The 272,293-nt window shown below is 45.3% G+C and overlaps 31 protein-coding genes and 1 non-coding gene across 61 annotated transcripts in view; 17 read left to right on the top strand and 15 right to left on the bottom strand.

The window, feature by feature from the left end:
- Positions 1-1,265, top strand: part of slc25a5 (solute carrier family 25 member 5) — a 2,728-nt gene extending 1,463 nt beyond the window's left edge. The window contains exons 2-4 of the mRNA XM_040173246.2: positions 37-523; positions 614-754; positions 847-1,265. Coding sequence (XP_040029180.1) covers positions 37-523; positions 614-754; positions 847-1,004 — 786 coding nt within the window. The 3' untranslated portion in view covers positions 1,005-1,265. The remainder of the gene's footprint in view (positions 1-36; positions 524-613; positions 755-846) is intronic.
- A 2,978-nt stretch (positions 1,266-4,243) lies between these two features.
- On the top strand, positions 4,244-13,040 carry LOC120817251 (uncharacterized). The gene is made up of 16 exons (XM_040173244.2): positions 4,244-4,560; positions 5,008-5,104; positions 5,903-6,116; positions 6,369-6,511; positions 8,164-8,326; positions 8,460-8,515; positions 9,295-9,500; positions 9,594-9,704; positions 9,836-9,961; positions 10,617-10,709; positions 10,789-10,947; positions 11,219-11,822; positions 11,932-11,995; positions 12,087-12,274; positions 12,355-12,443; positions 12,561-13,040. Exons 1-16 carry the CDS (start codon positions 4,378-4,380, stop codon positions 12,633-12,635), a joined length of 2,571 nt encoding a protein of 856 aa, XP_040029178.2. The 5' UTR covers positions 4,244-4,377; the 3' UTR covers positions 12,636-13,040.
- Positions 13,041-14,027: 987 nt separating this feature from the next.
- Positions 14,028-43,729, top strand: mrpl11 (mitochondrial ribosomal protein L11). Of its 3 annotated transcripts, none has more exons than XM_040174719.2 (6): positions 14,028-14,560; positions 22,308-22,467; positions 38,711-38,806; positions 42,296-42,389; positions 42,554-42,713; positions 43,503-43,729. In XM_040174719.2, the coding sequence occupies exons 2-6, from the start codon at positions 22,345-22,347 to the stop codon at positions 43,612-43,614; spliced, it is 585 nt and encodes a 194-aa protein (XP_040030653.1). In that variant the 5' UTR covers positions 14,028-14,560; positions 22,308-22,344; the 3' UTR covers positions 43,615-43,729. The 3 variants fall into 3 exon arrangements, with proteins under 3 accessions (XP_040030653.1, XP_077956715.1, XP_040030652.2); XM_078100589.1 differs by having other exon boundaries at positions 14,496-14,582; XM_040174718.2 differs by lacking the exon at positions 14,028-14,560 and adding an exon at positions 21,492-21,687.
- tmem265 (transmembrane protein 265) lies at positions 28,459-33,749 on the bottom strand. 2 transcript variants are annotated; one of them, XM_078100587.1, is made up of 2 exons: positions 32,793-33,749; positions 28,459-30,169 (listed from the first exon to the last, which is right to left on the bottom strand). In XM_078100587.1, exon 2 carries the CDS (start codon positions 30,165-30,167, stop codon positions 29,091-29,093), a length of 1,077 nt encoding a protein of 358 aa, XP_077956713.1. In that variant the 5' UTR covers positions 30,168-30,169; positions 32,793-33,749; the 3' UTR covers positions 28,459-29,090. The 2 variants fall into 2 exon arrangements, with proteins under 2 accessions (XP_077956713.1, XP_077956714.1); XM_078100588.1 differs by having other exon boundaries at positions 32,799-33,267.
- Positions 43,730-46,450: 2,721 nt separating the features above from the next.
- Positions 46,451-51,112, bottom strand: npas4a (neuronal PAS domain protein 4a). The gene is made up of 8 exons (XM_040175074.2): positions 50,606-51,112; positions 50,059-50,216; positions 49,839-49,941; positions 49,411-49,720; positions 49,174-49,283; positions 48,895-49,030; positions 46,999-48,767; positions 46,451-46,900 (listed from the first exon to the last, which is right to left on the bottom strand). Exons 1-8 carry the CDS (start codon positions 50,778-50,780, stop codon positions 46,872-46,874), a joined length of 2,790 nt encoding a protein of 929 aa, XP_040031008.2. The 5' UTR covers positions 50,781-51,112; the 3' UTR covers positions 46,451-46,871.
- A 15,327-nt stretch (positions 51,113-66,439) lies between these two features.
- On the bottom strand, positions 66,440-75,428 carry efemp2a (EGF-like fibulin extracellular matrix protein 2a). Its single transcript, XM_040174062.2, has 11 exons — positions 75,130-75,428; positions 71,292-71,510; positions 70,662-70,710; positions 70,315-70,500; positions 69,713-69,835; positions 69,425-69,541; positions 68,892-69,011; positions 68,689-68,808; positions 68,369-68,495; positions 67,695-67,890; positions 66,440-67,288 (listed from the first exon to the last, which is right to left on the bottom strand). The coding sequence occupies exons 2-11, from the start codon at positions 71,391-71,393 to the stop codon at positions 67,115-67,117; spliced, it is 1,314 nt and encodes a 437-aa protein (XP_040029996.1). The 5' UTR covers positions 71,394-71,510; positions 75,130-75,428; the 3' UTR covers positions 66,440-67,114.
- Positions 75,429-76,480: 1,052 nt separating this feature from the next.
- Positions 76,481-80,805, bottom strand: fibpa (fibroblast growth factor (acidic) intracellular binding protein a). 2 transcript variants are annotated; one of them, XM_040174063.2, is made up of 11 exons: positions 80,400-80,805; positions 80,184-80,268; positions 79,526-79,724; positions 79,191-79,317; positions 78,821-78,921; positions 78,467-78,600; positions 77,826-77,934; positions 77,633-77,696; positions 77,447-77,533; positions 77,231-77,328; positions 76,481-76,737 (listed from the first exon to the last, which is right to left on the bottom strand). In XM_040174063.2, the coding sequence occupies exons 2-11, from the start codon at positions 80,266-80,268 to the stop codon at positions 76,668-76,670; spliced, it is 1,074 nt and encodes a 357-aa protein (XP_040029997.1). In that variant the 5' UTR covers positions 80,400-80,805; the 3' UTR covers positions 76,481-76,667. The 2 variants fall into 2 exon arrangements, with proteins under 2 accessions (XP_040029997.1, XP_077956710.1); XM_078100584.1 differs by having other exon boundaries at positions 79,526-79,836; positions 80,400-80,718.
- A 1,560-nt stretch (positions 80,806-82,365) lies between these two features.
- On the top strand, positions 82,366-84,321 carry ccdc85b (coiled-coil domain containing 85B). Its single transcript, XM_040174064.2, has one exon. The coding sequence runs from the start codon at positions 83,618-83,620 to the stop codon at positions 84,218-84,220; it is 603 nt and encodes a 200-aa protein (XP_040029998.1). The 5' UTR covers positions 82,366-83,617; the 3' UTR covers positions 84,221-84,321.
- Positions 84,322-86,335: 2,014 nt separating this feature from the next.
- fosl1a (FOS like 1, AP-1 transcription factor subunit a) lies at positions 86,336-89,776 on the bottom strand. Of its 4 annotated transcripts, none has more exons than XM_040174463.2 (5): positions 89,565-89,776; positions 89,337-89,452; positions 88,775-89,026; positions 87,695-87,802; positions 86,336-87,571 (listed from the first exon to the last, which is right to left on the bottom strand). In XM_040174463.2, the coding sequence occupies exons 2-5, from the start codon at positions 89,445-89,447 to the stop codon at positions 87,032-87,034; spliced, it is 1,011 nt and encodes a 336-aa protein (XP_040030397.1). In that variant the 5' UTR covers positions 89,448-89,452; positions 89,565-89,776; the 3' UTR covers positions 86,336-87,031. The 4 variants fall into 4 exon arrangements, with proteins under 4 accessions (XP_040030397.1, XP_077956711.1, XP_040030395.1 ...); XM_078100585.1 differs by having other exon boundaries at positions 88,775-89,023; positions 89,565-89,705; XM_040174461.2 differs by having other exon boundaries at positions 89,337-89,596.
- On the top strand, positions 89,583-96,069 carry yif1a (Yip1 interacting factor homolog A (S. cerevisiae)). Of its 2 annotated transcripts, XM_078100586.1 has the most exons (10): positions 89,583-90,739; positions 91,906-92,001; positions 92,415-92,466; positions 92,940-93,178; positions 93,766-93,870; positions 94,477-94,555; positions 94,637-94,694; positions 94,785-94,940; positions 95,087-95,180; positions 95,383-96,069. In XM_078100586.1, the coding sequence occupies exons 3-10, from the start codon at positions 92,436-92,438 to the stop codon at positions 95,539-95,541; spliced, it is 921 nt and encodes a 306-aa protein (XP_077956712.1). In that variant the 5' UTR covers positions 89,583-90,739; positions 91,906-92,001; positions 92,415-92,435; the 3' UTR covers positions 95,542-96,069. The 2 variants fall into 2 exon arrangements, with proteins under 2 accessions (XP_077956712.1, XP_040030400.1); XM_040174466.2 differs by lacking the exon at positions 89,583-90,739 and having other exon boundaries at positions 91,959-92,334.
- A 593-nt stretch (positions 96,070-96,662) lies between these two features.
- Positions 96,663-101,137, top strand: LOC120817846 (forkhead box protein N3). Of its 2 annotated transcripts, none has more exons than XM_040174459.2 (5): positions 96,663-96,831; positions 98,943-99,563; positions 99,839-99,960; positions 100,295-100,350; positions 100,752-101,137. In XM_040174459.2, the coding sequence occupies exons 2-5, from the start codon at positions 98,985-98,987 to the stop codon at positions 101,099-101,101; spliced, it is 1,107 nt and encodes a 368-aa protein (XP_040030393.2). In that variant the 5' UTR covers positions 96,663-96,831; positions 98,943-98,984; the 3' UTR covers positions 101,102-101,137. The 2 variants fall into 2 exon arrangements, with proteins under 2 accessions (XP_040030393.2, XP_040030394.2); XM_040174460.2 differs by having other exon boundaries at positions 100,503-101,137.
- An 889-nt stretch (positions 101,138-102,026) lies between these two features.
- Positions 102,027-109,799, top strand: LOC120817794 (atlastin-3). The gene is made up of 14 exons (XM_078100583.1): positions 102,027-102,244; positions 103,190-103,412; positions 104,041-104,175; positions 104,541-104,645; positions 104,728-104,778; positions 105,424-105,480; positions 105,570-105,662; positions 105,763-105,901; positions 105,995-106,122; positions 106,203-106,259; positions 106,366-106,437; positions 106,543-106,734; positions 106,904-107,143; positions 107,683-109,799. The coding sequence occupies exons 2-14, from the start codon at positions 103,209-103,211 to the stop codon at positions 107,743-107,745; spliced, it is 1,536 nt and encodes a 511-aa protein (XP_077956709.1). The 5' UTR covers positions 102,027-102,244; positions 103,190-103,208; the 3' UTR covers positions 107,746-109,799.
- Positions 109,800-111,283: 1,484 nt separating this feature from the next.
- cfl1 (cofilin 1) lies at positions 111,284-116,740 on the top strand. The gene is made up of 4 exons (XM_040173627.2): positions 111,284-111,853; positions 114,973-115,283; positions 115,373-115,449; positions 115,816-116,740. The coding sequence occupies exons 1-4, from the start codon at positions 111,851-111,853 to the stop codon at positions 115,926-115,928; spliced, it is 504 nt and encodes a 167-aa protein (XP_040029561.1). The 5' UTR covers positions 111,284-111,850; the 3' UTR covers positions 115,929-116,740.
- A 500-nt stretch (positions 116,741-117,240) lies between these two features.
- On the bottom strand, positions 117,241-120,413 carry prss23 (serine protease 23). The gene is made up of 2 exons (XM_040173626.2): positions 120,094-120,413; positions 117,241-118,808 (listed from the first exon to the last, which is right to left on the bottom strand). Exon 2 carries the CDS (start codon positions 118,792-118,794, stop codon positions 117,634-117,636), a length of 1,161 nt encoding a protein of 386 aa, XP_040029560.2. The 5' UTR covers positions 118,795-118,808; positions 120,094-120,413; the 3' UTR covers positions 117,241-117,633.
- Positions 120,414-133,566: 13,153 nt separating this feature from the next.
- ubl3b (ubiquitin-like 3b) lies at positions 133,567-140,035 on the bottom strand. Its single transcript, XM_078100581.1, has 6 exons — positions 139,823-140,035; positions 139,089-139,199; positions 136,569-136,677; positions 136,171-136,257; positions 135,723-135,800; positions 133,567-135,061 (listed from the first exon to the last, which is right to left on the bottom strand). Exons 2-6 carry the CDS (start codon positions 139,113-139,115, stop codon positions 135,009-135,011), a joined length of 354 nt encoding a protein of 117 aa, XP_077956707.1. The 5' UTR covers positions 139,116-139,199; positions 139,823-140,035; the 3' UTR covers positions 133,567-135,008.
- An 886-nt stretch (positions 140,036-140,921) lies between these two features.
- Positions 140,922-148,417, top strand: foxo4 (forkhead box O4). Its single transcript, XM_040173235.2, has 3 exons — positions 140,922-143,235; positions 143,781-145,340; positions 145,628-148,417. Exons 1-2 carry the CDS (start codon positions 142,783-142,785, stop codon positions 145,305-145,307), a joined length of 1,980 nt encoding a protein of 659 aa, XP_040029169.2. The 5' UTR covers positions 140,922-142,782; the 3' UTR covers positions 145,308-145,340; positions 145,628-148,417.
- A 493-nt stretch (positions 148,418-148,910) lies between these two features.
- sesn4 (sestrin 4) lies at positions 148,911-158,528 on the bottom strand. 6 transcript variants are annotated; one of them, XM_040173237.2, is made up of 10 exons: positions 158,166-158,406; positions 156,545-156,640; positions 153,018-153,215; positions 152,690-152,872; positions 152,352-152,603; positions 151,986-152,100; positions 151,691-151,815; positions 151,133-151,299; positions 150,900-151,044; positions 148,911-150,805 (listed from the first exon to the last, which is right to left on the bottom strand). In XM_040173237.2, the coding sequence occupies exons 2-10, from the start codon at positions 156,590-156,592 to the stop codon at positions 150,716-150,718; spliced, it is 1,323 nt and encodes a 440-aa protein (XP_040029171.2). In that variant the 5' UTR covers positions 156,593-156,640; positions 158,166-158,406; the 3' UTR covers positions 148,911-150,715. The 6 variants fall into 6 exon arrangements, with proteins under 6 accessions (XP_040029171.2, XP_077956703.1, XP_040029172.2 ...); XM_078100577.1 differs by lacking the exons at positions 156,545-156,640; positions 158,166-158,406 and adding exons at positions 153,835-154,004; positions 155,069-155,254; XM_040173238.2 differs by lacking the exons at positions 156,545-156,640; positions 158,166-158,406 and adding exons at positions 154,830-154,968; positions 155,069-155,157.
- Positions 158,529-158,739: 211 nt separating this feature from the next.
- Positions 158,740-162,695, bottom strand: LOC120817479 (UDP-N-acetylglucosamine transferase subunit ALG13). The gene is made up of 4 exons (XM_040173754.2): positions 162,442-162,695; positions 161,969-162,131; positions 161,661-161,799; positions 158,740-161,567 (listed from the first exon to the last, which is right to left on the bottom strand). Exons 1-4 carry the CDS (start codon positions 162,520-162,522, stop codon positions 161,459-161,461), a joined length of 492 nt encoding a protein of 163 aa, XP_040029688.1. The 5' UTR covers positions 162,523-162,695; the 3' UTR covers positions 158,740-161,458.
- Positions 162,696-164,030: 1,335 nt separating this feature from the next.
- On the bottom strand, positions 164,031-167,736 carry rap2c (RAP2C, member of RAS oncogene family). Its single transcript, XM_040173753.2, has 3 exons — positions 166,726-167,736; positions 165,804-166,089; positions 164,031-165,281 (listed from the first exon to the last, which is right to left on the bottom strand). Exons 1-2 carry the CDS (start codon positions 166,996-166,998, stop codon positions 165,811-165,813), a joined length of 552 nt encoding a protein of 183 aa, XP_040029687.1. The 5' UTR covers positions 166,999-167,736; the 3' UTR covers positions 164,031-165,281; positions 165,804-165,810.
- A 546-nt stretch (positions 167,737-168,282) lies between these two features.
- mbnl3 (muscleblind-like splicing regulator 3) lies at positions 168,283-190,676 on the bottom strand. Of its 6 annotated transcripts, none has more exons than XM_040173749.2 (8): positions 190,367-190,676; positions 184,906-185,829; positions 180,107-180,271; positions 179,569-179,772; positions 179,219-179,455; positions 177,856-178,009; positions 174,744-174,838; positions 168,283-173,998 (listed from the first exon to the last, which is right to left on the bottom strand). In XM_040173749.2, the coding sequence occupies exons 2-8, from the start codon at positions 185,077-185,079 to the stop codon at positions 173,996-173,998; spliced, it is 1,032 nt and encodes a 343-aa protein (XP_040029683.1). In that variant the 5' UTR covers positions 185,080-185,829; positions 190,367-190,676; the 3' UTR covers positions 168,283-173,995. The 6 variants fall into 6 exon arrangements, with proteins under 6 accessions (XP_040029683.1, XP_077956706.1, XP_040029682.1 ...); XM_078100580.1 differs by lacking the exon at positions 190,367-190,676 and adding an exon at positions 185,947-186,117; XM_040173748.2 differs by having other exon boundaries at positions 173,075-173,995.
- Positions 190,677-191,441: 765 nt separating this feature from the next.
- Positions 191,442-195,212, bottom strand: hs6st2 (heparan sulfate 6-O-sulfotransferase 2). Of its 2 annotated transcripts, none has more exons than XM_040173739.2 (2): positions 193,550-195,212; positions 191,442-192,854 (listed from the first exon to the last, which is right to left on the bottom strand). In XM_040173739.2, exons 1-2 carry the CDS (start codon positions 194,122-194,124, stop codon positions 192,014-192,016), a joined length of 1,416 nt encoding a protein of 471 aa, XP_040029673.1. In that variant the 5' UTR covers positions 194,125-195,212; the 3' UTR covers positions 191,442-192,013. The 2 variants fall into 2 exon arrangements, with proteins under 2 accessions (XP_040029673.1, XP_040029674.1); XM_040173740.2 differs by having other exon boundaries at positions 191,442-192,851.
- trnaf-gaa (transfer RNA phenylalanine (anticodon GAA)) lies at positions 194,696-194,768 on the top strand. The gene has a single exon. It is a non-coding gene; the product is annotated as a tRNA-Phe (tRNA).
- Positions 195,213-195,974: 762 nt separating the features above from the next.
- On the top strand, positions 195,975-199,356 carry LOC120817476 (transmembrane protein 179). Of its 2 annotated transcripts, XM_078100576.1 has the most exons (5): positions 195,975-196,122; positions 196,186-196,519; positions 196,839-196,976; positions 197,088-197,166; positions 197,553-199,356. In XM_078100576.1, exons 2-5 carry the CDS (start codon positions 196,197-196,199, stop codon positions 197,748-197,750), a joined length of 738 nt encoding a protein of 245 aa, XP_077956702.1. In that variant the 5' UTR covers positions 195,975-196,122; positions 196,186-196,196; the 3' UTR covers positions 197,751-199,356. The 2 variants fall into 2 exon arrangements, with proteins under 2 accessions (XP_077956702.1, XP_040029684.1); XM_040173750.2 differs by having other exon boundaries at positions 195,999-196,519.
- Positions 199,357-199,848: 492 nt separating this feature from the next.
- LOC120817472 (heterogeneous nuclear ribonucleoprotein U-like protein 2) lies at positions 199,849-205,233 on the top strand. Its single transcript, XM_040173738.2, has 11 exons — positions 199,849-200,485; positions 200,931-201,004; positions 201,110-201,352; positions 201,469-201,581; positions 201,716-201,982; positions 202,363-202,485; positions 202,581-202,682; positions 202,933-203,101; positions 203,486-203,713; positions 203,795-203,835; positions 203,969-205,233. The coding sequence occupies exons 1-11, from the start codon at positions 200,031-200,033 to the stop codon at positions 204,023-204,025; spliced, it is 1,872 nt and encodes a 623-aa protein (XP_040029672.2). The 5' UTR covers positions 199,849-200,030; the 3' UTR covers positions 204,026-205,233.
- nudt22 (nudix (nucleoside diphosphate linked moiety X)-type motif 22) lies at positions 204,256-207,943 on the bottom strand. Of its 2 annotated transcripts, none has more exons than XM_078100575.1 (8): positions 207,855-207,943; positions 207,589-207,752; positions 206,648-206,811; positions 205,637-206,222; positions 205,448-205,567; positions 204,854-204,951; positions 204,661-204,754; positions 204,256-204,582 (listed from the first exon to the last, which is right to left on the bottom strand). In XM_078100575.1, the coding sequence occupies exons 3-8, from the start codon at positions 206,734-206,736 to the stop codon at positions 204,556-204,558; spliced, it is 1,014 nt and encodes a 337-aa protein (XP_077956701.1). In that variant the 5' UTR covers positions 206,737-206,811; positions 207,589-207,752; positions 207,855-207,943; the 3' UTR covers positions 204,256-204,555. The 2 variants fall into 2 exon arrangements, with proteins under 2 accessions (XP_077956701.1, XP_077956700.1); XM_078100574.1 differs by having other exon boundaries at positions 204,256-204,525; positions 207,855-207,933.
- Positions 207,944-208,013: 70 nt separating this feature from the next.
- On the top strand, positions 208,014-212,323 carry dnajc4 (DnaJ (Hsp40) homolog, subfamily C, member 4). 2 transcript variants are annotated; one of them, XM_040173751.2, is made up of 8 exons: positions 208,014-208,246; positions 208,711-208,777; positions 209,127-209,242; positions 209,366-209,456; positions 209,789-209,970; positions 210,547-210,714; positions 211,129-211,215; positions 211,345-212,323. In XM_040173751.2, exons 3-8 carry the CDS (start codon positions 209,151-209,153, stop codon positions 211,439-211,441), a joined length of 717 nt encoding a protein of 238 aa, XP_040029685.1. In that variant the 5' UTR covers positions 208,014-208,246; positions 208,711-208,777; positions 209,127-209,150; the 3' UTR covers positions 211,442-212,323. The 2 variants fall into 2 exon arrangements, with proteins under 2 accessions (XP_040029685.1, XP_040029686.1); XM_040173752.2 differs by having other exon boundaries at positions 208,156-208,777.
- A 2,018-nt stretch (positions 212,324-214,341) lies between these two features.
- On the top strand, positions 214,342-225,770 carry vegfba (vascular endothelial growth factor Ba). The gene is made up of 8 exons (XM_040174583.2): positions 214,342-215,057; positions 217,834-217,885; positions 217,978-218,174; positions 218,269-218,342; positions 218,446-218,481; positions 220,616-220,699; positions 221,760-222,008; positions 222,295-225,770. Exons 1-8 carry the CDS (start codon positions 214,980-214,982, stop codon positions 222,314-222,316), a joined length of 792 nt encoding a protein of 263 aa, XP_040030517.2. The 5' UTR covers positions 214,342-214,979; the 3' UTR covers positions 222,317-225,770.
- A 3,763-nt stretch (positions 225,771-229,533) lies between these two features.
- stx5a (syntaxin 5A) lies at positions 229,534-234,738 on the top strand. Of its 2 annotated transcripts, XM_040172976.2 has the most exons (12): positions 229,534-229,693; positions 230,156-230,367; positions 230,734-230,804; positions 231,081-231,136; positions 231,236-231,306; positions 231,442-231,558; positions 231,688-231,744; positions 231,852-231,933; positions 232,560-232,646; positions 232,788-232,891; positions 233,088-233,209; positions 233,412-234,738. In XM_040172976.2, exons 2-12 carry the CDS (start codon positions 230,305-230,307, stop codon positions 233,569-233,571), a joined length of 990 nt encoding a protein of 329 aa, XP_040028910.1. In that variant the 5' UTR covers positions 229,534-229,693; positions 230,156-230,304; the 3' UTR covers positions 233,572-234,738. The 2 variants fall into 2 exon arrangements, with proteins under 2 accessions (XP_040028910.1, XP_040028911.1); XM_040172977.2 differs by lacking the exon at positions 232,560-232,646.
- Positions 234,739-234,874: 136 nt separating this feature from the next.
- LOC120817125 (protein RD3) lies at positions 234,875-238,726 on the bottom strand. The gene is made up of 3 exons (XM_040172978.2): positions 237,002-238,726; positions 236,509-236,819; positions 234,875-236,201 (listed from the first exon to the last, which is right to left on the bottom strand). Exons 1-3 carry the CDS (start codon positions 237,005-237,007, stop codon positions 235,811-235,813), a joined length of 708 nt encoding a protein of 235 aa, XP_040028912.2. The 5' UTR covers positions 237,008-238,726; the 3' UTR covers positions 234,875-235,810.
- A 20-nt stretch (positions 238,727-238,746) lies between these two features.
- LOC120817121 (uncharacterized) lies at positions 238,747-254,454 on the top strand. Of its 6 annotated transcripts, none has more exons than XM_078100571.1 (19): positions 238,747-238,979; positions 240,234-240,265; positions 240,331-240,498; positions 240,693-240,889; positions 241,008-241,111; positions 241,378-241,442; positions 241,699-241,960; positions 243,227-243,423; positions 243,978-244,103; positions 244,257-244,385; positions 245,814-245,936; positions 246,575-246,710; positions 247,768-249,179; positions 249,370-250,239; positions 250,427-250,722; positions 250,929-251,010; positions 251,142-251,727; positions 251,995-252,126; positions 252,657-254,454. In XM_078100571.1, exons 3-18 carry the CDS (start codon positions 240,337-240,339, stop codon positions 252,111-252,113), a joined length of 4,866 nt encoding a protein of 1,621 aa, XP_077956697.1. In that variant the 5' UTR covers positions 238,747-238,979; positions 240,234-240,265; positions 240,331-240,336; the 3' UTR covers positions 252,114-252,126; positions 252,657-254,454. The 6 variants fall into 6 exon arrangements, with proteins under 6 accessions (XP_077956697.1, XP_077956698.1, XP_040028901.2 ...); XM_078100572.1 differs by having other exon boundaries at positions 238,773-238,979; positions 240,250-240,265; XM_040172967.2 differs by lacking the exon at positions 240,234-240,265 and having other exon boundaries at positions 238,775-238,979.
- Positions 254,455-257,530: 3,076 nt separating this feature from the next.
- kcnk4a (potassium channel, subfamily K, member 4a) lies at positions 257,531-261,887 on the top strand. The gene is made up of 6 exons (XM_040172972.2): positions 257,531-258,096; positions 258,522-258,639; positions 259,425-259,585; positions 259,868-260,054; positions 260,503-260,636; positions 260,712-261,887. Exons 1-6 carry the CDS (start codon positions 257,908-257,910, stop codon positions 261,762-261,764), a joined length of 1,842 nt encoding a protein of 613 aa, XP_040028906.1. The 5' UTR covers positions 257,531-257,907; the 3' UTR covers positions 261,765-261,887.
- Positions 261,888-264,779: 2,892 nt separating this feature from the next.
- Positions 264,780-271,556, bottom strand: tgfb5 (transforming growth factor, beta 5). The gene is made up of 7 exons (XM_040172975.2): positions 270,092-271,556; positions 269,249-269,412; positions 268,646-268,778; positions 268,436-268,546; positions 267,478-267,658; positions 266,972-267,125; positions 264,780-266,123 (listed from the first exon to the last, which is right to left on the bottom strand). Exons 1-7 carry the CDS (start codon positions 270,444-270,446, stop codon positions 265,965-265,967), a joined length of 1,257 nt encoding a protein of 418 aa, XP_040028909.1. The 5' UTR covers positions 270,447-271,556; the 3' UTR covers positions 264,780-265,964.
- Between the last annotated feature and the right edge of the window lie 737 nt (positions 271,557-272,293).

Genomic DNA, 272,293 nt, shown 5'->3' with positions numbered 1-272,293 from the left:
TCTAATGGCCCTGTTGTATCTCTCCTTCGGTTACAGGTGCAACATGCCAGCAAACAGATTACAGCTGACATGCAGTACAAGGGCATCGTTGACTGCATCGTCCGTATCCCCAAGGAGCAGGGCTTCCTCTCGTACTGGAGAGGGAATCTGGCCAACGTCATCAGATACTTCCCCACCCAGGCCCTGAACTTCGCCTTCAAAGACAAGTACAAGAGCGTGTTCCTCGACGGGGTGGACAGGCACAAGCAGTTCTGGAGATACTTCGCGGGTAACCTGGCGTCCGGTGGCGCCGCCGGAGCCACGTCCCTCTGCTTCGTCTACCCCCTCGACTTCGCCAGGACGCGTCTGGCCGCTGATGTCGGCAAACCCGGACAGGGGCGCGAGTTCAAAGGCCTGGCCGACTGCCTGGTGAAGATCTCCAAGTCTGATGGCATCAAGGGTCTGTACCAGGGCTTCAGCGTGTCAGTGCAGGGCATCATCATCTACCGAGCTGCTTACTTTGGCGTCTATGACACGGCAAAGGGTAAGTGCTCATTGCCAGGCGTTGCAAAGCTTGATGTATCTCTCAGGCCTTTTGAGACCCCCTGACTGACTTTTTTTTCTTTCTTGACAGGCATGCTCCCTGACCCCAAGAACGCATCCATTCTAGTCAGCTGGATGATCGCTCAGTCCGTGACGGCGGTCGCTGGTCTCGTGTCCTACCCCTTCGACACCGTCCGTCGTCGCATGATGATGCAGTCTGGACGCAAAGGAGGTAATGAGCGCAACGTATGAAATGTAACTTTTGTGTTGGCGGAACAGTTTTGTAATTCTGTGTCCCCCCCCTCCTCCCCCCGCCCCCTTCAGCCGACATCATGTACTCCGGCACCATCGACTGCTGGAAGAAGATCGCACGTGACGAGGGCTCCAAGGCCTTCTTCAAGGGGGCCTTGTCCAACGTGCTCAGGGGCATGGGAGGCGCCTTCGTGCTCGTCTTGTACGATGAGCTTAAGAAAGTCCTCTAAGTTGTTTTTGTATGTCCAGTGTTAATGTTGTTTAACTGTAACATATCTTGTACATTTGGAAGAACTTAAATGCCAAGTTATATTTATAGGGACCAACTAGTATTTTCTACTAGTTGTACTGGGGGAATCTGTCACGCGCTCTTCTCTTGTCCCCTTGCCTTTTCCTTTTTTTGTTTTGTCTCTCACCAGAATGTCATTCCCTGAACACAGGAACCTTGCCGGAAAAAAAAAAAAGAACAGAAATAAACTCCCTCCTACTGAGTGAATCTCCCGACTGGTTTTGTGATAAGGTGTCATGTCTGACGGGTGAAAGAAAGCGACGCAGCGGCGGAGTGTCCCTGCAACTCCGTTGTGTTGCTTCAGGAAGCCATTTGGCAGCACGCTGCGTGAAATGTAAGCTTAGAGCTCCAGAGGTCTCCCAGGTTGTAGTTGGAGACGAGCCAAAACAAGCTGAGAAAATTGACCAGCTCGCAATATTTCATCCAAGCCACGCTTTTGGAAAAAACATTTGTCAGAAGTCTGACCAGTGCATTTCACATTTATTAGCAGAACATTTGCACAAAGAAAAAGCAACCAGCATTACTTGTTGCCAGGTAGATTAATGCAACCTTCTAAATACACTTTTGTTTCCTTAAAGGGGACTTTTAACCTTGAGCTGTTTGATCATTACCCAGTTTGACACACCTGTCCCAGGTATATATTATCCTGGTCATGTGATCTATGGATGTCTTTCTCCAGTAAAGTGCACAAAAACTAAATTGTATCTTTGTATTTGGGATAAGGGGCACCTTGGAAGATTTTAGGCTGGTGTTGGTGTTTATTTTTAGGGTGGCCACACGTGAATACCTCCTGATACGAGATCCTGTCGGCAGTAAAAAAAAAAAAAGCAGGGCGTCATGTACTTCTTGAAGTCTATAACCATGCTGTTCCTTTCAAATTATACAAATTGTAATTGTTTGTCCGATTAATCGTATGGAAAAGTTGTATCGACACAAATTTTCCGCATGAATTGTTTTCTTAATCTGCTGCGTTGCGCTTAAACCACGTGGAAACATTGATATCTCACTAACAGACTTGTCTCTTTGGGACATTCGGAAGCTTTGATCAGTCTCCAGACGTTATCGTTGTCCAATTACAGAGCTGCTGCCCCCTCAAGGTTTTTACTATCCGTTTCAGGATTTAAATAGATCAAGGCGTTTTAATTATAAAGGCATTGCTTGGTCTGACATTCTTATTAGCAGTGACTTGGAAAATATCAGCACAGACAAGTTGTGTTTCTGCTGCTGACTTTTACCCTCACAGAAATCCTCTCAGTATTCAGTCAGTTAGTGTGGAAGTGTGAATGGAGTCAATGGGAATGAGACTTTATCAAAAGTTTAATTCCGTCCTGTATTTTTCTCAAGTGACTCATCAGTTACTGTGCGGATCAAATTAAATGTCCTAATGGATTAAGACAATACAAATTCCCTCTGTATTGAGGGTGATATATGTTAAGATTTTCTCATAGTCAAATTCAGATGTTAAAAAGAACCATTTATTCTGATATATTAAGATGTAAGCGGTCCTCCTGTGGACTTAAAAGTCTTTGTAGCGCGTGGACACAATTACTATGTCTTGGACACACAGACTGATCTCCAAATGGAGGACACAGCTTAATTTTAGCAACACTATCAGATTACACGATTAATCGCAGCTAGCCGTCGTACAAAGTCTTTGACTTAACCACCAACCCAAGGATATCAGTTTAGTCCCCAACGGCAGTCTCAGCAGGTATAAGCCTCTTTCTACAGCTCCAGCTAACAAGCAACTTTAACAAGCAAAAGGGAACTCAGCCTTTGATACACTGTCTGTCTGTGTGGCTTTTGATGCGCCGCGCCTCCTCGAGGTCAAGTCAGGGACACGAGAGTCGTCTTGTCAACGTGCTTTTATTTTTTTAAGACATGTAAAGACCAAGGCCAAAGGAGACACACGGTAGTGATTTTAAAAGGACACGCTGACTTGACAAGATTGAGGTCAAGGGGAGTTTTCATTTCCAAATCAAGACGGAGAAAAAGATTTATAAAGCCATAAAAGTAAGCATTTAGGCCTGAGATTAACGGACACTGATATTGGTCCGATGCCTTCTCAAATAAATGGATCGGGTATCTGTGACAATATGACAAATTGCTTTGAGATACTATTCTTTTATTAAACTAGAAGTCAGTACGCTACAGTTGTGTAAGTTGTGTTAGATTTAGTTTGCAAAGTAGGGAAAGCAATGTTTAGGTCAAGCATGATGTTATCTTGAGGTACTCTTCCGTGTCTGCTGATACCCAAAGGCCAGGTGTCGGTATCGGTACTGAAAAAATCCAATCAGAGCATCTAGTTTAAGCCACTCGGGCAACATATTGAAATAAAGATCGAAACATCAAAACTGTAAATTCTCATAATTAAAGTATCAAATCTAAAAACATGAATTAAAAAAAAAGGATATCATTACATTACTGTTACTAACGCATGCATGCAAATCCATAAAAAAGTTATTTTATTAACTCATGATTTGGATTGTATATCCAAATCCTCAAATTCTAAATTACAACAAAAATAGATTGTAAAGCTACAATATTTACCTCTGAATGGAAGTGAAATAATAATTAAGCAAGTATATTGTACATAAGGGACGTACTTCCCTCTACCAGGGGCTTCGTGAGAGTTTTTATCCACATGCACCTCTACGGATCTCCGGAGCTTCCGCCCTTCACATTAAAAGCCTTGTGTTGCGTAATATCAGCTGTCGACTGAATTACGTCATAAATCCACCGGGTTCCACTCATAATGAAAAAAACAGATGTATGAATTATTTGTGCAGATGTTTGAAGGACAGTAACATACAGCCTATTCTCTGAACACAGACCTTTATTAGTACACAAGCTTGTCATGCTCATCGTGTCATCAAATTACAATGTCTTCATTATCGTTCAGTTTATTGATAGATTTGGTTCCTGTCTGTTGTTGCTGAGTAGTGTTAGCGCCACCTTGTGGCCTTTGTATGTCTACTTCTACCATAAATCAGAATCAGCAGATCAGCAGAGAGAGAGAGAGAGAGAGAGAGAGAGAGAGAGAGAGAGAGAGAGAGAGAGAGAGAGGACCGCTTCATCCTCGCAGTAACCTCTAGATGGCATCCCGTCATAATCAATAACAGGCACGCGTGCGTTTCTTTCAGCCAATCACAGCTGCGCTACCACCAGTTCAATAAATACCCCCCCCCCCTCCCCCCATCCCTCCTCCCGGTATCAGTCCTCGTTAAACAGCGGCTCGTCCCCGCTGAGTATGCGGACGAACAACACCGACGCGAGGGCCGCGGGCGGGCAGCGCCTCGTGTAGGGAAGCAGCGATGTCTCTGCGGCGCCTCTCCGTCGCCGTGGCTCTGTGCGCCGCGTGGTTCCTGTCCGACTGCACGCCGACTCAGTGCGTCTTGTGCGGCCTGTTTTGTTTCGCCGCCCCGCTGTGGCTCGTGAGCACTCGGCGCGAGGGCAGCACTCAAACCGACGAAGCGTCGAGTGCACGTCCGCTCCAGGTGTGTCGCGCGTCTGTTGTTGTGACTTAGTCTCTAGTTGTCTGACGTGTGTGTATTCATATAATATATATATATATATATATAATGATTTTTTTTTTGGAGTAATGCGTGCGGTTTCGAAGGGGTGATGTGTTATAGTCAACGGCTTTAAATATTACCATATTTCTAAGGAAATTCGATCATTTTTAAGTCTGTTAATTCCAATAGAAGATAACAAACTAGTTGTCTTCCAAGGCCACTTTACGCAAATAGTTTAACTATTGGGTTAACAGAAGTACTCAAATATTAAAGTAGCCTGCGGTGATTTTTGTGTTTTTTACCCCCGTGGCCTTGAAGAACTTGTTTCCACTCGTCACATATCTCGCTGTCACCCAGAGTTCAACGTTTGCTCTGTGCTCTTCGTGCCTTTGCTTCCCGCTGTGTGGCTCAGTATCTCGTGTTTTCCAGGAGCCCGTGGTGGGAGAGTTGTCTGGTGACTTGTCCCAAAGGCACCCTGAACCACCCGAGTCCCAGTATCCACTCGTGAAGGCGTCCCTGCAGCAAGGTGAGGCAGATGTCCCAACAGCAGAGAAACGCATCAGACTTGACGGTTCAGAGGAGTGAATATTTAATTAAAGAAAGAATTGCAAATAACCAAGGTTCTGATCTTGTAGGGTGTTTGCAGGCCAATCCTACGTCTGTTTTGACTTGACACAGGCGAAAAGGACATTTTTGCATAGAAGCAGCTGTCTCGTGTTACAGGATGCAAGGAGGGGCTTGAAAGAAGGATGAAAAAAAACAAAAAACATTCTGAATAGATAGACAGGAAATATAGTGACCTTTTATGCGTCATTAATTATTTCCTTTGTGGTGCTGCTTTTTTAAATGGATTTGTGTTTTTCTTTCGTCTGCATTTGAAATGTGTCGTGGCTCAAGTGAAACAATGAAAAGGTTACTTTTTTTTTTTGCACAATGATTTTGGTTGTAGAAGCACTTTATATTTCTGGGCTTCTCTGGAGTTGAGAAGGATTGCGTTTTATTACAGCTAACTATGTATTCCCTCTCTGATCTTCATGCCTTTTTTTTTTTTTTTTTTAAACCATCCGTACACCACAAACTTAATATTTGTTTTTCCAGCACAAACTTGGCCAATGTCTGTCTTCTGATATTGTACAAAGTACCTGTGTTGTTTAGTCCTGTAGCACACAGAGGGAAATCCTGTGGACTTGCGTGTGTTGAACGGACACACAGCCTGAATTTTGCCAACAAGCTTTTAAAGTTGCTCCACAGTTTGTTTGTGTGTGTGTGTGTGTGTGTGTGTGGGAGTTTTGGTGTGACTGTTGAATTCTTCCTTCTGCGACAGTGTTCGAGTGCGCCTACGCCCAGCTGCTCCTGCCTTGGTACGGCGTCGCCGAGCCTCGTCGGCGCCAGCCCCTGCACCAGGTGCTCGGCGGGGAGTTCGACTTTGTGATCGACCGCATCGTCGAGCGAGCCGAAGGCTTCGACGTTTGCCAGGCGGTCGTGGGCTGCGTTCGTATTTTGACTCAGCACTTGCATAACGCGAAGCAGTCTGACAGGTGAACATTGCTCCCTATTTCGAATTCATGGGGCTTCAGCTCCTCGTTGCACTCTGTTAAGTGTCTAACCCTTTTTTTTACAAGCTATGAATATATATATATATTTTTTACAAGCTCATGCCGCAGTCCTACAGTCCTTTATGGGTTTTTGCTGAATGGGGAAATCTATTTAGATCAAGTGACTGTCAGATAGGGGGATAAACACCCATGACGAAGCACCATAATAATCGCCCCTCGATGGCTTTGTTTCAGAGAGCCCTCGTTGAGCTCGAGAGCGGAGGAGGTCGCAGCTCTCCGGAAGTGTTCCGACGCTCTATTGCGTAACCTTTTCCACGAATCTCTCTGGGGCCACGAGGTCAACCGCTGTGCCTTGACTGAGATCATAGCTTTAAAGGGTAAGAAAGCTTTAAATTCACTTTTTTATAGGACTACACTCTTTCATAAGAGCTGAGTCTCCGTCGACCTCTTTCTGCAGTGTGAATCGTATGTAATCCCTTATTGTTGGAATGCTTCAGCATCCCTTCTATCCACCTCCTCAGCATCTTATCAACCCCCCTCCCATCCCATCATTTCAAAATAAAACCCCCATTGAGGGAATTCTTACTGTGTGTTTCTGACGAGGCATATTGATTAATTACTAAGAAAAAACATTGTCTCCCGACCCCCCTCACCCATTTCCATCATTTCAAAATAAAAGCCTCAATGATTATCTGTACCGTAACCATGAAGCTCAGGATAAAGCTGTTTCGTTGAATACTTATTGCTATTCCAAATACTACAACCATTACTAGTATTAATACTAAAATGACTTCTACGTCTACTAATACTACAAGTAGTAGTACTACAACCGATGCTTCTACTACAATCATTAACACTACTACTAGTATTTCCACTGCTATTAATACTAAAATGACAACTAGGAGTAGTTCTACCAACTACTAATATTACCACTACAAATGATACTACCATCATTACTAGTAGTTCTAGTGCTATTAATACAACTAGTATTGCAGCTGATAATACTAGTACTACAACTAACACTACTACGTCTAGTTTTTCTACTGTTATTGATACTATTCTACTGCTATTGGTAGTACTACTACCACAATTGCAATACTTTATTTTTTTTTAAATTCTTATTTCTGTATTTTAAAAAAATAATTAATTCCAGCTCCTTCAACTTCTATATTTTCAGCAATTCTTTAAAATATTTTCTGATGTATGTATTAACAGCAATGTTTTAATATTCATTTAAGCTTTTCTCATTTCTGCATTTTCAGCAAATATATTGAAATTACCATCAGCTTCCTCCATTTTTGTATTTTCAGCTATTTTTAAAAATTCACTTCAGCTTTCAATGCATTTCTCAGTGACGTCCTAGAACTGAGGACCCAATTCTCGGCATCAAACTTCTGCACTGAATTGCCATTTCCTTTTTTGGGGGTTTTGTAACTTCCCCTAGAGCCAGATGAAATGTCTTGTCTCATGCGAGTCTTGCTGATTTTGACTGTTTTGGTTGAAACTTTCATGCATACGTAACTGAGTGTTTTTCATTAGTCTGGAACGGTTGCTGAATTATACAAGGCTTTGCTTTTACCGGTAAAACAATGACTTCTTCAAATACTGTGATGTGTTTAACCACTCATCCACACAAGACTTCTTATAATATTTTGACATTTTGCGAAACAAGAGTCCTTTCCGTTCTTGCAGTAATTATACAAACAAGTTGCATGTAAAGATAAATTGCTGCGCTTTACATGTGCTGTTATCCTTGTGTGGAAGTTTCCCGACTTCTTCGCTAAGCTAACTGGCTACTGCTAGCCTGTGGAAAATTAGCATAATTTGAAAAATGTTTTACTATTCAAAACCTTTTCTATTGATGATCCTATTACTGATTCTGCAGGATCATACACAAATACATTTAAAGTGAGCAAGCTTCTTGTTACAATACTGATGTGGCTAAATGTGAACATCGCGCCTGCTGCTTTTAGCGCGTGTGTGTGTGTGTGTGTGTGTGTGTGTGTTGATGCTGCGATGTTTTCTTCAGGGCTCGGTCTGCTGGTGACGTGGCTGTCGGACCCCGACACGCTCAACCAGCTGGTGGTGAGCCAGCTGGACAGCGTGACCCCCACGGGCTCCGTGGAGGAGCTTTGTGGATCCGACTCGGATCGAACCTCTCCGGCTTCAGAGGAGGGCGAAGGCCGGGACGAGTGAGTGTCAGAGTGCCGGCTCGGCGTTCTTGTAGTGAGCCTCAAAGCGACGGCTCTGGGATCCGCCTTGGGATAGAAAACTGACCTGGTTCTGTTGGATGGCTGGCTTTAATGTATTTTTATTCATTTCAAGGAGCTTGGAGGGAGCAGCAATTTCAACCGGCAAAGGGATCACAACCAAAAGAAAAGGTGGGGTTTTTTTCTTCTTCTTTTTTTAGATTGTGATTTAAAAGGCTCATTGATGCTGTAACCCGAAGGATGTGATTTGTTACCTGATGTTTAGCTTTGATTGTGAACACATTTCAGATTAAGATCTCTGAGAAATGCAGACGGAGGAGTTTGTGGGTGTTTGGAGAACGCTCACAAACAGGCCTTCACTTGCATAACATCTTGTACGACAGTTTGATGAATAGCAACGAGTTATCTGCTCTCTACGTGACATTATACTTCCCTCTACCAGCCTGCCTGTCGCCACATAATTAATCCCCTGTCTCTAGCTTGTTGGATGCCAAATCCTTTTTGTGTTTTCAAGCAGCTTCCATCTCTTTAACATAAAACAGGCCAACGGTGATAACTAAATAAAACTTGCATAATACATATTTGTTGTTGTAATCTGTAATAATTTAAATCTGTTGGGATATTTTTCATAATTGGGCCACGGTGTTGATTATGGCATTAAATGTTTGATTACTAATCACGCTTACGCTTCCTACGTGCCTAACAAAGCTGGTGAATAGTTCTTCTGGCATTTCAACTATTGCAATGCTTAAACGCTGATCCACGGTGTAGAAATTCAAATGCTGGTTCAGAGTTGTTGAAGTCTGCGTGAAATGCATTGCTATTCTCTCTTGCTATATATTGTTTCTTCATTGCCGGTGTATAAACAGTAGAGGAAGTCTAAAAGACGGCAAAACATCAATACCACAAGTTGTGTAAACTTCTGACTTTTGTCACGTTGTCTTTTTCAGCTAACAAGTTGAAAGAAGGGTGGTCTAAATTTGTGCACAAAGTGAAGTGCAAGACGGAAAAGGACAAGAGGAAAACGAAGAAGAAGATGAAGACCGTGGAGCAGGAACTGATTCTCAGGGTAATGGCGATGCAGGGAGACGCGTCCAGCGAGGGCTCCGTCGGCAGCAGGAACGGCTCCGTCCTCGGCCTGCAGGACTCTGACAGGGTGAGGCCGCCGCGCATGTCAGGCGAGTCATTGAAATGACGCTTTCTGAAACACAACAGATTCATTCTTTTTTTTTTTTTAAATCACCATCAGGACGACAGTGATCTGGAAGACTACTTGACGGGCGTGCAAGAGAACATGATGGAATTCAAGCTCTCGTATGAGATGTGGCGCGTCGGCCGCTGGGCTGTCAGCATCCCTCACGTGAGTCATAAATGTCGGTGACTGGGGGGAATGTTCTGCAGACCGGAGGGAACGTCTGCTGAGCCTCTGTTAAGAACTTTAACCCCTTGTATGGTCCGATAATGTCTGAGCCGGAGTCTACTGTGTTGCAGGCCGACTGGGAGGAAGACGAGCTTATCTTCACGGTGCACCTGGAGGAGGAGGAAAGCCCTGAGAACCTCCAGTGGGACATCAGGAAGACCTACATGGATGTTATACACTTCCGCAACAGATGGCAGGTAAAAGGCAAAGGGAAGGACATGTTTTGTCCTATGACTCACTATTGGAGTGAGCAAACAGTTTGCTTTAGTTGGACCAACACATAAACCTTTTTGTTATGTTTCTGAGAAGCCACATTGCGCTTATTTAGACTGTTGTTTTTGGCTTTGTGTTGTCTGCTTTGGACAAACTGAACTGCACCAGTGACTACAGACTTTAAAAATAAACAAATGACCTGCTTTGCTTGTAATTTGATTTAATCAACCAAACGTGATACGCCAGGTAGATTGTGTTATTACGCGGAACTCATTGTAGTTATTTTGATTGAACACGTTTAGGGATTATTTGCAGTCAGTTCCAGCCCGGTGAACAGATTGGAGGAGCGTGAGTCTGAATGATGAGAAGGCAAAGTGCTTCTTCAAATGTGCATGAGGTTCCCTGATCATACGAGTCCTGCGCTAATGGGGCTTTAGGGGTAGTTTACTATGATATTTTTGATTTTGTGATCCTCTTTACTAGTTGGGATACCAGTACAGTCTTTTTTTTTTTTAATGTATTTTTATTTACAATAGGAGAAAGCCTTGTTGCTTGTATCTATTCAGCATGAACCAGAGGAGGATGATCGGTGAGAATGGGATAACAAACTACTCCCGTGTGTGTTACTTATGTTATCAGGACTCAACTAGTTTACCTACAATCCTGGCGCTCGAGGGGTCCAAGGGTGAGTGCGAGGAAGAAACCAGAATATCAGTGGAGCAATTTCTTCAGGTGAGAGAAACTCAAATCTTCCGATGAGTCTTCTTTCAGATCAACATTTGTCATTCAACATTTCTTTTTTTTTCCCCAGACGTTGGTATCGGATAATCTCATCGGCCTCACCCAACCAGTTTTCCAGTTCCTCTGTCCTCTCGACAAACTGCTGAATGAGGAAGAACACAATGGGGGCGTGTGGGGCCTTCTGAGCGGCTTGGCTTACTTCCTCACGCCGGGTCAAGAGGAAGAGGAGGTAAACATTAAAGTCTGCGAGGGTTGGGTTTACTTCTGAAATCTGTGAACAGTAAACACGTACGTGTGTGTATCATCATAGGACATATTTACCATGGTTGGGTGCACAGGCAGTTTCCCTGATAAACCTTTGACTTGTCTGATTATCTGGTTCTTTCACTGTGTTCTCAGATCTCATCTTTTACTTTGTTTTGTTGGTTATGTTCCATAATGACAAATACAATCAAACCCCCCCAGCTGCCATAAGATGATTGCTTTGTTTTCCTCTGCAGAACTTGAGCCCTCAAACGGAAGCGCCTAAAGAAATGGAAAGACCAGAAACCCCCGATGCCTTTACCGAGGCATCGGTACTCCAAGGCCGTGAAGTTCCTGGTTCTTCGATCCCAACTTTTGTGATCTCCCAGCATGGTTCTCCTCCGGAATGGCCCAAAGAAGCAGGAACTCCCTCCGCTGTCTGCTCCGACTCTTCCAACGGAAACGGTTCCAAAGATAAAACTGAGGACTCCGATAATCTCTTGACCTTTCACCTAAAAAACATGTTCAAAGGACTGACCCGATCCAGGTCGCTGGACTCTCTGGCCTCGACAAAAAACGCCAGCGACGAAGGCTCGCCCGAGTCCGACCCGTCGGCTCACAGCGGCCGGAATGGGGACTCTCAGGAGAGGCCTGAAGGCCTGTCGCTGCTTCACTTCAGCAGCTGGTCCAACAAAAAAGAGCGACCGTGTTTCAAGATCTCGGGTGGAGCCGTCAAGGCGAAGGGGAAGCACCCGGGCACTTTGTCAAGAGGCGAGGACTCCCAGGGTCAGAAGAGCCAAGTCAACTGGGAGCAGCTGGAGGCCACCAAAGCCATTTTTGATCTGCTGAAAGAAATATCTGGTTTGTTCAGCGTTGCAGTGAACCGCTTCACACCAGTGTTTTTGTAGTTGTTTTTTTACATAGATTAATGTTCTCAAAGATCAGCTTAATACTCTGTCTCTCTTAACAGGGAACTCCATCCTCATAAACATATTTGATGCCATTTTGAAACCTGTAATGCCAATCTTGAAAAAGTGAGTTTGGCGCGGACTCACAAACTCTGACCTCAGTAGTTCCCTTGGATCCTTTTCCATACCAGTGAGTTTTCGTTATGTCCTTTTCCAGAAAAGTGAACGCTTTCCTGAACAAGATGAACCCGACAGAGGTGCAAATGGCCGCATTAATAGACGCCATGCGGGAAAAACAGTGGCCAGATATTAAGCCGGCAGCTCCTCCTGCTCCTCTCCCTCCTCGTACTGACGAGCAGAAGAACGAGACGAGGGAAAGGGCGCACAACCTAATCAACGCCAAATGTAGGGAACTCTGCACCTGGTGGGAAATATCCACCTATTTCCTGCAGTTGATGATCCATTAAACTCCATTTTCTCTGTAGATTCAAACTACCTCGTCCTGAAGAAGACTGACGTGGAGACGGTTTTTAATATTTTTCAGAACAGAAAAGAAAACAAACTGCTGCTCCATGTGAGTATAAAACATTTACACTCTGCCACCATGCCTCCTTTTATTGTATGCGATTTTCCCTTTTGATTCAACATAAATTAACAAATGTTGTTTGTTTTTCTTTACTGTTCATCTCAGATGCTCCTGACATTCCTATTGAAAGAATTTCTCCCCAATGAGAATTCCCTAAATGTGAGTGCCACTGCCCCATAGACAGTGATGTCCACCAACTGATTTGTGAATGTCTTTTTTAATGGTACTTTCTCAATTTGTTTTAGAATGTAAAAGTATTTATTAAACATTTCAATGCCTTAAAATATTTCTGATTATCTGTATCACTGTCAAACATTACTGTAATCTTTACCTCGAACATTCTGTCAATATTTCTGGGAATTTTGTATAGTCGAACTGAAGAAAACCATATTTCATTTTTACTTTTTGAATTTCACTGCTCACATCTCGGTAAAACATTTTTTTACATTTTCTAAAAACTTGTCACTTTGAGCACTTTTGCGAGGTGAGTGTTTATTTTCTAAATTTTAAGGCATAACGTTTTATGCAATATGTTGGTACCATTATCAAAAGACTCAAGTTTTTCAAATAAAATGTTTTAATAAATACATTTTCCCCTATCGTGTTTTTAAGCCAGTTAAGACTTAATTGTTGCTTGTACAACAAAACAAAAATTAAAATTGTTTTCCGTCCCCCTGGACAAAGTATTTAGCCATCAACTTTTGCCATATTTAAAAAAAAAAAAAAAAAAAAAAAAAAAAATCTTATAACCCTTGATTTGAAATTCTCGTGATATTTCGTTGTTAGTGCAACATAATTAATTACATGATTAATTGATTGGAAAAATATTATTAAAAAAATGTCCAAATCATGATTGAAATCTCAGCCAGCAGGTGAGAATGTAGTCATACTAGACTTAAGCGTACTCATCTTTTCAGGTTGTCTCAAGTCTTAAAAGCTCAGCCAATGACCCATGAAGTGACTGTTGTGCTTTCAATAGGACCTCATTGAGATGTCGTCCTACTAGTTTTTATGGAACTGCAGATTTTGTTTACCAGTGTAGATGCACAATACTTGTGTTTACCAAAAGTACCTCTATGATAACCACAAAAGGTTGGAAACGGCTGTTGGAAACTGAGATTTATCAAAAGCAACTGAATCTATCTGAACATTAGTGGTCAGCAATATAAATCAGTGAGCAACTACAAAAATGTAAATACACTAAACACATGTATTATTATGGCAAGAAATAATGTAAGGGGTTACTTGGTTGATGTGTGCATAAACTGACAGGACGTAACCCAGGACTTATGGTGTTGCCTAGCAATGCAATTCCCAGGAAACCATGAACAAGAAGACTGTATGACAATCGAATAAGCAGAGCTGTCAAAGAAGTCCCTCGAGGAAAAGATGACACCAGGGAAAAAGAAAACCAGTAAGGCACCATATGAAGTCATTTAGAAAGGTACAAAAGTAAAGGAGCTAAAGTGCAAAGAGTAGAATAATAAGCAGCTTACTGAAAATGTTGTGATTACCGATGAAGTGCTTTTGGATGTAACTATTCATTCAACTGCTGTGAGACCGGGTTGGCACAGTTAAATGATAAACTGATCTTGAAACCAGGGCTGGACAACAAAACATTGTGATGGGATTGCTTTCCCAACCACAGAGCTTTAGTATAATTGGATATTCCGAAGTTTCCAAATATACATGGGTCAGACAGAATTTTTTTATATAAAAAGATGCACGAGACATCTGGAAATTTGATGGAATTTTTCAACAAAAGCCGACAGTCTGGTGTAGATAAGTGGTACTAATAATTTAGTACCCCATATATGAAAATGGGAGGAAATACACATTTTAACACCTCCATTCACACGTACGTTTCCATGTCAACTGGGTGATATTCTCAACTACTTGATAAAATACCGCCACAGTGGAAACTTAAAAATTGTTCAACACCGTGCCGCCTCAGTCGCCCCCCTGCAGCTGCTCCTCCGCCCCAGCAGGGGGCGACCCTCTGATCCGCCGCAGCGCGCGCGCGCGCGCCCCCGCGCTCAGGAATCCAAGATGTCTGCGCCCTGTGGGATGCTGCTAGCGGCGTGAGGCTACGGAACAAGTGTCAGGTAAGACACCGCGAAGCTCCGTGTAAGGTTTTTCTGTTGTCTTTTTTTTTGGGAGAGAGTTGTACACGTTCCCGTTTGACGGCGTAAAGGCTGTAAAGCAGCGGGGCGCCGGTGTTACGGGCGGTGACGTGCTCGTAGCCTTTACGGTTCAATGTGACTGTGGACAAAGTATCTCAGCTGTGACCTGCTGGTGTTTTCAAAGAGAAAAATTTCTGAGTAAGACTGATGTAAAACATTTTGTTAACATGCATGCAGGATTTTTTGGTTTCGTATCTAAATCTTATGACAACGTCTTGTCTGAGATTCAGATGAGTTACCTAAGATCATGAAACTAAGAGTATCCAGAAGCGTTTTCCTTCATTGTTAATTTATCATGTTTTTACTGTCAATTAGTATTTATGATATTCTGTTACGTCGACAGTGAACTGGAGAGATTTCATTGATGTATTTTTTTTTTTTTTAACTTTTTGGTCAAATACTTTTATATAACCACCTCACATCCTTAAAGAACTGCTGTTTCCTAATGATTCCCTCATGAATCAAGGTTCACAGACATTATTCACAGTGCATTTGACATCTTGATTCTAACCTATTGTAACCGGACATCCATAAAGAATATATTCTATTCTATATATCTTCTATATATATAGAAGAAGCTTTAGCTCGCTTTGTTTCATCCTCCAATGTAAATTCACATACTGTTGTCGAACTACGTCTCACAATACATTTGATAAATATAATTGACAATTCAACTGAAGAAGAGGGATAATTCAGAATTGTCTTTTTTTTTAATCCTTTCTAAAACTTAAAATTCTCTTACTCTGTTGATTGACCGGCAAGTGTTTGGCCCTCGCGCCGTCACCATCCTTTTCCCTTTTGCTGATCTTTCCCCGCGGACTGTAAATAACGAGGGGACGTTGTTGTGATCTGCAGTTCTGAAGGCCGGGCACTACAATGTCGGAGCCTCGTGCATCCACCTCGAGGCCGTGTGTGTAATCCTCTAAATACGTCCCAATACTTTTCCTCCTCGTCCTTCACGTCGCTCGTTGTTTGTGTGTTGTTGCTGACGACCAGACCAGCATGAAGGAGTCCTCTGATGCTGTGAGCGATGAATGACTCTTTATGGTACATTCACACTTTGTAAGTCTTTTATCCAGACTGCAAGTTATAGTTGAGGTGGAACTGCTGACGTAACCGCAGCGGCAGCGTGTGATTCACGCTCAGACTCCGGAGACGACATGCTGCACGTCTGCAAGATGCATCGGGAGATGATCCAACCCGGGGGGTTATTTCCCCTACTTTATATTTCACAAATCTCGGGTATCTGCTGCGTTGCGGCCTGTTGCTTTTCTAAATTTATTCATGATTCAGCCGCGTCTGTAACGCATTTTGTATCTCACCATTCAAACATGACAGGGAGAGGGTAATGTATTCAGGGGAGCCGGAAGGAGGGGGGGGCACCTCCCTGGGATTTGATCACAGGGAGGCCGTGTTAATACATGCGTGGAGTTTAGACCGCGAGTCATCACTATTCAAGTACAAGGTCATGGATTGAGGCCGGGCGTCAGTGATGCATATCCGCTGCCTCCGTAGTCTGCACCAACACACACTTCACACCAGAGGTGTTCGGAGGGAGGGCAGGTGGGGGCAGTTGTGAGTGCTGCCTTTACTGTGGTTCAAGGAACTGGTCGTTGTGGTTTCACTGTATTGTTGTTAAACCCTTCAATAATATAATCGTATTCAAATAACCTCAAACCAAATGGGGCACATGTGGTCATATGTTCATTTTTGTTCATTCTGAGCAATCGCAGAAACCAAACAAGCAGGTGCCAGAAGAGGCCGAGTAATGCTACCTCGGCTCATATGGAGCCAATTCCAGGGAAAATGTTTTGATCATTTGAAAATACAAATGTCAAACTTTTGGTCTTGAACATTGACGCATTCCAAATAAAAATGAGTGGATAAAAAGTATTTTTGGGTTGACCGTAGTCTTGACTCAGTTCTTCAATTGTTTTGAATAAAATACTCTTTTTCACTCACCCCTGTTTTGATTTAATATTTTGGCATGAAAATAAACACCAGCTTAATGCAAAACCTGAATTTTAATTGGTAGCTAATTAGATTTTATTTTCCCAAGATCGTTGCACCCAGAAAATTCGTGTGAAGCAGTTCTTGTGACTTGCTGCTTACTCTGTAGTTTAAAACTAATTAACTCTGGTGTAACATCTGGCTATTTGATGCATTTGGTTCATTCCTGACGGTGTGGAAAGGACGCTTTACTTCTGAAGCCACCGCTTAGCCGCGAGCTCTCGGAGAAGACGAGACCTGTAAGACTGCGGTCTCGGGTGAAACCGGGTCACGTGACTTTCCCCCCCCTTTTTTGAGTCTTGTGGGATCATTGGGCCGCTCCTCGAGTCCTGCGTTTGTTTGACTGGCCTTCAGCACTTGGCGTTCATCCGTCGATGGCGCCGTGAGGGGAGTCCGATGGGGTGAATACTGATGTAGTGGCATATGACAGGCTCTCTATGAATGTACATCTGCAGCTTTAATCTCTTAATCCCGTCCCGCGGGGCTCAGGGACATTTTTCTTTTCTTTTTTTTTTTTTTCTGTTTGGTTGCTGCGTCAGAATCATCCAAACAAATACGACGTCCCAGAGTTCCCAGCTGCCGGTGAAGGTTCTTCCGCTGCTGTTTATTGTGCTGTCAACAGATTTCGCGTCTCTTGTGTTCAAGGACGCCACTTATTTATTGCGGCTCTAATGGTATTCAAACTGTTTCTGCGACGATGGGCAGAAACATGAAATTGCTTTTATTTTTTTTTATTAAGCGCATGCTCTTTTTCTATTAGTATCTCGGGGCTTCAGTTTTGTCTCTGGGGTTTTCTTCTATTCGATCTTCAATTAGTTTGGTGTCAGATTCTCGAACTCGTGCCAGAAGTCCAGAAGACGTGACCAACCGCTGACTTCTGGGAATGAGTCTCTCGTCTTTTGTCTTACATCTACTGTGAAGGTGAATGCAGCCTCTGGATGGACCGCTAAGAGTTTAATGCAACTCCAAGTCAGAATTTTAATGGAGTTTTGCAGATGGGAATGAATTCTGCCCCCTTTTAATTTCAAAGAAATCGGATGCCGGGTTTCTGTTTTGGTCTCTGGCAGGTTTTTAGATGGAAGGCGAAGTGATTCGTTGAGCGTTGAGACCAGAGTAAGAACCGTTCAGTAAAACAAACGTACAGCCGTGGCCAAAGGTTTTGACGATGGCACAAATATTCATTTTCACAAAGTCTGCTGCCTTTTGAAACACGTGCAGTCATCACTGCTTTGCACAAAAAGGGCTTCACAGCCAAGGATATTGCTGATAGTAAGATTGCACCTAAATCTACTATTTATCGGATCATCAAGAACTTCAAGGAATGCGGTTCAATTGTTGTGAAGAAGGCTTCAGGTCGCCCAAGAAAGTCCAGAAAAGCGCCAGGATCGACTCCTAAAGTTGATCCAGCTGAGGGATCGGGGCACCACCGGTGCAGAGCTTGCTCAGGAGTGGCAGCAGGCAGGTGTGGGTGCATCTGCACGCACAGTGAGGCAAAGACTTTTGGAGGATGACCTGGTGTCAAGAAGGGCAGCAAGGAAGCCACTTCTCTCCAGGAAAAATATCAAGGACAGACTGATATTCTGCAAAAGGTACAGGGATCAGACTGCTGAGGACTGGGGTAGAGTCACTTTCTCTGATGAATCCCCCTTCAGATTGTTTGGGGCGTCTGGAAGCAAGCTTGTCGGGAGAAGAAAAGGTGAGCGCTACCATCGGTCCTGTGTCGTGCCAACAGTGAAGCATCCTGAAACCGTTCATGTGTGGGGTTGCTTCTCTGCCAAGGGAGTGGGCTCACTCACAATTTTGCCTGGGAACACCGCCATGAATAAAGAATGGTACCAAAACGTCCTCCGAGAGCAACTTCTTCCAACCATCCAAGAACAGTTTGGTGACAAACGTCGCCTTTTCCAGCATGATGGAGCACCTTGCCATAAGGCAACAGTGATAACCAAGCGGCTCGGGGAACAAAACATCGACATTTTGTCTGAAAGTCCCCAGACCTTAATCCCATTGAGAACTTGTGGTCAATCCTCAAGAGGCGGGTGGACAAACAAAACCCCACAAATTCTGACAAACTCCAAGCATTGATTCTGCAGGAATGGGCTGCCATCAGTCAGGATGTGGCCCAGAAGTTAATTGACAGCATGCCAGGGCGAATTGCAGAGGTCTTGAAAAAGAAGGGTCAACACTGCAAATATTGACTCTTTACATAAACTCTATGTAATTGCCAATGAAATCTTTTGACACTTATTACATGCTTGTAATTATCCTTCAGTATACCATAGTAACATCTTACAAAAAGATCTAAGAACACTGAAGCAACACACTTTGTGAAAACCAATACATGTGTCATTCTCAAAACCTTTGGCCACGGCTGGGACATAAAATATGTATCGGGTAAAGGATCACACATTTTAAACCAAACCCAAGAGAGAAGCTTGTGTGAATTTATTATATCATCTAAAACCATCCTAATTAGGGTTGCGATCTATTTGTTATGCTATAAATACCATGTGGGGAGAAGGAAAGTAAGTACACGGGGAAGAATTGGGAACACCCTTCATTTCCCGTCACATCTTAACTGTCCACATTTGAATAAAAGTGAAAATATCTTCAATGGTCTAATACACAGAAATAAAAGGATGGACCCGCTATGACAAAATATTCTTCCTTTCCACTTGGTGGAGGAGGAGCCCTTGACTTTGGCGATAAGCTTGTATCAAAGTTCCCCACAAGCGATGATTTAGTTGTTATTACTGTTTTCCATAAGCAACAGGTTCCCGTGTCTGTAAATAAGCTTTGCGAGCACAAGTCTGAATACTCTCCGTGCGGAAGGATATTTTAGGACGGCCATCGAGGGAAAGCTGCAGGGAAACATAAACCAGGCACATAAAGCTGCTGCGATGGAAATAAAATGTGGGGAAAAGGATCCAGTGAAGCGCCGTTCCTGGTTAATACGGGCGTTCATGCTCAAATGCGTCTTTGTCAGAGGGCTGAATGAAGTAATAATCTTCTGATCATCTTCATTATTATAATCTTCATTTCATGTGGCAGAACCAATCGGTTTCATGAGAAAGTATTTGACTTTGTTTTCTTCGCTGTTTGTCTTTTTTTTTTTAATTAGCTGAGATGTGAAGGTGAGAACCAACCAAGTGGAACAAAGATTATTGAAATACATTCATATCCGTCCTTTATTTCATCAGACTGCAGGAGAACGATAGCAAGAGAAGAAGAGGATGTCTCCAGGTTTTTTTGTTCATTTCTTTTTTTTTTTTTAAGATAATTACATGTTTTTCACGGTTTGTGACCTTGAACTGTAAATAAAAAACCTATTTGGCGGATCGAGTGTCTGATGTGTCTCCTCAATGAAGACCAAAGAGAGCCTTAATATCTTTAATAACAAACAGCGGTGGGCTTCGCTGGTGCAAACGAACGCACGTTTCTTAAGAGCAGAATGATCAACCGCTTTAATCAAAGTGGTCGTTATCTCTGAAGTGCAGACCGTGTTAAATATGCAGGAACAGAAGCTGCTGTCGCGTTTAAAATCAAAGAACTTTGGTTCGAGTGGTCGTAGCGCAGAGCCGATGAAAGACGAAATGAGTTTTTGCACAAGAGGATTTTCAGGTCATTATAATTGCAGGTGATCTTTTCCACCACGTGCACATTTCAATAACGGGCCCGTGTGCCGCCTTGTTATTGACGTGTTTACCCGCGCGGAAGGCTTTGTGTTTGCATCCCAGGTGGTTTTGCCTGACAGGCAGCGGGATGCATCTCACAAACCAATCCAGGAATCCAGGAACGGCTCCCAGTTGGAGTTTTGGGATTTCGTGGCTGTCAGGGTGAATTTGTGCGCCATGATGATAAATATATATATACACATCTTATTTATTCTGTCACCGATTCCTTCTGTCTGTGTGAACAAATGTTAAAGAAATGAATTACTTTCCTCCTCTTGATGCAACCAAGCGGAACAATCTCAATAAAAATAAACACGTTACACCCTAAAAATGAGTAGGAAGACATTTCTTTGTTGAACGCGGAGAGCGCTCGAGCGTCTTTGGGGGGGTCACTCGCTCTGTTGTCGCTCGCCTCGCACCTTCTTTAGCTGGTAATTCAAACAGCGGCTCTGCTGCACGTCATTTATCAAGAATGTTTGAACAAAGTGGATTTACGATGCAAATCCATGCCGACTCTGTGTTATCGGAGACGCTGTTGCCAGTAATTGCTGAATATAATATTCAGCCTAAAGAGCAGCTCAAAATTGCGCCCGTTCCTTTCAAATGACTGCGCCTCTTGATTTGATTGTTCACGGCAGCGCATTAACCCGGCTCTGATTTAGGCTTATTGTATTCGCACACAAATGCTCCTATTTATTCCAGCAATCCGATGGAAACGGCGCAGCGTCTCATGGCGGTCAGTCCTCCTTCAGCCTTCGGCCTCGTGAGGAGGGATTTTTCATTTTGCGGTTTCATCATTCATGTTCCGACAGCAGATTGGAGTTGCGGTGCGTTAAAGCATGACCTTGTCTACTCTTATTTCCCTTTTTGGCCCAAATTGGAATTATACCCAATATTTGATGTTGGCTCTAATTGTTTTTCTCCAGTTAAATCTGTCTCTTGCAAGATCTCTTTTGTCTCTGCATTTTCTAACCGGCTCCAAAATTGATCTGCATCAATAAAACATTTGAACTCGTCATGCGAGTAGCGTGGAACTGACCTCTGAGGGGTCGACGTGTCCGAGGGTGACATTGTAAAAGAGGGAAGTCAAACTAAATGGGTTGCATTCGGGTCTCTTTCCGCAGCACGAGCACCGCGTTGCTTCCCTAAATGTTGCCCGTGGTGGTTTCACTTTGACAATCGGCAGCGCAGACAGAAGCACGGCTTCTCCTCGTGAGCAGTTCCTCCCCGCGTGTCGCTCTAAAGCGCCGCGTTGCTGCTCTTTATGTGTTTTCGGGTGCCGTCTCCTTCTCTTGACCTAATTGGATCTCCTCGGTTCCCCACGATGAATCATCGCCGGGCCTCCCTTCAATCATCGCCCCTCAAGTACTTATTTTTATTGAATGCATGGTTCCCCTGAACAACAAGCCTCAACCTTAACTTGTATTTGTCCCTCGGCCGCAGTCATTGATCTTTTCCTCTTTTTTTTTTTTTTTTTTTAACAGCTGCGTCAGTATCACTTTTATTCCAGCCGAGGATTACAGGCTGGCTTTTTATGCCTTTCTGCCTCCCCGGAGGAAAGCCGGCAGTTCATGCTGTTCTCCCCACTCCACTAATTGACTCCTAATTTGGCAAATGGATTTTAAGGTGGAATGAGAAAGCCGACCCCTCTTTGCGTTGGCGTTGGCGCCGCTTCCAGCCCTCCGGCGTGCGTTCGTATTGGTAATTCTCCACAAAAAGAGAAGTTTGAATCCTGCCAGTCCTACAAGTGGGCTACAAGCGCTGATCCACACTGCGAAACACCTCCGGGAAAGCGGCCGATCGAAGGCAAAGATTTTCTTAATTACTCGTCCGCTGCGAAATGGAAAGGCGCGTGTTTCACCCGTGGGTGCTCGCCATCGATTTTGAGCGTGTGACGTTTTAATGAGCCCGCCGTGTAAATGATTTGTTGCGGCTGTGTATTCATGAACGGCTCATTTGTTTTTGTTTTTTTTCCCTCTTCTCAGTGGATGGATTCACAGTTTACGCGGAGGCAGATTTAAGATGTCGAAGATCTCCAAGGCCGCCAAGGTCGTGAAGAAGGTGGACGCCGGCAATGTAATCCGGGCCATCGTGAGGTCGGGACAAGCGACCCCCGGACCCCCGCTGGGCCCCATCCTGGGACAGGTAAAAATGACTCCCCTTCTTGTTCCTGTGTTCAGCTGACCTTCTGCACACCGCTCTCATCCACTGCAAGAAAACCTGATCCTCCCCTATTTCCACTTTGACGGTCACAGAGCTGCTCCTCTCTCTCCCAAGTCACATGATCCCCACCTGCACTTCCTCTCATTGCCCTATTCATATTCCCATTCTTATTCCAGTCGCGCCGCTCCATCGTGCAGGTGGGTGCTGCACTCTGCTTCCGTCTGCAACTGTTTTCTCTCCCATTTTCAAGGCCAGAGACACGAAGCGCCTCGCAGCAGCTGTCCTCCTACATTAGCTTCACTCTTTACCATTTCCTTGAGATGGGGCTGAACCTGTGGAGGTTTTGTCTTCAATCCTTGTATACTTCTCCCGCTTCAATTACTCCAGAGAGGCAGCTGAGGTGTGTTTGTTTTATTGCTCGGGGACGCACCGCTGCGACTTCTTCGCCGGCGACGCCGGTCGCTACTAGGAAAAATGAATGAATCTGCTGGTAGAGTAATAAAATAAATCAGCAGGCCTCAAGCGTTGAGCAAGGAACAAAGATGGATTGTGGTGAGCGGAGAGAAAAGGATCACGGACGGATTGTTCGCTGTAAATAAAGTTTATCCTCCCAGTGGTGTTGAGAGGTGCGTGTCCCTGACGCGTTCGGATCTGAGAGGACGCAGTAAACTTTATCATATACGCGTTGTCTATAATGAGAAGCCCCATTTTCTGCAACATATTTGTAGTTTTTGATTTCATCACCAGACTGTCGGTAGACTGTCCGATTCGGACCACGTCTTTGTGCGTTTATGGTGCGCACAGACACAATCTGCTCGTGCTTTACTGGCTATTCCGACATTTGACTTTGCGATATTGAATGGAGGAAGGTTGTGTACATACAAACCATCCCGTTCGGCTCTTTGGGAGGGATGCGTCTTCACGCCTGGAGACCAGATCGATTCTCAGTTAATCCGTCTGACTTGCTGACACTCAGAGAGGCGAATGGGAAAGTGGACACGAGAGCTACGCGGGATTAATAATGTGAGGGACAAGCAGATGGTGGGATGTCACAGAGGAGTTATGTGTCTGCTGTCACCGCCGTAACATAGATGCACTTAATTAATGGGAATCTGAATTCGATTTAGTGCTCACAAATACTGGTTTGTAAGGTAAGGGTTTAATTAAACACACATCAGAATCCGATCAATTTATTTATGCGTACATGGAATTTGACTCCGGTTCCATGTGCTCTATAATATAATAACATGGATATACAAAAGAAATGAAGAAAAATAAATTATATATATATATATATATATATGATAGGAATAAAAACAACAAAAAAACATGTGAATTTTGTTTTAAACTTTCTCTGTATTGCTCCACATCTACTTGATAATATTTCCCTTTTTCTATTAAAATGACGCATTTTTTTGCGTATTGCGCGCACACACACACACACACACACACAATATGTTCACAACGTTTGGACTGAACGTTCGACAGTGACTTCCCTCTGAAGTAATAAAACATTTCTATCCAGTGATTAAGAGGCGGATCCATTCTTTAATCATCCGACTTCAACATATTTTATATTAATTTTATATCTGCTGCCGAGTGAAGGAATCGTAACAACCCGATTTAACCGTCCCTGCGCTGTTTACCAGTTAGATGTATAATTGATTTAAGGATTTCCACTGATCACATTTAAGTCTCAGCTGAAGCTTCCTTCCCCTCAGCTACACTGGAGACCAAGTTCTTCAGATCCTCCAAAGCTGAGCATTAAGGGCTCTGGCTGTCACTCAACTCTCAACCCTAAAGGTTATTAAGTCCCGCCTCCGAAACTCCAAAAATCACTTCAAATGTAGTTCTTTGTCTTTACCCGTTTCAGTCGTTTTGCACACCAGCAGCAGAAACATGTTGTTGTTTTTTTGCATAACTGCGTTACCTGACAGAGGGATTATTTTTAATGGCAGCTCCCGCAGGCACACACACAAGTTCAAACGGAAGCACTCATACATTTTTTAACTCCTCTGTGTCTCTCACATCACATAAGACCCGTCACAGTGACATGGCTGCTTATATGTCAGCGTCAGTGGTTTGTTTGTGGTATTTTGGGCCGTTTTCCCCCCAAAACCTGTTTTTGGATGGAATTTAATTGTTTTGAATAATATGCATTATACTTTTTACTCCATTACATTAATTCATCTTCATGAGTTAGTTCACACAGTGATAGAATACTTTATCATTAAGTTTAATCTACCAAGAGTATGTAAAGTGGTATTAATAGCTTAATATAAATCTAAAAAAGACCCATTCTGCATTTGGTTATATCTAGTATATTTTATTGCTATATGATCATTTTGATGCACGGCTTTTGCTTTAAGCAGTATCACTACGCTCCGGTATTTTAAGATTTAATTATGTAAGAGACGAGAGTACTCCACCTCTGTTAAGCTTACAAAAGAGTGACTGATTCAAATAATTTACTTCATTTTCATTTAAAAGATTTACCTCGTCTTCACATCGTTCAACCTGTGGTCTGCTATAAAGCTCCGCACCAAGCACCGAAACACGGAGTCATCAGAATATTCATTTATTAGTGGAGCTTCTTTTGTAGTGGGATATTCCCTATTTTTTCATATAAAATGAAATAACAAATTACAGAACACAAAAAACAATGTAACAAAACAAAACCAGTGTTTCATTAACCGGTTACATTTGTTAACAACCATTGCTCACAAAAAAAACGCACAAAACGCAAAACTTTGTCAGATAAAGACTTAAAACATATGAGCCAAACCATGATGCAACTTAAGTGATTTTTATTTGCCTAAAGCAGACGTGCTTTAGTAGTGCGGGACGGGAGGCCTTAATGCTAAACGAGCACATCCCAGTCAGTGATGTACCTCAACTACAGGAAAATCTGCCAAAACGACTAAAAACTTGTTACAACCTTTCCTAAGACTTTATATGTGATCTTCATTTCCAAAAGCCATCAATCAAAGTGAGAGGAATCCAATTTTAATGTTGCTGCAATGCGTTTCTTGGATTTAATTTATCAATTAGGCCGTTGAAATTTCACAGTAAGCAAATGACCAGAATCTCACAACTCCTGTGATCTTCTCCAGGTCCCGTGCAGTAAAGACCTCGATGACCGTACCCGCTTACTTCTGACATTCGGTCCGGCTCCACGTCCGTCCTGGGCAGTGAGGTGCAGCGGACGCAGGACGTGGCAGTGAGCCGCTTTGTGACGGCTTATTGATAGAAGATGAGAAACGCGCGTCTCCACGGAGCTGTTCATCTACTGTGTTCGGATGTTCATGCAAACCGGCTTTGGGCCCCTAATTCAGCAGCGAGGAGCACATTTTACAGATGAGTCAGTTCCTCAGGAGGCGACACAGGTAGAGTCGTTCCAGGGCATAAAAGGCTTTAATTGAAAAAGGTATTTTAAGTTACGTCGCTGTCCTTTGATGGACTTCTGGAGGGGAACGAATGCGACCGCTAAATGGAGCATCAAAGCTAAAAAAGCCACGGATTCAAACGGCATGAGAGTAAACGTTGTTGTTCTGTTTCTGGATCCGTTAGCTGCACTGTGAGATGTTTAAGCTCATTTGCGGTGCTCGTGTTCATCATCGTTCCTGTGTGTTTGTGTGGCGTGACAGAATGCAAAGGCTGCATCCCGACTACCATCCATAATTCAGACAAAGACGAGCGCCGTGTTTAATTCATCACCAGCTATAGGACATGAAGAGCAACAGTTGCGTGAGCGGACTCGTGAGGTTTCTTTAAGAGTGCTTAAAGAAACGGAACTGACCTCCTATGAATGGATCAATATTCAAACTTGCTAAAAGATGTATTGACCCGACGTTTAGATTGACCACTTCTCACCTGCTTTACTCTGATGTCGCCCGTGTCTCAGGCTCTTTTGCCTCATTTCTTTCTCCTAGAATACACTCTAAAGGTGTGCGTGTGCTCTGATGAATGATTCAGACATCTGTCAGACCCCCGGGGGGGACGGAGGAGGGGGGGCGGGACCTCTGAGGCATCTTGTCGCCGTGTCAGGGGGTAATGAGTTGAGATGGGTTGTTACCAAATGCTCGACGGAGCAAAACAAAGCCATATGTTTTCTGTCTAAAGGTGCCTCCTCCCGGACCCTCCTGGTGGGGGGGGGGGGTCTGTGTCGCTTTGCGTTTGTCTCTCTGGCTTCTTGAGCGACGTCGAGCCAAAACGCCGCGCGTGCGGCGGTAAAGGAATGGCGGTCGCCGCCCCGCTGCGCTCGGGGCGGAGTAGCTGAGCATCGTAACACATTCTAGGGAGGTTTACGCCAATGCAGCGGCTGCTTTCAGTGCAATAGAAGTATGACAAGTTGCCCGACAGGGAGTGCATCCAGAAGGCGTATGATTGAAATGTGAAGCGAACAAGGGAGCAGGAGGAATGAAAGAAAGAGGTGGGGGGGGGGGAAACAAGGGCCGGATGCTGTCTACTTCTCTCCTTATCCCTTTGTGGTTTTCCCTTTAAGAGTTTTCCTCTGAACCAGCAAGAACCGTTGCCACTGAAAGCCTGGATTGTGAGTGCGCACATTAGTCTTAATCCATCCCGTTAATAGAGCCTGTAAATCAAGCATAATGCACTGAGAATAAGCGCTCGCTCTTTGACAAATGGCCTCAATTTCAATTAATAGGACCATTTAGGCAAAGAGGGGCAGGCCAGTGGGCACGTTCACATAACGGCACAGAGCAAAGAGCCAGCTACCCCCCCCCCCCCCGGACACGCACACCTCATCTGTCGTTCAACACTACACGCACAGCACAACAGCACACTCTATGATCAGTGCGAGAGGATCCCAGCTGATGCTGCCGCCGGCGTAATTGTGATAAACGGCGGCCTTGTGCCGCACTGTGAAGCAAAGGGCTCGCTTTTTGGAGATTGAATACGTGGGGGGGGGGGGGGGCGCTACTTCACTTCACCAGCTCCGGTATGGGATAAAAATGTGAAATTTTCTCTCACAGCAAACGGATTGACTTTGATGTAGTTTAAAAACCCCAGAGGCGGTTGTTTGACCCCGTAGCCTCGGGTGATTGGGGCCGACTCCTGCCTGCCAGTGCACTCCGTCCCGGAGGTGCAGCGCACGGGATAACTTCAGTCTACACGTGGCACACGTCCAGGCGCCACGTTCGCCGCGTGGCTCCGTGAGGGAAAAAGGCACTTGACTGCGATCTACATCCTCTACACCTGCTGCTCTGCTCCGTGATCCCAACAACAACAACAACAACAACAACAGCAACAACAACACCACACGTTAACATCCGTAATGGTAATAAAAAGGTGATGAAAGGTCCCCTCCATCGTTCAACGGGATCAAAGAGGGAACTTTCATCTGCAGTGAAAAGGTGGATTTCGGGTTAGAAAGGCAGCTCGGCAGTTTTTGTTTTTCTTTTCGTTTCCTTTGAGACGAGTACAGACGACATCGAAACATGACAGAAAAAGTGACCGAATTACCTAAACCGCTGTTCTATCTTTTTAAATAAAAACAGCTGTACTGTCGTGTACAACAGGATTAAGATAATGCATAAGGCTCATCTTTAAGCTCCACCATTGGAGTATCTTATTTATGGAAACGGCGTCTTTCATAGATAGTTGGCATCTTGGGTTGAACACATTCTGTTGTGTTCGAATCGCTGTAGGAGGGTTTTAAAAGCAAAAGCGTAAGTGGTCCCAAAATAAAAGTGACTGTAAGGTTTGCGTCTCTGAAAAGCTGCTGTTCACATTCTGCATCTAAATCCAATAAGATGCGACATAATACCAAGTGATTTCAGAGATTCACTTTTCCCTCCAGGTAACTAAGTTGAATCAGCCGGTTTGGCTTCTTGGTTTGAGTTGTGCTGCCCGGTGTCGTCGTCGGGAGCCTCCAGAGGGTTGCAAGATAAACCTGCGAGTTCATGAGAGCAATATGGAGATAGAATATGGGGAGGAAACATCTGCCACACGTTTTTATTTTGTTCTTATATTTGGCTTTTTATTGTGGAAAAACTGGACATGTACTCCTTCAGAGCTGTATAATATATTTAAATAAGGAACATCAAAGAAGGGAACATCACTTTAGATCGTGAATGGACTTTGATTTAAAGCGCTGCAGACCTAAAAGATTTGGATCCAATTGGTTCGACTCAAAATTGAAATTCTGGAGCACCGTGAGGAGAGTGTGAGTTCTACAGGCAGACAGCTTTTGAATCCCTGTACGGGCAAAATAAATCATCACTCCTTTTGTATTAATCTTGTCTCTGTAAAGTGATGGAGGAAAAAACAAATCCTACATTAAAGGTCACAATCTGTGTTTGTCATCTAATGGCAGAAAATCTCTCATTGATCAGATGGATATTGAGTAGCAATCTGTGGCAGTTTGGGCGTCTGTGCGAGATGAAAAGAAGGGAGACGCTACTGGACGTCCAAATAATAAATAAATATGTTTTCAGTGTTTTAAAAAAAAATAAAAAAATGCGAAAGTTACTCCCGGCACAACAAAATGTGCGGAACTCCCTCGCTGTTATCTGTCGATGCGACGCCGCCTCCGCTGGTCTGAGTCTCCAGCGCGGCCGTGGTCACGCGTCTCCGCCGACTCTCTACAGTTCGTGGGAGATGAAAGAAGGTGCCAAGGGCGTCTCTGGGGGCTCCAGGCTGACGTGGGAGAGAGTGTGGCTGTGTGAGCGAGACAGCGTGTGATAGTGCAAGGGGGGCGGAGCTGTCCCCCGTGCCGCCTCCCCCTGCTCCTCCGCCTGGCTCGGCGGCGTCGAGTCTGGCGGTTCCGCCGCCGCCAGAGTCTCGGCCCCCGCGGCGCCGCGCTCGCTCTGCCTGTGCCTCTCCCAGGCTGAGCTCAGCTTCACCGCCAGAGCCAGAAGGTTCTTCCCCAGGAACACGGTGGAGACACGGGGGTCCCTGAACCACAGCATGCCCGTGCCCCTCAGGATCAGGGTGAGGATGTTGATGGCCACCAAGCTGAGCCAGGGGTACAGAGCCTCCTTCCGGGGCCCGCGTTGCCCCGGCAGGCCGGTGGCCCCCAGCTCTGTGAGGGCCACGCAGGGCAGCAGCAGCAGGAGGGCGTAGCAGTAAAAGAAGACCAGGCCCTCGGCCCAGATGGGCAGCTTCTGCTCCACGGCCACTGCGCTTCCCGCCGCGGCCGCCGCCGCCCCGCCTTGGGCTTCCCACAGCCCCGCCTGCAGGTCCAGCACATCCAGCAGGTCCACCACCACCCACAGGAGCCGGCCCCGCACCTCCTGCTTCCTGCGCTGCGGCGTCATGTGGTCCGCCCCCGTCAGGATAAGGAACAGGGAGGGCAGGCAGATGGACAGCAGCAGCGTCAGGGTCTTCCTGGCCAGCGGGTCGGGCGGCCGGCGCTCCTGCCTGTAGTTATGGCAGACGAAGAAGAGCTTGAGCTGCAGCAGGGACAGGAACAGGAACCACAGGGCGTTGGCGAAGCCCCGGCGGGGCGAGCGGGCCTCCGACACCACGCCGGCCGACACGAAGCGCAGCGCGAGCAGGAAGCCGGCGTCGCCCAGCAACACGGTGGCGCACTGCCACGCGCTGGGCCCCGCGGGGCCGCGAGCCCCCAGCATGCTCTGCTCCAGCAGGTAGAGGTCCACCACCGCCATCGTGCTCACCGTGACCAGGGTTGATACGCACACCTGGGGCGTGGGCACCATGCCTGGAAAGAGACACGCAGAGAAGCACGGTGGGAAATCGGTTGCTGCAGAGAGACTCCGGACCTGCTCGTTTCCCCCCCCCCCCTCGCGCTAATTCAAACCCGAATGCAAAGAAGTTTGTCGCTGGTTGCCGCGGTTAAAGACGCCGGCTGCCCGGTGAGCGCCCTTCATCTTCGCCCGGCTGCTCCGGCTGAGGAGCCGGGCACCGCGTGTTCCCGCGGCTTCCTGAAGTAAATAGTGTTCGTTCGTAGCTGTGCTTCTTTCTGATACTCTGACTTCCCCCCCCCTGAGGTCCCTGCTGAATTACTGTTGCTTCTGCCCCCTTTTTGTATTCTTCTTATACATTATTAATTAATTGTGTTCAAGGGCGCTGCTAGGTGCGCCGTTGAAGCGCTTCCCTTCCCTCTGTAGTCTGCCGTGTTTATTCTCCTACTGTGCAGCAATCTTTAATCCCTGGACCCCGCCCCCCCCCCCCTCATTTCAGATGAATATTGATAACTTGCTATTTGTTTGGGGATATGTTGTGTTTGCGTACATCTGAGCGAGTGCACACAGGCGATGGTAATTCGGCAGAACATGAGGGTCCGTTTCTTTCCGTTTGCAGCTCATATCTCAGCCACGGACCACATGAGCCTCGTTATTGATATAACGTGAGAAATGATCATTGACTTTACGGCGTAATCGACCCAACGTCTCTTTATCGTATTTGGCTGAAAAGCAAACCACGGACCGTCTTTATCTGCTCGGCGCCACTCAGGGGTGTCAACCCTTCAACTGGATCGATGCCATTATAATACAAAATCATTACCGGCTCAGATGTGTTCGTAATGGCAACAATTCAGCGTGATTGAGCGGGAGATTGTTCGCCGCCTCGCGAGAGAAGGCGGCCAGTGAAAAGTGAGCATTGATAGCTGGCCGACGGAAGACGCATCGCTTCCGCGGCTGTGAGACTAAGAGGAGCTCAGCCGTCTCCTCGGCGCCGCTTGAATCATTTGAAGAGCGGCTGAGGAACTCCACCGGGTTAAAAGAAAAAGATGCAGTTTGAGGTTTTGTGCGTCTGTGCGTGTCTGGGGAAGGAGAGCGAGCATATGACCGCATGTGAAAGATTAATAGGCCTCTTGGCTGTCTACATGCCTAATAAAGTGTTACTGTGTGATCATTATAGTTCATAAATAAGCTCTGGGTGAGAGAGCGGTGAAAAGGATGAAGTGGAAGATTCAAATGCGGAAAGAAAATGACTTCCTCCCCCACTTATATGGAGACGAGCCGTTCCTGCGCCGGCACGGCCTAAATTAATCGAAGTATATTCATCACGGGGGCTATTGAAATGTCACAGACACTGGAGTTTGCTCTGAAAAACGATGAATCTAAGAGCTGAGGGGAGAAACAACCTCGACTGATTACGGCGCTCTGAGGCCTGGTGGGAGGACAGGAGTGGATCACGCCAGCGCCTGTGATGCCCGATTGTCTGTGGAGCCTTTTGTCTCCCCGCTTACTGCAACCTGATTACCAATCCCCCAACAGTGAGCGGATCGAGCCAAGCCACAGATTGAGAGGGTATTGGAATTCAAATTTGTTTTTTTTCTGTTGTGCAAACCTAATCTGCAGGGATTGGCGGGCGCGGTAGAGTGCGGGCGGACGGGGGGGGAGGGGGCAGAAGTTTACAGCTACTGTTGCGGGGGCCTTTTTCTCCACGTTGCGCCTCTTGTTTGTTCCACCCGAGCCTGAAGTTTCACCCTGCAAGTCTCCCTGTCAGCCCGTGTTTGTGCTGTGACTATCTGTCAAGTCCCTGTAATTTATTCTGCCACGAGCGGAGCGGGATGACAGCCCGTGTGTCCACTACGCTCAACAATAACGACCCCATCCATCATTCCTGCCTGTCGGGGGGAATGACACCGCCGATGACGAGGTGAGACGAAATATCAGGCCGTGAGCGCGGGTAACGGCACGTAACAGTGAGCAGGTGAAAGGCTCAGTTTTGTATGGAAGATTGCCGCTAGTCGTCAAAAACAGAAAAAGCTCTCTCATCTCTGCAGCACACACTGACAGAGATAAACCTACCAGTGGATTTGACACATCATTTAAAAAAAAAGAAAATCAATATTGGGTGATTTCCAAGTGGCCAGAAATCCATGTAGAGCAAAGATTAATTTGCCTTTACACCCACAGTTTATCTCCATAAACAGCCCTCGTAAAAAAAAAAAACCCAAATCCCATCAAAGCCCAGCGGCTCTAGAAGTTATCACAGGTGCCTCCAGAGCCCCAAGGGCATCAGGGCAGCATCCCTGCCATTGTGTGCAAAGTAATTCATTAATAGAGAGCCGGGCCGCGTGATGATGCGCTGATGAATAAATCCCTCCAGACCTCGCGACCGGAAACACATCTGTTGATTTGTGAGGTACTCGCCTCGCCTCGGGGGCTTTATTGTTTCTATCACATTAGTTTTTTCTCGAAGGAAAAAAAAAAAAAAAAAAGACTATTACGAACTACCCCCCCACCACCCCACACCCCCACCGGCAGTTTTAACAATCTCTCTGAAGCCGCTTCTGTGCAACACCTGTTTCATAACTGCCCCATTAAACAGCAGGTGTAGCGCCGCCGCGCGCAAAGTGAAGCCGTAGTTACCCGAACCATTCGTCTTGCACCTGGGCTCGGTTCCTCCCGGCGTGACGAGCTCGCTCCTCCGAGTGGGGCCGCAGCCGCTGGCCGAATAAAGTCTCTTTTATGGTCGCCGACGAGCCGCGCGCGCCGATAAAGTCCCTCCTCCCGGGGCCGCGCGTGCCGGCGGCTCTCCTCGCGGCCGCCAACAGTTGAAAGCCGTCGCCGCACCGCGCAGACGAGTTTGTGAGGAAGAACAACAAAAAATTAAAAATTTCCTCTCTAGATTTCTCCCTCCATGCAGAAATGCCGACGTCTCCGTGGTTATGGCAGAGGCTCGATGTGAATCTGTCACCTCCTGCAGTGGGAGGGAGGGGGGAGTAGAAAAGGGGGGAGGGGGGGGGGGGTGCGGAGAGGAGCTCTGTCGTTTTCGCTTTATCTTTTGATACTGCTGCGGGAGCAGAGAGATCCGTGCTGCCGCCGCTCTCCCCGGTCGGACTCCGGCGGGAGAGGGAGAGGGAGGGAGAGAGGGAGACAGAGAGAGGGGGCGGGAGACACAGAGGGTGAGCGAGGGAGTCCGGGTCGTGGTGTTAATTTGTAAGCAGGTTACGTGCTCCCCCCTCCAGACCTCCCACCTCCTCCTCCTCCTCTCCACAAGCAGCTGTGGAAATGGAGCTGGAAGATGCTATGAATATTTGAGAGCGCCCCCCCCCCCTCCTCCCCCTTCCTTCCCTCCCTCCTCCCCCCCCACTCCCAGTCCCGTGCACTCATTGCTTATGGTAATCGCCATGATGCCAGTCGCAGGGGGACGGTCGAGGTCTTCTTCTGCTTCTCGAGAGCAGGAGCAGAAGACCTTTATTTACTCCTCGGGGGCGGAGGAAGTGGAGCGGGAGATGCAGACGGAGCCCACGGGGGCAGATGTTACAACTTTAATTAGTCCTCTGTACTTACTGTCGTAGGCACACAAGGAAGCGGCCCCTCTGTTGTAGATTAACTCATTACGGGCGGCTTACCGCCGCGTTTAGAGGGATCGGGAGTTTCGGAGATTAGGCTTTTCGGAAAACACTGTTTGAAGGAGAGCCGGCTGCTTTCCTTCGTTCCGGAATTTAATTTTGGCTCCTTTTGTCGGCCACAGATTTGATTTTCAAGGAATTTCGTGGCGTCACCTCCCGCGTTAAGGTCCTGGTCCTTCAAGTGTATCTGAAGGATTCCTGTCTGCGCCTTTTTAGCTCCAGACCTCAACTCGCTGGTTTTCTGAGGCTCTTTGTGTGCCGGGTTCATTTGGGAGTGAGAGGTTTAATCAGACTGCTAGGAACGGGGATGGAGAGTCATCCTTCTTGTCAGATTCAGCTCTGCGCTCCGCTGGCTTCCAAGAGAAGAGAGATTTTCCATTTTCTCTCACTTTAGTGTTTTTTTTTCCTTTCATTTTTTTCTTCCTCTTTTTGTTCTTCTTGTTGTCTCGCCCCCCACCCACCCCCCCTCAAACCGTCCTTCTGCTATCCCTCCTCTTTTGTCTCTTCTTCCTCCGTGGGTGTGGTTGAAGGTCACCCTGCACACCGACTCTCTTTCGGAGACGGAAGGAGAGCGAAGCAGGAAGAGAGCGAAAGGCGGTCGGGTCGTCCGCAGTATTCGGTGTGGTCGTCACTTTCAGCCTGGACGGGATCGGAAGGTCACCGACTGTCCGGGAACGCTGAAGGCGTCAACACTGAGTCAAGCTCCACGGCAGGCCTCCACTAACATGGAGGACTGGAGTCCCTTGACCTCCCTCCTCTTGGCCGAGCGTGTTGCATTCATTAATAGAGCCCTGATTTTGGGCAGCAAAAAGAAAAACGTGATGCAGCGGAAATGGATTTATTGACCTCTTCTTCCTGGGGACGCTGTGAGACCACCTGTCCGAGCAGCAAAGGGGTTCCGTTCATGCACGCAGAAGTCCTCCCAGACACCTGTGAACACTCTTTGAAGTGTAGCGTCTCAGTTCCCCGTCCGAATAACACATCTTACCGTGCAAAAATTCCATCGGTAGTTGCGGCTGCCTCGCTTCATTCCACCGCCCCCCCGACTCCCTTTTCTCTCCCCTTGTCTCCCCGCCACTCGTCAGAGTCTCGCATATTTCCGGACATCTCCAGTGCGGAGCCTCGGCCGCCTGCAGTCACGGCTCCGGTGTTTCTGCTGCAGCCTCCACACGTGATTAATCATCCGAAGTGGCAAAACGCACAACGCTGTGGAGACCGTGAGGGGGGGGACGTAATGGAGTTGAAAATGGGATGTTTTGTCGTGATGCAATCCATTTTGTTTCGGCCCGTCGCTCGCTTCTTTTCACCGGGGCCCTCAAAAAAAACAAAAAAAACAGCTATTTTACTCTCCTTCTCGTGGCGGTGAAGAAAAAGTCAAGGCTGCCTCTTTTATTTCAGAGCAGAGAACATCGCTTCTTAGAAGTTTTGTTTTCGCCGCGATGATGATGAGGAGCCGGGATTCGGTGCGCTCGGCGGGATCGGCCCTCACGCTCGTGTGAGCAGCGCTCCTCTTTTGGTGCAGTGCTGAGCACAGTTCACTGGCGCCTCGGGGGAGAAAATAAGTTTTCATTTTCCACTTTTAAAACTAATCCAGCGGTTGCGCGGCGAGGAAATCGAGTAAAACGCATGTCCAGTGTCCCATTTATTCCATGCTGTTTACATCGGTGTGTGTGTGTGTGCGTGCTGGACCAAATCCGGCCCGCCGTTCTGCCTCCTGGTTTCCCCCGAAGGGCCCAACGCGACACCCAATCAGCCGCATGGCGCTGCGACGGGGTCGAATGTCATAAACCGCCAACAGCGAAGCAGATTAAATGAACACGGTAATGAAGGTAATGGATGGGAGTGTTGCACACTGAAGGCTTTAATTAACCCCGTCTCCCACCAGCCGCTCACCACTGCAACACCTTCGCCACCTTATCGCGGCCCCTCTGCACGATTTATCAGGTGGCCTCGTGTGCCAGGGGCAATTAATCCTGCCTCTTGGCCCGAGGCCTCGTCCCCGCCTCTTTGTCCATTATCTCCTTGTTTGCCACGCTTCCACAAGCACAATACTTCCCTTGACCCACTCGCCCTCCCGCTCTGTATCCCCCTCCGTTCGCCTCCCATTTCTTTTTCTTTTTTTTAAGCTCTCACGCGGAGGAACGCCGGCGACGCCGGCAGCTCAGCCGGCACACAGACGCACGCTTGAACCGATAGTCTCGTCAAATGAGGCCAAAGTTATTCATACGTGAGCATCCAGCCGCTCACCCATATTGATGAGGACGTCCCGTGGCTTCCGCTGGGCTCGGCCTCCTCCCCCGTCGCTCACTCCGGTTACGCGGATCCCTTCGCGCTGTTCAAACGTTGAACAATCGGTGGCCACATTCGGACACCTTTAGCACACCTCAGCCGTGCCCCCCCCCCCTTTGTCATTCCTGTGTCTCCTCCCCCTCCCCATCCCGCCGCGCCATGCAGGGCCACGTCTTGTTAAAAAGAGTTAGTGAAGCTGAAAGGCCAATCACATTAACGCGAAGGAGTGTCAGAAAAGACTGCGGTGGAAGGGTCGACTCAAAAGGGACACTTCCCCGATTTTTAATTGCAAATGTCTAATTGCTCATAATTATAAGTAATAAGGCTCCGCCGCGCTGATCCGGAATGGATCGCAGAGCAATTACTCACCGCCGTCGCTGCTGCGTTTGATGGTCGAGACAAATATATTCGCAGATTAGCGCTTAATCTCAGAACGTCTTTGAGGACGCTCGGCCCGAATGTGCTCGCCAGCCGCCCGGCCGCCCAAGGCCCCGCCTCCGCAGACGGGCCGCAGCCATCTTATACTGGAGAGCGCCCGGCTCTAATCAGTCATGGTGGAGGAGGGAGGATTTTATCCCGCAGCTCGGACTCGAGGATGATTAGATGCTCGGATGCAGCGAGCGGGGATACCAATTTGGCCGTTGCTTGAATGTTGCCGTTCCAGTTCTCTCTCTCTTTCTCTTAAATGTCGAAGGGGCCGACCTTGAACCTCCCGTTCTTGGCGCACCAGCCCCTCCGACACAGTTAAAGACTGATTACCGACATGATTCAATCCCAATAATTGCTGCAGCTAAACTATTACATATCCAGTGGCCAAAGTAAAGCGTCCTCACGCCGCCGCATTCATAGGACGAGACGACTCGTCTTGATTAAAATGCGATTACGCGTCTCCGGTGCAAAGCTTCATCGTGTGCAGAGCCGCGGGCCGACTGTCCGCTATCCCGCTGTGGTGCCCCGTCCTCTTATTTGCCACTCTTAAGGCCTCTTTTTAAATATTTGTCCAAGCTGCGTTTGCTCAGTGCGGGATATCTGGTCGGGGTGAAGCCTTTTGAGCAGTCGCTCCCCCGTCTGCGTAATGTCTCCGTGCCTAAGCGCACTTTAGAAGCATCACACATTATCTCCGGCTGATCGGGGAGGATCTTTCGTGACATCGTGTGTCATGAAAAAAGGGGCCACCTGAGTCGGTGGGAGAGCTCATTATCCGCATAGGGGGGCTAAACAGGAGGGAAGGAATGGGAGCTGAACGTGTGATGCAGAGCCCCCCAGGGAGGGGGGGGTGGTTGCTTCAGCTAATACGCAACCTCGCAGCCACCAAACTAATCCATATTTAATCACACTCCTTCGGTGCTCCCCCTCCATTTGTGTACCTTGGCCATATTTGTTTTTATGGTTGGCGGAGGGAGGGAAGGGCCCGGGTAGGAGGCAGTGAGGTTGAGATGGGATTACTATTAATAGGCAGGGGGGGGGGCAGGTGGAGCCCAGCGAGGGCTTCCACGACGCCGCTGCATTTCATTTCATTAGCAGCGTATTGTAATTCAAACGGCAGCCATCAGCCCCAAAACAATCGCCCGCCTCAACTCGTGTGAAGTGTTGAAATTTCAATCGCCGTTGTTTTCATTGTGTGAGCGGATGCATGGAAGCGCCGGTGGGTAACGGACTAAATGGAGTGACGGGGGGGGGGTTGCGTAGATCCAGCGGCTGATTAACATTCATCAGGTGCTTTTGAAGCCTTTAGTGGAAATGATGTTCAGAGAAGTTTCTGCTCCGTTAAGTTCAAATAAATGTCTTCCCCGTGCTGTCATTGGAAAATGTCTCGGGACGCCTGACTTTTCATCTGAAGCTTTATTTGAATCTGAGGGCTGTGCTCTGCTGTCACGAAGCAAAGCTTCTGACTCCATTAAGCTGACTTTTAAAAAAAAGAAAAAGAAGCCTTTTCTCTTCCAATCATTTTTTGAAATGAACATTTCAATCAGTGTGTGCTGCCCCTGGGAAGGATGGCGTGTGCAGGTCAGTATATATTCCAGCCCTAATAATCAGATCCCTCGTGAGACTTTGCCTCTGAATTCAGCTGCAAAGAAGAATGGTGCAAAGGAGCCGCGTTGGCCGAGTGTTGACTTAATGTCACACATCCATTTCGCTTTCGCTCCGGTTGGCCTTGCAGGAGCTGGAGAATGGGAGGCTCATCCATCACCGGGCGTCTCCGGCTCTGGGCACCAACATGCATTCAGTCATAGCCGGAGTGACGGCCCCACTGACTCACGGACACTTGAGTGGAACAGCAGAGAGGCTGCAGACACACACACACACACACACACAAATGGATGCATCTCTGTGGGAATATAACAGGAATAACAAGAATGTATAGTGTGAAGATTTTTCCATCCAAGTGTTACCACACACACACACACACACACACACACACACACACACACACACACACACACTCGTCAGATACAGACACTAGGAACCCTGAACCACTCGTGTGGGTAAATACAATCGGAGCTCTGCGAGGTGATTGATTGACAGACGGCAGCTCGGTGTGACACGAGTGACGCTCCGCTGGATGTCTGCAGGCTACGATTTCTCATGAATTTTAAAGTTTTTTTTATCGTTTTCTCCTTCTCGTTTTCTCTTCTCGTCCAGAGAGGAATCCCCATCGGGCAGTTCTGCAAGGACTTCAATGAGAAAACAAAGGAGCTGAAGGAGGGCATCCCTGTCCCGATCAAGATCCACGTCAAGGTGCGTCTCTAACCGCTGCCTGACCCTTCGCACTCGGCCCGCCTGCCTCCCTCCCGCCGCTGTGGTCTTTTCCGAACAGCCGCGTCACGTCGCTGGAGTACTTCCATTATTCATACTCTGCCACTGAAGTAATCCTTCCCATTTGCATTCACTAATGAAGCAATGCCCGGAGGAACTCTGAGTCAAGAAGTATTAAGTGCATGCACGGGATGAGAGTTACTCACAAGAAGATAGTTTAGAATTCATTTTTCTCAACCTCGTATTGTTTGAATTCTCCTCCTCCTCCTCCTGCTCCTGCTCCTCTCTGCGTGTTGTTTCAAATTGGGAGCTTGCGTCCTTTCGGCTGAATAATTGTGTGTCGTAATGAGGCTTGTGATGGAAGGAGGGGAAGCCTAATCCCTTTCAAGGCGTGAATGTACTCTGCAATATGCAGCAACAGCTCCGCCATCACAAACGGGGCCTCGCCGCCGCTCGTCGTCGCCACCTGCTGGTTACCTCTGTTGGTTCTGTGCACAATGAAAAGAATGGTATATTTATATGGAATGCCGTTTTAGTCAAAATTAAATAAATGAATAAATATGTAAATACATGAAATATGCATTTGAAATACATCATGAAATAAATAAATAGGCAATAAACACATAAATATTAAATACATTTAATTATTTCATGGTACTTTTATTTCATAATGCCACTTTTCATTTCATGGTACTTTTATTTCATAATGCCACTTTTCATTTCATGGTACTTTTATTTCATAATGCCACTTTTTATTTCATGGTACTTTTATTTCATTCGTTTTTCATTTCCAGAGACTTATTTCATAATGGCGTTTTACATTTCACGTTGTTATTTGCAAATCAGGGGGCGTGGCTACATCTAACATTCAGAACAGACAACAGAGCCGTGTGCAAAAGAAGGCTGGGTAAGGGACGTGTTGATATAATGGAAGACATCGGTGGGCTCTGAGGTAGCATGCTAGCATTAGCAGATCAAATCGATCAACATGGGTTTTCTGCAGATACGATTTTGACACATATTGAGGTTTTTTTGGAAATTCTAGGGCGGATAAGTGCTCTTCAAGATGTATACATAGTCGACAAAGTTTTAAATTGTTTAAGACTGATTGAGCACCGCGTGCGTGTGGACGAGGTCCAAGTTGAAGAAGTCAACATTAGCGCCCGCCTCTGGATATTGCTGGCGACAATCTGGCTAACTTTGTGTTGTCCGGTCTATCAACCCGAGAAATCCAATATCCAGGAATATCCAGAGGCAGGCGTCCAGGATCTGTGCTTGTAGTACCAGCGCTAATCTCACGTCCCTTAGCCAGCCTTCTTTTGCACACGGCTCTGTTGTCTGTTCTGAATGTTAGATGTAGCCATGCCCCCTGATTTGCATATAAGAACGTGAAATGAAAAACGGCATTATGAAATAAAAGACTGGAAATGAAAAGTGGCATTATGAAATAAAAGTACCATGAAATGAAAAGTGGCATTATGAAATAAAAGTACCATGAAATAATTAAATGTATTCAATATTTATGTATTTATTGCCTCATTTATTTATTTATTTCATGATGTATTTCAAATGCATATTTCATATATTTACGTATTTAATAATAATAATAATTTAATTTTGACTAAAATTCCATTCCATATTTTTAATGTGCTTGTGCAAAGCCCTCGAGGGTTGTTGAAAGCAGATCCTTTGCTGCTCTTAATCTTACTTTAAAGGAACAATTTGACATTTTGGGAAAGTCACTTCCTTGCTGAGAGTTAGATGATGAGGATTGATACCGCTTTGTGTGTGTGTGTCGAGCAGCTTGAGTCGGGAGGCAATTAGCTCAACATAAAGACTTGAAACGGGGGGGGCGGCTAACCTGACGAGAGTAAAATAATCTTCATTATTTAACATGATGTATTTTGTGGTCCAGAACAGAGAGGCTAAGTTAGTTGTTGAAATAAGGAGCTTTAAACCGTAAAGTTCTTTTGTTTTACATTACTTGCGCGTCTCTCAGTCTTTGTTTTCCTCATCGGGCCCTTCAGAAGGAGCTCAGCGGGTTAATGTTTGTTTCATCACGGAGGAAACAACCGCGACTCATCGGACCTTTGCAAACAAAATCTTTCCTGCTTCCCGTGGAAAGGTCACTGCTGTTCTATAACATACGGCTGATGACAAATCACCGGACTGTGCCGTCTTCTCAGCTCAGCCAACAGTTTACTAGCCTGCAATTGTTTTGTTATTTTTTTTCATAACAGGGGATCCAAAGTAAACTTTCCTCGGATGATTTATCGGTTGTTTCTGGTCTTCCACGAGAAAGTCGCGAGGAGAGGAAAGAGGTCGGAGTAGAAGGAACTGCGGAGGTTGTTTTCGTTTTAGCCTGGAGGGGAGGGTGGAAGGGTGGAAGGGTGGAAGGGCGAGTGAGCAGATGGCCTCCTTCAGCTCATTAGATGTGTTCGCTTTCACCTCTTTAATGCACATTTCCAAATTGAGCAAAAATACCGTAAGTGGAAGCGCCACAAATCCAACAGAACCTGGAAATATCGCAAAAAAGATTCAACGCTTCGCTGAGGTGGAAAAGTTGTATCATTTAAAGCGCAATTTCAACAAAGTGATCTGAAAAACCAACCTGTTGATGACGACCATGAAGCATGTGACTCAAACAGTTTGCATCACACGATGGGTTGTTTCTCTTAGATGTTGTATTGCTGCAGAAAACAAAGCTCAGTGGCAAACGGAAGTTAAAGATACTTTGTTCAAGATATTCTACCCGAATGCACACTCAGAACTCACTACGTAAGCCGATAGACGACCTACACCAGGGTCACTAACGGCGAAATGATGGATTACCCTTTTTGTTCAGAAGTGGAAACCAACTTATAAATACGCGTTGTTGTGGTTATTCGTTTTATTCCCAGCATTATTTGCAATGATCAGTAATTAAGGAGCGACTCAAGGTTCCTGAAGGAAAATACAGAAGCACTAATTAATCTGACAGGATGAAAGAAAAAGCAGTAACCGCTAATTCACACGGAGCTCCACCACTGGAGGCTGGAACCTCTAATGAAGACCAGCGAGCTGCGATGCGAGCAGCTCCCTCCAGCTTTAATCATACAGCCTGAATTATCAAAGGCTCCTTAACTTTCTGCAGTTTAACAAAGCAACGTGCTTTGAATTTTTGGCGGGGCTTTTATCGTCTCGTGAAAGTGTCTCCAAACTATTTTTGACATTTCACCTGTGAATACAAAAGGATTGAAATCCAGTGTTTCCCCAGAGGACGGCCGACGAGATATATGTTTAAAGGCTTTTAAAATTCAACCTTGTTTAGTTATTGGCCTCAGACTTAAAGAGGAAGTATTTCTCCTGTCTATATTGTGCTCCTGGCCGCGTGCCGACATGCATTACAGCAGCCTCTAGCCACAGCAACCAGTAATCGGCCCCTTTCATGCTCCCAGCAAGCATAACAGCTTGATCCTTCTGCCTCCTCAGCCCGACCGGACATACGACCTGAAGATCGGCCAGCCCACCGTGTCCTACTTCCTCAAGCAGGCGGCGGGCCTCGCCAAAGGGGCCACCAAGACCGGTGAGTTGTGCTGCTGCACACTTACCTATGCACACGCACACACACACCACCTATTTTGCACCGAACCTTTTGGTACGTTTATTACATGACCGTGTCTTCTTGTATTCACGGTCTGAAATATTGTGTGTTTGTGTGTGTGTGTGTGTGTGTGTGTGTGTTTGCAGGCCATGAGACCGCGGGGATGGTGTCCGTGCGGGCCGTGTATGAGATTGCTCAGGTGAAAGCTACGGACGAGTGCTTCAAAATGAGGAACGCCTCCCTGGAAACCGTCGTCAAGAGCATCGTCGGCTCGGCGCGTTCGCTCGGCATCCAGGTCGTCAACGAGTGAGTCCCGGTTCTGTGCTCGGTGCACTTTTTTACATTTTCACAGCATTGGGCCTCAACTACAGCGAACCGGTGGGCGTTCAAGCAATGCAGTCAGAGGCCGCTCCAGTCCTGCACTAGTTGGTAGATGAACAAGGACGCACAAAGGAGCATCAAGCCACATTTGATTTATTTTTTTTCCAGCTGTGGCCTGTAGACGTTGTTATGCCTCCTAACGACCACCAGAGGTCACCCTCAGTGGACACAATAACATGAACACCTGCGGTTCAGGACCTCGTTAAATGTATTTCAAAAAGCCCTGCAGCAGAATTACATTTCAGTCTCGTCATCTGTTCATGTTCGTACTCCCGTTATTGGTCCCTTTCATGTAAAAAAAATAATTAGTAGATGGTACAACATCTATATGAATCAATGAACCCGTAAAAAATGGTGTCTATTTGTGTTAATTCGTCACAGTTTAAATGTGTTGCATTGTAGAGGATACTAAAATCTTTACGCAGTACTGATGCTATAAACTTCACTTGCTTTTGTATCAGAATACGTTTTTTACTTTTATGTACTACGTGCACAGCATGAGCTGTTTCAGTTCACTTATTGTACATTTCCCAGAATCCTTCTCTCCCTCTTCCTTTAAACACAAGTCTCGAGGCTGCAGTGCGTTTTTCTTTGTTGAAAGTACTTTTGTTTGCAGAATGCATCCAAAGAAAGATGTCTAGAGAGTTTGAAGATAGAAATGTACACTATTTCTCCCTCTATATCTCACCGCCTTTCTTCCTTCCTCCTCTTCAGTCTCTCAGCCGATGAGTACAAACTCTTCATGGAGCAGAGAGAGGAGAAGTTGAAAGCTGAAGCAGCAGCTGAAGCCGCTGCAGCCGAAGCTCCGCCAGGAAAAAAGAAATGAAGATCTGCAACATTTTTATTATTCTCCCCCCATTCCTGTTTGTATTGCGTCTGTATGTGACCTTCTTTCACACACAAACTGTTCATGTCAGTTAATAAACGTAGTTGTTATGTGACCTATTGTTTTCTGTCCTTATTATATATTATATTTCTTTACAGATAATTAGTTTATATGTTGGCAACAAAAGCATCCGCTCATTTATTACCGCAAGCGTTCGATTTCCTCCGAGCCGAAGCTATTGAAGAGTAATTTTGCATTCTTGGAAAAGATAGTTTCTCTTTGATGTTGTTATCTATTATTAAAACTTGTTGAGGCGGTTTGGCTTCTTGTCAGGTTGTGCAGATGGTTACTTGTACATTTCACTTTGGCACACCTCAATCTGTCATCTGAAGTGATCGGATGAATTATTTCAGAGATCATTCGGGCGAGACGATTGACCACAATGTCCGAGATCAATGTATAGTAGTTTAACTACTGCTGATTTTTCACAGAGTCACAGATTTGACCGAAAAATACTGACTGAATGTAGTCATCCACTTAATTTAATTTCTATTTCCTAAATTACAAACCCTGTCATCATCTTGGACATCCGACTAGTTTGTGTTTTCCTGCATTTGCAAAATATTATCTGTCTTAATGGACTCTGACTGCTGTAATTCATTACACTTGTAATGTTATTTGTTCCAGGGAGCGGTCCACATGGACCCTTCCCCTGCCCTTTTTCATCACATGGCCTCCTGCATGTTCCACACAACGCTCCTCTCCGTTGCAACACTTGTCTGTGCCATAAGATGGCGTCAGTCAGCCGAGCAGCTCCTCCTCTGCTGCTCCTCTTCACTCCATCAAAGACCCAGCAGCAGCAGCAGCAGCAGCTAGTGATGGAACAAAATGTTTGCCTTTCAGAAAGCCAGTATAGCGTGTGGAGCTTTTCCTCAGTGCAGCTCATGAATTCTATATCGTGTGACGGGTGATGAGATCGTTCATGATGAACCGTGTTATCCAAGACTCTTTATTGTTTGCCCCTCTCCATCCCGTGGCGACAGAGCATCAGTCAGTCCCTTATCCCACTTTACTGTACCTCTAATTTTAGCCTCCTCTTGCTCCTTCCTTGTCCTCCCTCCCCTCAGTGATCCTTTTGAATGGAGGCTGAGAATAGCTGGGAGGCTGTTTCAGTCAGAGCTCTCGAACAGGAATGCCTATATATGGAGTCCTAGACCACGCAGAGCGCTGATAGTCGCAGGTACATCGAGTGAATGTGGGCTACTGTGATTTGTAAAGGGGGAGTCGTGTGTGTGTATGTGCGTGTGCATCATCATCATCATAAGTGGGAGGGCAACTGTATGTAGGGCTTTTGCGCACGCAAAATCCTCGATGCCAAGGGTGTGCGTCAGTCTGAGTCAGAAAGCGCCTCATGCCGTCTCGTCATGTGTGTGCGTCAGTGCTGTTGCTGAGCGAAACTCGCTCCGGGGGAAGAAACGGAGGAGAGTCTATGGGAGGGAGGAAGAGAGGCAGGGACGGCGCTGTGATGACGACTATGACGATGAGGCTGACGGAGGAACAGGGGGCTTGACGACACGAATGCATCAGCCGCATTAAGTGCACTTTTATTATAAATGCATTTGTATGACAATCAAATACACTTATAAGCAACACAATAGAACACTGGTCCACAATGTCCATTCTGCAGTAAGTAAGACGCTCAGAATATATTCAATCTTATGCAATAAAAATCTCTTTCTTATATGTATACAAGCCAATGACGGTTTCATACAAATGTACAAATGTGTATAACCTTTCTGAAAAGAACATACGCCTACATCCATAGACATAATGCATATGTAATAACATTGTTTTAGCACACGTACAATATAGTCATTTTACACTTGTATATTAACTTAGCCTTGAATAGCTAGAACGTAGGAATCAATCCTTTACTTGACCGTAGACAACTCTACGTGAGCACGTCGACACCATGGGAATAGTACCATTCTCAACCCGTGTCGCTCGGTGACTGAATAGAAATAGCACCCCATCCCCATTTTCATTTTTTAAAACAAAACTTTTGTATTCTTACCCCTCTAAAAAAAGAAGAATCGCTCATTCACATAGTCAATTGTGCCTCGCTGCACCGCACTCCAGTGGAGCGGCGATGTAAACGTCCGTGTTGAACGGACGTGGTCAGAGTTCAGAGTTCAGCAGGTCGGGGGCCGTTTTCGGGCACGCAGGAGCCGCTATAAGCTGCCAGCATTGCAAATATTGATGCTGCAACGATATCCAGCCGACGGCCCCTCAGGCCAGCAGGGACCCGAAGAGCCCACATTCAGAGTCTAATGTCCAGTACGGCGTTTGCAGTGTGATTGTGGCAGGATCAGAGCTTCCCAACATGCAGAAAATGTCCCGTACGGTGTTACATGTCGTAAAGAGACGGACACCATCGACGTCGTTGAGCTCGTCACATGCCAGGATGTCTTCACTTGTTTTCCTTTTTGCTTGCACATCACATTGATACACAACATTTTAGATGGAGATATAAATATGAAATGTTAAAAGGTTCAAAGCCGCAAACTCAGAGCTCAAAGTATCTGGTTTGATTTACTTTTTAGTTTTGATGTTGCCTGGTAGGCTGTCAAAGTGCTATCAAATCAGAGCTGTATTGACTCTGAAGACCGGGTAGGAGAGTTCTCAGGAAGAACGAGTTATGATTTACTGATAGTGGTCATCCTAAGGATGGAAACAATTTGTAAACATTTGACTTCATTTGAGGTTTGGGTTTGCGTTGCTTCATGTCAGACAAAAGTCCAGTGCAATCTCTCATATTAAATAGCAAGAAATGGTCTCTTTTTTTTCTTTTCTTTTTTGTTCACAATTGATTTTTCACTACAAGTGAATACAAATGCGCATCTGGAAGTTTAACAGCGCTTACAAGTTCAGAGAAGGTTCCCTGTTTGATCATATCTGAAGCTTGTGTTACAGAGAAGCCGAGAGACACCACATGGACTCAGAACCCAGTCAGTTGTGAGTCCATGTGCTTGAATCATGTAAATGTTGCACTAGTGGTGTTTGATAGTATACAGATTAATGACTGAACAAAAATATAAAGCCAATCTTTGTTCTGAGGAGATGTAGGAGTTAAAGTCCTTAAGTTGTATATACATTATGTATATTTATACACTTAGTCATTTTTTACTTTTCAGTAAAAGGGGCTCCACAAAATATGACAATATGCCATACTTAATGAAGTAAGTCACAGACTTATTTTAGAACGGAGGAACACTTCCACTCCCATCTGAAAGACACAAAAAGGGAAAAAGGACGTTAGTGGTGTATTTTCAGAAACAGTTTTTTTTTTTCTGATTCGAAAAAGAGACCGAGACAGCTGCTTACCTTTGTGGAAGCACTGTGATGATGGATGACATTGGAGTTGATACAACTCAGGTTGTTGCCCTAAGTCAGGGGCGATCGAGGCACCTGCCCCAAACATGGGTTCCAGCACAGCCAGTTCCTCCAGGAGGGACTGATTGCGAGACACAGCAGGAGAGGGCGAGGCGATGGAAGCGGAGGTGGCTGGTCTGGGGGAGGCGGTGAGTAGGAGGGGAGGGGAAGCTGGGATGGAGGAGCATGAGGACACAGGAGATGACACCACCTCGATCTCCATTGCCTCCTCCGCTAGGCCCTCTCCTCCCGCCGACGCCTCGGCTGCCGGCGTCGCCCCGCACCCGGCCGTGGGGTTAAACTGCGCCGACTGGACGCTACAGAAGCGGCCCGCTCCCTCAAACTGGGAGGGTTGGTGCCAGCACACCGGGGTCTGAAGAGAGATCGGGCTGGAGAGGTCGGGCATTGGGGAGGTGGAGGGGGATGGGGGGGAGAGGCCGGGGGACTGGGGAGGAATAAAGTTGTCCTGGAGGAGGTTTTCCAGGATGCTCTCTTCAAACAGAGAGTCATCATCATCGAGGAACATGGGGAAGTCCAGACCTCTCCATGCTTTAATGGGATAAAACTCCCTAAGCGTGTGGACGGAATCGCCATCAGCGGTTTCTGTGGCAGGAGACAGAAAGGGGGAGGGAGGGGAGGATGAAGGCGACATGGAGGGGGGAGAGAGTTTGGACAAGAGCGGATCCAGGTAGAACCCCTCTGCGAGGGAGCTGATGTGCTGAGCCAGGAGGGAGATCTCTGCTCTTTCCTTCTCCCTCTCCAGGGAGAAGAAGGAGAGGCAGGGCTGTTTACCGGGTGATGCCTCGGGGGTGAGAAGGCCTTCTGGGGGACACTGCAGGGGCCCGAGTGGCACATCTACATACAGCGGACCCCGAACCTCGGGCAGGGTCATCACTGTGCAGTCGCCGTCTCCGGGGCTGTCGGGCGTTGGGGGCAGCTTCTCGTAAAGGCCGCCGCTGCCGTGCTCGCCAGAGAAGAGGAAGTCAGTGGACGGAGTAGCTAGCTTGAGGGCGAGCTTGGTGGACGTGGTGTTGGGAGGGGGGCTGGAGGCGGTGGTTGGTGGGGCTGAGGTGGAACTTGAAGGGGCCACCGTGGTGGTGGAGGTGGCTGTTGCGGCAGGGGGAGGTGGAGTGGTGGTGCCGGCGGGGTCGAAGCTAAAGAGCGGTTCACCGAATGGGAAACTAGACCCGGCAATATGGGGCGTGTAGGGTGGCGTGCACACAAACTCTTTGGTCTGCTGCGCTTGCGAGGTGGGGATAGGGGGAAGAGGCAGGGGGAGGGAGGGAAGTGGGGGGTCCAGCTGGAAGGATGGCGGCAGGAGGATGTTCTGGGTTAAAAAGTCCAAGTCTGCTACTGTTTCGACGGTGACTGGAGTGGGGGAGGAGGCTGCTGAGGGGCTTTCAGCGGGGTGCTGCTGGAAGAAGCCTTCTTCCTCCATGGAGGAGATACTGGAACGAGGGTCACCCTCCACCTGCATGGCCTCGGCAGCGGAGCTCCCGGGTTCGTCGGAGGAGCCCACGCTGCAGCCAGCTGTGCTGAAGTCGAAGGACTGGGCCGACAGGCCGCTGCTGCCCGGGGTGAAGACCTGGTCTGGACTGGACAGGGTGTCTGGAGACTGGAGGCCCAGGCCCTCCTGCTGGGAGGCACCTGCACTCAGAACCAGGGTCAGCTGGGTCTGCTCGGTGCTGAGCTGCTGACGCACTGACCAGGCCTCAGTCTCACTAAGAGAGAGAGGAGAAGAAGAAACGGAGGAAGAACAGTGAGTAACGGTTGTATTTTTACTTGTTTTCATCTGTGTTTTGTCTCGTTATATAAACGGTGTGTCGTTGAAAGAGAGGCGGTAAATACCTGATGATGTAGTTGTTGCTGCTGATGGGGATTTCTCCGGGTTGCAGCTGAAGCACCATGTAAAGCCAAACCCACGACTGGTCCTGGGTTTGCACACGCACCACCATTTCAGCTCTGCCCTCCCCGCCTTCTCTCACTGTAGAACAACAGTCACAGAACCAGTTGGCATCGGATTGTAATCCTATTAATCATCGTAGGGTTTTTCCACTGCGTGGATGTGCCAGTGGGCACCATGTGTGTGTAATTGTGTGGGCAGGGGTGTTTGTAGAGTACACTTACATAGGCTGCGGTGCTGAGCGGAGGCATGTGACAGATCCTGTGGGTGGAGGAGGCTGTACCAGGAGCAAGATCGTAAAGCTGTCACATCAAAGCCGAGATAGGCGCTCACGCTGTAGGAGAGAGTGGGTGGCGATGTGTTAGGGGGACTTTTATTTAAACGTATCATCAACATTTAATGTACCAGTAAATATTAAAGCAACAGGTGGAGGCGAGGGTCTGTTTCTCTTGTGGGCTCACCTGTCCTGGGCGGCCTGCAGCCTCATGTCCCGGCCGTGCTGGGAGTGGAAGCAGGCCAGGAACAGGTTGGTCTCCGCCAGGGGAGGGGCGGAGGTCGACTCCGCCTCTTCCCCGGGGCTGGAGCGGGACGGGTGGGGCTCCAGAGGGGAGCAGAAACACACCCAGGCGGTGTTGGATGTCCAGTAGGACCCGCTGGCGGGGGAGGCGGAGAGGGGAGAGAGGCAGCGAGCTCGGATCAGAACCGTTTTGTTCCCAGCACTCTGCCTCCGCACGGACTTGGAGGTGTTGAAACGGCAGCGGAAAAGGCGATCTGTGGAGGAGAAGATGAGCGGTTCATTTAAAAAAACATATATAATATATATACATAAATCAGTCTGCATTAGGTGGGGAAAAGAGATTCCAACTCGTGCATGTAATGTTTGTCTCACCCATCTCAAGTGATGAGGACGTTGACAGGTTGCTCCTCATGACAAAGTGGTCTGAGGCGTCGATGATATCATACACGCTGTCCCCCTGTGCCACGAGATCCACCTGAAGAAGAAAAAACACCCCATTACAAACAGAAACGTAATTCACGAAACCCAAGGGAGAGCTTGGATACATATTCATACTACACCACAAGAGGAATGGGGTTGCATGTAGACTCACCATGGAGTGTCCGAGGTGCTCGGAGACGCTGTCCGACAGGTACAGCAGCTTCCCTTCCCCAGTCAGCAGCATCAGGAACCCCGGCAGCGCCTGCATCAACTCCGACAGTTCTCGGAAAGACAGGATGCTCGCCCTCTCCTCGGGACCAGCCTCCGCTTCTGCAGACGTGTGGAAAGGCACGGAGCAGAAACGCGTTACCCAACACGTTGAGAATAAACGCAACGTGTATGATCCCCGCAATGTGGAGACGTCGGCCGCAGTGTGCTTCAGCACCGCGGACAGCGGCGCGGCTCTGTTATTTATGGCGCTACGGTAGTTCAGCACCACGGACAGCGAGACACTATTTAAATCGCGTTAGAGCGTCCATGACAATGATGAGCCGCGGCTCTGCGGTTTATTCAGAAAATTAGCCTTATGTCGAGTCAATTGGCTGCTGTGTCACTGAAACACTTGTTGATTCCGCCGCTGTGAGGGATTGCGGGCGTTCAATGCAGCACCGTCACCAACAGGTCTTTTTTTTTTTTATTCAGAGTAAATTGATTCTTACCTGGACTGAAGAAGACGGATTTCCTGGTGTACATGCAGGCAAGTGACATGATGTGCAGGTATGAGAGCCGCGCTTTATCTGCATCGGAAATGGGCAACAAGTCCTTCAGGTTCCGGATCTCGGCGTTGATCTGGTCCCGTCGAGCCTTGGATGCTCCTTTGGTTGAGCGGTACATCGTGGCGGGTTGTTCGCGGTGAACTGTCGAAATTCCTCCAGGTGTAAGTTGGAGAGTCGAGGGTTGTTTTGTCAAACGCGGCGCCTCGGCTGGACTCGGCGCGTCCTGGTCTCCGAAATGATTCAGGAGATCGGTGGTGGCAGTGGCAAAGCTGGTGAGGTGTGTTATTGGACTTTCATCTCAGCTCGTTTTTTTTTTCCAGAGAAAGGTATAAAAACCTTCTCTCGTGCCGTCTCAAGTCGGCTTCAGTTCCGCCACAGCGTCCAGCTCGGATGCTGGAGGTCTGTGGTAGCCGTCTCTCGCACTGAAGTCCGGAACCCGTAAATCTGGTTGAGGGACTCTGCTCGCGGGGCACTTATATAGCTCGGGACTCCACCGGAGCAGGGGGGCTCCCAGCGCATCGACACCGACGTAAAACCGAGGGAGGCGGGGTGGTGGGGTGCAGAGGAGAAGAAGGAGGGGGCCGAGGGGGGCGGTAGATACGTCTCGTATCGGTGTAAGCATTGGTGGAGGGCTCCCCCTCCCTCTCCAGTGCCCTCTCCACTCGGTGACTCTCCATCGACGTCAGCTCTTCCTTCTACTCGGTGATGACGTCGGGATGAAATCGGGAGCTCCGGCGACGCATAAAGCCCGATTTGGACAAAACCGAGTAAGGGGCGGGGCGAGCGTAAAACGTAGACGGAGTCACCGGACTGCGTTGTATTGGGGGAGGAGGGGAGCCAGAGAAGGAGGAGGAGAGGGGGGGGGGGGGGGGGGGGGGAGAGACTGCGTTGCATACGAACGAGGTCTGTTTATGTCTGGCACGCCACCCGTTGCGGCCCGTTTGCCCGGGAGCCACGTCGGCGGACAGGTGCGTGTCAGGTGCGAGTCTGTCGTTTCACTTCGACCACATTTACCGTCACCATTTAAAGGCACGGTGGATTGATGACGCAGATGGACGTGGACGCTGAGGCTGTTTCTCCGTCGCCTTTTTGTGAATGGAGATCCTCTGGCGAGCAGCTGGAAACAGCGACATACGCGCAAACACACACACGTATTTTGATTTTCTACTGTAGATTAATGCTGTGGATGTTTAGTACCGTTACTAGATTTAAAATATATATATTTTTCCTCCAATAGCCACTGAAATGCTGAATGTTTTTTTTTAATTGGTGTTCTGTATAATACACGTCGGAGATCTTTTTAAATGAACTAAAGGCTTTCAGATTCGGATATAAAAGGCGTGAATGATCCAACAGCACGTTGACTCCCTTCGGTGCTGCGCCTTTATAACAACATGGACGATATGGAACATGCAGAGCATCAGCAGCCATATGCTGAATGAAACCACACGCACACACACACACACACACACACACACACACACACACACACACACACACACACACCGATCAGTATCCGTGTTGTCATAATTCCCTCTATTAACAACTTAACAAATGACATGCGTGAGTCGGCGCTTTGTTGTGTTGCCGGTCTTTAAAAAGCTCAATGAAAAGTGAAGTAATTTTAATGAATGAAATTTCTGCCTAGAAAAGCAGCCACCGGTGTCACGTGAGGGTTAACTGCTGTTTCTAAAAATAGGTCTCACTTACCGAGACGCGCGCCCCCGCGTCCCGCTTCGATCATCCTATTTATAGATGAGGAGATTTCACGTTTAGCCCCCAAAATAGACCTGAGTATGTACTTCACACAGCCGAGCACACGTTCACGAACGTACCTTTGTCACATAGTTCCTATTTATTAAATTATTTTGCGTGAAGAGATGAGAGTCGTTGTGGCAAATAGGTTCCATTGAAAACTAAGTGGAGAGCATGTTCCCAAGGTCTGTGTGTGTGTGTGTGTGTGTGTGTGTGTGTGTGTGTGTGTGTGTGTGTGTGTGTGTGTGTGTGTGTGTGTGTGTGTGTGTGTGTTACTCGTGTTGTGGGGACACATCTGTTGAAAGAGAGGTTAAGAGTTGTTTTGGTCAGACGCGTCCGATTGGGTGGGAATTATTGTAGGTCCATGGTTGATGAAAATGCGTCTCTGCGTTCATTCTCCATAGACAATTTAATTGTAGGAATAGAAAACAGAATCTAGTGTGTGAATAAATATGAATAGAGATGAATGTATTTAAACAGGATTATGTCCATTTTATTAATAAGGTAATGTCAATAATTTGTCCCAGTTGTGAACGTTTTTAATATGCGGACAATAAGGCTTTGATGAATCATCCAACTTCTCGTTTCAGTTTTCCTTGTTTCATTGCCTTCCGTCTCCTTTGAGGGTTTTTTGTCTCATATTTATATTGGATGACTCAGCCGGCTCTGCTTCCTATTCTGGTTGCATTTCCATCCCTGGTTCCTGCTCGATAGAATGGCACATTTTCACCTGCAGGTATTTATTGATGGATTTTTTTCCACTGACAATGACAGCCAGACTTCACCTTCAAGTGTGTGAAGTTTGAATCTCTTGAAGCCGTAGCAGCGAGAGGCATGAGCTTGTCGGCTGCACGTCACATGGGCCATCATCAGCGCCTCCAGAGCAGAAATACTTCACATGTTGGCACCAGTCACAATGACATCTGTTCTCCTGTTGGCTGTCCTGGATGCAACGTCACACGCATTCATCACGGCAGGTCACCCAGGGAACACATCATTGGACCGAGGTTGTGCTTTTTTCTTCTTTTTTTTCTGGTCCAGCCCCGAAAGGATTCAAGTTGAATCGCTCTTTGTTTTGGTGTTAAAGATCATCGAGAGGTTATTTTTCCTTCTGGACGCGATGACAGTGTTTAGGTGGTGAGTGATGATGTCCTCCAATGCCGAATAGGCTGCAAAAGGGGAACACGATGTTCTCAACCAGCTGCACCAGCCTTGGTGCTCTGCGTGGTGGCGTCATTAGCAACACAACTATTCCAGCAATGTCGTTTCATGTAGAAAATAAAGCATTAAATCGAGCCAACAACACATTTCAGTCTGCCGCATCATTAACTAGCCCATAAGCGAGTCTGTGGGCTTGTCTCATTGTGGCCATCATCACAGTAATAAATGACAGCAAACCATCTCAAGGACAAAAAGAATAATTGCTGACCGCTAAAATACTTTCATCGGTCACCATCAATCACAACTTAATTTGACAGTGAATTATTTAGACATTATCTCTCCGTATTCTTCAAAAACCCTCATTGTTTGCATTGCATTTGCATCAATCGTTAAACCACCTATTCATTATCACCCACCGTTTACTTCAGCTTTTTCTTCCGATTCATGAATATGTGAAATAGACTCTCAACCTTATCTGCTGAGTGTTATTGTCCCACTCCGTTGCTCTCGAGTTTCGTCTCCGTTCTTAAATCATCATCTTGGAAAATACTTTGTCCTGTTTGCTCGACAGGCTTTAAATCTGCCAAACACAGTTCACTTAATATAGGAAATATCTGCACTTGATTACCAAAGCCTGATGGCTGAACACTCACCTTGATATGATTCATTCGGCAAAGGATGCTGAGTGCCGGAGAGAAAACAAACCCTGTTTGTGTGTCTCTTTATCTTTACGTCCTTTTTACTTCATCATTGGTTCATTTTGTCTGCGGATTTTAAACGGAGATGTTTGGGGTTGTGACTTCACATTTAGCTTCATGCACTAATTGAAACGAAAGGACTGATGGTTTATTGCCAGTGTGGGGAATAAGTCACAGGTTAAACAAATTACGTTCGTCACCCTGACAACCGTTTCTGGTGAAAGTCTTTTGAATGAGAGGGAGAGTTTTATAAACAACATTTTAAATGTTTTTAAAACCAGATTAAAGATCATTTTACCACTGACTGTACTTTCCCAAACTTGGAATGAAAATAATGTGATGCTATTTATAACTTGCTACAGTATTTAGTTATTTTTTGTTCATGTGTTTTTATCTTTTACAACTGTGAAATAGGTTTAAAGTCTCAATGTGATTATCCGAATATATAACAACTATATAACAGTTGAATAAAATTAAGCAATGAAAGGTTCCACATATACATAAAACAATATATTTCTGTAATTATTAAGTGGATTCATAAGACCCAGTGTATGCACATTGATTCATTAAATAACACAGCAGCATAAATCCTCACTTCCTGATAAGTGTTGTTTGCATTATCAAGCAGCTGAATGGTTTTAATGTTTAGTATACTGGTTCTTTTTGGTTTGAATAGAGCAGAACTGTGACTGCTTCTGCATCTCATTCGCTCTGGATTTGTCGCTAAGCACACGCCGCTTTCCTCGAAGCTTTTGTGTTTTCTCAAGGTTAGAAAAAGAAAAACAGCAGTGGGAAACTTTCTCTGGGCGAAAAATAGCACACATCTTCATGCACGAGCTCCCAGAAAACTAACACTCAAAGTTTGTTTAAATTTTCTTTCTCGTGGGTCCTTACGGTGTCCCACACACTCTCTTGTTTCAAGCGGCGGCGTTTGTTGCATTTGTCATGATAACGCCATAATGGGACAGGGTGGTGTCTGCATCGGAGGTGGGTGCAGAGATGGAGGTGACATGTTCACAGGCGGGGGGGTCAAGAGCGAGGCGGTCGCAGGGATGAGCATCTCGTCTCCCTGATACCGAAAGGACTCGAATGAATCAATTATCGAGCCGTCCTCGTGCGAAAAGTCTCCTTGTTTGCCTCGATATTCGTGCAGAGGGTCGTTGAGTTTTATGATCCCGTTAAGGACAAACACTCACTCATTCACCCAGAGTCATTTGTTCTCTCACTCGCTTATTCACTGACTCTCAGACACTTTCTAACTAAATCACGCTCTGTGTCGAACACGCATGAACCGATTTTTTTTATGCAGAAATTTAAAAAAGAATCCCATGATGAATGCAAACGGTAGAAAAAAAAGTATAACGTACTTTGGTGTTTTATTTAAACTTGTTTTTTTACTTTTTACAATGCGCACCAAACCACAGCCGCGTAGATTCCTCTCATTCAATCTTTCACCGTCCTTTCAACTCATATATTATCACAAGATTGTGACAGATGTCTCTGTTCTCCACACACACACACACACACACACACACACACACACACACACACACACACACACACACACACACACACACACACACACACACACACACAGTTTCACACGTTCACCGAGCAGATGCACAAAGCGCACGAGTGTTCTTGCTCTGCACACACGTACAGTCGCCAACAGGTGTGACTTTCACAGCTTGAAGGCTGAAGCTGCGGATGAGGGTCGAGCAGCATGTTCCTCCACAACCTGAGTCATCACATCACAGGGAACAGAGAGGATACATCATCGCTCTCTGGATCCGCCCCGTCATACTGTGACTTGTGAAAGTTCCTTTCAGATGAAATGTCAACACTTTGTCAGACAACGAGAAATGAATTGTGCTTATCCTATTTGGTGATTGGGATGTATTCATATATATTTTTCCGGACCACTTTAGGGTGAAGCTGCAGCCGTTGGTGGGGTGGTTGGGGGGGGGGGGGGTGGGGGTAAAAGGGCGTCCTGCGGTCTCATGTGGATGTCATGCCACAGGTGAAAGATACTTGTCCTTTATCCTCCAAGACTATCTTTTCTTTTTTGTGTGTTTATTTTTACACCCAGAGAGTCGAGGTCTGCGCTCTGCTCCTTGAAAGGAAGGAGCTAATCTGTCGCCTAGCAACGCCTCCCACTCCTGCATCGAGGCGGGAGCGAGAGGAGGAGAGAGGATGTGGAGTAAAGGGGAGCGATGAGGAAGAAAGAAAGAAATTTCGGGACGCAGAGGTAGATTGGGAACTCACTGCAAAGTAGAAACCTCGACGTAGACACATACATGCAATACTTTTTAAAACAGCGTAAAAGACAACACTAATATCCAAAATCTGTGACGGTGATGATTCTTAATTTAAATCATCGCTTACTAAACAAGTAGATTGTTTAGCATGTACATGTGTACTTTACATACACACAAAGAGACAGTTTTTTGTACTAAATTTAAAAGGCTAAGCAGCGCGAGGGGGCTGTAAAGCAGCTTCACATAGCACACAGCTTCACGTATACCGAACATTAACTGACATTGTTTATCTAGATTGCTCCTCTTACATAAACAAATAGGGCAGTTTTTAAACCGAGAACGCAATAGATGATTCAATAACACACATTGATCAAAATTGGCATTTGTTTTGTAAAAATGAAGAACCTGAACTTCAATAAAGACAAATTCCCGTCATCATACAGTCAACTGCATTGACAGTAAATGGAAAAGAACGTTAACATTACGTCCACGAGTTGGCCCTCCGTGCTGAGAAAAATGCTTCCCAGATACATTATCATGCCCCAACATTTCCGTCTTGTGCCAGAGTTTCCAATTGTTGTTGTTTGGTAATGTGGTAAAAAAGTAGAAGATAGAAACGAATGTTTAAACAGCAGGTACTCGCAGAGACATTGAGGTTAAGAAAGTTGGAACTCTGGTTGAATGGAGCTCAACCTTTTTAGACTTGCTGTTATTAGAGCCCTGGAATATTCAAACTGAACTCTCTTTCTTTTGTTTTCTGCTTTCTTTTAATCCTCCCAACTCTTCAACTCCACGCTGTGACCTGCGGACTTGTGCCTCTACGCTCTGTAAAAACGCCATTTGAATAGCAAAGCAGACAAACCGGACAAAATGCGGATGTATTATCACGCCATCACTATGTTTACGGTGTTTGAGATGTTATCTGCTGCTCAGCTCACACACACACACACACACACACACAGCGGGTCCTTCTGACCACATGCGACAGTCGGCTCAAAGCTCGACAGACGCAATCTGTCAATGTGAACCATACAAACACCCACGCACGCAGCTCCACCCACTCTCCTGCTCCTCACCTCCCGCCTTTATCCATCACTGGCTGCCTCCGTCGCTGCGCTTTGTGAGCCAGTAGCCTTGTGCCTTTTCTCTTTGCTTTTCAATATCCTGAATATTTTTAGCAGCCGAGGCACAGAACAGGGGGCAGAAGTTTTCACAAGGGCTTTATAGTGTTCAGAGTTCTCTGTCTCTCCAAGGGCCCTTGGGTTATTCTTAGACTCAGAGGAGAACATGGTGACAATGACTCAGTGAATAGGCAAGATTTTTCTATTGATGATGGAGCTCACATGCGAGGCTTTTTATACCGCGTGAGACTGAATGTGTATCCGTGTTCAAGGTTAAGCTGAAGTTTGTTTGGTAAAACACGCATCGTTCTCACATTTGAACACAAGAAGAACTTGTATCTACTGAGTATATTTTTAACATTTGACATTCATACATTTTTATATAAAATACGTATTCTTTTTATATCTGTGTAGCCGTATGTCTTTCATTTCACTGTGGACACATGCAGAGACTTTACTGTAACATACCATCACAGACACTGACTGTTTCTCCCCACAGTGAGTTGGTGCTGATGCGGGGTTGCCATGGTGATGTGATGTAGATGTGTTACATCATGAGAGACCTCCTCGCAGCAGATATTTTTCTTTTGAGACTCCCTCGCTACCTTTTCTCTATAACCATTCTTCTCCGTGTGCATTTTGCTTGAGATAAAATGCCAAGAAGATCAAAGACAAAAGAGTGGACACCTGCTGTCGGCATTTAGCATTTTACGTTATCTTGATTACAACGTATACCATCAAAGCACATGTTCAATTCGGGCAGAAAAAACAAGGTGTTGCATAACGAAAACACAGAGTGGGCTGATGAGAGCTAAGCAGGAAGAGATGTGCCGTATGGGCGTCACGTCAGCCAGTAAACCATATTTCTGCTGTTCTTTTCATACATTGTACTTTTTTCCCCTTTTCACTCGGCTTCCTCACTCAAAAAAGGTCTCCACTGATGACCTGACTCCCCTACCATTACAGTTCACTTTCCCTGTCTATGTGGCCTATTGTCCCGAGTACTTTCCTGATTCATTCATTCATTCGGAGCTCATTCGTGACTGGATGAGGTCAATTGCTTGTCAGCTTGTTTATTTCATAATTTATTGCATTAAAAGAGAAAAAAAGAGCTGTAAATGTGTCAACAGGCTGGAAACCATCACCAGGGTTATTGACAAGCCTTTAAATGGATATTTTTTTCAAAGTAGTTTGTTAATAAAAACCTAAATTAGAAATGCATATAGAAGGTATGTTTGGAAATGTTGTTGTCTCTTAGTTGCTTCTTGAGACGTCTAATTGTTGTGGATGTTATTGGGCAGATTTGAGGGGTCCACATGCTTCTGTGACCCATTTCAGATGGAAATATTATTATGCAAAACAAACCTCAGGTTACAAAATATGTAATATAATGTCACAGATTAAACTGCACAATGTTAAACGTTGTTTAAATGAGCTATAAAGCCTTTGAAACATATGAGAATATAACGCCTGCCGGAACATTTTTTACCCAAAAATAATAACTATTTACTTTTTCTCGTGTGCTTCTTCACTCTGTAAGATTAAGTTGATAGTTGCATTAAAGGGGTTAATAAAGGTTACAAAATATAGAATCAAGACATCAAGTACTGCTGTTACACCAAATAGGGAATTGTTTCATGTTCTAATAGTTATATCGGATATAAGTGATGTTTAGCTCAACACAACTCCTCGTTAAACTTCATTTAAATTAATTTTTATTCTGAAGCTTTAGTAAAATAATCCCAATATTGTAAATTTGGGACAGAAAGTATTGTAGAAAATGCTCTGTTAACAACAACACATATAAAGCATATAAATACATGTTGTATTTAATCATGTTTTACACCTGGGGCCTTGGAGGTATGAAGATGTTAACATGAGTTCAGTCAGTCAAAATAGGTCTGATCTGTTCAAATCTTTACCGATAAGCACTCAAAAATATTATTCAAATAGAATCGCATCGATTTAGTTACCTAAATACTTTTCCCAACCCGCCGTCCTTCTCTTCAGCTAAAAAAATTCCTCTCCAGCTTCTGCCACCTGCCCTTCACACACCTTTCACTTTCAGTTCGGCCTATTTGAACTTTTCTTCTCAGGGCTGAATGTCTTTTCAGGTCCCCTCTGCCGCTACACACCCACGCAGCCATAGCAACGCGTGGCCGTTTCTTGGTAACTACATTTATGCAACAAGTAAAGAAATTGAAGGCAGAGCAGGCTTAAAGCCTTATATAAATCTGACAGGCTGTGATCCAGTAGTTCAGCTGAAGTTTTCGTTGGTTTCAAGTTGGACTAAGATGTTTTGTTCATGATCGCATCCTCTCACACACACATTCGTTGTATCTTTAATTGCATCGTTGTTATGCACGTGTGACCAAATGACCTGCACCACATTCCCAGCGTGTTCACGGGAGATTGGACCGACCCGACGTAAAGAACGCGCCCGGATATTGAGCCTGTAATTGGACCAGACTTCTAAGCTATTTATTTCCAGAGCCAACATGAAATGAAAGGATTCCTGTTGTATTAGGGGGGGGGGGGGGGGGGGTTTATGGAGCATATCACGCATATCACGTGAAAGCGCCTGTGTGATGAGTGGAGGTCACTTCTGGTCTGATAAACGTTCATATTAGAAAATAAGAAAATCCCAAAGGATTTCATTAAAAAAAATTGAAAGATGATGTGTCCAGAAACAATATTCCTACGGTTATGAAGTCAAACATTTGAGTCTAAGTAAGTTGAAATGTAGATATTTTCAGTTTTATTTTTTTTTTAAACCCATAATTGACCAATATCATGTGTGTAATTAATGCAGCAATAGGATGAATTATATTTGTCTCTTGCCGTTATCAACTGTAAATGAAAAACCCCACGTTGGTCCCCAGGAACCCCTGTGACTTCGGACCCCATCATCCTGTCAAAGTTTTACAACAAAAGCCTGCAAAACTAATCTGTGAGCCTTATACTATACGGATGACTTCCTTTCAAGTTATTATTCTTGCTATGTTTAATATCCATTAAGTTGGTGGAGGGGTGAATAAGTACGCAAACTATCAAAAATGGAAAAAAGGTCAATAAAAAAAAATTTGATTAAGAAACACGATTGAAATACACTCTTCTTTTTCTATATAACAGTGATTTCTTTGTTTCTTAATGGAAGCCATAGTTCTGTAACACAGTTTGAATGAACCTTTTCTTTTCATTTATTTATTTATTCATATAAACCGTATGAAAATAAGCAGAAGAGAGAGAGACCCATTTCCCGCCTCATGTCCTCACTAATTTACACTCACTTATAGACCGGCGCTCTTTGTGTGCAGCCGTTTTTTTTAACGTCCTACAGATTCCACTGGCCGCTCTTTTCATTAATGAACTATAGTCCCAGGGGGCTGTGGGTAAATGACACTCCACCTCCCTCTTTCATTCATAAATATAATACCCGCATTGTGTTGCAGTGTAGGTTCGAGGCGTGGAGAGCTTTTTGAAATGCAACGGGAGAAGATCAAAGCGTTGGACCTGAGCAGCAGATTGTTCACAGACGCGTCTCAGACTGAGGGACAGGACAGGATTTTACACAACATGGAAGGGTGTCTTTCCTGTCCACGGGCGTTCAAGTTCCGCTTCCGGTCCCACGCCATCCCCCACGGCGGCACGGCGTTCCCAGAAGTGAGATCATACCCTTACACGTATATTTATATAAATATATGGAGGTGCCAAAAGAATCTTTGGCCCAGGAGCTCCAGCACTCCCTTCTGCCGCCCCAAACGCTCCTCCCACCCGTCTGCGTGGGCAATGGCACTCTCAAACACATGCTCTCCCATGTAAATACCCACACCCTGCACACACACACACACACTGACACACACAGACAAAGATACAAACCTATAACGCAAAAGCAAACATTATGATTGTGCGTCTTGTGCCAACACAACGTATGTGAACGGATTCCTAGACAACGGTCAAGTTGGCTGGGATGGACTCAGCCCCCCTGCGCCCCTGTGTGACGGATAAGCGGTTTAAAGATGGATGGAAGCTCCTTCCTGGATAGTAGCTAGACACCTGTACTGAAACACACAAAAATTATGATTTTTGGTCTCTTTCTGGTTCTCTTATATACACGGTTAGTTGTTTTGTACTATTTCACATAGTCGTGCTGTGTCTCCTCTTGGTTGTTATGGCTCTTGTAATCATTGTGTGTACAAAATGTGTCTTGGTAGTAAAAAACCTGATATTTTAGTGACGATGTGATGGTTTTTTGGTCTGCTTTCGTTTTTTTGCCGCATCTGTGTTATAATTTTGAGTCTCTGAGGTTGTTATCAGTGAGTTTGTGGTCATTGTTGCAGCTTTGTTGTCATTTCATGTGAACCTTTGGTAAGTTTAGTGTCTTTGCTGTTGATTTGAGTCACTCTGAGGTCATTTTTGTGGCCCCATGTGTCCGGTTGGCTGCTCCATGTTTCAGTCAGGTTTTCTCTTTGTGTCTTAATGCCAACAGGTAAAATGCCAATGGGACTGGTGCCACTACTCCCATTTCGTGCTTTCTCTCTCTTTAAACATCATCACCGGGCTCCGTCATCTTTGTTCTCCATTACCCCAATATATCAATTTACAAAAGAAAAATAAATATGTTCCATTTTCTGAAATGTGTCACACACATTTCAGAACACGGAACATATTTCTTAGGCTGCAGTTGCTGTATTGTGCATAATTTGTGAAAAGCAGACAATCTTGTCAATTCACTTCTTCCTCCCACAGGTGTACGAGCTCATGGAAAACTGCAGAAAATGTAGGCTCGCTAGACAATTAGGTTATAAAACCAACACTTTCTACCCAGGTTGTAGCTATTCCTGGACCTGCATGCGGGAGGAGACCCGTGTGCTCTGCTGCCCCCTGGTGGCCGACGGCTGTCTGCTCTGATTACATAAAACAGGCCTCGAGTGTGAGTCATCACCCGCCCGGTGAGAACAGATGGGAGGTGTGTGTGTGCGTGTGTGTGTGTGTGGTGTGTTTGAGGTGTTTGTGTGGAGGACTGGGCGGAGCAAACCGCTGCCGACTGTGAAATAAGGGCTTTCCCCTCTCTCTCCTTTTCTCGTTCCCCCTCTCTTTCCTTATTTATTTTTTATTTTTTTGAGGTTCAGTAGGATCAGTGAAACAGTGACGTGCTGTGAACGTAAAAATAGACCAGAGTGCTGCAGAGTTTCTGTCTAAATTTGCAGCCACTTTGCATTTCCCCTTTAATTTAAGGATGACATGGAGGTTTACACATGATTACAACTGTCTTTTCCTGGAGGAGAAATACATCTAATAGGGCTATGTCTGATTTTGGTTGAGAGACATCATCAGGCATTTTAGGATTGGATGGAAATGATTAAAGGGACAGAAATGCACACAACAGTAGCTGGATGGTGCATCTTGCCACAGAGGGTTGTGTTGCGTGTGTTGGTGCATACAAAGAGGGAGTTGGATCTGATCTGCTGGAACGCACCATCGAGCAGTCTGAGACACTAAAACGTACTTTGATTGGGAAGTATGATTAAAAGTAGTTACTTAAGGTCGGGGCTAGGGAACGGTGAAACAAACAGGCGCGACATACAGCGGAGATCTGTGCAGAGGAATTCCTCATCGTGGCAAGCGAAAAGGGGGGGCGTGTGGCAAACGGACCACTTAAAGCATGCTAAACTAGCTACTATGCTAAGCTAGCTCAACATGTTCCTTCCGGTGGAATTCTGCCTCCAAGATGCTCAAATGTGTGTAGTTTTGTGTTTAAAATAACATGAACAATTAAATAACAGTGTCTAAAATACATTTTTATTTTTTGTTAGTCTCTGCTCTCTGTTCCTCCAGCTAGTCTTGGGATGCCTGGTTTCGTTCAAACATCTCCACAGCCTCCTTCTCCATTGTACGAACAGCAGCAATGTTCCTCAGCTGGGCGTGTTCAAGTTCCTGCCATGTTTTTTCCAGCCTGGCTTTGAAGGAAGTCCTCTCCTGCTCCAACTCAATGGTACGACTCTCTGGCTGCTGCTCGGCCTTCTTCACAGCGGCCAAGAGGTCGTCTTTCTTCCTTTTTACATAGTTTAGGTCCACCTCAAAGGCGTTTCTGTTTGCTTTCCCCTGCTTCCATTTCAAATGTTCACTCTCCAGCTGATCTTCAAATGTTTTCTTCAGAGCAGCTGTGTGTTTTTTGTTGATGTTGTCTTGCATGTGCAGCCTGTGAAGAATTTCTCCCCTTGAGGAATTCAGTTGTGTCGAGGACTCTTGCTGACGGTACCTTTCCAACACATGATTGGTATCTTTCATAGCTAAGACGTTCTTGTTGTTCTCTACTTTCTGTTTTTCTAGCTGGCAGGTCAGGGAAGACCTGTCCTCCCGCCACTGAAGATGTGCATTCTTCTGGTCCTGCTCAGACTTGTCCAGAGCAGCCGTGAGCTTAATGATAGCCTTCGCCTGTTCATCCTGTTTAACTTGGCAGGAGTCCTCGTATAGCTGCATTTCATCCTGGTTGGTCGTCTCCTGCGGAGTGGGGAGGTCCCCACTCTTGACAAGGTCCTGTTATAATTTCAGGGCAGCTGCCATCTTGTCGGTTTCTGCGCACTGTTTGCTCATCTTGTCCTCATGGAAAGCCTGGAATTCTGCTTTCATTTGCTTCACTGCCCGCTGCTGATTTCTGAGAGCTTCTGCCAACTTTGTCAATTCAATGTGTTGCTTCTTTGTTTAAGCCTTTTCGATTTCCAGTTCACTTTCCAATTCCAACTCTGTTTGTTTTAGCCACTGCGATCCATTTCATTTCAGCGCAGGTCTTCAACCTCATAGCGTCCGCGTCATTTTGAAGGGCCTCTTTGTCTTCCTTCATCCGCTCAGCTTGGAGTTGGTCCTGTGCTGCTTTCAGGGCCGCAGCCATCCTGTTTGTCTCTGTTTTCCAATTGGTCATCTGGATGTCGTGGAAGACCTGGAATGTGTTTGCTGCCCCCTCCTGGTCTTTGAGAGCTTCTGTCAATTTTGTAAATTCAATCCGTAGCGTCTTTGTTTGAGCCCTTTCAGCTTCCACTTGACTTTCCAATTGAATGGACCCTTTTCCTCCCTTTATCTGCAACTGTCTGGGCTGCGTCTTGATAATGGATGTCGGTTTCTCAACATCACCCTGGGAAATTGGGAGCCTGGCCTTTTGTAGCTGTGCTTTCAGGCTACACATCTCCCTCCATTCTTGGAGAAGATCTAGGAACTGTTGCAATCTGTCCTCATCGATCTGGAGGAGAACTCTCCCTACACTTGCCTCGCTGTCCTCCAGCTCAACTCTTACTTGTTTGTCCAGTGAACGTCATTAAAAGTTGGATACCGATTTGACATTGTTACCATGGGATAGCATTATGATATTGTTGCTATGGGATACCGATTTTTTCACCCTTTTTTTTTTTTTTTTACCAATCTTTGCTATATTATACAGTATTACATCATGCTGGTTGAATACCAGATTCAATGTAATGCTTTCTGATAATCCCCCCAAATATGAAAGACTAAAATGAAAAATGTTAATTTAATTTTTTTTTAACTTAATTTTTGATTTTATTTCTTATATTATGACACAAAGCTATGGCATTATATATTTATGGCGGCATGTCCCAGAGGTGTTCTATCAGGTTTAGTCACGGGGTCGTGAGGGTCATTCCATTGCACGACCTACTGCACCAGCGTAGAGTGTGACCATGCGATCATCCCCATATATTAATAGCAGTCAGACTGCTGTTCTCTAGCCTGTAGAGGTCTGTGCGTCCCTCCATGGATACGCCTACAGACCATCACTGACCCAACACCAAACTGGTCGCAATGGTGCAGACAGCACAGCGTTCTCCTTGGCTTCTTCACAGGTGCTCAGGCAGAACTCATTTGGGGAAATGACATCCTGGAGGAGTTGGACATCAGTGCAACTTCTGTGGGGTTAACAAATGGCCTCCCAGTGGTAATCGAGACTCTAGCTAATTCCTGTTATAGGAATTGAATGTATTGTGCATCTTACATTGTTCATATAGTCTGTCCAACCCGGGAGAGGGTTCCTCCTCTGACGTTCTTCCTCAGGTTTCTTCCCCTTCTTCCCCCTGGAAGGGTTTTCATTTTTTGGGCAGTTTTTCCTGTGCCGGTGTGAGGGTTTCGGGACAGAGGATGTCGCATGTGTACAGGCAGTAGAGCCTGCTGTGGAAAATTGGTAATTTGCAATTTTAGGCTGTACAAAATTTAAAAAATGAATTGAAGCCAACACTAGTGGAAAACCAGTCAAAGAGATCAAGAGGAAGAAACTGTGTAACCACGTCTCCTGACTGGCCTCGATCTTCATGTCCATGGCAGAGGATGGGCCTACCCACGGAAACCAGTTAAAAGTAACTCAAGGAAACACACGGCCACAATGCTATGCTACTCCCAGTAAGGCCAGAGTTAGCTTAACATGTGTTTTATATATCCTTGTTTGTTTATCTTTACTGCATTGTTTAATGAGCTAGTAATGGACTGACAGGCTCCGCTAAATGCTGCATAAATATTTCTGTATTGTCACATGCTGCTACGTAGATCTCGGACTCTGTCCGACAAACTGGTCACCTTAATTGGGACCGGTAGCTTTGACGTTAACACACAGAACCGTACTGAAGAAATGGCAAAGAAATTGGTTAATTAATTAAATAATCACAACTAAATTCAATTTTCCAGACTGCCTATGCTTGGGTTATACTAATAGAAAAACATCACCATGGAGAATGAGAATAACGCTACAAGAAGAACATATGAATCAGTTTCACTGTGAGGCAGAGGAAAAGGTATATGGTTTTATTAGGTTTTAAATCTTAGACAAAAACACAATCGGCAATGTGATAAACCTACAAAAGGCAGCGATGGAGATCTTGAGCATAGGAATGAACAGCGGAGGGTGGAGGAGGAGCCTGGGTCGCTGAGGTCCATTCTGAGTGGTTACTGAATCACGTCTGTCAACAGTAAAGCAAAGGGCTGACAAGAATGAAGAGACAAGCAGAGCGGAGCCAAAGATGTAAACTGGTGAAAAGATGATGATCTAGTGACGCAGGGAGTGAATCACTCCACGTGCAGGCAGACAGAAAATGTGTGACACAGATTTGTTATCGCTGGAACAAATGTGCAAGAATATAAACCTGTTTTGAACACAGTGGGTGTTGTTGAGGTGATAATCTCCATTTTACGGCTGTTTCCTTTTTTTCCCTTTTTTTTTAAAAACTGCTTCACTGTATTTGTACACTGTGTATATGACTATTGTGTGTGTATGTATGTATGTATGTGGCTTTGGAAGTACAAAACGCATAGAGTGTAACATCACAGTGACTGGTTGAACCACATCGACCGCTTTGTTTTCCAACTCAATCTCCTTTTTTTTCCCGTGTGTTTCTCCCCAGCTCTTTCTTTCCATCTTTCACTGTGTCCCTCCACTCTTCTTCTTCTTCTTCTTCTTCTCTAAAAGCTGTGCGGCCCGACGTAGATGGAGAGTCTGAGGGCGGAGCTGGTCTGGTAGTTGCCCTGGTAGCTGAGCAGAGGATTTACTGACACCATCTCCAGGTCCAACGTGTACTCTCTGGGCCCCGACACGGCGCGCGCCAACACCAGCATGGCGCTGATATTATTGATTTGCTGAGGAAGACAAAAAAAAGGTACATTATCAAGCAAATTTTACATTAATTGCCCTTTAAAGGCAAAGTTTTGAAAATATGTTCAATTCGACAGTTGATGAGAAGACCAACACTTTAAATATAAAGCCACAGCCAGAAATGATTATAGCTTAGCTTGCAAAAACTGAAATAAGGTGGAAATGTTGCCTGGCCCCTCCATAGCACACTTCGTATCAATAACACGGGTTAAAATGTCCGATTATATCCTGCGAGTGTGAAAGCATGACGTTGTGACATCCCTGACAAACGCGGCATGTTTCATAAAAAGTCAGACCAATGTATCCATCAATCCCTGAAGAACATGAAACCCTGAAGTGTGAAGCTCCAGTGGGTCTTTGCACTCCTCTACGCTCTGTGACGGCTCTCACCCTGATGTAGAAGTCTGCGTTCTCGTCTCCTGACCGGATGCGGAACGTGTTGTAAGCCCCCGGAGAGACGCTGGTGGCCTGGATCTGGAAGATGTCCGAGGGGACGGAGCGCTCCGAGGTGATGCTCATGTAGCGGTGGACGATGGAGAAGGGCAGATCTCGACAGGCCGGCTTGTTGACGGGACAAACGCAGCGGCTGGATTCACACACAAGAGAGAGAGAGAGAGAGAGAAACGGTCCGTTTGTCCATCAAGTGTGTTTGATGCAGGGAAAACGTGAACCGCGGTTCATGCATCGGCCAGCAGAGGGCGTGACGTGGCTGAGAGGGAAGCTCCTAAAATCTAAACAAATATTCAACGGGAGCCATTTTTCCTCTCATGTTTTTCTAAAACACATTTTATATTACCGAATCATCTGGCGTACGTTAACAGTGACCCACACCTGCTACCAATCCAACACGTGTAAACTGTAATGGTTTTTCTTATTGCGCTGGAGCACGTTCAGAAGAAAAGGTTGCGAGTTGGACTCATGTGTGGAAAAAGTAAGTGGGTAATCTTGCAGCCACACTCCAAACAGGGGGCTGATTATATTCTGAGCTGAATGCGTGCACATACTTGAGTAATTGGGAAAAGGTGTGCGACAGAGCACACATGCTTTCACGAGGTGTCACTCACTTCTCAGACACCTGCACATAAGGCTCCTGGCACCGGTTCGTGTCCACACACTGGTATCGTCCGTGGATGTTCACGCACGTCTGAGCCTCGCCGCACTGATGCTCGCCTGTTTCACATTCGTTTATATCTGCCGAAGAAAAGGGGGGAAAAAAAATAGCTGGAGACGTTTGATTCGAACGAGAACGGGACGAGAATAGAGCCACTGTCAAAGAATGAATGCAGCGTTGACTCGGTGTGGCTTCTGTGGCTCTCGAGAGCACCGGCAGGAAGGTGTCGGGCCTTGAGATGAGAGGGGGGGGGAAGAAGGCGGGTGTGCTTACCCTGGCACAGCCTGGTGCCTTGCAGCTGGTATCCCTCTGGGCACATGCAGGAGAACCTCCCCGGCTCGTTGACACACCGGTACTGGCACAGGTAACTGGAGTAGCTGCACTCGTCGATGTCTGTGCAACGGGGGAAGGGAGAGGCAGGAAAAAAAAGCAAAGTGAGTGTGTGCCATCGCTCGCATTCATCCTCGTTCTCTTACCGTTGCAGGCGAAGCCATCGGCCCCCAGTTCGTAGCCCTGGTCGCAGCGGCACAGGAAGGTGCCGTACGTGTTGGAACACCTCTGGGAGCAGGGGGCACCCATCTCACATTCGTTCACATCTAAAGGGAGGGGAGGTCGATTCCATTGATGAACTTAAATGCAGACTGAGTCAAACAGCCAAACACGGTTGATGTTGTAAAAAGGCAACGCACTTGTCTGCGCACTAATTGCAGTTAGTCAATATTGAACCAATATGAATGTCAAACCATGGATACGTTTAGTTAAATCTTGACCTTTACTGTTACCTATGTGGTTATGGACTTGTAGTATTGCTGATTAAAGCTTAAAGGTGGACATTTAACGGATTCATTTAGCAGAAAAGAGATAACTCTGCAGAGCGTCATCGAGTAAAATCTCCAAGATAAAGTGATCGGAGGCGCTGAGGACCCTTTGCAGACCTTCGGGCTGACTTCAGAGACATTGGCGGTTGCTTTTTGAGTCTTACGACTTGGTTGCGTTGGGCGTCACTCACCAATGCACGATCGGTTGTTTCCTGCCAGCTGGAAACCAGGTTCACACTGACAGGAGAAGGAGCCGGGGACATTGACACAGCGATGTTGGCAGTATCTGTACCTGCATTCATCAATGTCTGGGAGAGAGAAATGGAGTCAGAGAAGGGCCATTCACAGTCCTACAGGTTATTAAGGTCACTCTCGCGGCAATGACTACCTTTGCACTGGTCCATTAAGCAATCGACTAAAATGAATTAAACTAAAACCGCCGGCTACACAAGCTAACAGATGCATTGACATTGTCTTACCGATGCACTCTGTGCCGACCTTGCGGTAACCATCGGGGCACTGGCAGGTGAAGGCACCCAGGGTGTTGATGCACTGCTGGCTGGGCTGGCAGTCATCTTCCTCTCGCTCGCACTCATTGACATCTGTGTGTGTGGGTGAAGTGCAAAAAGGACACACATAAGGGGGGGAAGGGGGGTTTACTGTGAGCACACACGGCATCATTCATGACTGAAAGGCACAGTGAGAGTGTTGGAGGGCAGAAGATGGTGACTCCGTTCCCCTCATTTGCACCCGACAGCTGAGAGTATCACAACGTGTTGAGTCATGTTTGTGGTCCCAGATGAACACCTCGTTGTCCTCCGACGTTAGCAGGTTCCTCGCACAGCAGCTGTCCTCGTGTGAAATCTTCCAAATTCCTACGGTGTCTGCCTGCCCCACTTGGAATAACACTCACTTACACACCAACACACGCAGCCCACAGTTCCAACACCTGCTGCGGCCACCTGTTCCTACTATATCTGTGGCCGCCGACAATAAACCTACACAATCACACGCACACACTTAATGATCAACACCATCCCGTGGCCACCTGTCGCCCCCCCCCCACAAACCAGACACCTACCGACACAGCTGTCTCCCTGCGCCTCGTAGCCAGCAGGGCAGCGGCTGGTCTCGGCGGGCGTGATGGGGGGCTCCGAGGCCGGGATGACGGACGCGGAGCGGGGAAGGCACAGGTATCCCCCGTAGTGGTTGAAGCATTTCATTTCCCCTTTGCACGCATCGGGGATGATCTCGCACTCGTTTATGTCTGATGGGGGGGGGGAGACGAGTCAACCTGTTAGGGGTTAATCAAGAGGACGGGACAAAGGACGGGACAGAGCACGGGCAGCGACGTGGCGATGCCAGCTGCAGGCCTGTACGAGGATCAAGCAGCGAGGTGGAATAGATGCAGAATGAAGAGTGTTTTACCTTTGCAGTGCTCGGTCTGATGGTCCCAGTGATACCCATCTGTGCATTCCTGCGGAGAGAGAACGAGAGTGTGGGAAAATGATGGAAAGAAACAGGCACTCTGAGCCAAGTAGTTGCATAATATATTCAAAAAACATAATAAATCCCCAGGAGCGGAACTTTAAAAAAGGAGCAGAGGATAGAGGAACTTGTTTCCTGTGTAGGAGTACAGGAGAGCTGGGCCAAAAGGACAAGAAGGCCGCTGCCGTCAAAGGCTTTGTGACGTTTTGAAATACTTTACTTAAGCCGAACGTCACTTTGAAAACAAAGAATTTATAGCCACTGGAAAAAGGGTCATTATAATTCTGGAAAAAAAATAAGAGCTGCATGGAAAGAAAACCATTGGCATGAAAAAAAACACGGAATTAAAGCTAAAATTACCCCCAGCTACGACCACTGTTAGATGTTGGAAAACTGCTGTGGAATATTAAACAAGACAAATGTGAAGAAATAAGAAATTAAATTAGGAGAGAAGAAGCGTATCGAGATCAACATTTTAACACCATTTTTTTGAAGGGGGGGGGGTGTTGGAAGATCATATGGAAGAAAGAAAAAGGAGTAAGAGAGGAGGAGAGATTTGTCCATCCTTACCGTGTAGGTGTCGCTTTCTGTAGGCGGCTGTGAAATAGCACTGCGGAGGAGCACAGACACACATATGCACACGCACACCACTGACACACAAGCACCCTGCATACTAATGCACTAACGTGGGGGAGATGGGACGGGAACACACGTACAACATGCACACAAACACTCCGTGTCACAGGTAGCGCTGCTTTAAAGATGAGGGAGGCCGCCCCGCGCTGCTATCTGCATTTCAGAGGGAGAAACAGAGAGAACGACATGGAAGAGAAACATCAGAAACTCATTAAAAAAATAGAATGAATCCCTCTGACGGGTAAAACCATAAACACTGTGGCTTGCTCCATCCTTCAGCCGAAAATAACAAAGTCAACACGGGAGAAGTGCTTTCACGTTAGCTGCTCACAGAAGACTCTCTGTGTCTCCGGACTGGCAGAATAAGAACGCTTTAATTTTTAAGTTCAGCTCGCTGTGTGTCAGAGCGGCGTTCGCCTGCAGCCCATTAATCATGGCCACGCGGCGCATATTTTATAACAGCATCTCCTGCTGAGCTGCTTCCATCTGTGGGATAGATTTTTTGGGACAGCCGTGTTGTGTTTTGTCATCGGTGCCAACTAAGCACTCAAGTACTATACTTATTCTAAGGTATCATGTCGACAACAATGCAGAGTTGTCGACAACGGCAAAACGTTGGCTTTTTATGTGATCCTGTTTTCACTTGAGTGAATGTTTGGCCGCGATGGGTATCAGGCGTATCAGGCGTTATATTTCAAAATAAAATTCGAATAATAATTACTACAATGAGAAACTCAATATTTTTGATTTAGTATTTCAAATAAACCATTATTTTGATAAACTAAGTCATTATTTTGAGATCCTGTCTCTTTAGAAGGAATCTTTCATCACAATGGGGGGAAATGGGCTTCCAGCGTGTTTGCACAATTACAGGCTGCAAATAAGCATCCCCTCTTGTTCTGTCCTTGAGCCAAGAGGAACCTGATTCCGCAGCTGGAAGATGTCAGTTACTTTGATTTCATTTACAAATAAAAATGCCCTTTTCACCAACACACGGGGGCTTAGTCACGTGGCTGCTCTGAATTACGTCCTGTTGGGTTACGTTACGTTAAGTCCTGTTGAGATCTACGTCACCAATAATGATGACGTTGTGCTTTGTATTCGGCAAATACACTAAACAGAGCCACTAAGGTTCAGAATGTTTTACAAGATAATAACTTTATTATTACAAAAATGTCATCTCGTGAGTGTACATTTTCAGGGCGTCCACACTGAAAGTGGCCATTTGGCATAATTGACACTTTCACTATGGATAAGTGTTTTGCTGGTAATTTGGGGAATTTTTGAATGCAGGGCTCACTTGCATTCTAGTATTCCTACATTGCGATGTTGCTTCTTTGACTTAAGCAATGGATGTACTTCACTACACAAGTATTTTGAGGCAGATTTATAGTACGTTATGTTTGCTGAGTCCTCTAAGTATTCTGATGGACTGGGCTTTTCTGCCAGCAGAGACACAAGCAGCCTTCTGTTAATGTTCCTGGAGAAAAGCTATAAGTGGCTGACTTTAAACATAAACAAATCACCTATTCCAGCTCCCGCAGACCGAAAAAAAGTACAAGAAATATATATTCTGAGAGAGTTTTCTTTGCACAGTCAGTGAGCTCCAGTTCACTCACATGACGGGAAAGTTATAATCACTGCCTGTCTACGTGCACGGGCGCATGCTCGGTTCTAAACTCCGGCGGCCGCATCTGCAAGCGTGGCTTATTGTTGTATTTCCTGTTGCGGCAAACAGACGGCCGCGAGGGGGACGTGGACACACTGAGATATTCGACGGATGACATCAGTGGCCATTCGGGAACTTTTGCGTGCTCAAAAACAACAGAACATGCCCCGACCCCGTCAGCGCAGACGGTGACGCACACCACTGTGCAATCAGACGGCCGCGGTGCGTGACCTCTCTTGGGTCGGCCCGTCCGGACACTTACAAGCCAGCAAGAATGTGACCCGAAGCCACCGGGGAAAACACAACCGAACCGCCGGCCTGTCAGGGGCCAGCGAGCGTCTGGCCCCTGACAGCGGGCAGCAGGGACACATTGGGTGTATCCATGATGCCGCTGGAGGCCGAGTGGCGGTGGACCTCTGGAATGCCCGTGGCGAGGATGTGGCCGCCGGTTTCCAGCTGGGATGCCCTGCCACGGCAGTGGTTCCCAGAGTATCGGGTTCTGGGAAACCCCCCGTGGTTCACATAAGAGGACAGCTGGTGCCAAAACCTCCAGCCACTGCTGCCCTAACCTCTCATCTGCCCTCGTCGTGTGGGTGGATGTCAGAGAAGGTGAAATTCATAGTCTCGCTTTTTGACGTAGGGAGAAACAGGTTGATTGTGAAACCACAACACTGTGAAACATGCTTCAAGCCTTTCTGTTGCTTCGGAACGCCGGTCAGACACGACTAGACGTTGCCGTGGACTCTGGGAACCCGTGATGGGCATTTATTTTTATTTTGACGATTACTATTTAATACAGAAAATAATCAGCAAATGAATCGGTTCAAAAAAAACAAGTTGTAGTCCCGCATTAGTGTAGCACCTGTTCTGTACAGCAGCAACAGAACTTTTGGCTAACCCGGCCCTCAGTGACAGCAGGATGACCCATTTCTAAATCCACCCAGTCAGCACACTGTATGCAAGATTTCAGGAGGCTAATAAAAGTGACCATGGGAGGACCAAGAAAAACACAGACCACACACACACACACACTCAGAGTGTAAACTGCAGCATGGTCATGTGTTGTAGTGTATACATTAAAAACTTTGTGTTGTTCCGCTCAGTTGTGCATGGAGCTGCCTGAGAACACGGTGGCCCAGCGGGATAAAAACTGCTGTTTTTAATCACAATCATTCTCTCTCACACACGCACAGACACACACGCACACACACACACGCACAGACACACACACACACACGCACAGACACACACACACACGCACACACACACACACACGCGTACAGACACACACACAGACACACACAGCCCAATTCCCGTCCTGGAAAACTCCACAATCAGTGATGCATAGTGGCCTGCAGACACTCACTGTAACTGTAATAAACCCCTCTGGTACGGCTCTGTTCTCCCACCAGTGGTTTTGAGGGGGGGTTAAAGACCTGTGATGTATTAGTGTGTGCGAGCAATGCGGCACGAGATGACGTGCTGCTCGCGTGGGACTTGTGCCTGCTTTCTGTTGCCTTTATAATCCCACTGAGTCATTACAGGGACTGTCACGTGTTAGCGGTTAGGGGTTTACGGAATGAACAGGGATTTAATTGCTCTGTCAAATAGAAGTGAGGCAGCAGCATCCTCCTCTGCCCGCGATGTCAGCCAGAGCCCTTTTGTGTGCGTTTGTACCTTTTAGCTGCCACCTGTTTCTTCTTTTTGTTCAAAAGCCACTGCTGCCTCGTCCCAGGGAAATTAAAACCGCAGTGAATAAACTGAGATTGTGACACCGACGTGAAAAGTTGTACAAGAGGGGAGCACTTTTGTAACACACTGTGGGATAATACATGCCCTGTGACTCATTACCTCTCTTCCTGTCTATCCCCCTATTACAGTAACACAGTGCCAAGAAGCAAACTACTCAGACAGGACGCCACATTATCCTGGCTTTTGTAAGACGCAACATGAAGCCGGGAGAGCAGAGCGTGTGACATGTATGGCCTGTACCAGAGAAGGAGATAAATCAAAACTATCACAAACACAGTCGGTCATCCAAAGGTTCTCTTTTATAAATAAAAAGCTTCTAACGCGGGTGTCAAGACATAAAAGAAAACTCACGAGTGAATCTTTTTTCCGGATGGATCTTCTCCTCCCCGACCGGTGTGTCCTTCCAACTGGCTGCTGTCGTCCCGGCTGAGTTGGCGCCCAGAAGAGGTCCCTTAAACCCCCGCCTGTCTGACCCGGAGCGAGTGAGTGGGGAGACCGACAGCTGGAGCAGCTGAACACATGCAAAGGGAGGGAGAGAGAGGGAGAGAGGGAGGAGAGAAGGACAGCCCATTCTACACCCCTCCCTCCCCCATCTGGCCCCCTGCGCTGCCATCATCCACCCTCCAAACCCCCTCTCCGCTGACCCCCCAGGATGCAAATTCCTGGTCTGCGGGCCGAAGACCAAAATTCCAAATCTGTTCAAATCGTAGGCCGAACAACAACTCACAGATTCACCCCCCCCCCCCCCCCCACCATCTTCATACCCAGTGCTCCCACTTACTGGTCCCACAACACACCTGGTTTCATTTAAACTAAACCCCCGCAAAAGCCCCAAGCCCTCCCTCCCTTTTACCCCCCATCTATCTATACTTACCTCCCCCATCTTTGACTTTTTTTCTTTTCCATAAAGCGGCTTAAGCCTTCGCTCTCGTCCAATCTGACATGCAGGATATTTATAGCTGGGGGGAGAGAAGTTAATGGAATGTAGACAAAAATTAGAGAGTGGAAGAGAAAGAAAGTGGAGACTCATTCGGAGAATTTGTCAGCTTATTTTTCGGAATAAACTGGAGTCCCGTTATGGTGTAAAATAGAGAAAATAAAACGCTATCATTATCTTGAGCCACTCTGCTGCTCCGCTAGAACATGAGCGTTCCGTTAATGCACTTGGAATCATCTGAGAAGTGTTGTTAAATATTCTTATATTCTTTAATAGACAATCTTTGTCTTTTTTAGGGATTTCAACAGTGTTACTTTGAACACTGTGGGAGGAAGACTTGTATTCTTCCACCTGTTTTCAGTTTGTCAGCCTTTGCTCTGTTTATCTGTCCTGTCCTTCTGGGGGGTGGCAGAGATGGCAGCTGTCATTAGGGGAGATGCTGTTAAAAGTCACACTGACGACCCCCTGGCTGGACCAACTGTGCCCCCCCGGCAGGTCCCTTATTCCCACGACCACACACAGGATCTGGAAGATGTCTCAGGCCACGCCGCATGCAGTCAGCTGGCCGCATCGAGATCTGAAACACTAATACATCTCAGATCGATGAAGAAGGGCTTCAGCGGTCGGCCATCTTGGCTTTTGTGCTACGATTTGAAGTTCTACCTCTCTGTTCTCCATCCAACGCTTAGTAAGATCAGTAAAATGGGTTACGGATAACAACTCCTCCATATAACGCTGCAGATAAAGCGACAACGTGAATCGGAGTTTTGATGTAAATACCTTCCTTTTTATTTACAAACCAAATGTACAGACACCGAATGGACGCAAACAGGGAGACACAAAGATTATCACCACTGGCAAAACCAAGCAGACGAAGCACAAAGCGAAAGGGTGCAGATGGCGGCCGCGGCGAGGGCGAGCAGCCAGAAGGAGCAGCAGCGAGGACACCGCTTCAGTCGTGGTACATTTTGAAGATACAGCTTTTGACGACGTCCATGTATCTGTTCCACACCACCTGATGTCTGAGGGTCAAAGACGGAGGGACAGAGACAGAGCAAACTGTAAGTGAATGGAGCCAAGAGGTAACGCAAGACTCATGACCATCTGTAATTGTGAAATAGTGTGAAGAGAGTAAATGAGGCAATCTTTGTCCGCTCGGTGTAATGTATGAGGGGGGGGCTGTCTGTTTCTTTTTATGAATATCTCTTTGTTAAACATGTAGTGGTGCCGGGGCTGTGTAAACCCTTAACTACATTCCAGAGTGTTTGCATGAGAAACAAGGTGACTACAGTTTGAGGAATCGGGGGCGAGACAGGGTGACACCCACTGGTAGAGCAGAGGCGTCAATATCAGGAAGGACTGAAAACACAACGTTATGCTTGAGCTGCTTCGGTGATTGCCAAAGTACACCGAATATTTGATTATTGTTACGGGTTTCTTCTGTGCAGAATCGCCCCCGTAGGAGAAAACAGTCGCGCTGTACCCGAGGAATAAAATAAAAGCTCATTAACTCACTTGAATGTGTCGAGAAGGTGCACAGAGTTGTTGTAGTGAGTCAGGTAGAGCCGAACGTCCGCAGAGGTCCATCGGTCTGAGCGACACGGCTCAATAAACTGGGTGGGAGTGGGGGGAGTAAAGGGAGAGGTGGAGGCGTTATGGCACGCAGTCTCAAAAGGCACACTTCAAAACCGGACTCAACCAATAGAAACTACGTCTTGTAGAAGAACAAACCTTCTCCACAAGATCAATGAAAAGGTCCCTGACGTCCTTTGCGTTGGTTAGCTTTGCGGCAATGTTGACAAGGCCTCTGGATAGATTCTACAAAGAGATGGAAATAATTGTCATAAATAATAGTCATTTCCTCTCACTGTACAAATCGCTGACTAATTTCCCAAATTCTGGGGTTATTTCTCTGACCTTAAAATTAGTCTCCATCTCGTTCAAATTGTTGGTCTTTCCTCTGAGAGCTGTGCAGACCAGGCTGAACAGAGAGGAGAGAACGGAAAGAGGGAAATTGCCAACACGTGTGTTTATAGAATTGAAATCAAAAGCCAGTTTAAAATTTCAGAAATAGCAAGAACATGTTTGTTTTCTGTTATTTCTCAGTTACCTTTTGTGTTGATCCAGCAAATCTTTGTCATTGATTAGAACCTTCAGTTCTTTCAGGTCTTGTAAAAACTCTTTATCCAGATCCACGTCCATGTCTTCCACCATGTTATCTGCAAAGTTAGACACTGTCATGTCTGTTCAAGAGTTTTACTTTTCTTTTTACTATTACCACTTTTTTTTCTGGCAATTGTCATCCCACTCTGGCTTAACCAGTTTACAGTGTTCGCTTTACACAATTTGAATTCATCGTTACAGTAATGAGGATCCGTAAAACCTGGAGGACCTCTGGTGGTCAGCTGGCCTCACTGACCAAGGCACAGCTCCAAATGTTCCGTATTCTTAATATCCAACATCAACAGCGTACCTCTTGTCCTTATGTGAGACATTCGTTTAAAATCCTCTTATTTAGTATATATATATATATATATATATATATATTTAGTCTCATAGCTTCAAATGTTTGTTTGTTTTATTCAACTTTTGTTGTTCTTGGATTTACTCTAATGTTGTATCGCTCTTTCAGCCTCAAACTGAGACCCGTTTAGAGGGTAAGAGATGATTAATACGCCTTAAAAAGTCACACGTCTCTTTTACATCTCAGATTTAAAAAAACGGCTGAGGGAAACCAGACGAAAGGCTCACCGACGGCCCCGACGGTCCAGTTGCTGATAAGCTGCCCGGCGCAGAAGGCAAAGTCCTGGAATGTGAGATACTGCAGCTTTCTTTTCCCCGTCTCGAAGCGATTGTTAGCAAAGAAAACAATGGCAGCGTAATCCCTGAAAGGAAAAAGGGCATTATTGAAACAACAAAAATAGATAGATAGAACATTTAATAAAGAAAATAACCAGAACTAGATGTTTTTACGTTGAATGTCTTCTCAGGTGAGGTTTTTTTTTTTTTTAGAGAAAGCTGAAAAAGATATAAACCTAATTTCTTATAACAACTGTAGCAACACAGAAGCAGGAAGGGATCTTGTACGGTCTTCACACGGATTACCTTGCAAGTTTATCAGAGAGAAGAAAGTGGTGATGTATGTTCTCCACCAGAGGGCCCTTCAGCTCCTCCACAACTTTAAAAACACGTTTGAAGTTGTCAAACTGAAATCAAACACGTGGCTCATGAGATTTCATAAATTTACAACAGCATGACAGAATGTATAAAATCTGCAAAAAAATGTATACATCAGACAAAAAAAGATGTGTCGAGAATTCAGCTCGTCAAAGTCGAAACATATTTTAGAAACAAATAACCAAAAGTTAGATTAGGACCAGGAAGAATTTACGGTGGTTTAACAACCGAAATAAGCTTGTGTCTCTTCTGATAAGTAGTGAGCAGTGACCATTTAAAACCTTGTGGGGGTTTTCACCTGTCGTCTGCAGCTCTTCAGCGTCACTCCTGTCTTGGCTCCAATATCGTCCAAGTCTTTTTTGGTTCCTTTGGAGAGTTTCTTTCCCAGGACCTCGCGGACAAATCCATCATCGAAGGTGTAATATCTAAACATGGCAGAAGAAGAAATATTCTCATTTATTACGACAGCAAAATAAAGCAGTTATGTTCAGTAATAAATGCTTGCAGTGGTAACAGCTGTCTTGAGAGGCTTTTTCAAAGATGATTGAATGTTGACAACGAGATTTGTCCCATACCCTCAGACACTACAAACAGCTAATTGACGGTGAAAGAATTAGAGCATCGTATGTGCACCTTTCTATGAGCATGGCTTGTCGATGAGGTGGGATCTGGAACAGCAGCTGGTTGCCTAGTTTGGACGGACTGTGCAGCAGACGCTCACACATCTGGAAGGTCCTGTACTGGTCCATGGTGTCACTCAGCAGAACGTCCGCACTCGCCTCACACTCCTCCATCACCCCTCCATCCATCCGTACCCTCACTGCATCGTTCACTGTACGGATAAATCACACAAGCTTGGCGATCCAACCGTGGCGGGAGCTGTGTGTAGTAACCTTCCCCAGCAAAGCTGCTAGTGTGGCATACATACGGCCATTATTCTTTACCTGGGACACGACAGGAACACTGATGTAAATTGTAGGTTTCATTGTTTGTGTTTTCCAATCTTGTCACAGATTGAGCACATTACTGGGTTCTAATCTGTAACCCTTTAGAGGAACGAAATGTACATTCAAAACACTTTAAATTAGGTTGGATATATTACTCATTACGAGTCATTGTTGAATATTTTTAAATAGTCAGTATCCTGAATTTAAGAAAATAAAAGCCTACAATTAAAAAAATATAAAGATTAATTAAACTTACGATCCTGACCAGCAGACATTTTAATTGAATTATATGTTTGAGGCTAATGCAATAAAACCCACATTGAGTGAACACGTCTGACTCATACCTGTGTATCCGTCCAGCCAGAGCTGGTACACCTCCTCGTCCATGATGGTGGTGTTGCCCACGAACACGTCCAGCTCCATCGTCATCTGCGTGGCGGCAGGGAGGTAAAATAAAGTGGGTCAGGTTTTCTCCTTTAGCACAAGTCAAGTTAGCCGTCACCAGCCAGCCAATCGCCTCAGCGGGACGCTTTTTAAAGTGCCAGAGACAAAGGGTGTACCTTGCTACGAGTGTTGTCTTGACCAGTTTTAAGCCCCGAACTGTGATAAAAGCTGAAATGCAAAGTAATCGGTGAAATGATGTCGGCTGAGTTTGAACCCTCTTCCCATGGCCGCCTGACTTCCTCCGTTACCGACGAGCTTCTTGTAACAACGTCCGCGACGTTAGCAGCTCCGAGTTGAGAACCGGACAACAAAACGGTAAATGTACATACAATCAAGGTAAGTGTGCGCGGTTTAAAACACGATCATCTACCAAATGGCAGCGCGCTGCATCGCTACGGGCGCTCGTTGTCAACAACGGCAGCAAAACGGACTTCCGGTTTCGTTACGTCACAGGAAAGGTTCCATTCATGCGGTGCATCACTGACTGTCCGTCTTCTTCAAATCAACTGACTGGCCTCTTTTTTTCTGCTGTAATGTTAAGGTTGAGGGGCAACGTATTTTTTATACTATATTACTACTATATTGTTTAAGTGCAGATTAGAGGAAGCGTTCTCGCATGGTATCACTGATTTTTTACAGTATCCCACCAAAATCCAAACCCGAGCACACATTTTAAAAGGAGCGTTAGCACATACCTGCTGCTGAAAATGTGTGATGATTTTGCATGATTGCGTGTTTTCAATTTTAGAGTTTGTGTCATGAAACCCATTTGTTGAAATTAGGATTTTATTCTAAAACTCTCACTGTCATTTCTGATTTAAGTGTTTATTATTATTATTATTTATTGTTCTTTTCCTGCTAGAAATTTGTGATTCTAGTGTATGCAATTTTATTATTACACATAAAACACAAATAAAAGCAGATATATATAGCAGTTCGTAGGTTTCTTTATTATAAGCGATCATTTCTCATAACTCGTTTGGTAGCCCGTAGCTTGCTAACCCGTTCCATCGCGATGCCAAAGGCCGACCAGGTTCGGTTGCCTGGGTTGTTTTGTTTCATACGACCACACTCTGTGTACCGTCCCTCGTCTAAACCCAAACCAAAAGCTGAGAGTGTCTTGCTCTTCCTATCAGCGTACCGACATGAGGCCTACCCAGGACCCATAGTGACCCGCCTATGAGCCGCAAAACTGGCCCGGGTTCAATCCTATTGGCAAGCATTTCATTTCAATGAAGACAACTAATTACAATGGACATCTATGTAAACGGTCAAATTACTAGAACACATATGTCGGATAGGGAGTAGTCGGATAGGGAGTAGCCTATTGCTGTCCATCCATTTGTGCTCTCACATTGTTTTAAAATGTGTCCGATCCGAGATCTGTGTGATCACACGGCCTGTGTGCCCTGCTAGCTGCATGTTCTCAATCTGCTCTCTTTTCCTCTGTGGATTAATCTAAATAAATCCCTGCAAATCCCTCTAGCTGCCCTCCCTTTTGCTGTTTCTGAATGTGTCCTTCAAAAATCACAACATAAGGGAAAATGACTCAGTCAACATGTCTTTTTTGTCGGATCTTTCGCTGCACATCAACACTCTCACTTCTAACACCACATGACACCCTGATTCCATCCACAGCTCCCTCCTGCACTGTTAACACCCTCCATTGTTATGGCCTCAGCTAAACAATGGAGGTGGGACAGAGGGCGGAAGGATGTGGCTGAATGCCTCAGCATAAACCCGTGGAAAAAAGCATGCAGTCACACTTTCCGCCAATGTTTTTTTTTAAAGAAAGCGAGTACAACTAAGAGCCCTTCATGATGTAACTGTACTGTACATTTTTTTTTTGTAGTCAACAGTAAGGCACGAAGGGCGTATTGGGTTTCCTCTTATGTTTTGCAATAGTTTGGGATCTGATCGAAGTCTTTCTTGAAAAGGATGTGACCCAGCTGTGCAGATACTAATTCCCTTTCAAGAAGTGTGCATGTCCTTGTTGTTTTAGATGTAACCTATGGCTTGATATGATGAAGGATAAAGTTTAAAATTCAAATTAATTTTTTTTAAGTTGATTTCGAAGAGAGTGCATGGAGCAGATCATCACCCTCACATCTGGATTCATTTAAGAGCTGAGTAAGGCCAGACCAGACCAAACTGTTCGATCATGTGTTCCCATTTACTACCATGCAATAGGCCTATGGTAAGCGAAGAGGCACTGTAAACCTCAGAGGAAACCACCAACATGTCCGATTACTGTCTAACCGACGTGTCAAAACAGCAGTCTTAATAAAACGGGAAACTTCCGGGAAAACATTCAAAATAAAATGATTGTCGTTGAAGAAAATGATTAGATTGAAACCCAAAGAAGTCACCCTGCGATTAAAGCGAATATATTCGTGAGTACGTAATCTGCAATGCAGTTAAAACAAATGCATTTTCGCTATTTTCATTTAAATGTAATACGTCAATGCTTTTACTTCGAAGGCCACAACATCGCGCTTCCGGCTGTGCTCCGGCTCGCTGCTCGGTGGAGTCGCGGCCGTGAGAAGTGGCGGAGGCGGACATTGTTGTGGTAACAGTCCAGCCCCAGAGGATGCACCGCGGCGATGCACTCACTCTAAACGGATGAACGGCGAGATTAGATTTTAATTTGTTTGTTTTTTGTTTGTTTTGCGTTCACCCGAAGATGAGTCGTTTGTGAAAGAAAAAAGAAAAGAAAAAGCCGCCGCGGCTGCTGCTGCTGCTGCCGCTGCAGCGAATACGGACTCGGAGTTCATTCAGCCCGGTGAGACGTAAAAAAAAAAACACACACACACAACATCTGTAGGGTGTGCATCCCAGGCTGCTGGATTAACGTGGATCGACGGGTCTTTCTGTGCATCGAGGCCACTGAAGCCCGCGGGGCGGCCCGTCGCCCTCGAGTACACTGCGCGAGGAGGTAAAACGAGGACACTAGTATTCCTGGAGGCCTTTGGAGAACACATTCTGCCGTGGAGAAGATGACAGATTGACATTAAACACGGCCTCGCCAAGACGTTATCCGCGGAGAACTGGGTCCAGCACAGATGAGGGCCTGAGTCCCCGCGCCATCTAAAGAACAACCACAACAACCACAAACGAAAATCACGGTTTTTTGGTGCCATGATTCGGCCTTCGGGTCCGTTGTGATTGCACAGGCTGACATCTGGAAACCACACGGCGTGCAGAGGAAGAGGATGTGATGGCTGTGTGTTAAGCGCAGAAGCACCCACCTACACCTCGGCGCTTTTAATACATCCTCAGGCGCCATCTACTTGTAAAGGTTTTTTGTTTTTGTTTTTTGTTTTTAAAATACAAAATGGGAAGCGACGGTGAGATAATTAATCGAGAGCTGTCAAAGATGTCCGACGAGGATTTGCTGGCGTGCTCCAAAGAGGAGCTGGTGAGCCGGCTGCGTAAAGAGGAGTCGGAGAAAATAGCGGCTCTCATCCAGCGAGGGCGGCTGATAAAAGAGGTAAACAAACAGCTGCAGGGACACCTCCTGGAAATCAGGGAACTGAAAGTCATCAACCAGCGGCTGCAGGAGGAAAACGTGGAGCTGCGGGACCTGTGCTGCTTCCTCGACGACGACCGCCTCAAAGTGAAGAAGCTGGCCCGGGAATGGCAGCTGTTCGGGCACCACGCCGCCAAAGTGATGCGGGAGGACCTGGGCGGTTACTTGAAAAAGCTCGCCGACCTGGAGCGCATGCAGGACGGGCTGGTGAAGGAGAACCTGGACCTGAAGGAGCTGTGTCTGGTCCTGGAGGAGGAGTGCGTCAGCAGGAGCGACTCCAGCCCCGGAGGGTCCTCCGAGCTCAACCTGCCCTGCATGGTGGCCCGGGACCTCGGGGACGGAAGCTCGAGCACAGGCAGCGTGGGGAGCCCGGACCAGCTCCACCTGGTGTGCTCACCTGACGACTGACGGCGGGTTTGGCGGCAGCAGCCGGGTCTTCTTCGACTCCTGCACGGCCTTCGTGATTGACAGAACGGAGACACGGGGTTTGGGGAGCGGGGGGGGGGGGGGGGGGGCGTCGGACGATACGAATCAATTTGGTGCAAAAACAAAAAAAAAGCATCAGGGCCTTCTGAATGCTGCGAAGATCTGCGTGCCACTAGGTTTTTTGACTTGACAGAGAATCTACCACTAAAAAACATTTTCAGGACTTTACAAAGACATTTAATAGATGTTTGCCAGATGATAATGTCTCAAGATTTTACAGTATTTGTTTTCTAATGACTCTTCTGTTTTGGGGAGACTCTCCTTTTTCAGTGGTCTGTTGTTTAAAAAAAAGAAAAGAAATGGGACCAAAAGACCTGGTCTCGTATATAAATTTGTCTCATGCACTGGACTAGCCTACACTGGTAGAAGCCTTTATTCTATTGCACTGGACAGCGCTATCATGGATCTTTAAATCCTAGATTTGATGATTCATTTCAATCCAGTTTTGAGCCATATTTAGTCCACTGAATTCCAATAGCACTGAAATAGATGAGTTGTAATAAAAGAAGAAGAAAAAAAAACTATTTGATATTTGCTTTTGCTATAGATGCCCGATACTGTGTACTATTTTATGCACTCTCTTCCTCAGGACAGGATTGGAGTGCCATATGTGCATGATGATTGTCACAATTTGTACAGGCCTGTTAACCAGTCTGATGTGAGGGCCCTTCAGGTTTACTGTGACGAGCCAGCACACATGTTAGGGATCAGACATGGTAGATGTCCTTGGACCTCACTCAGAGCTGAACGGAACAAGTTCGGTCACTTTTTTTAAAAATCCAACCGGAGACTCTTTGTATCAAACTGGAAGGTCTACAAGTTTTAATGATTTTTATTCTATTTCAATCCAAGCCGTTTGAATTCACTTGTGTTACATTTCTTACATTGTTGTTGATGTTCAATTAGCTTTTCACGGAGTTTGTTTGAGTTGACAACGGTCGGCTCCGTCTTCTGTAACTCATGCTTTGTATTTACCCTGTAACATTAACTCTGACCCTTCTTTATCTTGATTCATCTGTATTAACTAGCATTAGGCTACAAACCGATTTCAGTTTAAATCATAGATAATACACATGGATTAGAACAGATTTATTTTGTTGTTAGCTGTTTTTTGGTGGGCTGCTCGTAGTGCATTGAAGAGCTTTAAATACAGTGGCTATGACACTTTGTGCTGTTCTGACCTTTCTTTGTGTTCGACTTTGCAGAAACGAGCATTTACACATTCACATGACAGAGAATGAAGGATTGATTTCTACGTTTGTTGTTTTGACCTTTCGTGTCTGAACCGACTGCACTTGACTGATGCTCCCGTCACGTCACACGGACCGACTTTATGGATGTTCATCAGTTTTATTTTTGGATCCCGGTCTGCAGAGCTGTAGAGGGCAGTAATGCTTTTAACCACTTAGCGGTGCACAGACGTCCTGTGACAGCAGCAAACACACAAATGATTTCCTCCATCATGCTCTCAATCAGACTCTCGTCCGAGCTCAATTTCTCTCTTCAACCCCTTTTTAGAAGAGCAACCCAATTCCCTGTGAGCCATGTAAGTATGTATTGGCTGGAGATTCACTACATTTTTTTAAACACAGAAAAAACGAGAACACAGTGTTCATGATTATTTTTAATTTCATTTTCAAAATTAGGTGTTTCCTCTGAAATGTAGGTAAGGAGAGAGAATGTGGTCATTATAACTTGGGTCAAAGAATGTGTCCTTTTTTTCCATGACCAACACACACAGATATTTGGTTTACAATCTCATAAATTACTGGGGCACAACCTGAAAATGTTTATTTTTTCTTGCTTAATCTAAAAAAAAAAAATCAATATTCAGTTAACTAATCAAACACTCCTCTCAGTCCTGTTATTCACATGCAGGTCTCTGTGGTGTTCAATTGCAATTTGAAATACTTTAATCTCAATTTAATCTGACAAATGTGTTGATTTTTAGATGCAGTTAAGTTGTAATATTTATTATTGTTAATATTCTGTTGTTGTTTTTATAATATTAATAATATCACACCATCACAAATATCACACGGTTATGAACCTTTGCTCTTTATTGGCTGCGAAGTAGTACATCTTTAAGAAGAGAATAAAGTAAGGCACTGCCCACCAAAATAGTTCATCTGTCAGACAATAAAAAAATATATATTACGCTCTCAAGAATAAATATGCTGTAACATCATCTATATTAACTCCTATGGCCCAGCCTTAGTGGTCAAATCTTTGCATCGACAATATTATAATTCATAAAAGATTCATAGAAAAATTAGGACCATTTAGTTATAAGTACTCTTTTTCCCTTTGTGGGGAAGTTTGTAAAATGTTACACAACATAACGTAACAATGTAAAAAGGTATTAAATGCATTATTATACAGAATTATCGCTAGTCTAATATATTATCAGATGTAGTTATCAGAGTTGTACTGTTCTAGAATTCTGCATGCAATGCTTAGTTTTTAACCTCAAACCAACTCATTATCGCTAAAAGCTATAATGACTTTAGTAACATAAAATATTTGTATTTGAATCAATACTCAAAAGAGTGTAACTTCCTGCTACTAATTAGCATATCATCTCAGTAAAGAATCAACTTTCTACAGAGAAGAAGTGACACAGATGCACACAGCTCATTTTGAAATGTTTAACCCGATCATTTTTTCATTCTCACTTCCTGGAGACACTCTTGGTCGACGAAATCAACATTAGTTGGGTTTTGCGGCACGAGATCACAGACTGATTATGGTCGGCGAGTGCAGGGAGTGATCCGATTGGTCTCCGCTGCTGCTGCTGCGCCGATGAGCTATCCCGCACGGCTGCGGGGCGTGAGCCTGGTGGATGCTTCCCTGGTGTGACGTGGTGTGGGGCGCGGCGGTAGTGTCTGAAGAGGCGGAGGGATAGGTGAACACCATACCAGCCGTGAAGGCCAGGAGGGAGGGCGTGGACGTGATAACCGGGGTGTGCAGAGACTCGGATTCAGCGGCAGAGGCCGCCGATGTCACGTCCTTGGTGGGGATGGTGATCTTTGGTCTTGGCTTCTCCGTCTTCGGCGGCAGCTTGATCGCGGGTCTGCTGAACTCCTGCGGCTCTAGTTTGATGCCTCCCAGCGAGGAGGTTGATGGATTCGGGTCAGAATCAGAATCCGAGTCCTCAATTTTACAAATGGGACGGTGAGCCTCCAGGACCAGCTCAAGCTTGTCTTTCTCCTTTTGTAATTCACTTATTTCCTTCTGCAACTTGGACTTTTCATCCTCCAGCTGGTCGGTCTCCTGCACCAAAGGAAAGCAGAGAGAGAGAGACGGGCGTATGAGTAAACTCCCCCATGAATCATTGGGACCAATGCTTTGTATTTCAACCATTAGTGTTTGGACATTTAAACAATGTTCACTCACATTTTGCAGCGTGTCTGTCAGCTCCCGACGGCGATTGCGACATTTTGCTGCCGCCAGCTTGTTCCTCTCCCTTCGTATTCTACGTCTCTGCATCTCTTCTTGGGATAACTTCCATGAGAAAGGGGAAGGTTAAAGATTAAAACACATAAAATGAATCAACCTGACGCAGTGAGTCAAACTCTAAACTGTGTTGTCTGTCTACAGTTGGGTTGAGACAGTCCGGGATGCCATCATAGACGACATGACACATGTGAAATACTACCACCATGTGTGTGCCACGAGTCATCACAGTCATGGCGGCTGAATGGCATTGAAACGTCTGAGCTCTTGTGCCAATGAAACACCCGTACTCTGATTTCATCCAGCACGCGGCTGAATAATTGACGTTGATCAAATATTTGCCGCCCTTTCGGGCTGATGAGTCAGACCCAAGTCGTGACTCAGGTGTGAGTCACACAACATGACTTGCCCCTGTGAGTCACATGACAGTCCACTTCCTGTCCAATGAGAGTAGAGTACAAAGAACAAAGCTGTGATGGATATGTGCCAACGTGCGTCTGATCTAACACAAAGAATAGTGTCGGCGGCCCCAAATGCTATCGGTTCTTGAGGTCAAAGTAACGTTGAACTGGGTCACTTTAACATCTATGAGATTGTGTTTCGACACGTAGCTTTACTCTGCAAACAAAAAGCAGGTCTTTGTTAACAGTGTTAAATTGAGTCAACAAAGAATCATAGCGAACGCCATCACAGTACAGTAACCGTAAGTTTTCTATTTGAAAACTTCATTAGAAAATGTATTACATGAAATATTTTCTTAATCTTTTATCGTCCTTACCCTATTCCTAATTCATTTCACCTAATTTGTAGGTCCAAAAGGAAATGACACAGTGAGTATTACAAGCTATTGTACTAGTTACGAAATTATTAGCTAGCCTCCACACCTCAGTATCTGCATTCGCTCCAGGGGAAATGTGCCACCCAAGATAGCTCCTTTTATTTTCCTCCTGGTCGACAACTCCACAATTACCTATGTGTAAATGGATGTATATATTTTTGTTTCTGTTATTCATTTCTTACATGTTCATCGCTCCTGCGCCTTGTCGAAGCAGTAGTGTTTGCAGCTGCCCTTATGATCCCTGGTCTGAAAAGATGGGAAGGCAGTGGACCCAGAGGCCGTGGCCCCGAGAGGGCCGGGTAGGGAGGCACTGGAGATCGGGAAGGGCCCGGCGGATGGTTGAGGGTGGGCTGGACCAACCACTGCAGGTCCTGGTTGCTTGTGATGGTATTCAGGCTTGGTACAAACTGACCGCTGCCAGCCATTATAAACTTCTGGCAAAAAATGTATTGAAAAAATGTAATAGATAAAGTTAGTGGAAGTAAAACAATCCAACACAACCAATCACAAAACATTTCGTTTCTGAGGTGTAAAGGGAAATTATCTGATGATGAAGCTTATCATGGTTACATACACATAATGATAAGTTGTATAACTACTAAATTACATATTATGTAAAATGAAAAGTACTACTTCATTGAAGCTTGACATCATCAACGTTGTATTTGATTCTTACAGTAAAGTTTAGATTGAGTTTGACCGCTAACTCCTTGAGGTATAAACTCTAGAATTAAGAACACCAACCTGCTCCTGCTGTGTAGTCGTAGTGCTGGAGGTTCCCTGGGAGTTTGACCCGGAGACGCTGCCTGTGTACGCCGGGTGGCCTCTTCCTTGACTCCCAAAGTTTCGATACATGTTTTCTGTTTAAATGAAAAGAAACCTGTATCCAATGGCAGTAATATAGCCTTCAGGTCCCCAGAAAAGTACTTTCGAGATGAATCTCGTGTGTAAATTCAAAAGGGTTAAACCCACTTGCGGCAAATCGGTAGAGTCCAAACGGGAGCGTCTTCAAGGGGGGACAAGGAAATATCGACTCGTTTTTTTCCCAAATCGCCTTAAAACTCCCCAAAACTACTTTTTGTAGCACCTCCTGTCCTTAGTTATACATCTAAACGCCACGGTCTGGGAATAATTGTGAGGTTGTAAACTCTTAAAGCGGTGCCATAGGTTCGCCACGCCCCTCTGCAGTTACGGGAAATAATGTTGTCTGGAACCTCTCACGAATCAAGCCACGTGCCGTGACGTCATTGACCATATATGGTAAGCACTTCCTCCTAAGAGTCAGTGTCGGGATTCCTCAGACTGAAACTCCTTATGATGGCAAAGGTTGAAATACTACTATAATTTCCTACTCCAGTGGAAGTGCTTTTACTTATGTAATCAACTTTATTTAGGTCATAATGTTTTGCTAAATACTTGTGTTTTATCAACTTTTCACAATTTTCAAATTTCAGGTGTAGTTCATAACATAAATATCTAGAAATTATTTTTGAAAACTTTGTAATCGGATATAAATACATTAACACAACCGTACTTTACAATACTTTATGTTAATATCAAACTATATACCATCAAATGTATTCACTTTTTAATCCTATGGGTAATGAAGCCATCAGGTATACTCTTGATACGCTTACATTTTACATACGAATATCAGGTTTGCAGGTGTGGTTATGTATAAAGTATAAAGTGTGGATGAAGCCTGGTGCATTCTGTGCCTAATTGTTTTGAGGTTTTTGGCAGTCACTTTCTCTTCAAAAACCACATTAATGTGTACACATGCCTGTGGAAATGAGTCAATGCATTACCACAAGTTACTCATTTATATCTTCATCCTTTACAACCAAGTATTTTTTACTTGCAAGCACAATACAATTCTTAGCAAAGATTAAAAAACTGCATGCTATAGATTTTGTAAGCTTAGTCTGTCACAGCAGCTGCTGACCTTGCAGTCGCAAAGCGCAGAGTTCCCAGCAAGGGTGGATTTCTTCTAACTGTTGATGCACCAGTGTCTCACATTACAGCTAATTCTTCTATTCTATTTTTTTTTTTTAAAGAGTTGCAAAACTTAATAGGAAAGACAGGCCGTATTCTTTTTTTCACAGGGAGGAAGAAGAAAAAAAGTGGTGGAGATTAATCATCCTCGTGTGAGTAGTGGCCTTCAGTCTCCTCATAACTTGAATGAATGAATGCGAATATAGACGGTGACCGAACATTGAAACTACCAGAAGCACGTGTAACAAAGCCTACCTCACTGCTGAGTCTCATATTTCAACAAAATTACCGCCTGTCATAAGGACACAAGCATAATGTTTATTTTTCAAAGTGTTTGATGCTATTATACGAAGTGAATATGGGGTAAAGGTGAGAGTCAGATGAGTAAAGTTTCAGGAATGCATGATGCCACACTTGCTCTGTCTCTAATTGGGGCATGTCCCGACATGTGGAGAACCCCGCCCCCCCTCCATTACATCTATTCATCCACCGACTGTTTAATTTATGTCCTATTTAATGAGGAAAGGTTTGTTCATAAGAGACACGCACGTTTGGGAGCAGACTTTTTTTTAAATACATGTATGTATGTATACGTGAGGGTGTGTCAATGAACTATTTCCAGATTTTCATCAATTGTCCATACAAAAAATAATTTTCTTGAGGGGATGAAGGAGTTCACCCACCCACACAAACGACCCATACACATCACATACAATAAAAGCATCGCTTAGGTTTATTTGGTGGGTGTTGCCTTGTGAATTCATGCTGCAGTACCTTGATCATTATTCCAAGATTGTCCAGTGAAGTTTTACGAATAACTTAATAACTTCAGTTAAATAGAATTTAAATAATATCATATCACTTCAATCCAAATGGCTTGGTAAATATGATTTAGCTTGGCACGAAGAGTGTAAAAGTATATATAGATTAGCATTTGAATATAGCAGTAGTGCTGTAGAAATGGTAAAAGTACACATCCTTCATTAAAACTGCATCCAAATATTCTTTAGTAGCAAAAAGTAGCAGCTTTCATCTAGTCCAGATGGAGCTAATTCTAACTGCATGTTATGAGTGTGCAGTTTAGACTAATGTTAAGGAATGTTATGTTGTTTCATAAATTCAAGCTTATCATTTCATTTGTAAAGTATCTAGTAGACCACGTGGGATACATTTGGTAGACTGACTTTAAATTAAAACAAGTAATGCCACGAATGTCCTTAAAAAGCAGTAGAGACGCGTTATAGGGATAAAGTAAGAGTCACATCGTGGAAGTGGAGGCAGTAACTCTATACTTTCATGCTTTTTCACTGCCACGCAGGCACACTGAAGTCGACCAACCGCAGTGCATGGGTGGGATCATCACGAACAGTCTGGCAGCCACGTAGCTAGCTAACAACATTAGCATTAGCTGCAGGTAAGCGCTCCAGTGCTCGTTATCCACTTCACAGCCATGACATTACCCCTCGTAAACACCGCGAGGGCATTTTAAAACGTGACTGTTGAATATGTGTTTTCCCACCGACTGTTGCTTGAGGGCATGATGTTATATTACCTTAACCGGCTAGCGAGCTAGCTAGCATCCACTGGTTCCTATGACTTAGTGGTGCGGTTAGGTTAGCTGGCAGGTATTAGCATACGTGGCTGTGTTCCCAGCTGGCCTCTTAGAACTGATATCTCGCACCGTTAACTAATGCAAAGTTAATGTTAACAGTGCGTAATTTTGCTTGGAGATCGAATATAACGTTAAGTACGTTGAAGTAAGCTAACTATCTGGGCGTTAAATAAGCGGAACTGCAGCTAACGTGTCATTGTTTTTTTCGTTTTAAGCTAGCCTCAGCGAACGTCACGATGGACTTGCCACATCAGGGGTACCGAGCAAGTAAGTGGAAAGATTAGTCAACACCGATTATCGTTTTTCTGAAACATTTTGCAAAATATCCGTCCATAGTCACTTCCTATTTTGTAACTCGAGCATGACCCTGTAGTGACATTACAAACCAATTATTCCAGTTTGTTAACTAATTCCCTTGATACTTTAATTAATGTCACTTGCTCTTAAACGCAAGCTAGAACCTCCATCAGTTTATAGCATGTTTAACAAAACTTTAACGCGTAAACTTTTTGAAAATAGAATTTGTTGAAGAACTAACATTAGTTTGCATTCGTTTTAACTATGGTACCTAATAAAGTATCATCAGAGGTTCAACCTTTACTCTCTGTTATATTCACTCATAGTGTTTTTAATATCTTTTTATATTTGATTGTGTTGACAGTAACTATAAAAATGTAAATAAGTCAGTCATTTGTATTTAAATGCCCTTCTTTTACTCTGTTGTGTCCATCTATTCACAGATAAACCGAGGGCTCGTGCAGCTCCTCCAACAGCCGATTCTATCCTGTTTGATGACACCAGCTCTGCAGCACTGAATAACCAAGGTTACTACACTCCTGCGTACAATATGGCAGGACCCTCAAATGACATGCAAGGAGGGGCAGTGCCGAACAACGTCTTTGCTGACCCAATGGCCAACGCTGCAATGATGTACGGCTCCTCAATAGCCAATCAAGGAAAAGATATGGTGAACAAAGAGGTGAGAAAAGGTTTGCTTTAGATCTGCTATATGCTTCAAAATGGGTGAGTTAGTTAAGTCATAAATACAGTTCACCTTAACAACAGATTTGTCCTGCCTTTCCTGCTGATTTTTGTCATTTCCAATTTTCTGTCTTTTATCATTGACCGCGTACATTTCTGTAACTTTTCGTCCAAAATGTACGCCCTCAATTATACTTTATGTAAAGTTCGTGAAACATTGCACAGTAAGTAACCCACTGAAGCTAAAGGACAGAACGTACCAAGCAGGCCTCTTGATATGGAGAGATAACATGTTTAATTAGGAGTACACAGTCCTCTCAAATCAAGCTACTCTGAAATGCTTCTTTGCACAATAGCTGCTGGGGTAAAAACAATTGTTTTTTGTTGTTGTTTTACTGGATTGTTGGCTTCATACACACATGGTTGAATTTACAAAGACGGGTATTAAAGCGATGCATGTGCCTGAGGGCACACACTGCCTTTTAGTTTTTAAAAGATGCCTATGACTAACCAGTTATAACTACCTTTGGCCGAATGTCCTCTTCATCTGTAGAGTTAACGTGTGCACTTCCTTTTTCCCTTTAGATCAGCAGATTCATGTCTGTGAACAAGTTGAAATACTTCTTTGCGGTGGACACCAGATATGTATTGAAGAAACTCATGATCCTCATGTTCCCCTACACGCATCAGGTAATCAGTGCCATTCAGCCATCCAACTTTGTCCTACTTCAATGTGCGCGATGACTCAAAACATTAAACTGCATGCATAACTGCTTGATAATTTTCCCATGGGTCTCAATTTTCAACCACTTATCACTTGCAAACCTATAATCAGCCACTTAATCACCACTCCAGCTTTATTTATGGTTATGACAACGCTGTGATTGTGAGCGTGGATAAAAAAAGGGCACACAAAGATAATTGCCCACACATTTTGAATCACTGAGGTTGTAAAGTCCCCACTCCAAACAATTTGTGCCTTGATAATGTACAAACACAGTGCAAACTTGTCTTCCAATAGCGGGGTCACAACAAGCCATGCTGAAGAAGGAACTTCTCGATTTACTTCTTTGAGATTGTGCTATAAGTGCAATATTTTACTCTGTATTTACACTAATGCTTTTGCGGCCTTATTAATGAGCTTTAATCTTATCAAGTTTTAATTGATTTTTATTGTTTTTCTTAAGCAGCTTATAGACCCTTCAGATGAAATAAAGAGCACATAACATCATTAGAATGTATTATTCTAGTCCGTTCTGCAGGTTGATTTGTACTGTACTTGTGTGTTGCTGGTAGGATTGGGAGGTTCGTTACCATCGAGACGCTCCACTGACTCCAAGACAGGATGTGAATGCACCAGATCTGTACATTCCGAGTAAGTTTTTAATAAAAAAGAAATTATCAATGTAAGTGCATCTACAATGCCGACATGTTTCACATATTCTTTGTCTTTTAGCGATGGCATTTATTACCTACATTTTACTTGCCGGAATGGCCCTTGGCATTCAAAAACGGTGAGGGACTCTTGCTTATCTAATTTACTTTATGACTTAAAGTCAATTTGTTTTGGATTTGTTAGGAATGTGGATTGTTTCTATGTGAAGGTTCAGTCCAGAGGTTCTTGGACTGTGTGCCAGCACCGCCCTCGTGTGGGTCATCATCGAGGTCTTGTTGATGTTGTTGAGTTTGTACCTGCTGACGGTACACAGCGACCTCTCGACCTTTGATCTCATTGCCTACAGTGGATACAAATACGTTGGGTAAATATCATGTTATACTTGGATAAGTATGTGCAAAGTGGCCTTTTAAATAAGGTCTTTTTTAAATAGAAAAATCAAACCATGTTAACTAGAATGGAATATATAATGAAGGGCATTATGAATATTTTTTCATGCTTCTCCTCTAGGATGATCTTCACAGTGTTGTGTGGCTTACTGTTCGGCAGTGACGGTTATTATGTGGCACTTGCCTGGTCGTCTTGCGCCCTCATGTTCTTCATTGTAAGTATCTCATGCTTTGTTTTGAAGTTCATTTAAATTTAGTCCTTACTTTTAAGCCATAAATTTGTATCAGTCAAATTAAGTCATCTTTATCCTCCAAGTGTTTCATCCACTTTCGTAAATCAACAACTAATTACATTTTTTTCTATAATATTTTACAAGAAATTATAATATGTTTAAAGATTTCTTCTGTGTTTTGCAGGTTCGATCTCTGAAAATGAAGATCCTTCCCTCGCTCTCCTCGGACTCCATTGGAACTGGACCAAGTGCAAAACACCAATTCCGCCTTTATATCACTGTGGCGACTGCGTTGTTTCAGCCCATCGTAATATACTGGTTAACCTCTCATCTGGTCAGGTGACCGTGATGCATCCAATAACTTGAAGTCCAATTTAATTGGAGCCAAAATATTTTGTTGTTGAGTGTTTGTACACCTGCCTTTATATGCTCATTTGTCAGTAAACTCAAAACGTATGTAGATGAGGTCGAACAGCAAAGTGTGTTGAGCTTATTAATGAAAAGTGTTTCTCTGATTTAACCAAACTGAAGTGTGAAATAGAAAATGTCTCCATGTAAATCGATTCTGAGAAATACTTATTTTTGGCCACCTAACCTGGAAGACAAGGGCTTTCTTAATGAGATCCTTTTATTCATGACTTTGATTGAGCAGGTTTCCTCTTTTTTTATGTCTTGCACCCATTTTACAGTGTTCTCACACACATTTCACGAATGATTCAAGTAACATGGTTTTGGTAGGGCGGGTACATTGCTGCATTATTCCTCTTGCGAGTCTTTGATCGTATTTATCTACATTTGAAAAAAGCATGAAAATGTTTGGATTTTTTTAGTAGAAAAAAATAAATATTTAGCTTTGTGTACTCAATTTTAACTGTTTGTGAGACCAAATACTTCTTCTCTTGCCACTTGGTACTGCCCATCATTTCCTTTTTGTCTAGCCCTCGTGCATCACTTTAAAAAGCTTTTTTTGTCTTTTGCCAAATTTTCTCCAGCCCTGATTATTACCCTTTCAGAATTCTAATTTTCTATACAACTGATGTTCAGTTACAAAAATATTGGATAACTTACTAAATGCTATTATTCTTCACAGTTGTGTTTGCCATTTGCCATTTATTTTTGATGCATTCCATCAAACGCATGCAGCAGCAACGCCCCCAGTGGAAACCAGGAACATCATAGTAGCAAACATTTTAAACTGGCTATTCTCGTGGAAAGTACTCCTGAAAGTAGTAGATGCACGATTGCATGCTTTAATGCCCGTATGATCATATGTGGTGTCAAATTATTTTGGACATTTTCTGTCCATTGGCTAAAAGTTCCTACTGACTTATTAAAGCAGCCCAACAGACGTGGACCTTTGGTAGAACGTCAAGCACACGCCGGAAGAATGATCGAGAGTGATCATTGTCAGACTGTATAATTTGTGCGGGAGCGCGCACGTGAACGCGCACACCGCAAACCGTCCTTTTCGTTTCCATGGAGACCTTGCACGGCAACAGAACGCGGACGGATGGGTGTCCGATTCCTGGGCTAGCTTTGAACCCCACACTTCTCCCTTTTTAACTCTTGAACAACGTCTCCTGATCATCCGTGGAGCTCTGAAGTCGTGCTGAATCAGCGCTTCGGTTTTTTGGTGAGTAACAAGGTAACACGAGGCCGTTTGAAGCGCAAGGTAACAACACCTGTGGGGGGAAAGCGGCTTTCTTCACTGAATGTAACTTTATATTCCTCCGCCATTTGCCACCTTAACTGCCTCACAGAGCCATGTGGCATCACATAAAATGACTTATTACTGCATGTCCCTCTCATTGTGAGTTCCCAGTGAGCACAAGACGTAATTTCAACGTTGAAGTCGGGTTGAAATGAGGTCTGGACGTCTAAGACCTCATTTGAACTTCTTTTCAACCGGCTAAAAATTGAATGAAACAACGTGCCAGCAAACGTCAGTTTGTTGATAAATGTGTCATGTTGTAACGTAAGGTTGAAAGAGAGACGATATTAACGTTAAGATTTTCAGAATAATTAATAAACTGGTCGGCGAAATTTGGTCTACGTGAAGCTAATTTCAACAGGTTTCTATGGGTGGTGGTTGCATCTGATGGAGGTTACATCTGATGATGCTTGTCCCTGCACTGGTCCTGCCTTACTTGGCTTAATAATTCACAATATTTGAATCATTTCTGTCGTAGGAATTGGATGTACTGTACATCTTTAAGTTGTTCATACTCTACACACCTACTTCCCTGCTGTTTTCCCCTCAGGTTTCTCCCGGTTGAAGGTTTTTTTACGTTTTGGGGTTTTGGGGACAGGGTGTTGCATGTTTACAGATCGCAAAGCTGAACAGAATAAAATGATTTGAATTGAATAAACACATTGACCAGAGGAATCTGGTCATTGAGGGGTGTTGTGTGCACTCTGACTCCCTTTACACAAAGAATCATCAAGTGAGGATGAGGGAGATGCAGCTGATGTCAGGTATACTATCCCAACTCAAGTGACACAGAGCCACATCTTGTTACAGAATCTGAAAAGGAACTTCCAATGATTCAGAAATATGGGCTACAAACACAGAATTCTAGACTAACTTGTCCATGTTGTTTCTGCACTTTTAATTCCATAGTTTATTTCCCTGAAATATATTTTATTTTTGTATTGTTTTTAATTAGGAAAAGTGTTGTTATATTTATAATAAATACAATAAATTAATGTGTTTGTCCTTGTTACGGGCTGTTAACATGGCAACTGTGACTAAGTATGTAACTTGTTACTTGTAAGTTTCCAGTTTGTGTTGAAAAGACGTTCACGTATAGACCCGTTTTCAAGTGATTTATAATATCGGTGGTAAACTTACAAATGTGGATGTAGTTTCTTTTTAATCCTCTAAAATAATGATATAGCACACGAGAGGACGAAATATTACCGTATAAAAAAATCACACTGAAATGTGGTCTAAACGTTTCAACGTCGGGCATAGACGTCATTTAAACGTCTTTTCAACCAAAAAATGCTCACTGGGTTTGTTAAAAGCGTGTTTTTATTTCAGCATATTGCTTCAGTATGTTTTAATGAGAATTAACGACTTTCTAACAGACGTGCACCTGTCCAGTGGTTTTTATGTTTCATAAATCGGGAGTACGTGTCCTCACATTGTGGACTTTGTACGTTTAGGGGATGCTCACCGGAGGGGAACGGAAAGCTAACATTTAACTGAATTACTTCTCTTTACTGGAGCATTTTCCATCCGCTGGTTTAGTCAGTCATTGAAGACCACCCTGCCAGTTTGAATTCTTGTTTTTGTCTTGAAAAGCAGCTTAAAGTTTATTTGACTGTGCCTTTGCGAAGTGGAAAGCAATGCAAATACTTCATTTCTATATGTTTTATTTCATTCTGCTGTATGCTGAACAGATGTTCTTTGTGATTTTTGGGCTCAGCTTTAAGAATAAAACTGACTTTACTTCTGCCCACCGTGCAAAGTGACTCTCTCATCGTTTAAGTAGATTCAATTTGATTAGATTGTAATTCCACAACAGAAATTCAGTGTAGCATTTAACCAAAAGTGCACAAACCTGTAGTGCAGAGTAACATATAGAGTAACAGAATATTTGGTAAGGGATATAAATGAATATATTACAGACGTCATATAAATGAGTGCAACAGTTACAGTTGCCAATCTTTAATCCTGATTTACAGGAGTAATTCCTCCCAACTTTGCTCGATTTGATTGATTTCTGTCATTTCTTCCAGCGGTTTGCTGAATGCCCCGGGACGTCGCCACCAGGGAGCGAGATGGAGAAAAGCTGTCCTGCACTGTCCCCCTCGTGCCCTAGCCCCTCAGGAGGGTCCCTTCCTTTCTCGTCCTCGCCGCAGCAGACCGGCTCAGACGGCCGCGCCTCCCTTCCGCTTTTTCATATTTCGTCCCCCGCCTCGCTTTCCCCAGCGACGGCAGAGTCGATTCAGTCTTCCTCCCCTCTCTCCCACTGCACGGCCTCCGACCGCCTTGAGGGGCGAAGCGTGCAGGGCCTCCGCTCGGAGGAGGATGACCTGACCTGCCTCAACTGGCTGCATCAGAGGGGCAACCTGCTGCCCCTGCAGGCCCTCCACAAAATTCCACCGCCGCCTCAGCTGGAGTCCTACACCTGTCCCCTTCCCGCCGCCTCTTCCAAGCCGCCGTACTCATTCAGCAGTCTTATTTTCATGGCGATAGAAGACTCCCCAGAGAGAAGGCTTCCGGTGAAGGACATCTACGATTGGATCGTGAATAACTTCCCCTTCTACCGGACGGCCTCTGGGCGCTGGAGGAACTCTGTGAGGCACAACCTGTCCCTGAGCAAGGGCTTCCAGCGTATTCGAAGGGACAAAAGCCAGGTGGGGACATATGTTTACCACGTTAAGAGCCATTTGAGCCGTGTGCTTAAATTATAGGACGGATGTTCAAGCATCCACATCTCTGAAATGTCCTCGAGTAACACACTGAACAGAGATGCAGTCAAGTCCCTAAACTGCCCTCCAGGGAAAATTATAATCGTGTACTTGATTAGGTTACCATTTCTTTCTGCTGTCAGCGTTGCTTAAGACCAACGTCTTTGCGTGGGCGTTTGCAGCTTGAGTGTTTTAAGTGTTCTTTGCATGTTGTTTCTCAGTCAATGGGAAAGGGATCGCTGTGGTGCGTGTGCTCAGAGTATCGACCGGCGCTCCTCAAGGTGCTGAGGAAGACCCACAGTTATCACAGCACCAACATCAATCTGTTAAACAAGCCTGCACTGTGAGTATAAGCAAATAGTCTGAGGTATATGACCAAAAATGACAACAGTTTCTGTTGATTGAATTATATATTATATATATATATATATATATATATATATATATATATATATATATATATATATATATATATATATATATATATATATATATATATATATATATATATATAAAAGTGTTAAAAAAAGAGAAAGGTAATAGTTTGTGTCAGTTCTACCAAATGCTACTGTTTTTTTTACTTTGCCTGTAGCAGACGGGGAGTTTTTGAATAATATAATATTTCAATGATGCTCTCGCTGAGGTTTATTCTTACTATTGTGCCATTTTGCGTGCAGATTGGAGGAAGCGGAGTTCGTGGTGCCTGCAGTGTGCGACTCTATTGAAATGTCAGGTTAGTAACATATCGACCCACAGCACTAAATTAGCGCATGAGCTTACACATTGACCCTCTATGAGTTGCCTTTAGGCCGCAATATTTTATCAATGGACTGACCTCTCTACATGACACTTTTATCACCTGGTACTTTTTTCCCTCCTCTACAGCTTTCTCAGCATGCAACATTGTTCCTGTGTTTGTGTTCAGCTGTCATGGAAACAACCTTCTATTACCGTGGCAACCCAGCAATAGTCACACTTATTCTCCTTTATGTCCCCTCATTTCATTACTGGCCTTATGGGGCTATATGGGCCCATGTGCTCACTGAACAGTCTGTTGTTCAACCAGCTTCCGTTCTAAGTTATTAATATTAATGTCTTACTTTCAACTTGATGTGTTGCTTTTCTCTCATGCAGATCCTCTCTCTCACCCCCTCCTCTCCACACCCTCATCCCAAATACTGACAGACGACAACCCGACTTTCTGTGAAAACCCACCGTGCCCTTTGACCCCAGACCACGAGGAGCTTGTCACCATGGAGTCGGTCGACTACCAGCCGGGGGAGGTCATTAATGAGATGGAGAAGGGCCCTCTGTCAGACAGCGAGTACATTGAGCTGCACTATTACGAGTCTTACCAGTATCAGTACCTGGTGCTGCCGGGCGACACCGAGTTGGACCTAGAGACTGTGGAGATCCTTCAGTCCGATGCCGAGGCCCAGGAGGCTGCTGGGTCACTGCTGGACCTGGCATTCGGCGTATATTAATGCAATATCCCATTAAAGAAAAAATCAAAAAAAAAATAATGTTTTTTTCAAGTAAGGTAAATACCATTGATCAACTCCTTAATGGACTAAAAAGAATATGGATCATAACATAATGTATGTTCAGGCACTTTTAATGCAAAAGAAGAATTTACCATACAATGACAACATGAACAAAGACTTGTGAGTGTAATGTTAACTTGAAAACGGGAAGGGGTAAGTATTATTGAGACGTTTTTAGGTGGTTTTATACTCATTAACTTCTTTCTCAGGATGGTAGAAGTGCTTCCAACTCAAGTAGAAGTTTTAATTCTCAAGTTAAAGTAAGTGGCAAAATGCTCTGTATAAGTGTTTTTCAGAGGTTAATTATGAGGAAAGAAATCTTACGAACAATCTTAAGTTGTATATCTCATTCTTACCACTGTTACTGCCACCGGTTCTGAGAATACTGCCTTTTTAAAAGTAGTTAAGTGAAAGTATTTTAATTGCTCTAAAAAAATGGGAACACCCCTCTCAATTAGTACTTACAATTTTATTTCTAATTTATTTCTTTGTTGTCATTCTTTTAATTGTCTATCCTAGAGTTGACTTCATGTAATTTAATTTTCCGTGAAAACTTATATAAACGATATAAATTGGACTAAACTCTTCAATCAATCATAGTTTGATTGGAATTTAGAGTAATAATGCAAATCAACTCACTGCCATTAAAAAATACTTGTTATTTGCATGTATTTTCAATGTTATGTTCATATGTTATGCCGTTCTTGTTAATAAAATTTGCTTATTTTTAATGTTGGCCTATTTTGAAATGCACGTCAGTTTAATTTAACACCAAACTTGTGTTTTACATTACCTGTCCGGTAGTTCCGTATTCGTACAATGATTTAGCTTAGTATTATAGAACTACATTTCCCTGAAAGCGAGCGGGAAAGCTGGGTATTGTAGTTCTTAAGCGGACCGAAGCGCAGACAGAAAACTACTGGAGAAACTACATCTCCCAAACGACGCTGCGCAGGAAGAAGAAGGATATGTGTGAGTTTGGTCGTGGAAAAAAGTTCTCATAGTTATTTACATACCAGTGTAAAAAGTCACACCTCACTCGTTCCTCCGCGGTTGTGTTGAAGCCATTTGAAGACGCCAAAGGTAACAACTTAATGGGAATATTATTTTAACTGTGGCTTCACCTTTGAAAGGCTTTCTGCATTGTTTTGTGACGCTTGTTCCCCTTTAACGGCAAACAACAGAGCTTTATTTTGTCTTCACCGTTTAGGATTTCGGCTACAATCTGTATTGGCTAATCAATACTTTAGTCTAGCTTTAGCTTGACGGCTAGCTGTCGATCGACTTGATCACGATCAACGTTAGAGATCCGTGCGCAGTTAGTAAACGTTAGTGACGTGAGCTGTCATCGGCGCGTGGCCGTTAGCGAGGATTAAGCCACGTTAACGGCGGAGAAAGGCGCGCGGAGCTCCGCTGCTCTCACGCGCTGTGAGCAGATGCACCTGAGCGGCTTCATTCTCTGCTTTGGGCGGATGAAGTGGTCATGGGGAGAGCAACGACAACGACAACAACGAAGCAGCTAAAATGAGCGGTGTGGTGGAGGCAGAGCAGCATGGCACCCAGAACACGAGCCTTCACACGCAACAAGCACTGGGGAAATGGGAGCAATGAGTAAACCGTGTTTAGTGGGACCAGCATCCAAATCTCAAGGCACCAAAAGAAAGTCGGCTGCGTGCTCAGAAAAGGGCCATTTTTTAAGGAATACATCTTTAGTCTTGCAGCTAATAAATTAATGGTTATTCACCGTTAGTTGTCTTGTGACTAAGACTAATTTGTGCTTTGGCCACGGGAGGACAATAACCCTCTTGTGAAATGTCCATTTTAAAGTAACAAGTCACAAAGATTTCTTAGACTTGTCTGTGATCAGCAAAAGAAAAGAAAACTAAAAATTTCACACTTTCCTGACTATTTGCTGCTTTTCTATATTTTATTTAATAGTAGATTGATATTTATATTTCTTTTCACTAGACACATTTCTTCTGAAAGTCTTCCAGTGCTGACTTGATGTTCTTGTCTTGTCGTCCACAGTGACCAGTTCCTCTTCAGCATGGGGAGCAAACCAGGCCCGGTTCAGATCGTCACCGTGTGTAAGGAGGACCACTCCTTTGCTCTGGACACCGAGGCTTTGGCCCGGGTTCTGCTGGCCCCCGAGGTCCGAGACAAGAATGTGGTGGTGGTGTCGGTGGCTGGAGCCTTCAGGAAGGGGAAGAGCTTCCTGCTGGATTTCATGCTGCGCTACATGTACAGAAAGGTGAGTCGCGCTCTCTCACCGGACATCGTCTCCTGCTCCCCTTTATCTCTTTACGCATCACCTGAAGGGGACTCGATTGATGGTGAAATAGTGTCATGTTAACTTATCGGTGCTAAAGATACTGACTAGTTCCTCCTCTTATGTTGAAGTTCTGATAACCTGGGAAGTCTCTTCTAGCTTGACGCTGGATGCTTAACTGATGCCTGTCCCCGCTGTACTATGTGAACTGACTAGTTAACAGGAATGTGTGACAACGAGGTTATGGACTTAAGTAAAGGGTGGAGGCCGTGTAGCCGCTCCTGGTTGTCTCCTGTAAACACACCTGATGTCTAGCATTACGTTTGCTGTGCTAGTTGATCTTTGCTACATGTGTCATGTAGCAAGTGCCATCAAAGTACAGCCAGCCGCAGCCGCGTAATCATGGATAACTTTGACTTGACTAAGATCTGCAAGTGAACCACTACTTCATTGTGTACAGCTGTGGTTTAACTCTCAGTGTAACCGCTGCTTTATTGGAATTATATGGAAGGCATGTTTCATTTTGTTATGTAAGCCGGACAGGTTTTATTTTTGTAGATGCCCCAACTTGTCACCACCTGTTCTCAAAAGTGTATTTTGTAATCGGCAGGATGATGAAAACTGGCTGGGTGGGGACGATGAGCCGCTGACTGGATTTTCTTGGAGAGGGGGATCTGAACCAGAGACAACAGGCATCCAGCTATGGAGTGAAGTTTTCCCTATCCAAAAGAGCGATGGAACAGAGGTACTTTAAATATATTTGTTTATCTGTTTACTACATGTTTGTCACAATACATAGTATTCAGAACTAAGAGAAGGAGGGTGTCAGTTGAAAGATCTTCTAGTTTGGTTATTATCTGATGTATGTTTTCTAAAACGACCCATACTATTACTCCCATATTTTCCTCTTATTGATCGTTTTGTAGCAACACTTCTCATTCATTAACCTCAGTTGCATGTTTGTTGTGCTGGGGGAAAAAAAGTAATTTTGAAGGATTTTTTCTTTCTTTCTTTCTTTAGTAACAGCCTTTCAACCATTCCACTTTTGACAGCAATTGGGGTATTTTTCTAATAACTCTGGCGGTTGTGTCATGATGTGTCTTGCGTCAGGTAGCAGTAGTGCTGATGGACACTCAGGGAGCCTTTGATAACCAGTCCACCGTGAAGGACTGCGCCACCATCTTCGCCCTGAGCACCATGACCAGCTCCATACAGGTGACCGGACTCTGACCGTCACAGACGTCCTCCTTTATTTTTACTTGTGTAGTGTATACTTATGTAGTTTCTCTTTTTCTAGATCTACAATCTGTCACAGAACATCCAAGAGGACGATCTGCAGCAGCTCCAGGTCTGTTTTCTTTAGCTTGAGATCTGATTAGTCAGTGTGAGCGTGGTACATGCAAGGAATATTTCTTGTTGGCTTGGTGCAACTAATAAACATAAATAGACAAGTGCAAAAGATGAGAATAATGTTCAAGTATAAAATAAAGTGTCCAGTATGTTAGATATTAAACAAAGAGCAGAGAGGATGTGAATGAACAGTGCGTAAACTGACCTTTGAGTGCAGGATGGGGGAGACAGAGTCACTGGGGGGTCCCAGACTTTATTTATGAGCCCAACTGCTGATGGGAAGTAGCTGTTTTTCTTTAGTTTATGTCCACGTTGCACCTTTTGCTGTAGTCCACATGTCTAAATTTGTGCACAGCATCTCGCCCAAGGAGCCTTCAGCATGTGGGCTGGACGAGCTGGAGATCAAACTGTAGATGTTTTGATTAGTCACCAACCAGCTACACCTCCTGCCCCACAGATGCTTTATCATGATGCCAAACAGCTGCATGTTTGAGTATTTCTACAGTGGATGGAAACACAGGATATGAAATATAAAGCTCTTATAAAAAGCTTTTTTGCTTCTGACAAATGGGTCAGAATCTCACTTAACATTAAGTCCTGTTCAGATTTTTTGCATCCCTGTAATAACTTTGTATAATTACAGCTGTTCACAGAGTATGGCCGTCTTGCCATGGACGAGATCTATCAGAAGCCCTTCCAGGTAAGAGAAACCCTGATAGGTGATTCCTTCATTGCTGATGTTTAACAATTATTCGGTTCATTAAGTAACATGTTTCATTTCTCTTACAGTCTTTAATGTTCCTAATCAGGGACTGGAGCTTTCCCTACGAATACACCTACGGGTTTAGAGGAGGCGAGGACTTCCTGGGTAAACGGTTACAGGTACTTAATCCGTCTTCTTGATTTGGGAGAATGTAATGACTACACTTGGTGGATCTTGGATTCTGACTTTGGGATTTTGCCTCACTATTGATGTCTAAAGGTTAATGAGACCCAGCACAAGGAGCTGCAGACAGTGAGGGATCACATCCATTCCTGCTTCAGCAACATCTCCTGCTTCTTGTTACCTCACCCTGGGTTGAATGTCGCCACCAGCCCTGTTTTTAAGGGACAGCTTGGTGGTGAGAGACCTGTTTCCACACTTTTAAGGTTCATTTTTAGCAGAATGTACCATGTGCCGTCTTAACTTTTTGAAATCTTTTGTATTACCTTAGCTGTTGCTCCGGAGTTTAAAGAGCAACTGAACAGCCTGATCCCTAAACTGCTGCATCCCGATCGTCTGTCTGAGAAAGAAACACACGGTAACAAGGTCACCTGCAGGGGCCTGCTGGAGTTCTTCAAGGTAACAGCTTCTTCGCTTTGCTTTCTTGCAAAAAATATATCTATTTTAAATTTCTAATATTGTAATTTCTGTCCTGCCAGGCTTACATCAAGATTTACCAGGGAGAAGATTTGCCACAGCCAAAGACTATGCTCATGGTATGTGCTGGATTAACGTATAGACATTGTTAACATAAACATTTAGTTTGTTTGTATGTTTTTTACTCCCAACACAATTTACATGTGGCCCTTTTTGTTTCAACAGGCTACAGCGGAGGCCAATAATCTGGCAGCTGTGGCAACAGCCAAAGATCAGTATACCAAGAACATGGAGAGGGTGGGTTTCACCTAAACAATGCACCTTCACTCCATTCACCCTCGTGGGACATTGCGAACGGGGTTGTCGTATGATCCTCACCACAAACCGTCTTTCCGCTCTAAGGTGTGCGGAGGGGACTTGCCGTACGTGGCTCCCGACTCTCTGGAGGAGAAGCATCACTTTTACTTCCGAGAGGCCCTCCATAACTTCTCCAAGACCAAGAAGATGGGCGGACAAGAGTTTAGCAACCGTTACCAAGCAGAGCTGGAGAAAGAGCTGGAGGAAATGTGGCAGTCGCTCAGCAAGCACAACGGGGTAACAGACTGCTCCAAAAAAACCCAGAACCTTTTATTTTACATTGTTTGTCACCGTTGTACCACTTGATCTGATTGTTGTGTATTATTATTATTATCATTGCCTGTATCGCTGTTGAAGGCAGTGACATTATTTTGGTAATCCTCTTTCTCCTGTTTGTTGTAAAAAGGCTAAAAACCTCTTCAGTGCCTTCCGGACCCCCGCGGTGCTGTTTGTCCTGGTTTGCCTCCTCTACGTGCTGTCAGGTGTGCTGCTCTTCGTGGGCCTGTCCACCTTCGCCCTAGTGTGTGACTGCACTCTGGGCGTGGTCATGGTGTCCATGCTGACGTGGGCCTTCATCCGCTACACCGGTCGGTACCGCACTGTGGGAGGAGCCATCGACCAGGCCGCGGGGGTCGTCCTGGACCAGGTGAGGCTGATGGCGCCGCGTTCAGAGCTTTTAGTTATGTTGTTATTTTCGTGTCTGCATGTAGCCATAAATGTCACCAGAGGGAGCCATTGATTTTGGTAAGAAACAAAAATGGTGTCCGGCAACCTGAGGGTAAGAGACGTTTGCAATAATCTAGATTATGATTCACCTGCCAAAAACTCCTGTAAGAAATTAAAACAAATTCATGGGAAAAGAGATTTTTTCAATTTTAGTTTATAGAGTCATGTATTGCATAACAAAAGCTGCACATGAGCACAGTTTAAATATCCTCACCATCTTGAACGTTGGTTAGTAACAACTCCAAGAACACGCGGTAACGAGATGGTTTTCAGAGTAAATGTTAATAAATAAATAAATAAACTGCATCTGCAGTGATAATTATTAGTTTTTTGGCTGAATCTGGATTTTATCTGGTAAAGCTGTGGAAACAGAATGGGGTCGAGGTCTGATGCTCCCACACGATCTCACGTTAATGTTTTTTTGTCTTTTTGTGTCTCCTCTGTCTTCTCTGTCTCCAGGCCACCGTGGTGTTGAACAAGTCGAGGGGTACCGGCCTCGTTGACCTGAAGAAATCCAGATAAAGGACCTCTGGACCTTTTTTTTTTTTGTAACCTTGATGCAATGCAACCAGCACACAACACGAGCACACATTCAGCTCTGAATTCTTCTCATGCCTCCCATCGCCACATAGATGCAGGTCAACCACATCGGCACAAGTTACAGACATGACGTCAATCTACCAGCATCTTAAACCGTTACTCTGCCTGTTGCGCTAACGTAAAGGTGTCTCCAACTCAGGCAGCGAGTCAAATCATCCCAATCCCTCCTCCTGACGCATCATGTCTTAAATCCACACTGCCGTCATTTTACAAGTTGACAGCTGGTCTTAAAAGACATGTTGATGTTTACCCTTAAACTTTCAAAACACAAACATGGCTTTTTACTTCTCAAACGGGTAGTCGGGTGATTATCAAAGAAAGCTTCTGCCGTTTGTCTTACTACCCTATTACCTTAGAGTGCTGGCTTTGAAGCTTATGCATTTATACATATCACTCTGTGGCTATATTTCTTTACTTTGCGGCCTTGAAACGTTCCATTCTGTTTGTAGATTTGCTTTGTATTTGATACAAACAAGCATTTCTACTCTGAACGGAGGAGAGGATACGCACTTTCTATATAGCACAGTTGATTCTGGAGGTTACATTTAATGAGAGTTCAGTTGAATCTCATTTGTTTCCAGTGCTTTGCTGTTTAGTCCTTGATGGAACGTGTTACACTTCATAGATTTTGATACTTTATACTAGACTCTTATAGCAAAATTATATATAGGAACTTGTATTTGAGACAATTTTTCATTCCAAAGACATTACTGGAATACTCAAATGTGGTCCACGCACAATGTATTACAACTAGAGACCAGTCAGCCAAAGAGTTAGCTTTTGAAATGTGATTTAAACACAAAAAAAAACTTTTTACTTGAACACAGCAAGTGTTGAGCAAACATGAAAATAACAAGCAGGATGTATCAAACCGTAATGAGAATACAAAGTAAAAAGTTATGTCGTCTGACAGTTTTTCAATCGACTGCGGCGCATTGTCAAAACTCCTTATCGTGTAATCCTGTTTGCACCTCGGATCACTCGTTGATGTGATGCTTTTAGCGACCATTTGTAGCCTGTGCTATCAGCTGCCAGAAAACACAGATACTTCAATTTCAAATCCTCCATCAGAGGTTCTATGTGGTCATTACTAAACTCTACGAGAAAACTTTGTCCATGTAAAACTTTATTTTCAAAATGACCAACTTTTTTTTGGCAAACAATCCAGTTAACAACATTGCGTGTGCGGGTCAAAGCTTCCCTTTGAGTGAATTGGTTGCATAACGTATAATGAACCATTTGGAAGAAACCTGCAGCTGTTTAACCAGTCAGTCGTATTTTTCCAACATTATAGTCATGGAATTTAAAAGCTAGTGTAAACAGTGGAATTAGTTTGTTTTTAGTTTCCCATTGCGAGGCATTTAAGGCCAAGTTGGGATGAGCACGGTTTTGGATTAAAGGGTTCTGATTATTTGAAACTATGCCCATTATCTCTGAACATCTAGGCGTATTCTTTTCGAAAGATTTAACTGGAGAAGTGGGGTAGCATGCATTTATTATTGTGTAAAGTCTTATAAATGACTCAATGTTCTAAGACATGACACCAAAAGTAGGACAATATAGTCAAATTATTTTAGCATTGTATTACTACAACAACTAACCAAATATGTCCTGCTTTCAAATACAGAATTGACACACAAAGCACTAATAAACATCATCTCACGGTGACTGTACTGTACTGCAAGTATAAATTATAAGAATACATGTTTAAAAAAGACGTGGAATAGTACATGATGGAAGACTGGCTCAAGCCATACATTTATTTTTTTAACCATCATTTTGCACATTCCATGTTTGTTGCTTTTGCACAAGATGAGAAAACCAGCACTTTCTTTTGCACCCCCCTCCTCTTTGGTGCTTCTCACACTGCTTGTTCCAAAGGTAAAAGCATGCAATATTGTAGTAAAAGCTGATTTAATAAACTTGACTTGACAAAAGCTATTTTCTAAACAATAAACAAAGCCCGAAACTGTTAATGCGCCTTGTTCCAGCCTTTTTTTTGAGTGTCAATGAAACGCAGCCATAAAAAGGCTTTACAAAAACAAAAAGAGGATATGGGATGTTTTGTCGTCCTTCCACCCGTCAGAAGCGTCACTATGAGCGGCAGAGCAGTGATTATTTAACATATATTCACTAATTTTCTTCCTTTTCTTGTCAAGCTTTTGTTAAACTCTACTTTTTGTGTGTTTGAATTGCCACAAAATATGTCCTGTATCAGATTTGCAGTTGAATATTTGACATAGATTTGATTAAACGTCATTGTCATTACATAGAATGCAGTTACAATAAACCAAAAAGAAATGTATGTCTACAATTTTAATAATACACTAATACACATTTAATATAAGCAATGAACCTACTGCTGCAGCTGCTGTACATATTTTATATATCTTGGCACATTTATATAAAGGCTGTTTATTCCAAATATATTTTTTTATTTTATGTGTTACTCTAAATGTAAACTGTCGAAACTGCATTTCTTTGTCTCAATACCTATAGCCTATGAGTTGAATATTTATAAGTAATAACAATAGATATGTACAGAATGAGTTGTGAGACTACTGCACGTTATGTGCAGCATAAACAAATATCTGAGATAGAACCTTTTATATTATGTTTTGACGCTAATGACAATATAAACATTTGAGTTTGTGTGTCTTATTACGCTGGTGTCGCTCGTTTGGCCGCATACTGAATGTGGGTCACATTCTACAGGCTCTGTGTTTACAGCCTCAGCAGCGTTAATAAGTCATAACCCACAACAAAATAAAGCAACAACGCAAAAGCTCCAGCCTCCGTATGAACCCGACATTATATCTTTTGTGACATTAGATATTTTTTTGTTAATAGGCAATAAATGTGTGCGCTCATCTCCCCGCACCTTCCTCCGCCTCTTCTCCTCACACACCGACGCTCTCTGTGCGTCTCTTCCCGCCCCTCCGACGTGATGACGTAGCAGAGATCTGCCACGGAGGGTTTTCGTGTCCCTTGTTTCCTTATATGGTGATCGGCGTCGCGGCCGCTGCCGCTCCCCGTTCGCTTCCATATTTGGAAGCGAGTCTAACAAAAAACCGGAGGGTGGGTGGCGGAGAAATTCCTCCCATCCTGAAAACCGCTTTGCGCCTGTCTGACTGATGAATTTCGGTTAAAACAGCCGCGGCACAATAGCATTATTTATTCATCTCTCCTCGGGCCATTTGAGAATGAATTAGTGCACGTATCAACGTCACATATATTGTCATTCCCAAAAATATTTTCCCCTTTTTCGTAGCGTAGTTTATATATTATAAATGGTTACAGTACGATTCAATAAAAAATGTGCGGCGTTAAAAACTTCGAATATTTTAACGTAACTGTCTTATTTTAGTCGTTCTATTGTACATCAAGTATTTAATTGGCAGCCTAAGATAATGTAATAATGTGCATTAGATATTATTAGGGAATTTGTAGGTTTATTCATACGCCACACAAACACGTACTCCCACAATGCTCTTCGCGCCTAGCTGGAGTGTTTGATTTGTTCATCAGGGCTGTCCGCGACCGACAAAGAAAATACAAAATATGAAAGTAATTTGTAAAAGGAAGCATAAAATGCAAAGAATCTTAGGACTAAAAGGTATGATTTTATTTTCCCCAAACTGTTGCCGATTAGTGTAATGTTTAATAACAATCAAAATGTTAAAAGGTCACTGGGAAGACTGTTTTAAATGTTGTATTCTTTATTTAATTTGTGTTTTAAAAAACATTGAACTGAAGTTCATACCCTTTTTTTTACTTGTGTTACGTTGCCACTTGTGTTATCACAAGTGGCAAAATACTGAAAATCAATACTAAAACCGAAGCAGCAGATACAGCCGCCGGACAACTAGGGGTGGCAGACAAGCGCCCGCTCGTGCACCTGGTTCAGTCGGTTGCGCGCTTATAGGCGCGTTCACGTCGTGAATTCAGTGTGTGAGTGAGACCGACTATTCATCACCACAGTTCATTCAATTTCTACCCAGAAGCTGACCAATCCAGAGCAGCAGCCATGGTAGGTCTACCGTCGTCTTTATGCCCTTGCTGATTTCTGTTGACTGACGTCGACTTTATCTTGAATTCCGGGAGGGTTTTTTTGTTGACTTGTGTTTGTTTTATAGGTGACGGTGTCGTATATTTAACGTTCCACGTAGGTTAGCTAACGTTAGCCGGAGCTACTGCTAGCGCCGCGGCTAGGAAGCGACCCGACAGGCTAACAAAGCGTTCATACTGCGATGCGTCCGCTTTTTATATAAAACAATACATATTTATTCTGAAGTATTAACGCTGATTTACAAGGTTGTGCAAAGTGACCAGTTTTTTGGGGGGTAAGCCTTCTCTACCAAACAACTGGCGCCATTTCGTTGATCTCTTCAGTTCCGCTGAGAAAAAACACCCCACAACGGTCTTATTCTAAAATGACACCGTTGTCATGGCGCCGTGACCTTTTTTTTTTTTTTTTTTTGCTGAATCACGTTTCCGCCGTTTTCCCCTCCTGCTCGACGACGCTTCTACACAATAACAGCGCAGCTCTGGCAGGTGCAGCAGCGCCCCGGGGGCTAACCGGCTAACGTTATTGTTAGCGGACGCTAGCTGCGTTAGCCAAGGAAGAAAATGACGCCCGTTGGTGCTAAGCTAGCTGTGGTCGTCTGGTTCTTTTGTCTATTCGCTGCTCCCTGACTGCGCTGTAGCCGCCGGTGGTCTACGTGCTTTGGGCCGAGTCGCTCTGAGGCCGCGGCGAAGCCGTCTAACTTCGACATTTTGTAGGTCCGGGCTCGGGCTCTTGACACTAAATGTGTGAATAGACAACGGAACGGTCCTTTTTGGGTCGAGCTTTGCTTTATATAGCACGTTAGCGCACACACGTGCCTGTGCTGCATTCATGGCCCCACCCTGAATTTGGTGCAAAGACATTTTTTTTTTTTTGTTGGCGTAATCGCTCTGGAATGACATCTACTATCCTGACATTTCCCATGTAGGCATCTCCCCATGTTATAGCAGCAAACATTTAACATCCCTTTCAACATTATGTAAGACCAGCTTGGCTTGACTCGTTAGTTAGCCGAAGCTAACGGGCCACGGGCTCTGGATTTTCAGTCGGTAATGCGCATCTTTTTTTCTTTTGTTGAGCATCTCATTTGTACACGTCACGCCATTAAACTGCAACAGACGGAAGAATACACTGATTACTAATTTTCAATTACATTCAACATTAGTTATTTTTGTGCGTCACTGCAGTGCCAAGAATACGTGCCCCACTATTGCGTATTTCTGACATAACGTTGACTTGTAGCGTTGACAAAACTGATAATCACCTAAATCCGCCACTGCACATTTAACCTTTTTAAGAAGAATCTTTGTTCTTATTTCAGAGTTGTGTAAGTCCGTCTATCGTGCCTATGTTTGCTAGGGAAATTGGCTCACACCGCCTTTATCTTAACTGTTGCTCTATGTAAAAGAATTAAAGACTTTTATTGTGTTTAGATTATTGCAGTCATTTGAACCTTGACTTCTGGAAAAAATGAACCCCGATTTAAGATTAGATACGGTTTGGTGTTTAGTCATCACGGTTGTTATATTGGCTCGCTGCTGCAAAATAAATGTATACAGATAGTAAACCATAATTTGGAAACTTAATTAAATCAACTCCTAATGGTGTTGTGTACAGAAACATTAGACATGTAGGTCATAATGTCGGAACATCACCATGAAGGAACAATGTGTCACGCGCTGGTTTGTATGCAAAGAGTGTGGACATTTTGTAAACCTCTGCAAATGTTTTGGACTGATTTGAGCGATGGATTTTTAATGTTCCTTGAGTAGGACGGTATAATCTAGTTAATAATCTGCTGCTGCACAGGGATTAGGAGGTGAGCATGGTTGTCTGCTGGTTAATTATTAGTCTAACATTCCTTATCTCATACAGGCCTTTAACGCCCTGAGCAAACCCACAGTCTCTGTGGTGCTTGTCCGTCTTTCCTGTTCCACAATTTCCTTTTCTTTTGTGTGTCTGTTTCCATTGACACGTTGCTGGTAGACAGCCATTTTCTCCTCCTGAGACTGCATTTTCCTGTTTTTGAGTGCCTTCAACAGAAGTCAGGAGACCTGATTGAGTTAAGGAGGGGCCGTGACTCAGCAATGTGACTTGTAGCTATAGGCCGCTTCTTCAAAAGCCCCATTGTTGGAGTATGAACACTGTGCTTTTAATGCTTGATGGCGGACCACACCCACGTGGTGATCGTCATGGTAGAGATGTGCATGGCTTTTTCCACTCTGACTGTGACCATTAGGCGTTAGTGTTTTTCAGAGACCTGGAAACACCTGTTAGCTTGGTTCCACTAGTCATGTTCAAAATGGACTTTAATGCAGTACGTGTCTCATATTTGGTCGTTATTCAAACAGCGGCACTGTATCCATGTTAATCAAGAAGACCATACTGAGTGAATCATCAGTGTTTTCATTTGTACCACCTTTGCTGGTGATTTTTACATGTTTCGTAATGCATTAGACATTTTAATTTGACTACCATAACCAGCTTGTCACGGCCACACCTTTTGCAATTCACTCCGCGTAAAGAGCATTCCTGCTGTGTAAGTGGCGTATGCTTCCCTCTCTGGCCCTTCAGTCTTATGATGTCTCTTTATTGTGCTGAAGTAATCGCGTCTGGCCTGTTGGGCACAATGCAGTCTGTTGCCTCATTCAGGCAAAACACTGATTCTTACTGCTGTTTGTGCAACCAGCAGTTGAAAACCTAAACTCAATGAATATTTAATACCACAGGACAAAGAACCAGAAAATATGTCCATATCTGGACCTTAAAAGCGTTTGGCCACATGAAACACTTTGTATTTGCATAATATTCCCTCAAAGCGAATAAGCAGCTATTCAATGTGGCCGTTTCAGTCTAAAGAAGGGATGGAAGTACATTAGTTACATTTTATGTAAAACCTGCATTCGTGTTTAGCCTTATTTGTAGCTTTTCATGCTGACTATGTGTAGTAGGGTCATTTTTAAAAGCCACTTGAAGGGAATAACCTTTTATGCTGTGGCATTAATTTACATTATTAATATATATATTTTTAATTTACTGTAAATGTTTTAAAGTCATGAGTTAACTGATTGTTTTCTCAACAGGCCTCCGGTGTGAAAGTCACAGATGAAGTTATCGCAGTCTTTAACGACATGAAGGTTCGTAAGGCTCAAGCGAACGAGGATGAGAAGAGAAAGAGAAAGAAGGCCATTCTGTTCTGCATGAGCAAGGACCTCAAGAACATTGTTCTGGATGAAGGCAAAGAGATCCTTCTGGGCGACTTGGGAACCACCGTCCAGGACCCCTACCAGCACTTTGTCAAGATGCTGCCCCCCAACGACTGTCGCTACGCTCTGTATGACGCCACCTATGAGACCAAAGAAACTAAGAAGGAGGACTTGGTCTTCATCTTCTGGTGAGCACTGACGTTATCAGACTTTAGATGTTCATAATGATCTATAACAAAAACCCAGTTGGTTTTAAATGTTTCTCCTTGGCTTGCAGGGCTCCAGACAACGCCCCCCTGAAGAGCAAGATGATCTATGCCAGCTCAAAAGACGCGATCAAGAGAAAGTTTGAAGGTAAATATCAGCACGTAGACGGGGTTTGGCTCTTATAAAAAACAAAAAAAAATCTTGGTAGATCATTGAGAGCAAGCGTTCATTTTCAAGGATGTTGAGAATATAAAGCACATATTGGATACAGATTCAAGAAAATTCAAGCGCAGCTGCAGACTTTGTGCAATGCATCAAGTTTGAGACATAGAAGCTAAAAGGTTTCAAAGTTCTGCACTAAATCTCAGTGCCAATCATTGGAGTCTGAGGTCCAGACAAATATCTTAGTACAACTTTCTTTATTATGACAAACCAGCCCATATTACCGGGATGCATTTACATGTGTGATCCCTTGTACAATGTTGTCATTTTGACCATTTATTCCAATTTCAGGTATTAAGCACGAGTGGCAGGTGAATGGCTTGGAAGACCTTAAAGACCGGCACACCCTGGCAGAAAAGCTTGGCGGCTCATCAGTAGTCAGCCTGGAAGGATCCCCTATATAAATACCCGTCTCCCCCCCCCTCCCCTCTCTGGCTACGATCGAGGCCTTTCAGACACATCTGTTGGGTTTAGCTGTTCAGTCCAGTGTGGTTTGGAGACGGGCAAAAGCAGAACCTGCACCATTTGCGTGACTCTCGGGTGGGATATTGTGGGTGGGTTTTGGGGTCAAGTGAAAGCTTAAAAAAACAACAAAGAAATCCGCAAATGCAGACTGTCAATCCACTTCACGCAAACATAAAGAATATGAACAAAACATACACAAAGGAAAAACATTGAGATACAACTGAGGAAGGAGGATGATAATGTTAAAGCTTAAATACACATATTGTTCATCTTTAAATACAGGGTTTCTTTCTTTTGTTTTTGTTCCATTTGAATGGTTGCAGAGAAAAGTACAAACAATAACTGACTTCTAGTTTTCTCAACAATCACTCCCAACTACTTTTTTTTTTTTTGCCAAACTTCTAGTTTTGTAAGTGTTAGTTGAGACTAGTTATAGTATTGACTAATTCATAAGATCTATCGAAACAGTATCTGGAGGGAACATGGTTCAATATATATATTTTATTTGTTCGTTTTTCTCCCAACAGGCAAATTCCAAAATTTGAGTGATTCCTTTTTTCGTATGTAGTTAACAGTCAACATTCCTTGTACTTGTTAAACCAGGATCTTCTTGAATTAAAATGGTTGGTGTTCTGACGGTCTGATGGGAGCGATGTGTAAATGAAAGGGCAGCGATCAGAGTTTAGACTGAATATTGAATGGTGGATGTTTTGTATCGTCTCCTTATCTCTAATAAAAAGCACTAAACTAACTTGTTCTGCCCTTTTATTACTTTATCAGAATGCAACAAATACAAAGCTGTTGCCTTTCGTCTTATGTGTGTCCCGCTTTTATTGATTAACCACATCGGTTTCTTATCTATAATGTCATGGTCGTGCAGGATGGCACGCATCAAGGATTGTTAGTTTCACTGCACAAATAATTGTGCATCTAGAGTGCTCGTCCGTTCAATTTAGGACTGCAACTACTATATTCATTGTAAAATGTTAATTTGTAATGTCCAAAATGACCGAGCCATCACAATGTTTTAAATCAAATTGAATCAAGTGAAATGATCCAGTTCAAATATTTACATCTGATCTATAGACTGGATTTTGTTATTTTCCTTTTGCGGAAATGGGACTCGTTGATTTTTCTGATCATTCAGAATCTATTATTGCATTTTAAACCAAATGAATTGCATTAGTTGTTCCAACCACAAGAGGACGCCACCCCCTCACTTTTGATGTAAAAGAAAAGCCCACAGACACAAACCGTTATAAATCTCTTTAATAAAATATATCAAACATTTCTCAAAATAAACTTAACACTCCAGTTCACGTTGAAAGGCGCGTGATGTCGGGAGGCATCAGTGGTTTTTAACGGTTTCGTATTGTGTCGATGCAGATCACATTAAGCGAAAAGCGTCATTGGACTGCTGTCATCCACTGGAGGAAAGTAATCTGGTGCTACTGACTCACCGCACAAACACCTGTCACCCCCCGTGGAAAGTGGTTTACGTTAATATGCTAATACGTCATGCAAAGATGTCGTGATCTCACAGGAGGGTCACCGGGGAGATTACAGGCTACGATTGTGCGACGGGTGTCTTTCTGTTTGATCTGCACTCTTCTTTGTGCCCGTTGTGCTCTAACAGGTTCCCTCTTAATCGTGGACGCAGTCCAGTCGGTTTCCATGCACCCAGTAACAGATCTGCGCGAACTTCAGAGGAGTGATTCGCACGGCCACGTTGTAATCCCGGTTCTCTCCATCTATCTCCAGCCACTGGTGTCCGGAGAAGATGCCGATGACCTTTCTCTCCCAGCGCTCCAGACGGTTGTCCCACACTCTCCCGTACACCCCCGAGCCGCTGGCCCCGGGGCGTGCGTCGCAGTGCTGGTATATCAGGTCGCTGGACTCTTCTTCCACGGCACAGAACCGGTACACCAGCTCCCCGGATCTGTCGCTGTCGAAGCCGGAAAAGTGGATGCGATTCCCGCCCAGGTCATCGGAGGACGGGGTGACGGAGAGGCGCATGAAGGGACGTCGGTGAGGCCAACGCAGCTCCAGCAGGGCGTAATCGAAGTCCATGCTGACCTCCTGAGGGCCCTGGATCCAGCCCTTGGGCACGCGGGTGCGTCTCACGCGCACCCAGCGCACCAGAGGCCTCTTGGAAGACGCGAGGCCGCCGTGCGTACCGTTGATGGACGGAGGGATCAGGAAGCCCACCCTGAGTTTACGCGCGCCCTTGACATAATCCTTCCCGTCGTGCACGCAGTGGGCGGCCGTGAGGACGTGCTGCCGGGACACGAGCACACCCGTGCAGCCGGTGGAGATGCGCACGGCCGTGGAGAACGGGTAATCCAACAGGAAGTGGTCCCCTTGGATGTTGAAGCGTCCGTCCGCTCCGTAGATCTGCCTCCTCACGCGTTTGCGCCGGGACCCCGCCCTCGGCCCACCTCTCCGGGGGTCTCCGTCGGACTCCTCGTCGCCCTCCACGCGCACGGTGGTGAGGGTGCGTGAGCCGTCCGCGTACAGCGTCTCGAAGGCCAGCTTCTCCGTGAGCCGCTCCGCCTGCTCCTCCCGCTCTCCTCGGTGGAAGCAGCTGGAGTTGCAGCGGGTCGTGAAGGCCAGCTGCGCCCGGGCGCTGAAGCGGGAGCGGACGAGAGGTGTCTGTGCACGAGGGATGAGCGCGGGGACGTGCACGGGCGCGGGGTGAGGAGGCGGGGGAAGAAGGGACCAGGTGAGAGGGGGGAGGAGGAGGAGGAGCTGGAGGAGCATGAGCAGGTGAGACATCAGGAGGGAGCGCTCACGTGGCGTCGCCATGGCGACGGAAAACACTGCAAAGACATAAAACAACAATTCAATTTCATCCGACATTGCGTGAATTCCTACATGATTTGTCAAGATAACGACGCTCTTCTAGTCCCCATAAATCGGCATGTGTTTTTAACAGTTGATTGTAGTTTTCAGCAGCGAGGTCAGCTTGCAAAATCGAATGCTGGTCTGGTGCAACGGGGGCAACAACGAGCCCCTTGTTCATACAATATAGATTAGTAGGAAAACTGGATCTCAACCTGATGGAAAAAAACAAGCATATTTAAGGCCTGTTTGGTCCAAAAGTCGCAGACGAATTCCAAAGGAAGCAAAGTGGGCGCAGACCTGAGAAGCCAGAACAGTTCTGTGGTCAACAGAGAAAGATGAACGCAGCGCGTGTGATCACATCGTTTAACTGACAGTCTGCATCGTGGGGGGCTGAACGAGGGGTCAGGAGGTGACAGAAAACCCCTCAAATGAAATATTTGTCCGAGCTCAGAGGTAAGACGTTGTTTTCCATCAAACATTAACCAGTTCTCATGGTCCGAGGGGCTTTCAGAGCAGATTACCAGCAATGAGGAGATACTTGATCCCCTCTGAAGGTGGTCTCAGAGGCCCACCTGGCATAAAGAGAGCAGGTGTGTCAAAAAAAAAAGGTGAAAAGCAACAAGTTGAGGCCTGGCAGCTAAACAGAGCACTGTTTCTAAGGGTGGGGCCACACACCTAGGAGCAGTTTCTTCTAACACCACAAAGGAGGCAGCGCTAGAAACAAAAAGCGCCTCCGTCAGCAGGGAAAGAACAAACCTCCATGTTGGTACTCGACAGCCACAGAGGATCAGTTGTCAGTTGGAAGTTGAGGAAATGGTAATCTGAGTTCATGTTATTAAAGACAAATCATGGGGCATCTTTCACGTATAAATCTCTTTATGTTCATCAGGCTGCACATAAGAGGTCCACAAATCACAGGCAGTCTGAAGCCTAGAAGCTGCTAAATGTGATCTGATCCTGTCTGCATAAGAATGCAGCAGAGTGAAGATCAGCCTTGCAACAAAGAAGCTCCCCTTCAGGTTTCAGTACACCTGAACTCTTTATTTAATTCATTCAATGTCCAATCCTGGACCAACATTCCCACCCATCTATTTGGCCTAAATAATCACCATACATTTGGGTACATGAGGGCTGTAATAATCCCCCTTGTTATTCATGGAAAGGAATGCTGTGCTGGTGGTCATTTCTAGGTCATTTCGGAGACGCAGAGCAGCAGGAAGCGATCATTCTAAATCAGATCAAAATAATCTAAAACGTCACCTTCGGATTAGAGATCGACGGCTGGTGTTTACATCCCGGCGGCATGTTTCTCCCCACCAGTCGAGCCCCCCAGGTCCATTTCCCGCAGGTTCCCCCTCATCCTCTCAGGTAGCTTTGTCGGCTCCTCGTCCTCCTCAAACAGGGAGAAACGTCTCTCGCTCTTTTTCCAGCTCGTTGAAAAGGAAACTCAGTTAGTCCGAACGTGCGCAGCCGGACTGGAAGCTGCTCTCAGCTCCGAGACGCAAATAAAAGTCCCTGAAAAGAAGCGTTTGCTCGCTCTGCAGCGTCCGGCTGCACGGGGCCGGAGCCCCGCCCCCCGCGCAATGATTCCCGGGGGGGGGGGGTCTTCAATTACCATGATACTCTTAGTGCAATTATCAATTATTATTATATTACTAGGCAATACAATTTATTTAGTTTTATTATTATTTATTTTATTATTTATACAAATGCATTCTGACAATTTTATACTTAATTAATTTATGTTAACGTTTTTTTGACTCATGAGCCTTTTAATATAGACATACTCCCATATGAACAAGCACTTCATTATGTTCTTGTGGCGTACAATGCCATTTTAATGACCTACTATCCCATGACTTTTTATGGTATTTCGTTCAAATAATATATATGCTTTTTACAGTGTATTATACTTCCATGTTTTTCTGGAAACAAACTCACAGGATAGTCTGTTTCCAGCAGAAAGTAGGCCACTTGTGGAATAAGAAGCTTTCCGTCTGTCTGTTCCAACTCACACCCCAAAGCTTCGTTGGAGAGGCAAAGGGTCAAACCCCAAATCGAGATCGTTGAGGACGACTTCGACTTCACTGGATGCAGAAGTTAGTCCGTCATCCACAGCAGTTGACGCACTAACTTCTTTGCATCTTGGCCACTTCGTTTCTCAACCAGATCTGCCCCTCGTACAGACGGCCACAGCTGGTGAAGGGTTTCCAAGCACATCGAACCAGAGGAACCTGAGGTCACGTGGTGATCTTCCCTGACCCCAAAGCACTAAAACATCTGTTCAACATCCTTGCCAACAACTACTTTCAAAAGTGCACTAAGACACAGTGACTCAGTACTGCTGATTCACGACGCAGCCGCCCATTCATAAACTCGTCCGTCCATTATTCATGTCCAGAAAGATTCCGTCTTTGACAAGTTTGTCTTCGTCTGAGCCTCCTTGAACAGCCTCCCCCCCCCCGAGGCTGTCTGCGGTAATGACAGGACGTCCTCAGGACGGACAGGAAGGGGTCAAATGTTGTTGTTGTTGTTGTTGGGGAGCACTGAACTTCTTTCATTTACTTCCTTCCATACAGAGACCGAAAGGATCGCTACACGGGGGGTGAAATTGTGTCGGCAGCTGGTTCCAGGTGAGGGAAGTACTGCGTGATGTCAGCAGCAGTAATATCCGTTATGCTGTTTGGGAGGATTTTCCTGTAGAGTGATGCGGCGGTGAAGTTGCTGTCTTTCCTGCCTGCATGCCGTTATGGCCTGAGTACGCCGTCAGAGTTATTTCGGTTGTCTTACACCGCTCACGCGGACTTCTTTTTTTCCGTTACCAGAGCCTCCAGTGACAAAAGGGGCTGGAGCTTTGAGGTGTGCGGAGCAGCATTACACTCCTTGAACCCTACAGCCGCCTTACAGTCTTTAGCCGTGTGCTTTGTAAAGGGCACAAGACCCGTCAGATAAACTTACCTTTCCTCTGGGTGCTTGCTTCTGGTGCAATTCACCAGTGTCCCATTACTGCACCTCTCAGATGTCTCTGAATGACGCGTGAGACATTGGCGTCTCGTCTTTAACTATGGCAGAATACACACTGTCTCAGTATTTACACAGTAAAGTATTTTTAATCCATATATATCCAGCAAGGTAAGTACGTCAGGTGAGTATTAGCTTGTTTAATTTGTAGTTTTAAACTTTAAACCTCCACAGGAACCTTTTAATTAGCTTGTAGCTAAAATGCAAAGCAAATAGTGATGTTTTTTAAACGTCCATTTAGCTCTTCTATGGTCTTAAGACTTAAAATCGTGTATTAACATGGCTACTTTCTGACTCAGATCATACGTGGTCATGTTTTTCATCACATCATTTTAGCCTACAGCTACACCCGAGCAAGAAGCATCCTGTTTCTGGCATTCCTTCAGTCTTATTATCGTCTGTGCCAGATAAATGATTCATATAAGTGAGGCCCATCGCATCTGGCGGGCTGAGGACTGCTGCGGCACGTTGGCTGCGGCACGTTGGCTGCGGCACGTTGGCCGCGGCACGTTGGCAGCGGCCCCTCGTCCTGCCACCTGACCTTGATCGCCAAGGGGCCTTCTATGTCTCATTCGGGATCCCTGGGAACATGTGGAATTTGGGAAGCCGTGCACCAACGCTCCGTGTGGTTTTGTTCTGAGCTCCGGGGGGAAAGAAAGGGGGGAGGAGAGGGGGGGGGGGGGTCCAGAAACAGAGCTCCCAGTCACGGCGACAGTGCTTTCAGGAATGCCGAGGAATGTCCCGACGAGGACTCAGGTCAGACCTTCAGCACAATGCCGCCGCTGTTGTGCGCAGGAGCAAATGTCACCCCAGAGGAAACACCTAAAGGCTACCGAAACTTCTCCTTATCTTCTGTAACACAATCGTCAGCCGGAGCGGTTTCTGCAGCGTGAATAGCGCTGACAGATGAAGTGTAAGGTATATTCCCCCTGAATCAAAAGGGCCCAGAGGTGTGAATGTGTAACTTTGTAAGCCGGCTGTGTGTGTCTGTCTGTGTGTCTGCTATAGAGAGAGACACACACACGAGGTTCCCTTTATGTGTGTGTGTGTGTGTGTTTGGCTTTGAGCAACTTGGCTTCCGTTTATCTAGATTCTTTTCTTTCCGTTTGCTCCTCCTCACAAAAAATGTATGCTCACATACTTTTCCGCCACTGTGAAATTACACTCGGAAAAGTATCTTTAGTGAAGGAATAGTCAGACATTTGGGGAAAATTCCTGCTTTGGTTTCTTGAGAAGATTGATAGCAGTTTTACATTTAATGGGTCAATATGCAGCAGCAGCTGGTGAGCTTAACTCAGCATATACTGGAAAGAGATGATTGTTTTAAGAAGTAACATCTGAACTCCATTTTCTTGGGATTAATTTGCAACAATAAGCACATTCGTTTGAGCTGTTTTATACTTTTACTCAGAAAAGAATGTTAGCCTGCAAAATAGCGAACTGGTTGTAGATTAGGCCGATTTTTGGGGGAGTTGACGCATACCAACCTTCTCCCTCGGCAAACAGAAAAGGTCGGTATGCGGTTTATCAACTTGACGGCCCGGTAGAACCAAGACGGCAGACTTTAATGCTTTAATACTGTGTTAATTTGGCAAAGACAATGCACACCAGATCCACTCATTCTCTAATTCAATGCAATGAAAGAAAGTCTGTTAAAATGTTTACCAACTTGATAAAGATTTATCTTAAGAGCTGCAGTTAGCTTTTAGCTTCCTGACTCTGACTCTTTATGTCTTTATGTCTGCGCTATAAGACAAACAGCTGCTGGCTGTAGCTTCATATTTAGCCCGCAGACATGAGCGATATTTCTCCCATCAGGAAAGCAAATACGTGTATATCCATAAATATCGAAGAAGATAAAAAGAAAATCCAGCATAGATCCTGTTTCCTGTCTGTTGAAGATTAGCGGCTCCTTGTTTAATTTAAAAGGAAAAAACCTTCCTCCACTGTTAAAAACAGCTGCTGGCCGTATATCTTTCATTTCTGAAACCATTTGTTTTGTCTGACATGTTCGTTCAATTATTCAGACTTCACCTGCTTCTTCCCGCCCACACGGGGTCCCGTTGGTGCTTTGTGTTGGAGCAAGTGTCAACAAACAGGCCAGCGGGGCCGATAGTACAGACGCTCAAAGGTCACATTTTAGACCATCAATTAGCTTGACTAGCTTGAGGAAACAATTGAACACAGGTAGAACATGTTAAGATGTAAGCACTTTCCAGGACTGAGGATCGACTCTGCTTCATTCTTCAGCCCTCTGCAGAGCACACATTGAGCTCACTCATGTAGACACCAGGTGAGATGTTCACCTGTTGGGCAATGCAGAGTTAACTTGGTCTTCTTGTCAGTGGACAGAGCACAAGTAAACACACAGAAACCCACTTTGATTTCACTGCAGTTCTTTTTTAAACATTTTAAAACGATTTGCTTGGATGTTCAAAAAATGTTAAGTAAAAAAATATTAGGTTAAAAATGTCGTAGAAAAAAAAACGTTTCAAAAGGTTTTGAAAAAAAGTCCCAATTTTTTATGTTTAGAAAAATGTCATGAAAGAAAAGGTCGAATATGATTAGGGCAGAACCAAGTATGTTATTAAGTTAAATGATCATCTTATTGTGTCTCTAATGTGTCACAAGCCAACAATGTTGAAAACTACGAGGCGACGCGATAACCGCTGATCCGTCAAAAAAAACTAAAAAAAGATAAACTTGTTCCCCCCTTGTGAAGAAAACGACTGTCATGTTCATTAACATCGGTCCACTCAGGAGGAAGCACGTTTCAGGCCTGTGAGTGGGAACGGAGGAAAAAGAAGTGAGAGGAACTGGAACCACCAGGTCACCGGTCGATCTGCGTCGCTCGGCTTTCTTCGTGAGTATTCGGTGTTGGTTCATGGCTCCCTGACGTGTGTCCTTACTGGTTGCTGTCGGGGGGGCTGAGCTTTTTTCAGCCTGGAGGAAAGCGGCGCGCAGGATTCCAGATGTGTGAGTTCACGCTGGGCTTTTGCGAGCAGGCATACCTTAAATTTCCATGAAAATTGCACTATGGCGCCGAACACAAGTCGAAGCCTGTAGCAATCCAATAATACGTATTTCATCATCCCTCACGTGTGTTTTCTCACGTGCAAATTGGACTGAGTTGTTCGTAGCGGTGGTGAACAAAGATTCAAGACCCCGGTGGGCCCGGTGACCGTTCAGCTGACCCGCTGTGAGGGCCCCGCGACAGCTGCTGAGAGCAAGCGGGGACTTATTAACTGGATCACAAGGTTTTCTCTGGACTTTTAATCTGATAATTGGCTTCAGATTCAAACGAGACCTCTGAGCCTTTAAACAGTGGAGGGAACCTCCAACAACAATCCTGCAGCTCTTGACCCGCGTTCGGGCCGGACCCTCCCGTCACCCAGGAGCCTCAGCAACCGGAGCCTTTAAGCAGCTCCTCGCTGCGAGCACAAAGAACGTCGCCTTTCTCCTCTCCAGCCTCTGTGTCTTACGTCGCCCTTTTTCCCCAAGCGAATATATTTATTACTTCCCTCCCTAAAGCCCTCCCATCCCGCCTGTCTGTCCTCTATCTCTCCTCCTCATCAGGACAAAACAGAGCAGACATTTTCCACATGTTCAGTGGAAGAGCTCCATCTGTTCCGGAAAACGACCTTATTCAGACGTTATATTTTCCTACCTGATGAATATCTGGTCCTGCTGAGGACGCAGATCCAGCCCTGCTGCCGCTGCTCCCCGGGTCTCCTGCGGGGCCTTGTGGGTACGCGTTCAGCCCCACTCGGCCTCGGCATGATGTCATTGCAGTTTGGCTGCGAGGGACAGAAAGAAGGAAGTCCAGAGTTAGCAGAAAAAGAACTAAGGAATGCAAACTGCGACGGAATCCATCAGGAGAGCGGCAGCGAGTGTCTCCTCACGTCTGTGCAGAGAAAGTGTGAAGGAGACATTTGACCGCTGAGACTAGAAGTGCAGCCTTATATGAAAACGTCTCTTTGCTCTGGATAAATGGAAAGGAAAAAGGTGAAAAGACATAATTAGGCAGGAATTATGCTGCCAAGCGCATAATGAACGTACTTAAATCACATCACAGATTGTGGTAGTTGAGCCTAAATGCCAGGTCTCTGGAGAGGAATATTGGCCACAGACATGTTGGGAGAGAACAATTGCTTTTCGAAATGTTGTTCTAACTCTGCTACAAATCTGGATCTCAACTGGCAGAATATCTTGTTATTGAACCAGATCCTGCGATCTGTTTCTAGTTATTAGCATGTTATTATGCTAATCATGACTGCAAATCACAACCCTAAAAACAAGGCTGTCAGGGAAATTTAAAAAAATGTATTTCTCCAAGAGTCAGGTTCCTACGCAACCTCGAAGTGCGATGAAAAAGATCACCATCAACCTGTGGGCTGGTTGAATATTTGGGTCGTTTTAACTGATACCAGTTGGGAGAAATTATTCGAGGAATGCGATAAATCTCGTGAGTTCATTTTCTCTCCAGCTGTGATCAACAGTGACACATGAAGTGAAAGGCTGTGGATTAAAGACGACCTCGCAGCTGTTAAACATTCTGGAAAATGCAAAAGTGGGAACCTCAAGCAGAGCAAGCAGGCCGAAGCGAAGCCTTCGTCGTACCGATTGATGGTTTGAATATTAATAAATCATCCAGCAAGGCGTAGAAACAACGCCATGTGACCACGTGGGACGGGTCGAACCTCCTGAAGCGATTCGGTGGCGGAGACGTCAGGAGGAGAACAGATCCGCTGTAAAAGGACTCAAATATTTCCAGCTGCTGAGCGAACATTCCCGGTGACACTCTTCAGTGTCTTTGTGCGCCGAGACAGTTGAGTTTCATTGGTTTGTTCCTGAAAACGTAGAAAACTCTCACCGTCCCCATTTCACCCGTGAGGTACGTGAGAGCGATCATCTGTCAGCTCACAATCACTTTCCTCCTAACTACTGCAAACATATTTAGATCTCTTTGGCGATTTTAGTCGATTTTAGAGTGTTGTGAAATGACAAAATATTGATAATTGCTCTTAGAACTCTTATTACTAAACTGGTCTCAGTAACAACTTTTTTTTTGCAGATTTCTCCTCCAAAAAGATGCTTGTTTCCCAAACAAATAAAAATTCTGTGTCAGTCACCTGAATAGAACCCAGTTAAAACCAGCATGCTCGTCGTGACGATGAGGTTTCTCAGAGTGAAGCGTTATACAATCCGTTAAATTCTGAGGAAGTGGAATGTTCTGGAATGTGATCCCTCACAAAGGCCAACAGGAACAACGTGGTTCTAGGTAACGAAGAAGCCTTGAAGTGTGTGTGTGTGTGTGAGGACATTTACAACATCCCCTGGTTCTCCCCTGACAGAAAGAGACTTTGAGGATTGAATCTTTTTACTTGCATGTCTAGCTGTCATTTCATGTATTTAATTAATGAAATAACTGCAGGTTCCAGACGACCCGGAGCCGTCTCTCCTCGCCGCCGTTATCTGCAGCTGCTAATCCTCACGCTTACATGAAATGTTCATTTGGCGACGCTGCTCTCTGAGTAAAAACAACAGCAGCAGTGTGCACAATCGCTGTCAGGCTCGATAAGCAGACATGAAGAAAGAGAAACAAGGCCTTCTTTTTACCCATCCTGCCTCTCTCTCCAACAAACAATTTAAAGCTCCTAACGAGGGATAATTGATCAGTGTGTGTGTGTGTGTGTGTGTGTGTGTGGAGCGGCTGCTGCCTTCCCTCTGGCAAGTTAAAGCTTTTCTTTCCACCGCTAACCTCTTTCCCCCAGAATACCTACAACGGCGTTTTACTTATGATTCCAACCCGCCAGAGGCGAGTGAACGAGGAGCCGAGCGAGCCAAAAGAGTCTCTTCACTGTTGTGGAAAAAAAGAAAGCACAAAAAGGGAAGAGAACGTGGCTTCTCTCGCTGCATTCTTTCCCCCATCAGGAATTCACTGAGGTTTGGCCGTGCAAATCTCTCTTTTTGGTCCTCCTAACGGGGAAGCCGCAGACTGCTTCATCCTGTAACAGCTTCATCCTGTAAACGCTGCACATCGTACAGAGACAAAGCGACACAGAACGCAGAGAGCTCGGCTCGAGGTTTTCCGTCCCCCTGACTGGTTCTCTTTTCGTCTGCGGACAGATCGAAGCCAATCACACTGGCCTCCTCGTAATTGGACTCTAGCGTGACGCAGCTCCTCTCTGTTGCTCAGCTGGGGGCTTTTTTTTGACCGTTATTTAATCCACGGCTGATTGGGGTCTATAAATTCGGCAGATGGCACGGAGGGCCGCAGCTCCAGAAGGACTTGAGGGCCACGACAAAACATTCCAGTGACAGCTGTTTTGTCACGAACGTACCGAAAGGTCAACCGCAGCCACGTGAACAAAGAGGGCCCGAGAATGTGGGATGATCACAAGGGCCCCTCCAACGTCCGTCTGTTTGTAATAAGCGGTAGAATCCAAAACACCTCGTGCAACGCCAAGGAAAACTCAACCGAGGAGCCGCTCCTCTGAAAGGGGTCCCGCTTGTTTCCACCTGCCAAGCGTTTAGTAGTTTTTACCGTCCTCTCCCACACAGACCGTGAAAAGTCACTTTAAAAAATGACAACCGGTTGAAAAGACTGGAGCACTCGGGGCAACGCATCCGCCCGGCGGCCCCTGCAGGCGTCGGGGCCGGCGATAAGAGGAGGAGAGGCGCGGTGAGGATCTCGGCGCAGACGAGGCTGAGCTGCAGCTGTGTGTCCTCACGCTCAACTCCCATCCAGATCTACATTAGCAACACCGTCACTCAGCCGAGGCCGGGACACCAGGATAAACACCGGCGTACGGTCAAACTGTTCATTCCATCCATGCATCCATTAACAATTCAATAAATGACTGAAATGATTTGATTCAAATTGCTACTTGCTTCACGAGTACCTTTTGTTTAGTGCAAGTATATTTTATTATAGTTTCCCATCGCGCTTTTCGTCTCTCGTGTCCCGCCTCCACAATGTGTTGCTGTGCCTCTCTGGGTGAGTTATGAGCCTGTGACTTGGCAGGGCGTGAAATGACCGTCAGTGTTCACGGCAACGGTTCACCACCGCAGAACCAAAGGGCCTCCACTCACCCGCCAAGTCCCAGACGCCCTCGAGTCGCCCACAACAAACAGCCGAAAAAGGAAAAAAACATGACCCAGAATGTGCGTTCTTCACCCTTCACCTTCCACAGTTGACAGCTGCCTGTTAGCTTCTCCCGAGTGTAACGTGAGGCGTCGTTGGGGGGGGGGGGGGGATGAGGGCACTGCTCAAGGTTACTTTCACCAGTTATTATGAAGATACAAAGCAGCAACATTAACCTGGTTCTGTGCCTTGTAATTAGATGTGAAACAATTGGCAGATCATCCAGCACGACATCGATGGAACAACTATTTCCAGATGAATTGACAGACCTTTTCTGGATTTCATGATTGGCTCCTTTTCTCTGTTTGAACTCATTGTAAATCTAATGTATGTTTTCGAATTGTTGCATGAAGACGTTTTGGTGACTATAGGACATTGAGTCAGATTACGTACAGAAACAAAAGCAGAAAAATTCAGGACAGTCTGCAAGCTGCTTCCCCTGGAAATCGTGTCTTTCTCTTCCTGCATATAAAACACGAGTATGGAGACAGTGATTGAGTTTAAGCACCACAAACAGAACCTGCTGCCCGTGAATCGGACACGGACTCCACCCGACCTTTCCCTGTTGCTGCTCTCAGCACCAGAGCGGCTGAGAGTCCGTCAGCAGGGCCGAAGAAAAGCAATGCAAAGTGTCAGAGTGCGGTTTATTACATCTGGCCGCCGTATCGCAGAGGATCGAACGGCTTGGCGAAGAGCGCGGGAATAAACGAGGCACGAGCGCGTTTGAGCGGTGCAGTGGGTGGTGTGGTTCGATCACGTGTGACAGACAGACGGGCCGTTAGGTGGTGACTCACACAGCCGTCGGCCTCATGGCGAAGGTTTGAAAAGACGGTCGAGAGACTCCAAGCATGGCCGCTTCGCCCCAGTCTCCCCAGTGTCTGACGCTCTCTCGTTGGGTTGCAAAAAGGTGTCGGATTCAACCTGATTTCCGCGCTGTCCTTGTGCAAGCACAGGCTTGAAGGTCGCCGCAGCGGCACGCGCATCACATTTGCTGCGCCCCACATGGTAAACGGCGCGTGGAAGCGAGGCCAGGTATCTTAATCCCCATCACCCTTGGGATTCCCCCCCCACCAAGAGAACCCATTAGTGGGGATGAAAGCCGCAACGTGGTCCCGGAGAGACTCGGTGGACTACCAGCGGTGACCCCCATCTGATCCCTCACTAACAGGCAGCGTGAGAGAGCGATGAACTGAAAGGCATTTTGATGTCTCAGTGAACAACATGCACTCACCTACACGTTTGCAGGGGAGAAGAGTGTCAAAGACACTAAAGGACTCAAAGCTGTCGGCTGTTTCCAATGACAATTCATAAAATGGTAGAATTTGTCGCTCTGTTTGAATAAAAAAAAAAAACTCCCATGTTGAGACGGAGGAATCCGAAGGGGGGGAACTGGTCTACATTCTTCTCGGGCCCGCAGTACTGCACGTAGGCCTCGGTCGGCATCTGGTGTCACTGAGCAATAATCACACACAATGTGCACATGCGAAGCGATTCAACGACCACGTCAGGAGATCAGGAAATGTACTCGCTTTAATGATGTCTGGGGAGCGATCAGAGAGGGCGTCGGTGCGTGAAACCAGAGACACCTGAACGTCAACCGCAAACCTCCGTGCTGATGGTGAACAATGATGAAAAGAAAAAGCTCTGATCCGGAACCGTAAAGAGACGAAAGCAGATGGAGTTGGTTAATGATTGATTTTTTGTGATTGCCAAAAACTAGAGTGAGGGCAGAGTTATGTTAATCAGCACTGGAGGGGAAACAGCGCCGGGCCGAGCAGCGGGAGAAAAATAATCACATGAAATATAATGATTGCTGTAAAAAATAAAAAAATAAATAAAAAAAAAAGTTTCAGGTCCAAGTTGTTTCATGAACACAAAGAAAACAGGTCTGTAATCAGTTGTTTGGAAGCAGCGAGTCGGACTCGTTCTGGACCGCATTCGTTCCACGCTCCGAACTCAGCGTAATCACTTTAGTATGTTTCCCCTCAGAGCGTTTTCTGTGCTCTTCAGCTGGAGTCTGGTCAGAAGCCAGCGGCCTCGAGTGGACACTCGACCAAAACAATGAGAAGGCCAAGAAGATGTCTGTGCATCATCTGTGAGCTTTGTGCCTAAACAAAGAGGCTACACGTTTCTATTTTACAGAAACAAGTTTTTGAACAAGACATTTAGTCTGGTGTGTTGTTGCATAGAAAACCATTCATTACAAAAATATATGTTTTTGACACTTATATACATATAAATATACACTACATCATATCGTCGTTGTGGACGTTGAACCTCTCTGGCTCATGTTGAGCTTTGGCTTAATATTATTTTGGTATCTTTTTAGATCAGAGCCCACACGTCACAGTTAATTCCTCCCTTCTGGCGCCTTCGCTTGGCCCACACCCATCACACATCTTCAGAAGCAGAATGCATTATTGTTGTGACTGCACTTTGGATGGTCGCTACACAGGTACACAAAGGTGACAGTTTAATGACACAAAAAAACACATGTACTAGATATGTGATCGGGAGGGCCAAAGTTTAAGGTGCAATGTTATGCAGGCAGTAGTTTATCCAAATTTGCATGAAACAGTGTCCACTTTGTAACGGCGGCTGCAACGCATCCCAAAAGAAAGACCAAAACGTAAGCAATTTGGATAAGACGAGAGATGTACAGAGGTCAGAGGTCACCACCAGGACTGCCTGAGAAAATAAACTTCTCACTCAGTTGGACTTGCGGTCAGAGATATGGTGCCGGAAGCGGCTGTGAGGTAATACATTCATTCTCCATGAGCCACGGTTTATATCTTCACAGAGAAAACAGAACTCTGATACCAGTTTGTTGACCTCAGAGTTAAGAAATATGGGCCGAGGCCGTTTTTTTTTATTCCATCTCTTTGTCACATAAGAACAGAGCTCGATGCTGTTGTCAAAGCTGTGGGTTTCCACAGTGGCGTCTTGCAAAGGAACCGAGAGGCCATCTGGTTAAATAAACAGGCGAATAAAACGAGGTTAACGGACCTTCTGCTGCAGCTTTGTTATGGAAACACTGAAGCTGCAACACCTCCTCCTCCTCCTCCTCCTCTCCACACACCTGGTCAAAAGTCCCCGTCCTGGTGATGATCCCTTCATCTGGAAGCAAGAGTCACATAAACAAGTGTCGTTCGCCCAATTAGGGGCAGAAAGGAGGTCGTGAGATGAGGAGAGACAGCAGCAGCTTCTGGAGTCAGCAGGAAAGCTGCTCATTTGCTAACAGCCCGCTGGGTTAATTCCACCCCTGCTCGCCTGTGTGTGTTTTCACACTGGCCTCTTGAACTCGCTCCTTTCTCATGGTGTGGACAAACACACTCAAATAAAACACACTTTATCAAGGATATTGAGTTTTACTTACTTTTACAGACTGTGGTCTGCTTCTATCTTTAATATCAGATGATTGTAATAGAAAATGTAACGTCAAGAGTCGATTTGTCTACTGGTAGTGAATGTGCTTTTATGTGCCTTTATGTGTGCGCGCGCGTGTTAACAGCTGGTTTTCATGTGGGATGAACATACAATACGGCTGTATGCTGACATGAAGCGACAGGCAGCGGTTAGCTTAGCATAAAGACAGCTCTGTCTGAAGTTCACAAAGATGCATTTGTTGTGTATTATTGAAAATGTGAATTTCAAAATAATATAAGCTCTTTTCTAGCTGCTCTGAACTTCATAGGAAATAAGCCTCCAGTGGATTGTTCTTGGTTCAGACTAAACGCACTAAACATATATCCGATTACAATACCATGATCATAACTAAGTCAGCAGGGGAGTTTTGGGATACACATTTGCAGGAACAATGCTGTTTAATACAACATCCAAGTCTGTTCTTTTATCTGAAAGAATTGTACAAGGAAGGTTTTTAGCGCTGTGGATTAATGGATAAACAAATCAACCCTCCACATGAGGACTCCAAGGAGGCAGCTCAGACACCAAAGACAAGTGGCTGCACGTGTCACGCCGACCATCCTGCAGAGGCTCGAAATGTGGTCGGATGAAGGAGCAGAGATCAACACACTGCCTCATTTAAGCACAGCAGAGTAAACGCTCCGGTTTACTCTGCAATAAACAACATGCATTTGAGATCAGCAGCAGGTTCTGGAGGTGCAGCACGTTGACAGACGTGGGTTGACGGCACTTTTCCTGAGCCGCTCTGCCAGCGTCAACTGGAAACCTGGACTTCTTGCAGCTACACGTCAGGAGCGGATTCCTGAGGAAAGCTGCTGAAGATCAGCTGCACAGAACGTTATGACCCAATTAGAAGAGAGTGCAGCGATTTCAGTCCTCTCCCCTCGTACTTTGTCAGGTGCTCCATAAATTCCCAACTTTTAAATACTAAATGGACACGTTGTCCTACTTTAACTCGTCCCAGTGCATCAGGTTGAGCCAAAATGAAACGGTATCTCCTCCTCCCATCGACTCCATCAGCCCCACCATGCGGTGCCACCTACAGGGAGACAAAGTAAACTACACGTATGTTGCAAAGGGTATTTAGTTCCTACAGATTATTTATTAAAGAAATAGAAAAAGGGGATCCAGGGACGTCGCCTTATTTAAAGATTTATTAATTTATAATACACGCTTTTATGTAGACCACATTGCATTTTAGGTTTTTTTTATTTATTTTTTTACATTTAATCATACTGGGCTAGACTTCATAGCAGTGACATTGATTGACAAAAACACAAACCCAAGGACACTCAATGGAAGGAATCAAAAGGTTTCCGACTGTTTTTGAAGGAACCGCAGCCCGTCGACACTCGCGGCACTTCTTTTTTCTTATTTTCCTCTCAAAGACCACATATCCTCAGCCGTCCTCATCCAGTATGCCACATGCATCACACACCCTCAGACACACACACACACACACACACACACACACACACACACACACACACTCACCCACCCACCCACAGTAAAATTCAACAAATACCTATACACAAGATAAAAATTGATATATTTAAATTTCAATATTAATGATATTACTGAATTTCACGATAAAAGGCAAACATGAAGTAAAGAGGGCATCCAAACGGGAAAAAAAAGGGTTTTCCTTGCTCTTCTTCATCCAAGTGGCAGAAACTCTCCCCCCTGCCTCGTTCTCAGAGTCTAGTAGGAGTGGGGGTGGGGGGGGGACACTCGTACCTTCCATCTTCCACCGCGTCTTCTGTCCCGGAAACCCCGACATCCCCACTCAGATGACGTCAACGCCACAGGTGCGAAAAAAAACCCGACACCCGACGGCACACGGACGCCCCCACCCCCCCCGGGTGTTTACTCCACACAATAAAAGTATTTTCGCCATTGGTCCGTTTCCAGGAACAAACAGGTGGACGGTAGCGGAGGAAACGCCGCCATACAGGGCGACCGCTCGGTTCAGTCAGTGAGTCTCAAGGGGAGCGTGGGGCGTTTGGGGGGGGAATTTAGGGTCTGCTGCTCTGACCGACGAAAAAGGTAAAAGACAAATAAAATTAGAAGGTGGGGGAAAGGTGATGAAACACAATAAACATTTCTGAATCAACAAACTGGTTAAGTGCAATGAGCGGGTCGACGGCGTTCAGTAAGACCTGGGGAAACATCCACGTGACCACGTGGGAAAGGTAACACATCTTTAAAAGCAACTGTGTCCATGAAGAACCTCCCACGTCTTCTCCACTTCGTACCACAGCTTTTTAAAACTTGTCCAGCAGCAAATCGGGGAACTTTAATTTCATGGAGTTTAAATAACGAGGAACCACAACAGCAATTCCTGCCGTCTCAGTGAAGGTTTTGGGGCAAAAAAAATATATGAATATATTGGCACAAAAGGAGAAAAAAAAAAAGAAAAAACCTCAGATTCAACCACACGACCCAACCAGACTTCCTGTGATTCTTCTAAATCCACAGCTGACAGGATGGTGTATGCATGTGTATGTTTGTGGTGTGTGTGTGGTGTGTGTGTGTGTGTGTGTGTGTGTGTGGTTGGGGTAGAGGGTCGTTTTCCGATGTTTTACAAGAGGAGACAGCAGTTGCTCTCTGTGGTTTTTTCTCTGTTCCGTTGACCTACAAAGACAGGACAGCAGAGACAAAAGGTGAGATTCAAAGAAACAAAAGACGTGTCCCTGTGCAGACGCGCTGCGCTGGAGTTTAACAGCCGTAGAAGCAAACGCACCGCTGCAGAAGTGTTTGTGGACGCTGAAACAAAAATGGACCCTGAAAGACAAACTTCTCCACTTCGGTGCTCTGCTTGACCAGACGCATTGCACGTAAAGGGCAACTACACCCGTAAATCCTTCTAGAAGCCTTTCTCCCAGCAACCAAAACGCAACACAGGAGTGAGGGAGCGTCGACCGGGATGTAGCTGTTTGTGGCCACCGCTCGTCAGCCCTAATGGTCCTTTTTAAGATCTGAAAACAGATGTTACCTTGTCTGCTACAACTAAAGAGATATTAATCTTGTTTTGTTTGCAAAATCAAGCTTATCAGGGATGCTAATGCTAACGACACTGGTATCTATGAGGGAGAGGCCCACGGTGGGGTTACAGGTGGGGCCCTCCGTCACCTCGTGTTGCAGTTTAGATGAGCCTTAGTCACATAGACTCTCTGGAGATAGTGTGGCTCTGTTCTCTGTGGATATGCAGCCTCGGAGCAGATAATAAAATGATTCGGATGATTCTGACTGGAATTCTCCTAAAAAAAGGAGCAAGGGAGAGAAAGAAGCTCACCATGAGAGTTGGGCTCTGGAAGAGTCTCCCTGGCAACCAAGTGCATGACGGTTGTTCGGCCCGGCGGCAGCTTCAGAGCTTTAAACACAGAAATACACCTTGAGGTTTGTTACTCTACATTTAAAAAAAAAGGCTGAAAGACATTGAATATGAATATGACCGTGACATGATTAGAAAAATGCATGTGTTGGATCGTGGTTTTTCATGGTGACTCCAAAAGCATCTGCAGTTGCTATGACGACAGATGCGTTTAATTTAATAGTATCCCGCATCTGTGATAATGCATAAGGGCTCACTGTTGTGATTAAGTCAGCGCAGCAGTCCGTGTGTCGTTTAGCATCAGCAAACGACCCGATGGGATCGCACCGAGGAGAACGTCACGCAGCCTCAGCTTGAACCCGTGGAGACGTTTTTAATAACGGCGAAGGATGCTGGGAGGGGTTCTTACCTCCAAGGGTAACGTTGCCGTGAAGGAAGCGTCCCTGAAAGATGAGGCGCAGAATACTGGGACTGCTCACCGTCTCCTCCTCCCATCCTGCGAGCAGAGAAACAAGTGGTTCCCTCACTACGGACCAGCCGATACCGGATCTTTGGGGCCGATAGTGATAACTTTTGAAAACAGCATTTTGACCCTTTTCAGAAAGCAATATTATTCATTTGAAAAGTTATGGAATCGGAACCAGCTGATCATTATATACATTATTAATTACTTGCACACTGACAAACTAAATAGGTTTCAGTAAAAACTGTGATTGAATCTGAAGGCCTGTTTAGTGAAGATTTAAAAAATCTGTAAAATATTTGCACTGAAACAGAAATAGTGCAAAGCGAATCCTTTATACGTACCTGCGGGCCAGTTGTCAAACACGTGCTTGGCGATGTCCGTGGCCGAGTCGTTTGGGGAGAAAGTGAAGTCCTGCGTTTTCCCACTGACCAGGATAAGGCGGAGGTGCACCTAGGACAAAAACAAAAAAAACAGCTTCACCCATAGAAATAAGCCAACAAAGACAACCATCACACTTCCATTAAAGTTCTTCTTAATTGGTCGTGGTGGAATCCCTCCACTTCGTCCAACCTCGTCAGTCATGAGGTGACCTTCAGAAGGCCGCGGAGAGACGGGCATTCCACTCTAATTAGATTCGTCCACGCCAGATCTCCACCCTTTGACTGGGCGACTTCATCCACCGAGGGCTTACGCTGAAGTGAGCCCCTGTTACCAGAGACGACAACGGCGACGGGGGGGGGTGGGGGGGCGACGACACTGGCCCTTCAGTTTGAGGGTGCTGCGAGCTCCTCTCCGGGCTGTCGACCCTAATGCGATAACCCCAGGTGTCCCAGACAGCTCTGGGCCATGTTATTAAATTTACATGGCCAGTGCGTAGCCCCCAAGGGGGACTGTGCATACGCGTGGTGGGGGCTTGAGGGGGGTGGGGGTGGGGGGGTCTTTAGCAGTGGGGCTTCCTCCACATTTTATCCTCTGAGCAACTACAAAAAGCAATCTGTTAATACCCAACTGACACGCCTCGAAGGGCTAAATATTTGGACAATCGGGAAATTCAAAGTATACGTATCAAGCTGTAGAAGCTCCCAAATGATGCAATAACAGGTTTCCACTGTGGAGGGTGGAGCTTCGCCACGTGGCTCAGATATTTCCGGTACATTTGGTAAGAACAATGCCGGTGCACTCCAAATCATAAATGTATTTAAATAAACATGTTGGTCCCTCATTGGATCAAAATACCTAAAAACTGGACCTGCCGTCCTTTACATACTCGGTATTAATGGGCTGAGAGGCTCTGTGATGGCAGCTGTGGCTAATCATAAAAATATGTTTACATTCTTGTGGGTTCTTGTTAAATAGTTTTCTTGCTGATCATCACGTACAATATCCTTTCCCTCTTCATATAATTTACAACTGTTACATGTAAATGTGACTTTAAATGAACGGAAGTTTCCCTCAATCTCCTTCTAATAGTCAACAGACAGGGAAGAATTATGTATCACTCTGTCCACTTACTCTATACGGAGTCTTTATTGTGCTTCGGCTCACAGCCAGAATTATATCATCTAGCCAATAGCCTTATTCTACTAACTCATTGCATTAGCATTTCATTTGATTCTATTTCTTTACTTGTGCACTGCTGTCTTGTCTATTGTTACACTGTCTACTGCCTCGCACCAACCGCCAAGACAAATTCCTTGTATATTTGACATATTTTGGCAATAAATGTTTCCTGATTCCTGATCTCTCTGACCGGAGAAAATAAAATCAACTACTTCCTACAGGGACGTCTCGAGCAAAGAGTCAGAGTTGAAGGAGCGGATTCATTTTCACGACACTTCTTTATAAAAGGAGGGACATGATGTCCCTTTGACTTAATCAATCAGAAACAAGAACAAAGAGAATTAACCATGAGGTGGGACGTCGAGGGGGGGAGGGGTGGGGCAGCCCCACTCTCTGATCTGTTTACAAATAAAATCCTCCCTCGCTCGGTGGTCCTCTGCCCTCCCCTCCCCCCCCTGAACTGAATAACCTCAATGTGAAGTTACATACCCATGTCGTCATTAACAGGCTTTGTCCCCGTCCCCGTCCCTTTCATCCCAACCAAATCAAAAACAAAGGGCAGATCTGCCTGATGACCCACGGCAACATCCTGCAGCACGAATGTTCGTCAGGTTCCTCAAACGCTGGTATTATCTAAAGGGTTAATAGTTGGTCAGGTTATGAACATTTTTACCTAATGTAGGTATCCTAGATAACAGATGGGATGCATTTCTTCTTTGAATATATTTTATATCATTTAAAATGCCCAATGTAGCCAGCCAATAATCTGAAAGATTAAATGAGTTATTTTTTGCTCTATACATTTGGAACAATAAAATGATTGGTGTATTGAGGACAAGTGTAATAATAATAATAACCAAATAACACCAAAATAAAACCAATACGTATAACTTCCATCCTTTCTAAATATCCGTTGTCCGTTCATGCAGTTCATATCGAGGGGGGCTGCTGCTGGGATTTAATAAGAGGGTACAATCAAAAACCTTGAAAGGAAAGTAGGGCAACATTTTAACCGAGATTAGACAGACAGATGGCGTTAGACAGCCGTCACTGTCCCAGCTAAGTGTGTGGGGACGTTTGCTAATCCATGACACCCCCACCCCCCTCCTCCTACCCCAAAACCCTAAATGATTTCAACTTTGAGGAAACGTTAATGTAATGACACCATCTTAATAATTAAATGTATTATGTTTGTGTAACATTAAGTGTGCAAGGCTTCAAATCAGTGAGCCATCGGTGGAGGACGATCACCTCTGTGCTGGAACATAACATCCTAAAAAAGGTGTCAGAGCCTCACTCACCATATCAAGATCCCTTGGAGAGGTCATGGCTCGGCGAGGAGGAAGCAGGGGGACGTGGATCACAGTTGGACGGGCCGGTGTGCTTCAGCTGCTGGAGACGGGGCCAGAGCCCTGATATCAACAACACAAACAGTGTGAAGACGCTTCCCACCGCCTGGCACCACAACTGCAGTGCACATACATTACAACAGCACAACAGGCAGCGAGCGTCACAGCTAACTCCCCAACAGTGTCAATTAAATGGTACGAGAGCACGCGACCGCTCGGTTGTCTGACTGTTAGTGATCCGACCACAGACCGGCTCACTTCACCATGTTTAAAATATAAACTATATATATATATAAACATATATATATATGTAAATAAATAACAAAAACAGCGCTTCGGGCTGCAGCAGCAAGATTAGTAACGATGGCTTAAATCTATTACACCCGACGTTAAGCTAGGTAAGCTAGCGGGCTAATGTTTGTAACATTGACTGGCGTGCGGGACCTTTACCGACTCGATGTGCGTGACGTTCGATGGTGAACAACAGGAGCTTTGCTCTCACCCGAAGGACAACAACTAATCGGCACCGAGTTTCGTCCCGACTGATGTCAAATGTGATGGCTGCGAATCAGAGGGCTTCTGCTAACATTAGCCTTAGCTGCTGTGTTAGCTTATGGCAATCCTGCTAACACTGGCTAGCTGGCTAACTAAACGTACAGCGGGTACTTTGGTCCTGTCCAGCTCACCTGCATCTGACGATTTCGCATTCAGTTGAGTTGACGGATCAGCGAGGAGCGCTTTACGTAAGGAAATATCAAGAGTAGATGTACGTCGTTGACTTGTTCTTCTTTGGGGTTTAGGATATCGTTGACTGTGGTGTCGGTGGCTAAAGGACGGGAAGACGCCGGATGTCAGCTGGTTGTAAACAGAGAAAATAACCGCAAACACTTCTGGGAGTTGAAGTCCGTAATGTTGCTACTCGGTGTACGTTCAGAATCTTGATCACTAATTTGATTGAAAATCCAATAATTTCAATATACAATTTACATTGAAATATTTTTAATTTGTCTTTGGGGGTATTACGTACCCTCCCGAGGCTATACATTTTGATGAATTCAAACTTGTATTATTATTACTATTAAAGGTTATAGTTCAGAGAATTACATTGATGGTTTTCATTTTACAACCAGTTAAAAGATGAGGTAATATTTAAAATAAAGCAAGAATTGAAACATAACCTGAAACAGTAAGTTTCAGCCAAACTTACTGATTTTACATCTTACTTGATGGTGGATTGCAAAAGCATATTGAATATTCAATGATGTTACGGGTGAATTTAGATTTGTACATTCACATCATACAGAAACAATGCCCTGATGGTCGATGCTGGATTATACATTTAGATTTTAAGACACACAAAAAATAAATAATAATAATCACTGTTTTTAACTTTAAGGTACAATACCATTATTTTACCATCGTGGGTCAGTCTTTTAGAGCGGTGTGTCAAAATGTACCATAGTGATCATAATAGTTTAAAAGTCCCTTTCATTTAAAAAATGTATTTTGCTAACATGATGCTCATTCCTATAAAAAAACAATAATTCATCAAATACTACAGATACAAAAACAGGTCATGGACCAGCCGAGAAGTACATGGTTGATTTCTAGATCATAAAGTGAACTGTGAAGAATCTTAGTTAAAGTATTTAATGTCTAAGGTGCATACAGATGATACAAAATTGACTTTGAGTGGGTCCATATTTTGCATAGAAGACATTAAATCATGTTTTTTCTTTATTATTGTAATAACTATTATTATTTAATTATAATACGTTGTTGTGTAGTTTAGCCTGGTTGTAGTCCATAACTAGTTGTCCATGGGTAATCTGATTACCGGTAATACCCTAACTGCCCTCGGTGTACCTGGGATTAGCACAAGTTCACACACTGTTACACAATGTACTATTAAAAGTACAGAGTGCTCCGTTTACGCCTCCGCTGTCACGTGAATGACTCAATTACCCAGAAACCTCCTGGGCGCATGCGCGGGACGCGCTGCCTGACAGTGGTAAACAGACGTCAGAAGGGAGTCTTCGCCTCGAGTCAAAACAAAACAAAACAAAACAAGTCAAAAAGATGCTGAAGAATTAAGTATTTGGACCGACACAACTGCGGGAAGTTTTTCAACACTCGTGGCCGCTTAAAATCGGCTACTTGGAGGAAGTTATCGGGGTCTTTTCACGGACTTTTTCCACGGATTGTAAACTCTGGAGTAGCAGGAGCTTAAGCAGCTAACGTTACGGAGGCTATCGTGCTGCTTTCAAAGTGCGGCGGGTTGGAGCCGACAGACCGCCGAGGCGCCACAACTTCCCCTCAACTCCCGGTAAATCCTCCGCGCGGATGGTCCTCGTACAGTCCGGGGGACTTTAGATCCGAGCCGCGGGCCTCGGTGGAGGTTGTTTTTTTCTCCCCCCTTTTTTAAAATAACCGATTCTTCGAGCATCGTGCGCCGCGGCAGGAGTGTAGAAACATGGCAGATGGTGACACGCGCCCGGCCCCAATGTGGCGCATCGCGCAAACCTGAAGCACGGACTTCTCCGCCGCACGTTTCTCCCCTATTCCCACGTTTAATGACACATGAATGCTGTTGATTATTTTTCATGATTATGTTAAGTAGTTCATCAGCCGACGATCGGTTGTTTAGTTCCAGCGTTTTTAAAATAAAGTCCAAAGAGGCGACGGCCACATTTCTACTGGGCTTTTAAGAACATTATTTTTCTCTGCCGGGATACAGAAGACAGTTTTTTCTTCTCTTCTGGTTTTTACTTTTTGATTTTTTTTTTCATACATTGCGTTTTTAAAAACATTTTATTTTATTTTTGGGGGGGAGAGGGGGGGGCAGCTTGTTAACCAAACCTTTAAATCGGTCGTCATTTTCTTTTACATTTCTTTTTTGTGTGTGTGAGATTTTTATTTAGTAAAGTTGGTGTGAAGGATTGTTGGCTCGCGGAGCGTCCAGACATCACGTTGTTTACAAGTGGAGACGGACAAGAGCTCAGGAGATCTTTTGTAACTGTAGCCAGCTAATCCCTATTTGTAGTCCTCGTCGAAAAAGACAAAAAACAAAAGGTCCCGGCATTGATGAGAAATTATATACACACAGTTTGACAAATGTGGTACATCCTTAATTTTGATTTCTTCCAATATCTTTATAAAATTTATTCTTTTAAAATATTTACCATCTTCAGATGTTAAAATTGAGTGTTTATTGGCAGGAATGGCATTATTTCGTATTTGTGTACCTTTTTGGTAGCTCTATTCATCTTCAGGTGAACTCAAAACCTCTGTAGAGCCAGATGTTTTGGTGCTCATTGACACTTTTGTTTTCGTTTCATTCAAACAAAGGGACTCTCATCCTGGCCTTTTCTTCATTCTACATAAATCGGAAGGTTTATGATAGTTACTATTAAGGAGATTATTTGGGTTCCCTAATCTCCAATCTGAGGATTAACTGAGGCTATTGGTGTGTCCAGATTACGTCTCTTCAACGGACCCCTCTGTTTACATCCCCGCTCCGACTCAACCACATTGTTTTTGTTTTGTTTTTTCGTTTTTGTTAAAACACCAAAAGTTGACTTTTGAAGGTAGATGTTTTAAGTGTTGTCATCTTCTTGGTTGAGTGGAAAAGTTCAGAGGACCGACCATGGAGGAGTCCTCGGCGCCCCCCATTGACCCAGATTTCGAGCCGCAGAGCCGACCCCGCTCCTGCACTTGGCCCCTGCCGAGGCCCGACATCACGGCCGTCAAACCAGAGGGGGCGGACGGCTCCGAGTCCGCCGCCGGGACCCCGCCCGCGGACGACGACAAGCCCGAGCCGCAGCAGATCATCTCGGAGCCCGAGAAGGCCGCGGCGGGGGCGGACGGAGTGGCCGAGGGAGGGGTCGCGGCGGGCCCCGGCGGAGCCGGCGCGACGCCCCGCAAAGGGTCGTCCCGGCGCAACGCGTGGGGGAACCAGAGCTACGCGGACCTGATCAGCCAGGCCATCGAGAACTCGCCCGAGAAGAGGTTGACCCTGGCACAGATCTACGAGTGGATGGTGAAGACGGTGCCGTACTTCAGAGACAAAGGGGACAGCAACAGCTCCGCGGGCTGGAAGGTAAAGTGTGTGTCAGGTGGACGTGTTTACTTGGTGGAAGTCACAGATTTACAGCTTTACAATTCCCGTCACACCGTTGCGGCGCCGGTTCTGCTGATGCTGAAACAAAGTCCAGCAAAGAGAGCAACATGTCATGGGATATCATATTATCATATAATTAAAGAATATTACATTATTCTTTTTGAGTTTTTTCTTATTTTTTCATATTGAACAGATGATCAGCGGCCTTCTGTCCCTATTCAGCACGTCGTTATTTATATTCTCTACAAGCATCTTTCAATTTCTTCAACTGGGTTATTGTTGTTTGTCGATTCGTTTTGGTTCCTTCCTGCACTAACACATCGAGGTACGGAAGAGACCTACACTGAAGTGACCCTGGAATAAGTCCGACTTAAGTAAATACTTTCATACAGTGGTCCGTGGCCTCTGGGACCACCGTAGGACATCATCAGGAGATTAATGAATACTGAATTGAGGATGTAAAAGGTTCCAGGTTGGCGATGTATTTTTCATGAATTCCCTCCTTTTTTGTCTGTTTTTTTCAGAATTCCATTCGCCACAATTTATCTCTCCACAACAAGTTCTTGCGGGTGCACAATGAATCGACGGGCAAGAGCTCCTGGTGGATGCTCAACCCGGAGGGGGGGAAGACCGGCAAAGCTCCCCGCCGCCGGGCCGCCTCCATGGACAACAGCAGCAAACTGCTGAAGAGCCGCATGAGGGCCAAGCAGACCAAGAAGCTGGCGGGAGCGGCCGGCGCCGGGGGGGCCCTGCAGGGCGACGGCGCCGCCGGCTCAGCCGGGGCAGACAGCCCCAATTCGTCCCAGCAGTTCCCCAAGTGGGGGGTCAACAACAGCAGCCCGTCGTCCCGCGGCAGCCTGGACGACTCCGACATGTGGACCACCTTCCGCCCGCGCACCAGCTCCAACGCCAGCACGCTGAGCGGACGCCTGTCCCCCATCGCTCCGGGACAGGAGGACGACGACAACCTGCCAGAGGACGGACTGCTGGGAAGATACGCCGCCAGCAGCTTGACCCCCACCCTCACCGAGACCCTGATGGAGGAGCTGGACCTGATCGACGGCCTCACCCTGATGACCGGGCAGCAGGGAGGGGCCAGTCCCAGTACGGCGCCGCCGGCGCCTCCGACCCCGCTGCCCTCGGCCTCCACCCTGCTGCCCCGTGGCTCCAGCTTCTCCTCCTTCCACCAGCTGCAGCAGTCGAGCCTCCCGCAGGCCCCGCCGCGCGGCGGCACCCAGGCCGCCGCCTCCCCGTGTGGGATGGGCAGCGAAGAGTCCTCCACCTTCAGCAACTCCCTCTTCAACCCCATGGCCGGCTCCGGCTCGCGTGGGGGGGGCGGCCATTACGGCACCCACGTGCCTTCCAGCCTGGAGGCGCTGCTCACCTCCGACTCCCCTCCTCCCAGTGATGTCATGATGGGCCAGGTGGACCCCACCCCCCCGGGACTGGGCATGTTGGGACTGGGCGTGAGGTCCAAACCCAACCAGCTGCTCCTGGGCAAAGGGCTGGAGCCCAACACGGGGGCCCCGATGGTGCTGCAGGCTCAGATGCAGCAGCATCACCACCACCTGCACCACCACCACCACCACCAGCAACAACAACAACAACAACAACAACAGCAGCAGCAACAACAGCAACACCAGCCACAACAGCACCAGCACCACTCTCAGATGGGGTTGGGGATGATCCTCTCAGGTATGTCTCAGGACCCGTCACAGCTCGCCGCCCTCAAAGCCCAACACGCCGCGGTGCCCGCGGTGGGCTCTCACCACGGCAACCCCTCCGGCTCAGCCAATCCCGGCCTGAGCCTGCTGGGAATGAGTCCGTTTGGAACGGCGCCCTGCTTCGCGACCGGCCACGACCGGCTGCCCACAGACTTGGACATTGACATGTTCACCGAAAACCTGGATTGTGACGTGGACTACATCATCAACAGTGACCTCATGGCAGACGGCATCGACTTCAACTTTGACCCCATACTGCCCGGAGGCCAAGGCTGCGCCGGGCCGGCCACCACGCAGGGCTCCGCTCAGAGCTGGGTGCCCAGTTAGTTCCCCCAGCTGACCACACAGCCAGTCAGCCAGGTACGCAGTCACTTTGGATGGTGCTACATGTACCTTATGCTATAAAATGTCCGGGAATAGTTTTGTTTACCCCAAAGATATTTGGCTTCTCATTAAAGAAAACAAAGAAAAGCTGAAAAGTTCTGAGATGCTAAAGGTAGATTTTTTAAGGGGCATTTTGGATTCCGGTATCGGCGTTAGGGAATTAAAAGGAAATGGATTTTTGTTTACGTTTATTTAGCAGGTTTCAGATGCTCCAATTTGCTTCAAGTCAACACCGATGACCGTTTCATCTTCTTGTCTTACAGGAACTGTTCTTCAATCACAACAACCTCACAAAACGACCGGTGCGCTGCTCCTCCTCCCTGCGGGACCAAGATACTATTTTTCAAACGAAGCGCTTCTCTCATACCTTTTAAGTCCAGACCTCAGTCGTGTCACGTGCCAAGACATGCGGAGGCCAGGGAGGAGCTGCAGGCTTCTATGCACAATACATATATCTCCTTTTTTTCTTTTTTCTTTTTACAATTAGGCTGCTAGCCGTTTTTCTTTCCTTCTCATCCGAACTGGTGGCTTTTAAAAGAGACGTTTGTGACATAATGTTTTTATTTTAAAAGAGTGAAAAGACAAATCATCAACTTGTATTTCAGTCATGTTATGTTCAGGACAGCTTCAGGTTGGAAACGGTACGGCACGAGCTGCCCAACCGGGCGCCGCTGCGGGAGCGCGGGACGGTTTCACCGCAGGATCGAAGAGGAAAGACGGCGCTGCCGGAGGGACGAGAGGCTCCACTCCACAGTTACTGCACATCTCGCACGATTTGCGATTTAAGTTCAAGTCACGTAAAGAAAAGGTTTTTTTCCTCCTGTGAAAATTTGGCGATTCAGCGATTCAGGAGTCATTGTGGAATTTTTGACTTCAATCCAGCGTGTTTTGGTAGATGTCAGTTAGAGGTGTGTTTTAAACTTTTAAATCCCCGACGTGCAGTTAAAACTAACAACATGAAGAAATGTAACTTGTGAATTTATACACGGGGCATTTGAGGGTAAATTTATTTGCCAACAAGCGATCGATCGGCCAGGTGTTGAATCTTCTTCCCTTTTTGTTTTTTATCGAGCCTTTGCGATTTCAAAGCACTTAGGTTTCCTGTGACGCAGGGAGCCCAAACCGAGGAGACACATTAGGTTATATCATTTCACAAAGAGTTTAAATCCTGTAAAAAAAAATAAGAATTTAAAAACCACGGTTGCACAACGTCACGCCATGCAGATTTATCAGGAGAACTAAATGAAATCTTGAAGGAAATTTTTTAAAGAAAGAAAGAAAAACCTTCTTGAAAGGTTTTGTTATTTAAAGTTTTCCTGATATTTCGTTCATGTCAAAATATTCGCTTACACTTTAATTATTCAGTTTAAGAAACTAATTATCTGTGCGACAAGTACAAAAGAAGAATATATTTGATTATAGTTTTAATATACAATTTAGATGGAAGTAATAAGATATTAATACATATAAATATATTACTAATGACAAGTGTTTTTTACATTGGAGGAAGCATTCTCAGATCATTTTTAACGGTCATTTTCTATACTTGTATTTTTGTAAAGGATGAGATGCATGTAGATTTTTTTACGTAACCAAAGGAACACTAATACTTGCATGATATTTCGGGATGCTTGGGCCTGACAGTATCTCGGTGTACATAAGCTTTGCAAAAGATGCCTGCAACGTGATGTGTGACTTTGAGAGTGGAGTGAGGCATCGATAAACAAAAATCCTGATGATCTGCCTCATTATTTTCTGCATTAATTGTGAATCCAAGTAAATAGAAGTTAAAAGATCTGCACTGAAACGTGTCACGACGAAAAGAAGATAAAAAAAAACCCTTCATCGTCCCACTTTTCAACACGTCGTCGCATTCTCATCTCAAAACGAGGCAAATACAACCTCTCGGGGAGGAAACATCAGGAAAAAGCACAGATGTAATCGGAAGATAACGTAACAAACGTTTATCGTGCACATTTTCGCGCCACGTCTGTGTGTTTGGTTTTCACTCTTAAAAAGAGTGGACCTCCAATCTGACCTCCCGTTATAGAGATGTATTCTAGCTCCCCAGCAATGCGTATCATTACTATACTACTCCTTGGGTTTTACTTTGACTGCCAATATTTAAAACACTATAGCATGACTTTATTCTGTCATCCGCCCCCTTCTGTTTCTATGTTTTGTGCTTGTATTTAATTACTCTTGTAACGTGTCACGTGTCAACGTGTTTGTGATCAGAAATAACATCCCAGCAGTTTAAACTCTTCACTTATTTCACTGTAGTTACGTGAATATTGTAGTCTCTGATTTTTATAAAGCACTCTGTTCTTTTTGTACTTTTCTTATGGTGCTAGGTGTCATTTCTGACGCGTCCTGACGAACGGCCCGATGCTGTGGCTGCATATCAGGCCTTTTGAATTGTCTGTGTCCAACACAAAGATCAACAGTCTCTCTCCATTTGTTATGTTTTTACATAAATGTATAACCCCCCCTCTGAACTGGTCGTTAAGTAGATCTGGAAACAGAAGACCGGCTGCATGATTTTATTGTTATTTTAAATCACAACATTTAATTCTTTTAGAAAGTTGTAAATCCAACAACTCCTCCAGTTTCTCTCAACTAACGTGCAGATGTTGGGAATGTTATTGACGTTTGAAGGTGCGTCGTGGCACCTGGTTGGATGTCTCTAGTTTACTGGGTTGGTGTGGTGTTATTACTTCCCTTGTATTTCCCCCTCTATCTAATACTTATCTTCATATGTTGTTCACTTTTCTTTAAGTAGCAGTTAGTCTACGTATGTTTGTTTTGAAAGTTAAAAATGGCCCATTTGATACAGTATTTTAGTTTTCAGCCAGGGCTTTTCTTCCGTTGGGTGGACAGGGAATAATGAGTTGTGCATAAGCCAATTATGTTTGTGATTTTTGATTTGTGTTGATAGTCTTTGCCCCCCCACCCCCTCCAAATCCATCAAGTTCTTCAAAATGTGTAAACTCAGCCACGGATGACCAACAGTTCTGAAAATCAGAAATAAATCAATAAAAATGTTTAACTTGCTTTGTCTTTGGTGCAAAGTTGGCTGTTCAGTTCTGCACAGCTGCCACTAGAGGCCGCTGGAGTTCGGGAATAAACTACTGCAACTACATGGCAGCAAATAAGTACCATGGAGATACAGCTGGTTAATACACATGGTAATGACATTATTGATCTTAGAAAAAAAACTAAGTGGTTTAACCAAAACTATTTACACTGTGACTGGTAGCTTCTATTTACTCTTAGCTGCATCTCGTGATCTCATCAGCTGACCGAACGATGTACCGAGCCGGAAAGCTTCAGAAAGAGCAAACAAAGTAAGATTGTTAAATATTTGTTAATAAAAAAAATTAAACGTATTTGCTTGTATGGTCACATCAGCAGTAATTGAAAGCAGCTGCAAGTGAGGTAAAACTAAAACAGAGTTAAATAAATGTGACAAAGCAAATAAACACATGATGCACTGGTATGTTTATTGACGTATCATGTCGAAGAAATTAAAACCAAACACAGCAGTTATTTTCATAGAGCATCTTTATAGAAAACAATTCTTCACATTTTCCCAAAAACATTTTTTTGGCTTTTTCACTTTTTTTTTTTTTTTTTTTTTTAATAGATCATTTCTATAAAAACTGCTCAAGTTGAACATTTTTAACATCCATCTGCGTCAAAAGGCTCTTAGCTGGCTCGCCGGGGATTGTAGGTGTTCACAGCCGTGATATTTATCAAACATAACTGACCAAAACCAAGAAAAAAACGCTCCCGTTCATGCAGGAAAAGCCACAAGTTTTAAACTTGTTGTTCGGGGTGTTTCCCAGCAACCACCAAAACCCCACATTCAGCCTCCAGTGATCACATCCCTCCACTTCAGCAGCACTGAAGGCACCTGTGTTAACAGCGCTTTTGCTTTATATGCTCGATATGCACTGGTTTCTTTTCTACGTCCTGCAGTTACTAACTAACCAGCCTGTCACACCGCTACGTCTACCCAGAATGCAGCACAACAAGCAGGTCCTACCGATACACCCAGAAGCAAAACAAAAGAAGTACTCTATAGTTGACAATAACTATAAAAACATTTTTTAAAAGATACAAGTGTTTTAACAACTAGTTTGCGCATTGTTCTGCTTTGCTAAAAGTACCGTGAACTTTGACTTGATAATCAGCTTGGAGCAAAAATCTGAACTCAACCTTCTCCCGAGCAGTGAAGAAGATCAACACTTCTCGTCGATCCAATTCTTTGCTGTAGCGTTTCTTTAATGAACTTCAGACTGAGAATCAGTCTCTGGTTTGATCTCTTTAAAAAGCACATCCATACAAAAAGCACACAAACCTTTACGCAAATGGCTCAGCTTACTCTTCACTGTAGGGAAACGACCTCTTAAGTGTGGTTACAAATGCGCTCATTGGATGGAAGTCGTGTGTTTGGACGACATCGCCTTGAAAAGCCTTGCGTGCGTCTTCAATTGGAGAAATAATTCACTGGAATATGCCCGATCAAAGTACTTCACTTTAGGAATTTGGGGTTGAAACCAAAAGTAGAGTCTGAAAGTTTGAGGACACGGTCTAAATATTTTAGTCATACATCGGAGAAAGGCTTCAGACTCAGACACACAAACACACACACACACACACACACACACACACACACGCACAATGTCTACCAATGAGCTACCTTGCATTATAAATATATAAAGTTGAAAAAAGTGCTTATTAAAAGAAACTATAGTGATAACTTCCAGCAGTGTAACTGACGTGTTTGTTCTTGACCAGCTTTAATACCAAATATTAGAGAGAAACTGTCGTCCCTCACGGTCCACTTTGTGTCCTCCTCCAACACTGACAAGGATTGTCCCAAATATAACCGGGGGCCTGGTCCCCCCATTCGCCTTGTACTGAAAGATATTCTTTGGGGAGGGAAAGCATAGTTAATACTAAGGTGACGATGACACTAAGAGTATTGGCCACCTTAACACGCTGCTACAACCACGCTGCTTCTCACAGAGCGAGTTGAAAACACGAAACATGTAAAAAATTAAAACAACTCTAATAATTGCACATAACATATAAGAGCCGAGATGTTTGATACGAGAATAGTCTGCAAGAGGAGGAGGGTGGGGGGGGGAGGGGGGAGGGGGGCATGGCACACTATGGTATAAATACATTGAATGTGAGAAAAAGACACGCGCCTCCACAAGCTCCTAAAACTACTGAGCTCCGTGTCTTTGAATGCGCCGCTCTTGTCGCACTTCGGATTTCCCTCGCGTCTCTGGGTCTCTCTGTACCGGCGGAGAGTTTGAACTTTGGGCCTCTCCGAGCACTTAGGCAATCATGTACTGGGTGATGGCTCTCAGAGCGTATAGCAGCTCAGCCTGCAGACGGGCCTCCATGATTAGTAAATTAACGTGTATCTAAAGGGGGGGAAAAAAGAGACAAAGAAACGTGATTCCCACGGAGGACTGAAAGGGGTTAGAAGGACCGAGTCATGAGTGACGGTCTTCTTACCCGCTCTGAGGTCTTAAGTGGAGCCAGACTCAGCGGACACACCAGAGTTTTGGTGGCATCGGGGAAACAAGCGACAGCCTTGATGTACAGCTTGAAATCTCGCTCCAGCAACTGGTTCACTTCTCCGTAATCGTAATCATCGTACCTGCAGACACCAACAGATTCAGATCAGATTTATCTCCTGAGCCCAAAGAGGCCTGTCTGTGAGTCACAAAGGACGCTGACTGTCTCACCGTATTCCTAACACACAATGGATGTAGTTCCAGATGGCTCTCTTCAAGTCGGGGCTGTGCATCGTGGGCAGGGTGGTCACGCTCCTAAACCGGTCGTCCAAGAGGTGCCCGATGTCCGAATACAACCTATTGACCAATGAGAAGCCGTGGTCCTCCCACGAATAGTCCTGCAGAGAAAACACGTCCTTACAGCCAGCAAGATTTGGATTTTGGTTTATGATAAAGATAAAATCATCAAATGCCAAAGTCCAGCAATGTCCAAATCCTTTATGTACCCTAAATGTAAACCTACATGCACATCTTCTAAAACACAAGCCAGGATCTAAAGTCAATGTGTTCTCGGCATACAGTAACTTTAAAGAACTACACGTCAAATGCCAATCCAGTAAAACCGGCTGTATTTACTACACAAATCGGCAAATACATGAGGGAATATGGAAACTTGTGTCAGAGTCCTGGTATTATATAAAAAGCATTGTCATTGTCAGGTTGTACCTCTAACACACATACAAGGTCATCCGACAACACCACTCATCTACAGACACAAAACTCCCTCACCTGAACTCTAAATACTTGAAAGTGGTCCTCCTCTCTGCGGGCAAACTCCTGGTAGCACAAGTCGGGGTCTGTGATAAATCGCGTCGGGTCCGTGAAGCACATCGTCTCGTCTTCTTCCTCCGCATCTAAAAAAAAAAGAGGTGACGAAAGAAAAGGCGACGGGGAGGCGGAGAGAGAGCGTCAGTAATCGCGGTTTGAAAACCACGCCGGCGTTAATGTAACACGCGAGATAACCGGGAGAGGTGAGAGGGATGATGGCAGCGGTGTCATCTCGTTATCTGCTGAGGAAGGTTACCCGTTTGCTGGAGTGTGTGTGTCTGTAGCAGGCGTTCTTCTCGCTTCTCGCGCTCCTCCTGGGACTTCTGGATCCTCTCCTTGAGACACACCATGTCACAACTGGAGTCCAGAGACTGTCGACGCAAAAGCCGGGAAAAAAACTCATTAACAACAGTGGACAGAAATAATCGTTATCATGAGAAAATGCATCTTCCACTTTTCTGTCATGTATGCACAGATTAGTTAGCATTTAACGCTAGCCAAACATGTCATTCAAACTATGAAATATTTCATGTAAGAGGTCCTATGTTCTGTATATTCATAACGTCTCAAGATAAAATGGTTCTACGTGCCAAAGCAAATTACACTAAAAGACCAGACTGACCCTTCTTCGAGTTCTGTGTTCGGAGGGAGTGGCGAGCGACTGAGGCACGTTGGCGTTGCCGTTGGCAGCATCGAAGGGGCAGAAGGTCGGCGGGACACCGTTGGGAGATTTGGACGACGGGACAAAGTCTGCGTCTGTGTCCGTGTCACATCCAAACACAAAGCTGCAGAGGGAGTGGCAGTGGGCCAGGATCACCACGGCCTGCACCAGCTCCGCCAGAGACCAGCACTGCTCGCCCGACTTCAGCAGCGCCTGGAAGGGAGCCGAGGTCAGTGACGAGCTCAGGGTCACGCTTTCTTTATTTTTATCTCGGCAGCGTGTGGTTCGCGTCGCTGTACCTGGAAGTGTGAGCAGGCCGTGAGCCAGGGTTGGTGGGCCAGCACCTTGTTGATGTGATCGAGGAGACGAAGACGAGGCGGCGCCGCCTCCAAACCCTGCAGCCACTGGGGGTCCCCGCCCACCCGCAGGAACTGGGCCGAGTGCAGGTACACCAAGTAGTTGCAGTGATGTCGTGCCGCAGCCTGAAAATCACGAGAGGAGACCGTTGAGACAAAAATGATCAACTCAATAAGTGATTGTTATTCTTTTTAAAATGAGTGACCCCACAGTCAAACGTAAGCGAGTTACGGAGCACGTGTATAAAACGAGGATGGCCTGCAAACGGACCATGATGGCGATGTAATGGCGGTACGGCAGCGGCAGGGGGCCGTCCATGTGCAGGATGTAGTGCTGTGTGCGCAGGAAGCTCTCCAAGTATTGAGGGTGAGAGGCCATCTGCTGGGACACGGCGTCCACGCTCCCCCTGCTGACCACCGCCTTCATGAACAGCAGCGACACTCGCTCGTTCTCGCTGTTCACCATCACCTACGGAAACCGGGACAGAGCGCAGGTTGGTTAATCAAGAAAATAATCCAGCGATCACAAAAGAAAATAAACTGCTAAAAAGTGCTTAAAAGTGACAGCGATAAATCTCTTCATTGAACTTGTAGTTCTTATGAAATAATTAAACAGATTATCTTTCCTTGGAAATGCAGCGTACATATCAATGGCCCTCGGAAAAGAGGATGCAAAAACCAGCAACGAAGGCCGACTGTCCTTTGAAATATTAGAACTCATTTTATAGTCAAAGCAAGTTGGGTGAAGAGGGGTAGGACTTCGGGCTCCTGCTTTGGAGTCATGTTACACACTGCGATAACGGGGGCGAGTGAGTCAGGTCCTTACATTATTCTTTATGCATGTAAAACAAGCGGAACACTGTGCTGGAAATAAGAATCGGAACGCAGTGAACAAAAAAACGGCCAAACAGATGAAGAAGCTAAATGTGAAAGTTGGGCTTAAGAGGCCCTGAGGAGGGAACCTGCAGCAGCGCAGAGTTGGTTGGGACCAAAGATACAAACATGGGTGCAACTGGAGGCCAAGAGCAACAGAGGCATGTGGAGGAGAAGCTGCCCTCATAGACACAGCCATTGATTACGGCCCTCACCGGCACACAATGGCCCCTGGGTGTGAGGGAGCCCCCTCGCTCTCTGACATTCATCGCCATGTTAATGTGGCCGATCGCTCCATGTGGTATTTCACTTCTGTCTGCAGTGGACGAGGCTTTTCTTCTGATCCTGCTCGAGGCTCCACCTCTTGACCCACATACGCCGCGGTCTGGAAAGACGTGTTAGCATACCTCATGTTGCACGAAGGAGTCTAATTATTTGAAATTCCCATCACTTATTCAACAAAAAGAGGAAGCCTATCTTACAGAAAGAGAAAGACAAACTACAAAAAAATGTGAAGAAGGATCTTAAATGAAACTGACTGCGAGCCGGACCCTGACCAGCTGTTGTCTGTCAACAGACATGAGAAATAGTCCGGAGGATTCATGGAGCACACGGGTGCCTGCCAATCAAAGACCTCAAGAGCACATTTACGGAAGTATCTCTCAGCAAACACAGGCGTTACCGATTAGCATGCCGAGCTGCAGAATCTAGGTTACTGCTCCACGTAGCACCGACTGATGGGGTCACAGAGACGAACGGGCATTTCAGGGATTACTCGACACGATGCAGACAGCGGGCTTCACGTTCAAATCGTCAAGCAGTTAAGAAGGGAGATTGTTTAGCTGCCTCCTTCCTGTCCATTGAATAAGCTATGATTGAAACACTAATTATGAAAGGCCAAGGGGGACCAAGATGCACAAAAGGCACATTATTTTCTTTTTTTTATACTTTTATACGGCAGCACAACATCCATAGCTTAAAAAAAAAAAATACATCTCTCTGATTTCAGATTAAGACAAACATCGAATGAAAAATGTGCTCATGACAAACCAGACGATCCCACAGAGACCGTAACACACAACCCTATCGCAGTGGGACACACGACCTGGCGGCGCAATAACTCTGGGACACTTTGACCTGCTCCAGTTTTTGCTCAGAACGTCAAAGAAAACAGGATTTCTTCATGTAAATGAATCTGGTGAAAGGTTACCGTTGGCAACGGCTCAAGTCGAAATGACTTCATTCAGCGATCCCGGAGTCATTGAGACAGCACCATCCACACTGGGACTCACTGGGCTGAAATTTCCCCAAACGCACAACCAGTGGAAATGGCATGCAGAAGAACACCGCTGTGTAAAAGGCAACAACCAAGCTACTGTCATTCAATTTGCTCTTTATTCTCCATCTACGGCGGAGACAAGGACAGTAAAATAAGTTGGCCGCACTTACTCTTGTACAGACGTAGGCGACGTCGAGCAATCAAAGGGGAAATTGGTGTTTTGTGAAATTGCGTCAACATGTCTGGACAAATTCTAGAAAAGTCAAACTGAAACAGGAACTACAGCTGATGAAGTCGTGCAGCAGGAAATGCATCACACAACTTTGACTGCAATATGTCGCGGTCTGCTGACATCTGCTATCCTGAAAGCAAAATTATAATGATGCCAGTCACGCAGTTAAAAACAATACACAGTACGGTTGTGACGATGTTTTTAAAACTTCCCTGATTTTGAAAGAGTCCATCTGGAATTACGCCTTTTCAAATGTCCCCTAAATTTTTTTTTTTTTAAAAACACCCAGACACCCATCCACACTGCTTTATCGTCTGAAAACAAACCACAAATTCTGCACACAGCAGTGCAAGGCGATATGCTCCTTGTTGTCCACCCACACGGAAAACAAAAAGGTTAACAAGTGCGCGCCGGTTGATATATAAAGCCAAAAGGCACGCATCAACATTTGAGCAACTATGCAATAAATGCAAACAGCATGAGAGATGCACAATTAGGATTTGTGCACACAAAGGTATCAGTTCTGTGCAGTACGCCCAGTAGCTTTATTTCCTATCAAAAACCAGGCTTGAGGGTGGGATGGTAGTGTTGATATTAGAGCGCTTCTATATTCAAATCACAAGATGACAAACTTGTAGTCTGGTGGCATAGAACAGAACTAAAAAAAGGGCCTATTGTGGGTAAAAATTCACAAACGAAGATTTGATATAAAATGGAAAAAAACATCCCTTCCCACCAGGTCATTGGTTTATTGATCAGAGAGGAGCGAGAGGCAAGGATGAAATGAAAAACAGGGATGACGTAATTGAGGGAAGGAAAGGTAAACGGAGACAAAGACTGTGACAGCAGGCTACCAACCAAAACAACAGCGCGGTGAGTGAAGAAATAGAAATGACCAAGATCCCACATAAGGAAGAAGAACTTTGATGCCAGCAGTTTTCCTAGCAATGGTAAATGTGTCCGCGTGAGAGGAGATGGGTTTGTAGTGGTGTTGGTGGGCTGCAGTTGGGGGGGGCTGCTGCAGATACATGAGAAGGACATTCAATCTGCATTCCGATTGAGCCTGGAAGGGGTCTGTCCTTATCATGCGCCGGGGTCATGGTGGTATTAACCCCCCGCCGCCCCCACACCCTGCTGCCCCAAATCACCGAAAACACCAGCACCCAGGGCCGATTTCGGCCCTGCAACATGAACTCAGCCAGCAGTGCAAAACAAACCAGCTGCAGCACAAAGATGTTTGGAGAGGGGAGGAGACGAGGGGAGGAAAACGAGCTGCCGGGCAGGACAGCACATACAACATATCCAAGACAAACAAAAGCCTGTCCTGCAGGATACAAAGGATAAAAGAAAGCCATGCGCACACAGTAGAGGAGTTATGGGACCTGTCAAAGGACACCCCAGGTGTTCTCCCTACCTCGGGTGGGCGGTGACCCAAAGGGACCTCCACCGATAAGCAGGACATTTATTACCAGTCTCATTCCCGGACCAGTCCGGGAACGTGCAGGTTATCCTAACAAAAAGGCAGGTGCTCAGATGGAGTGGTGCTGACCTGGATGCCAAATTCTTGTTTATTTCCACAGAATAAGTGCTTTAAGTACTGTGGCTGTATGTATTTGGTTTCGCATAAACATAGATCTTTATTCAAATACTGAATGTTTGTCCCCAGTTAAAGACGATTACGTTATCAAATGCCATCAATGTAATGTATGCACATAAATGTGAACAGCAAAACAGCGACAGTCAGAAGAAACCCAAATTCTTAAACTAGGGTAGAGGGTTTTGAATCCAATGCCTCTCACATTCCTCCCTGTTTTGCTCCATTTCTGGACTCTAATCTGCAGCAAACACGTCTTTCGGTACTGCACTTGAGACAGCGCCCCCCTTCTGTTGCAAAAGGGAAAAACAGCGACAGTGGAGAAAAACAACTTTGATTGGCAGTCCAGTTCAGCGAGCAAAAAAAACCCCAGCACAATAAAAGTCGGCAACATTTGAAGCAACCTGGTGCCAGAAACAATATGCAATCCGCAGGTGTCCTTTTCGGATTAAAAGCATTTCCGTATTTGATTCATGAGTAATAAAGGGCCCTGCATTACTTCACAGCCACCGAACTGACAAGACACTTTTGGTCCCAAATCCTTAGATGATGTCATCGTCACCTACAGATTTCTCCTCATTCTGCAAAGCTCTCGGTCCGTTACTGCACTCGGACGTTAATACTTTACGTAAACGTCGAGCATAGACACCGATGAAACGCAGACATTAAGATCATCGATGGAGAAGCAACAAAGGGAGACCCTGCGTTGCGTTGGGAGGCTTTAAATCACAGTGAATGCAGGCACACGACTGACAGCCAACGGCTCGTCTTTCTTATACTAATATATATATATATATATATATATATATATATATATACTTACATTAGCACGTTAGATATAACGTTACGTTTACTTTTCCCAACGTCGGTTTAAAAAGAACCGGAGAGGAAACGTTGCGAGCTTTTAGAGTGACATTTCAATGGCCGGGGGGGGTGTGAAACTACTAAATGTGTCAAGAGATCTGAATCAAATGAATGAAAACTAGTCGCCGGGCATTTTTCTAACAGAAGGGATTTAACCGCTCGTGTGGTCGCGCGAGCGGCCGTTAGCCCGAGTTAGCTCGCGGGGTCAGAAGTTTGAGTTACGGCGTCGCGTGCTCGCTAACGTACAGCCCCTGTAACGCTAGCGGACGGGACGTTACTGCCTGACAAGTTGGAAAGTTCAGGGATTAAAAAAAATTAAATGAAAAAACTGAAAAATAGACTTCTTTACATTATCGGATGTTTGCTGCCCAAACGTGTTATTTTAAGCAACAACAAAAACAGGAGAGAAAAAAAGCCAGCAAACCTGACTGAGAAATGATCTTGGACATAAAATAACGTTCATCCGTTCAGCAAATGAATGAACGGTTCTCAAGCTAGCCGCTAGCTTTAACTGTTAAAACTACCAGCAGTGTTTAACATCTTTGTCCTCCCTCGGCTTTACCCCCACTAACGTTACCTGTTTGTGGGCTCGCTGGCGCTGGCTTCTCAGGGGGTACTCCATTTTACTCCGACAGATGATCATTTTACAAAAAACAAAAGTGAGTTATTGCATGGATGCGGCTCTTCGTCTTTTCTGGGTTGCCCTCCGAGCTAGCTTAAAAAAGAAAAGGGGGATGGGTGGGTGGGGAGGGGGAGCAGGGCTGCCGCTGGCCGCAGTCAGTCCGCCTCTAGCCGGGAGACTGAGACCGGGAGAGAGCGGAGGAAAACCTTCCCGGAGCGCAGCCGAGGAGCTCCGGTAACAGCGCGGGCCAATCGGAGCGCGCGGTGGGCGGAGCCTGACGGAGGGTGATATTCCAAAATGCTAATGAACATCTGCAAACAACCACGCAGAGAGGCGAAGACCGCACCCCCCCCCCCCCCCCCCCCCCCCCCCTCACACACCCACATATGGGCACACTGACAACTGGCTCTCGGAGGATAGATTTACCCTTTTTTATTTTATGCCAGTTTATTTTTTTTTTGTTTTGCTAGAACATACTTGGCCTTTACATTGAGGAAATGTGGAAAAAGTTAACAACAGTCTCACAAAGCAGAGTTGTGTTCATTTTATTTGTTATGATACGAGTGGTCGAACCCAGAAAGGCCGTGAAATCTGGAACACAGATCATAAAATCATCCGAATAATCCTGCTGGGTGGGATGGACACAGTTTGTATCAGATGGCATGTGACTTTACCACATAAGTCATACGCGTATTGGTCGTTTCTGGGAGTGTTTTAGGGTGTGGGTGAGCCATACTACTTACAATCAAGCAAAATCTTGAAAGGACTCTGCAAAGGAAATACAAGGAGCCCTATACTTTTTCTCCCAACATTCAATAAATTTTCTTCAGTATCACATAAAAAACATTTTACTATGTCATAGTAATGCTATAGCACATGGTCTAATTTTACTCATCTTACATTAAAGAAAGAATGTCACAACAACTTACAAGGCACTTAATTGTAAATAAAGCATAGCTCTCTTAGATGACAATGATACGTTTGCATCAAAGTCATCTAACCCGAGACGGTTTAATCTAAACTATCATGCTGTCATACATCAAGATTTTACAACGTCACAAAGGCAAAGACAACAAGTATCATTGATGTTCGTGTCCTAAAGTAAACACAACAAGCATTGATTAACTGAGATGTCCACAGCCAACCACTACAGCCAGGCTTGCTTTGACACAATTGTAACATTTTGTGTGGACTTATTCAGTCTTGTCTCGTCTTGAAGAATGGGACGTTTGTTCTTTATCAGTCATTTCGGAATTCAATTGCTTCAAAATCAGGTTGTTCTCTCTCCCCATCAATTACTTTGTGTTTTTTTAACTTTCTTACCAACTGCTGCTGAAGACAATCGGCATGTGTTAAGCGTGCATACATAATTTTTCGAATTGTTACAGAACTACCACTAACTACTAATGTAGTTCCCCAATTTGACGAAATTTACATTTTCTTTTTGAGATTATGCTCCGTTCTGTGGAAACTTCTGTCTTGTGAAAGTGGAAATGAAAACAAATGTGGTTGATGAGTTTGAGTTCAACATTAAGTACTTAATTAATGTGCTCATTTAATCATAAAGCTTCATAGTGACTTCCCAAATGCTCCAAACGGAACAAACTTGAGTAAAACCAAAGCGGACTGAGAAGCTCTGGGGAAAACAAGTGACACAGGCCTTGATTGTCCATTTCTATTAGATCAACATGCAGTTTGCACAAACATCATGTGAATCATATGGAGCGGCAGGCAGAACCGGTCTAAACCACTTAGCCACTGTCCTAATTGATTGAGGGGAGAACACCAAACGGATAACTGCAATACGAGGCTTCCTCGGTCAGGGATTTGTTTAAAAAATTAAATCGTCACATTTGAGAAGCTGAAAAAAGGAAACGTGTAATTGATTGTAAAAAACAGTTTCGTTTTAGATATAAAATATTCAAAAGAGATATTGACTTGAAAAATGACAACACTGGAGTGTTATTAATTGTGCCGGAGCCAATTTAGTGGTTTGTTCAGAGCCCTGGCCAGACTTAAAATGATACTGCTGACCTTTCAGTATCAACATTCAAGCATAATGGTATTTCAATGGGGTAGTTTTGCCTTACCTCTTTTGAAATAGCATTGACAGCTGGCTGGTGCATCCACACTCTGAGAGCTGCCGTGCCTCACTTAGTGCACAGAAATTCTCCAAGAAACAAGACAGACGGGACTTTCCTAAGAAGGAAGTACGCTACTTTGTTTTTTGGTGACAGGGATGTGAGAGATTATTGTCTTCATCAAGCTACCTGACATCCAATCGACAGGGAAACAGGAAAATAACACCACACTGTACCATTATTAAATGCTGGAGCAACTGGGCTGTTAACCTGTTGTACCAGAAGCATTAACCGGTTTTTAAATCTGGTCAACAAATCTGGTCAGCAAAGCCAAAACATTCTGTCTCAGTAATAGAATGTGGACCAAAATGTTTCCAGCTCTGACTCACAGACTTTGAGAAGCCAAACTACCATACATGCTGCCTTTAACCCATCATTTCCTGTTGAACAAAACCTCTTCATGTGAAGAAACTGACTGAAAAAATGATGAATCAGCAGTGATCATGTACATGTGCACGTAAATACAATATTTACCAGTTTCCTGCAGGCTACGGCGTTCAACACCCTCTTATTCAGCCTACTTACTCAAGCTTGCTGCTCCAGCTTTTCAGCAGATTGAGAGTAGACTTGAGAGGGAAGAAAAAGGTAGTCATGGCATATAAATATACGTAGTTAGATTCTACCTAGAACATCAACAACTACCCTTAAAAATGGCTCAAGACAAAGCAAACAAAAAGCTACCAACTGTCTGCGTGTGTTGTTTGCAGTTTGGAATAGAAGAAGTTGGGGTTTACGTGCTGGTACGTCTCACCTAGTGGCAAGAACAAATACAACCATCCTTTCTGTGATGCCAAATGTCTTTTAGTTTGCCTTATAAATAAGTCGAAAACAAACAAAAAAAATCAATATTAATATATAGGCTACATATAAAAATGAAGATAAATATAATATATATATATATATATAAATAAAAACAAAATCTAGAATATTCAAGTAATTCACACGACACATGATTTGAAATAATAGATATATTATTATTGCATACGAAAATAGTGTCAGATGTGCTGTACAATTATAATAAATAAGTATATCTATTAAGACATAATATTCTAAAAGACCATCAAGCATCACTTTAACAGAAAAACAACAACGAAAATAAAAGTATCTCTAAATACCGAGGGCTTTGTCAAGGAAATTTGCGAAATTCTTGGGCTGTCCGGGCAAGAAGGGCTGCAGAACAGAGAGATCCATCGTCCTCAGGGTTTCTGTCAGAGTGCTGAAATATATTTAAAAAAAATATAGGAAAAAAAAAATAGGCTTGTTACTTTTGTTTCGCTCAACAACCTTACACCTACTAACTCACACATACCTGCAGGTGCAGTACAACAAGTGGGAGTCCTTGTGCAGCTGTCTGGCCATCTCCAGTTGGTGGTTGTTCATCAGCTTGTCATTGACGACCACCAGCAGAGGTTTACCTGCCTCAAGCGCCTCCAAACAGCTTCCTGCTCCTGAGGACAAAAAAAGGTGTTTCATGTTTGGACACTGCTGACGTACCGGTCTTCTCTGCAGCTTCTGGCCGATGCTTTTAATATTTATTATGCACACATTGTCTTTTTTTAAACAAACAGTAGATAGCAGTTAAGCTTATGGAAAAAGCTTTTTTTCTATTTTACTAACCTGCATGGCTGATGACGAGGTCAGCCTGCTTGATGTCTTCTGCTATAGAGTCTTTGAACCGATAGGCCTCCAGTCTGACATCTGGACAGCTGTCAGCCGCTGGAACAATAGAGCCTCTTCCAGTCTGAAGAACCAGACGCTCATATCCACGAGCCTTTAAGGCCTGCAGGGAGAATAAAATGAGCTTATTATAAAGCTGGTCAAAGGTTCACAAATCTGCCCCGCTCCAAACAGAGGCATTAATGTTATGCCAATTACTGTACCAGTAAAAATTTGAGCTAATCGTAATTAACTTGAGTACACGCATTATATGCGAAGTTATGCTTGTACATGCATTTCAGAAGCAAATTGTTGTGCATTTCGCTCTGCTTGCTTTTAAGATGCCCCATCCTGTGGTGCTGGTACTCTGCAGACTTCCTGTGCCATCGATACGCGATTGCGTTTCACTCATGATGATAACAAACATGACTCACCTGTACGTTCTGCGGACACGTGATGCTTCCGATGAGGTCATCGAAGCTCGTGGTGCCGACGGTTACGAACACCGTCCTCATGACTTCTCAAATAAAAAAAGGTTTACAAGGAGTGTTTCTTTTTCTTTTGTTTTTCAAAGCACTTCGTGGCTTTTTCCTCACGTCGCATTCTTCGTCCTACAGCTCTGAACCGACAGCTACTTCCGCATGGGGCACGTGACGTCACAGCCAAGACCGTGTAAACACACGCGCGGTCGTTCGCTGTGACGTCGCCCCCCCGAGGCCCGGAGCTGTAACGGCTTCAGTGGAAAAATACTAGTTCGATGTCTCTGAGCTGCACAGCTTCGCATGAAATAGAGATATCACTTCTTTACAGTTAAAACATATTAAAATGCCCCGTGATATCCTCATAGACTGTGAAACCTCCATGATAACATTCATTCTGGCCAGTGAATACAAATTCTTACCATGAAATCAGAGTTACCACGAATTAGGTTGATGAGGTAATAGGCCTACAGATTCTTTTCTGCAACAGGCAATCTTAAAATTAATATGCAACTTCATCTCAAATAAAATGTCTTGATTATCGTTGTCTTTGTATTGTTTGGTTAAATGTGTGTATCCTTGTTTCTTGTCTAGAGGTTTAATCTTCGATGGTGTTGTCAATCGGGCTGCTCTGTAGAAAGAACAATGTCACACTTGATCTGACCACTTTGAAACAATCACAAGCTGAGTATTATTCTGATTCACAGCTCTTATACAAAATGATTCCGAACCCTCTGTTCATTTCATGCAGGATGGTCCCCGTCGAGTTAGAGAGGAGGTACAAAGTTTGACTGCTGTGTCTACAAACATCTCCCTATTAAAGAGTTTTTCTGGACTCTGGAAAGGTGAAGACTGGACCAAAGACAAAGCTGCTGGTAGATATAGTGCTTGAGGTGATAACCATGGAAAAAGACAATCACGTCTGGTGATTGTACTAATCTGCACTGATCCTGGATTAAGTCCACCAACATCACTCACAGATCAATTTCCTGGACATGTCAGTCCAGGCGTGTCACATCAAAGAGCCGGTTAATGACGGTTCATGAAACTTATGAAAAGCAAACGCAGCCGCAAAATCCAGCAGAAATATCCGAGCAGTGTGTGCCGTTAAGTTTGCGCTTGCCCCTGACAGATGAGCTTGAGGAAGCATCAGCACACTGCTGCTGATCTGATCTTCCTCTCATGCGCCTCCAGTGATGAGCAGCCTCGCATGAACCTGGTCAACTGATTAAGGCTAATTCAAATATGAATTGCCTGACTTTGGTTAGTTGATTTTCCTTTCACTTGTCTTGGGCTACAAAACACAAGGGCCTCAAATTATTGTTATTGTATGTTCAATAAGCAAGGAGTATTAGAAGATAGCGTTTTGTTGGTTTGCATTTGCTTTAATCTCACGCACTTTTCTAAATGTATTGCATTTATTGCTCTGCACAGAAAGACCCGCTCATATAGTTAAGACTGAATATTAGTTTCATATTGTGTATTAATGCAACATCACTTATTGATAAAGGTTAATCCTCTAACAGTGCACAATAACAAAAGCAGAAAGACCAGCAGGTTTATTACCAAATGACAACAGATGTTTATATCTTTAAGAAAAAAAGAAAAAGAAACAAGAGACCTGGGTGCAACAAAAAATATTTAAGGCTCTGTTAAATGCTCAGCTTCAGAAACAAAACAATGTACCAGATATCCTGAAAAGTCACGAAAAGCAAGACTAGTAGTTTAAAAGTTTAAAACTGGCTACCCATGTCGTTAGTTTTTAATAAATATGTTACTATAAGAAAAATAAAATGACAAAGTTAAATCTGATTAACTGTGCCAGAACTTTTATCAAACATTGCTGCGAGTTCTTCGATGACAAGAAATCAGCGTCTCCAGAATTTAAAGCCACACACGTCATGTAGTCAAACACAAATCTGCACTGCGAGCTTCCTTTGGTCGTTCCAAAATCATCCCCCACAGACTCCTTGGGAAAAATGGAAGACCTGCGTCCACGTGATTCATGCCTTGTAGAGACTTTGAATGAATTCAGGCTAATAACAGTAATATGGCTCATTCTTATCACTTCAAGTTGACTTGGTCAAACATTTTCAATTTTGAGCATGCACGTTTTCAGATGAGTTTAGCTGCTTCAGGCTACTGAGATTTAAAAAAAAAAGGTTAATTCTCGATGTTATGGGTTTAATCCACACCTACATCCAGTCTAATTTTCCTAAAAGCTAAAAAATTGCACGCACTGTTGCTGTTGCTCGTGTCAGGTTGAGTAATTTCAATAGACACCTCCTCAAAATACAGCGAGCAGCATAAGTGGGCAGCAAACTGGTCGAAGTGTGCATGCTTAAAATTAAAATGTTTCATTATGATGAAATACTTTGTCAGATTCCAAATTTGAGACACAATACAAGTAATAGTAAAGTATATAATAGTGATTAAAGCAGCTTTAAAAAGAAACTGCAACCTCAAACACTCCTGCTTATTATTCTGGCATACAATCCGACTAAAATGAGAACAAACACGGACTGAAATTCACCGATGGCCGTGCTCACTCATAAGTCTGTCAGTCTTACTCGATCCAGGAGCATCGAAAAGGCCGTTGAGGTTGCAGCAGAAACGTCTTCTAACAGTTATGATATCAAAAATAGGTCAGACGTCTTTCCTGTCAGATGCTCTGTGACAGAAAGTCAGAAACCAGACTGAACAGGAGCTCTACCCTCTGCGGTAAGTTTTGGTTAGTTTGTCCCGAGGTTCATGGTTCATCAAAATCCTTGTGGTGATCCAGACAAATCCTGAATCTAAAAATAAAAGAAAGGAGAGAAAAGCAAAAAAAAAAAGCTTATTAATACAGGTTGAAATGGCTAAAACTAGCAGTGTGCAGCTGTGCGTGTAAAACTGGCAACACCTCTCACAGCATCTAAAATTAACTTCCTGTTTTGGAACATAATTTTTTCAGGATGTCACACTTTTCTCTCTGTCCCCGGCTCGGTTTGCAGCGCTGTCTGTTACGGCCCTAAGCGGCTCTTACAGTTGTGTTCTTCATGCCACATACTTTATATCAACAGGCTAAACCAACAATTTGCACGAAGCGGCACCGCCCACTCCTCTCTCACTTCTAACCTCTCCTCCCTCCCACTTCACTGAATAGCCTCAGTCATCCGTTTGGCACATTTCTCCCCAGAGTGTGAACCATTTTACATTGCAGGGACATTTTATCACATTTTGAAAATGAGTGAGCCGCCAACTGTGCTGTGGTCTTTGGGTCAGCCTGTATGTGAACGCAAGCATGCAAAGGAGGATGTCAATGTAACGGCTTGTACCTCTTTCTCACTGTACCACACAGGCTGTGCAGCACTGTTCCTGCTTCTCTGGCAGCGTGGAATAATTCATCTGTCGGACGATCTCTGCAAACAGCTCGTCCACCATAGTCTTGCTCTTGGCTGAAGTTTCGATGAAAGGGCAGCCCCACTCTTGAGCCAGAGCTCGTCCATCGGACCCGGCCACCTCACGCTCAGATTCCAGGTCGACTTTATTCCCAACCAGGATCAACGGCACCTTCTCGAACCGCTTCACTCGAACTATTTGGTCTCGCATTGGTCTGATGTCCTGATGCAAAGGGAGAGGATTTGAGTGTTTTCTCATTGAAAATGCAGTATCTTTTCCATTTAATAGAGAAGATACAGGCACTATTTTACCTGCAAACAGTATAAAATGAGAATTAGAACAGCAGTAAGTTGCTGTACAAAAAATGCTGTATAAATTGTGTATCTAGTATGGACTAGGACACTACGAAAGGTTCCCATGTAAAACTCCATCATAACAAGTATTAGTCTTTATAAAAACATGTATATTATGGGGATATTATGCAGTACGTTTCTGCAGCAGCTCAACCTTTTGAGTTGTCTGTTAAACCTATGTTGGCTAAATCGTAAAGTTGTGTTAAACACGGCACAAATCCCAGATTCTAACCGGGAACAATCTTAACACGCTTGATAGTTTACGCCAGGTTAACAAGTAGAATGATTAAGACTTTATTTGTTGTTAGTCTCTTAATTGCATGATGTTGTGATGTCTAATAAAGCTGCGTAAAACGGTGCAGCTTGTTATGGGCTGTATTCAAACGACGGTGTCTTTTAAGACACAGCGACATTTGAATGCTGCAAGGCTCTGCAACTCCCACCGACCTAGGAACATTTTAATGCGCGTGGTTTAAAAAGGTGTTTGTGAGGTGACATCAGGTACCTGGAATGACTGCTGGTTGACCAGGCTGTAGACCAAGATGAACCCCTGTCCGTTCTTTATGTACAGATCTCGCATGGAGGCGAACTGCTCCGTACCCGCCGTGTCGAGAATCTCCAACACGGAGGGAGAGGAGTCCACCTCGATCTCCTTTCGGTAAAAGTCCTCGATGGTCGGGTCGTATTTCTCGATGAAGGTGCCGGTGACAAACTGGACGGTCAGCGCGGATTTGCCGACACCGCCGCTGCCCAGCACGACCACTTTGTATTCTTTCATTGGAGCGGTCGAGGCTAACTTAGCAGCTAACGACTTAGCTACACTGCTATCCTCGCCCCAGGAACATCTACCAGGCCCTTCAAAGAGCTAACTGGCGAAATGTTTAGCGATATAAAACAGGTCCTCCTCATTCACAGAAACCTGGGAGTGTCGCTCATGCTCGTTGCTTTTTTTGTTCGTCGCCTCGCTGGTTAACGAGTGAAAGTTGATGTCCGTGGACGTTAACTCTGGCGTTAGCTCGCATTGACGCTAGCTCGCTTCTGGCTAAATTCCGTCTCGCGCTGCCCCATGCTCAAGCGTCGAGACGTTACGTCCGATTGAACCACAAGTGCCGGGGACTCAATAAAAAAAAACGTGGTGTCTAGCTACAGGCAGCAAGTCACGACGAAACACGCTAAACTTCCCCTATAAACAACATGCCAATTCCTGCACAAACAACCACAGACACACACCAGCCCGCCGGTGTCGCAAAACGCAGCGCAGGTTATGTCCGTCCGTCCGGGCCTAGTTCTGGTTCCGGCCCGGCACCTCGGAACCCAGGCGCACTATCCCCGGACACACCGCAGATTTAATGTCTTAGTCCGAGGGTCCATTGGTAACAGTCTGTTGCTGCTCCAATGTGCGTTTGACTCTGTGCTGTTTAGGTTCGATAGCAGAAAGGAAAGCCTTTTTTCCACCAACTGATTTCCTTATGCTAACAAGCTGGCTTCCGCTAACGACCTCTAGGTTTCCGGTGTGACTGTTTTCAGAATAAAAGCTTCTCGACAGAAGTGAACCCTAAATACCTCGTAGGATTTACTGGAGCAGCAAAACATGGAAGAAGAAACCATTTGTATTGCCAAGTATTATTTTACACATACAGGAAAATGTTCTCTGCATTTAACCCATCCCACACAGTGGGAGCAGTGTGCGGCCGTAAAGATGCCCAGGGAGCAGTTAGGGGTTGGGTGTCTTGCCCAGGGACACTTCGACATGGGACATGGGGCACCCGGGGTTCGAACTGCAAGCCCTGCGGATCCCGGCGCACCGCATCTACAATAGCAGAACTCATCATAGGCACAGTAACTTATTCTTTATAGCTATACACTGCAAAACAATTTGTTACATGCCATAGGCTATTAATCATCCCTCTTCCTAGGTGTTTTTTTGTCATTGACATCAAAATATGATGAGATACTTGAATATCTTCAAGTTATGAACAGGAAACAGGTCACAATTCAAGACATACACGGCAAATGTCTTTCAAGCGGTAAGAGAGAATGAACCAAACAGACCACGAAAGGATCACGATCATGTGTTTTATTAAAGGTCAAACAGAAATTGCAGAACTCATCATAGGCACAGTAACTTACTCTTAATAGCTGTACACTGCAAAAGAAATTGGCATGAAGCCAGCAGCACATACAAGCACCACAAGCATAAAACAGAGTGAAACAACAGATGACTAAGAAACAGCAGTCACGTTCAAGTCTGTCCTAGAGGGACAAGAGATAATATTTCATATGGCTTAGTCCTGAACAGTCTTTGGCCCTCTTCATCTTCCACGGGTTGCCATTCAGTCTGCACTTAAATCCAATTTAATAACGAATCACTAACCGGCAAAGGATTTTAAATAAAGGGATCTGTTTTACACACAATACATGTGCTGTTTTAAGTCAATACTAATGTAGAATGTAAAATAAAAACTACATGTTGCATGATAAAGGCACAATTACAACTTAATTGTTTTAAATAATGACAATAATCAAAAACAAAATCACAATCGTATTCACTCGTTTGTGTCTGAAAATACACAGTATGTTAAGTCCACTCCACATGTGAGGTCAGAGGAACCAACTCACTGGGATGACTCAGTCAATCCACCACCAGGACAAGTGCCATGGCAACAAAAAGCGCTGGCTTCAATAGCAGATGTCCAAATCTGCAATAACACAGTTGCGTAAGGATGTAGCTGCTGCAGCAAGAATATCATTGGAAAACCAGGTTTTTAGCAATTTGGACAAATATCCTGAGGAGAATTCAGATTTATTGTTGTTTTGGATAATGGCATTGAGGGAGAAAAGAATAAACCCATTTTACCAAATGATAAAAGTAAAGTGAATCCATCTCTCATACATGTCCCTCTGTAGTCAGATGGATCACCTGCTTCACCTTTCTAACTGGCTTCTGTTCAGCCGCACATGGAGATACTCAGTGCGTTTCTGGAAGAGAGGACAAGGTGCCTGGTGGATGTATATAGAATCCAGACTGACCATTTATTCCAATCAACCTCTCTCTGGTTCAATGTCAGGGTCAGATGTTACGGTTGATCAACTGAAAAGAAGTGTTCTTAAAGCAAATTATCTGTGGTTTACAGCTAGGCAATGTCATGCTTGGCAAAGAACAGGGCTCTAGCAAACAAACAGAAGGGCCGATCCTTCAGAGCAATCTTTTTAAACTACAAATAAATGATAGACACTTGTATCATTAACAATAAATTGATTTGATTTTTAATCAACTCTATTATCTATATTTTATTCAAAATAAATTTTGAGTATTTTGACATAGTTATGTACATAAGTGCAAACAAGGTGAACATCACACATTCGTATACACCTCAGCAAGGATCAACATCACCCAGCACAGCTGGGCACAAAGAGACTTCTGAACCACTTCCTCGACCAGAACTGGAAACAAAAACCTGGATAACGAAGCCTCAGCCTCCATTGGGAGCAAACCGAGCGAGGTGGCGCATCCAGTCGGAAAGAGGCGACCAGCGGTGCTGATGACTTGTTTGATTTTTACAGAAAAAGATCTTTCTATTAGTCCACAAGTCTCTTTACCTTCCTGACAGATAGGTGTTGGCTTTAAAAGCCAAAGTTCATTCTTATTTCACAAAAACTCAATGTACAAGAACAAAAAAACAAACAAACACTTGAGGTCAACTAAACAAAACTAAATAAACACCTGATCTCCCCCAAGGACCATTCGGTATAACAAGAATGAGTTTTCATAAGAAATATTGAATCACGTCGCATTAACAAGACAAACTAAGTAGACATTCCCTTTTTTAAATAAGTTAGTGATGTATGTTCTTTTAATTGATGTGAAAAAGGAAATTCACAATTACGGTAATAGAAGGTAGCCATGTGGTCCTTTTGTTGCCACAGCAACAGTGACCATTATCATTAACAATGACTCCATCATTGTATACAAATTATGTCCACATGATATATTTTCCTTGTTGGTTTACACAAACTATTAACTATGTAAAAACTATGTTTCTTTTTAATTTCCATGCTGTTTATGTCAGTTAAAAAAAAGCTTAACTTACCAATACTACATGTCACTTTCATACACAAGTATCACATCTTTATACAGTGATCTAGAAATAAGGCCCTTTGTTTGTGCCCTGGCAAAAAGAAGTATGCTCAGGACTTAAACTGTCCACATGCTAAAGGATCTGGTCACTGGCCACAATGATCAGAGCGTTTTGCATATTCCAGTGTTATGATTCATGGCTGTATGGGAGAAATACAGTGAGGCCTAAAGGAAATCAAGTACAAGAGAAGAAGAAGAAGAAGAAGAAGAAAAGGAAAGAGGTTAAAACAAATTTTCTTTTCGTGCCACACGCTCTTGTACATTAATACATACTTCTTAATGTATTTAAATATTCAAATGCCCTCAAGAGGCACAGTTTATTAATCAAGTATCTGGTTTTTTTCCCAGCTGGACATTAGTTGGTGAAGGCATAATGAAGTGAAGGAGGGAGGAGACAAAGGCTACATGGAGGGGCGTTATTGGCTGGACAAAGCTAGTCTTTAAAAGCTGTAAGGTTAAGACAAATTCAATTGTCTGAACATTCAAATCATCAATTTCACCGAGGAGGAGAAAAGACTTGAGAAAATGTAGCTGCTCAACACACTTAATAACAAGGAGACAACTCAAAAGTACTTTTTGGTGCAACGAAAAAAAAGAAATCTTTACAGATGTACGCTAAGGCTCGATCCGCCACGTAGACATAAAGTAAGATATTCGTGGAACTATTTTCGTTCTTTTAGAAGGTTAGATGATTCATGTCAATCACACATTTCTGCAGTAAATGTGAAGCTTGAACCAGGAGAGTCACATTAGTTGAGCGGAGGGTCATTCAGAAGTTCGGTCAATGTCACATTTTGTCCTCTGTTTTTTCAATGTTGAAAAAAATGATTTCAGAAATTCATATATTTTTTAATACTCAATAAAATCAATATCGTTATCGGTCTCACAAATCACAAATATAGTACCAGTTTATCCCGAGTCCAAAGCTACAAAAATATGCTCTGCCGCATTTATACAGCTCACCGATTAACACATAATATCTGGTTTGCTCGTTCCTCATATCTACGGTTAAACATTTATTTTTGAATGTAAAGAGAGCGAATTAATTAAAGTTACTGCAGCTCACTGATCGGGGCTCCTGGAGGTCACTCGCCCACGCCGAGCCAAGGTCAACCCCCCCACAGTTGTCAATGTTAACGGGTGGGAAGCCGGAGTGGGATGAAATGCTGCAGCGCCAGCAGACTCCTACTGAATGAAAACAAAGACTTCTTAAACAAAAGGGTAGCATGCAGATTTTCTCAATTTTGCCCCGTGATTATACCATTATTTATAGGTGCATTTTGGGTGCTTCAAAGGAGGGAAAAGGGGTAACAGCTGATGATCAGGAAATCATACGGTGCACATCTGTCCTTTGAAAAGTACTGTTCTGCTCTTCCTTTTCAGAGAGTGGAAGATATTTCTAAAAGTAGTCACACCATCCATTGACATTAAATATAAATCTATATAACAATACGCATACTTTAATAATGTCTTAACACACTTATCAGCACGGTACCTACTGTATGTGACCTCAGAAATAGTCTATATATAGTGATTCATTACATTTCAACATGCCTGTTTTTAAAAGAGCATGTGAAGAGTTTTTGCAATAGATACATTCACGACACGATAACATCATTTAGAATGAATAATGTTTAGTGGGAAATGCTGCATTTTCTGCAGCATTTGCAACTAACCCAATATGTGATTCATCTTCTTTTTCAACACACCCAGGTGTGGACATGAGTCACGGATCTACAAACGAGAGAAGAGACGAGGAGAGCTGGGACTCGCGGTGAAATGGACGTACCAAGCAACACTTCTCCCTTTGAGCGCTGGTCTGTTCTTACAGTGTAATGACAGTGGTGCTTTGAGGAGACTTAAAAGAGGCACATTTGAATTTGGATATAAGTGAGAAGTGGTTTCCAGAGCTTTTAGGCTAAATCTTTCGCACCTACAAAGACGTTTCCTCACAGTCATTTGTAAACCAAAGTCGTTTTTTCTTTCTTTTTCTTTTTTTTTTTTACACGAGACATCAAACGGGTGATTTATTCCTCCTCCTCCTCCTGACGTCGCCATAACTGAATTCTGGTTTTAACATATTCAGTAGAAAAGACGAGACGTTATAAAGTCAGACGGGACATTTCCAAGTTCTAAACTCACTCCCTGAAGAGCCAGAACACATCAAACGCTCGCGCCGCCTGTTCCATCCGAAAGCCGCATGAAGGGAGAGAATGACACAAACAAGTAGCCTTTTTAAAACACATCTGAGTTTTAGAGGAATATATACCCTTTTTTTTTAAATATTGCATTACATGGGGGAGCTCCTAGCGTACACCAAGCGGCACTTGAAAACTTTAGGCACAACTTCCGGACACAAATCCAGCTCCCATCTTGTGCAATAGCTCAACAAGGGCCAATTTTCTGAAACATCATTTCATCTGCTCGATGACTTCAGGTGATTTAAACAAACACACAGTGTCACGGTTAGTGATGGATGCCGAGGAAGTGAGCGCTACGTGTAGATTGTCATCCTTTAACGCCACGTTTTCAGATCATGGAGGAAACCGGACAAACAAAAACCTTCCTTTTCGGTCGACAGACACTGAAGATGCCGCATCCCTCAAATTCATTTGTATCCAAAATGAAAAGCCAGATTGTTGGAAATCTTTCTGCTCAGCCTCTCTAGAGTACAAGGGATTGTTTTATATCAATCCATCGATTTGTATTTCTTTCATTTTGTTGCATTTCCCGGGTAGTATTCATATTATCCCGTCAGTACCAGATACTAAGTGACTAGGGGAATTTGAATTACGTGACAATCACTGTAATTCCAACATTTTCTTACGATAGTAGCTATAAGTTGACGGCTATTGCCCCTAATTGAAAAAAAAAAAAAAAACGGACGTATGCTTTCACTGCTTTAAAATCAGTCTTCTCTGCAGCTGAACAGACAAATCCAAAGGCAAAAACAAATGAGCGTTTTAACCCACCAGATGAGACCGTGAGAACAAACTGAACAGCATCACATGGTACAACACAAATGTCACATTTATAGCCATCTGGAAACGTGAACACGACATGGTATGAGACCCTCTTTCCCTTTGACGATGCGTGCCGGTTGGAGACCAGCAGCCGGTCCGTTTTTGCAGCTCGAACGCTCTCAATTTCCGGAATAAGTTTGTCAGTTTGGTTCCTGACGGTGGAACAAGTCAAAGGTGTCGGGTCACGAGACGGCTCCATCCCATAAAGGGCAAGTTTCCTTCAACGTGTGTGTGTGTCTGTGCGCACTGTGTCTTCTTCACTTTTAAGATGTGGGCATGTATGGCTGTACGGAACAAAGTGCGTCAGTACGTCTCAGGGCGGCTGCTTTAAAGCTTGTATTGCGTGAACCATCGCAGCTTTCCTGCGTTCAGGACCTTCTCGCACCCGTTCGGCGTGCGCTGCAGGCGAGGCACATTTTTTGCTTCTTTCAGAAAAGATGACCGCCCTGGTGGGTGCGCACGCTTTCGGGGGCTCTAACTGGGGTTTCGGGAAAGGCTTACTGGGTTTAGGTTCACCGGAGCGGCCACCAGCAGTTTGGGGACGGGACAGAAATGGGTTTCCATGGGAACGCACTGGAGCTCCACCGGATCAGGAGTCAGAAGCTCGGAGGGGTCTACTGGAAGAGAGAGAGGGAGGAGCGGTGAATTCTCACTGACACAAAGACCTTCAAAACCCTGGACGATTCGTTAAGATTCAGTCAGAGGTTTTAACATGTTAGCCAGGCAATGACCAGTGTTTATGTTTATTGAATGATGGTTATTATGATAGTTGGAACAAAGCCGACACACAGCCGGTATATTTTAGTTTAAAAACTTATTTAATCTAGGTACAAAATAACCTTTAAAAACGAATTTCAAAACCATGTTTAACTGAATTCAGATTAGTGGTGACCAACACCTTAAAGCTAATAAAATAAGTAAATGAAAATGCAAAGAAAACATTTTTAACGTCACATAAGAAGCCGCTAACCCTCCTCGCTACTTGGAGATTTGTTTACCATACAATGCACCCAGCTTGTGTGATATAGGGGCAAATTAACATTGTATTTAAAGGGTAATTACAAATCATAGCATGGCTGCTGGCAACGCCAGACCACATACTGCAAGTTCATAAATTACATGGAAGGAGGAGACAGACGTGATAAAACCAAACATGGACGTTTAGATGAGGACAACGGCCCATTTTAACGTTTACATTCCGCTCAGACCACACCAGACTGCAAGGTGAAGACAGATGAAATGTGGATATAATAAAATGCGGCTCTACAGGCAGGTGTCTCTGCAGCCTGATAAAAAGAGATCCACGAACGGGACTCAGACCTACTGGGCTAAAAATAAAAGAACTGAAACAAAAGAGCAAACCTGATTCGAGGCGGCGGATTCAGCGAAAGGAACATTGGTGACTGGGGTCGAAGCCGACGAAACAGTGGAGGTGGTGGCACCGTGCATCATGGGAACTTTTATTCGGGCGAGTCAGACGAAAGACAGATGTGGGCGGGGGAGGAGGGAGGAGGGAGGGAGGACAGGAATGATATGGTTACCATGGCAAAAATGTGTCGGATCAAAAGTCACGGCACAAGTCGAGCGATACCGCCGGGATGAACAAATATCAAGACACATGCAAACAGAACAGAAAGAGAAAGGAAATCACCTTTTTTTTTTAATCAGCAAAAAACACAAAATAAAAATGCATCGTTCCACCAACAAATGGTAGTTAAACCAAAAGGAAATACACACTGATACAATCTAATCAGACTGTAGTATCTGATGTATTGTATTCAAATGGACAGAGCATGTGTATGGAGGGAGTAAATGATCCGTGGTGGCTGCAAAAAGCCAGACCGTCGACCGGTCATAGTGATGGTGCTGCTTCACCATTTTTGCAATTTTGCACCATTTATGGTGCAAGACATGGAGACGCTGTCAGTAGTTTCACGTTTGCTCTGCAGGGGGGCAAATGTCTTCACCCCCCCCCCTTTCCGCAATTAACTCTGGGCCGGCCAGCATGGTGTATAACATGCAGTTGATATGAGGCGAGAGTGTCCATTGTCAGAAGATCACTCACGATGTTGTTTTAAAATAACCTCCCTTTCATTATCGAGTACTTAGAATGTACTAAAATTATGCTTATGCTTTAGTTTATATTGTGTACTGGATTTTGTTACCCATCCTAATTGCTAAAAATATTTAAAGTGAAATCCCCTTCTTCCCCACTCCACTACCTGCTCTCCAAAATAAGAAAAATTGAATTATTATTATCATTATTTTTTCAATAATGTCACAGTTTTTTAGTGACTGACTTTGATCGATCAATTTCAAGAGCTCTCTTTCGATATTCAACTGATAAATGTCCTGTGATGAAGGTGCTTCGGACAAATCACCTTTAATCAATACCCCAAAGCTGGCAGGTAAGACATGTTAAAGGTAAACTCTGTTTGCAATTCATACGGTACTACTACAGGAATCCTGAAAACAGATATTTGCAGCGCGTCAACGGTGTCTGGAGTATTGGTAACCCATGACGATGTCAGCGGGGTTTAGCTCAACCTGGAGACAACCCGTTTGTTCCAACACAAAAACTACTTAGAACGCCACAAATAGATTTGGTATGTATACAAACTAACAGAAACCAGAAGCCGGAGTACGGGATGACGTCAAACTGCCTTCTGGTATAAACGTGAGGGTTCGCTCCTGCCAGGTTTGCTATTATTAGCAGTAGCAGTTAATCACCACACGTTGCGTCAGTGCGCTGTGGCATCATGTGCACAGATACGAGTGTGACTGATTTAATGGGACTCAAATAGGACAGACAGATAATCAGTATATTACTGCAGATTTTTTACTCTTGATATGCCATCTTGGATTTTGGTAGTACAAATTTCGGCTGTGTTCTGGTCTCAAATTCTGGAAAATGTACAACATTCCGATGTAAATAAAAGGCACCAGTTGTCCTAGTTGAACACATACTCGTTAGCTAACAGTGCGAGCTTTGCAAGGACAGATGCTTTCACTTATGTTGCCCAATCGTACCTGTTCTCAGGACTGTGTGGCGAATACAAAAGGCATTGAATGGACACACCCCTCACACCTCTGCTGGCTTGGTGTTTGGGGTCAGCACACATCGTGCTAATAGTACATAGAGTCTGTTCACTTCCACCGGAGCAGAGATCTTAACAACTGTGTGCTCTTGGTTGCATTTTGGGAAACATAAGTGATTTTGGAGATGGACTCAAACACGCCTCTAAAAGTCAGGATATCCCAACCTCTGCAACCGAGTGTTTTCCTTTTAATCCAGACGAACAATTGAAACCAGTTCAGCTTCTCTTCTGGGAGGCAGGCGTGACCTACTGGGAGTCCCCTCACCACTGCACCCGGGCCCTGTGCTTTCCATAAGCCCCACAAGTGATGCATGCACACATGTGAACATACCAGGCACAGAGAAATGAATGGGAGACTTGCTCACACAAAGCACGACTCGCTAAACAAATAGGACATCAATGTGAAGACGTCATCGGGACAAAACCTCCCAGAGAAATGTTCCAGCTAATCGATTAATCGGTTAGTCGTTCAATAAGTACTCCTGTCCGCTGACACATTCTGAACACTTACTGATCTCCAGCTATGATGCAGAGACACTTATAACGTATTTTTTCAATCAAGGAATTGCTTCATATTTAGAAGCTGGTGTCACATAAATTCTGACAAGCACTTTAAAAAAGGGGAATTTTTATAATATCATTCATTATAATTATCGGTACATTAAACAAAGAAAAGCAGTAAATCCTTTATCGATGCAAAATGTAATGAGGGTAGAACCAGAAATATTTGGTATTTTAACTTTGATTGATGAGTTAAACGATTAAGTGCTTTTAGGAATATTCAGCAATAAATTCAATAAATGCAATAAATGTCAGTAAGCTAATTGATTACAAAAACTTTCAGCTGTAATTTCCTCCAATAAACATGTCCTTTAAATCTTCGGCAAAAACACATGAAAACCGTAATAGAGTGTAAAACCTGGTTATCTCCTTGTCTGTCTAACTTCCTTTCTTCACCCTTCCAGCTGCAACACACTTTGCTTTTTTTAAAGAGAAGGACCTGCACAGTCACACATAGCGCCTCAACTCTGACGAGCTCATCATCTGTTATTTGTCCTTAACTTTTGTTAACGGCGTCAACGCCTGTCGTCGCACAAAGAGCCGCAGCGAAGCAAAATGCAAGTGTACAGAAGAGAAGCGTGGCGTGATAGGAGGAGGAAAGGCCAGCAGGTACGTCGTCTTTCCCTTTTACTGACGGTTTACACCGCAGAGGAGCCACAGCATGCAACGGTTGAAACTACACCTCCAAATTAAAAATGTGTCTGCATCCCGCAATGTTTCCTCCTGTTACCGCATCACACGAACAGCCCTTACCTTCGTCTGCCCACAACCCCGTGACTGCGGCTCCCCTCCTACATGTGTTGGTGGAGACTCACCAGAGGAGATGAAGGCTGGCTGATGGAGCTGCATGTTGGCCAGCGCCTGCTGGTAGTGGAACATGCCGGGGTTGAAGACGGCGGCGGCGGCTCCGTTGCTCTTCTCTAAGATCGGCCTCTTTGGTGGCTGCTGCATGGCGCCCGGAGGAAGCACCTGGAAAGGAGAAGAAAAGTCCCCCCCGTCATCTGGTGCGGTGTCCGAGTAAATATATATAAAGGGGAGAACAAGTATTTGATCCACTGCCGATTTAGCAGGTTTTCCAACTCACAAATTATCTGTCATTTTTATCATAGGTAGTCTTAGACCAAAAAAGCTAAATTTTCGTCTCATCAGACCACATGACCTTCTCCCGTACCTCCTCTGGATCGTCCAGATGGCCATTGGCCAGCTTCAGATGGACCTGGACATGTGCTGGCCTGAGCAGGGGGGGCCGTGTGCGCTGCAGGATTTTGATCCATGACGGCGTAGTGGGTTACTAATGGTTTCCTTTCAGACGGCTCAGCTCAGAGCCGAAATTCTTACTGGTTGGTAGGTGATCAAATACTTATGTCATGCAATAAACTGCAAAAAAAATCATTTTTTAAACCATGCAATATGATTTTCTGGATTTTTGTTTTAGATTCCGTCACTCACAGTTGAAGAGTACCTGTGATAAATATATATGACAGACTCAGCTGCAAAATCGGCAGTGTATCAAATGCTCGTTCTCCCCACTTTACACGCCGGGTGCTCTTTCCAGGTGGCACGGAGGTTTCTGTTCACCACCACAAGAGGACACTGTGGTATCGCAACAAGGCTGAAGTGATGGAGGACGGCACAGAGGTCAGACCGAGAGCGAAATGGGATTGCTGTTATTTGATTCACCAATGGGGTGGAACATCTACAACTACAACGGAGGATTTTTAGTTTTTTAGTTACACGGACATTAGGCTGTGATGTCAAGCTCTTTAAAACGCACTGATTTATTTATTATGTTTTATTGTGTTTATTTTATTGTACAGCACGGGAACCTTTGTGTTCATTTTAACTGTGCTTTATAAATAAAAAAGATTGGATTGGAAGCTGGCGTTACACTGATATCCTCATTTATTTAACATGAACACCGTGGATAGAAGGCCATGTCATATTGTATAAACACTTGATAGGTTTCTGTTTTCTTCTTTTTTTAGGCCTCAGCACTGCAGATTGACCCGATTATATTACTGCTGAAAACTATCCTAAAAAAAGGTTAAAACCTTTAAAATCTACTGTTTCATTGCTGCCGATGACATGGAGAGAAGGCAACGTTCCACAAGGCCATCATTGCCGGTGCGTTCAGCTAATTTTAATAAAGAACAAAGAGTTACCCGAGTTTGGACTCACCAAGCCCGACGCCGTGTTGTGACTCGCTTGGTGCTGGGCGGCCTTGATCCTGGCCTGCAGGTGAGCCGGCGGGTGGAAGTACTTGCACTTGTCTCGGCTGCAGCGGCCTTTGATGTAGTCCATGCAGACGATGACCGAGTTCTCGCTGCAGTCCACCATGCCGGCCTCCAGAGGGTGAGCGTAGCGGCAGTCGCTCTCGCCTCGTGTGCAGTTGCCGCGCTGGAACTCTCGACAAACCTGGCAGAGAGAGGAGGGAAGAGGGAAGAGGGGAGGGAGGGGTCAACATTTACCTTTCATCATGCTTCTACCAGACATAGAAACACAACAACTGCGGGGCGCACGGCGCATACCTCCAGCTTGTCTGTGCGCACATGTTTTTGCCCGGAGGTGCCGTTGCCCATGGCTGCCAGGCCGGTGGGACTCCCAGGGACCAGCAGGGGAGTACTGGGCAGCAGCTCAGGCATCAAGCCCATGCCCGGGCCCATGTGGCTCAGATATGGACTGAACGCCATGCTGGGGCACGTTGCCAGGGAGGGCGACACTGGGAATGTTGTCTGAGGGAGGGAGGGTGAGGAGGACACAGACCAGAGGGACAAAACAAGTTATGGCAGAGCTTGAGGAGAAGATCTGCTGGTGACATAACCAGAACTGTGGGGTTATATATATCTATATATATATATATATATTTATATATTCTGAATCACCTAGTATTTAAATACTAGTATTTATCATCAAGAACATTTAAATACTAGTATTTAAATAGTAGACAAAAGATGTTGCTGGCTAAAACATCGCCCACAGTACACAGTAAGTATTTTGATAAATTAACCACATTTTCAAACCCATTACACTCATTGTAAAGGTTCGGTTTCAAGGGGAGCTGCTCACAATAGGCTGCAACTGCGTTCCGGGCAGCATGAACTGCATCTGCTGAGCCAACATGGCTGCAGTGGCCTTCTGCTGGATCAGGTTGTTCCTCCCGTTGATCTCCAGCTGGGTTTTCAGGTGTGGCGGTGGGTGCAGGTATTTACAGTTCTCTCGGGTGCAGCGCCCCTGAGGGGGAGGGAAGGTCAGCGTGAGCGCCTCGAAGTGGAAAAGATCCCGTATTGCTGCAACTGATCCGTTTAATCAAGAACAGTTTGTTGAACTAAACGTGGAGAATCAAGCATGTTTGCAGAAATACGTGGGGTAAATTGTGGTGGAATAAAGAGCTAATGAAGTCCCTGAAGACCGCGTCTCGGATAATTCAAACGCGCAACCATTTACATCATAAAAAATGTGCTTCGCCGGCATCAGCAACACTGAGCAAAACAGAAAAGTAGAAAATTGGACTAATTGAGCTGTCATTTGTCTTTTTTTTACAGGTAAATTAGCCTCTGAGCAAACTGTTCTTTTCATGTTCCAACAGCTGCACTCATTTTTGAGTTGCAGCCGAGGTTATGGAGCTGGAGAGTGAAAACACATGTTCCACTCTCACTGTGTCCGTCTCTACCTGGTACCTCAGTTATTAGATACGAACATACATTATATGACGGCAGCACGTGTTATGGTCAGAGAAGAGATAAAATAAAATTAGATAGGAAACAGACCAATGAAATTACTTTATTCTAATAACAATGGTTTAATGTTCTAATAACAAAGTAGTGAGCCTTAAAAGTCAAAGTCCTACTTTTAAACCATTAACAAAAAAAATACTCAAAAGTAAATCAAGCGTATTCCAAGAATATCATATTATTAGATCAAATTAGATGGTTAGTGGTTTCTTTCTACTTTTTATTCACTGCTGCTAACCTTGGGAAGGTCAGAACAGGGCTCGCTAACATGAGGCTCAAGCTCAGGAGACAGTTGGGCTTGTGTGCGTAGTCAAAGCATTTCTATTTGTCTTGAATGCAAATACAAATCCTCATTCATCTCCTCCAGGCTTCAACAGCGCACCCAGAAAGTGTGTGTGACTGCAACCAAATGTTACATCCGTTTCAGCAAAGCAGATTTCCCTCATAATGAAAGTAAATGAAACTGAGAAATGTTTATAAAAACATTCCCAGAGGTCATGTAGTTCAGAAATATTGTGGGTTATAAAGCAAACTAAATATTATGTTAAAGTTGAACAATGTGGAACTGACTTTTACCCCTAAAAAAATGTCTGTGTCAATGATTCATTTATCAATCTTGTGAACCGTGCAACGTGTTGTGAAAGTCTGGATGCCAAACAAGCCGTTCAACAAGACTAACTCGGGTCGCTCTGAGGGTTCTCCTGCAGCATCAGACCATTTCGATCAGAAGAACCTTTTTAGGGTTGCCATTTTTGGCTTCTTGTCAAATCCTAAATCAGATTTTGAGCCACTTATCTAAGAAGCAATTCATTTTGTGGCAAAGCGTCATTAAGGCGGTGTCCTTCCTCCCTGCCGGAGTCCGTGGGGAAGGTGAAGATGGTGCTGCAGGAACACTGCCGGTCAACGCAAAAACTGCAGTCTCCATTAAACCCCCTAACCGACAGCAGCTGTCTGGCCCTGTGGATGAGCTGCTGACCCCCCCCCCCCTTAACCACCTCTGCCTCCGCCTCCACGCCGACCGGCTCACGTTACGGGAGGGCGAGGGTGCCGCACGACTGCCGTCGGAGAACAAGATAAACTCTGCAGACAAACTGACGTCATGGTGCAGAGACTCTGACGGTGATGGATGATGTCGCGCCGGGATGAGGACACTTACAAAACAAAAGGCTTCAGCGGCAGGGAAGCGATGTAGGACGAACCGCAGGCAGAAAGAATACAGGCAAGACGTGTAGCGGCTTGAGAAGAGTGCAGAATGGCACACAAGGCCTGCAGAGGAAATCACTCTCGCCTACACCGGAGATGCTTTGCGCCAGCGAGCGTTTAGAGACGATTCCGTCATGGGGGAGCGAGTCCCGTGGGCCCAGCAAGCGTGCTCAAACTCACAATCAAAGAGGAGCATAATGACGCACTTTATGCTTTATGTAAAATGTTGAAAAGGGAAACAGAAAAATGTAAAAAATCTATCAAATGTGGGTTGGAGAAAGAGGCTAAAGAAACGTGGTGTTGATGAGAGTATTGGGTCAGGAATCTCCCTTCGGTTGCCATAGCAACACACTACGCCACACAGAGAAAGCCCCCGTCGGTACGGTTGTGTGCTGTTTGACGGATTCAGAGAGAAAAGAGAGGTGAGACGTTGATTAAATCTAATGATGAATAAATCAATTGAAATTGATATGGAACAAGCGCAACCTTCAGTTAGCGGAGTTTGGCTTCATTCTCATGAGGGACGATGATTCGGAGATGAAACGAACATTCAATGACTCGATTGACAGAAAGTACGTTTATAGTACTGGATGGATGATGATGTTGGATGAAATGCATAAAATATGCTGAATCCAGCCCCTGATATGATATGATATGATTTGGGTTTGTAATTGTTATTTGCACAAAATCAGCAAGTTCCAAAAAAACGAAACATGAATCGATTAATCGATTCAAGTGATCTGCAGATTAATAGATGATGGAAATAATTGTTGGTCTGCCCGCCCGTGTCGTCCAAAAGCCACACTGCTGTTGAATCTGCCGTGTGTTGAGCAGATGTGACGTCCTCACTAATCATTTGAGATGACAGTAGCACTCCAGTTAACAAGGTAAAAAGAACTAGGAGGTTTAACCCCCCCCCCGTCCCCCCTCGTCCCCCCCACTGCAGCAGGTTCAGACCAACGAGACGTAGCTAATGGACGAGCAACAGGGAAGGACAGCGGTCGGCTCGCGCCGGCCGGGGATGCCAGATATGGGAGGGACGGTGAGGAGGGAGGCCATTAGCAGACAAATCCATAAAATTAACAAAGAAGGGAGGGGTGGGCGGCGAGCGGGAGGAAGGAGTCACGCCGCCCGGCGTCTCGAGTGAGTTGCTTCTTGGCTTTTTCTAGTCAGCCGAGCCAAAGAACAATCCTGGCCGACAATGGGGGCAGAAACAGGGCCGTGAAGAGGCGGCTGCTGACACACCGTGCCGGTTACTGAAACCCCGGATAAAGAAAAAGCTTTGACCTTCAACTGTCACCAACTTCAGTTCTTTCTGCAGCCACGTGACCCCCAACCCCCAACCCCCACCCCCCCCCCGGGGGCTGCGAACAATCGAAAGTGGCCTTTAAATGCTCGTTCATTGCCCCTGAGGGTACAAAGCAGCTCGCCCCTTTCTCCCATCGATGGAACCAGTACAGAGCCGGGCTGTTGCTCTGTGCTAAAAACAGACGTGCCACTCAGGAAGATCAAACCGTCCAATGGGTACGCTCTCCTGTGCTGTTGCTAGGCCCCCCCTCTCCGATTCTCTCCCTCTCTCTCTCTCTCTCTCCCTCTCTCGCTCTCCCTCGCCATCTCCCTCCTGCTCTGGAGGACATAACACAGAAAAATGGCTGAATAATAAATTCTAACTCAATAAGCGAGGAGACAGCAGCTGCACTCAGACAGAGAGCCCCTTGTCTGGGTCTAGGTCGGTCTCTGCATCAAAAACGCCCGTCGAGCGAAACAACAAACGGCGACACCGCAACGGCCCGTTTTAGCGCAAAATGCGGTAATGCGTGTGCACGAGGGGAGCCGGTGTCGTGGGATCTGGTGGTGGAGACGGGCGTCAGGGGAGCAGCTGTAGGGATGCTGAAGCTGATCCACCAGCTCATCATCAGCGAGGGACGGTCGGCAAAGTGGCTTCACCGGAAGTTTCCATTCACGCCCGAGCAAAATGGACGTTAAATATCTTCATTAACAGAGACTTTTTGACACGAGGCTGTGTGGTTGTGACTGGTTTAACTTTAATAACTAACTTTAAATAAGCATACGTCAGCGACAGGCTTATTTATGTAACCAATCATGTTGAATGTGTATTCAAAATGTGTTCACCATCAGAGACTTTTCAATACCACACGGTGGTATCCATCCCTTTAATATAACTGGTTGTATTACATCATTGCACGAAATGCTGCAATAAACACGCCTGCTTTATGGCAGAAAAACCCAAATCTCTTTTGTCTTTTAAAGACAAGTATTTTAACAATCTTATTAAGAATTACCTTTAATGAAAAAAGAACAACTGTGTCAGGTGTCACGGTATAACCTAAAAGCAGTCACGTGTAGATAATTCATCATATGTTTTCAATCAAATTACTTGCACTACACAGCTTCCTTGATATAAGATTGTAATACCGTTTAAAAAAGGTATTTATATAAACAAAAGTTTTATTTTTAGATGGCATTCTCATTATTTGTATCATTCTGTAAAAAGCTTTATTAATTAACAAACGGCGTAACTCCCAACATCAAAAACCACGTGATCCGAAGGCTGTGAAGGGGAACCAGGACACAGCGGTTTTGATGGAAGGAGGTAGAACGGGTGGATCCACTGACCAACTGACACGTTGGAGAGTTTGATCTGAAGTGGAGAGCTTCCTGCATCATGACGCATCTCCAGTAGCTATTTAGTCAGCAGGTGAAATCATGAGGGGAGAATCACGCTAATTTCATTTATTTTACAGCACAAGTGAAAAAAGACCTCTTCTGCTTTGAAACTATAGACAGGAAGGTTTGTGTGTGTCCGTCCGTCTGTGTTTGTTAATAAAAGGCATCAACGACGTTAAATAAAGCTCACAATGCACCCGCCTACGCAAACGAGACGTGCGATGTGTCGGTTGCGTCGTTTACCTTGAGCGAGTCGAAGCAGGCGATGACTCGGCCGTTCTCCACATGGCAGCTCCGGGAGGGGTGAGCGAACTTGCACTCGCCGTCGGACCGCGAGCAGGTGCCCCGCTGAAACTCACGACACACCTCCAGGGTCAGCCATTTGGTGTCCCGTCCCATGGTCATGCTGACGGCCATCGGAGGTGACTAGTAGCGATCCGCAGAAAAAAGAAAATCCCCGAAGCAGAGATAATTTTTCTGTGTTTCCTCGGTGCAAATAGTGCGGCGAGTCCTTGTGGTCGGTGTGTTTTAGGGAATGTTTATTAGTTCTTCCTGGGAAAAGTGGCAGCTGAAGTTTGAGATAGAGGAGGAGGGGGAACTGGGGGGAGCAGGGGGGGGGGTGAGCAGAGGCCAGCTCTGTCTCCGAGAAGGCAAAAAAGAAAAGAAAAAGGAAAAGCCAGAGCTTTACTGCGAGGACATCAGTCCGGCGCGTGACAACCGAGCGCCCGGAGGCCTTCGCCCCGGATCGACCGACGTCCGCCCGCAAGTCGCCGTTGGCTTCACGTCAACATCGCCGGCGGCCGGGGGCAGTCGCCGTAGTTACGTTTGAAAGAGAGCGCGGAAAAAAAACTCCCCCCGACAAACCAAAGCAGAACCTTACAGAGGGCGGTGTCCTTGCAGCAGTGAGGCGAGGTGGCGGCTGCAGCTCGGCGGCGTGGGACGGACGGCTCTGTGGGCCGTCAGGATGAAATACAGCCTCCGTTCAAGGCCGAGCGCGCGCCGAGCCCGGCTCTCATCCGGCAGATTAACGGCGGCAGACGACCCCCTCGCAGCAGGCACTTCGGAGCTCCACTTCCTTCTCTTATTTCAGTCTCCTTCTCATCCCTTCCTCGCCGTTGTAGATGCTTCTGTTGTCATCCTCCTCACCTCGCCTCTCTTCTGCATGTCCTGCAAAAAAAAAAAAAAAGAAGAAACAGAACATTAATTCAAAGCAATGACAAGAAGAAGAAGAAAAACAGGAGCAGCCTGTTGAGGAGACAAACGTCGTTGACGTGAGGCTACAACCTGGCGGAGCCCGTTTGAACGGGAAGGCGAGACGAGGACCACGAGGCGGGAGCGTGCAAAGGGAAAGAGAATGAAGCGAGGGCAAACAAATAGCGGAACAGAGCATACGGGAGGGAGGGAGGCGGCAATGAACAGGAAAGGGCAAGCTATGTCTTGATTAAGTGATACAAGAGAGAGAGGGAGGGAGAGGGAGACGGAGACGGGATGGAGGGGAGATTGCAGGCAGGACAGAGACCTCTGAGCTCTGAGCAGAAAGTAATTGACCAACTTGAAATGAAATCAGGCTACAATACGCCTTTACAGAACGCCGTGCCCTTGAAGCGGAACCTGGCCGGCACGTGTGTGGTCCTCGCTGATGATTCCCAGACAGTCATTCATGTGAAGGGGAAGAAGTAGAAAAGAGGGAGACAGGGCAGAGAGAGAGGGGGGGGAGTAGTTTTTCACAACTGCAGCTGCTGTGCTCGGCTCCAGCCAATCAGACAGACTCTTGCTGGCATGCAGAGCACGTCCCCAGCCAATGGCGGGGCAGCTTCCACAGCGGGGCTCCTCCCCTCCACAGAAGCCCGTCCTTGTCCCTCCCTGGATTTCTCTTTTATCCACAGTCATGGCTGAGCCACATGCTTATGTTCATACTGTACAACAAGCCCGACTCCAGAACAGCTCCTCGCAGACGTTGAGGAACAATCACAGGGCTGTCGTGTGCAGACGGGGGGGGGGGGGTGGAGGGGGGGCTTTTACTGCAGCGGGACGCTCGCAGGGACCAGACTGACGTGTCGGGACTCTTAACCAAATGCAGATAACAATCAGTGAGGTGGCTCAATAAAGCTGCACTGCACAGACGAGACGCTACAGCTTCACCAGAGAAGGGCAAAGTCCAAACGGTATTTTGGAGCCGTAGAAGCCCCCCCCCCTGCACGGAACGTCAATGCACAAAGGGCATAAACAAGAGGCGAGATGCAGGAGGAGGAGAGGGGGGCTGGAGCAGATACGATCGGTCCCTGCGTCTGATGGCGGCAGACACAGGCGGAGGAACCAACGTGGGGGGGGGTGATAGACAGCCCAGAAGGAGAACACCGCAGTGGAGTAGGAGAAGGAGGGATGATGGGGGGGGGGGGCATTGATACACCCACCTTCAGACGCAGGAACAAAGACACACATCCCATCCTCAAAAACCAAAAGAGAGGCAGGAATGAGAGACGAGCAGGTACCAGCGACTGCTTTGCTTGCTGAACCGTTCTGCTGGTCTGTGCCTCCCCCTCCTCCCGGCCGGCCTACAGATCGATAGAAACTTTTCTCAGCAGGACAAGAAAAGACAAGCGCGCCTCGCTCAGCTTTGCCTGTCCTGCATTCGGCGTCCACATCAAGCGCACCCTGGCGACGCAGCTCACTTCGCCACGCGTCGCTCTCTCGCCGTACCGGACGCCGGCTGTGCCCCTCGTCAATACACCGTAATGACCTTTCACTCGCTGATACAAACAGCTTTCACCCTCCAGCAGATCCACCCTCAGGAAAAGTCCACCAACTGTTTAACCAGCTTTCCCTTCGGCCTCCGGCTGGGCCTTTATGGGAACTAGACGAGCATGAATTCGAAAGGCCGCAACCGTGAGCGCGGTTCCCCGACGGTTTGTGTTGACATGTGTAAGTATAATGTAGAGTCTGACCAGTAGTCAATGTGTATTTCATCAACAACAGCAAACTAAAGCCAACAGCACAACGTCGTCATAAAAACATGGGAGCAGGTTCAGAGGAATGTGTCCTCAGAGATGTCAGAAACCCGTGAGAAACCATGGAGGAGAACAACAGAAACATTTTTGGCACTCTTTGCAAATGCAGATCTTTCAGTGGAATGAAACACAGATTGTCAAGCTGCAATATTGCACAACAGTACTCTACCTACCACAGCATGATAGATCACCAGGAGGCCCAAGTTACCCAAAGCATAACAAACAGCCGAGGAGCAGATAATTAAGAGGCAGATGCAGTGAAGGGACAGAAGATAGGGGACCTCTTATAGCACAACGCTGCACTAGAGATGCTGCGTTATTGTGCTGTGTCGACGTGCCCCCCCCCCCACGACACGGATGATTAGGTTGTGGTTCAATAACAAACCACACGTAAGACAGGATTAAAATAGGCTTTAGCAATGCATCATTTGAACAATATGGTCGCCGGCTGTAGTTTGCCCTGCAACTAAGTCATAAATAGAATGATAACTTCAGCTGTAACAGACTGATCAGCTTAAACATATTAAACCGAAAATGAACCGGGCCCATGTGAACTTGTCCGACCTTTAAAACGCTGCATAATATTGTTCATATTGTTTGCGGGGAAGCTGCGCGGTGAATAAATGTAGCGCGCCCCAGTTCTAAACAGTCATCACGCTGCTGCCGGGCCACCAGGTGTCTGCAGAGGGATTAGCGGCTCCAGCAGCCAGCAAAGGTGTGGGTCAACATGTAGGTGGAACAGGACGGAGGGGGGGGGGACGAGGGAGCGGGGAGGTTGCTGTTGACTCCGGCGCACTGCGTCCATCATCAAACACAGTGCACCAAAGGGCCACCGACAGCGTAACCTTCACCGGAGCTCTGACGTCGGCATTGTGGCCGGCTGGGTTCCACCTCGGAGGGCGAGCCGGCTCCTCGTCGACTCCATCAATTGTCTGTTTGCTTCTGCACAATCATTGTCGGGGTCTATGAAGAGGGGGTTTGTATGATTTGCACTTTTTTCAAATGCTCTAAGTTAAGAATATTTAATGAATATGTGTAATATGAATACAAAGAGGCGTAAAGGCTAATCGAGCAGTTTGAAAGAGAGAAGAAAGGCGTTACAAAACTAGAAATAGATGTTTTTTCAGATAATTAAGGTGTTCTTACTGCTGTGAATTTATAGATGATGTATTTGAAACTTCAGATGGTTAAAGAAGAAAACGTCATATTGCATTACATTTTGATACGTCAACTGGAATTGAAGACATGCAAGATGTTGAAATGAACTCAGACAGAAGTGAATTTAAAATTCAGATGAACTTCGGGAACTGAAACAAATCAGCTGGTTGACAGGAAGAACTTAACAATCAACGAGTTCAACGTTTCACCAACTGGGGAAACATTCATGGATTTTAGCATTTAGACACAAAAAAACAGATTGGCTCACCGTTGGAACCGTTGGTTCTTTTAATTTGGACTTAACCCATTTCCAAAAGCTTAGCTGTTTTTTTTTTTAGAGGCACAGGTGTTTAACAATTACTGTATAAAACCCAACTGATGGATCGTTATTTTGTTCAGTAAACAGTCAGCTCTTTCGGGAGCATCGACGGGGACAAGAACAAAACAGGATAACGCTGATGACCAGGTGATTGATTAAAAGGCACGAGGTGGAAGACCCATAAATCACAATGAGGGTGAAAGCTAGCAGCCGGGAAGGAGGGAACAAAGTAATTAGGTTAAGTATCCGTAATCCTTTCAGCTAATTAAAGCACCACGGTTTCCCATTTATTTTACTCTGCTGGTTTGTTAGCTGGAAGTTTCACATCCCCGTATTGAGCTCACGGACGTTACTGTGCGGAAAAACGGTAGATATCACAGTTCAACAATAACTTGTATAACAATTATGATATTTCATTGTGAATCGTTTTGTCTGGCCCCAAAATGGGAGCTTCTCCGGCAGTCCAGGTGTATCTGTGTGAGAGGGGATAATACAAATAAAAAACTGGTAATGTGGGAAATGCGGCTGAATGCCCACGTGTGCTTGCCAGCTTCACCAGTGTTTATATAAAGTCAAGAAAAAAGACCAACAGCTGCAGAGTCCACGTCCTGCAGGGCGCTGAACTCGTGCTAACCGGGTGTATGATTGAATGTGAGGACATCGCTGCATGTACAGTGCAGGCAAGTAGTGACAAAACAGTGCGCTATGGTGTCTGACCCCTCGGGGCAAAGAAGGACTGAACCTCGCTGCACAGCATGCATGGAGGCATGGCGCGCGCACACACACACACACACACACACACACACACACACACACACACACACACACACACACACACACACACACACACACACACACGCGCGCACAGATGACCAGGAAGGAAACTGAGCTTCTCTTATGGCAACGGTAAGTGAATTAAATGTAGTATTACAGATTCAGCACATCCAACCGCATCCTTGCGCGTTGCATTCACGAAAACCGAGGAGGGCGAATCCACAAACACGAATGCACGCAGCTCTCAGCATTTCGGCTCCGTAATATTGCGGTTGTGTCTTTGTGTAACGCGCAAATATTACGGCCGCAATTAACACATTGACAACGCCACCGGCAGCTTTGAGCTTCCACGCAACAGGCAGGATGGAAGAGGGGGGTTTGAATTACGTGTGAAATATAAAACTGGGGAGCAGCGCTGCTGCTGCAAACTGCGCCAGTCTCTTACCTGTTTGCGCTCCAGTCCGGATTCCGGATCGCTTCTTCTACATTAACGTCGGTGTCAATGGTCATTTGTGGGGGCGGGGGTTTGTCCCACGGAGACGTGTTCTTAGTTTGAAGTGAGGTGCAAAAAAAAGAGAATTAAAAAAAATACAAGCGCGTTATCGCCAGCTGAGGAGAATAAAATCCAAGCAAACTAAAAATAAATAAGTCAAAGAGAGGAAGAAAGCGAGAGGAAGAGAGAAGCGGAGATGTTTTGCTGCAACTACGTTTGCGCGACTGCAACACGGACTGAACCCAGAATAACAGATTGGAATGAAATCAGAGGGAGGTGGGGTTGATGGGAGGTGGGGTGGGGGGGGGGGGTGTCTTGAGGGTGGAGCCGGGGGAGACGGAGTGCGTTTGATACCGTTTTAAATAACATGAGCAATGAGTTTTCTTTTTTGCTGGCGAATGTTTGAGGCTCTGGGATTTTGCTGTTGATTTGCCTTCATAACGGAGGAGCGAACTGTTCAGTTAAGTTTAACCAACACCGGGTTTGTGCGTTTAAGAGCCATAAATCACCCGCTATGAAAGACGTCAAGACATTTCGCCTCGTCATTCTGGTCAGCCAGAGAATCCAAAAATAAAATATTAAATTGGTATCAGCACAGGATTTGGGCTAATAGTGCAGTTGGAATATTTTTGTAACTAGCTATGACATCAACGGCAGGTTATCGGTCAGAATTTGAACGTGACGTCACGAGAAGTCTTGTAGATTTCTTTGGCATTAGCTTTTGGATGGAGGCAAATCAAACAAAAAAAAACATCTCCATCCCATTACCTTCATAAAGTCCTGTGCATTTTTGGGTTTTAGTGTATTGCTGAATAATTAAATTAAATAAGTAAAGTGTCCGGTCTATTGATCCACTGAGGGTCACACGTGAGTTTCTCCAAAGAAGTTCTGATTTCATTCAAATGGTTCCAGCGCGTCCTGCTGGTGTTCCAGGGGTTTGCAACCTTTTGTGCACATGGCCAGACTAAAGGCCACAAGACAACGAAAAAAAGATATTTAAGGCTGCCAAGAGAAGACAACAGTGCAGTGACTGTAAAAGCATTTTAATACAAAAAAGATAATCAGACTTTTTTGAATTCATTTTTTTACAGATTAGCAGTTAATGCTACACAATGAGGTATCTATGAAAATCCCATTCTCCTTTTGCCGTTACTTTAAAAAGACACAACACAGGTACGTTTTTAAATGTACACAATTGAGACAGGACATTTTGGCAAACATAGATTGTATATCACAAACAGTAGCATATCATCTATAGATTAGACAAGTTTTAAGATTGTTCTTTTTAAACAAAAGAAAACAAGTAAAGCTTCCTTCCCTCCCAAGCTTCATCACAAGAGTTAAAAATTGTTGAAGGCTTCTGTGCAGTCACTGGAAGGTAAAGTCAAAAAGCCTCTGTATGTCAACGAAATTAAATCATTATGAATGTCCGTCGTGGAAAAGAACTACAATCAGAATCAATAAATACACTTGTGTCATCGCTCCATGGTGAGAAAAAAAAAAAAAAAGACAATTCGTACTAAATAACTGGTTAAATAACAGAAAAGGCAGAACGTGGCACACTTAGCATTAAGACACGCTACTGCTTATTCCAGTCGCTCACTTCCACTGCTCCACGTTGTCCATGTAATCCTCCATGGTGCCGTTCTCCTCCAGATCCCACCAGTCCGGGAGCAGCACCTCGGACGCCTCGCCGCCCGCACCAGCCTTTCCCCTCAGCTGCTCCTCCTCGGCTACCACAGAGCGGCTCGGAGGGGGCCGGGGTGCGTCCGTGGGCTTCAGCTGCCTCCCTGGCTTCGCGACGAGGCGTCCGCGCAGCAGCCGCCGCCTCCTCTCCTGCTGCCGCCTCGCCCTGGCCCGCCGGCGCTCCTGCTGCCTCGCCACCTGGAAACGCTGCAGGAAGAGGTCCCGGGCGTACTCGTACAGCTCCAGGTCCCACCGGTTGAGCCGCAGGATCCTGCGCTGGGTCTCGTCGGGGACGTCGACGCCGGAGGCGCGCGTGCCGTTGAGCTGCGTGAAGGGCGCGATGAACTCCAGGTTGAAGGTGCGCTCGAACAGATACTGGGTCTTACGCTGGTACTCAGTCAGCCCGAAAAAGGCCATGCCGCGCAGGTTGCGCTTGGCGCTCTCCACGAGCAGTGCCCAGCGCTCGTCCTCGTTCATGGTGGAGACGTTGTAGCAGCCCACCAGGCTGAGATCGGCCAGCATGCGGGTCTGCCGGTTGTTGGCCAGGTTGTAGGGGCAGTCCATGAACTCCTGCAGGGAGCAACCCGACCAGTCGTCTCCCGGGTAGCAGCTCGGCAACTCGGACAGTGTCGGCGAGCGTCCGTCGCACACGTGCAAGGAGGCCCTCCACGTGGCGCCGCGCTGCACGTGACGCCACTCGCTCAGGTAGCGCGATACTGGGTCTCGTAAGATGGTTATATAATAATAGTTCCTACTGGAGAGAGAAAGACAACGTTAGGTGTGGGATGTTCTTTTCGTGAGGTCCTTTCTTGGAGAGCAAAGGATAAAACGGGGTGAAATCACACGTACATGGCCAGAAAAGATGATTCTAATTCTGATGAGCTTAAAAATCCTTGACCCTTACAAGCACAATGAAATAGTGCTGCAACTTAAGTTATTAATGGATATGTTGATTATTTGGTCTCCTATTCCAACTACACATTTGATGATTCTATACGGCCGTCATTGAGTCCGTCCTCTGCGTCTCCTTCACCGTCTGGTACGATGCAGCCATTTTTATCATATATCGCACCAGGTTCATAACGAATAATAAATTAACAATAAATGGATTGTGATGTACCAGTCGGACAGATGGCACCACAGATGGGTTGGATGAAGCATGCACCTGCTTGGTTAAGCTTTGTGAATTAGGTTGAAAGAAAGTTGAGGCACTACATAGTTGTAATGAAGAGTTATTAGTAATAGTAAACCCTCTATAAATAAGGCAATATGTTAGAGGGTCACATCCACACCCGCTTCACTCTACAAAGGCGAACAGCTGCATCGAGTTACCAAATTAACAGAAGCGTATTGTTCCAATTAAGAAGGTATTACACCACCAGCTGTAGCATCCAGCACACTTTCTCATCATGCATTGACACCCCATCACGTGTACCCGCCTACACCAACCTGGGCAGGTCCACGGGAGCCTCTCGAGAGTCCATCCGTGACGGGACGCAGCTGGTCAGCTCGGTCCAGTCCGCGTGGAGCCCGCAGCTCCAGCCGGTGGAGAAGCGGGAGAAGAGCCAGGTCTCCTTTTTACCTGGCCGGAAGCAGGTGCATTTCTTCTGACCCGCGTGGCACTCGCAGGGCCTCTCCAGCTGAATGTTCCGCACCAGGTGTCGACCGAACGTCGTGCCGCCGGTCTTCTGGATGTGCAGAAACACGATGACGTCGTCGCCTTTGATGTTGAAGTCCACCGCGCGATTTAAGTCGACGTCGGTGAAATTGAAGCGCGGGACGAAGCGGACCAGAGCGCCATCTTCCGCAATGTACGGGTCCTTTTGGAGCCCGTCTTGGATTTGATCGCCGCCTCTCGGGGACCCGGTTGCCGCGCCGTCCTTAAACCACGTTCCCAGCTGGTGGAGCATCTGGCACTCAGACTTGCTCGGGCAGACGTACTGGATCATGATGACGCCAAAGAGCAACACCATCAGCAGGACGACCAGCAGCCGGTGGTGGCTGCTGCTGGACTTGTCATCCATCTTCCCGGGGCGGACAAATAACCATCACTAAAGCCGTCCGAGCCGCTGCCTCGGCCGGGGAACCTCGTGCAACAGTCGCGCTATGGTCGCCTAATGAAGCGAAAACAATAACAATGCGGCGGCTAACCAGCTAACGGCAGTTAGCTCGACTGAGTCTGAAAACGGACAATGGCGCATTGTAATGTTCGCGGTATTACAGGAAGCGAGGCGTTCATGTCTCATTTGAAATAACAAAGTCGTTTTGTTCCAGTACCTTTTTAAGTGAGTTAAAGTTATATTTAAGCGTTCATCTTTGTTGCTGCGGTAACGTTTAATCCGCGCCTGCCTCGGCCATCGATTCTTGACCTTTCTTCCCAGCAGCCTCTGCGCTTAAAGTGGGCGTCAGAATTACGTCATCGTGCTGTACGCACCAGCAAGGAAGAGGGAAGAAATTAACCCAGCGGCCGATTTTAGGGACCCACCCCCCACGGGCTGGGACTCCATAGCCTGTAAACGCTAATCACCTAAGTACTACAATACATCGCTTGGCAGTTGTCTTTAAAATCTATCTACACTCCGTGTCAGATCTATCGCCGAAATAGCTCAGTTGGGAGAGCGTTAGACTGAAGATCTAAAGGTCCCTGGTTCGATCCCGGGTTTCGGCATTTTGATGTCAACACATAAAGACATCAGATTGTTATGACGATGTTATCGAATTAGTTCAAAGTTTACAAACTATCTATTCAATCCTTTTTGTCCATAATTCTCGAGTGATGTATCGTCTTGTTTCTTTATAACAACTTGCCGTGAGAGTCCCAGACACGTTAATTCAATACTATGGAAATGTTTTCTTTCAATACATGAAATTTTGTGACCAAGGTTATGCTTCAGAGCCAGATACGATACCATGTTTCTTTCAAACTGTTTAAATAAAATCGTTTAAACCCCTGCACTAATTTGAATTTTGAATTTGTCCTTTGCCCCTTTCCACTTTTTTGGTGTATGAAGAAATATTTTACATGTATTATGACACTCACTTTTCTTTGCGAATCATTTAATATCAGGCTATATTTATGGGCTTTGTATTATAACTCAATTGTAATTTACTAATTAAATACGTGTTTTTCAGCTTTTATTTGTATAGTGTGATGTCTTTTCACTCATTGGTTTTGAATTTGCTGAATTGGCATCATAAAAACACTAAGATATCTCTACACCATTGAAGACAATTTTCAGGAAAATGTGCCTCGCGGCTTCAGTAATGCGAATCGGTGACAGGAGGCTGCTCTTTTCCACGGACAAGAATTCCACACCAGCTCCACCCACCCGCATTCTTGTCCACCAAACAGAGGCATCCAGTTAATCAGCCCCTTCTCTCTCTTCATCCAGCTGACTAAAAGAGGCCAGTAGGTGAAAGAACACGTCAGGTCAACGTCATCACGTCAAGCGTATTTTTTTTGTTTCATTGTAAGTGTGTAATATATACAGTATATAGAACTTTCCAGCATCAAAGATGGTTTGCGTAAAAGATGTTCTCCCGTCTCAGTCTTCAAAAATCGGAGTTAATCAAAAGCTCAGAAGTGGTTTGTTTTGTTTTAGGCTAAGTTTGAATGTCTGTTGGCAAAACACCCAACACATTTCTTGACACGTTGAAAACATTTTTTTTACTATCGACATTTTTATTTGTTTGTATTGTTTTTGGTGCAGTTTGGATACAGTAAATCCTGGTTTCGTGATATATTTGAATCCTTTTCTGGATTCCTTATTTGAATATGTATTTGTATTTTTTAAGGGTTTTGTTGTATACAGGAATAATCATTCTCTATATTTATATATATATATTATACTTACAATTTAAACAAATACTGATGACGATTCCGCTTGGTGTTTTTCAGGCGGAGTGACACCTCCTCATTCTCCTCATCCTCCTCTCTGCAAGGGGGCGTGGCGTAACGGCCGTTCCTCGCGCCCCACCCGGACATCTTTAAATACCTTCACCGCCCCTGGAGAACGTTATATGTGCGTAAAACAAAACCAGGAATGTGATTATATTTTCTTCCACTTTACGACTTTCCTCGTTAGGTTCTCGTAACATGGAACTGGACCGGCGGCTGCTGCTGGCCCACTGCGCGGCTCACGCCCTTTCGATGGCGGCGGGCTTGCTGGCGGTGGTCCCCATGGCTCTCAGCGGCTCCGCCTTCAAAGGCCGCTGCGCCCTCTTCTCCAGCGGCTACTGGACGACAGAGGACCGGGGAGAGGTGACCGGTCGGCAGGGAGACGTCTCCTACCTGGTGGTGCGGCAGTGGGGCCCGCCGGCAGCCTGCCAGCTCGCCACCTTCGTGGGCATCTTCACGGTGCTGTACGGGGCCGCGCAGGGCTGGAGGTCCCTCTTCTATCTGCACGGACGACATGACGAGTGAGCCCCTGACGACATGCGTGCGAATACACGACAGATGCATTTCTATGAGTTACGGGACCCAGCAGTGTATACAGTCATTGCATATGTTCCCTTTACGCATCAATACGTATATCGAGTCACGTGAACTAAATAGTGTGCATGCCGTTTAGTTTAATTTAAAGGCATTCTGAAACGGGCCCTTCTGCACAACTCCATGAGGACTTTGCCTTAAGAACTTAATAATATGCATGTGTAAATGCACTATTCTCTTTTTACACTTAGGCCTATAGTCCAAACGTAGGGATGTAAACATGTCTGTCGGTGTGTTTCTGCTCAGCACCCTGTTTTCGTCCTTCCTGACGGTGCTGCTGAGTGTGTGTGTCCTCTTCCTGTCTGGAGGGGCCAGTGTGATCTTGTCTCTGGGACTCGTCTCCTGGTGTGACACCGTGACGGATCACAACCGACAGCCATACAGGTACGATGGAGCATCCTGGACATTTTTCGCTGCTCTCCGAACATACTGATGTTTGACAAAAACAAACAAACAAAAGTCCGTTTCTCAACTGTTTTCGTTGCTTGATTTCAGCTGTGCAGAATCCCAGTCTGTCCCGCTTTACCTGGATGTGAACACCTCCTCTTTCTACACGGAGCTCAGTGTGGCACAGGTACGCTGTGGTTTTACAGTAGATCAATAGGCTGATAAGTACCCCTTTTAGGAGATGAAAATGCTCTTGCTCTTTATTATTTGGCACAAGTTATTTCCAGTCCACACAGAAGAAGTTTTTATGTTTGTAAGTCAACTTTTATACTTTTATAACCGTGTCAACCTCATCTGAACAGTTTCCCGCGTTGTATTCTGCCAAGGATGATGATTTGTTTCATTTGTTCCTACTTTCAATCCTTACAAACACATTTCTGATTAGCTCTTGTTAAACCAGGGGGAAAAACTGGCGCCCGCACACTCCGACAAACGTCTTTGTCCGCGGCCTTGATGTGCACATTACACAGGTGTGAATTTAAGCTTAATGAAGCACCGGTCTTGGTCCTCCAGGCGGCTCTGTGGGCTGTGACGGCTCTGTGGCTGGCTCAGTCCATCCTGGCCTTCCTGCGACTCTACCACTCTCACAGCCAGCACCTGCGCCGGCCGTGTCGTCCCCGAGAGAAGGAGCTGCTGCTGGAACACAGTTTATCCGACGCCGGCTCCCCCACGCCTCCACATCCGCCAGCGACACCGACCATCTCTGCCTAACTGAGAGAGAGAAGGAGGTTCTTCTAAACAACGTCACGTATGGAACGTGGGCATGGCTTGGGACTTTGTATTTAGTGTAGGTTTCCATTTTCATGTAGTTCATAATGTGTAATAGCAAACCGTGTCTGCTGATGTGTAATAAGATACGTCGCTGTAGAAATGCCAAAGAAAAGTCATTTAAAAACGGGTTCTTCATTCTACCGTTTGTCCTCCAGAGAGCACTGGCCGGGCTGTGTGATGTAATCAGATGACTGAGCAGCGCCGCAAACAATTCCATTATACCACCATCACAGTCGGCCCCGTCTCACTCAACCCCCACGACTTACGTTTACAGTTTTGGCCTCTTGTATTTATTGCATTTGAGCAACCGAGAATCTGGTTTTCTGAATGATCACAAAGCAATTTACAAAATCTTTAACTATTCAGTTTGCTTTAAGATAAAAAAAAGATTTTAACCCGTTCCCCTGTTATCAGAAAGGAACAACAGATCACGCAGTTGTTGATCACAACAAAATAAGCTAATTAGAACTGTTTTACTTTGGTCAGGGTTTTCCTGTCTGTCCCTTTCTGCCCAAATGATATGACCGTAGCATGTAATATCTCCCTGCTTGTTCCACGTGATGGAAAATATTAATGCAGTATTTTGTATTTCCAGCAAAATTTGTTTGGATCCGCCATCAGATATAGAACATATTTAATATCACACAGCAGCACTCTGGTTATTTTTTTTCAGAGCTGTGCTAGAATATGTTTATTTTTAGCTCCAATGTAACGCAGATACACAAGAACCACTAACTGGGACAAAGCTCTACTATTTGCTGGAACAAAAATGATTTTACAGAAAAGTAAAAAGGCTCCGAAGCAGATGTTCAGTCATCTGGTCCGACACTAATAATAATTCTGTTCATTTGATGGTGACTCATTGAATGAATCTATTACAGGTTTTTTTTTCAAGGACTTCACAAGGAACCAGATGGTGTTTTCCCTTCGGTCCGTTTTTGAATATATTTAATATGCATGGTTGTGTACATGTCTGCAGGAGAAGGACATTTTTGCACAGCTGTGTCCTCATCAGGGAGAATAGACTTGTGAAGTTGAAACGCAGCACTGAGGCTTCTTTTATTGAGAAGCATGTGGAGGGAGAGTGTGACCGAGTACCCGGCTCACTGTGTGAGCACGAGACAAATGTTCTATTGTTTAACAGACAAACCACCGCTGACCGTCTCTCGCTTCTTGTGAAGATTTCCTTTTATCATGATGCTGTTTGTGTGGAGGCGGCCCCTCTCGGGCGCCGTCAAATCTTCTGGAATGACACTTGTTGAGGGCCTGCAGAGCGTAGTGAGGAGGGAAACCTTCAGGGATCTGCGGTCGTCGTCATATTGAGAGAACGATTTGTGCGGTTGTGATGACACACAGACAGCGGAGCAGGAAATCTGAAGTAGAGAGAGATGAGACGGTGATGTCATCTGAAATGAATTGTAATATATGAGGTGTTTTGTATTATAACTGACCGTGGTCTTGCTTTTCACCTGTTGTACTTGTTTGTGCACATTCGTGTTATTTTTGCATCGGTCTTGTTTGACAAAAAATAAAAAGCTTCGCATTATACTGACTGATAAGTTTCCCTTTTTTACGTTGAGTTTGCTCCCTCTAAAGGCAAGCTGTGAAAATCTTTACATCTCCTAACCTGCTTTTTGTGTATTTATAGGCTTTATCATCATCACACGTTCTAACATGTGGCATTAAATCGCTTCTTATTCTGATTCGGACCCCTCTACCTCCTTCCAAAAAAGTAGGTTCACAGTTTTAAGTAGCTGAACTGGAATAGTGGAGAAAACTATAAATGAACCCTAAGAAAATATGGGTCATCGCCCAATCCCGATTATCACCCTTGCTGACTCACCAGCCATTTTTGCAAAGTGCTGTCCCATTCACATTTACACCATTTAAAGCCCTCACCGACTCACGCTCAACCACTGACCAGATGACGTCGGTTAAACCCCGAGGGCTCCGGGTGGACATTGGGTCACCCATCCTGTGATTACAGGTGTAGTACCGCTCTTAACCACTTGGCGCCAGCAAAGCCTCCTGCGCGTTTGTAGCCTGCCAACAATTAAAACCACGAAGAAGTGAAGAGCCAATCACGAACCAGGGCACCATATTGAACAAACAAACCGATATTTGGCTTCACTTTTGCAGTTTACTTTGAGTACTTTCTAACCTCCCAAACAACTGGGAAAAGAACAATTGCGCCGCCGAACTATTGTTCCAACGCTCACAATGAAGCTGGCGGACATTAAAAAGTTAAAAGTGGCCGAGCTGCGCTCCAGGCTCAAAGAACTCGGCTTGGACAACAAGGGTCTGAAGGCTGAGCTGTTAGGGAGGCTGTGGTCCGCGTTAGAGGCACAACAATGCGCGAGCAACGGCCCACCGACTCCCACATCCCCGCCGGAGTCCACGGACCCGCGCGCCCCGCGCCCGAGCCCCCCGGCAGGAGCAGCCGTCGCTGAGCAAGGCGGACCGGAGCGCAGCCGGGAGTACGCAGACAGCGCCACCCAGACGGAGGGCGAGTCCGGCCTCACGCCGTCACGGCGAGGCCCGGAGAGCGGCTCGGGTTCAGAGTGTGAACCGGGGAACCGGGCGCGGGAGGCGGGGGGCGGGAGGCCTGTTTCCCCGGAGGAGATGGGCAGAGGAAGAGCTTTCTACGAGTTCAAAGAGGAGATGCGATACAAAAGGTGACGCCGGATAGATTTTGTAAAGAAGGAGTTTAAAAGTCTCAGGATCAGCCAACACATGCGCCAAGTGTATATTTGTATTATACTGCGGATGTCTGTGTAGTTTAGAAAACACTCTGCAGTTGATCACCAAACTCACAGGAAACGGTTCAATTGTGAACTGGTTATAAAACAGTAATTAGATAAGATAAGAGAGTCCTTAAGCAGTGGTGACATTTACAGGATTACAGCAGCAAAGGGGCCACAGTGCACACACAGGCTCAAAAAACGTTATAACTATATAAAAGAAGAACAATGTAGAAAATGCAGACGGGACTTTATGGGATTTTAACTGTTTAAACGGGTTTTGGGTTGAAAAATGAGAAACGTTCCTTGTATGTTAAAATCTGTTCATGTAAAAAATGTTCTAATGAAACCCGTCTGTCTCTTTCTACCATAAAACCAGAGCCAAATCACCTCAACCTCCAGTGGAGAGAGAGGAGGAGGAGGAAGATGAAGATAAAGTCAAACTAGATCCATGTAAGTATTTGGACAACACGAACCACCTTCCCGGTAAAGGAACATGACACCAACTTCATTTAGTTAAACCGTGATAAGCATGTTTAGCATGTGCCCGCTACACAGACAACAGTCACCTGCACTTCGAGGGGGGTCCCGATGGCGCATGTGGCCAGCCGCGGTTCTGGGCCCGTTTCCCCTCGCTGTGGTCCGGGTGCAGGCTCACCCACGGGGTGCTGCGGGGCAAGGTGGGCTTTGAAGTGAGGCTGGAGAGGAAGCTGTTGGCGAGCCAGCTGGAGGAACATGAAGACATGGATCCTTGTGGCCTGAGAGTGGGCTGGTCTACGCCCAACACCTCTCTACTGCTGGGTCAGAACTAGCTCCATTACTAGGTTCATTTTTAGGAGAATTTATTTGAACAAAAGCTCTTTTGGAGATGTGTTTATTGTTGTTACGGTTGCTTTCCTTTTTCCCTCTCATACCAGGTGAAGATGAGTTATCTTTTGCTTATGATGGCCGTGGCAAAAAAGTGTCAGGTGGGAAGGAGGAAGCGTTTGGAGAACTCCTCTCGGAGGGAGATATCGTTGGCTGTTATGCTGTGAGTGACACATTTCTCATCGGATTCTTTAAAATTCTTACTCCCGTGTTGTTATCTTGTCACACCAAGACCTACTTTGGTCACTCTTCGGGACATTTCCCGTTTTCCGATCCCAACCGTGTGTGTGTCGACAGTCCTTCTCCACAGACGGGGCTGTCGAACTCTCTTTCCATAAGAACGGTCGGCTCATGGGTGAAGCCTTTTCCATGGAGGCCTCTGTGCTGTTGTGTCGTCCTCTGGTTCCTCACGTCCTCTGTAAAAGCTGTTCGGTACGAGTACTCCTGGACCCCAAAGCTGCTCCCTGGTACCCGGGTCCTCCGGGGTTCACGCCGCTGGCGGCCCTCCCTGCCGGGCAGAGGGTGCGCACCACGTTGCCTCCGACTTGTAAAGCACAGTGTGAGGTGAGAGACAGGAACTATTGATCCAAAGTATCTGAACGTGTATGATTGAAAGGCTGCATGCACAGTGTGCATCCCGGTCAGGGTGCCCCCTTTTAATCGACTAATTAATAGCTGTTTTTTTCATGCTGAATGACTTATTTCCAAGGAACTTATGAGCACAAATATAGTAAACAAATGATTGTGATGAAAATGTGCTTTTGCATTATTCTTTGTGGAGAAGAGACTGGGAATTCTTTTAGTCGAGGACATCCCTTCACCCCTGTGGTGGAATGTGCTAGAACGGACAGAACAGACGGACAGATGTCGTCGTCCCACAGCCGTGCTGCTAGTGTGGATAGATCGTCTTTTCAGAAAGTAAATCAAATATATCCTCCATCCAGGTGTTGTTGATGGTGGGTCTTCCCGGTTCTGGGAAGAGCCACTGGGCCAGGACTCGCATGAAGCAGCACCCCGAGGAGCGCTACAAGCTGCTGGGCACCGAGGAGCTGCTCGCATGTATGATTGTCAGTCAAACCTCCAGTCTTCGCTCTCGTGCGTATGTTGACATTCAGAGGTGATGCTCGGTTTCTGAGTGAATGTTTGACGTGTTTGTGTGCAGAGTGGCGGACGGAGGGACAGCGAGCTGCAGCAGGCCTCTCAGTGCCTCGCTGATTTGATCAAGATCGCTGCTCAGACTCCTGGCAACTACATCCTCGACCAGGTGACAAATCCATTTAACAGTGGAGAGAATTTAGGTGGAAATGGAAACTCTTTAAATGTCTATTTATATATTTTGTCAAAGATTTGATTCCAGTTTGATATTGTTATGTTCAGTATCCTTTTTAATGAACTTGTCATAAGCCGGTGCAATTAATTCATTATTACTAAAACATGCTCGGGTTTAACCGTACTTGGACGTCTTATTCCACCTCAGGTCTTTTTACAAGTCTCTTTTTCAAATCTCTCTTTAGTGCAACATCCTCTTCTCCGCACGGCGTCACAAGCTGCAGTTGTTCACAGGCTTCCGCCGGCGGGCGGTGGTGGTCTTTCCCTCGGCGGATGAGTGGAAAAGACGACTGTCTCTGCACCGGATGAGTGACGGGGAGCAGATCCCCGAGACCGCCCTGCTCAAACTCCAAGGTATCACTTGTGACTACCCTATATGATGGATAAAATAAGTTAGTCGTCATAAGAAACGCCGTTGCTAATTTAGGGATAAAGATGTCGGACAGGTTGCGTCAGGCGATCTAAACTGCGTCTCTGTTTAGGGTGGAACATTTGTCCGTATTTGCATTTAACCATCTTGTTTGACCTACTTCCCATGGAGATAAACAGGAGAAAATTACCATGTAATCCAGTGGGTGAGCAGAGGTGTTTTAGCCTGATTGTTTTGTTATCATTCTACTCAAATCACTGAAAAAACTGGCAGTCAGTGTTTTTTTTTTACTTCTTGAATAAGTCTCTAAATTCTGACAATCAGCTAAACCAGCGTCTACAACTTCAAACTGTCCCTCTGGTCTCCAGTGAGCTGCAGTCTTCCAGAGCAGTGCAGCAACCTGCTGGAGGAGCTGCAGTACGTCGAGCTGCCTCAGGATCGGGCACGGACGCTCCTGGAAGAGTACCGCGACGAGGCTCGCAGGCTGCTGCCCCCCATCCCCAAACAAGAGAAGAAGAAATCCCGACCGCACAAGAAAAGATCCCACCCTCTCGGCCCTCGGCCCTCACACAGGATCCAGTGGACTGGACGTCATGGTCAGTGTGAGAAAAGATGGCCGAGGTTGTTGGGAGACTTGATATTTATGATGTTAGCTAAGGTCTTTATGGTCCTTGCAGGGTGGAACGACACCAGATCCAACATGCAGCAGCCAAGATATGTGAGTGTTTCCAGTCGGATTAAACATTTAGCTGCTCCTCAAACCGCTGAAATATTTGAATTAAGTCAGCAACATCCACATTACCTTTTTTAATCAAAGCGACTTTTGTCTTTTAATGTGATTTGTGTTTCAGTGGAGTAATCCTCACCAGGAGCAGGGATGCTACTACAGAAACGAAGGTTACTGGTGAAGGAACGGACGCCGCTGCTCAACAGTGTTTGCAGGAACAATCACTCCAGTGTTTCCCCGAGGTTTACAACACCGGGGGTGCGTAATGGTAACGGATCCATGGATATGGACATAATGGTAGGAAACACTGCATTCTACTGATGTCACTTTGTAATTGCATCCGCCGGAAACATTAAAAAGAACAACAGACCGCAGCATACGAACAATCGAAGATGATCAGTGGCAACCAGCTCACAATCAAGGGGTTTTATTCAAAATAATCATGTTTTTACTTTTACTGCTGTTACAAATGGCGAGAAAAGTACACAGTACTTTGTGAACACCAGTAAAGTGTAATACATTCCTCAGGTCGTCGTGTACATTTGATCATCGGGGTGTATTTACTGATGCGGCCGTCTCTCTGTCTTCTGGCTTCACCGTCTGATAAAGCAGCACAGCTCCTTTAGCTGAAGGACAAAGCTCCGACCACAGCGGGCTGCGTCTGTCCAGCTGCAACAACTCCTGCAAAATTCAAGAACGACGACGTTCGGTTCATCTTTTGATACTGGTACTCTGCTTCTGATGGAATTACCAAAACAATGAAAGTCATTCTTGAGTTTCTAATCAGAAATTCAAATATCTGTCACTGTTACGCACCGTTTTGCAAAGAAAGATAATGTCTGTAGACTCGCTGGCCTCCGCTCCACCTTTCCGGTACAATCTTCTGACTTCGTCAGACGTCAACGAGCAGCTGAGGACGTACCAATTACACACAGTGCTTTATTCACCCATAAATGTTTATTAGGTCAAGGTTCCATCATAAGATGTCAAAGGTTAGGGATGAAATAACCTGACGTAAAACTCAGCACTTGGTCTGCCGGCGCTGGTGTGATTCAGAGCGACGCCCATCAGGACCGGCGCCCCCAGGCAGCTCAGAGGAACATTCACCTGCAGAGGGTGTATCTGTAAGATTTTTCTCTGTCCTTGCTAAGTTGTGCTAACATGCTCGCTGGGATATATAATTTCCTTTTAACTTTTCAACTGTTCATCTTCATTGAAAATGTCAGACGTCACTTGAGTTTGTCCTTCACCTGCAGACTTTCTTTGGATTGTTTTTCGGGGACTGGTTTTAAGAGACTATAAAGTTATTTTCCATTTTTTATAATCAGATTAAAAATTCATCTATTTACCAAGAAATCATCTGGAATAAAGAAGCGATCTAAAACTGCACTTATTTTGTGCGAATTTGTGGAAATGCAGCACAATCACAATGTAATGATGTAGTATTTAGTGGCACAAATCAAATACTTCCTCAACATGTACATAAAGGAGCGGGCTAAGATCAGGACCTCTGCTGGAAGCCACCAGATCCTCCTCACTGCACGTTTTAAACATCAACGTCCTGACCTTTACGTGCTGAGAATGGACTCTACTTTCTCCCCACCTCGTCTCTGATCTCTGCGCACACGGAGGAGAACAGCTCCGAGACGACGGGCCTCGGCTGCATCATGTGCACGCCGATCTGCTCCTCGCGCACGCGCCGGCCCAGACGCTCGCACACCGCCTGAGGAGGTGCAACCACAGTGTGAATAACGCATAATAAAAACAACACTTTGTTCCTTATCAATCCCACCTTTGGCTCCGGGTGCCCTCCGGGGATGTCCAGGAGCCCCCCCGCTTCCGCCACCCTCTGGCTCCTCCTGATCAACACCACCTGGCCGTCGTCCGTGCACAGGACGCCGCCCACGCCCAGAGGCTGAGCCAGCAGCGCCCGCGGGTCCCCGAACTCCACTTCCCCACGCCGACGCAGCTCGGCCGCTCGACGCGACCAGTTCGTTCCCAGGTAATCTTTGTAGCAGGTGAGGCCCAGTCTCAGCGCGAGGAGCGGCGCCGCCTTCTGATCATCCGACTCTTGGGAGCTCACGGGTCCGTTTCTTTCGGCCGAGCCGCTCTGGATGGCGTCGCCTGGCGAGTCGTTGATGCACAGGTCGTCGTCCTCCTCGCTTCGTCTGCAGTGATCTAATTCCCGTCCCAAGACGGCCGCGTGGGGCCGGTGAGTGCCGGCTGGGTGTTTGGGAGAAGCGGAGGATGACGAGGCCAAGCGGAAAGAGTGCAGCCTGAATTTGGAGCCGTTGAAAAGCCACGGCTCCTTGGACACCCGTTCCGTCCACACCTCCTCTATTTGATGCTCCACGGTGGGATCGGTCTGCCTGTTGAATCTGGGAAGCAAGTTTAGGCTTAGTAACAACGTCGAGAAATCCCATTTAAAAACATTCCTACCATCGGGTTTGACAAACGATAAGACTCATCGACCACAGCTTTGGTGTTTTTTTTAAACCAAATGAGAGAGGAGTGTTGTTGGATTTACTTTGTCAGATTTCAATGTCGGAATATTGTTCAAAATAAAAGAGTCTTGTTGCTCTTTGATAAAAGGCACTTGCATTATGTTTTATATATCATTGGCATAAAAAGTAGCTTTCATTACAGGCCCGCTTTGTCCGTGGGGCTGACAATGGAAAAGTTTAAACATGACTCCCAAATCTTAATACCTGTCACATGTTTGAGCCACTATGTCTTTTATGTAAAAAGGACTTCGATTTCTGTAATTATTTGATTGTAGCAGATCCCAGAGGCCTGGTTCTACCTGTCGGAGAGCTCCGCTTGTACTTGAGACTCCAGCAGGCCGCTCCAGGCGGCACAGTGCAGCAGCACGGACACCTCAGAGTCCGTCATCTCTCTCCCAGGGTTTTCATTCAAGGCTCTCGATCGCCGCTACTCGCTTGGCTGCAGCTCTGGGCGTGTTTTTAACTGATAACATTTCACACGGGAAAGAAAGAAAAGCCTGTTGACTTGTAAAGACCTGACTTGTGGGTGTCAGGAAGTAGACCTTAGGCCGTAGCTTTCCCTCAGAGACGGTCACCACAAGAACACTCATGCAGGGAGTGAAGCTGGGCAGCATAAGTCCTTGTTGTGATTCATTTATAACAAGCCAGCCAGTAACAAACCATTGTTTTTGTTTGTGAAACTTTAAACCTTTATGTGGCAATGACACACATATATATATATTGTCAAAACACTTCTACCAATTAATTTATATTGTTTTACCGAGACCCCTGACATGCTTAGTGTCAAATTGCATTGTGTACTGATTTAAATGTATCGATCTAAACATCTGCAGTGACTCTGGCAGCAGTGTGCGCTTTACTGTTTGTCTTAGCTTTTAAAGACACGTGTTGACTCCTCAGCTTTCTCAAAGGTGCTTTCAAAAGAAGCAAAATGCGACAACATCGTAAATGTTAGTTCAGTTTCCAGGTTCGTGGACAGTTTCAGCCGGGTGCTACTTTGCTGATTATTTCCGTTTTTACGGGAGTTAATGTGCAATCTGTTCATTGATAACTTTAGAGGTGAACTCCTTTCAGTTCCTGTAGCACTTGTGCTCAGATACAAGAATCAGAAGTACAAAGTGTATCATGCAGCGTTTACACGACGCTCCCGTTCGTATCTTACTCTGACGTCACTGAAAAGCACGCGTTTCTATTGTAATGTGTTCAATTCTGGCGCGAATGTTGTTGTTTTGTATCTTACCTTCCTACGTGGAAGCGTATGCAATACGAAGATGAGTGTAGTTTCTTGCTCTTTTTTTGTACAAATGGTAAAATGTGTTCATCATCACCATCAAGTGACCAAGACTCCAAACTACACACATGCGCGCCCCCACGGCGTCACAAATGTAACGTTAGCACCAACATCTGTATAGAAAATAAATGATTGCTCGTATTTTTACAAAGCCACGCATGTGATTTCTCATATTGAAAATACAGCGGTAGAATAAATGTAAAATGCATTCTAACCGCTGGAGGTGAATGCAGCGACAACAGGGTTAAATCCGCTGAGACGCGTGCATGGGCGTGTTTGTTGTTTTGTTACACTAACCGGAACCAACAACAACTTCCGGCTATGATCAAAATAAGATTCCCATGCACATATAGACTGTACCTCCTATGCATTACAGCACAATAATAAAATACAATTGGATTTTTCTGGTGTGTTGAATGTTATATTACAACAAACAGTACGATGTGTACGACCTATATGCTCAGTCGTTAACCACCCGGTAGTGGTGGAAAGATGTGCTTTATTTTGAAATTGCTTGTATTCTGCTGTTATTGTGGCTAGCTTGAAACTGCCGAGTTTATGCAACTGGCCCACAGGATACCTTCCGTTTCCAAACTGAAACCCGCTGGTATGTCACTCTTCTTTGTTAAGTTCCTTCCTTATAGCACTGGTCAAAGTGTTCTTCGCTTTGTACACAAAACTACCAGCTAAATAAAATAAGTATTAGCAAGCTCAACAGTTGCGTAAATAAGGCTAGCAAACAGCTAACCTCGACTAGCGTTAGCCGAACAAAGTGTCCCAACTGGAAACCTGGTTGCAGTTTATGCTCTCTATTTGGCAACTTATTTCATTTAATGAGTCGTGTTTAAACCGCCAGAATCAATAGTTGGTGGTGTATCGAATTGGTGTTAACGTTGTCTTAGATTTTTTTGGGGGGGTCCACACGGTCCCAATTCAAAGTTGCACAATGTCACAAAGTAACATAGTTTTGAATACGTTTTAGCAGATCGTTTAAAAAATGAAAATGGCATTTGACCAGCTGCTAGTATTGTTTGATTGTTATTAGTATATCTACTCACCTTATCTGGTTAGCTTTTGGCAGGTCACGTGTCTACAGATGTTGCTGACTTCATCGTTGTCAATGGAAACGCACTGAAAGGTAAAGGGAATGTTCTCAGGCTTGATAGACATAAGCTTTCAATTACATTTTAAATAATAAATATATTTTAAAATGCTTGTAATCCACGTGGAATCTCTTAACACTTTGGTGAAATTAAAGTTTAGGAAATATCAAAAATGATCAGCCTTTGGAGTAACTGTAAACTTTGGATTAGTAAATAACACACTATGAACAAAAATATATTCAAAGTGAAACCTCTATATCTTTAGTATATCTCGAGGCCTTTGTCTGTCAATTTATTAATTAGTTGAATCGTTTAAAATCTCTTCCTGCTTCTTTGTATAATGAATGATGTTAACATCCGCCCTGTTTGCACTGGTCCTCTTAGTGGAATCGTCAGAAAGTTCCCATCATGCAGTTGGAGGCTCAGCTGCGTCTTTGTCAGAGTTGTCTTTGGTGCTGCAAAAGCGGGCTGCGTCTCCTCTCCCAGAGCTACGCACACAGGTGGACTTTATGTATAAATGTGTTGCATTGATTCCGAATTACTGAAAACATCTTGAAGATTGTCTTTGGGTTTTGTGCTTTGCAGATTGTTTGGTTTTGAGTTCTTTGCTTTGTCAACCACAGAAAAGCTGTGAACTACTACGATCTACTGGGAGTCAAATCCAATGCCTCCTTGGAGGAAATTAAAAATGCATTTTTTAACAAATCTAAAAAGGTAAGTTCCTATTTAGTTAAAAAAAAGATTGATTTCCGCCACACGAGGGCAGCCTTTAACAGCTTAGTTTCCACTTTTTGCCCGTTCCCACAGTGGGCTTCCTGACTGTTTGTTTTTATGTTGTGGCTCCCAGTGTAAATACGGATGTGCATGTGTATTTACCTTGTGGTTGTGGGGTGATTGAGGGGTGAGACGACTCTCCCTTAAGAAAATGGTTAAATATGCAACCATACCATAGTGTACATGTCCCAATCACCAGAATATATCTATTGATTAATTATTTTAATTTGGTTTAGCCTTCATGACTGTTAACTGACCCATTCATCATGCAGCTGCACCCAGATAGTGACCCATCCAACCCAGAGCTGCACAGCCTGTTTGTGCAGCTGAACGAGGCCTATCGAGTGCTGAGCAAAGATCCGAGCAGGAAGGAGTATGACTTCAAAATCAGACGTCCATACAGCGGAGGCCAAGCCTTCGGATCGACCTCCAGTCACACCAGCTACAGAGCCAGGTGAAGATGACCTTCTTCCTCGCTCTCTAACATGTTCATGCAAAAAGGAAAAAGACAATTAGACAAGTATATATATTGTAACACTGTCATTGGACATGCTAATTTTAAATATATGTGAAGCGCTGCAGAACGATAATCTATCGCTGTACGGTAGCAATGAAGAAAAAGCACCATTGTAATTATGGAGCTGAATGTCCTATTTCTATTTCTGAATAATCCTTGAGGGAGATGCTAAGCGGTTTGACGTTTCAGGTTATTTTTGAGTTTAAAAACTGCTTTTGAGATATTTTCTGCAAGCAAATATTCAGCTAATGTTTTTTTTTAAATTCATTTTTATTGTTCAAATCTACTTGATTCTGTAAGACAGTATTTCGTTTTTGAAGAAAAAAACAGTCACTGAGATTTAACTGGAAGTTAAAGAGTCAGAAATATAAACGGTTTCTGGTCCATCACAACTTCGTCCAAATCTGCTACTTAACAATCCCTCAACCTTTGAGTTAAAGACGGTCTTCAACACGTTCACTGTCCGTCCCACCTCTGGTCCCTACCCTTTATTCTTCTCTACTCCACCATCAGCACGGATCCCCAGGAGAACTTTCGTTACTGGGAGCAGTTTCGTCACTCTCAAGCACAGGAGGTGACGGCAGAGGAGTCGCAGAGGAGGAGGAGGAGAAACTTCCGCCTGGTGGGCTACTGCTTCGTCACCATGGTGCTCAGCATCGGGGCCCACGTAGTCTTCTTCAGGTACGAAACCTTTTTTTTTTTTAAAGGGAAACAAGAGACCTTTTATAGAGACGACACAATATCTAAATTCTGTCACCTTGTCCCCAATTTCCCACATTCCTCGCCTTGTTTTCTTCGCTGCACGTTGACGTCCAGATGAATGGGATTGTTTGTGGACGCGTCTCTGTGCCATGTGTGCTGGCACAACCTCACAGCATGTGTCCCTCTATTGGTTTTCACGCCGACTCTGTGCCACTTCTGTTTGTGCAGAGTCGCTTCTTTGTGATCCGCAGCGCTGTTCTAACAGCTGTACAAGCTCGTAAAGACAGCTGAGCGTGCACGGCGTCTTCTGTGCGACGAGTTCTCGGGGTCAAGCAGAGTTATTCCGCGAGCGACGTGTTTAACTCGGGTGTTTTCCCCTTCCGGCCGTCTCAGGACTCTGGAGGAAGTTCACAATAACTTCATGGACGAGAAAGACCGCGTCATCACCGAAATCTACAATGAATCCAAAGAGCGGGCCAAGTGAGTGTACTCGCTCTTTCACTGCAAATCGGTGTTTTTCGCACACGTGGGTGGTGGCGGTGCATTTGTTGGGGTTTTGGTGATGCCTGACTGTGGAGCTCGGAGCTAAATGGGTCTTCTGTGTCTCAGGGCCAACGGTTTTAAGAAGCAGACTGAGATCCTGCGGCAGAAACACGCAGAGTTTCTGGAGAAGTACAACATGCGCAACGATGGAGACGACAAGTAGGAGAGCCAAGCGGTTCGAGTGGTGAACTGCCAGCAGGTGCACGGTGCCGGACTGCGTTCTTGTTTCTAGTTTCTTTTAAACCTGTATTTATTGAACATGCTGGTGTGTGTGTGTGTGTGTCCTCCGTTGTGAGGATGAGGACTTTGCGGACACACAGAGCACGCGGCAGGGTGGGGTGTGTGTGTGTGTGGGGGGGGGGGGGTCATCTGGTCATACCGGGGTTTCTTCATTAGACCGGTCAATTTGCTTTACTGCAGGATGTCTGCAGTGATTGTGAGGGTCAAAGTGATCCAGCTACACAAACGTTTCCAGCATGTGTGCAAAGGAGCCACAACAAACACGCGTGTAAACTGCCCGTAATGATCTGGCAGGTGATCGACCTCTGTTTCCTTCGCCTCGTTGCTGTGCTCGAAGATTTTGGCCAATTAACGGCGGATGGGTTGATGATCTGGTGGAGACTAAACGCGGCAGCCGCGATGCCGATGTGTTTGATGCTGAACAAGACTTTTTGTAGTGATTTAAATCACATATTCATTTGCACACGAGAGGACGTTTCCACAAATTGGTTCAAACGCGCTACGTTTTCCATTTTTCTTTTCCCGGGACATCGGCATGAAACTGCTCATTGTTCCCTCTGTTACTGTAGGGATGCAGCACAGAGAAGGACTTCCTTTCCTTAGCAACAGTCATCGTAAGACTTTAAAAGAGTGCCGCTGAGTATTTAAATAATCAAACTATTATTTTAACAAGGGGACTATGAAAATGTTTATATACTGATTATCTCGGCACTTATCTGCTGATCCACTCAGTTTTTCAATATTATAGATTGTCGCCTTAAGAGATGTCAGAGGGAAATGATTAAAAAAAACTTTAACTCACCGATCCTAACTTGTCTTTGTTTTGTCTCTCGTTCTGATTGGCTCTGTGGCTTTCTAATACAGAATGCAGACACTGCGTATTTTTATTTTTCTGTTTTCATATCCATAAATGTCAAATTATTGTTGGAAAAGGGACATTAAGAGTAAAGTAACCATGACAGTGATATCTTACAGTGAAAATGATTTCCTCTGGAGAGTTAAAGAGGTTCAGACATCCAGTCGCGCTAAAGTATAATATAGATAATCATTGATGTCCTCTACGTCAGAATTCAGGTTTTTTTCGTTAAGCTCTTTTAAAGAGAATCTGAACATCCATTTTGGAGCTGCACATGTGATTCACTGGAAAACGGACTTTACCAACAGAGCGTGTTTATTTGCATATTTACATTCACATGAAAGCTCCATTTCATTTTGATAACGAAACGATTCATAAGAACATCCTGGGAGCACAACATTTGTTTGCTGCTGACATCACGGGAAAAGGCTCAGTTTCTAGTTGTTGTTTTTTTAAAGAATCCAATGCGCAAGTGAATGTCTGGAGCTCCCGTTCAGCACCATCACATGAAGCGTGTTTTAAGAAGAGAAGTTGCCTTTTTCCCTCTCATTGTTTTTTTTTTTGTGTGTGTGTCCTGAGATAACAGCATATCCCTGCAGAACTTACAGACGCCCTCACCCTCTCGTGTGAGTGCCGTCGTAACCTAAACACACTGTTATGACTGTGCATGTCTACACACACAACAACGTCTGTGAACACGGCTTTAATTGTCTTTTATCTTCAGTCTAATGAGCTGCAAAGGGTAGTTTCTTGGATTGGGCTTTAGAATAATACTCTGTCTGACATTGGTGCGCTCTTATTTATCATTCGGAAAAGCGGTAGACTGATAAGGAGTGGAAAATAAATCATTGATGGGAAATCGACCCTCAGACTTTTACACCATACCGCCTTTTTAGATATAACTGTTCAAAAACAAACATTTCCAATGAGTTTGAATCAAATAAGTGGAACCTAATCTTCATTTTTTCCCCCACAATTTTACAGGATCAAAATATAATGCACATGCAATATTTCCTATCCAGGGTCTGTAGATGTTAGAAATACGCGTAACAGCTCAATATTAAACATACTCTTTATTGTATAAATACTACGATTTTTTTGCCACCGAACTGCAACTGGTAATTCCCAACTAATAATTTTGGTCAATAAAATGCCAGAAAACAAGGTTGTATTGTTTATTTTGTCCAAAACCATCAGATGACAATAGAGTTTATTTGGTGCACTTTTTCTTCTCAGTAGATGACTCAAACAATGAATCAATTATAAAAGCTGCGATCCATCTTCTGCGAATGGACTCACTGATGACTAAACATTCATTAGGAGAACAAAACAAAAAAACGTGCAGAAACAAAACCGAGGACGTGACCTCATTGCCCTCAGCAGCAGCTACGGCCCTAATCCCCATTTGCACCGGGGCCCCTGAGTGCCGCCCCCCCCATGACCCCCCCCCCCCCCCCCCATTCTCCCCCGCCCCTCCTCATGCCCCGACCCCCCCGCCCTTACTTGAGGAGCAGCAGAGACGCTGCACCTGTATTCAGTCCGCCCGTCCCGTTTGGACAAAAAGTTGGCAGCGCAATGGTTCCGCTGCGTGCGTCTCAAGGGCAAAGGAAACGAGGAAGCCGATCACAACAAGTAATGAAGAGAGCGAGCACTCCAGACGTCTCCTCGGACCACCCCGCTGCTCCCTCCCCGCTGTAGCGGCTGCCGTGTCAGCGGAGGATGTTATTCCGGTCATATTTATATTTATAAGAGGATAGGGAGGGGAAGAAAAAAAGAAAAACACAAAAAACGGGAAGGATCCTATTTTCCGTGGGAGCGACAATGTGGAGGGACTGACCGAGCCGGAGGAGGGGAGGTTGGGGGGGTTGGGTGTGTGTGTGTGTGTGTGTGTGTGTGTGTGTGTGTGTGTGTGTGTGTGTGTGTGTGTGTGTGTGTGGAGGGGGGTGGGGGGGGGCATATGCGCCACCGTCCAGCTCTGCACGTCGGGTCTCCGCGGGATGGATGTCCGAGCTGAATGACGTGATTTCTTCCAGCCGCGCAGAAGGTTTTGCGGTCGCAGCGCGTCCCCAGCGGGAACGTGGATGCTGGACGCTCCCGTGACGTCGCGTCACCTCGGACCCCCGTGCGGGATCAACGGGACCAGCGGACAGAGCTAGATTACATATAGGAAGGCGTTCAAAGTTTAAACAAGTCTGATTTGTCTGAAGAAAAAAACAAAAAACAATCTGGAATGTAAGGCTGTGGTGCAACGATTAGATGGAGATACATATGCAATTATCACTTGTATCAGTGGAATGAGGTTTATTTGGTCACCGAGCAATTGAAAATACAAACTGTTATCGGAGAGAAGGTTTGGAACGGACTCCTGCTCGCTTTCACGACCATTTCATCTCCGATGCAACAAGATAAAGTTATTCTTCCCAGACCGAGGATGCCACCCTGGGGGTCCTTTCAAGGAAGGGAGCCCGGGGAATGAAATGAACGCCGGATTTCTGCGCCTTTAGTCGGACACAGAAGCGAAGGAAGGAAACGGACGGAAAACCACCTCTTTATTTTTTTATATATAGGCCATATATTTTCTGTGCTGCCCTTTGACTCCTGCACAATGGGGATTATGCTTCAAGTTATTCTAGGAATGTTTCAATTCCTGCTGCTAACCAGAATACCGACGTCCCATGCAAAGGTATGTATCGGGATTTGACCCTAAAGACTGTAAATGTCGCAGGTGGTCATTCTGCCACCAGCTGTCACGTGTTTCTCCAGCTCGATGGACATGAGGTAACATCTCTCAGAATGTAGTCAGGTTGAGGACATGTGGGACATCTAGCTCTGTGGTAGTGTATCCCCCCCTGGGTCAATGACCTCTGTCACCTATACGGCCCAGTGAATGATCTATTTCACATTGTGGTATTTATTGTCTCCTCTACATAACAATTTAGTGCCAGACATTTTTTTCTGTTGAGTCACCCGACACATCGAGTTTATAAATAACAAATAATTTACCAAAGCTTTGTAGATCAGTATCAGCCATTCAAAAGAATAACTTCCAGGTTGCCAGGTTGTTGAAAATCCTCCTCTAGCTTGACATTCATTTCTTTTTAGCAAGCTGAATTGTTTAAAAAGGAAATGCATTCGTCACAACGTTGTTAATAGATGGATTATTTAATAGGCTATACCTTTAAGGAATAGTTTAGGGAAATGTGCTTATTGGTGCAATTTTATCGGGTGTTTGATGACAAAATAACACTCTTATTTCATAATAAAGACTAAAAAGGCTCACAAATATAACAACATATTTTATCATTCTGTTCAAACAATAAGTGCATGAGGCAGTTTATTTGTGCCTGTTTCTTCCGAGAGTCTCCTCTGGTTGCCTAGCAACTAGTCGGCCAAGGAATAGCCTAGTACATTAACACAAAGTGACACGTGTAAGACCTCTGAAGCAGATATGTAGTTTTAACAGTTTAACAATAACGTACAATACGTCATTTGGTGAGTCTTAGAGGTGCTAGTAGGCAGAGCCCCGCAGTCGTCTCCGGTCTTTAAACTAAGCTAACTTGCTGCTGTGGCTTCACATTGACAGCGGTGTTGATCGTATCTATGATATCGATCTCATCATTTAACTCTGTGCACTGTTGTCTTTACGATATTTAGCGCTAACATAGCTAAGAATGACATAGCAACCCCAAAATCGTGCATAATGGTTTATAAATGATCTTGAGCATTAGTAAATTCGTTGATAAACATTTATATTCCCATTTTGGGCTGCCAACAATCATTATTTTCATGATAAGTTATTTGTGACGTTTCATTTCTGCAAATTGACTTATTAATGGACTAATTATTTTAGTTTACCACGCATCATTAATCAGTGGTACCAAAATTCGTACATAGACTTTTTAAAGTAAGTTCTGATTTGTGTCATTCAAAGAAAAATGTTGTATATTATGCTGTTTAGTTATCACTGATAAGATAATATTCATACAGACATTCTCCACGCGCAGCGGCAGGCCCACATACATGGAGAGACCCGCCGATTCTTTATTTATGTCTGCAGGCTTGTATCGGGAACAGGCCGTGCTTTGCAGCCGTGTGAGATCCAGCCCTGAGTTTGTGCTGCTGAAGCCTTTGTTTTATTAATGCATCATCCTAGACAATACATGACACGCAGCAGTGTGTGACTGTTCACCTGCGCACAGCCGCCGGGTCTCTCGCCCGAGGCGCTCTGCTTTCACGCTGTCTGCTTTACTGACACGTTTTGTGGGAAAAGGGGTCATTGTTATTTCTCCAATAGAGATGAGGCTCAGTGTGGAGGAGGGAGTGTATGGCGGTGGGACACACACACACACACACACACTCTCTCTTGGCCCATCTGTGCAGTGTGCTGTGTGGTTTTGTATGTGTGAATGTGTGGCTGCCAAAGCGAGGTAATCTTATCCGCGTCTTAAAGGCTGATACAGAAAAGACACACTTAAGCTCACATGCTACCAGTCACAAAATGGCCTCAGCACCAGCTTAACTCACAATCAATGTGGGCCAAAACCGGCGTGCGAGTGCGTGTCTGTGTGTACGTGCGTGTGCGTGGGTGGGTGGGTGGGTGCAAAGGGGTGGAGCATTTAAGGTGGGGGCAACTGGACAAAGTCTACATTCACTTAGAAGTGGCCTTGGTCTTCAGACACGCACATAAGTCCAATAACGGCAGTGTGTGTTTTTTAGAGCTATAAAAATCAGGGTCAGTCCCACTAAAGTAAAAGTGAGAAAATAATTAATTTAACTGTTGGGCTGCTCCAAAGGGTCACATGATAAACCAAAAGAGGGGTAATGAATGAAACGACCCCCCCAAACACACACGTAACACTATTTTAAAGGATCATAAGACAAACAAGTTGGGACCCCCAAGTTTAATATTTAATTACCTTGTTTTCACCAAATTATCATATTTTCTATCATGCAAGATGTTAATCTGCAGATTAATGAGTGACTATAGGCTTAAGTGCAAATGGAGAAGTATAACAGCAGTAAAGAGTGGGTTCATTTCAGATCAAATCACTAATACCCACTTCAGGGGGGAGTAGTATTGGGTGTCCGCGTTGCTGAAAACAAGGGTTGGTTTGATGTCGATGCTGCTGCGTGTGTATCAGCTTCTTCCTCTCCATCTACCTCCATGCATTCATGGAGACGGTTGATTTCAGATGCCGGGTGGGAACATCTTGCGGTGGTCATTGATATGAAATACTTTCATCTGTTATGCAAACTGCCAATAGTCTTAAAAAGCACGAATGGACCCATCTTCTCACCGGCTACTGTTACATCTCGGTTTATGCTGCAGTGGATTTCAAAAACTGACTCCAAAGTGCAAAGCTGAACGCCGGCCAGCAGGTCAACTTGACCCGGAAACACTGAACTTCTGAAACGGTGCTTCTCACATGCGCCCATTGCCTTTCATTTCTCCCTTGCAGCTCGCCCACTGGCGCCCGGCAGACTCTCCAAAATCCAGAGAAGGCCGGGAAGGTAAGCGCCTGTCCTTCCCCCCCACTTCACCGCTTAATGAAGCCTGAGGTGAAAGATATAAAATGAGGACTGTGTCGGTTCCCCTCCACCAGTGCGCCGGTGGCTGGAGGTTTATTCGCGCAGCGGCTGCGAGCCTCGGGACACTCTGGTGGAGATCTGGCGGGAGTTGCCGGGGGAGACGCACCATCTCTTCATCCCGTCCTGCGTCTCGGTGAGGCGATGTGGCGGCTGCTGCGCTGATGAGGCCCTGGAGTGTGTTCCTTCGCTCACGCACACACTCACCATGGAGGTAAACACGCAGACACACACACACACACTAAATTCTCTCTTTAGTGAAGATGGTAAATGTTCCAAAACAGAATATTTTTCTGATGTGTGTGCAGCTGATGAGAACCTCCTTCATGCAACATGAGCTCATTGAGCTGCCCGTCCTCGAGCACAGCCAGTGTGAGTGCAGGTAATAAAACACACAGTCTGTGTTCAGAGATACGGGGAGTACCTGTTGTTGATTGACCTCACGTCACCTTTATCCTGACACGTCTGTTTTTATCTGTGAGCAGATTAAGAGAACAAATCCAGCCGACCTCGACAACAAGGTAACGCTTTTTTCATTATGTGGTTTATGAATTGTGTTGTTCTTCAAAAAATCCTTCGTATTTATGTAAAGTAGGTTATTATTCCCCGTTCCCGCTCTTTGCTGCTTTCCATAATTTCTCCTTCTCTTAAATTGTGTGTGAGTGAGCTGTTGTTGTGAAATGTCATGTTCCATCGTCTCTATTGCGAAGCCATGTTCACTAATGATGCTTTTAGGATTCTGCTGTTGATTTGATGATTAGGGGGGGACGATATTCAGTGGCTGAAACCTCCACAAGTAGTGGAGGATAAACGTGGTGAAGAATCACCTGTTTGGGCAGTGATTACAATTCAGGCCGTTGATGCGTTTCACTCCGGTGGAGGAAAATGCACCTTAAACACAGCATCCATAAAGACACAAGTAACACCCCGATGGTCACCTGACAAAGTGTATCATAGGGCAAGTTGTCCGTGTTGAGGTTCAGCGGGACAGACAGCGGCTCACTGTGAAAGGAACATTTCAGTAGGATTCCTGATGTTTGTTTGTGCACCTCACGCTGGCAGGTCCAAACACACAATCGTATAATTGCATCTATGTTTATGTCTTCTACTTCCTGTTAGGATGTGGACATAAATAAAGGATTCCAATGTATGTGTGTTTGTGTGTATACTGTTCTACTTTCCCCCTGTTTGTGTGTGTGTGTGTGACTCTTGTTGTGTTACATTTCTGGATGCATTGCACAAGTGTACTTGTGTTAGTATACATTTGTGTGTATGGAGGTTTTCATGTGTGTGGGCATATGTGTTGCCGTGTGTTTAAGTGTGTGTGTGTGCGCGCCCATCATTAGCATCTGCGACTCCCCCTGCATCCCCTGGGACGGCCCGCATCCTGTTGTCACCATAGCGATGATTTTATCTCCCGTGCCATGTGCTCTCACAGACCGACGGAGCAGAGTCACGCATCCACCATAGTAAATTACAGCTCCAAAGACAACAGCAGCAGCAGCCCACTCAGTTAATATTGACAGAGCTAAGCCTCCAAAAACCGTCCTAATAATTTAATAGACGGTTAACATGGTTTATAGCTGATGAGATTAGAGGAAGGAATCAGGAAATCAGGAAAGACTAAAATCAAAGCACTGAGCAGATGCACTTTGTTGTGGAGGGCACCAGCATACATTAAAGTAAATCAGATTGCACCCAATGAAGACTAAGCACTTCAAATGATAAGGAACACAGCGGTTGGCAAACATCTGGCAATGTGGACTCTGCCTCGTAAAAAAGCAACAGTGGTAACTGTAATGTTTGCAGGACAAGTGTCTCCTTCAGATATTTTACATTTGATCTGCTTGTAACGAGTTTGCAAAATTACTTTTAACTAAAGTTGCTGAATAAATGTGTAGGAGTGAACATGCATTATTTGCCTCCCAGACTTGTGGTGTAATATGACAAATTAGATGGAATGCAGAGGTCCAGACCAGACAAATGTCAACGCATACTTCAGGAGTATTTAAAGAATAATCAGATCAACAGATCTTATTATGTCAGATATTATACACACTGAAACATGCAGTATGTGAAGTTTACTTGAACGTCACTTTGAGCTTCCTGTTTTGAAAAAGTCGATTAATCGTGTTTTTGAAGGCCTATATGTTTGGATTAGATCATTGCTTGAAAGCTGCGCACTTTATGAAAACAACATTTGAAAATGAAATATATGGGGACTGGTCGTTGTTTGACATCTCTTCCATTTCTCAGTGCAGATACGAAACGTGATGTTTGGTACCAACACTAACACTAACACTTTGATTCCTTCCCTTAAGAAATATAATCATGTGTTTCAACAAAAAATGTTTTATTGTCAGAAAAAAACGAATAAAAACTCGCTAAATGAGGAAATCTGATCTTTTCCTGATGGGAAAGTCATAAACTGTCTGATCAGAGAATAGGTAAAGAAATAACAACCGTATCAAATATTCGACTAGGACAACACCGTGGCTTCATCTAAGGATACTTTCAATATATTCACTGATTTTAGTTCCATTGTTGCGGCTTGTACACTAAATACGTTTTTGGATTTGAACAGGTGTCAAAAATAAAACTGCTGACCCATTTAATGTGTGAAATATATATATATTTTTTGTCGGATATTCTCAGGCCCGCTGTGAAGCCAACGAGAACGGGCAAGAAAAGGGAGAGAGGAAAGTCCAGACAGAAGACAAGTGGAGCCATCAGAGCTGCGTAGGTCATCCTCATGCACACACACACACACACACACACACACACACACACAGCCCCGGGACAAACGCCTCTAGTATCCAGCTGCTATTTGTTTCTGTGATTAGTTGTGTTGCATGTTATAAAACCCACGACACACAAACGATCAGTTGGAATCATTGAAGATCAACATCATTCGTCGTCATTTTCACATTCTTCGATAAAAAGGTGAGTTTAAACTACGAGGGTCTGCTTCCGTTTGTGATTCCTGTGAGTTCATCACGAGCAGCGAAGGATTGAAAAAGTCGGCTCTCTTCTCCCATCTGCTTCCTCTTCGCTTTGCTGTCAGTCGTTTCCGGTCCCCGGGGGCCCCAGAGGTGACTCAGTGTGGGTGTGATGTCCCTCCGCACCCATCTGTCACTCAACACAGGCTTTATTCAGACTCTGGCAGGGGTGAAATCTGTGTAATTTGCCCCCCAAATACCACCTCCTCTTTCCATGCCAGCGGCAGGCGTGGTCATCGGGGCCCCGGACAAAGATCGCCCCTCTCTGCCTCATTAAGTAACTTCATTAAAGACTGAGGCAGAACCAGCTCCAGTTAATGGACCAACTGACGCAGGCGACTTTCTCAGGAGAAAGTACAGGGCGTCTGGTGGTGGAGGCGGCAATGTGACTATTGCCATGGCGACCAGAGGGCCGACAGAAAGTTTGTCGGTGGCAAAGGAAACAGTATCCCGCTTTGGTCACACATCTCCCACACGCACCGCATTGTGTGGTTGCGTTTAAGTCACGCACTGCGAGTTCAAACCAGGCCCGCATCCCACTCTGAGCCGCGCTTTAACACCGTGGTGCTTGATCAATGCAGCAAAAATCTTTTGGAGCTCGTATGCATCCTTTAACGGGGGGAGGGGATTGTCGGTGTTGTCGGTGTGTCGACCTTTGTGTGCATTGCCTGAGGTGAACAGACAGCCATTGTTCCCTGCGGATGAAGCCCTAAGACTCGATCCCGTGACCTTTCCGTGTGCAAGGAACAGCCTGCGTGTATGAGGACATTCTGCAACTAACCCCTCTCCCCTCCATCCAGGACCCACGCGCCCCCAACTCTTCGTCCCCCGTCCTCTCCTCCTCCTCCTCCTCCTCCTACCGCGCCTCCTCCCCCGTCACACCCGCCCTCCGGCCTCTCTCCCTCCCCGTCGCCGTCTCAGAGGCCTCGCTGCCCCCGCTGCAGAGGGAGGAAGTGGGCTGTGGATGCGACGTCGTGCCGGTGCCGCTGCACCATCACAGCCGAGAGCTGCGGACGGAAAGGCCGGGTGCTCAACCCTCGCCGCTGCAGGTCGGTTCAGTGAAGTGTTTGGAAAATACAGCTCTGAAAAGTGGGTCATTTCTGAAAATAGAAGGTGTGTGTTCCCAATTGAGGGTATCCGACTATTGCTCACCCGCTGTAACCAACCCACGTTCCATTTCATAGTCAGACGATTCCACAGCTTCTGAACCTTACTTTACCTCCAGAGGGACTATTCCATTAATAAAAGAAATGCTGTTTGGATCAACCCTACTTGAATATGACAAAAAAAGTGTTTCACCTAAAACCTTCTTCTCTGTAATGTTGACTGTTCCAGGTGTGATGCCCTGAGGACCTGATGCGTCTACTCACTTTCTCTTCACCTCCTTCTTGCCACCCACCCCTGTTGATTCATCGGCCATTCTCAGCGTCAGTGCCATGGAGCGCACAGACGCTTCAGTCACCTTCAGACTGAAGGACACACACACACACACACGCGTAGCAGCACTCTTAAGTTAAGCCACAAGTGCGACACTACAGCCTGAATATAGACCTACGTATGCATGTGCAGCCAAACATCTTACCACCTCCTCTGCTTCCGTGGCTCAGCTTGTGTGTCGTTCCACATGTACAGACACGTAGAGTCAAAAAAACAACAACAGCACGTCCCAAGAGTGGAGGGGTGAAGAGGCAGCTTGATGGCAAACTCTGTCTCAGCGGACAACAATCGCTCGAGCCCTTGTGCTTCAAGTCTGAACTTCTGATACGAGCAGCGGAGACGCGACCGACTACACGAGGACAACGGACGAATGACGCCGAGCACGCGAGAAAAACCTACGTACTGACGCCTGCGGTCCTGTCGCGGCGGATTCCAGGCCGAAAAGTTGACGGCGGATTTCTGTCTGGAGGGTTCGGGAAGCAACAGATTTGCAGACGCACTCGTCCGCATTCGCATACGAGGAGGACACACAGGCCGTCCACATGACCCGGCACCCCGGTGTGCGTGGACCTATAGCTGAGCTGAATGCCGGGATGGAGAGTATCTGTGTGGTCTCCCCCGCTGAAAGACCCAGATGGGATATCCCTGCAGCCGGTCTCTCTCCCATTCAAAGCGCATGACCACGGGGCCGGCTCTCCAAGCCGCTTTCCGCCATTTGTTTAATTTGGGTCCTTTGTCTCCGTCTTCCCTCGGCTCCCGGATTGAAAGCAGCCGCTTTGCCTCTCTTTGCCTCTCCTTTAGGCAGTGAGCAGAATGACAATAATGAGGCCTGGCGGCTGTCCACCGCTTCACAAACACACACAAACACACACACATTTGCGCTTATAATACTAGAAACACAAACGACACTGCAAAGGCCGACACACACAACCTGACTCGCTCTGTACTTATAGCAGGCGCGCATACATTCATATTTACATCCATATTTACACACACACACACATGTGAATGCAAGTAGCCATAAGCATTTATTTGTGCCACATCAAGTGTGCAAATATACACGTGTTAGTCGTTTGTGTTTGCAATATACTGCCAAGTCTTCATCTAATATTGTATTATATGCCTCTGTTTTATATTTTATTATAATTCTGTCAAGTTGATTGAAAATGCTCTATTGTAGAATGTGAGTCTTTGTCCGTTCATCTTTAATCCGGCTGCATAAAGAGTCACGCTGGGTGGCCGTCTATGTACACGCTCAGCATCTCAACCGATACCCAAATGTATTGAGTTTAAACGCAGGGCTCACACGCCACCACGAATGGGGAAACTATATACATTATAATGCGTGACTCAAACAATTGGCGGGGGTTGTGTTGTCCGCGGCACATAGAAACCAAGCGAATATCCGTTCCCAGTGCAGTGAATGAAAACATGGCTGTTTTTGTTGCACGTGGGAGCCGCCGTAGAAAAGAGTATTATTCATTTGGAACGGAACCTGTTTGTATTCTGACCGAATCTCACGGTTTTACTCCATGTTGGTTTTGTGGCTGCTGGGCCGATGGGTGGGAGCTTTGACTTTAAATGTTTCCAGGAAGGACGAGGTCTGCAGCAGCTCGGGCTGAAGCCGGAGCTCAGGGGACCCATTATGACGGCTCCTGGAGTTCATACCATCTTTTGAAAACACTCATTCAGACGCTTTGTCCTGTGCCAAACATGTTTTACCAGCGCATCTAATCTTCATGACAAACAGTAGCTTTGAAATTCCATAATTAATGTCTCCACTCTTCCCAGGATTCGTACGATCCTGCCGATTAAAACAGTCCAGAGGCTGAATTATTTGTGAGTCAGCCGTGAGCTGTTTCCGTCGCTGGTGTGATAACCTCTGTATTTATACTCTCCTGAGATGAGATTATTTTTCCACGCTTGCGTCCATCGTTAAGTGTTTGTTATTCCTCATCAATCAAACGATGCTTCAATCACTACCTCTATATCAAACCATATTAATGACCAAGTATTAGAGCCTTGTTGTTATTTCAGACCTCTTTTAAGATAATGCTTTTATTTACATTTAGCAATAAGCACAGTCTAATGTAGATACGTGGACCTGCAGCAGATCTGTAGTGAGAATCACTGGTTTAGAAGAACCGATAGGAGTTTTCTGTGTGCATCTTAATAATCAAATAAGAAGCATTTTTTATACGAGGAGAAAGAAACTGGTCCTCTGAGTACAGACCAGACACTGTGTGACTATGTGGAACAGTAGAAGATGCCCCAAAGCGTTTGTAGCCTCAAACTACTGGTGATGTCGAAGTCTCGGATTTAAACGCTAGAAGTTTTGCATCTCGGGAAATCCGCTCATTCCCTTTGTTATACAAGAAGAGTTCGACCACACTCATGTCTGTACTATGTGGAGCTGGAGCCAGCGATCACTTAGCTTAGCGTAAAGACTGGAAACCGCTAGATGCAAGTCAGATCTAACTCTCCAACCTTGATCTGTTGAAGGGTCCCTGAACCTCAGTAGACATTGCACTTGTTTGAGATCGTAAAGCGCAGATTCTACATGAGCCTGCTGGGGGAAACAGCAAAGGGAGTCAGATTGAAAAGCGCCACTCTTGCAGACATGTGCGACATCTCAAAAGACATCCCACCCTGAAGAGTTGTGTTGCGCTGAGATCTCTGTTTTCACGGCCAGTCGGGTTAATTCCTGTTGAGAACCACAAAAGCAGAAACAGCAAATCCCCTTTGCAAAGCGGCAGTACTGAGAGACGAAGGCGTCCCGTGTACCAGAAACCGCCCTGCGGCCCCAAAAGACCATCTTCAAAAAAAGAAAGCATCAGTCGTCGCAGTCGCCTGCCATCTTGTCAACGTCCCGACTCTTTGAGATATACAACGTGGACGTATTAATATCCTACTTAGATGTCAGTGTGCTTTGTATCTGCACAGTCTACATGGTACTGTAACGGTGGCCCTGTCCTCGCCTCCCTTGGCCTATAGAGACCCCTGACTAAACTATATAGCGTTTCATAGTCTCTAGCCTGACCTTGTGTTTGGCCTAAGTACATACTAGAGATGTATTTGTGACTTTGTGTTAGCTATACCTTGCAATAAATCTCTACGCTGCCAATACATTGTACTACTGTAGCCTACGTATAAAGAAAACACTCTTTTTTTTTTTGCTGCTACACCATTTGTGCCCTAATATGACGTCTCTGTAGAAAACAATGCAGTCTTATGTTGTGTTAGTATATGAATGCCAATTAATTCAATGTCCACATAAAAGTCTGTACTACAATGTCAAATATATTGAAAATGATACCAGGATACAGCCGTGATGTTACATGTTATTAAAGGAAATGTCTTATTTTTCGTATAAACCTCTTTTCTTCCTGTCGCTGTTTATCCACTGCTCTGACGTCATCGCCCCCATCTCTTTGTTTTAATCTCTCCTTTGGCGATAATGAAAGGCAAACAGACACTTCTGATTACAGGGACACCCTGCGAGTCGGGCACGGAGAAAGTGTGCGTGTGTGTTGTGGTGTTATGAGAGCTAATATTGTTCCTTCGCCTCCCCTTGTTTATACTGCTGAGTCAGAAGCTGCTCGGGTACCAACGTGTGCGTAATTTACAGTTAGGAGTCACTTGAACTTACTGCTACTCCACTATACGTTTTAGAGCCTTGTATTGTGCTTTTTATCTATTTTAGAGCTACTCGTACTATTTATAACTTATACAAAACACATGACCAGTTCAAGTTACATTTATCTTAAAAGGTGTTAAATGGCAAACAAAACAAAAGTTTGACTTTTATTTGAGTATCTGTGAGAGATACAGAATCTGGGACATTAAGATAGTGTCTGTGGCGCTGTGGCTTATATCTATTACATACATGTTATATGATGATGATGATGATATGACGCTCACACCTTATTTGTTCCCAAATTATCATGTCACGTTACAGAGCAGACTTTGGACCAGAGGATGGGGGATAAGTTGACGACTTGCATATAGACAAGAACTGATAAGCTTTGATGATCATTTTTTTCATCATCATGGCTGATATTCGCAGCCGTTCAATTGTTACTCTTTTTAGAGAGTGTGAAGAGGAGAGGAGAGGAGAGGAGAGGAGAGGAGAGAGGAGCTAAATGCTGCTGCCAACCTTTCTGTCTGGAAGGGCATCATGCCAGTCCTAAATATAGCTGCGAGATTAGGGAGACAGAGAGAGAGAGAGAGAGAGAGAGAGAAAAGGACACAGTGAGTCACCCATCCCGAAACTGAAAAGATGCCGCTACCCAAAATCTGCTTTTTAAAGCTACAAGCACGTCAGAAGCCCCCCAAAAATATGCAATCGAATAGAAATGGAGCGACAGACATGCTGCACAGACACAAATCGGTCTCTTTATCAGCACGTTCTCATATCATTCATGCAGTGATTTGACTTCATATGTGTGTATATTAAACCTTCAGCTTACATGTCAGGCCGCCTCCCTCCCTCCCTCCACACCTCTTTACACTTCATTCATCTCCCACTGCACCTCTCAGTCTTTGCACTTGTATCAGGACTTCCTGTATTTTTCCACCTTGCTCTCTCTGCGTTCAGAGCCGTGTTTTTCTAATAACTGCAGCCACGGTGTCCTCCCTGCTTTTGTAGCAGCAGCTGTGTTGAAGCAGGTACTGGACGCTATCTGGCCTGCAAGTGTGTTTTGTTAGATGTTATCAGTGAGTGTCTGTGAGAGAGAGAGAGAGAGGGAGGTAAAAGACCAGAGACAGTCCAATATGTGCACTGCAAAGTAATAATACGTGTGCTGGTTTCTGTTAAACTGACAGGAAAGCGCATGTTTTTTAGTGCCTTGTGTGGATACAAAGAACTTTTTTATTTCATTTTACAAAATAAACAAACAGTGTTATCTACGACCGAAACATGGATCCACCGGCCTCGTCTGTCTGCGTCCACTGAAGGACATCAACCTTGATAAAAGATATACGGCTCCTGTTACTACATGGGAAACGGGTTTAGAAAAGTCACAACGAGATCCGAATAGTTTTATTCTATTTTCACAAACATTATTAAGTATATTTTTGCCAAAGCGTGCTTGTTCCAAATTCACAAATGCAAGAATTTGGAATTTGAAAAACAAGACAACAAATAGTTTTGACACAAACAAGCTGGAATGCATGATGTAATCATTAACGGGGCAAAGGGTCCGCCTCGCTAGCGGCTCTGTGCTTTGAGCTCAACGCTGAAGTCGACGTGCTGCTGGGAAATGTTCACAGTGACAATGTTGAGAAGCCCACGTTGGCTTCACAGTGTCCTCCAAACACACAGCACAGCTGAGGCCGATTCAATCGGGAGAAACATGTCAGATTAAAAAAGAGTATTGTTTATTATTGATAAATAACAAGGGATAAAGTCATTGTAAAAGGGTCAGATCGAAGATGACAGGCAAACCATCTAATTGTTTTGTTGTGCTTATTGGAAAAAAAAAAGACCGGCTGGTCTGAACAGCTGATGTCTTGATTGACCTGCTCCTGAACCTGCTTTAGTTTTGCAGGTCTTTAGCGATAAATCAGAGGAGTCAGAGGGTAAAACGAATCATTCTGACGGGTGTGTGTTTGGCGACCCGTCCAATAGTTGTTGAAACATGTCACTCAATTGCACAAACCTCACAGTGCTGCTAGAAGAAACGTCCGAGGATCAGTCGGGTTCATCCTCTGGCAGATATGCATTTCTTTACTACGTTTCTTGGCATTTAGTGAAGTGTCCGACCAACCGACAAAGCAGTATGAGTAGACTTATAAATAATAATAAAGAATGAACTGAGGTTTGATTGAAGGCACATGTGCACACAGAAAAGAGACCCAAATGACAAACTGTTCTGTCCTGATGTTCAGGGAAGAGATCAAAAATGTGTGAAAGCATCGAGGTATGGGTGTAGATAAGTACGGTGGATCATAGTGAGCTGCAAAAGGTGAAAGGGAGCGTAGATGCGGGGTGGTGCAGGGCACACGGGGCGGGTGGAGGGGTTTTGTGCTCAGGGGTCCATAGCTGTTGTCTGGGCCTGCCGGAGCCTGTCAGGCGGAGGATGCAGGTACCAGTAGGAGTCGGAGGAGATCAGAGAGGCTGCTGTATGTTATCTCTCCATCAATACCATACCTGAAGGTCGACTCACCTGGGCCAGCAGCCAATCACATCCTCCGGCTGTATGTTTTGGTTGCGGCAGGCGTCAGCCTGAAGTGACCGATTAATCATTTTGTTCCTCTTGTTCTGTAAGAGCACTTATGTGTTTCTTAGGTAATAATTCAGGTTCGATATCATACCGATTACTGTTCATTGTTTGATCCACCAACAGGCTGGTTATCCTCCCGTAGTGGAGGATTCTCAAATCGACCACCTGAGAAACGTAAACCCCGATGAGGCAAAGTTATGCAATGCATGCTTTTCAGATGAACGAAATCCGTGTAAGAGATCATCAACTCAATTGGAATTCGTGGAATTCATGGTGCTTTTTCAGTAAGTAATAAGCTATTTAGTCTCTTAACGAGATTAGGATTCAGCAGGATACCTTCAATTTAACAAAAGTAACATCAAGCTGTTGTACAACCTTAAAATTCTAATTTGATAGTTTTACAGTCGTAGTAATGTGGCCACCTTTTTTCTGTTGATACTAAATCAGAGGGTAAATACATGTGTGTTTTGTAGACAGCTATGACAACACAAAAATCCTTGTATGCTTTATTATTTTATTTTATTTGTTATTTACTAATAAAGAGATTTCTATATCCTGGGGATGATATTTCATCTCTCACTTAACTCTGAGATGACAGAAAAAGATTATTATCTGGAGCTAATTGTTTGGAGGTGAGGAAGGAAGCTGACAAATTGACTTCTGCAATCTATCTATATATCTGCAGGAATACGTCTTGGAAATGTCCATTACTTTATTGATTAGTATAGTTTTTTTATTTATAGGATTGTTTTGCTAGTAATATGACGTCCGCAATGTAGCTGGCAGCCTATGTTCTTGTATTCTCCATATTTCAACGTACCGTTCTGTTTTCTTAATGTCATATGTGACTAAATCGTGTTTATACTTCGTGATGAAACTAAACTCCAAACAGGAGGGGCGGCGCCCCCGGGCGGTGACGTGTTGTTCCGACACGGACTTTCAGCCTCGGTAAAGTAGACGTGGCAGTGACGTCAGTTCCGGAAACTACCCGGATCGTAACTTTAACTCCTGGGTTGATTAGTTTCAAGCAGAAGCATCGAGTGCTCCCGAAATATGATGTAATATCGAGTCAAGTGAGTAACGTCTGATCGGTTCCTCTCTTTTAAATCAGATTCAACCTCACGTGATTAGTTTAGGTCGAATTTAACGAAGAATAGCGGCAGGGAACGTACGGTTAGCTCTGTGAAGCTAACGTTAGCCTGTGGTTAGCCGGTCAGGCCGTGATCAGCTGTGCGTCGTGATAGGCGGCCTTTTCTCAGAGAAAGCTGCCCCTTGTTATCGAATGATATTAGTATTTAACCGACCTGCTTGTTATTTGTGGGGAAGGTCCGTTATTTGCTATCTATTGTCTGTTTCGTGTAGTTTAGTCGATGTGTTGTTGGTGTCAGGGAACCCTGCTGTTATGTTAGCTAAAGCTAACGGCTAACTAAGTTAACGTAACAGTCAACCTCAAACTCTCTTCATTTATCGTTCAACACACGGCTCGAACCGTCAGTTAACCACTTGTTTTGACACACATCTTCCCGTTACTGCAGACATGTGTGTACGTATGCCCATGAAGGAGACCCCGCCTTGGATGTGAGCTTTGGGAGATTCATCCATCGCGCAGAGGAGAAGGACCCGGTTGTCCCAGAGGAAAGGGACCCCGGCTGTCCCCCGCTGGTGACACTTTAACGGCATCAAGATGACGTGCCGGGATCGGACCCTCGAGTTCCAGTCAGCCTGTAAATCTCTCCAGAGCAGACCGGTACGTGGACGCATCGCAGCACAACAACGAACCCCGTTATGTAAAATATCTTTGTCTCTTAGACAATCAAAGGGATTTCTTAAACTTGTTTTATGTTACTTGGCCAATTTCTCGATTATCAGATGTGGGTTGTAAACCCTGAAATGTCCTCATTGGTCTCCTCCTCTGTAATCCTGTATCAGAAGGAAGCCGATATTCACCAAAACATTGACTACAATGTTTTAGTTGGTCAACCAGCTGGAATAATAATTTCACAGTCACTTTATCAATGTATCACTTCTCAATATTGTGGATTTATGTAGCAATTTCTTAGTTTTCCGTCAGCCTCTCACTTTAATGTTTGCTCCTCTCTTCCTCTCCTGGCAGAATGGAGTCCAGCCCAGTAAACCGGCGCTCAGCGCTCTGCGGCAGCGCAGTGACTTCACTGTTATGGCCAAGTAAGTTCTTCATAGTCCGTGTGCTCTTACATATTTACTAAACGTACTTGTTATGAAGGGATTTTGGTCGTTCGACATTTGCATTTACACAACATGAAGATTGGAATTCGGTTTAGAGCTTGTTTGTCAGAGCGCAGCGGTAAGCAGGGAGGCAGAGCATAGAGATAACGTTAACGTTCTCCTCTTCCCTGTAAAAATCCAACAAGCGTGTTTTAATGTGGAAGTACCCCATTAAGGATGTGCATGACAAAAAAAGGTAATTTCTTTCCTTTTTAGGAGAATTGGAAAAGACTTGAGCAACACGTTTGCCAAATTGGAAAAGCTCACTATTTGTAAGGTTCCCATTCATTTTATTTCTTCATAAATATTTGTTTTTTGTGAGATATTGTACAAAGTGTAGATTTATATATTCTGTTATGGGTTTTTTTTAGTGGCAAAAAGAAAATCTTTATTTGACGACAAGGCGGTGGAGATCGAGGAGCTAACGTACATCATCAAACAAGTGAGTTGAATTGTTAGAATCCCATGAAATATGGTTTGGAAAACATGTTCATTATTTGTAAATAGTGCAGTGACATTTAATCCTGAATTTTCGGATAAAACCTCACACCCTGTTTTCTATCTCTAATGTTTTTAGGACATCAACAGTCTAAACAAACAGATTGCACAGCTGCAGGACTTGGTGAGGTCCCGCGGGGCTCCAGGTGGCCGACACATCCAAACCCACTCCAACACCATAGTGGTGTCATTGCAGGTATATTCAAAAGGGGTTAACATCAGAAAATGGTCCTAGAATTCTTGTTCACATATTGGTGCTCTGTAACGAACGTACTCTGACGAATCAACTTTGTTGAACCCTGCTGAATCTTCTGCTTCCCCTCAGTCAAAACTGGCTTCAATGTCCAATGACTTCAAGTCAGTCCTAGAAGTTCGAACAGAGGTGAGGGGTGTTTGTCATACTTTAACCATTTACCAAGACTTTAAATTAGGGTCCGGCTACTTAACAGGTGTGTTCACCTCCTCCGTTGTTTGTCCCTGTTCCTGTAGAACCTGAAGCAGCAGCGCAGCAGGAGAGAGCAGTTCTCGCAGCCCCCGGTCTCGTCTTCTCCTCTGATGGCCAACAACTTTAGTAAGTTTGTCCCCACTTACGCACTGGGATTTTTACTCTGGTCTCACAGTAAAGTAACGGCACCAACGGTTAAACGCAGCACGCTTTTGGAGCTCACTCTTTACCGTTTATTGTTTGGTTTGCCTCCGCCACGTTTTGTACTGATAAAACATTTAACGCAGAAGTATCTCCTTCATATCACAACTGAAAAATGATCCCTTAAAGAAAAGACAAAAGGGTTCGCATTTGCCGCTTAAAAAAAAAAAAAGTTTAGCTAAATCATCGCTTGCTCGTCATCTGTACAAGACGAGTCGGCTGGCCGTTTCACGAAGAGTAATCGAGTGAACACACTTCATTTTCTGATTGAGGATTGGGTTTGGCTCAGAGGCAATAATCGTCATGTCTGTGTCCTGCTCAGTTTACCGTTTTTTTTTTTAAACAAATACCCAGGTGTGCTCCTTCAGTAAGCTCAGTTGCTTCCTCTGGGGGCATTTACACTGCCAGCAAATTGTTTTGAAATTTAGATGTGAAGGATTTTGCGGTGCACATTTCTAACAGCTGTTGTAATTGGGAACTGATCGAAGTCCTTGTGAATGATTATTATTGTATTTGGTAATCTATAATGCAAAAATTAAAAAATATTTTAGGGAGCCGCAAAAAAGGGGCCCAGGAGCCGCATGCAGCTCGTGAGCCGCGCAATGGTTACCAGGGCAATACCACCTCAAATTTAAAAGGTATTTCCCTGGAACGCTTCACTCTCCCAGTGGATCTAACTAGCTAATGTATGTGCCTGCTGCCCCCCCCCCTCTACCATTGAGGAGCTCTGTCTGATCTTGTTGACATGCGTGTGTGTTCTGCTTGTTGTCGCCCATCAGAGAGCTCGGTCCTGATGCAGGACGAGTCCCGGAGTATGGGCGACGTAGCCATCGATATGGACTCCCAGACCAATCCCCTGCAACTCCAGCTTATTGATGAGCAGGTAGACCGCTGCCTGTTTTTCACAGTCAGAGGAATGTGTGTGTTTCATGTGCCGGCACAAATTGTCCTAAATGAGTTCATTTGCATTGTCGTCACTATTGCTGCAACACTTATCAGACGTTCTATAAATATTAGACTGAAGTGTGCATCTTTGCAGTAATGTGGCCCTTTTGTGAGATCTCGCTGTGCCGTTACAGGACTCGTACATCCAGAGCCGCGCAGACACCATGCAGAACATTGAAAGCACCATTGTGGAGCTGGGCTCTATATTCCAGCAGCTGGCACACATGGTCAAGGAGCAAGAGGAGACCATCCAAAGGTTAGAAGCAGCAAGAATTGGGGTAGAGAAGGGACTTGCTGCAATAATTTATACCGCAACTATCTTAAATCATTTCCTGCAGATGTCTCTTGCTTCTGACTTTCCATTTTCCCCAGAACTGACTGATCTGAAAGGAAAAAGTATGACCGTTAAGATACTTAATCTGTTTAAAGCCTGAACCTCCCCGTTTTCCTTCTCATAGGATCGACGCTAACGTGGAGGACACCCAGCTCAACGTGGAGTCCGCCCACACAGAGATCCTCAAATACTTCCAGTCAGTCTCCTCCAACCGCTGGCTGATGATCAAGATCTTTCTCGTCCTTGTCATCTTCTTCATCGTCTTTGTTGTCTTCTTCGCCTGAAGAAAAGAGAAGCCGCCGAGAGGCGTGCGGGTGGAGGGGGAAGTAGCACGTCGAACGAGGTGAAGTGAAACTAAAAGCTGGACCAAGACGACGTGTCCAGGCAACGTATCTGAAGGACAGACTTCACTTTGGAACCGACGCTTCGCCGGAGGCCGGAGCCGCTCCGATTAATACAAACTTTCCGGTTGTCAGCAAGCCGCAGACTCTTGAGCTCAATTCGTCAATTCAGTGAAGAAGGAAGATGTTGGATTCTGTCCCAATGAAAGAATAAATTATCTAAAATCCCGACTTTGTATAGAGAGCGACAGAGAGCAACATGTTGCTCAGTATTTTACTTTGACCAATTATTCATGAACATTTAATCAAAATGGCTATAATTTAATGGTTTGATTCTGCAAACTTTGATTTTCTTGTTTACCCGGTGTCGTTTATTATGATTTATTATTGTAATAATGATATAACAATATTACAATTTCAAAACCTAACAACAGAACTGAAGTTCATCCTGGGATCATTTTGCTAATTAGTTTACTTTGCTACAGTTGAAGAGCATGACCGTGCCCCTTCTTTATCAACAATTTGTCATTTAATGATATTCTTTATTCTGTTACGTGTTCAAGCTTTACTTGCCAAATGATTACTCGTATAGCGCTGTGACACGAGTTGTGTCCTGAAGACACCGTTCCAGCTACAGACCGCTGAGAGGACTGTCGCTGCTGGTATTCCAATACAAGCTGTGCAAAACCTCAAGATATCTCACCACACTGTTTTATGTGAAACGGTTTTGGTTGTAAACCTTTAGGCGGGTTGAAGGAGTTTAAACCTTGCACACAGCATCCGAATGACCCGGGTTTGACATCAGTGCTTATGAAGGGGTTGTGCTGGTTGTGAAGCCTCTAACGAAGTGACTCAATCAGCCGCGTTCCCTGGAAGTGTCTGCTTGGATGCCGCTGTTGTAGTTTCTTTCCATCTTTAATCTTTCTAAACCATCGGATGTTACAATAAATGACCATAGCTTTTTTTTTTAAAGACAACATTCTTATTTTTGTCTGCCCGGTCTGTTCTTTTTTTTAGCCAAATGCCTTGACTTCAGTGTATAAAGTGCAAATAGTGATAACGATGTATTGATAAAGTGCATATTAATAAAATGAGAATGGGGTGCTGGCATTCGTGGCTGCGATTTTCTTGGGATTAGAGGATTAGTCTGCAGCGATATAATTAGCTGGGAGGCTCTGATTAGCTCTCAGACGAGCTAAGCAGGTGCAGCGTTGTGACACATTCAACATAATTACAGCAGAAAGGCTTATTGTGCTTGTATTTATTTATAGGCCCCAGACATATTTATATAGTTCTCGTTTACAATAAAGTCCCTTGTAAGGTGGGTTGCATTCCTTTTGTAAAAAGGCTTCTAGACTTAAAAAATGCACTAATGATAAACAATACATACGAACAAAAAAGACAATCTACTGCAAATAACAGCTGATCTGGCTGTTGCATCACATGTTTTTAAAGGGTCAGTTCACAGACATTTATGCTTTTTAGCTTTTGTTATGTGAAGGTCCACAAAGCAAACAATTTTTTCGCTACTTAACCCCCATGCAACACATTTAAATCAGTAACCTGGTGTGGCTCTGGCTATTTCTATCTCTTTAACACCAACACAAGGATGGATTCCAGACATTCAAGGTCCTCAACATCCATCCCAGAGACTTTAATGATCCTCAAACCTTCTAACAAACCAACTGCTTCACTTCCACGTTCTAATTGTGTAGTGTTGTATCATGGCTAACTTTATTAGTTCAACATGAGCACAGCACTGAGACTGACACCACACACACCTGATCACTCCGCTCCGCGTGTCAACAAAATAGTGCCGTCACGTGCCTTTTGGTCCAGCTACGTGCATAAGTAGTAACATTCCCATTAGAGAGCTTCACGCTGTGTGTAGTGCAAATTATAGAATATTGGAACACACGCTAAGCTAAGAGGGTGAACGTGGTAAACATGACACGACCTCACAGCCTCGCGGAGCGGTCGACACTGTGTTTCAGAATCTTGCAGCCAAGAGCAACTCTCTTCAGATGAGAAGAGATGAGTTGAATAGACAAAAAGAAGCTCTGCTCTCCACACTGATATTCAGCCGCCGCCATCTCCCTACTCCACCTCTTACTCCATCCCTTACTCCTTCTCTTTCCCCCCTCATCCTCTCTGCATCCTCCCCTCTGACTCTCTCTCTCTCTCACCCCTGGGCACTCTGCTCCACGGGGCTGATCTCCGGCATGCTCCTGCTCCTTCCCTTCCTCGCCCGGGCCTTGATAGCCTCCACCTCCTCCTCCTCCTCCTCCTCCTCCCCTTGGGCGTCCTCCTCGTCGGACCAATCCACCTGCTGGTCCAGGTTGCCCCTGGAGCCGCCCCCGCCCCCCCTGAACAGCTGGCCCGTGCGGAACTTGCTGCGGAAGGTGACGAACGACAGGCTCTTGCTGCGCTGCTGCCTCCCGAAGAGGCCGCCGGCCCGCGCCCGCGCGTCCTCCCCTCCGCTCGACTCGTCCGTGCACTCGCGCAGCAGCGAGCGGAACACGCGCGGCACCTCGTGCACGTCGGGCTCCATCTCCGACACCAGCCGCCGGAACCTGCGGCGGGAGCCGTGATCATTATTATTATTATTCAAAACGGCCTGACATCAGACGGGAGGCGTTTACACAGAGTGACTCAACCAAACAGAGTGTAAAAAGCGAATAACACAAAACAGTACAATGTTATTGATTAGAATTATTCACAAACAAATACTTTCAGTGTTAAACATCTGTAATAAAAAAGCACTTGTTGGTTGGGACATCATGTCACGTCTCTTAAACAATGGGTGTAGATCTGAGAGTACCGGCTTGCTTTCGCGGATAAACTCGAGAGTGTCCCAACAGGCCCTTCGGCCGGCCTCACCTGACGATCAGAGGGCCGCACTGCGCGGGCGGCACCTTGACACAGAGGCCCTGCAGCTCCAGCAGGTCGTTGGGGGTCAGCTCGTAGGGCTGCTGGGTCGGGGCGCTGGCCAGCCAGCTGTAGTCGGCCGCTGAGGAGGAGGAGCTGCGACGGCGGCGTCGACCCTCCGTCGCCCGCTCCAGGCGGATTCGCTCAGTGCGCTTCACCATGGCCCCCAGCTCCAGCATCAGGGTGTTGGTTACCAACTCCTCCGGGCTGCGCTGGCCGGGTACTTTGGGCTCGAGGGAGAAAACAGCTGACCAAGGAAACATCTGCACAGGACGGGCAGAATATGTGACACTCAACACTCTCCATAACCACACCGAGATATCAGAACACTGCACAACCTTTTCCACCAGAAACAGGAATCCTAATCATGTGAATGCCAAACCACTGACAGCTGATCTATACAAACTATGTTTTTCCAAGGAGGAATCCTATCACCGAGCCTTACCGCCATGAAAGCTGTGTTTACCAGGCCGCAGTGTGCTGTCGTCGAACAGAAACCCCGCTTTCCTCTGGCGAAGCCTCCGTTAGCAGCCCGATGAACCTCAGCTCTCCATCAGGGGGAAGCTCCTCAGACTCCAGCTACCTGACTGCCTTGCTACCATTTACGGCCCCTGGCAGACGGGGTGTGTACTTCCGTGAGGAGCCCGGGGACTGTGTGTGTGTGTGTGTGTGAGTTTGGGATTGGGAATAAATGTAATCCTGTATTAATGAGCGAGTGATGAGAGGAGCTTACCTCACATGAGTGTACCGCTGCAAACACTTGGGGGCTGTTTATATGATAGCTGGCAAATAGAGTTATTTTCACTTAATTTGACTTTGAATATGTTCAATTTTAAAACTATAAACAGAAGATTTTAGCTCACTCACACAAAAGGGCCGGACATTGTTTTGCTCAAATGTACTTTACCATTGGAAGACATATATGAGGGCATGTCATGAAGATTTAACCAGCATACTTTCTGGTTTTAAGCTGTTATGCTGTTGCCATCACACTCGGTCCTTGAAAATAACACAGTGTACGTCTCACGGCTCGCAGGCAATTAATCCATGTAAATCCACCTGTAATAACCAGACTGTTATGCACTAGATTACATAAGTAATCTCTCTTTCTAACACATGTACATCCTCTCGTCTGGACCACCGGCTACCAAATGGTTTCGTGTGCGAGGTAACTGCAGACTAGTGCCTGGGTTTCCGCACCACTCAGCACTGAGCCACCAAATCCCAGATTACATTCAAATCCTATAATGACTATTATGATCTAATTACAGTAGCCTGCAGTGCTTGGATGCTGTACCTTTTTTTCTCTCCTGTAAATAGACAACAACTGTAAATGATCAGCAGTGTTTGCTCATTAAATGTGTTTAATTGTTAAAAATAGTAGGATTCTGCACAATAGCTGCAATATGATGCATAAAAATCATCAAAGGATTATGTCCGTTAAAATCGTATGTGAAAATGCTGTCTTTTATCAGCAAGACATTGTTCCTTAAACAACCTGGCACCGAACAGTTTAAAAAGTTTTTCCAGAAGTCAAAGTGACCTCGATTGTTATCAAGAATGTGAACATCTAGTATATATTGATAAAGTGTTTTAGGGACACTGTACTCCTTTCACAAACAAAATGATGTATGAAGTCACGTGTTATTCCACTTTCTGCACGTCTAGCTTGAAGCATTTATTACCTCCTACTTTGATCTGTGAAATTTGAAAGAACGAGTCATGTATGCACAGTCTCAGCACAAAGGAAATGGTTGAGCCGGATTTTCACTTGGGAAAACTCCACGGGACATTCCTTAAATTCCTGGTAATTAAACATACTTGACTTATGCCTTTATTATTTTAAGAGTTGTTCTTATTCCAATTTTACCAAAGAAATGATAGATAATCAAATTGTTGCAAAATAACCGTTGTGGATCTTTAAATACTAGTTTAGTTTAGTGCGCCTTGATAGTCTTAAATAAAGGTCTATTTACATGTTCTAACTGCAGACAACATGGCGGAGGCTCTGTGACGTTGTTGTCATCTAAAACCAAAAGAAGCGACACGTTTCGACGGGAGAGCCGCGGCGTCGCTCCCACGTGTGACCGCTAGAGGTCATGAGCACGTCACACCGCCGGCGGAACTTCTCCCAAAAAACGATTCCCCGTGACGTCACCCCCTCCCCCCCCCCCCCCGCGCGCGCTCCACAAGGACTCCGTTGGCTTGTCAGCTGCGCGGGTCGCGCGCGGCATCTCGTCTCAGGTGAGAGAGGGAAGCGGCTCCGTGTGATGTCAGTTGGGTTACCTGCGTGTTCACAGACACAGGTCGGCCCGCGGCGCGCGGGGAAGAAGAACCGGGAGGCCGGGTGTTGCTTTTCGGTGGAGGCTGTCGTCACGGGTCCGTGTGAACCGTCGCCCTTTGTGACTCCCTAAACCCGAAGGGTGAGTAGTTGCGGTGCGGGAGGGAGGCAGCTAACGCTAGTAGCATCACTGCTAGGTGGTAGCTGTCAGTTTAAAGTCCGCCTCAGTCAGTCACGCTGTGGTGTGTGTGTGTGTGTGTGGCTGTGTGTGAGATCGTTGACGCTATTTCACCGGCGGTGTTACAGTTAAGTGAAACTTTTAGTGGAAGTTGTCGTCAGTGTTTCGCTGTGTGTTGAACCTCGTGATCGCACGTTGGCAACGCACAGGCCGCGCGGTTCAACGTCTGGATCCCAGTTTCCTCCACAAACCAAACCTGCCGTTGACCCAGTTCAGCGGGCAGGACGGAGGCACGACTCGGTCTTAACTTTAAAAGTGACCGAGGTCGTCATACATCGCTGCCCTCGTTTTATTTATAGAGGGAGCAGATCATCCTCCCTAAAGGGAACAGTGGCTGGTCGCTTATATTCGTAAAAATATTCAAACTAATCTGCTAATGTTTTATTTTATTCATGTGATTTATATATTTTTATTATTTGACCACAACTGATGTTCTGGTGAAATTGAGTTGAGTTTTTAATTGTTCTCTAAAAATAATTGATTGTCTCACGCATGTTGACCTAAATTTAATCATACACTCTCCTAGCATTTTACAGTCTTTGTAGCCCCTCCAGGTGTCATACAGGGGTATTTATTTCACCAGTACATTGGTCAGTCGAGTTTTGTTTTTCTGCCACTCTATAATTCAGGGGGAATAACCTTTTGCGCTATAATAGAAACTAACTGGTGTTTATAGAGTGCCTGTCAAAGCTGGCTTCAGAATTTACTACAGGTTTGATCAGGCCAAGGATTTCATCACGCTTCTTCATTCCTACATTTTCATTTTGTGTTCATTTGTTTGCGTTAAGTCCTTCAAAAGCAAATCTGCAGTTAATACAGTGGTTGCAGATTTAGCTTGAAAACCATTGCATTGACCTGAACATTTTCATTTAGTAAGTAGGCGTATAATGGATGTTTTCAACCTGATGAGCTCTTGGTACATTGCAGGCAGCGTGTGTTGGAAAAAGCTGAGTCACAGCTTCCCAGCCGTGACTACCAGCGTCTCCCCAAGGGATCAAAACCGTAGCAACATAACATGTTCTTTACAGGACTCCCAGCCATAGGCACCATTGTTCGAAACATGTTTGTGTACGTGAGGTCGATTGGATCATCTGCCCCAACACAAATTGACGAAAGCTCTCCTTTACTTAACACGCCTGCACTTCCTCATTGTTTCAGACCGAGTGTGTTGCAGCTACAGACTCCCGTGGCTCCAGGGACCGTCTGATTCTGGATCTGGTTTTTGGCGCTGATGTTATTCTCCCTCCCTGTCTAGAGAGCGATGAGTTGGGCTGAGGAGGACTGGACGGTGGGGCTGTCTGGACGGGTTCTGCAAAAGGTGAAGGAGCTGCAGGTCCATCAGGAGCGACTGTCCCGGGAGAACAAGCAGAAACAGCTGCAGCTGGACAACCTCCATACGAGCCTCAAGAAACAGACTGCGAAGGTACAAGCAGGCAGCCATGCTCACTTACATGATCATTGAACAGTTCTGTGAGTAATGCTATACAATGATATGTTGTATACGTATTTGATAACCTGTCTAATCGTTCCCTTCTTGGGGAGAGTCCATCATCTTAGACAATATTTGACATTTTCATACCTCTCCCTCTCCTCGTCCTCCTCCTTTTCCCTGTTAAGTATGAGGAGATCCGTGGGGAGCTCCAGTATCAGCAGAGAGACCTCCGGGATGTTCAACGGGAGTGCAAGGCAGCAGTGACCAGCAACGAGCGCCTCGCCCAGGACCTTCAGACCAAGCAGTCCCAGGTGTGCTCTTTGGAGGGTCAGGTCGCAGCTACTCGCACCCTCAACAACAAACTAACGCTCGAAATCAAAAGGTTAGGACCAGTTACAAGACATTCGTCCACACAAATCAAATCTTTTCCAATGTTATAGGTTAGGTTTTGTAGATGTCTTGAAGCTGCAATCAGTTTTCTCTCTTGTTCTCTTCGGCAGGCTGGAGGCAGAGCTAGAGAAGCTGCAGAACAGCAGCAGATCAGCAGATACTACGCCGTTATCTTCACCCGGCTGGAACACAACATTGCCCTGGGAACACAATGGTACAGTCCTGCAGCACCTGTGTTTATTCTCTCTGGTTGTATCTAACTGTTCATTGACAGACTGCATAATGTTGGAAATTAAAGCACAAGACAGTTCATAAATTAACTCTTAGATCCTGTCCCAACCCTTCTCTCTCACAGGACCGTTGTATCTCTCTTTCTTCTCATGTCAGCAAACCATTTGTCTTCAATCCTTTTATGTTAAGCTTTCGGGATGGAATTTCGGAACCAAGTCCAATCCATATGTTGTGTTTTTTCCCCTGCAGTGAGTAGAAAGGAGGAGAGACCCGGATATAGAGATGACGGACAGAGCCGGGGATTTCATATCCGAGTAAGAACCACAATGTTTTCGTGCTTAGCTGGCAACAATTCAATATCTTAATTTATCATTGTGAGGAAATCATTTTCAGAGATTGAAACAAACAGTCAAAGTTCAAAAGAATAATAATAATCAGGAATCCCATAATAAACACATACTAACTAAAGAAGACTTCTTCAGAATATCATAATTTTGCTAATGCTTATGGGAATACCCACTGATTTGTTTTAAGAAAAATGTGTTACTCCCCTTCTCCTCCCTTCTGCAGCGGCTCCCGTTCTCCGAAGAGGCCTTGAACTCGTTACCACGACCGCAACACAAGAGCACACCCCAGCGGCATGCGTCTGGCCAATCGGACGTCTTCTCCACTCCCTCTGCCGTGTTTCCGTGGGAACAGGACGACTCGAGGCCAGCGGCCAGGAGACTGTCGCCGAGCTCTCCCCAGACACCCTGCACGGATATCATCAGTCAGGGCCAGTCGGAGAAGAGTGTTTGTGAGGATGAGAAGGACCAGAAGACGGCGACAGACAGTGAGTGATGTCAAATGGTCACCATGGTAATACAGTTGCAAATTCAACCACACAGCTCAACACGGCGACGGGTCTCCTAAAGCGAGGGTTTATTATTCGGGACACCAAATTAACTAAAGTAAACGACTGAGACTACCTCAACAAATCTCATGCACTTGGTGTAAACTCAACACTTGTTACGTAAAAATAGTTTACAGCAGGATTGACTTCATGATTTACAGGGACTCTCGGTACACTTAATTATTGTGATATGTGGAATAACCCCCTTTCTCTCTGTTCCACTCAGAATGTTTGTTCAGAGGAGGAAGGGGGCTGTTCGATGTGAAGCAATAAATTCTTCTTTTAGTTGCTGGGACACAGGTGGCGGGGGGGGTTGCTTTTTACATTAGGCTGCTGCGTGCTTTTATTATGCTCTTCTCTACTGTCGTGTCTAAAGTCACATGCTTCATACAGGTTGGAGGATTTTATCCAGATTTGCTTGTTCGGGTTCTATTTTGTAAAGTGTACATTTTGTAAATGTAAATCTTAGAAGAATAGGTTGTTTTTATATTAGTAGTAGTACAACAAATTGTGATTTAAATCACAACACATTACAATTATACAAAACATTTTTTTTATTAGATGTTTTTCTGTGAATAGTGATGAGGGTAATAATCCTAAACTTTATTTTGTAGTACTGTAAAATTCAGAGAAAGGAGAAAGATCCAGGTCAACATAATGGAAATACATTGATTTCATAACTGGCTTCTGAAATCAGCAGCCTGACATCCACAGGCTTTTTTCACACAGCGTTACACCAGCAGTGAGCCGGTCTGTATGGATTGACCCCATTACTGAATTGTGTGTTGCTGCTGTGTTTTCGACTGTTGTAAGACAACAAGCTTCTTCTTGGTGATAATGTCGATGCTCATTTTGAGGGAAACATTGTTACAAATTACAAAAATGTTCTTATCCTCCCCTGTTGGCTCTCTGCTGCTCTCCACCCGTTCAAGTCCCTTTCATTTTGGGACTTCAATATTTTCTTTACTGCTGTTTCTTCTTGAACATGGATGGGATGGATGCAAGCTGTTTACACTTTTAATAAATAAGAGCCAACTTTTAGTTACACTGATACGTTTCTTTAAGGCCCTACAAGATATCTGTATGTTTATATAAAAAATATCTATTCTCCTTGTATGTGGTTACACGACTGTCCCCTGCTGAGACTTACAACACTGCGAGCTGATGTGCGTGTTAACCGTTATGTCTCCTGTGTGTCCGGTCCAGCAGCATCTCTAGCGGATGCGGGGAGGCGTGTCACTGCTCTGGAGGCGGAGCTGTGTGCGAAGGCTGGGGCGCTCAAGTCTATCCAGAGCGAAATGGTGCAAAGCAAGACGGAGCTCGCGGCCAAAGAGCTCGGCCTTCAGAAAGCCCGCCATGAGCTCAGCATGGCACACACACGCGTGGCCCAGGAGAGCGAACGGGTAAAAACAGGCACTACCACACTTTCATACCACTGCGATGCGAATGTGTTTGGTAAAATACTTCTGACTTTTCTGAAAATAACAAACATGTTTCACAATCTGTTATTATCGGCTCCTTTTGAAATGAGTGAGCTGGAGTGACGTGTTCTTGTTCTGCTCTGAGCTGCACAATAATCAAACTGATATAATATACATTTTTGAAATCTATTTAGTCTTTGGAGAATTCCAAAGAGAGGCTGACAATTGTCTCATTTGATTAGAGGATCTGGTCTCACAGTGTTGGTGCTTTCCTTGGGTCAGAATGTAAATGCAGATCTCATATTGAAAACAATATTACAAATGTCTTAAAACAAATTGCGTAAATGCAAGTTGATAAAACCGGTTTAGAGTTGGAAATATACAAAAAAAACATGCCCACACTTTTTCAAATGTCTACTTCAGAATAAGTGTTTATGTGACTACTCGTCAGCAGGGTGCACACTCTTAAGCCCTTTATTTTAACAAAGAAGTTTGTTGTCAATGTTGGTGTGTGTGTGTGTGTGTGTGTGTGGCAGGCGTCAGGAGCAGAGCAAAGGCTGAAGCACCTCCTGGAGGAGCTGAAGTGTCAGAGGCAAAACGCAGAGAGCAGCCGTCTGCAACACCAACAACGCTGGAAGGAGCTGGAGAAACAACACCAGAGGGTGAGATGGAGGATGTGGACGGATGAACGATGGGGAAATAAAAAGATGATGCTCGGAGGAGAATTTCAGATATTTATCAGACTTTGTTTTTTGTTCAACCCTCGTAAAAAAAGAATAGGATTGTGGCTCAATCTCAAGTGTGTGTGTGTCCAGGATGTGACAGAGCTTCAAAGGGAGAGGCAGTGTCTGGAAAAGCAGCATCAGCAGGAGGTGAATAAGCTCAACGTGGAGCTCCAGCAGGCCAGGACGCTGCACAACGCCCTGCAGGCTCAGGCTGACAAGGTAAAACCGCACACAAGGTAACTACGTGTAGACAAACTATACACTTGAATGAGGCACACAACTACATGTACCTAGATAAAGCCTTTCATTCAGATCTGTGTTATTATGAGAGGATTATGTTCACATTGTTGATATATCTGCTCAGTATTTTCCGCTATTCCCTGTTTCTTGTCCTTCCTGGTTTCAATTCCTTCTCCTGTTTTTCCTGGGACTTGTATTACTTAGAGCAAAGGCCCATGGACGTTTCTGGCTTGTGACCCCACGCTTGCGTCTTACGCTTGTTGATTTCTTTCACTCTCCGTTTCACTCTCCTGCCCTCTGTTTCTGTTTCCTCTTTTTTTCCTCCCGCTGTCCTCTCCGCTTCGCCCTCCACTCGGTTTCTCCCCACTGGAAAGGTTGAGCCTCGAAGGTAACGACCGTGTGACGACGTTTGACTACGTGTAGAATGCTTTTTGGCCATGGCCGCGTGAAACAATCTCATAAGTTGTGTGTGAGAAATAACAAAAGAGTTCGTAGCCGGCGTGGCGTGAAGGCATGGCTGCGGGACGAAGGTGGAGGTAGATGCATGACTGAAAAGTGTGCTTGAAGATGTGGTGTTTTCATTTTGTTCTTTTTACTTAAATTTTCTTAATATGAAAGAATGCCGTGCTAGTTTTTTTTAATCAGTTGAACAATAATACACATTTTTATCTCTCAGTTGGGAGAATCCTTCGCCGTATTGAAACCGACCCCTATGCTTTTCGGACGCTTTGTAAAAAGTGTTCTAACAATGAGCATTCAGCTGTGAGCCCTTTGTAAACCACACCGATGTTATCTGGTGATATCTGATAAGGCCACAGAGAGTAAACACACAGTGGCGGCCCAGTTTGTGTCATATCAAATGGCACATTCAGCTGCCGATGGAAGTTTGTAAATGCACATCCCATTCAAGACTAAAAACTGACTAGACATAATTTATGAGCTGTTAAGTTGTGTAAAACATTCTCTGCTACGTCTCTCATTTGTACTGAACTCCGTCCTGCGAAAAGTGGTTACAAGTTGTTGAACTGGTTACACTACATTTGACATGAACTTAATACAGTAAAATGATCGTTCCTGCCTCAGAATCAAGCTCTCAACCCATTGTGACTTTTATTTACCCGCTTCTCCATAACTTAATACTGTACGTGTTGCTGTTTCCAACATGAACGATGATAAGACACAAGCATAATTCATCCAAACAGGTAGAGCAAAGTAACCTGTTTATTTCTGTTAGTAACATAATCAATACACTTGTGAGGAGGACTTAACAGACTGATGCCCACTGAGGACATTAGACAAAGCTCGTGCCCCTTATTGATCTGATTGATCTCCAGCTCCCTGTTCCTTTCACTGCGCCTGCAGACTATTTTTTTTAATCAGTAACTGAGTCCTAATACTCTGCATCAGCTGTCCATACAGAAGCAGGAGCTGAATAAAGAGCTGGACACTCTGAAAGAGAAACTGAAGTGGACGCAGGGACAGCTGCAGGAGAGCCAGAAGAAAGAGGCACAGACACAAGCCAAGCTGACGGTAACACACACACACACACACACACATACACACTAGGGATGGGCCTGCGTCTAGCTAGTCACTTGATTTAATTATTCATTAGAGTCCAAGCAGTGGCTGCACAGTAAACTCCACCCATCTTAAACTGAAATATTGCATGTTAAGATGTTTAAAAATGTATTAATGTTTTAATAAATGATAAGTGTGGCTTCTTTATTCACCCAGCTGCCGCATGGTGTTTTATATAAAGGTTAAGGATTGGAGAACATTTCACAGTTCTATGGCAAGTTATTACATACTTAGAAATAAGCCTTGATATCCTACTGTAAAAAGCCCACTCAACTTTAAATGTTGCTCGGTGGTGAATGGCTAAACTTGCAAACAAGAAAGCTTTTTTTTAAACTGGAACCCTTGGACCACGGCTTGGTACCGTCTCATTTTAACACTCCAGAGTTTGTTTGTGTATTCAGCACATGTAAAGCAGTTAGCGACGTCAGCATAAAGGCTGCATTTATCTGTAGCCTGTTTGTCTGGTTTGTTGCTATTGTGATGCTATGATTTTATGTAGCTATCAATATACAGCTCCTACAAAGTTACTCCTCTGGAAGTCCTCTTTCGCTAGATTCACGTGTGCGCGTGTGTGTGTGTCCTCCCATTAGGAAGCTCTGCGGGAGGCTGAGGGTGTGGCAGTGACTCTGGAGCAGAGCAGGAAGAGAGAGCGAGCTCTGGAGGAGGTGGGGAGGACGCTGGCCGAGGAGCGAGTCGACGCCCTCCGTCTCATCAAAGAACTGCAGGGTGAGGAGCGAGGACAAAGCCTGAGCTGCATCTACAGGGGGTCAAGCAATCATACATTTCTTGGGATTTGGTGTCTTGCCCAATGTCACCTAAGCAGGGCAAGTGATGATTAATTAGGATTTCATATAGGTATATTCATTGTTTAAGTTCATTCTTGATGACTGCTAGACGTTCATGGATTTATAATAAATGCCATGCCAATTCCCCTCTAATGCAAAAGTCTCATCTCAGAGCTGCCCCCTGCTGGTCATTCATGTGCCATCAATTCTCTCAAATTAAAACGCAGGCAACTAAAGCATAGTTTATGCTTCTGCGTTTTCAGAGCGACGCAGACGCAAGACCCCCTTGCATGTCCCTTGTGTGCCTTTTCACACCTCCTTGCGTCCTTGCGTGAGTCGAGCCATTTTTCTAGGCTTGCGTCGAAAGCGACGCAATGAACGCAAGCCTCCCGCAGCGCACAAGGCTGCGATTGGTCCGCTAACTACATCCTTTACGGAGTCTCACCGCTTTCATAACCCGATACCTCCATTTATTTTTTTACTTTTGTCGGAAGAAATGCGCAAATATGACCGCTTATACAAGCCATCATTGGCGGGTTGTAGAAGCGGGTTGGATTCACGGAGGGAGATCGCCGCAAACGCCAGTTTGCCGGTTGAGAGGTGCACAAAGTTGTGGAGGAAAATACGGGACAAATGTGTCCGCGATGAAAAGCAGCAGTGGCGATGCACGGGGCAATAACGTCTATGATACATAAATAAACAAATAGACGTGACTCTCTAGGTCGTCTTCAACAAAACACGTTACTCCGCCTGTTGTTCTGGAGGTGAAATGCTCTGCAACACACGCAAGACTTTTAGAAGCATGAATTGAAACGAGTGCGTCGACGCAACGACGCAAACGCAGAAGCATGCGCCAGCCTTTAAGCCAATATTTAGAAATAGAGACACGCCCCGACTCCTCTGCTTGTCCTTCAGCCAAAGACTTCTTGGTGCATGTACGGTCTGTAAGAAAAGCCTTTTTTTTACTATGTTTGTGTTTCTTTCCTATTTAACTCCAGAGCAAAAAGCCGTCCCAGCAGCCCCTCTACAGCCTGTCCAGTTGTGCCCCGTTGGGAAAAGTTTCTCCCCTCAACCATCTTACTCTCCTGCTTCTCAACCTTCACCTCACGTCAAGAGGTCCAGTGTCACCGCGCTACCCGAGCAGAAGGGCGAAGAGGACGTGGATGTGGATAAGAGGAGGACTGAGATGGCAGCATCTTACCCATCTGACCGAGAGCCGGGAGAAGGCTCCGAACACGTCACTGACCGTATCGCCCCAGAATCTGAGAGTTTGCCAAGGGGAGGACACGGAAGTAACGAGGCGGTGGATAGAAGTGGAAATGAGGGCACAGACGGGGACACCTCTGGGACAAACAAGCACTCCACACTTGATCAAGTGCTCTCCACTTCCTCTCGTTCTGCTGCCAGCACGCCCACCAACAGGTCTGTGGTCTGTGATCGTTGCGAGGCCTCTGATGACCTCAAGAGGGAGAATGCCGCATTGCGCTCAGAGCTACATGATTCACGCGAAGAACTGCAGAAACGGCTCCAGGACCTGGAAGCCCAACGACGGGCCGAGACCGAAGCCAGGACCCGGCTGAAACAACTCGGCCGCAAATGTTCTAGCGCGGCTGTTGAGAAGACGGAGCAGGACAAGGAATGGAGGGCACAGCTAGAGGCGGAGAGGGCGGAGACTGAGAAGTTGAGGAAGGCCATGGCTGCTTTGCAGGCGGAGATAACAAGAGGACGGGAGGAACGGGACAAGAGGGAGAGCGAGGAGCAAAACAATGCACTAGAAAACCGGGAGAGTGAAATGATAGAACTGAATATCCAGATGAAGCAGCAGCTGGCGGAGATAAAGGCACAGCTGGCCTTAGAAAAAGAAGAGCGGAAGAGAGCGGAAGAGGAGAGGAACAAAGTTACGGCCACGGACATCGACGTAAAGAAAGAGCAGAGTACGAAACTGGAAGATCTTAAAGCCGAGTTGAAACAACTGAAAAGCCGCAGAGAAGAATGCTCACTGGGAGAGGAGAAACGCCCATTTGCCGACAGCCCGCTGACATACTTTGACCTCCGCGGCGACGAGCTCAACTCCAACGTTGTTCGCTGCGACAACAAGCTCCTCCCCTCCCCAGAGCGGCACCTCCTCTTCTGCCAGTCCACCAACCAACGCAACATGCTCGTTTCTCAGGCCACAGCAGATTTAGTCCAGGATCCTGAGCTCCCCTCTCCGTCAGACGACGGGCAGACCGGTGTGATCACCTCTGACAGACAGAACTACGTGGGAGGGTCTCCCCTCCCTCACCTCCAAAAGGTGGAGCCTGCCTCGGCGGACTTGGCCAAAGAGGTGTTGCGGCTGCAGAATGAGAAGACAAAGGAGGCCGAACGTGCTCACCAGTACCAGGTGAAGCTGGAGGGTCTGCAGAGCCAGGTAAGAGGTGGTGGAAATACAGTCCAGGTACATTAAGTTTGTCCCGCCACAGCCGAATAGATTATATTGATAAGATACAAAGAAAACCATTCGGCATCTTAATATTTAGGAATTATATTTGAAGGACGTTTGAGAGTAGGCACTCTTTCTCTTTTCTCCATCTTTCAGTCCTGTTTTATTTTCCTCACAGGTGACACGTCAGACAAAGCAGCTAACCATGGCCTTTGAGAAGCAGAGTCAGCACATCTCTGGTCTTCTAGTTGAGCTACAAGGGCAGGAGAGTGCGTTCCTCGTCCAGGGAGAGGAACTGCAGCGCTACAAGCAAGAGCTGGCTGCATTCAAGGCCAATAAAGAGGCGGAGGAGAGGAAAAGAGAGGAGGAAATGATGATTAAGGAGGTGGAGGATGGAGAACAAAAGGAAGTGACACAATATGAGATAACGCTGCATATCCCAGGGCTTCAGTCAATGCAGGAAAAAGAGTCTCCTGTCCCAGTCCTCACTGCAAACTCCCTAGAAGACAGCGGCTATGATGCACAAAGAAGTCAACTAGAGATTGTGACAGCTGACGCAGAAATACCAGAGCCTTTTAGTAACGAATCAGACGTGGAAGCCCTAAGGACAGGGGACCGGCGTCCAGCCTCTCAGGACAGGACTCTCAGCAACCACAGCTCTGCTGAAGATGCAGCCTCAGCAGACATGGATGCAGAACTCCTCGCCCTCCGACAGGAGATTCGGCTGCTGAAGCAATTGGTGGGGGGCGTGGCCCCCTCAGGCCCCTCAGCCCCCGGGACCCCGGCGTTACACACAGACAGTGGGAAACAAGAAGACTCGGTGGAGCAGAGCCACAACACAGGAAGTGCTGCTCTGTCCTGCTCTGCGGAGCGAAGTTCACAGAGTGTGCCGGATAATATCGGCACTGACGCACGACAGCCGCTGCCTCAGGATGTGGGGAGGATGAAAGATGAAGGAGATTTAGCAATGGAAAATTGGAGGACTACCAAGGCCGAAGAAGAGCTGGAGTCGGTGCCTGAACTTCAGATCAAGCGGCTACAGCAACAGGTAGTGACGTCACGCCACCTCTAAATATCACAAAATGGGTTGTTAAATAAATCTATAATGGAGAAACTAACAAATGCTAGAAAAGTAGATGAACGTTTCTTGAATTACTGTAGTGCCGTTATTTCACCCACATGTTCAGTTTCATTGGTACCATCTGTGTCTGTCCTGTGCTTCCCCTCCTGTCCAGGTGGAGGAGCTGCAGAGGAGCTTGCGGTCTCTCTCTGAAGAGACCGAGCTGCAGGCCGAGGAACTCGTCAGGTGGAGACTGTCCGCCCAACCGGCCCCAGACAACCAGAATGAGACCCGGGACCAGATCCCTGCCGTCACGCAGCCCCAGTGGAACCAGTGGCCGGCCGCTGAGAAGAACCGGCGCCGGGCTCAGACCGCTGAGGAGAGCTTTGGCATCGTGTCAGTGGTCAGAGAAGATGAGCTGTTCGTCTCCTGCTCCTCCGGCACACTGCAGGGCCGCTTGTTGTCCTCCAGGTAACACACTCACACCAGGGCTGGAGAAGCCATGAAAAGCTTGTGTTGGACGCGTACAATTATGTGTCTATGGTGTTTGTGTGCACATGTAAAGCAAACACTGTGTTTGTATTTATTGGTTTCTGTGGATCATATTATCAAATTCTGGTTTCTATTCTTTTGAGTTTGTTTCGAATTAACTTTTGTTGTTCTTGTTTTACCAAAAGACTTCAGAACAGCAAACTCCCCGAAGAAAAGACTCTCAATCCGTCTGAAAAGACGTTTCAGGAATGTGATCAGATTGTCCAGGTGATTAGTTTTCTCTCTCGTCAATCACTATGTGTTTTGTGCTCGTACAAATATATAATTTTTATTGGGCACACAAGTTTGTTCACATGTACTGTTCGGCCTTTAATTGTTACGTGTTTCTTTTGACTCAGGAATCAGAAAAAGAAAACCACGAGTTCTCCGTGTTGCATCAGTTGAATACCTGTCAAACGCTCCAAGAGAAGAGAGACACGGAAGTTATCCAAATGTTATCTGAGAAAGCCGGTCAACCACATGCCACCAAAGATTCCATCAAAGTCTCAAGACCAAAGCAGTCCAAATTGGCCGAGTGTTCCACAGGAAGTCCTGAGTCGGTATCTGATGCCCCCAGAGCCCCAGATGATCACAAACCAACACGAGATTCTTCAGACAAAGACGTCCGGACGGAAATGAGAAGCGTCGGCAGTCAAACGGAGGAGAGTTTGTCTCCCCGCCGCGCTCCCACAACCTCTGACCTCCGCTGTGCGTACACGCAGACTGAGGAGAACGAGCAGGAAGACCTAGTGGACCCCCCTCCGGTCTCCGCCGCCGCATCATTGGGGGGGGCGGAGCTACGAGACGTGTTTTTGGGCTCCTTCCCCATCCCGGCTGATCCGGCCCGTCTGGCTGAAAGAATCCGTCGCAACAGAACTCAGCTTTCCGCCGCCTTTGACGACACCGAGTATGAACCTTATGGCCTGCCGGACGTTGTCATGAAAGGTACCGGATTTGTCTTTAAAAAAAAAAGGAATACATTTGCATGAACTAACATTTAATACAAGAAGCATCATTCTCACCTCCCGAGTCCTGAAGATGTGAAAATGATCCACAGCTGTAAATCTTAATGATGTTCTGATTGAGTACCATCAATAGTGTGAATATGAGTATTGGTTCTTCCTGCTGTTGTTTTGTCTCATGTGCTCTTCATTTTTCTGCTCTCCCACAAACCCCTGACCCTCTGTCCCCCTCCGTCCCCCTCCCCTGCAGGATTTGCTGATATCCCCAGTGGGCCCTCGTGTCCCTACATTGTGAGAAGAGGCTTGTTGGGGACAACCGTCGTCCCCGTCGCTCCGAAAGACCAGAGACATGAGGAGGAGACGGATTAAAGTACAGCAGCAGGTAAACTCCAGAGACTATGGTGTAGATTCTTATTTCTCAAGAAATTAGAATGTATTAGAAGTTGATTAACTATTCTACTTAACTTTTCATTTATTTATTATAAATGATTTATTATTTAGTTTGAAAACTTTAAACTTTAAAAAGCCACACTAGATCATTTCATTCAGGATAAAGGAGCTGCTGTTTGTAGCCTTGCTACTTAATACTGGTGGTTTATCACAGACGCTAAAAAGCACAGTACCTCTCCAAAGTAATACAACTGGGTCTGTTTACATCATACAACAGTGCGTCTGTTCTTGTTAGTTGGGTCAGTTCTTTGTCGTTGTGGTAGGATTTGGTTCCAACCCAAAATAAATATATATATATATATATATACAGACGCATCCTTCAACAAACACTCAGTCAGATAACCGGTGAAGTATTGTTTTTAGTTATTTCGGTTTTCAATTGTATTATGTTGTTACATTCTCAACGCTATGACCAAAGTATTGTCTTACATTTGCAGGTTTTTGTATATTTGTCCGCTGCAGATCTGCTGGAAAGACCAAATCACTGCAGCGGGACAAAGAACCTCACTGATGGACGTCGCAGCGACTCGAGCGCTTTAAACAAACTGCACCGAATAAACACTTCCACTGTGGATGTGAAATGTCTTAATGGTCCCAAGTCAGTCCACTCACTGCTGCGTGGAGCCGTTGCTTTCCGTCACAATGTCGTCCCTGTACACCCCCGTGTTTGTTTAGGCACAGAGGGAAGGATTAGGGGATGTTTTTTGCTATTTATTTGACGTTTACAACCACTTTTCCAAAGGGATTGTTTAGTACCAAGTGTCTCTGCATTAACGTTCGGCTGTAGCTTCAGACTTTGACTGAAACGGTGCCTAGCTGACGCTTTTCCAAACATGTGCTTGTCAAGATAAGTTTGATGTGTTTTCCAAAAGAGTGAAGCCAAGAGAGGCCTGTTAGTAAAAATGTGATCTATGTTTTTTTTTTTTTTTTCTTCTTTTCAATCCCTGACGAGGTTTATTTATGGATTGAATGGGTTTTGTTTGAAGGCTGATATTTACAAAAACAACCGTGTGAAAGCTGTGTGTGTCTGAGAGAATTAGCTGTGAACAGACGTGTGTGTGCGTCTCCTCATCTTGACGTTACCGTTTGTATATGTGTGTGTTTTGGAGGGGAGGGGGGGGGGATCGTCGGACGTCTATGACTCAGTCTAACCTGTGCTGGTTTCCGCTCCATGTACGGTGAAACACGGCGCTGCCTCTCCTCCTCCTCCTCCTGCTCCTGCTGTGCCTCTGTGTTCCACTGAGGAGAACTCTGTAGTTGAATTTACTCCACAAATCATTTGAAGGTTTTTTTTGGCATTATTATTTTTAATTTATTTGAGCGACAGCTTTTGGTTCTTGCACATTTGTTACTGTGCCATAGACGACATCAGCCCACGTGCACTGTACGTGCGCGTGGAGTTTGGATCGCACCACTTTGTTTTGCTTCAAAGATTTGTCCCTTTTAGTTAAAGGGTTTAATAGGGTTTGTTTGTTCAACAGTGGTTAGAGGCTCATATGAGAAGTAAGCAGTCTGGGTTCATGCCCGTTGACGCCGGACGGTGGTGCAGCGACATGTTTGGTGGAGAAGTTTGGTGACGTAGTGACTCGCAGGGATTTTGTAGCAAGGAAGTGACAATAGATGCGATTAGCTGGGTCGCTATTCGCTGAATGCAGGTATCGGACAACAGTAGAAGGTACAAACAAGCGTCTCGTCCAAACATCGGCCACCAGGACGGACTTTAGATGAACGTGAACCGACCAATAGTCCGTGTTTACTGGATGGAGGGAAACTGAAGTGTGGGTTGATTCAAAAACACTGAAATTATACTGAGCATTAAATCTGTGAACACACATCGGTTTGTGTGTGTTGTTTTGAAACGTACTTGAAGTGAAAACGTTCTTTAAAGCCTTGCTGAGCTTTCTATTGGTACCTTTTTAGAGATTATTTAAGTGTTTTTTGACATATTTGTGATGAGTGTGGCTCGAATAGTTTTATTTATCCATCTCTTCATGTTTACACTTTATTTGTGGTGAAGTTGTTCTCATCGGCCCGACTTGTTAATTCAGTCAGAACAGCGTGTACCCGATGCCGTTGCCTTTTATTTGCCATGCTACACACACACACTCGCACACTCCCCCTCCCTATCGGCTGCCTTCATATCTCTGGGATCTGTAGTCTTTTTCCAGTGAAGACCTCGCTGTGTATTTTCTGTTGTAGACACTTTCACTTGAATCGCCCTGCTTTGTGTAAGCGGCTTCAATAAAAGGCTCATAATTTATCGGCTGTCTCTTGTGGATTTGTTTCATCTTTCAGCAACTTTGGGTCCGAGACGCTTCGCTCTCTGCCGTCTTTAGCTCGACATTTCAGTCTAACGGAGTGCCTCAATGTCTAAGTGGAATATGTTGGTGAAGTATTGCCAAAGTCCTCTCCCTTTGGCTCTTGGTCATGGACACACTGTGGAGAAGATGCTGGAAGCTGAAAAGGAGCAATACTTTGATCAAAGAACTAAAGCGACGACGGAGGAGTCGGGCTGTTTTGTTTCACGATCAAAACCCTCCTCAAGTGCAAGAAAAATGGTGTTTGCACATAAAGTCTGACTTTGAAAGAAACAAGTGACTCATTTTACTTCCCAAAAAAGACAGCGGTTGGAAAGGCAAGGATTTAGAGAGACCCCCCCCACCCTCCCCCAAACCCCCGCAGCTCAGGAAACTCCGAGGCCCTCTGCTCTTCCTCTGCAGAGACGGCACTTAATCACACTTGCTGCTCTGTAATGGACTTCACATGCCTCCTCCTCCTCCTCCGATCTGCTGTCCTCGCTCGATGTGATGCAGGGTCACGAGAACGGGAAACACCTTCCAAGGAGAAAACTCACATGCACTTTCATAACAGTCACACAGAGCTCCTGGCTGGATGTTGAGGGAACGGCACATGCTGCACGGGTCCAACTTGGATAGCAACAGTCTCCAAACACCAAGGTAAGACATGCACAATCATTTTTCATTCCTTGGGGGGGACGGGGGTGCTGAGACCGCTGGTTGTATGTTGTTACTGTGGAAACGGAAATGCGTATTGTTTGATGCGGTTTTAATTCTACGTTACATAGCATAGTGGGAGATGATCAGCCCTGCTCCAACATTCCTGCCGTTGTACAGAACAGCACTGTGTTTTAAGAATCCTTCACATCTGTGTGTTTAGGAGCATTTCATCAGGAGTATTATTTTTTTTGGGGGTGGGGGGGGGGGGTTTGACCGGCTGCATTTTCTACGCGACCTCCGTTGCACAAACAATCTTATCATTGCTGCCGAGGATCATTCTTTCCCCGAGAGCCAGAAGTTCCAACCTGTGATCTCTCTCTGACGTCAGTGTCTGCTCCCCGAAGCCTTTGGGGGGGGTCGGAGGGGGGGCTACATATACAGAAGCTTTGTTCTGAAGCAGATGCTACGTCCTCATCCGCTGTCAAATAAAGTTCTGTAGGTTTGTCGCCCCTGATGACGGTCTGGGACTTTTCTCCACATTTAGAAACGGACCTCTTTGTGTTTAACTGGTTCACTGTACAAACTGGAATTGCTAAAAGCCCGAGTGGCATAATTCCCAAATACTGTAAGACTGGGAGAGCGGTCGTCAGCCTCAGCTCCTCCTGTCTTCAGAGGAAACGTACGAGAGCTTCTGCCTTCATGGGGAGATATTAAGCATTCTACTAAAGAGGCGTGTGAGCGGTGGATTGACGAGAAGATTCCTGCACATGAATTTGATCGGCCTTCTCTTAGATTGTAGTCTCTACACCAGTGAGCGCTTTACCGTTTTCTTTCTTCCTTCTGAAGTTCAGGTTTTATATTTTATATTAGCTGTGAATAAACAAGTAAACAAAACTTGAGTTGGGTCTTTTACAGACTCTATTCCTGTAAGGAGGTAATAAATCAATGTTTACGATACACCAACATCTTTTTCACACATTTTAAAATACTTTCAATGATATTTTTTTCACACATTTACTCAAGAATTAAAATGTCAACTTTCACAAATATTGTCCATATTAAAGTTTGCCGCATCAGGAGGTGGTCGTGACTGTTGATGATGTCACTAATCCAGTTTGTAAATGTGTGCTGATTCAATTCCAGACGCTCAAGTGACACTAAACAAAAGCTCCTGTTTGAGTGAAAGGGAGGGGGGGCACTTTTTCCTTTTCAAATATTATCGTGATCTGGTCAGATATCACACCTGCATTATATGCAGACTTGAGAATAGAAAGAATGCACATCGTGTGTTTCATTCCAAACAGCTCGCCTCATGATTTATATCCTCACCTGCCTCCACTGTTTGGTTTGGGATTAGATCACCGCCCCTCTGCCTCGGCGCGGCTCTTTCTAAGCCCCTCTCACTTAGTATCTTAGCAAAATATCAAAATATGCCAGTGCCGGTTTAGACAGTGATGATAACTAACGATATGTGGGTCCATTAGTGCAGGATGCTGACAGTCTGCTGGGAAATGTCAGAACGTTGTCATGGTCCATGTGGAGAGGACCAGGGCGCGTGCGTGCGTGCTAGCGTGCGTGTGTGTGTGTGTGTGTGTGTGAGAGAGAGAGAAAGTAAACAAGGTTCAGAGAACGCATTAGTAGCCGTACGGAGGATAAGCGATGAACGTGTTTTCGGCTAATGTCTAGACGTATGTTTGGAGTGTAATCCTTTGTGATTCCTGGTCTGCGTCAGTCCCTTCCTGATTATTATGACAAAGTCTCCCCAGTGTGAACGCTTGATTAATGCCACTCTCACGCTTCTGCAACAAAGAAACTGGTTGATGTGGCGACTCAAAGCTCCCATCTGCATTTACAACTTCTGCAGTTCGTGGAGTTAAAAGTCTGAAGGAAATGGACCAGCGATGCTGCGGCCGTTGTCGTTGACGACGGGAGAAGCAGCGACACGGAGGAGAGCGATTTCTCCGTCGCCTGGTCCGTGGAGCCGATGGAACGAGCTCCAGACCTCAGTGACTTGAGGTTCTGTTTTTATCAGCCACTCGGTTAAAAAATAGTATTCATCATAAAAGAGCGAGAAGAATAGTTTCTTTCAGTATTACAATATTGCCGAGGACTTTATATCCACAACCATGTGACTTTCAGGTGGCCGGATCAGCGTCAGAATGAATGGATGCATACAGAAGGATCACATGTGTATTTTAGGGTTTAGACACAGTTTAGAATACGATAAAATATATGTATGTATGTTTTGATTTAGTTAAAACAAGAAACGTTTGTGTGTGTTTCTGAAATTTAACTTTGAAGCTTGTTTTGTTTTGAAGTATTTTTGTGTATATTGAAAACGTTTTTCTGCAGTCATTTATATATAATTGTACATTCTTTGTGACTCCATAGGGACCTGTGTGAGGGCTGAAATCAGAAGAAAGAAGAGAGTTGGACCTTCTGCTGCTGCTCCTGATCAGCGGAGACTCACAGGACCGAGTGCAGCGGCTCAAGGTTCAAGAAAAGCGTTGTCAGCTCCTGATTGCCGGGACCGTCTCTTGGTTTGACGCACAGATGTATAAATAAAGGGTGTGCGTGTGCGTGCGTGTCAGCCTTCCAAGAACACTTGCTTATTTCCGCGCTCACACACGCGACACCTCTCGGAAGGACCTTCCTGTTTACCGCCAGCTGCGGCCCGGTGCATCCTGGCGGAGAGCCTGGCCTGTGACCTCTGACCCTCTAACCCTGGAGGGGCCGGGGGCTTCGACGGGGAGAAGATGCGGTGTACCACCCTCCTGGCCCTGCTCATCGGGGTCATGCTGTACTTGGTGATGGGAGCGCTCGTTTTCGGAACCCTGGAGCTCCCCGGGGAGAGTTTGGCGTACACAAACCTCCTCGCCACCAAGAACGCTTTCCTTGAGAACAACTCCTGTGTCACCGAGCTGGACTTCTACAAGCTTGTGAAGGTATCAATGGACACTCTCTCAAAAAAAACACAGAAATTAAGTAGTTTAAGTTGCTTTTTCTGTTTTGCTCCTTCTGATTTACCTTTTATACACAACACACAAGTGTCTTAATATCATCACTGATAGTTAAAGCACTTAAGTCTATTTTATTTCAGTTAATCTGATGTATTTACCAATCTAAAATCTTCATGAATCAGAAAAATGAATAGGAAGCATTTGTTCTCAATTAAAGTCAGCTTAAAAAGCAGCAACTTTGTTTTCTTCTTTCCCTTCCCATTGATCATCTTGTGACCCTTCAAGGAGGCCCAGCCCCAGTTTGGAAACATTGCACTAAACTACCTCACCTGATATAAAGAAAACAAAATATCATCCTCGCCGGCAGTAAAATGCTGCTTTAGTAAGTAAATGACGTACCTCACCTGCAGGGAGTGGCGTCTGCGGTGGAGTCTGGACTGGATGTGAACAACCTTTCTGCCAACTTCTCCACCCGCTGGGACCTGGCCTCCGCCTTCTTCTTCTGTGGTACCATCATTACCACCATAGGTACAGTGTACTATGACCTTTTTCTTTGATACACTACGGCCTCTAACGTGACATTTATATACTGGCATACTGACTTTTGTTATGTTATTTATTGACATACAATAATATGACATATTTGTAAAGTACTACACTGACTTTTTTTCAACCAAAAATAATTTCCATGACTTTCTTCCAACATAATAAACATTTATTTGTTATGTCTCCTCAATGTACTATATTAGCGTATCTCAGACATACAAAAAATGGCCGTTTTTTACACATTCTGCTGTGTACATTTTTTACAGCTTTTTCAATGTTGTAATTGTTTTTTAAATGATTTCTTTGGTTTACTTTTTTGACATACTACACTAGGACTTCATTTGTAATGCTTTTTTAAATGTTTTTTCTGACATTCTCTAATCATTTGTACATTTATTTAGACTTATTTGACATACAACACTATATATTTTCTCAAGAGTAATATACCATGACTTTATTAATGATTTATGAATTTTGAATAACTTTTAAATATGCTAAACAATTCCTTCGTTAATACTTTTCCGTCTCGATACCTTTTTGGAGCTGCAGATCCAACGCCAGCATCCTCCATACCCCCCTGTGACTTTTATGCACTTTTATTACCCAATGAACTATATGATGACTTTTTTAGCAACATTATACTATGGTTTTTATGCTTTCTTTAACTTTTTTTACTAAAACTTTTTAAAACTTCGTATGCCATCACTTTATGATTACATTTGAAATAGCTTTCACTTTAACTGGAGGTCCTTGCATTCTTCAAACAGGTTTTGGCAACCTGTCTCCTTTGACGTGGTACGGCCAGCTGTTCTGCGTGTGCTACGCCCTGGTGGGCATCCCCATGTTTGGCATCCTGCTGGCTGGTGTGGGCGACCACATGGGCACGGTGCTGCGGAGGGCTGTGGCAAAGATGGAGACCCTCTTAATGGTGAGACTGGTCTCTCCTGCCCAGGAACCAGGAGCTCGGTTTTACACCTTGTGGGAATCACAGCTTCAAACCTTTTATTTTTAATTTGTTGCAGTGAATGATCTGTGTGATTTCCTGGTTAAGAACCAAGCTAAATAACCTCCTACCTAATGTGAACCGCTGGTCCAAATTGCCCGAACGGAAAGAAACAAATGTGGAAATTCAAAAGAAAGCAGCTGCTGGATCCTCAAAAGGCACAAAAACTAAATTGCCTCTGTGTTTGCCGCCATTTTTCTGTCTCAGAAGCGGAAGGTCCGGCCGACCACCGTGCGCGTGATCTCGGCCATTCTCTCCATCCTGATTGGCTGTTTGATATTCCTCGCCGTCCCCACAGTTGTCTTCCAGGAAGTGGAGGACTGGTCGTTTCTGGAGTCGTTCTATTTCGTGGTCATCACTCTCACCACCGTTGGCTTTGGAGACTTCGTACCAGGTGCTGACGCACACAACACCGACGCGCACATTAACCAACAACTGTTCATTTCAAACCTTTTAGTTCTTTGGATTTTCTTGTATAATACTTTTTATTAGATTGCTAGATTAACTTCAGTTGATGTGGATGGAAGTGAAAGTCACATATGTACAGTAGACACACCTGGAGTGGAAAGATCTACTTTAATATGTTCAGAAACCTTGCTGATAATCAATTAAACTGATTTTAATCAAAGATACTTTTAGAGATCTTCCAGCTTCTCAAATGCGAATAATTGCCATCATTCACCTCAATGAATTAAATACGTTCTGCCGTCTCGTCACTTTGGGCTCTGGGAAATGATGATGGTCAAGGCGAACAAGTTCACCCGATTCAATGACTTCTGGTGAGACTTTGACTGCTGCATCTCTCTAACACGAGTCCATTTCCACTTTCCGTGCGTGTCCAGGTGGTCGCGAGGACGGCTGGTTCTTCAAGCCTCTGGTGTGGTTGTGGATAGTGTTTGGTCTCGCCTACTTTGCCTCCATCCTCACCATGATCGGGAACTGGCTGAAGGTGCTGTCCAAGAGGACCCGCGCTGAGGTGAGAGACGGTACTGGATGTGCACCGTGAGAAGAGGGGCGTGGCCTAATCTCGTCTCCCTGTTCTTTCCCTCAGATGGAGGAGTTGAGGGCTCACGCCACGGACTGGACTCAGAACATCCAGAACATGTCCATGGACTTCCGCATCCCAAACCCGCTGGAGTTCAACGACCCTTTCCTCCTGCAGCGCCGGCGCTGGAAACGCAGCGAGCGCCGCCGCATCCGGCGGGGGGGCGAGTGCACCCTGGGGCACCTGGCCCGGGGGGGCTCCGAGAACGGTCACCTGCCGAACCGCTGGGCCGGCCTGTCCAGCTCCATGAGCCAGCTCCACGCCCACCTGTCTCTGGAGAGGGCGCGGGCGGCCAGGTCCAGGCCGCGGGTCGGCGGCGCGGGCACGGTGCCCGCGTTGAGAGTCGACCCCGCCGCGCGTCTGCAGGTGGAGGGCAGGCCGTTCCCCCCCCCGCTGGCCCGCTCCTTCTCCCTCCCCGTGGCCCGCTCCACCTTAGAGCTGGACATGGCGGGTGCTGCCGCCATGGGGGGATCCCTCTCCGGATCCGAGTCGACTTTCGACTCCAGGTCGGACGTCTCCCAGACCTCCTCGTGCCGCGGTTTGGCGCCGCCGCGAGATTTGCAGCCCTGCTACACGGTCAGCCGCATGGAGGAGGGGGGAGCACGAGCCGCGAACGCGGCGAGGGAGAAAGAGAAACTGATTCCAGCAACGAGTGACCGAAGACGCGCTCCTGCTCCTGGTCCGCAACCGCGCTTCTCTCCTCATCCTCCCTCGCGCCACCAAATCTTCCTCCCCTCGCCTCCCCTCCAGGCCGCCTCCTCGGCCTCCTGCCAGCTGCTGGACTTCTTCGGGGAGAACCTGGCGTACATTGACGAGTCCTCGGACACGCTGAGCGATCGCGCCCAGCCGGGAGCGAGCGATGAGAGGAGGAGACGGCCGCGAAAGCCGAAGAGGAGGAGCATCAGGAGGCAGCTGTCGCACAAGTGGAGCCCCTTGCAAGTGAGGAGGCCCAACAGTGATATGGGGCCACCGTCGAATCCCCCCACACCGCCCCCAGAATCCCCTCTTTCAGACTCGCCACCATCAGAGAACCAGGCGGGTTCGGGTCCGACCCTCTGACAGCGTGTCGAGGAGAGGTGGGACATATCGGTCATAAAGCTGTGGGTTCAGCTCTGTGACCACTAGAATATTGTGTAACAATATAATCACTAATAATACAAACACTGCTGTTGGCCTCACAAAGTCAGCCCACTAATTCTACTTTGTTGCTCGGTGAGCTGACGAGGTTGAAACACCAGAAACCCTTTTTATACTTGGGGTAAATTAGCTTGGGGCACAATATCCCTACAGCCTCCTCCACACTGACGTTTGCTCCAGAGAACAACAAACATCTGAATATAACTGAGGCTTAATCTGAACTCAAATGTGCTGCAATATCTGCAATATATATTCAATATCTTTATCAAGCAAGCAAGCTGATAAATCTCCAAGCCGGCGTCAGTGGGCACCGAGGCAGTGCCAGAAACGTGTCCGACAGAAGTGGTTTCTAGGACCTTTCCAATCGTGCTGGAGGACATAGCAATTTGTACAAAATGACGCAGCAATGCAATTTAAAGTTGTTTAGAGATATTTCACTGCTACGGAGATGAATCATGAACTCAAAGCATGAGAAGTAGGAATCATCTGGGAACCATCGCTTTGTTTTATGGCAATCCTTCCAGAAGTCGTTGAGACATCTCAGTCTGGGCCAAAGCGGTGGATGAACGACTTTGCCATGTTGTGCCTACGTTTTACCAGGATACGTATGAAGGGGCCTTTTACACCTTTTAATATCCATCACACCGAGTGAGTAAACTGCTCAGTTTGAGGCGTACGAGGTCACGAGACCATCATTATCCTGACATCAATTCACGTATTTATCTTCCGTGTTAATCTGTCTTTCTGCTTCTGAAATCAAAAGATGGTCCGCAGACATGTTCACAATTACCTCTCAGATTTATGTTTGCTTTCAAAACCTTGAATTGTTAATTAAGCAATCGTAGAAGAAATAGTACCTTTTCTTTGGAATACAACGTTGTAGAGGAACAGGGGACACAAGCCCAAGAGCTTTTTACACAGCAAAGGCTTTTTTGTGTGTGGGACAACGTCTATAATCAGAATTGATCACAAGACTCAATGCGCCAGGACCCGGGTGACTTACCACCTCGGCTGAAAACGTCCCCGGAAGAAAATGTCTGCAGAGGACGAAGAACCTACGAACGTAAACTACTACGAGGAATGAAGCCGCTGACTAAAACCTGCACAAAGGTCTCTTGAATGTTTTAATGGGGTTAAAAAAAGGGTCAAAGTTCCTGGCTACGGCTTTTTATTGAAGCTTTTGTGCGCTTCACACCATGAAAAGCATCTTTGTGTGCTCAACGTGGATATAAGTGTTCATGTCTATCAAAGTAACACCGAGGTTACTTTAAGGCTTGTGGTATTTAACACCACAAGTTTCTTTAAATCACTTTTCGATGCTGCTTTTGGTTCATTCCTCCGGTTTGTGTTTTATTATTTTGAAAGACTGAACCCTTCTGCCACACCAACAGCTGTGTAGGTGTTGTAGTACGACACCATTTGTCCTCCTTTGAACCCTGATGCCTCATGACGTCTGTGAGGGAGATGAAATGGTTGTAAAGAATTCAGCACGTCTGCTAGAACTCAAGGACACACACAATACATTTGGGCAGCAGCAATTCTTTAGTGATGTTACTGTTCACAAACTCCAAGCTGTTTTTGAGTGCGTTCACCCTTCATGCTACACGTCTCCCAACCATTCCTTTAATTTGCCAGCTCCAAATACAGCCTCTAAAAACAAAGTATATAATATGGATATTTTAGAGTTTCCCCCTGCGATTCTCTATGATGATGATAATATCCCAAGCCTCTCACCGCCGGGGAGCAGGAGGTCTGAAATGACCCTGAAAGTCCTGAGTGAACTCGGGCCTTGAGACAAACATTCAGTTTCTGCTTACTCAGAAGCAGGAAGTACTACAAGAGGCCGTCGTGGCGTTCTGCCCTCCGCCAGCGCCAAAATAAGTAGCCGGCCGAATCCGCACCGCGATTCGGTTACTTTGTCAACTGTTGACAGAAGGCTGGAAGGAGAAAGGAATCCACATGGCGACACGCCGCCGAGCCGAGCGGGACCCGTTAGCGGCGGGTACCACTTGACCCCTGACCTGCTTTTTTAAAGTGTAAGAGTAAGTTAAAAGAAAAAGTCATTGTATGTTTCACTATTGTGAGCCTTAATGACCAAATAAGGTTTTTTTTTTAAATCCCATGGTAATGAATAGGAACTCCTTATATAGTATGTCATGACAATTAATTTAAAGGTATTAATAAAACATAATGGTATCACATGTAGTACAGTTGACAAAGTAAAAAGGTTTTTTTTCATTGTTTATTTCATATGACTTCCATGGTCAGAAAACCCAACTCAACATAAAACAGACAACTGTCACCAAATAAGATGTAATGCCTCTTTTTACTTTAAATGAAAAGAACAGCCGGGCCTCTGTGCGTTCGGCCCCCAGCTGTTTTGCTCCAGCGGGGCCTCAAGTCGAGGTCTCAGCTTCAATAATGCTGCGACCTCAGATCGGTCTCATTATCGCTCTGCTGCTTGTATAACTTTTCATTTTGTGTTTGTGGTGCCCTGTTGCCCAGAGAGCTGTATTTTAATTTAACTGCCAGAAATAAACAGGAACGACTTCAATCTAGTTGTGTGACAAATAAAGAAAAGAGAAAAAAGAGAAAAAAAAAAGGCTTTCTGTCATCCTCAAGAACATTTTACAACCGTTATCAAGGCATCATTTTTAGTTCAGCGTGGGACGAACCAGAGCCGTGACTCATGCTTTTAACAGACGTGTTTATTGTGTGTGTGTGTGTGTGAGAGAGCGGGGGTCCATCGACTCTCCACTGAAGGACAGCAGGACTCCGTGTGAGACGGAGCAATGGCGCTGCACCGTGGGATAAGTACAGGTTGGATATAGCAAGGGGTAGTTAAGTGGAAAGGACTAACAGATGCTGCTTGACTCGGGTGGGAGGCTGCATTCTCGCTGCGGCGTGGAAGCAACTATTTTACTGCGATTGCTGGAGAACTGTTTATCTCTTTATTTAAAAATATAAGAACTTAACACATCGAGTTTATTGCGTCTCCTTAAGTTCTTCCGTCCTAAAAAAAAAGAAAAGAAATCTCACTCGCAGGGAGAAACCCCCCCGAGTCACAAACATAATTCAAATTACAACGATAGCCAGGGAGTCATTTCTGTGCCCACACACACATACACACACACACGCACACAAACAGAAACCAAACCACTGGCATACCAGAGACTATATTTAAAATATGCCCTATGGATGTTTTTCTCTTTTTTTCAGCCTTTTAGACATTTGGTCAAAAGTGGTCATTGTGGATACTTGGGTGTAGAGAGAGAGAGAGAGAGAGAGAGAGAGACTGTGTGTGTGTGTGGTGGAAAATAGGTATGACAAAATGTAATAATAGTGTTTTCACAATAAGATCGTAAGTGCCCAGTGAGAAAAGGACAATAAGAGTGTGATTACGGAATATTTGAGTCAGACCCAAATAGGTACAAATTTGCTACGGCTGCAAAGTACCACCTTCATCCCTGGTCTCGTTTCCAAAGCCTCTCTTTTCTCCCTCTCTCCTCCCACCACAAATCCCAGAACCTCGAGCAGCAGAGAGCGATTGAGAGCGAGAGAGAGAGAGAGAGGAGATGAGGGGAGCGTTTAAATCTAGCGTTCCGTGAGTGGTCGGGTCGGTGTCTGGAAATCTTTCACATCCTGTTTACGCCGGGCAGATTTCAGCCTTTGGAACCGCAGTGAGCTGGCAGGGCCTCCGCCTGGACACAGCTCCTCTCTCTCTCTCTCTCTTCTATCTGCTCCCTGCCTCCCCCGCCTAAAGATCCCCGTCTGCAAACCTTTTCCACGCCACCACCTCCCCATCAACACCTTCAAAACCTAAAACAAACACGTCGAGCTCGGCCCTGCTGCCCGCAGGCCTATAAACGGCCGAGGTGGAATTAAAGTCCCGGTAAAAAAGAATCCTTTCCGTGGAGACCAAATGTGGGCCAAATCACACAACGCCTCCTTTAATATCCAAGTACTGGTTTAATACAGCTGTGCTTCGTTGTCAACAGTGTCCTCTAGCAAACGCAAAGTCCCAGAGGATGCACATACTTGAGCAGAAAAATAATACCTCAAAAGTCTGCTGTGAGAGATCCAACAGAAGTCTTTCCTCCTCCCTCGCCTCTTCCGATAAGCTCAGCGGCACTTGCAGGACTTGACGACCATGTTGGAGAGTTGCTCAACGCGTGGCGTGCGGCCTATGAAGTACATGATGGTGAGGGGCTCCAGGTCCTGAGGGACGCAGCAGGGCGAGGCCGAGGCCTCGGGGTTCAGCTTGTTGTACAGCGGCAGGATCTGACCGGGGAAACGACATAATCAAGCAGGGGTTCCTACACGGACGCGACGTTAAAGCAGTTTGGGGGGTTTATTTCACTTCGTCTGGCCTCTGTGGTGATGTCATGTTCATTTCACACACAACGTGATTTAACAACTATTGAATGGAAATGCGATGGACGCCGTGAGGTTGTCCCCTCGCGCGGTTATGCAACCGTTAAGGAAGGATTTACAGTCATTACCCGTCTCCAGCCCAGAAATGGGCGATAGCTTCATCTTCACAGAGTAATCTCTGCATCCTGGATTTTCTAGTTAAGCAGCAGCCAACCACGCACATAAATAATACCTAATGTGTTCATTTTGAGTGTTTCACTGGAGAGACGGAGGAGTTGCCTTAGTTCTGTACCTGTTTGTACCAACGGTTCAGTTTTTAGGGCCTTTTCCAGTCAAACAATTAAAAAAAGGCCACAAGTCTCAAGGCAGCAACCAAAAAGAGCCATTTGACTGTGTGACTTTACTGGTGTATGAATAGTGTGAAGCGTGAGAAAAATTAGTGCGAGTGGTTAAAGCGGATGTTTCCGTTGTGTTCTTTCACAGCTGCCTCGTGCGCTTTAAATGATATATATGTAGCTACTGGCACAATGTCCAGACACATCAAGGGATTTGTGCGTCCGGAGTAAAGCTGGTGTATTGTCTGACATTTTGTGGCACAAGTGTCAAAACAATCCACGACTTTTCATAACATCCCCAACACAACACTTTGTACTCCTCACTTTAACCACACAGCCGTATTTTCACAGAGTAAGTCCGTTTTTCGTGCTCCTCATCGCATCTGATCTCACAGAAATGGAACAGTGGCACCGGCTCACCATGTTGTAGTGGTTGTTGGCGCTCCAGATGTACGGACAGTTGCCGGCACAGAAGTTGGCTTTGTAGCCTTTGGGCTCGTGGATCCACTTCCAGTTGAGGTCCCGCCTGAAGTCGATGTAGAGCGAGCGCAGGCAGCAGCCCTGGTCCGAGCCGCTGGGAACAGACACCGGCGCAAACGTTTAGACCGCCATCCTGCTGCCCATGGCAACGGGTCACCGGTGGAGAGCCGGCCGACCACAAGGTAATGACAATGCAAGTCCGCCCGACTTCCCCCCCAATCCCCCCCCCCCCCTCCACCCCCGCAGGGGGAGGTGCTCTGAAGAAAACGCTGCTCGGCCCGCAGTCTAAACACAGGCTCAGTATCGTTCGTTTTTTTGCCAAACAATGATCTGCAAACTTCTGGGTCGGGAGGAAAACATCTGCCGCCCACCACAACTAGATTTCAGAATGATGGAACTACATGTCGTGCGGTCAGCCAGACAGACACGGCCGGTCGGCGGCCTACCGGGAGCAGGTCGTGGTGTCCGTGGCGGCCGCCCTCTTCTTGCGGTTCTTCCTGGCCGGGTCGTCCGCTCTGTCGCTGGGCAGCACGGTGAGGATGAGGTGCGGCGTCTTGGTGCTGAAGTCGGCCTGACCTTTGACCTGACCGGGCTTTCTCATCTGACGGAGCTGCTCGTCATCCAGACCTACTCGGAGGGTCACGCAGTGATCAACACAAAATGAAATGCAGGAGAGTTTGTTTTTTATAATCTTAGTGGACATTTTTAAATCATGAAATGTGGTCCAAAGGGTTTGTGAGTAGACATTGCTTCATTTTTAAGGGTTCAAGTTACACCTCTGAAATCAGTGGTATTACAAATACACACACACACTTATATATAAATATGGTCTTTTCCTAAACGAGGCTGCCTGTTTTAGGGGGGGTTTCTGAGCTAAATACAAGCCCCCGCTTGTATTAGTTTCATATGTTTTTTCCCGGTCATATAAAAACTGACTTTCCTCCACTCTTGAGGAGTAAGGCCATAATTTGGGGCCTAAATGAAGCAACACAGACGACCTTTTGACAGCTTTACAGCGTGTGGAAGAACAGTGTCTCCATTGTTCATTTTGGAGGCGCCGTGCGATTATTGCTGTGCTGATGAATCTTTAAAAAGTGCTTTTAATGCCTGTGAAAAGGTTTTTATGACCAACCTGTTCTATTTTACATCCCATTGGACATTTTATATAAAACGGAGCCGTTGTTAACGATTCAATCTTTGACCCGCCGGCTGTCACGTGTGTCTTTGTATTTGTTTGACTTTCGATTACATTTGAGCCACAATCTAAAATAGTCGTGATTGTTCAAAATAACTGCTGAAAAAAAGGGTTTTTCATTTATTTGAGTAAGTGTAAGCTTCATTCACCGCTGTAGTCCACTCTGCACATACGAGTACGAATACTAGAAAAACTAAAGTGCAACAAACCTGCAAAGAGAGCCTCCAGCTCTTCACTCTTGTTGGGGACAATGTTGTTGGTGGACGGGACGAAGGTGCAGCAGGGACAGTGGACGCCCAACTTCATGCCAAGATTGTTCTCTGATCAGCAGAGGGACACACATTGAGATCAGCTGTTTGTGTATGAATATATATGTATGTATATTAATGAATGATCATGTGGAGGCTGCTGACGCCCACCTGGATCCGACACCCAGTCCTTAATGGTTTCGGTGACGTCCACAGAGATCCAGGATCCCTTCTCCTTGGGCTGAACGGTGCGGGAGTCAATGTAACGTTGGGTGGAGGTGCTCTCTTCATCTGGCTTCAGCAGCTGTTACACACACACACACACACACACACACACACACACACACAGACAGACAGTGATGCAGCTGACGTGCAGACTCTCAGTAAATATAATGATTTACCCCGTGCGTTCATCTTTCTACAGAGCTTAAACAGTGCGCGTCGTAACAACCTGCAAATCTGTCATCGGGTGTTTCAATTATGTTTAATCACTTTCCTCGGGGGCAGACATATTTCGGTGAGGTTAGAAATGTCTCCTTCAAACCAAAAAACAGATATGTCTTGATGTATTGTAATAATGTAATAATATTGTTGTAGGCCTGACGCCCGTGTTCCTTGAATCCAGCCCCCCTGTTTGTTAGTGCAGTAGAGCAGACGCAGGGTCTCTTTCATAATTGTGGAAAATGTAAAAGCTTAAAAGGACAGATGGAAATCTCTGGGTGATATTTGTGATGCCAGGTGGGGGGGTTCTGCTGAAGTAAAGGTGGTCCACACCTGGTAGAGCTCCACCCTCTGCTCTGAGGCCCGGGCCTGCGGGTTTGGAGCTCTGAAGATCCTGAACTCAGCTTTAAACAGGGTGCTGTTGGTCAGGTCCACCCCACTGACGTCGAAGTGGACTACTCGGTAATGGGGGTCGGGGGTCGCAGGCTGTACAGCATCTTGAAAAAAAAAAAACATTGAAAGGATGAACAACAATCTCATACAATGTTGTATTCATAGTATTGGTTAAAAGCTTCGTGGGCCGCTGCATTTGTCTCGTAATTACTGCGAATGTCTGATATGATTTGGGGGCAGCGAGTAAATGCATCTGAATTATGATTAATATGGATAATGTTGTGTTCATAGGTTTAACTGTATGGAACATCGTCACTATTATGTTATCATGTGACATTCATCATAAAACTGTTTCCCTAAATTTCCCTACATGAGAGCAGCGTGATGAAGACAACCGAGGATTTAAAGTCTTCTGTAGCAGCTGTTTGGAGATAACACCTGATAACTTGACTTTCTCCGACCTCTTTACTCATTTTACTCTGCCATTTCTAACCATCAAACTGACATTTCACTTGTAAAATAGTGTTTATCATATTTATTCACTAAACAATTGGGAAATGTTACTGATGGAGGAGGATTTAGTCTGAGCGTTCTATTGTAATTATGTGATGGAGTGAAAAGGATAAAGTGGACCTCATGGACCGCTGCGGCTACTTATTCCACTTTATATTGGATGTGCAATTTCACCTCTTCTTCAAACAAAACAATCCAAGAGGGGGAAACACCATGATGACGGTGCACATGTATGTTTATTGTGTGGTACCCCCCGTCAGACGGACTCACTCGTGTCGGTGCGGGGGGGCAGCATGTCGATCCTCTGCACCTCTTTGGCGTAATAGTCCTCCTCGCTGCTCTCGCGCTCGCACGCGGACTCGGCCAGGCGCGCGCGCTCCTTCAGCAGCTCCCGCGTGCTGTTGTAGAGCAGCATGACCTCCGCGGGCACGAGGCCCGGCGGCGGGGCCGCGTCTTTGCCCGGCGGGCTGCGGATGCGCAGCTTGCTGAGAATCTGCCCGCGGACCGCCTCGATGCGCCGCGACTTCTGCGCGTCCAGGTTGATGGAGTGGCACGTGTTGAAGCCCTCCACCAGCAGCACGCCGGAGAAGCGCAGCAGCAGCAGCGCGACGCGCGGCAGCCACATGGTGGTGGTGGTGGTGATGATGGATACGGGGGTGCGGCTGAAGTGATGGGGTTCACTGGAGGTGGAGGTGGGGGGGCTAAAGCTGAATCTCCAAAGCAATAATACAGAGATGCGTCCCGTCAAACGTCAAACCGATGCCCTCTGATGAACTACTGGCATCAAGTACAGTCCCCCAAAAAGTGCAGACGTGCAGTTCTAACAGGCTATTTGGGTGGAAACCACTTTCTGTGGAAAGGAAAACCACATCCACCGACTTGACCCTTTTACAACAATTTTACATTGTGCGTACATGCGCCTGCGTCTTTTAACACCAGACTGTCGTTTATTCCACAATCGAGATTTGACTTATTAAAATGAGGAATGAATCCGCAGATAGCCAGGTGACGTCACACTAAACGCGAGCCCTCGCGGTTCAATGGTCGGAAAAGTGGCCCGACGCTTCAACTCCAAACCGGGGCGCGCGCCGCTGTCCACTCGCGCCTGTGCGTGCGCGTGCGCGTGAGAACTTTGGCAGACGTTAGGATATTAAATTAGAATTCAACCGGTGAGTTAAGTGCCATCCGTCCCCCGTTTCCCGTTGTCCATCCTCGGAATATTGAACAGCTTTCAGGAGAATAAATACTCAGCACAGGAGCTCAGCCCATGTCGCAGGTCCTTCAAAATAAAACCTCAGCAGCTCACTAAACTATCTGCTGCAGACAGGTTCACGTGCTTCCACCTCCCAAAGACCCATCCGGGGAGCAAAAAAACGGCCCATACCAAGTTCCAGAGGAGATACAGTTGCAGCTTTAAAAAAGGAAAAAGCCCAATGAGGTCCTCTCATTGCGGGTTGCGTGTAAACAGAAAGCAGCTTGCACTGAAACGCAGAAACTGATGATCTATGTTGGAACAGTCCCCCTCATATGAACATCAACACATGGAAAAAGACTTGACGCAGAAAAAAAAAATGTATGAAAGAAGTCCTTGTGCTGAGGATGAAAACAAAAAATAAAAAGAGCGTAAACTTTACAGTAAGTTAAAGATCGGCGATGAACATGAACGCCAGCCTGGAAGCCGTGCTGAGAACACGGAGACCTTCTGCATGATGGGACTCCATTACTGTGCAGCTCCTCGGTGAGAGAGGCCCAGACAGAGGGAGGAGGACGAGGGAGGGAGGGACTGGATGTGAGAGAGGTGGTGGTGGTGGTGGTGGGGCGGGTTGCCACCAAAGGGAAGGCAGTGTGTGATTATGTAGGAAAGAGACATTTTTCTATCTCACACACAATTTGCAATTTCGTCTCCCCACAAAAATGCAGCGCTCTCCCCCCCCCTCCCCCCGCAGGTAAACATCCCCCGAGGACATGCCGGGCTTAAAGAGGAGTAGTTTGGTAACTATGCATCTTCTTCTTAGATGAGAAGATTACAAACTTTTTTTTTCGTACGTTGGTTTGCTTATTATTGTAACAACAACTCGCTTTAGCAACTACAAAACACACCGACAGTGTTAAAAAAAAGTTAAAACTTTCTTTTTACTTTTAGGACGTACCAAAGCCGCCCTTACAAAGTACACACTGGCGCATGCAGTATGCATGTGTCTCTGCGCTGTGCAGAGGATTGAGAACCACGCTGGCTTGCATGAAGTGTTGCTTATTGTGACATTCGGCTTATTGTATTATTATTTCTTGCTTTGGTGCCTTAATCCTCACTCCTTGAGCGGTAGCTTTGTGGGAACCAATCTAAACGCCGAAAGGTGTCATTAATCCATGGCCAATACATCGTGCAACAAACATTTATTTCATAATGATAAATTATGCCTTGGAAGATACACCTGTTGGTAATTAGTAAGCTTTATTTTAGACAATGTGATT

The sequence above is a fragment of the Gasterosteus aculeatus genome, chromosome 4 (genome assembly GCF_964276395.1).
Source record: "Gasterosteus aculeatus chromosome 4, fGasAcu3.hap1.1, whole genome shotgun sequence".
In the NCBI taxonomy this organism is placed as follows: domain Eukaryota; kingdom Metazoa; phylum Chordata; class Actinopteri; order Perciformes; family Gasterosteidae; genus Gasterosteus; species Gasterosteus aculeatus.
Note: the sequence above shows the minus strand (reverse complement) of the source record. Positions and strands in the feature narration are given on the sequence as shown.

Bases quoted from the DNA above. Each gene is read 5' to 3' on its own strand.
- hs6st2 (XM_040173739.2), bottom strand. From the start codon at position 194,124: ATGGATGACAAGTCCAGCAGCAGCCACCACCGGCTGCTGGTCGTCCTG. The intron at 192,855-193,549 runs GTTGGTGTAGGC...TTCTCTCTCCAG, and splicing joins GCTCCCGTGGACCTGCCCAG to TAGGAACTATTATTATATAA.
- cfl1 (XM_040173627.2), top strand. The intron at 115,284-115,372 runs GTGAGCACTGAC...CTTGGCTTGCAG, and splicing joins GACTTGGTCTTCATCTTCTG to GGCTCCAGACAACGCCCCCC. The intron at 115,450-115,815 runs GTAAATATCAGC...TTCCAATTTCAG, and splicing joins GATCAAGAGAAAGTTTGAAG to GTATTAAGCACGAGTGGCAG.
- LOC120817476 (XM_078100576.1), top strand. From the start codon at position 196,197: ATGGAACTGGACCGGCGGCTGCTGCTGGCCCACTGCGCGGCTCACGCC. The intron at 196,520-196,838 runs GTGAGCCCCTGA...GTTTCTGCTCAG, and splicing joins CTGCACGGACGACATGACGA to CACCCTGTTTTCGTCCTTCC. The intron at 196,977-197,087 runs GTACGATGGAGC...GCTTGATTTCAG, and splicing joins CACAACCGACAGCCATACAG to CTGTGCAGAATCCCAGTCTG.
- yif1a (XM_078100586.1), top strand. From the start codon at position 92,436: ATGGACTTGCCACATCAGGGGTACCGAGCAA. The intron at 94,556-94,636 runs GTAAGTTTTTAA...TTTGTCTTTTAG, and splicing joins ACCAGATCTGTACATTCCGA to CGATGGCATTTATTACCTAC. The intron at 95,181-95,382 runs GTAAGTATCTCA...TGTGTTTTGCAG, and splicing joins GCGCCCTCATGTTCTTCATT to GTTCGATCTCTGAAAATGAA.
- LOC120817121 (XM_078100571.1), top strand. From the start codon at position 240,337: ATGAGTTGGGCTGAGGAGGACTGGACGGTGGGGCTGTCTGGACGGGTT. The intron at 244,386-245,813 runs GTAAAACCGCAC...ACTCTGCATCAG, and splicing joins TGCAGGCTCAGGCTGACAAG to CTGTCCATACAGAAGCAGGA. The intron at 250,240-250,426 runs GTAGTGACGTCA...CCTCCTGTCCAG, and splicing joins TCAAGCGGCTACAGCAACAG to GTGGAGGAGCTGCAGAGGAG.
- tgfb5 (XM_040172975.2), bottom strand. From the start codon at position 270,446: ATGTGGCTGCCGCGCGTCGCGCTGCTGCTGCTGCGCTTCTCCGGCGTG. The intron at 268,779-269,248 runs GTGTGGACCACC...TGTGTGTAACAG, and splicing joins AGAGGGTGGAGCTCTACCAG to CTGCTGAAGCCAGATGAAGA. The intron at 267,126-267,477 runs GTAGGCCGCCGA...GTCTGTTCCCAG, and splicing joins GACACCACGACCTGCTCCCG to CGGCTCGGACCAGGGCTGCT.
- LOC120817472 (XM_040173738.2), top strand. From the start codon at position 200,031: ATGAAGCTGGCGGACATTAAAAAGTTAAAAGTGGCCGAGCTGCGCTCC. The intron at 201,005-201,109 runs GTAAGTATTTGG...CCCGCTACACAG, and splicing joins TAAAGTCAAACTAGATCCAT to ACAACAGTCACCTGCACTTC. The intron at 203,102-203,485 runs GTATCACTTGTG...TCTGGTCTCCAG, and splicing joins CGCCCTGCTCAAACTCCAAG to TGAGCTGCAGTCTTCCAGAG.
- foxo4 (XM_040173235.2), top strand. From the start codon at position 142,783: ATGGAGGAGTCCTCGGCGCCCCCCATTGACCCAGATTTCGAGCCGCAG. The intron at 143,236-143,780 runs GTAAAGTGTGTG...TGTTTTTTTCAG, and splicing joins ACAGCTCCGCGGGCTGGAAG to AATTCCATTCGCCACAATTT.
- vegfba (XM_040174583.2), top strand. From the start codon at position 214,980: ATGGGGATTATGCTTCAAGTTATTCTAGGAATGTTTCAATTCCTGCTG. The intron at 217,886-217,977 runs GTAAGCGCCTGT...CCCCTCCACCAG, and splicing joins ATCCAGAGAAGGCCGGGAAG to TGCGCCGGTGGCTGGAGGTT. The intron at 222,009-222,294 runs GTCGGTTCAGTG...TGACTGTTCCAG, and splicing joins CTCAACCCTCGCCGCTGCAG to GTGTGATGCCCTGAGGACCT.
- rap2c (XM_040173753.2), bottom strand. From the start codon at position 166,998: ATGAAAGAATACAAAGTGGTCGTGCTGGGCAGCGGCGGTGTCGGCAAA. The intron at 166,090-166,725 runs GTACCTGATGTC...CCTTTGCATCAG, and splicing joins TCAACCAGCAGTCATTCCAG to GACATCAGACCAATGCGAGA.
- fibpa (XM_040174063.2), bottom strand. From the start codon at position 80,268: ATGACGATGGAGCTGGACGTGTTCGTGGGCAACACCACCATCATGGAC. The intron at 79,318-79,525 runs GTGCACATACGA...TGCCATGTTTAG, and splicing joins CAAGCCATGCTCATAGAAAG to ATATTACACCTTCGATGATG. The intron at 78,601-78,820 runs GTAATCCGTGTG...TTTTCCTTTCAG, and splicing joins CTCTCTGATAAACTTGCAAG to GGATTACGCTGCCATTGTTT.
- ccdc85b (XM_040174064.2), top strand. From the start codon at position 83,618: ATGGGAAGCGACGGTGAGATAATTAATCGAGAGCTGTCAAAGATGTCC.
- tmem265 (XM_078100587.1), bottom strand. From the start codon at position 30,167: ATGGTGCCCACGCCCCAGGTGTGCGTATCAACCCTGGTCACGGTGAGC.
- fosl1a (XM_040174463.2), bottom strand. From the start codon at position 89,447: ATGTATCGAAACTTTGGGAGTCAAGGAAGAGGCCACCCGGCGTACACA. The intron at 87,803-88,774 runs GTAAGAAATGAA...TTCTCATGGAAG, and splicing joins GGCGCAGGAGCGATGAACAT to TTATCCCAAGAAGAGATGCA. The intron at 87,572-87,694 runs GTGAGTGAACAT...CCTTTGGTGCAG, and splicing joins TGACAGACACGCTGCAAAAT to GAGACCGACCAGCTGGAGGA.
- dnajc4 (XM_040173751.2), top strand. From the start codon at position 209,151: ATGCAGTTGGAGGCTCAGCTGCGTCTTTGTCAGAGTTGTCTTTGGTGC. The intron at 209,457-209,788 runs GTAAGTTCCTAT...TTCATCATGCAG, and splicing joins TTTTTAACAAATCTAAAAAG to CTGCACCCAGATAGTGACCC. The intron at 209,971-210,546 runs GTGAAGATGACC...CTCCACCATCAG, and splicing joins CACACCAGCTACAGAGCCAG to CACGGATCCCCAGGAGAACT.
- stx5a (XM_040172976.2), top strand. From the start codon at position 230,305: ATGACGTGCCGGGATCGGACCCTCGAGTTCCAGTCAGCCTGTAAATCT. The intron at 232,647-232,787 runs GTATTTCCCTGG...GTCGCCCATCAG, and splicing joins TACCACCTCAAATTTAAAAG to AGAGCTCGGTCCTGATGCAG. The intron at 233,210-233,411 runs GTTAGAAGCAGC...TCCTTCTCATAG, and splicing joins CAAGAGGAGACCATCCAAAG to GATCGACGCTAACGTGGAGG.
- npas4a (XM_040175074.2), bottom strand. From the start codon at position 50,780: ATGTACCGCTCAACCAAAGGAGCATCCAAGGCTCGACGGGACCAGATC. The intron at 50,217-50,605 runs GTAAGAATCAAT...ACACGTCTGCAG, and splicing joins ATCCGTCTTCTTCAGTCCAG to AAGCGGAGGCTGGTCCCGAG. The intron at 49,942-50,058 runs GTGAGTCTACAT...TTTCTTCTTCAG, and splicing joins AGCACCTCGGACACTCCATG to GTGGATCTCGTGGCACAGGG.
- nudt22 (XM_078100574.1), bottom strand. From the start codon at position 206,736: ATGACGGACTCTGAGGTGTCCGTGCTGCTGCACTGTGCCGCCTGGAGC. The intron at 204,755-204,853 runs GTTATTTCATCC...GTACGTCCTCAG, and splicing joins AGTGCTGAGTTTTACGTCAG to CTGCTCGTTGACGTCTGACG. The intron at 204,526-204,660 runs GTGCGTAACAGT...TGAATTTTGCAG, and splicing joins TTATCTTTCTTTGCAAAACG to GAGTTGTTGCAGCTGGACAG.
- ubl3b (XM_078100581.1), bottom strand. From the start codon at position 139,115: ATGACCTCTCCAAGGGATCTTGATATG. The intron at 136,678-139,088 runs GTGAGTGAGGCT...TTTTTGTCCTAG, and splicing joins CTCCAAGGGATCTTGATATG to GTGCACCTCCGCCTTATCCT. The intron at 135,801-136,170 runs GTAAGAACCCCT...CTGTGTTTAAAG, and splicing joins CGGCAACGTTACCCTTGGAG to CTCTGAAGCTGCCGCCGGGC.
- sesn4 (XM_078100577.1), bottom strand. From the start codon at position 155,138: ATGTTGACGCAATTTCACAAAACACCAATTTCCCCTTTGATTGCTCGA. The intron at 151,045-151,132 runs GTGAGACAGTCA...TGGTGTCTGCAG, and splicing joins CATTGTGTGTTAGGAATACG to GTACGATGATTACGATTACG. The intron at 150,806-150,899 runs GTAAGAAGACCG...CCCCCCCTTTAG, and splicing joins CACTTAAGACCTCAGAGCGG to ATACACGTTAATTTACTAAT.
- kcnk4a (XM_040172972.2), top strand. From the start codon at position 257,908: ATGCGGTGTACCACCCTCCTGGCCCTGCTCATCGGGGTCATGCTGTAC. The intron at 258,097-258,521 runs GTATCAATGGAC...CCTCACCTGCAG, and splicing joins ACTTCTACAAGCTTGTGAAG to GGAGTGGCGTCTGCGGTGGA. The intron at 260,055-260,502 runs GTGCTGACGCAC...GTGCGTGTCCAG, and splicing joins CTTTGGAGACTTCGTACCAG to GTGGTCGCGAGGACGGCTGG.
- prss23 (XM_040173626.2), bottom strand. From the start codon at position 118,794: ATGGCGACGCCACGTGAGCGCTCCCTCCTGATGTCTCACCTGCTCATG.
- mbnl3 (XM_040173742.2), bottom strand. From the start codon at position 185,079: ATGGCCGTCAGCATGACCATGGGACGGGACACCAAATGGCTGACCCTG. The intron at 178,010-179,218 runs GTGAGTCCAAAC...TCTCCTTTCCAG, and splicing joins ACAACACGGCGTCGGGCTTG to GTGCTTCCTCCGGGCGCCAT. The intron at 173,999-177,855 runs GTGAGTCTCCAC...TCTCTCTTCCAG, and splicing joins GCCAGCCTTCATCTCCTCTG to TAGACCCCTCCGAGCTTCTG.
- efemp2a (XM_040174062.2), bottom strand. From the start codon at position 71,393: ATGCAGGGTGCTTGTGTGTCAGTGGTGTGCGTGTGCATATGTGTGTCT. The intron at 70,711-71,291 runs GTAAGGATGGAC...CTCTCTCCGCAG, and splicing joins CAGAAAGCGACACCTACACG to GAATGCACAGATGGGTATCA. The intron at 69,836-70,314 runs GTAGGTGTCTGG...CCACACACACAG, and splicing joins GCAGGGAGACAGCTGTGTCG to ATGTCAATGAGTGCGAGCGA.
- LOC120817794 (XM_078100583.1), top strand. From the start codon at position 103,209: ATGGGGAGCAAACCAGGCCCGGTTCAGATCGTCACCGTGTGTAAGGAG. The intron at 104,646-104,727 runs GTGACCGGACTC...CTCTTTTTCTAG, and splicing joins CCATGACCAGCTCCATACAG to ATCTACAATCTGTCACAGAA. The intron at 106,735-106,903 runs GTAACAGACTGC...TGTTGTAAAAAG, and splicing joins CGCTCAGCAAGCACAACGGG to GCTAAAAACCTCTTCAGTGC.
- LOC120817125 (XM_040172978.2), bottom strand. The intron at 236,202-236,508 runs GTGAGGCCGGCC...CTCCCGCCGCAG, and splicing joins TGCGGCCCTCTGATCGTCAG to GTTCCGGCGGCTGGTGTCGG.
- LOC120817846 (XM_040174459.2), top strand. From the start codon at position 98,985: ATGGAGAAAAGCTGTCCTGCACTGTCCCCCTCGTGCCCTAGCCCCTCA. The intron at 99,961-100,294 runs GTGAGTATAAGC...TTTTGCGTGCAG, and splicing joins CTGTTAAACAAGCCTGCACT to ATTGGAGGAAGCGGAGTTCG. The intron at 100,351-100,751 runs GTTAGTAACATA...TCTCTCATGCAG, and splicing joins CGACTCTATTGAAATGTCAG to ATCCTCTCTCTCACCCCCTC.
- LOC120817479 (XM_040173754.2), bottom strand. From the start codon at position 162,522: ATGAGGACGGTGTTCGTAACCGTCGGCACCACGAGCTTCGATGACCTC. The intron at 162,132-162,441 runs GTGAGTCATGTT...TTCTCCCTGCAG, and splicing joins CGTGTCCGCAGAACGTACAG to GCCTTAAAGGCTCGTGGATA. The intron at 161,800-161,968 runs GTTAGTAAAATA...TTTTGTCCTCAG, and splicing joins CCTCGTCATCAGCCATGCAG to GAGCAGGAAGCTGTTTGGAG.
- LOC120817251 (XM_040173244.2), top strand. From the start codon at position 4,378: ATGTCTCTGCGGCGCCTCTCCGTCGCCGTGGCTCTGTGCGCCGCGTGG. The intron at 9,962-10,616 runs GTAAAAGGCAAA...TTATGTTATCAG, and splicing joins ACTTCCGCAACAGATGGCAG to GACTCAACTAGTTTACCTAC. The intron at 10,710-10,788 runs GTGAGAGAAACT...TTTTTTCCCCAG, and splicing joins CAGTGGAGCAATTTCTTCAG to ACGTTGGTATCGGATAATCT.
- mrpl11 (XM_040174718.2), top strand. From the start codon at position 21,587: ATGTGTTTTCGGGTGCCGTCTCCTTCTCTTGACCTAATTGGATCTCCT. The intron at 22,468-38,710 runs GTAAAAATGACT...CTTCTCGTCCAG, and splicing joins TGGGCCCCATCCTGGGACAG to AGAGGAATCCCCATCGGGCA. The intron at 38,807-42,295 runs GTGCGTCTCTAA...CTGCCTCCTCAG, and splicing joins CGATCAAGATCCACGTCAAG to CCCGACCGGACATACGACCT.